The following is a 288,358-nucleotide window of genomic DNA, read 5'->3' on the forward strand; positions in this document are numbered from 1 at the left end:
AAATACCACAGCTGATCATGATGAAAACAATGAGATACCAATGTCACCCCCCAACACTTTCTCACCACCTTTGGGCATCCCTTCCTTATTTAAGGTCAAAGACAACACCTTCACCAATAAGTTGAAGAAGACTATACAACCCTGGACACCAAGGGGGAGTCTGGATGTTTCAGAGAGACAAGAGGAGGAGATACATCAAGTAAAGGAAAAAACAGAGCTCCCTCCAGCTAATGAACCTGCCACCAGAGGTAGCACACCAATCCCAGATGAAATCTTCACACCTAAAGAGATTCCATCAAACAGTTCTCCCCCCCTTCTGCCATCTCCTTTAAATCTGCAAAGTGAAAACCCAAAGAAACCACAGTTTGGAGGGTTCCTCACTGTCCCACAGGAGGAGGACAGGTTTTCTGGGGTGAGTCCGTCATCTGAAGGTTTGGAGAGCTTAACAATGAGTGCAACTGACACAGCGGATGAGTTGGGAATTAATGTCGGAGTGATGGCAGAGCATCTAGTGACAAAGGTTCCCAGTGAACGATCTGGGTCCACCTGCAGTGGTAATGACAGCCAAACAGGGCTGCCCAAACCACCAGCTGTCTTACCCAAATCTGAAAAGGCTGTTCTTAAAGCCATTAAGCTGACAAACAGAAGGATGAAGAAGGAGGAAGCCCAGAAGTCCCCCCACAAGTCATCTCAAAGCAGCAGCAAACACAGAGCGGACAGACACAAGAGTGACAAATCTGAGAACAAAAGCAGCAGCAGCGGTAGAAGCAAAAGCAGAGATAAGAAACACAGAGAAAAGATTGAAGATGGCCATCGCCATAGTGAAAGCCATGTCAAAAACAAAGATGATCAGAGGGAGCATCTACAGGGTGAAGGAAAAGACCACAACACTGAAAACCACCGTCACGACAGAACAGGCATGAGCCACAAGACTCGGAGACAGAGCCATGATTCTGTGGAAAGTAATAAGCAGAACAATGAAGCACTACCCAGTGGTAAAACAGAAAGACCTGGCCGCAGCACCAACAGACACGTCCGAGACAAGCCAGAGCAAAGAAACTACAGTAGTGATAGGATCATCAGTAACGTACCTGTGTACAAAGCTCACATCAACGATAGACCCACGTCGGACAGGCCTTTCAACAGATCACAAAGCATTGACAGGTACCTGGGAGATAAAGTGGAGCGGAGGCTCAGTGCTGATATGTCAGTCAACGAGAAGCTTGATCCGAGGACCCAGCGCATTGAGAAATCCATCATGGACGAGCTTCAGCAGAGAGGACGAGCCAGAGACAAGGCAAGCAGAGACAACCCACTGAGAAGGAGTCACAGTATTGATGCGTACAGCACCGAAGTACCACATCCTTCAGCCCTGTCCCGCCAGTCAAGCCACACCAGCCACACCAGCCAAACCAACCAGCTGTCTCGCCAGTCCAGCATCGAGCACACCATTGTTACACAGTCCTTTCCTATGACCCAACGTAAGCTCCTCCAGGATCCGGACTCTGGGCACTACTTCATGGTGGACATGCCCGTACAAGTCAAAACGAAAACTTTCTTTGATCCAGAAACAGGAAGCTATGTTCAGCTGCCAGTCCAACCACCAGAGGGTGCTGTTCCTCAGGCATCGCCCTTGGAGGTTTTGACCCCACCCATGGTTGTTTACCACAGCTTTGTCCCTGTGCCTCTGTCGCCCATGGCTCAGAAAGCTACCCTCCAAGCCCCTCACATAACACCAGAGGAGTTTGAGCAGAGACACCTTGAGAGGTCAAGGCAAATGCATTGTAAGGAGAGACATCCATATTTAGAGAATGTCTATGGTCAACATGAGCACATGTTAGGGGAGTTCCTAGGCACGGAGGAGCTGGACTGTCCTAGCTGATAGGCCATGAGGTTTGAAAGGAACGATCCGTCTTCCGCTTAGGCTGTTTCGTATCATCAAATTGTGGTTTTCATTGCATTCGTTTTGGCCTGTTAAATACAGAATAAGAAATACACAAGAACAACAAAAAGGACAAAAATGCAAGGTACATCGCCAATATCTGTTTCATTTTTGAAGTGAAGTGTTTCAGGGTGGATTTTGTCACTGTCTGATCCTTGTATTACTTTGCTTTAAAAAGCTATGCTGTCTTTTTGAAGCTACTGAGGCCTCGATTGGTTTTGTAAAGAGGAATGAGTTTGACTTGAGACAGGAGATAGTGAATTTGTGACTGAATGATAGTTATTGTATGCTGGGTTGACTGATTTGTGTAAGATAATGTGCAATTTATGAGAGATAAATGGGACATGGATGATCCATGTACATAATGTATTTAAGTGTAAACAGAGAGGATACGTTTGGATGTAAATCTGGAATATTTATTGTAAATGCTGAGAGTTTGTTATATACATCGACAGTGGTGGTGGGGTCTCCACTGCTTTTCAGGTATTGCGCCCTTTTGTTTTATTTCCTGCAAAGTTTGTTTCCTTGAGATTTCTTTTTTCACCAGGCAGTTTGCAGTCACTTAAGTTTTCATGAGAGAAACATGAAACAAATATAATTGATTCAGAAGTATGACTGATTTGTATGTTATTGATTTCAACTGACCACACAACTAAATTTTTAAAACTTTTTGCATGCTGAAGTTGAAATTGCGGTTACACCTGTTGAACGTGTTTGATATAACACAAGTTGCATTTATACTGTCTAAAAGCTTGAACTGGCATTGTTGCAATGAATGTTTTTTTTTTATATGCAGAGGACATGAAGGAGAATTGGTTTGCAAGTTTGTTGCATTGGAATTTTTTTCTAAACTAGAATAAAGCAGGGCTGTATTGTGTCTGTGATCCATTCCAATAAAAAACAACTGTTGTTACAGACTTTTATTGTACTAGTGTCGTTTATATCACTGCAGTGTCATTCTTCATGTAAATGTCCAAACAAATGATATTCCTGTTTTTAAAAATATAATCATAACTGATAGGACTAGGACAATCACATCTTACAGTGACAATGTTTTTGTGTTTGTTTGTTTTCTGTATAATGCTCTCCACAAGCAATGCAAGCCCACATGTTCACAAACAAGAATTACCACTGGCCAACGAAATCCCTGATTAAAAAAAATAATAACTTATGAGTGAACAATAAGTTAACAACGATGTGTTTTTCATTTGAAACTGGTTTAATGTGGGTCTGTAATTGCCTGCGTTTCAGATTTTGTGTTTTTAAAGTAAGTTTTTCAAAATAGAATCACAATCTGATCCAGATACTGCTGAACTACATTATGGTAGGGTAGGTTTGTAGTCTTCAACTAGAGCTCTTTCCTGCCACCTGTTGGTCAGTTACTGTAGTGAAAGGGGTAAACCAGATGACAAAAATGAATAACAACCTGCATGTTGCTTTTATTTACGAGTATATATACAAATTCAAATTGCACTCAAGATGAAACTTTTACATTTTCTTAATAACTGTTTTGAGTTGAAGAGGTTCTCAGGGGTTCTTATTCACCATCCAGCTGCTCATATGCTCTAGTTTTGATTGTTCATCTAATAAAATATGTTTCTCACAAAAGTAACAAATGTGTAGGCTGTGGATTTTGTTTCTTTTCTTTTTACATTTAAATGTATTTCATGTTTTTTAAATTTGATCCTGTCACCACCTTTTTGACTTCTGGCATCACAACTTGTAGAAACCACATTGAGATTTGATCAAGAGGGACTGGGTTACGCAATACGAATCCCTGTTTGGGAGTTCTTTGCAACGGTATAAATATAACGTTCAGATGTCCATGAATTCAAGTACTCAGATCCTGGCAAGTTAAAAACTTAGCCAGACAGAAGAAATGGCGTTAAGTTTTTAGACATGTTGTGATCTGTAGGCATGAGACGAGATTTGGTATCGGAAGCTTTCTGACTTCCATTTGTAGTCACAGTATTATTGACCAATCACATTTGAGCAGGCGTTGGTCGCATTGAAGGTAAACATACCATGTGGAGAGCAAAAGAGGTGGGACAGGCTGGCTGAAATGCAATCTCGGAACCCTTAATCTCGGACCTGCCTGACGGTGATTTTGCTTTTTTGAAAAATGTATTTACATTTGTATGCAGACAAGTTAAAAGTCGGTTGCGCTCTCAACTAAGACTCAATTCTTGTGTCTCAAGTTGCTACTCAGACTGTAAACATGACAGGGGCAGGAAAGAGAAAGTCTTGAGACCAGATATCTGTTTTCCACTTATCTGTGGCCAAAACCAGAAGCCCTCTCACACTGGCTGTTGCCCCAGAGGCTAAATTGTAGTAAGATAATAGTCGGTTCCAAGATTTGATATTTTAAAACACTTTACCATGGCCCTGTTTTTTTAAATGCTGTATTCAGGTCTAAATCTTTTGGTCATCCTTTCATGAGAAGTTTTGGAATCCCAGGGCTGAACGAGAGAACTAGACAAGGATCACTGATTAATAGTTGAGGAATAGTTGTTTTATTTCTCAAAATATTACAATAATTTAACATATGGACGAAAATACAATGTTTAAATCAATTCAAGCAAACCGCCATCTTCCCATCCCTCATTGTCTCATTGTGAAAAAGTGCAGGAGGTGCACAGCCGGTCAATGACAGCCGCAGCTCAATGCCACCATGTCGTCATACTGCTTTAAAACCACGTTCTCCTCATCATCAAAATACAACAAACTGATGGACTGGAGTCTGTCGGGAACACAGCAGGGAGCTCCCACTTCATCACTGGAGAGCTTGAGCGCATGCATGATGGAGCGCACCGTGGCGTGGTTGGTGGCTCTGAGGTTTCCCCCCAGGGGGAACGGGCAGGAGCCTTTGCAGTGGTAGGCGTTGTATCCCCGGGGAGAGATGATCCAGCCAGACCAGCCGATCTCCTCGAAGTCAACGAAGAGGGGAACGCGCTGGCAGGACTGGGCGCGGCTGTGGGGCAAGAAACCTGGAGATGCACGTCGTCTCCGGCTGCGGTGCTCGTGGAGCTCAGTTGCTGCTGCTGGAGGTTGGGCTTGTCCTGTGGAAAGATGATGATAATATTGGGTTAGCATAACATAATGAATGTAAAGTATGTCATTTGGGGGCTTTTTTTTTTTGCTTCTGTATTATTCATAACACAGACAGATGAACTCCTCTAAATCACATAAATTCAGTAGAACCTACAGGTTGTAATCTAATCCCAACACTACAGCTTGATTGCACAGATTGTTTCCCCCTCTTTTCCTAAACTGTGAGATAACACTGGTAACACTCTACCTTAAGTCCCCCTCTTTAGCATTAATAAGTAATATTTAAAGTGAATAAATGGGTTTTATCACACTGTAATGTAGTTGTAAGCAGATAAAAGTGTTTATTATTGTGCTTGGCAACAACTATAAGTCCTGTGAGCTGGTATATGTAAGTTATAATGCCCGGTGAAGTCCATTATCACGAATGAATGGACGACACTATCCCACCTACACCATGAGAGTAGAGTAGAGTTTTTGACAAGCTATAACTCTGGTTCCCTGGCAACAGCGGAAAGTGTTTAACCAGACCATGGTAAAAAATGACAATGTTGTTAAAACACAGTTGTAGTAATAAAGTAATATAATAAGTATGTCTATTGAAGATATTACAATTCCTGACTACGATTACACTGTACATTAATAAAAAGTGTCCTTAATTCTACAGTCCTAAAGATTTATTCAGAATTTCAATTCTTAATCTTGAAATTTTTTTTATTTAATATTGAACATTTTGGGCTTCCGTACCTAATGACTGTGCTACTGAAATTCAAAGTAAATACAGATAAGTGACCCTTTCATGCCCTTCCTCACTACCTTCCACACTCATACCACAACCATCCCCTTACCCAGGTACGACTGGTTTGAGGCTCCTGTCCTCCCGTCGTCTGAGAATATGACCAGGTAGGCACTCGTGTCTGTCAGTGACTCCATCCAGTTACCAGAGGGAAGTGTGGTCACCACCAGGATGCCGTTATTCTCCTGGCTGTTGCGGATCCACTTTGACACCTGACATCCAGAATATGATTCAACACGTTAAACACATCATTGACCTCTTGTATTGAATATTTAGTGTAAACAGGTGATTTCTTACTCCAATGACAAACAGCTCAAATATATTAAGATATACAGAAGTTGTTTTTGGTAATAACAGTAAAAAATACAAAACATTGAAACAGCAGGGAGGGTGTTACCGTTTGAGTGACATTGAAGACTTCCCATCCCTGTGTGTACAGGGGCACCAGTCTGGAGGTGATGAGGTTTCCTCTCCATGGCTTCACTCTGCTGTCCAGCACCTCATACAGATCCACCTGGACAATCACAACATAGAGATGCTGGTTCACTAAACTGTTTCCATCTTCCTAACCTCAGTTAAATGCTTGTATTTACTAAATTCCTGCAGACACTGAAGGAAAGTGTCTACTACTCACCAAAAATACTGCTGATACAATTATCTGTCACGTTACTCTCTGATCTCTGGTGATGTTTACACTTTGCACACGTCCTGATTTATGATACATAAGAAAAGAAGACGTAATGTCACATATGTTACCTTATAGAAATGAGGCCCGTATGACTTCCCGAGGTAAAACTTCTGTTTCTTTCTGAACCAACGGAACTCGGCTTTGATCATTCTCTCGTCTCTGCCGAAAGACGACAGATTGAAGAAGTGAAACCTCTCTCCAGCGTGACCTGCGGGCGCACAAAAGGTCAAACACATCGTTAGTGGAACGTTTACATAATATTTTATAAAGAAATATAACAACTTCTTTAAAATTGTGTGTCTACCAGGAACGCTAGCCGCGCGTAATCGTGCGTAATTGCGCGTTTGGCTAACAATAACGCACACTGATCCATTAAATTTAGTGCTGCTGAATAGCCAAATGTTTTCTTAAACCAAGTAAATGTGTTTTCCTACATACGTTCTTACAAAACAATCGTACTCCGCGCTTGTACTCACCTTTATCCTCGAAGCTCCTCACTATGTTTCCTTCCAGAATCTCCTTCTGGCTTTTCGGGGTCCCATCGGACACCGACACCGCGTTAAAAAGATCCAACATAAACTGCGGCGCCTTCTTGTGAGGAGCCACCGCTGGACCTCGAGGTAAATCCTTCAGGTGAACCCTCGCGTCCAGCTTCTCGTTCACCGTCTCGGTCGCCCCCAGAGCCGCCTGCTGCCGCCCGGCCCTCCCTCTGTCCTGCGGGATAGCGAGCGGGCTGACGCACCGCAGCTGGAGAGCGAGGACGAGCCAGAGGCGCAGAGCTCCTGCTGTCATTTTTAGTGAGAGTGGACTGAGCTCTACACCTGTGGGGCGGCGGGTGATAAGGAGGACCCGCTGCCTTTGATGGCAGGCTGTGCCTGTATTCAGCTAACACTGGGAGATGATTGGGCCGTGATTGATGATGGTGGGGAGGAAAAAACAAAGGGAAGGCGAAAATGATCCCGAGAGTCAGCTACAAGAAAGTAAATAAATGACTAATTTCCTTTAATTTGTGTGTGCAGCTTACAGTAGGTCAGGGAGGTCAGGTTTTATCGGGGCGCAGAGACACGTTTGTAGAGAAATGGAGGGGTTTCTTTGATGCAGGCTGTTTAAAGATCATTTAAAATGGTGATAAATGATAGGAGTCACCATAGAAACTACCAGCCTGTAAAACAGTGTGTGAAAATACCCGTTTGACCTCATAAAAACACTATAAATACAGAATATGGACGCTGTCTGCATCATTGAATTGATGGATACGCAATAAAATGCAGATACGTGGCGTTAATGAATGTTTGGATTCAATAATCAGACGCTAAATATGACGGATTTAACCTTAATATGGATATGACGCATGACGCCTTTTATCACGCTGCATGATTAGAGTCGTTTCATAATAGTCAAGCTGACCTCCAAATACAGTTATGATGTTTCTGGGCCCGGTTGTATGTTATCAGCATGAGGCCAGTGGCGAGAGAGCAAACGAAGAGCCGAGCCGTGACGCAAATGAAGCGCGTTTTCAAAAGCTGCTTGTTAATGCGCACATTTACCACCATCGTGCCCTCCCCCTTCCTCCTCCTCCTCCTCCTCTGTTAGTTTGCACAGTGACTCAGAGTTAACACCAAAGTCAGCACGACATGTTTATTCCTTTCTTGGCGATGAATCCAGAGATGATCTCCAATCAATCAGCTCCAACAAAAGGGATCAAATTCTCAAGATCGTCGCGCTGATCAATGGCCCGCTCTTCCCCCTATTGTGAGTCAAATTCAAGGCGATCACACAGGAATGATGATCCCCTCATTTAGGGGCCCATTACTCACGTTTTAGGGCCCCCGCAGCTGAATGGGCCCGTTTCTGATCTCTCTTGTATCAGCCTGTAGCCACGCTGTCAGATAAACAGCAGGACACATTATGGCCGTAAACACTGTCAACAACAAGATACCGGCAGATCACATGAGGACTGCGTTTGTTTAAAACAGAAGTGCATTTCATTCTGTATGTTGTCCTGTTTTTATTGTTGGAAGTCACACTTCAGCTTTGTTATCAGGGAAGACAAGTTAGAGGAAGGGTTACATGTGATTACTCAGATGCTGATGACAAACTTCAGAGTTTGCATCAGGAGGGGAATAACCCAGTGTGTGTGGTATGTATCTTTGCTGGTGCTGGAGGTAAGGCACTACAAGGGGAGAACACTGTTTTATCCTGCACTGGTCAGTTTATGAGATTTTGGGCTATTTTGCTTCCATAACACATCTTCTATCTTCGATAGAGGTTAAATGTGGGCTGTGGGATTTCTCCCTACATATCTTTAAAGGCTGTTTTCTCAAAATGAGTTTTTTCTCATACTCTGATATATCATGTCATATGTCATATATATCATATCATTCTCACCCTGATTTATATCACATTTTATTCCTGGATTTGTATATGTGTGTTGTCAGTGTTAGTACAGTAGACTATACTGTAGATATCTGAAATTCCCTCAATAAAATATTTGACTTTAATATTTCAACAGAATGAAACAGGACTGTGGAACCTGGCTCATCCAGTGCCCAGATTTCTGTTCTGGATATTCATGCAAATTAAAAAAATGTAAAAAAAATTCTGAAAATCTTCAATACAAAAAAATAAATAAAAAAGGCTCAGTGTAAGTTATCAACTGAGGACGTCCCATGATATCTATTAGTTAGGATGTTTCCCTATCTGCCTGAAGTGTCTCCCTTTGAGTTTCCCTGCTCCACTCAGGAAATGATGCTGAGGAGAGAGCAGCAGAGCTGAATGACTCACACATCGGCAGAGAGGCATCTGAATGTATACAAGACAGCTGGTGTGTGTGGGATGTCCTCAAATGTTTACACTGACCGTGTGCTGATCACAGATAGACTTAAAGGGAAGCCCTCTGACGTGGATCAGTGCAGAGCCTCACTAACAGCTGAGGACAGACGACTGTCGACCGTGCATACGGCTGAATTTACAGACAGTGAGCTATTCAGTGGGGCTGCGAGCCATAGATTGGATAGATTGAGATTTTTACAGAAAGATACAGTATCATGTTATTTTCAAATTAAAGGAATGGTTTGACATTTTTGGACTTTTCTTATTTGCTTTCCTAGTAAAGAAGATTGATACCACTCAAATTCAACCGTTAAGTACCAAGCACCTCTGAATCTCTATACAACAAGAGTGTTTTTTATTTATTTATTTTAACACTAGGTCATGTCTTCATCTATATCCATAGCTGGGAGCTGCTCGCCTGGCAACCTTATGGAGAGGACAAGACTTCAGGATGTCACTGCTCCCGGCCAAGAAAGAGTCCGGCATGTAACAACCCACAAAATCTCAACCTGAGAATGTTTTTGTAAATGTAACAGTGATTTGTGATCTTTAATTGTGCTGGTAGGTAACTAGCCAAGCTTGATTTTTACCTCTGCGTCCAGTCTTTATGCTAAGCTAGGCTAAAAGAGCAAAGCTGAAAGATGAAATCATTTCTACCATCGTCACTTTTCCAGGTTGAAAAATGTAATATTGTTCCATGTTTTGGCGTCTCGCAGTCTTCAAACACACTCATTTTATACTGTAACTAGGATTTAAGCAGAAGAAGTTACAACTTACCATTGTTCCAAAATAGGCAAAATTTGTTTTACTGTATATTTGTTTATCTATCTTAGCTTATTTATCATATTAACTAAGTCACTTAATAAAAGTCAATTCTCATATTTTAAATCCAGCACTTTAAATTTGTGTGTTACCGTTATCTAGAGAGTGTGTAGTTCAGGATTCTCCCTCATCCTGACATTAATTGTCAGCAGATAGATGTAATGGTCCCAAAAGCACAGGTGTTAGTAATAACATAACGATGGCTCAGTTCATTCAAGTGTCCCAGTAGGCCACGACAGTGTGACACCCTGAAACTGGAGCAGCTAAATGGAACACCACATCTGTGTTTTGTTCCCACATCTCAGCATTACTTTGGCAGTGCTTGAGCTGACTCAAGTTTAATGTATGAATGTCCTCTGCTTCTTATTAACTCACTAATTCTGTTTTCACCTGTTGCTGGAAGGATGCAGTATTCTCAGTTGAACAGCAGGTGGAGCTGTTGGCTTAGGCATGGTGAAAACAAGAAGGGCTGGATCCTCATTTTCAGTGATGATGATAAGGAAGGTCACACTTCAGTATAGAGTTTAATGTACACTGCATGTCGTACTTAGTTTTAAAACCTCATGAGTGTAGTCTCTGTGGGTTGAAGATGAATGGCAATGTTTGTCTTGAATGAAACAAAAGTTTTTTTTTACCTGAGAAAGACCCCAAAGTGATATTACACACATCTGTACATGTATCCATATATCCATATTTATTATATAGTTTTATATTTGTCATACAAATCCATTAAATATTCCAACTCGTCAAATACTGATACAATCCCAAAGTATTTGACGAGTTGCGAATGAGATCAGAAGATCAACTTTCCTCACAAATAGGACCTTTAATCAAGCGTTAACCTCCAGGTGTTGAGCTGTGAAGACTTTTACAGACTAGCTTCTCTGGAATGACATTACATATTAGCAAATGTTGAACTTGAGGTATTTTTGCCCGAGAATCGATGCGCAGCATGTTGGCGAGGAGCCCCTCAGATCGGATGGTGCGTTAGCTCTAGTGTGCCGTTGTCTACGCTTTTACCCAGGGCCGCCTGGCTCCACATCTGACAGTGTGTCTATGTGTTAATGACTTCACCTTGTGTTAAATACCTCTGCTGAGGCAATTAGACACACATGGAAGGCATTTGCTACAAGTGCTGGCCACTGCTGCAGCTCGGTTTGAATGAATAATGAAGAGGAATACAATCACAGCAAAAGTGGAAACATATGACATGGGTGTCGGAGTCAGCCACAATGTAACATGATTTAAAAATTTTTTTTAAAAATGCATCTCTGGTACCTCTGATGATAAATAAGCAGGGTGTAGAAGTCATTCAAAACGGTCCCTTCTCTGTTGTTGCTAACATTCTACTATGACTATTGATAGGTGGTTGACATCTGCCTTGTGTCATCTCATCATATTCTAGCTTTCTTGCCAAGGTTTAGATTGGAAGATCAATAGGCTGCCACACTTGTAGTTGTATGCTAAATGTAAAACAAGAGCCTGCAAATAAACCCTGCGAAAAGTGCCCTCTTGGATGCCCCATGGTGGATAAAACATGATAAATTGGCCTTGCTTCACTATAAATATATCATGACTTCCTGGGCGCTGGTGCCCCCTTTTTATTTTTTAGCCCCTGCCCCTCAAACATCCTCAGTCGCCACTGTGTATCTCTTTGTCAATAACTGACTGAATTTGCAAATAAACTTTGGCTTCAAATGAACATCTTACAGGAAAAAACTCCATCTGAAGTGAAAGTAAAAGGACAGTTTGTACAGGCTGAACGACTAAGCAGTGAAATACTATGGCAAGAATCCTACAATGACACCGCCCTGTCTTTGTCAGGTTCATTATGGAATACAACAGAATCAGAATATTTATAATCGTAGTCATAATGTATTTTTAATGCACATTTGATGCAAAGATGCTTTACAAATCAGGTTTAAAAGCAAAGTTCAACAGAAAACAATAACAATAAAGGAAAAAATAATAACATTGGTAGGTGTAAGGCAGACAAAAAGAAGAGGGCCCAGGATGCCTCCTTGAGGAACACTATAATCACAACCCAATGGTCAGAATAAATGTTGGCAACTCTCAGGTTGCTACCACTATTAATGAAGCTGTTCAGTGCTGTAATTGGTCCGATAGCTGAACTGGAATTATTCCAACATAATGTTGGACAAACTGGAGTGTTTTCTTGTAGTCTGTAGGAAATGTGACAGCCTGAAAGAAGCCATTATGGTGTGACAAGACATAAGAAGTTGTACACTACAACACTACAATGTTGTAAGCACTGTTACATTGGGTGCCGTGGGTGTGATGTCCCTGTGTGTAATGATGTGTATGAATGATCAGCTGACAGAACAGGTTTTTAACTTATGCATGAACACCCATGACAGCTTTTACAGTCAGCAAACTAAACATTATGAAACATGAAATCATACTGTATGTTATGAAAAGGTTGTGTTTAGTAATAACTGCCACTTTAAAATCCTTAAAACAGCACCCACTCCATCTCCCTTATTCAGATTTACAGAATAAATGAATATACAAATATTTTTCATTTCACAAGTTTAACTGCTGGACACCAGGAGTCTTCTCCTTCCCTGTTAAAATATTTGTCAAAATATTTGTCTGTTTCTTAAAAACAGATTTTCAATCAGCACAGGGGGAATGTACACACAATGAGAAGCCTTCTTACAATACAGAAGTCCTCTTCTACATCTTCCTATTCTGGTTGCATTCCTTCAAAGTCCCTCAGTATTTTCCTCATGTTTGCAAACGCAGTAAGAGTTTTCTCACACCTCTGGGCTGAACCTGCGATGCACTCTCTTAACTCTGCGTCCTCCTCTGGGTTTGGAATGATTCGGGTGACGACGCTTAGCATTTCCCCCACTCCCCTCTCCATGTATCGAGCCACATCTACAACTTGCCTGCTCCTTTCTGCCAGTGCAGCTGTTTGGTTAAGCAGCTTCTCAAGTTGTTTTGTTTCTGACAGAATTGTGTTTGTCTGTTTTTCAGTTCTTGTCATGAGCGAGGACGATTTTTCCTTAAACTCCTCGGACACCTCCGTAATTCCTTCCAGGTCATCCTTTAGCTGACTGACGATAGCCATAAATTCTTTTCCCAACTGTTCTACAGTTTCCATACTTGTTTTCTCTTCCTCTGCCTTTTGTAGATTTGCTCTTACAATGCTTCCACCTCCGGCAATTGCTGCAGCACATCCAGCCAGTGCCACAAATGCAGCTTTTTCACTAGTTAAGAAGGATGCAACTGCTACCCCGGCTATCCCCAGTGCTGCTGAAGTTGTTCCAATCATTCGGGTTGCATTTGCCCTTCCCTGCACTTCTTTGACTTTTTCAGACCTCTTCCTTAGCTCCCTTGCGATTGCTTGCATTCTCTCCTCCTGACGTTCATGCCGTCTAATAAACAATCTTGCAGTTTGACGCAGTCGCTGTAGTAGATCAGATAAATGAGGGGGTAGTGTTGAAGCCATTTTAGGAAAGACTGCGATCAATTGCGTCTGTCTAAAAATGTTATAGAGCAAAGTCTATAAATGGCTGAACTCTTTGACCTACAGGTGACAGGGACCAGTGTTTCAGTCCACTGGGTTTTGTATTGATTGACGTTCAGAGCCTCTGCAGCACCTGCCTGTAATTTGAAAGGATGTTTGTTAGTTAGCCTTTCATATAGGTACAGCTACCATGTATAGTTTTTAATCTTTGAAACTTACACAGAAAAGTTATGTTGCCTTATTGGCACTGCTGCTTCAGACGTTCTTTTCTCTGCAACCATAAAACACTGAAAGATACAAAAATACAGAACAGACCATAGACATGGTGTAAGTACTTTATTTAAACATGCTAACCAACAAACCAACCAAACAAACAAATAAACGACCAACCAACCAAACAAACAAACAAACAAACAACCAAATAAACAAATAAACAACCAACCAACCAAACAACCAACCAAATAATCAACCAACCAACCAACAAACCAGCCAAACAAAAAAAACAATCCACCAAACAACCAACCAACAATATTCACTGGCAAACACAATTTAAACAGCAAGTATTCATTAACTAAATGTAGTTATTGGAAAGTTTTAAATCAACTGAGGTCAGGTCACAAAAATAATCCTGTAAACTGAATTAAAATACTCACAAGATGCTTGTTCCTTTCTGTTGTCCGTGCCTTTTCACAAAACACTTTCATTTAATTTCACAAAGCTCTCTGCTCATCAAACATCCACACCTCATTCCTGACATAGAACACCTCAGTCACATAGCTCTATTGTGACACATGCCAGTGTTAGTCCATAAAACCCACTTTCGATATAGAACAGAAAGTAAGAAGTAAGTCAGTATAGTTTCATCTGGCAGCAGGTTTGTTCACTGGGAAACAATACCCAAAAAAAGAAATCAATGTGCCCAAAGAATTTTAAAATGGCAATGTACAAAGGATGGCTACAACAGATAGCATGAAAGGAGGACAGTGTTTAGCTAACATACTCTGTACACTGTAAAACTGCTGTGGTCAGATCAGTCTGCCAAGTATAAGATGAGAGAGGCCACTCTACTGATTTGTTAAATCAAGGATGCGTTATTAAGTACACTCAAATGCATTTTTGACCCAATATTCAAAATGCTCCATCATCATTATATTTTCCTTCTCTACTTTTCCCACATTGAGTTCAATCAGACATGGAACACATTTTTAAATTTATAAAAGAATTGAAATACGCCAAGAAATGAATGATCACAAAACTCAACTGAAAACAAAATGAGTGAAACAGAAATGAAAAAGTGAAACTAAAATGTGTGATGACAAACCATATATGTATAATGAGATTCTGTGTTTGCTTACATTTCCTTGTTAATAAAACACTGATAACTGTTGCTCAATTGATTAATTTGACTAAAGCTATTAAAAATCAATCTGTGTTTTCATCTAGACTGGAACTTCTCAGCTTTTACTGTAATTAACCACTGAGTACTGATTCTGCTTCTGATTATGGATAAAGCTTCACTTGTTATTTAGCAATCAATGAGTCTTCTGTACATAATCTAGGCCACATGGGCACTTGGTTCAATTAATATTGCTCAAACAAGAAATTGTTCCGCTCATTTTGATTATTTTTCTAGTTACGGAGAAGGTACAGGGAGGGTACCGTTGTGAGTACAGTTACAAAAGAGCCAAACCGATACATTTGTGGAAGGAGATCATCAAGAAAAGTTTGTCTTTTCTAAGGATGTCCAGGACCAACAGGTCATTATGATGATCATCATATGTTTAAAGCTTGTGATGTAACTGTCCAAACCAGAAAAGCCAGTTCTGTGTAAGAGATCATTGTTCTGACCTTTTTGCACCATCTGTATTGAAGCCAGTGACAGCTGCTTCAGAGGAACAGCCTTAGGCACATTATTACGAGTGTATTTAGCGGAATGTTTCTCTGCTTTTATTATAAACCCGATTGATCAATCTCTATTTATAGACACAAACACATACCAAAGAAAACTGGGGCACACTGCTGTCGTATCTGAGCCCTGCTCAGCTTAGGACATTTCTCATAGACACCACTGTGTCACCGGTTTTAACATCCTGTGTCAGGTAAAAATATGTCAGCATATGATTGATTCCAAAATCTCAATTCAGTAAGTTATTAAAACTTATGTTTAATACAACGTGTCCTCATGACGAACGACTGAATAGCAAGTGATGACATACAGTATATGACTCTGCCACACTGACACAAAAACTAGCGACTCTCTGTTGTCACATGGTAACGTTGCAATTTCTAACAGCTTGGTTAGGTTTAGGCACAAACCTACTCGGTTAGGTTCAGCAAAAGATCATGGTTTGGGTAAAAAATAAGTATGGTAGTTTAATAAAAAAAAGATTTGTTATGCATCTGCCGTACTTTAGGTAATTTAAAAGAACTCACTGATGACTTTTGGTTTGGACGTGAACAAGTCCTGCGTTTGTTTGGCCGTACGCCAACCTACTCCTTGTGTGGGCTTTGGCACTCTTATACTGCGTCACCTGATTTCCTCCTTTGCTCCCCTTATAATGTCTACGGCCACTAGAGGTCACTCACAATGACAATAAGCGCAAATATGGCCTGTTTGCACGGACGACTCATAGAGACTTTTTTCTGGTGAAGACAGGCTCGTTTAGTATTTAACTCAACCAGAATTTGGGATTGTATGCTCTAGTAATACAAGACCAACAATGTAAAGAGGGCGGTCACAGGATGTGTACCGGAAGTACGATTCCTGCCCCTGGTGCCCTCATGTTTGGAAAAACGCTGCGAAAATGCTCCCTTGGATGCCCCTCTGGAAGATAAATCATGATGAAGTGCCATCTATGGTGACCATTTTTTTGCACCTGCCCCTCAACCATCCTGAGTCTGCCACTGCGTGTAGGCCCTGAGGATGGTTCTTCATGTAGACTCTACCAGGAACTCACACTGGATCATTTAGTGACCCACATGGGCAGACACAGATTATCTGGATGTGGACAAATTTTTGTATTTTTCCAAACAAGTCTTGAGGTTGGAGCCCTGTGGATGCACTGATTATATAAAAACCAAATGTGCTGTGAGAGCTGTCATTTCTGTCTCCGCCCTTTTATCCTTCACATTTTCCAATCTATCCATAAAACCTTCCCCGAAATCTCTGCTTCATAAAAATGTCAAAATATAGTTTAAGTACATTTAGCAGTAAGGTGAGCTGAAAATAAGACTGTTTAAAGAAAGACACACCGTTAAAGGACTAATGAGAGAAATGACAGACATGGATAGGGAATGACAGAAAAGAGAGACTGAGACAGAGAGAAAAGACAGAGCGAGACAGAAAACTGAGATTTAAAATAAAGCAGCCAGGTTTCTGTAAGCCTCCATCACCATACTTGAGACAGCAGTATTAGATTAATACTCACTGGAGCCATTAGGATGACTAGAGGATATCCTCCTCAGCTCCAATAGAGCTGATGAGAGTAGGAGTGTATGTGCTGGTCAGGTAGAGACTAGAAGACTTCCTGCTTCATCTTTCCATAAATGAAAGCGTTGGCTTACCTTTAAATGTATCATTTTCATAATGGAAGAATGCCCAAAGATGACTGTGTGCACAGTTTGTGTGCAAGCACTCTTGAGAATATATGACCACATATATCCAGGTTTTGATTAATATTACAAAGTAAGAAAAAAACAAAACTAAAAGAATAATGCCAATACCACTAACGACAAGTAATAAAATATGTCTTTCACAATTTGTCTGAACTGATCGTTTAAAGCAGGGCTGCCCAAATTGGGGCCTGTGGGGGCCAAAGTTGGCCATAAGATTCAAATCGGCCCACCAGATGTTTCGATAAAAAAAAGGGGTGCAATATGTAAGAATTGCAGTTGAAAACATCAAAAAAATTACTAAAATTATCAACAGAATGTGAAGTATCATATTAAAGAGATATCTATTGAAGTTGGCATGCTAACCAGCTAGCCCTGGTCTGTCCTGTCCTGGTCCAAAGCTTCCGTGCTAGCAGTGTGAACACATACACTTCCCGGTGCTCCAAGCTCAGTCTGGACCACTAGCTCCATTGCAACCTGAGCTAATTGGCTAATGGTAGCTACTGTTAGCTACATTTAGCGCTAACTCTGGTGAAATGCTGCCTCTTATTTGTTCTTATTATGCATACAACAGGTGGCAAATTCTTACTGCTCTTTAAAAACTGCAGGATGCCTAATTTATTTTTCATTTTCACAATTTGAGAATGGCAGGCAGAAGTCAGTTGGGATCCTATTAACATTTTGCATATTAAAAATGCAATAAAGTAGGAGTTTGCTTTTAGCCTGGACCCTGCTGTTAAGGTTCAGTTGTGGCCTTCCAAGGGAAAAAGTTTGGCTGCTCCTGCTTTGAAGCAGCAGTATTCACTTTTCTTGCCAAGATGGATACCACTTTCATATCTATGCCCTGAATTGAGCTAATCCCACAGGGTGATTAGCCTAGCTTAACAGCATGACCAAAACTAGCAGTAAACAGCTAGCTATGGCTACCTAAAAATGTCTCTAAGACTCACTATTAACACCTTGTATGTTTATTTAATTTGAAACAGAAATGTAAGATAAAGAACATTCAATGAAACAGGGCTAGCTGTTTTCACTGTTTTCAGTCATTATGCTAAGCTAAGCTAATCACCCCTTGGGTCTAGCTCCATATTCAGGGTACAACCAAAAGAGTGATATTGATCATCTTGTGAAAGAAATGCTGTGAAAGCGTCTTCCAGAAAATAGTACATTAACTACAAGGTGAAGTGATGATATTATCATGAAGATGAATGAATAACATCTCACTGTCATTCGTGTTTTGACAGTTTTTGGCCTTCTGCTCTTAATTCTTGCACTCTTGCTTTTTCAATATCTGACTTCAATCTTTCATCTCATTCAGGTCGCAGCTTTAATTTGAATAAACAGAGAGAACATTTAGTCTTGGCTCCGGCTCCAGAGGCAGTGGTATTATATGAGGACCAGTTCTTTTTTTTTTTTTATCTGCCCCTACATCCCATTTCCCCCGTGCTTGGCGTGGCGACCTCACCTTTCTGTCATTAAGTCAGCCAGACGCTACTTCATCTCGCAAATTGTTGCGGTCTAGATGATATTCCTGATCGCTGAAGCATACTTGTTTCCTTACGGTGCTGTGTTCATTTGCTCAATATTTGCATTAGAAAATACCTCATAACATCCACCTGTTCCTAATTACGCTGTTTGTTATCATGTGCGGCCACCTGCATGCTCTGCGTTTGTGTGTGTGAGAGCGTTTCCTTGGAGGAATACATTCATATTTGATTGCATAAGTGTTTCTGCCTCTGCGACTGCGTTATGAACGTGTGAGTACATGCTTGTTAAGGTGGTAGTCCTGGAGTTCTTTATGGTTTTTATTTAGTCTCCAGTTTTGTTGATAAGCTCTCATTGCTGTTGTTTTTTGTCACTGCAAGAATCCACTTTGGTGAAGATGGGACCATAGTTTTGTAGTTCCAGCAGGCGTAAGTCATGTTAACTCTTCTCTTCACAAACTGGAAATGCAATGCTTCCTGTTTGTCAGAAGATTTTTTTCCCCAAAAGACAAAGCCAGGGTGTTGACAACGACAAACAGCACAAATCCAGTGCCAGCCAGCCTGGTGCCAGTGATGGAGGAATGGAGGCCAACAGTGAGTAAATTGGTGGCAGAAGGATAAAAGGAGGGAGCGAGGGAGTCGCTTGAAGGCAGCATGGAGTGGTTAAAGCCTGGCTGGATCATCAGAGTCCAACATCAATTATACCATTTATTTCAACCAATCACCACAGCAACAGCTTCTACGCATGAGGCCGGAGAGAAATGAATGACTAATGTGCCAGTGAAGTTTGTTAGTGATTTCTCGATGTTATGGAAAAAAAGTGAAGCAAACAAACTGACAGTGAAACCACAGTGATGAGCTTTGAAGGTTAAAATTGATAGAGTTTGCAAAATGTATTGTAAAGTGGGAAAATTTACAAGCAAATGTACTTGAAATGGAGGGAGAGATCTAAGATGCAGCGCACTGGTTGGACATTCTTATGCAGAAAAGTAACCTTGCGAGGCAGCTGGGTTTTGTAGATCACTTGATTGTGATCTTTAAAATCCATCAAGCTATGCGCTAGAGAGCTAACACACAGTGGTTGAGCCAATCAGCATCCTATGAGGAAACGCTGGCAGCAGGAGACAGCAGCTGCGGGCGTGGTTTGTGAAGACTGGCGAGAGAAGCAACTGTTATATCAGAACCCAGAGAGTTTATTTCATTGAAAGAAGAGCTATGAATGACCCTTAAGGGTTTGCTCCAGGGAACACGTGCTTTCGACTCTGATTGGTTAAAGTAATAGACTGTTATAGATGAATTGTACATCCAGTCACCTGTCACGTGTGTTTAGACAGCAGCTGACCTTTCGAAACTGTTTCTTGCAGCTCCTTTCCTGATGATTTTGTAGATCAACCATCAGCGCGTCAGGTTAGCAAAAAAGACAAAAGTTAAACGTTTTTCTGACATTTGACTATATCAAAATGAATGGATAAATACCCAAGTAATAAGCAGATATAGTCTTACAACCATATAATACTAAAAAGGAAGGAAATATGTGACAGTTAACTAGTTTCATTTCACTAGTATCTTAAAAAAAATGTTATTGCATGCATTTATTGTAGGCTACGATGACTGCGTAATAAAGCCATTTATTGTTTCATTAAGACTTTAAAGCTGCAGTAATTGTTTTGTATCAACAATGGATCAAATGATTATGTGTAATGTCAATGGGGTTGCTCACAGAAAATGATGACTGAACTTTCCAGTTTTTCAGCCTCTTTTGGTCATTGTTTTGGTCTTGGGCTTGCAAACTCTGCTCTCATCAATGCAGTTTTCAAGCAACATGCATTTGGCTTCAGCAGAGAGCTCTGATAAACCCACTGTTCGCTATCTGCCCAGCACCAAATGGTAGACAGACAAAGTTAGCAACTAGCTAGTGAGAATAGTGGAGCATCTAGCTAGCTAGCTTGAGAGCCAAAACAGAACTTTAGTCATAATATTAGTTTTAAATTGTCAGACATGCCCATAAATGAAGGCTATTGTTTGCTGAAGGTGTAAATAGGCCACAGATTGCAATCAACAGAACAGCTTTTTAAAATATGACAATATCTAATGTGTTTTCGGTTATTCCCGGTTCCCCCATGTCCCCAAAAAATGAATCAGTGCAGCTTTGAATGTGAATATAGTCATCATTTTTCACAGTGGGGCAGATGAAGACGGTACATGTTAAACAGAGGAATAGTAGAATGGGGTGTGTTGACAGGACGGTTAGCAGGAGGGAAATTTCTTCACTTCTCTCTCTGTCTTTTTCATAGTGTGCCAACATCTCTTGGCTCCTACAGCTCCACTGATGTAGATTAAGCTGGACTGGCCAAATAGACTTAAGTAGCCCAGTTGTTGTAGCTTCGGCTCCAGCGGCTCGAGGGAACCAGGCGCGTGGAATGCAGATGTGTGGCGTGCACATACATACATGGATATTATGTGTACGCATGTGTGTACATGCATGTGTCTGTGCGTGTCAAGTTTCCAGATGAAGTGAGGGTTTATGTTATTTAAATTGGCTCATACATCATGCTACCAGCCCATTATTACGGAGGTCTGCTATCTGAACCACACATCTCCTGCTACTTTTTTTGTGTTCTCTATTTGCATAAACTGGTCAGCGGTTTGAAAAATGGTCATCACAAATGGTGCGAGGAAAAAACCTGGAGCGTTGCCTATCTGCTTCAATTTGTTCTTTCCATTTTCTGTACCGCAATCCTGCAGTATCTGAGAGTCTAGTCGGAGGGAAAACACAGGAAAAAAAGTTTCAATTTCTGTCTTTCAGCAGTCTCATTGCTACAGCCAAAAAGCCGACCAAACCCACACTGGACCAATCCCTCAGGCTGGGATATACTGTAGATTACAGGACCTATAGCTGACTACAGTCAGAGTACGGACGGTTTTCAGTCATACTACAAATGTAAAGACAATATGGCTTTGACTTTTGTGCAGGTCCAGCTGTTTGAAACATTAACAAGACAGAAAAAACAAAACATACTTGTGTCTTCTTTATATGAGGTTACTCTTCAGGTGCAGGTCGCTCAGCCAATATGGAGTGCTGGGATAAGCTTCCATTTGACTTTTTCTGTGACTGTGCCAAAGCAGGAAAAGCAGTGGTGTAATTAATTGCATTAATTAACAACGGCTGCATTCCATTTAAGTGTTCAAGGTCCCAGGACGCTGCTACTGTGCGTGCTAGCTATCATTAATGTGATTAGTCATGTCAAAGTATCTGCTGCTGAAAAGGCTTGATGAAAAACTTTGACAAAGATTAGAATTGTAAAGTAGGATGGATCGCTTGGTTCACTCAGCGGATTGTTTGTTCCAAATATTCAAATGTGCTTGAACTCACAGTTTGTTGAGTTCGGGCAAGAGTGATAACCAGCAATAGAGAACAGACTTCCCACTCCTCAATGTGTTTTCTTGTTTGTTTTGCGAGCCTTCTGTGACATAACACTGTGGTTTTCAGTCCATATTCAATGGGTATTAACTGCTGCACTTAAGCAAGGATATATCCAAAAAGACTTAACAGCTTTATTGTTATTATTAAACAACTATCCCTTATGGCCAGTGGCGGACTCAGGATTTCTGAGGATCAGAGGTGGAAAAAATAAAAAGGGCACCAGCTGCATGGGGTGGGGCATAGGTGTACAATAAAATAGTTAGGATGAGCTACTATATTAAATACTTCTGGTTTTCATCTGTGTTTAAAATAAAGGGCGGTGTTGAGAAATATTGTGGTTAGGTGACTAAACACAAGTTTAGTAATCAAATCTCTTTGTATTTGAAGAACACTGTATTTTGTTGTTTCAGTATCTCTTCAATGACGTAAAAGTTGAATCTAAAAAAGCTGTACCTGTTCATCATCACCTCGAGGTGACAGGTCACGGTGGTTAACAGTGTCAGCTTCACCTTAGAGCAAAATCTTAGTGCAGTAAGACTCTTTGTAACATTCATCTTGAATAAAAAATATAAAGTCGATGCAAAAATGTCATAAATAAAAGCTTGATGGAGGAGGATAAAGAAACCTTAGATGCTGATTTGTGGTCAGTTTTCCTGCTTTCTCGCTGATGGTCTAGGATTGGGATTTGGGATGGGGAACCTGATCCAGGCCTGCTGCTCCCGTCTGAGAGGAGAGCGGCATATGGAACGCATCCACCGCATACATCCATTTTTCATCATCACCCTCCTCTCCTTTCTCCATTGTTGTGCTGAGTTCCTAATGGGACTCTGGTTGACCAGTGGGCCATTTATATGCCAAAGACTCTGCACTCTTTCATCCCCATGACTGCAGGAATGGATCTTGTCTTCTAAAGTGTCTTTAAACTACATGAGGCTGCCGCATTAAGTGCCGCGGTAACTTCTTGAAAAGTCAAGTTTCAATACTCAGAAATCTTGTAAGGTGATGGCAGTTAACTGGCACATCAAGCCCTTTACTTAACCCTTAGAAGCATTTGTATGTATTTCATATTCTATATTGTTTTTCATACCCCTTATTGGACTTTCTTTTAATTGGCCTCTTTTACTCTAAGAAAACTGGCACAACACTAATGCACTTCCATTTGTGGATCAAAAATTACTTGTATGAATTTCACATGGAAATTTATGGTATTTCTGTAGGCTAAAGTGGCAGTTAGCATCGCCCAGGTTCCCTCAACAAAAAGCCCATGGAATTTTCGATTATTACTGAAAATAAAAATCAATCTACAAGTTGTAAAGTCAGAGTTAAAATAGCTTTTAACTATAGTCCGCCTGTAAATAAGGACTAGCAGTTGGCTAACATTACCGTAGGCTAGTTGTGGATGTATTGTCATTATAAATATGCAGCTTAGTAGGCTATTTTAGCTACTTAGCTTGTTAGCCAAGTGTCATAATTTAAATACACTGACTCTGATAATTTAATGACAGTGACAATGAACCGCTAACATTAGCAAACGTTGGGGCTTATTCCATTTGACCTCTGCCAAACCAGCATAACGTAAGTTAACTTTAATTCAGGTTCTATGTGACAAAAAAAACAAGAGCAAAGAGAAGCAGACTCAACATACTTGTGGTTTGGGAGTTTCAGGTGAAATGGTGGAAGCCTTTATGGTACGCTAGGTGTGCTCATGTCAGTAGCCCCATACATGGAGAAGTCTGAAGAGGTGAAAACTGCAACAACACACAACCAGAAATTGATCCTGAGTTTACCTTTATATGTACGTATATACCCTTTATGGACCTTTAAGTTGGTTGGAAGAAGAAACACTATTCATAGTTTTACAATTGTATGCCTGTTTGTGCATGGTGATTGACTCATTTAATACATTTTCTTGATGTTGTATTTCTTGATATGCAGTGTTGACATGGCTGCTACAGTAGATATACATCTGAATACTGTTAGAGACAGTAATGAAGACTCAGTGATGGCATTAGACTTATGATCAGACATCTCATATGAGGACAACCCAGACTATCACTAAATTATCACTGCATTTGTGCCTTCAAAACTTCTTCAAGGCTTCAACTTCAAGAAAAATATATGTGAGAGACCTAAACATAGGTGTACATACATACCTACAATAAAAATGGTTATTAAAACTATTGTTTCTTTTTCAGAATGTTAAAATGATGACCTTATTTACCTGCAAGACGTTTTTTAATCTGTTAAATGAACTCTAAAAGAGTCAGCAGTTTGAAACACTAAAATGAAAGAACATGTGAAGTTTTTCCCTCTTTCGACAAAGGCTCAAATAAATAAAGAAAAAAATAAAAATCGCGGCTCAGCCTCTTTACCTCTTGGGCTTTTTCGCTCTAGGCAGATTGTGGTTGAGTTGCAAAGCCTCCATCAACAATCTGAGACAGACCTCATTTATAAATGAGCGCCTCGATTGCTTGGAACTACGAGATACTGTATGTGTGTGTATGTAGACACTCCTAGTTGGACGGGTTTATAAAGTGTTTATATAAAGTGCGAGTGGGACGACCGAGGCCAAGTGTAGCAAAGGATCTTGAGTTTCAACCAAAATGCTTGTTTGAGGAGAAGCTGATAACAGTTCGGTTTGACTGTAATTACATTTAATTAATGACCAAAAAGTCTTTTGCCACTGCCAACCCCAATTTTTATAGAAACACAGAGTGCACATGTGTAGACATCCATGACTCGGGGCGAGGTGTGAGGCCTGGCTTTAAAACAGCTACTGCTATTTGAATTCTTCTTTAATGGATAATTACGTCGTAGGAATGTTTATCACCACTCAGATTGCTGAGCACCGAAGATCGAGTTCCCAATGACTGATCACTGAGCTTATTTAAACAAGAGAAAATGTGTTCAAACTCTGCATGATGGTTTGATCTACACAATGGCTTTACAGACAAACACTGGATAAAAAATGACAGTGGCTGCTCGGATTGATGTTATTACGCCTTTTTTCAAATAACATCACAGTGAAGTTTGAGTAGAGAGAGGCAAGAGAGGAGTGAGCTCCAAGACAAAGATTAACAGAGAACACACCCTCTTATTCACCCTCGTTTTGATGTTTTATTAAGATAAATAATGTGAATTATTAAACAGGCAACGATTAGAAAGCTTTGAGTATCAATATCAAGAAATTCTAAATGTATCAGTGCTTTATATCAAGTGGTAACCGGCACCATTGAGTGCTGTAGCCAATGTTGAAAGCACTTCCAGACTGCTTGTTCCCAACTAAGGAACAAAAAATTGCTTTAACTTTATTAAAAGGAGAAAACCAAATTGTCTAAAGGCATATTACGTCAAAAGTTAGTATCTCACCATGTAATTCATTTGACCTCTTCTAATGTGTGTCCAGCAAAGGTCTGAGGCATTAAGTCGGGTTATATCTGTGGCTCTACAAACACTTTCACTGTGTGAAACTTCTGTGACTGCTGTCAATACAGGATGAAAGATCAGTTCATACAGATGTGGCATAAAAAACTTAACAATATGTCTATTTTTATATTATTAAACTTTATGTTCTTATTTAATAATGCAGAGCTGAACTTGTGTCTCCCCCTTCTGACAGTAAGAATAATTACACAAACACTGTTATGATGCCATAGGCTCCACCATACTCCTATTTGCTGTAACCTCCACCTCCATAGTGATATTCCATCACTATGGTTGCTCCCTTCCTATGCTTCTGGTGCACCAGCGCAGGAAAGCTGCCACAGACTCCAGATTGATAAACTCCAGTTTACTGCAAAATACAGGTAACCACTGTGGCAGCGACATCTAGTGGCCGTTGTCATTGTTACGGCAGCAAAGGAGGAGATAGTTTAAAGAAACGACTTTCACCTAGGAGACTGCTGTTCATGTCCAATGTGAAACCGACACTGAACATTGAGTTATTTTAAATTTCAAACGTAGTGGAGTCACATTAAGTTTAAAAGTCACTGCAGTAGTGTACGTAACATAGTGACTTAAGTTATAAAAGTAAAGTAGTTATTTTAACCCAAACCTGGATGTTTTCCTAAACCTAACTAAGCAGTTTTCTCACCTCAACCTAACCAAACTTCAAGTGTACGATGGAGGTTCGGTACGCCTGTCGCTAGCACGCAGCAGCATGCTGTTTTGGGAAAAGTCATGTATGTCATTATTGGGAAAGACTGGAAATTGTTTAGGGATGAGGATGTGTTGAAAAAAGAGCTTGGCAAGTCAGTTATTGCTTAGCAGAATGATCAGTAAAACAACTATATTATTTGTAGACCCAGGTTGTGACAAAGCAGTAATGGACAGTATATCTCATATGGAGCAGTTTGCTATATACAGTACATCTCAAGAATGTCCAACAAAGGTTTTAAAGAAGCAGCTAAAGAGGTTCTTGAAGACAGGCTAGAATTTTTAGATGAACTATTGTCTTTTATATAAATGGTGATGATGTCATTTCATCTTTGGGTGCATTGTTAGTGTTGGAACTTTATCGTTCACTGTCTGAAGTGTAAGTACAGAGATTGTTGACCATATGTATTTAATATGAATTGGACCCCATGGCAACAAATAATGGCCATCCCATTAAACAGCTCTGTTGTAGCTTGTTTCTGCCAAACCAGAGGCGTCTCATGCAAGTCTGGAGTCTGTAGTCGACACTGTCATGAACACTAAGTTCAAATCTGTTATGCTTACCACTTATCACATGAGATAACTTAGATCAAGCTGGGTTTGCTCAACTTGGCAGCACACCAGCAACAACAACAAAATACCTGAATAATGTTCTGCTGCCTCACAGTTTGCTGTTTATTTTAGAGGTAATGAACTTAAAAATAATAGCACACATTATATTTATCTCGAGGTGAAGATACTGAAATAAGAAAACTGTAATTGTTTAAATTCATTCATCATCTGTGCTTCATTTTACAAAATAGCATGAAAGTATTTGAACTTTTAGGCAACCGATTCGGTAGTCCCAGATGTTTGACTCCCACCAGCGCACAGCGAGTTCAGCCAAAGCATGTTGATCATTTTCTGAAAAGTCTTGCTGACAAACACGCAAACAGAGGTCAGAAAACTTAACCTGCTTCGACAGTTACAAACACAAAACCAGAAAATGACAAGTGCTTCTGCTAAATCAAAGCTTAAAGACAGTTTGATTTAATTACTGAGCGGTTACCGCTGTCATTTCACTCTTACCGAGAGCAACCCACACTTTGCCCAGGGCGGGGGAAAGAAGCTAATTTCACGCTCAGACCAAAAAATGGATTTAAGCTGGAATTACTTTATGTTTTTGATTTTTCTTCGGGAATCAAAGTTCAAAAAAGGACAAACAACAAATGCAACTCCTGTGATGAGTGAGAGACAAAAAATGAATGCAGAGGGAGACTAAAGCAGAGACAGGGTGGAAGAGACAGATGGATAGAAGGTGAGAGTCTCCGCTGAATTTCCTTCACTGACAGCTCGGGCTATAATTAATGCCAAAATGAACTAGACAGAGACATCTGAGTTACATCATTGTTTTATCGATTTAACAGACCTCACTGATGTCTGATGACTTCTGGATTGACGGAAATAGTTGGACAGTTGTCTGTTTTCTATTGAAGAGAGTGGTACAGCAAAATGAAGTTTGTGTTTACTGCATTTTAAGTATACAGACAAGACAAGAGTGGTGTCCATTCAAAATGAAATACTTCACTAAAATGTGCGCCTCAAGTCTGAATAAGTTCCTGAGTGACTTCTATGTAACAGTTATCTTATAAAGTCTGATCTAGTAAGAAATCTCCAACATGGAAGAAGTCTGAATCGAATGTCATCAGGTTAATGGAAATAACACTGCTGCAATGGGACCCAAAAATCTGCACCTGGAAATAAAATGATCATTATTATCATTAATATTATCACAATTTCACTCAATAAAAAGTATTATATTGCCTTATGAACCAACCAGCCCCTCCTTATCAGGAAAATCGCCATAGATGTCGACTGTGAAAGCAGCTTATTAAAACCCAGATTGACCTTTGTTGTTAGGCGGTGAGCTCTAGCAGCTGTGGTAATTATTGTAGTAGCAAAGAAGGAAGTCGGGTGAAGTAGTATGAGGAAAGTATGATAAAGGCTGCATTGGGAGGAGGTTGGGATGGACAGTCAGGTTAAGCAAGCACAGGACCAATGTGAAACCAGAAGACAAGGGTGAGTTATTTTTACTTATTAACCTACTTATGTTACTTCACATATGTGACTTAGCTCAAGTTATGTACTCGACGTCGGTGCGTTTGTATCTAAATTTGGTAACATAGTTAATTAGATCTAAACACCAATGTTTTCCTAAACCTGACCAAGAAGTTTTCTTGCCTTAATCTAACCAGATTACGACCGTACGATTAAGGTCCAGTACACCTGTCGCTGGTACGCTGCAAAGGTCGTGTTGTTTAGAGAATAGTATTATATAGTATGTTGTTTAAGGACTTACAGGCAGACGAGACTTTGACTTTATTCCCAAAGCTAGCCCTTCTGCACTTCAGTGTTTGGTACCTCCGCCCTGAAGGCAGTGGGGTAAAGAGGATATTGAGTGGGTGTGTCATGTCCGGTTCGATTCAAGTTGCAATGTGTTTAATGGCAATCAACCTATTCAGTTGTTTAGATATGCAGAAAATAGCTAAATAAATGTATTAAATCACATATTACATTACTTTGTTACTCAGGACACTTCTGACAGAGAAACCTTCAATCAACTCCACAAGTCTCTACACACACAGTACACATGTTTAACACCAATTATAATAGAGGAAACATGACATTGTGGTTTAACTAGCAGTCAGCCTATAATTTAGACCACCAGCAGCTAGCTTAGCCTCAGTGACTGCATGCAGCATCTTCACAGTGAAACTGCAGGGTTCACACACGCTTCAAGTATGAACAAAGCCTAAATGTAGGCTTACCAATGGCTAACATTAGCAAGCCGGCTAATAACAAAGCATTTAAATCACACAAACTTTTGTGTTACCAGAAGTCGCATTTCTTCTCTTTTGGCAGATGCCATCAGTCGCCCCATGTCTCCAAGCTAACATGCTCCAAACCAGTCTGTCCGCAGCGAGCCCGGTTTAATATTGGACTACAGATGAAGAATTACCTTTTTGGCTAATCCTGGCATTCTTACTCATGTATTACCATGTGGTTTATTAATTTGCACTGTCACATCTTAAATAAACTAAACTAAAAAAACAAATAGTCAAGTCCTATGTTCACTGGGTTTAGTAACAGTCATGTAATTACTGAAATCCCTCACAATGTGCATTATTGAAAAAAGTCGTCTTTTCTCTGTAACTAATTAATGCATGATTACAACAACCATCAACATGTATCTGTGTCTATTTATCATTTAATTATGATCTTTCCTAGCAGAATTCTCCAACAGTCACTCAGCAGTGAGCCTGTAATGCTCACAATTTGTCTAGATGACAAAGTCCATCAATTTAAAAGACACTGTAGATGAAAATGTAATTCCTGAGAAGGACGTAAGCAAGCCAATACTTGCTGGTAAAGCCTAAAGTTTAAAGTAACACCTGAGGTGATGAGATCAGTTGGATTGTAGCCTGGCAACAGAGCAAAAGAGACGGACAGCAGCCTGCAAAAACAATGAGACAAATGGTTGTAAGGATACATCCGAGTTGAAGCAAAGGAGAAGGATGAGAATAAAATATCTCAGACCCGTGTGAGCCAAGACAAACTAAACAAAAACCTTCTAAAATAATGTTCGCTATCCATAATCGACACAGCGCAGTGCAGAGGTGATAATGAAATCAAAAATATATTCAGCTCTATTCTTTCATTGTGCTTTAAACACTTAAACTTCCTAAACTGTACATAGCTTACTCCCTTAAATTACGATTGGTACGCTCACATTCGTGAGGCATTATACTGTATTTAAGGATAATTTGTGTGTGGTTAGCACTCACACAAACACATGCACACACACCACATCATTAACAGTTCATTGGGGTCATCTGTGTGTTGCTGTAGCTTGTCCAAGACAAACAGAGGAGTCCGGGGCCGTCACGTATCAGGACAGCAGTCTTGTTATTCTAACGTCTCCCTCCCTTGTCTTTATGGCTGCACCTCTGTATTTATGGTATGGAGCTCTGCTTGCGTTGGTTCTCCCGGGTGCAGGTCGATAGAGTGACACACAACGATCGCAGCTTCTGTTATTTGTTCCTTAAATGCAGCCTGAATCCAGTTTTCATCACCAGCCCTGTGTGTAGTCGCCAATATTCTACTCTAGCACAGTCCTGCCAAATCAGTGGGTTTTGGGGACCTGAGCCAAAAATATTCTGCATCCAGCTCCACCAGCCAGCCAATAATTCAATTATGGTGCGCTGCCTTACTTTGAGACTCATTATTTAAGACACATAAACTTTTTACACAGGATCACATCTACATATTGGAGCTATGCTAAACCTAGCTGCACCGATCATTATTCTTACATTGACAATGGATTGAATAAAAAAATAAATAAATGTATCCACAAAGAATGATCTCATGATTGAGCTTTTTTTGTCTATCTGATGTGGTTTTATTACCTGCAAACTCTGCTGTTATCAGCCTTGTCTCCAGCAGCAGCAGCAGGCAGCTCTGATCGACCCACGATCTGCCAACCACTGAGTGGACAGGCACAGTTAGCAAGTAGCTGGTTAACATACTGTAGCATCTTGCCGTTAAAGAGTTATGACTCAAAGTGCATGCAGTACATAAGCGAAAGGCCAACTTTGTGCTTTGGTGATACACCAATCCCATCAACCTCTGTGGAGAGCAGGTCCATAGTTACAGTAGGTGACCTTAAAGGTAAAGTTTATGGTTAATTTATTCTTCATTTTACAACACCAGCGTTGTCAAATTAAAAGTCCTTTATGTCCCTTTCTCTTACATAGGTCATATTATGCAAATTTTCAGGTTCATACTTTTATTTTGGGGTCCTAGTAGAAAAGGTTTGCATACTTAAAAAAACACATTAGTTTTCTCATATGGTGCATTACTGCAGCATCCCTTTTCACACTGTGTCTTGAACGCTCCGTTTTAGCTACAGAGTGAGACATCTCGCCTCTGTTCAATCTTTGAGGAGAGTTAAAGCAAAGTTTGAAAGAAGTGTTTCATGATGAGTTAACAAGGCAATTAAGCTCGTCCTGGCTCAGTCACAAACACAAACTTGACATCAACAAAAAGAAAGAAGGAAAAAGTAAGATTTAAGAGAAAACGGGCAAAACAACAAAAATTCTATCAAACAGAATAAACTTTTTATATGAAATTTCTTTTTCCTTTGCTTTAACATTTACATCCCCCCAGTTCAATAGAAACAGTTTGGGCGTTCCACCAGTTTAGGAAAACACAGTAGATTCTATAGAAAGTAGAGATAATGTGACACTAATGCGTTTATCAATAATTACTCCTTTCCTTACAGTATGAAGTAAAAATGTATTGCGAGAGAATGCAAAAGTACTCCCGAAAAAACATTTCCCGCTTTGACCCTTCGGGAGCTCTGTAAAAATTAGCTTTCACCATAAATGAGAGGAACAGCTTGTGTGTGTTTGTGTTTAAACAACCGACATTTGATTTTTCTTTTCCAAATGTTCAAAATGCTTCAATTTATCCAAATGATATCCTATTACTCTGCTGGCTTTAACATAAGAGCTTGGCTCAAAGTACAGAGCGCCTGCCCACCGCTTTTTCTTGGTTTTGTTTAAAGGCATAAAGAGCCAGGAACAATATAAACAAAGTTTCTTGAATCCATTTTCAAAATCACATATCTCAGGAACAGTTGATCAAATATTGCTGCACTGATGCAATCACAAGTTTTTTATGATCTGCCCATAAATTATCAGGAAAAATACATTTAGAACGGTCAATCCAAATCACTTAGCAAAAATCTGCGACTGAGATGCACAAATATGGTGCGCACCATCACTGCTTGTGTCGCGCTGAATTCATTTCATGCTGGATTTACTGTATATACAAGCTTCTAGTGGGATATGTTCATGTTCTTAGAAGGGCATGAAGGTTTGGTATGCTCCATATTTGTCCAAAAACTGAGAGGTGAATCCAAACAGATGTAAAATACAGCGAAGGATCATTTCATTTTAATCTTAAAAAATTAAACACGGCTCAAAATAAATGCGAATAATACTGCATAACTGTTAGCCGCGTAGCTGAGCAACTGCTTGCTTACAAGTTACTTTAAAAGGTGATAATATGTTAATATTGTACTCACAACTTATTTCTGCTGCCCCAAAGTGGCCCAAAATATGTCAGGTATCTATTACTGAGTCTCTATGAAGAAGCAATTTGTAAGATATGACCAGAATTTTTGTTTAAAACTTTAAACGTTTAAAAAATTAAGGTGAATCTACTCAAAATAAACTTACAAAATGTCAAGCAACAAAATACTCTTACTTCTGTAGCCCTTTAGTTTGCGGTGGCTCAACATCTAACTGAGCCGTGAGCTAATCAGCTAATAGCAGCTAGCTACGGCCAAGGCTAGCTAGCAAAGAGCAGCAGTTGTCATTGTTTTCTGGTGAGATGCTGCCCCCCTTCTGACCATATTCTACAGATTCCACCTTTAACGAGTTTGTGACTTCTTAGCTTCTGGTAATCTATGAACTAGCATGTCAGAGATGGACAATTGGATGGTTTCCTTACCAAAGTAAAACATGTAAGTAAAACACACTGCACCTCACCAGCAGACATACAGTAGGCTACATACTTAGCCCATTGTTTCATGCTTGCGGTGCCATCCTGCTCACTAGTCATGTCACCTAATGATGGTGTTTTTCAAGCAACAAGGAAGGTTCAATAATCCATACCCTTTAATCACTTCATTCATTTACTGAAATGAATAAGCTTTGCTAATTTGTTTCAAACACTTTATCCCTGATACCTGCCAGGCTGGTAAAATAACTTTGACATCATTATCTCAGCTATAGCTTCATTACATGTCTCCACAGTGGCTATAGGCGCAGCGATAACAGCGCCTCTAACACATGACAGTGTCAGACTCAACTCCACTCTTGCTGGTGAGTACTTGTCACATCGTTCTCTCTCTATCCCCGTCTCTGCTTCTCATTCCTGGCACCTCTTGTCTTCTGTCACTGTGATATTCCCTGAAGGTTTGGCAGAATCGGTGAAATTTCTCCCATCAGACATCTGCTCCGGCTTTCCTCTGCAGTTCATCTGGCAGCAGATTTGAGCGCTGCCGCCGCTCCGTTCCAGCAACTTGGGGAGAAAAAAACTCGGGCCGTTCTGGCAGTTTTCTGATTGCTCTTATCCAGAACGATTTACAATGAGCTTAATGGCACCACGGTTTTTGAACACCGCTGAAGCAGGCTGGTGTGCGGAGTGAACGGCACAAGTTCCTTTCTCATCATCACCGATCCAATTGTTAATGTTTTCGCTTAGACAGAAAATGAGATATTACAGTAATCAGAGAATAAATTGTACATATTTTTAGCCGAATGACAGCAAAGAGAAAAATCGCTTCAATCTAGAGCGCGAGAGATTCAATTACAGCCATCTAATAATGCCAGCGAATGATTGGGAGGACATGGCAGAGGTGGATTTGACTCAGAGAAGAGGTGTTGCTGCTTGGTATATGCTGAGGGGTGTCAGGTATTACATATTTTCCTATATAGCAGGGGAAAACTCATGAATTATTAATGATGTAACACGGCTTCGTGTGGGCAGCCGTGAGTCACAAATAAGCAAACTGTGCGACGTTTGCGTTTTGATTTTAATGGCAGACGAAGTTGCTGACTGAAGTCATTCCCACTGTAGTTGTTATTTGTTCACAAGTGTTCCTTAACCGTCTCGGAGAGGTAAAAATAATGTGCAGCAGGTAGACGTTTTCCAGTAAACTGTGTCTGTTGCTCAGGACGTCATACATGTTTTTGGCTTGTTTGCATCATGAACTGTTGCAGCGTCTCGAGGGAGCGACAGGAGTCCGTTTTATAACTCTAAGGATACTTGGGATGTTAGTCAGCAAACAGTGAATCACTGCTAAATGAAGAAGATTGGCGAACTGACAGTATAAGCACTTTTATTCTGATGGTTTAGTCACACAATGCTGAAGCTGGCCAACATTTTTTCCGAGTCATTTTATCAAAACGAGAGAATTGGGAACAATCTGTGCATAAGCCCTTTGGAGCTATAACAATTCTTTCATTTTTAAATTGGTTTGTGACGGTTTGGTCTGCGATGACTGCAACTGAATACACAAACTCATTTTGATGGTGCATTTTCGATATAGCTGAACCAATGAGAAACCCTCAGAGCCTGAGAGGGTGTATTAAAAACCCTCCTAATGAAGCAGCCCAAAATCTGTCATGGTTTCTGGTAGATTCATTCTTGTGCGTCATGTTTTAGTTTCTGGTCTTTTTTATTGCCCTGTTAAGTTCACCTGTGTCTTATTAGTTTCCCTTCCTTTCCATTTTCTTTCCCCCTCGCTTTGTCAGTTCAGCTGTTTTGTTACTTGTGTCTCCGTGTTGCTCCTCATGTTTTCTGCCCTTGTGTTTTTAGATTCCTGCCTGCGACCCCAGAGCTTCTGGTTTCTACTTCTTTTGGCTTTTGTATTTCTCTTTGCTTCCTTTCGGATGTTCTTTTTGTTTTGTTGCTCACGTTTTGGACTTGGATTTTGGACAACAGCTTCATTATTAAAGCTCGCTGCGTCTTGTGTTCCTCATCATTTGCAAACTGTAACACCACGCTCCAGCTCATGAAGGTTTCTCAATTTTTTTTATAGTGTCATTGACTGTGGCTGTGGCTCAGGGGTAGAGCCAGCATCTTGTTATCGGAAGGTCGCTGGTTTGATTCCCCTGGTCTGCATGTCAAAGTGTCCTTGGGCAAGATACAGAATGTGCTGGTCGGCACCTTGCATGGCAGCCACCGCCATCAGTGTATGAATGAATTACTGCAAGTAGCTTTGGACAAAAGCATCTGCTAAATGCCCTTAAATGTAAAATAAAGATGGAGTCTCCATGTCTGAAAATGCAGCTAAACAAGTGTCTTAAACCTGCATTCTTTCGAATGACCAGCAGGGGCCACTGGTTTCAAAAATAAGTACAATTATATGTAAGCTTATGAGAAAATACCCCTACTTTTCACTTGATTTGTTAGCTCAGGAAGCACTTTTCTAATGAGTTTGTGTTCTCAATCTCTAGTTTCAAATTGTCTTCAACACATCATGATGTTAATCTTATAAATTCTAGCCCTAATTTGAGTAAAATAGGTGATGAAGCACGTTATGCTTTAGGGCGTGGCTATCTTGCGATTGACAAGTCCTTCGTTCTCAGTCAGATCCAATCAGGATATCCTCCATAGCTCCAGCCTCTCGTCCAAACACATCCGGTTCAACAAACTCATGATGGCGACGGCTGTGATGCCAAAACTCAAGCCTTCAAAATGGTAGATTACTTGTCTGGTGTAGACCCTTCAGAGGATGGCCTACCACAGAATAAATGTAGAATGGATAAGAGAAAGGAAAAGGGAAAAGACAAAAAGTTGGCATAGCTACAACAATGAGGCCAATATTCCTCCTGCTTTTTAATGTATAATATGTAACTGCACAATCATATAGGGTGAACCAATGTTAGTATTTCTTTTATTTCATTTTTAAAATAAGCAATATGGTTGCAAACACCAAAAACCGTGCTTTAACAACATCACTGTAAATTGATTTTATTGTGATTTTATTTGACCAAATATGAACGATCAACAAAGATTTGCCTGACCAGCTGAGCTGAGTCTCTCTGAGGCTCAGTCTCTGCACCATGACTGAGCTAAAATCCCTAAAAGTATGCACTGATGTGAAAAACACACCCGTGTACTGTGCGGTGGTGTGATCAAGTGTTGATGAAAAGCACAGAACACCAAGTCATGCTGGGAGAGAGCCGCCACAGCTTTACGCAATGCAAAAAGCGATCAAATTCATATTATCTTTGTCCTGAAGTCTGTGTTTATGTAGTGGTCGTTGTCTAGGTTTCTTTGTCTGACAGCATACCCTGGCATTTGACTTCAGTGTTGAACAGAAGAGATGTCTAAAAATCTGAAAATATGTTTTTGGAAATAGTCTGCCTCCGTCCTGTCAGGTGGATGAGTCTAGTTTCTGAGGCTGTAATCTGTCAGAGCGTCCAGCTGGCTCTAACAACGGACGGGGGACATAATGCATTTTCCATCACCAAATTCCTCATGATTGTGGTCAAATGCTTTCCCTCCATTCATCATCATTAGCATCTTTTTGTTAGCAGGCAAGCAGGTAGAAATCCATAGCAGAAAAGACACGGAGGCCAATTAGCACACTGAAAGTAACAATCAAATGACCTGAATGCTGTGGAATGACAGCTTGTAGTTTTGTGGATACATTGGCAGTGGTGCATGAAATAAAGTACAGCAACCATTAAAGCTTCTTGTGCTGTGAGTTTGAGTGTTGTTGAGCTCAGTGGGGAAGTGAAGTCAGAGGTATCGCAGTTTAGCCTGACTGATAAGGGATTTTTGAGGCCAGTTGTGATTGATATTTAGCTTAAAAATACAAAAATGATGTCAACATATTTAATGTGTTAACTCATCAACTTCTTGATTACTGTAAATATATGCTTATTCGGAATTTGATGCAAGCAACATGTTTTAAATAAGTTGGGACAGGGGCGACAAAAGAGTGGAACGCTCCACAGGTATCCAGGTTCATTGGTAACAGGTGATAGTATCATGATTTGGTATGACAGGGGCGTCCTCGAAAGGCTCAGTCGGTCACAAGCAAGAATGGGGCGAGGTTCACTACTTTGCGGAGCACATGATTGTGTAAAACTCTTGTCATTTCCCAGACTTTCTTCTGAGGAGCCACATTTTTGAAATGGCAAGTTGCGATCCAATTCCCAATCGAATCCGTGCATGAATGAACATTCCTGATCATTGAATAGGTTAACCTGCCTCCTTAAACATAAATGACAGCTTTGTTTTATGCAGGTAATGTTATTACATGTTAAATACTTTATAAATGAGATCAATGAAATGCATTAAGTTGGAGGCAACAGGCTCACTGTTTTTATTTCCTCTCAGTAAGACAACACACATTTTAGATACCTCTTTTTCAACTTTCTTTTATTTGCTCCCATTGAAGTGACTCATTAATCGACTGTCTGTTCTGGATGCGTTTTAAATCTGATTTAAAAGAGAAAAATGGGAGCTTGAAATCAACAGAGGACATGTGCCTGTTCCTAATGGAAACTAGGCCCTTGATCAAGCTCCAGTTTTACCCTCAATGTAAGAACTCAAAGCAATCTTATTTTTTTCATTTCATTCTCATTTTTGTTTTGTCTCTTGACTTCACAGCCCCGTCTGTTTGTTCCCAGCCATCCTGATTTCTCATAGCTGGTCTGTGGTTCTCCTGGAAATCTGGAAGGATGATCTTGTTGATGATCTGTTTTTGTTTTGTATTTTTTTTTTTTTTTTGTACTTCACCATAACGGATTTGCAGTCAGGTGATTACTGTAGACTGGTATTGGCTTTGGTTGGTTGGAGGCTTGTCTGTATAAAGGTGAGGATGATGATTCCCCTAAAGCAGATAACTGAAAGTATTTTCAGACCGTCCAAAATCAATGAAATGATTCCTTCAAGAAACCCCACACTATCTGGTGTTGACTTTCTGCAATTATAAAGCACTTTGGAAATAAATGATCTTAGTTATCAGTCTCTATGGTTGGACAGTTACTTGATCAAACTGTCATATCTTCATATAATCAGCTGCAGTTCATAGTTTGACCTAATGGGGGTAGTAAAGGACCATGTAAAACGTGTTCAGTCCTCAGCACAGGAGATGTGTGAATCAGCACGTCTGCTTCAGGAAGGAGATAATTAGAGGCAATAAATAGAAAGTATTGACAGCACATTCTCTCTATTTCTCCACTGCTCCTATGATGGGTTTACACCTTCAGCAGGAGCTCACGTCCTCGGAAATTAGCACAAAGGTCAGGTGTTCACTGTCTTGCAGGAATACACGTACAGCCTGTGAGGGAACTGCACCTCACAGCTGGCAAACAAGGCCACCCTCCTCCCTTCTGTAAAGCTTCACATTCACAGCTGGATGGGTCGCTTTAGTTTTTACCAGCTCATGATGTGGCTGTGTGGAGCACTGGAAGGTAAGATAATGTGCGAGTGTGTGTGTCGGCCAGTAACTCCTCGATAAGACTTTCCCGCTGATCACACACACATGAACAGGCATGTACCATCTGAGTGGGAAGCGTGGTTGGAAATGAACGCCATAGTGTTCTGAGGAGAAACTCGGGCTGAGCTGCCATATGTTCACACACCATATAGATGGCTTTCTAAAAACTTTTACAAGTCAGAACTTTATAATGAAGTTGTGAACTGAACTCTATGTCGAAAACAGATGTGAGTAACTTCATAAAAGATCTTAGTGTCATGATGTCCAACTGGTGGAGAAGAAGTTTAAAGACTGAACTCCAGAAAATTATAACTTGATTTTCTGGAGTAAATTTGATCTCTTGGCATGCCGGTATAGATCACAGATCGTTTTCCTGACATTGCAGAAATCAGTAAAGACAAACAGCTGTATATTATCATATAATTTTCCACCAGCTTTGTGCATTTACGTAGATTATGATGCTGTGTAGACACGGTGCGTCATTCTTTCAGTCTGTCCTGGAGCTCGCTGTTCATTCTTGCCACTGAAGTCATAGTCCGGTGCGTCTTTGACTGGGGAGACAAACTCAAACCACATATTGAGAAAGGGGTGCTGGTTGCTATCAGCACGGTTCCTCTGCTTGTTAGTGACATGTTTAGCAGTGCGCTGATAGGTTGGATTGCAGGCTTTGGAGCAACACTAGCAGCACGGCTTTAGAGAGTTGGTTATTTGGTCAGTCGGTCGGTCCACCACCACCACCGCCTTTGGTCCAGCAACAACAGTTATTGGATAGACTGCAATGAAATGTACATATATTCATGGTGCAGAGAGGTCAAATTATAGTGACTTTGGTAAACCCCTGACTATCTAGTTTTGAATGAAATGTCTCCACAACCAATGGATGAATTGGACTTTTTGTTCAGTCATTCTTGTCCCACAGGTTGATTGTTATAACTTAAGTGATCTTTTAGCATCACCATCATCAGGTACAAAAAAAAGTAGTTTGGTGTTTGACTTAATACCTGCAAAGCCCAGTGACACTTTTTGTTAAGTGGCAATTATCGAGTGTTAGCATTTTTAGCTAACTGGCTAAACAAAGAGGGTGGACATAGTAAATATTACACCATGCTTAAACATCTGCGTGTTGACATTATCATTTTGAGTGTGTTAACAGGCTAATATTAGCAATTTGTGTCAATACAATACCTCACAGAGGTACTATCATGGCTGTAGACTCCTTGCGTTGCTAGATAGATAACTTTATTAATCCCTGAGGGGAAATGAGGCATTATTCAGGAAACCCATATCGTATGTCTTCAATGTCTGTTATTGGCCAGATGCACTGTCGCCACAGTGGGTCCTGGAGAAAAGGCACTGCTGGGATTCGAACCCAGGATCTCCTGTTTACTAGACAGGCGCTTTAACCAACTAAGCCACAGCACCCTTGGTAGACAACAGTCAGTGTGTGGATGAATGGATCATTCATACATTTTGCTGTCTTAAAGACACATGATCTAAAGAATGAACGATTAATGAATGCCTATGCTGGTAAAAGTATAAAAGAAATTGTTCATGTATCATGAGTTAAAAAGATAGGCACAAATCCTCCGACCATCACTACAGATACAGTTGCTGTTAAAAGTTTTCAATGGGACTAGGATCACACCAGTCGTGTTGCCTGTCATGTTTTCCTTTTGACCCATGAGTACTTGCTAGTACCACACCCATCTTCAACTAATTTTGATCTCAACTACACACCTGTAATGTGTCGTACCTGCATCTGTCATGGCGTTGACAACATGCTAAAAAACAGAACCTTGCTTCAGCAGTAGTTCCCACTACTGTAGGTGTCTTAAGGGCTAGAGTTTGCCTTGATGACACACACATACAGACAGACAGCTGGAGCGTGTCCAGAAAGGGGAAATCTTGCCACCCAATGTGCCAACCCATTGGCTATCTGCCCAGTGAGAGGCGGTATGTTAGTTTGCACCAACTGTGTGACTAGACTTTTGAGGTATACTTTGTTTCTGAGGACTTACTGTGTATAAGAAAATGTGGAAGCTTTGAATTATACTTGGTCCCACTCTGTTGTGCTGCGACTCTTTAACTGTTAAATGCACCTTTTGTGAGTCGCTTTGGATAAATTAAAACGTGAACTCAAGAATGCAAGGAACCATCTGGACACATCCCTGACAGACAGACTTACAAGGTTAAAACAACACCAGCCAACACTGTCACGGCTGGTATGTAAATGTGTCCACAGTGAGGTCTGTGAATTATCAGAAGGATCAGGAACACTTTGTCTGGAAAGCGATGTTGCTGTGAAGCTTTTCAGCTGTAATTTTCCAATCGTGTGTGAACCTAAAAGGAAAGTCCATCCAACTCTCTTATACTGAGGTGGCAGACAGATATACCATAACTATCTGCAAGGCTGAATGCCAGCAGAGATTTGCTTGTGTTTATTTCTTTTGTAGTTTTGGTGAACTGACCCTTTAAGCTTCTCTCTCGACAGTGCCGTCGCCTCCCTCTGTTCTCCCTCTTGTTCTCTCCATCTCTTTCCTTCTCTCTCACGCCCACCGTCAGGATCTGCCCTCGTCAGTTACAGCACATGATCTCAGGGATTATCAACCAGCAATACTTGGCGCTTGTTAATGATGTCATCATTAGGTCCCGCGGGGACGTTGAGGTCAGCCGAGGAATGATAAAAGACCTTTAGTTAAACACCAGAATCGTGTCGTTAACCCCTAAATTGGCAGCGCAAACAAGATTACTGTGTTTTTGGAGGAAGTCAGTCTTTGGAGACTTGGCTGTGGTAGCGTGTGCTGTTCCAAGGGTCTGGGTTTCTGTGGGTGGGAAGAGGAAGATGGGCACAATGTGGGAGGCTCAAACCAAATCCTGTCTGGGAAGAAATTAGACTGTGGCTGTGACATCTTTCCTACATTTTCTATTGCAGTCGACGTAGGTTCTTTTCTTTGTCTTGTTAGCCATGTTGGCTATCTCTGCCAATGCTAAGTTATCATGTTATAAATGTTACACCCAATTACAGTTCTAAGCACTAGTGCAAATATATTTAGTTGAAAGCTAGAATATTATACAGTATAGTTGAAAAGTGATTCAACTTCAGCTGCTATCTCTTTTGATAATGTCCATGCGGCCCTCTATTGCTGTCTGGTTTTTATGCGTACTGTTAATGGAATAGTTGAACATTTTGGAGAATGAATGTTTCATTCTCTTGTCAAGATTTAGATGAAAAGCATTCTCAGGTTGTGTATGGAGCTGGGGCCATGGCGTCATTAGCTTAGCGTAGCACCTTCCAACACCTCTAAAGCTCAGTAACATGTTGTAAAATCTGTACACACCTAGAAAGGTAAAAACTCAAATCAATTCAAATCAGTTTTTATTTATAAAGGCCAAAATCACAATCACATTGCCTCAGTGGGCTTTACAATCTGCACAACTAGCGACTTCCTCTGTCCTTAAACCCTCGATGCGAGTGAGGAAAAACTTGCATTATTGAGAAAAAGAATCCTTTTAATGGGAAACAAAGAGGGAAGAAACCTCAGGAAGAGGTTCAAAAAAGATTTGAGGTGTATTTTTGAACATTGGAGGGAGCCAGGTTAGCTGTTTCTCCCTATTTCCAGTTCTACTGAACACACAGACATGAGAGTGGTATCGATCTCATCTGACTCTCAACAAGAAAAGAATCACCTCATCAGTGTATTTTCCAAACTATTATCTTCAGTGCAAAATGATTAAAAGTTTGAGAAGTAGGCTACATGCTAAAATGCTACCAAAAAATATAATATCACGGCAGTTTGACTTCCAGGACAACTGTCATTCGTGCCTGCACTACATTTCTTTGACTGAATGAAACACTACATTGTGATACAGGGTCGCACAAAAGCATGTTAGAAGGGGCTTTGTGTAACTTCTGTTTGTTGTCTATGCCAGCGGACTCCATTTATGAGTGGAGAGAGGTCCTTCACTAAGAAATCCACAGTCCAGCAGCATTAAACAACTCAAACAAACCCTCCACAGGCTTGTATAGGCAACCGAGAGAGAGTGATCAATACATGTCAATTGCTACAGATTGTCAAAATGCACTTCCAGAAATCTTAATAAGCCTATACTTACACTTAAACTTATGCTATAGTTGAGTAAGAGCAATGTAAAGCTGATCTCCTTTCTCCAGCTTACTCATAAAGCAGGAAGGCTGTCATCTAAACATAGTGTGCAGGTGTATCGCCGTCCTCGTCTCCAAGCAGCTAGCGAGCGGGGAAGCCCCGGGTCTGAGCTAATGACTGAGCTGTCGATCAGCTGTTCGCCTGAGTCAGCACGTAATCTCCCTCTACTACAGCGGATGAGTGACACCTCAGCACCCTCCCTCTAAGCCCCCGCACCTCACACCCTCTACCAGGTGTGTAACGTACGCGGGTTTGATGCACGGACGACCCTCGCAGCTGCAGTGTCACTGACATCAGCGCTGCAGCGTTTGGAAGACCTCTCTAATTAGACCTGGCTGCCCTGTCATCACATGCTGCTGTTATCCCCCAAGCAGCTGTCTCACACACACACACACACACACACACACACACACACACACACACACACACACACACACACACACACACACAGAAAAGCTTGCACCCTATGCAGGTGTTTTGAAGCAGAAGCAAATATCATAGCAACCTCTTGGGAAGATGGACGAGACAAAACACAAGACAACAAACGTAACGAAGAAGAAAGAGGCAGGCAGCATTTTCCAAGCACACAGAACATGCATCAGTTTTGACTTCTTTGTTGTCACTGTATCCCTGTTTTTATTGTTTTCATTCCATCTTTGGTTTCCATATAATATGAAAATTGCTATAACACAGGGAATCTGGCAAGTATAGAATTAATACTCAAAGGCACAAGGTACAAAAGCAGCTAAAAGTTTGAATGAAATAAAGTCGACACACAGTTTACTCATATAATAGTGACCATGTCAAAAATAAATAATGGCGTGTTAAAATGCTAAAACTAAAATGCAACTGCAACCCCAGTAATAAACTGTTGTCCCCAACCCAATCCCCCGGGGTATGCTTAATACATTTGAGGTTAAAGCTCCAGTACCCTGACTATGCTCTGTGTGATTTTATAATCAGGGTTGGGTACCGAACTGGGTACTTTTAAGTTTAATGAGAACTGATTACCATTAAATGAATCTGTGCCAAATTTTGGTACTCAAAAAGAAAGGAGTCGTGCAAATGTGGTGACGTAGAGAAGACGGAGGGGAAGGCTAACTGCAAAAACGGACAGGAAGTTAGCTAAAATGACGATACAAGAGTGAGACTTCACCCCTGCAGCAATATTTGCAATGCAAAATACGACCTTCTAACCCTAACCCTAACCCTAACCCTTCTTGAACATGTAACTCTTGCAGTTTTTATGTTTTTTTACACGGATTCCCAATCATGAAACAAGTTTTTCCGTCTTCTGTTTGAGAGCGACCCGTGATGCTGTTTTTAATTTCCCTATCATTTCTGCATCTAAACCAACCTTATCCCTGTGCAGCCGCCGCCTGTGTAACATCCAGCTGCTATCACATCAGTGGGTGACTAACCTGGCAGGGTGCTGACTGTGGCAGCTGGTAGTGATTCAGCTACACGAAGCGTTTAAAAAAAACGGTTTGAGCTTTTGAAACCACACGGGCCGAATGTGTTTTAACTGTGTTCTAGGCAGTGGACTCTCCTCGGGGCCAAATGGCTTCAAGATTACAAGCGTCACAGCGCAGCGCTGGTTGGGGAGAGAGAGGACGATTTGTGGTTTTTGGTTCGAGAACTCAACAAAGGCTTTACGATGTTTTAAACTCACATGACGCAATTTGATAGGAAATGAGATAACGAAGGGATGCAGGACGGCATTACAAATGAATTCTGTCTTTGCAATCATTATCTACTAACCCAGATTAGAGCTCAGATTGATACCATCATATAAACTGTCATACAACATACTCTGCTCTGCTGTAATGAAAGGGGATTTAAACGCAGCAGTCATCATCCTTGCCAATCTTCTCTTGCTACTTACTCTTTTTTTGAAAAAGGGTTACAAATGAACCTGCCCTCCCTGTCAAAAGCCCGGCTGCATATAGACACAAATAACTACCTATTGCTAATTTCCCTTGTAATTACAGGTTCGGCTCCGCTCTAGAATTCACTGATTGTCCTGAACAACACAAACCAGAGCTCTGAGAGTGTCAGGAGAGGGAATTTCCCAGGTTGAATTCCATTGAAAAAAGTTTGAAACTTCGGAGCAAGAGAAACAGGAAGAGACAGAAAAAATGGCCAAATGTTTTTTTTCTCAGTTGGATGCCTGTTCATATGAATTCTAGGCTGTAACAGGAGTCTTTGACCACTGTTAGCTGACAGTGATGTAAAAAAGGTGTCATGTCTGTGTTTTGCGTCTGTACTTTCTCAGAGGTCTATAATGGGATGGGAACACGAAGGGGACAAACTTACGATGTTTCATTGTCAGTGCAAAAGGTGCAGCCGAACTAAGTCAGAGGTAAACAATAAGAAAACAGGGAGTTTCCTCTTACCCTCATGACACTTTTGCCCTTCCTCCTCTCGCTGCTGTGTTGACTTATCTCAGAGGTGAGTTGTGAAATTGAGAGGTGTCCTTTGACATCCATCTGGAGCTGCTTGCCCCGACAGGCAGCCACCTGTGACCTGTGTGAACCTGCAGTAGCCTGAGCTGGAGGCAGAGGGCTGGCTCACACAGGGGCAGCCACTGAGGAAGTGCTCTTCAGAAAACACTCGAGCGCCATATGTATGTTACCGATCGCTGAAATCCTTCCTGCTGTCAGTACCTGCCATGATCTGATGCACGTCTGACGTGCAAGAAAGTCACATCACAAAGTCTTGTGTTTCTACTTGCAGGCTTTGCATCAGTACAGCGTACGACAACCTCTATTCCTCGAGTCAGAAAAAGGAAAAACTCCAATTTAGTACTACAAAGCCTGTAGCTTTGGATCAGGACCACCTGATTTGGCCTTGGCCTCATATAAGCTTTGGCAAGACTTCAAAATGCATTTTACGGCCAACATATAGAGCCAAAGTAAAACTGGAACTTCCAGGTTGTGTTCCAGAAGTTAGAGAACCTCATTCAAAATATCACATTGGCAATTGTAAGAACGTAAATCACGTAAAAGCCAGCCTCAGAACACAACTGTACGCTGCCGGCATGTGGCTCACACTGTATGTCGAGATAAAGATGGTACATTTATTCATGTCTTTTTTCAGTAGACCTTAACCAACACGATTTTCCATGAGCTGTGGACCTTTGTGGGTCGGGGGGGAGCGAGTGCATCGGAGTCAACGGGCTGCAGTTCTTTAAGACATGGCTGTAATTATACAGCACAGCCACCAGAGTAAAGTTGGCAGTAAACCACTGAAAACGTGGCTGACATATTGACATTTCAATGTTACGTGTCATGTCATGATCACATTACATGTTTATGACCTTACAGGGGTGCATTTCAACATCTGTAAGGGTGACACCACTGGATTTTTTTAAGGACACCTCGACACATCTCCTGTCACGTTAGTGGTCACCAAAGCAGACATTTACTCGAGCGATTGGGTTGAACTATGGCAGGACACCAAATAATGTTTTTTTCATGATAATGTGGGTCTAAATCTTCTTATTCATTGTTGTTATAGTCCTCAAAGTAACAGCTGCACTCTGCATCGATGCAGCTTCCCTCGCTCGGGTCGTCGGCCATTGTTGCTCTCTGAAACTTTTTGGGGTCCACACGGAGGCTAAGAGGCAAACAAGGACTGAGAGTACTAAAACCTATAAATCCCACAATGCATTTCACTGTTGCCGTGTGTATTTCAGCAATTCACAGTGCATTTCTTCAGTTGCTACATCATCCAAAACATGCTTATGTCATATCCGGCTCCACATGGAGAAATGTGCACCTGGTCTTTATGGGTTTAAGACAGACTTATAAAATCCAATTGTCTGTTAATGCTTGAATTTCATTGTAATGATAACACTGCAGGAAGTTGGTTTTCATTGTTACATAGTAAAAATAAACATATGTTTTAATGTCAGACTGTCTGAGTGTGTGCTGACTTTTGATTCTTTTAGTGGATTGAGCCATTAGCCGTAATAGTTAGTAATAGAAATAGTTAATCTTGCATTACGCTGTTTTCCTTGACCTACTTTGAAAAAAAATGCATCATGCTGTTTTAATTTATGTGGGACTTTTCCCTGAAACTACGACAACACTTCACATTTCACCGCGCATCTGCGCACGGAGGGATGACAGCAAACTGTGCTGCTCCTCCAGCGACTTCATTTCTCATGTGGCACTGTGACATATCAACCAGCTGTAAATGTGCAATTACATCCAAACCCACAAAAAGATCTGAAAATGTAATCTGCCCCTTTCTCTCTCGTTTAACCATTTATGAAGAAATTAGTCTAATTATGCATAAATAGAAAATGGCTTTGGTGAATTTACCTCATTTTGTTTGTCTAAATGGGCCTCGTTACGGCTTTACGTAAGCAGCACAGACCAGGGCCTGATCCGTAACTTTAAATGATGTTATCAAACACATGTGCTGCCCAGGTTTCAGTGTGCCTCCACCAGGAAGAGAGGGCAAGGGAAGCAATAAAAGCCACGGAGAGAAGAAAGTAAGGGTACAGCAGACATGCTAAAGAAGATAGTTGGATCCATAACTGTGCAGATGTTACTGAACCTTGTGTTTCTTCGTGGTAACCAGTAAGACTACTTCTTTGGAATTATCGCCAGGACTTGAGCGCACCTTTGTCCAATCAGATTGCCTGGCTGAAACAACCCACTGTATAATTGCATTTACATTACGACCAGTCGTGGGTCAGTCCTCGCCCAGCCAGGCCTGCATATTCCACCTCCACGCCTTCTCTCTTCATGCTCTGTGGGCAGACATGTAGATAGCCCAGATAGAAGGGATATGACATTTATACAGCCCTCGGTCTCAAGCCATAATAAATAGAATTATGTCACGGTCAACTGTGCGCTATCTGATTCTGAGTAATGGTGAAAAATCCCCTCCCACGTATGCTAATACTGTTTTTGCAGCCCCTGTTGGGAAGGACACACAGACATGCCAAGAGGTTCAGAGCTTGAGAAAAATGAGTAGGCGAGGCAAGTGGTTGATGTTGTTCCAGGAAGATATTAGAGAATCAGCTGAGAGGGCACTTAAAATTGTATTTATTTGTTGTATTTATCTATTTGTTTGTGTGACAGAGACGGTGCACAGCCTCTTAACTGTACCGGAGTTAGCTAGAAGCCAATTTACATCTGCAGTCCCTGGGTAGCAGACAGGGACAATGTCTCTGTAAAGAAAATAAAACATTAAAGTATAAAAACAATTTTTCGGTTTTCAGCTGTATATCCACCTTAAAACATTTTAGCATTGTGCATGAAGCACTGGAGCCACAGTATAGAGACACACATGTGTGGACAAACTAATAGAAAGTCAGTGTAATGCAACACAATTCAGCAGCACCACAATCTACAGCCTCGCCACCACCACACAGTTGAATGAACACCTCACTGAAACCGTTTCAACAAAAACTTAAAGGTCATGTTGACAACAAACCTATGTTGACAAATCATTGAAAGTCATGAATGTACTCGCTTTTCTGGAGCCGCTTGTTCCAGACCAAGCTCAAATTTCAGGAAGCAGAGAGAACAGGCTCCATGTCGTCATCATTTAATATGACAGAAATGAACACAGGGAGCACCATAAAGCTGTGGAGCATGCAGATTGGTTTCACAATCTTCTCTGCAACCTCTTCACGCTAAGCACCCTCCGATACAGCCTCCACTGAGCAGCCATGATGACGAAGAAAGACTCAAGCATTCTCAGCCACAAAGACACAGGGCCCAGTTCCTCTGCGCCAGGTAGAGAGGTGTCTTCAGGCAGGACTTGTCTGCCAAAAGCTGGTATGCAGCGCTCCTCCATCACTGTTTCCCTCATACGCTCCCACGTAGAGGGGGGACAACAATTGTGAAAGTTCCCTTACAGTTAAAGAAAAGGGAACCGCAGCACGGTGGGGCTTGGATGATAACATGCCTCCTATCAATGCAGGTAAGCACTCTGGAAAGGCCAAGAGGTGCTGAAATCCTGAGCAATCCTCCGCCAGCTGAATGCTATTGTTTTGAAGTGCAGTAAAAGAGAAAAGAAATTCAACCCTGGTATCCCTGCCCACCGTGTCCAATCAGGACAGAGAACTCCATAAGGAGGTGGTCCTGTCTGCAAATCCAATAGCCATGCTAGTAGCTTGGCTCTATTGTCTGGTCTGTCGGTTGGTTGGCCCATGACTGAAGTCCAGACTTAAATGTCTCTGCAGGAGTCTTTAGCGTGCTAACATGCTAAAAGAAGATGGACACGTCAAACACTACCTTTTAGCCATCACCGTGTTATTGTGCTGATGTTAGCAGTTAGCTCAAAAGAGCCTCACAAAGCTGCTAACTGTGTGATGACTTAACTCTTATCTTACTTACTGTTTGTGGAGGAAACTCAGTCTGATGACCATCTAACTTTTAATATTATGTTTACAGTACGAGCAACAGAGCTACAAAATGGCGGGAACCGCAATTGTTGAAAGTGAGGCCAGCGTCTGTTTGTAGCCTCACCAGCTTCATTGAAAACGACTTGTGCCCGTTGCGTTGTCATCGATAGTTTGAACGCACCGTAGCCAAAACACAATTAACGCCAGGCTTGCTGCTCCAGATCTGAGGCCAGCTGTGTACTCAAGAGCCATTGCAAGAGTATTTTGGAGTAATTACATCAAATTTGAAAAGAAATCACATATTTCTACAGCTGAACAGCATCACTGTGGCCTTATTTTCAGCTGCATGTTTAAGTTCTTACTTCATATCTGGGGGTTGTAAAGAGACATTCCGGGAATTGTATGGAACTAGATTAAATAGGGGAGCCAGAAGCGAGTAAATTACATCTCTTTATGAAAAATAACCCTGTCGGACAGTGTAAGAGTATCTGAAGGGGATTTTTCCTCTGAGAGCTGGACTTAAGCAAACGATCAAATGAGGACAAGGGCTAGACACAGAGCTGAGGTTAATGATGCAACCACATTTTTTTAGAGCCTTGAAGTCTCTCTTAGTTAACATTTGAAATTTACCGCAAGCGATCCAGACATTCTCTTACCAAGTCTGAGCAAATAGGTCTGCAAGACAACAATATTTGTCTTCCAGCTGCAGATATCAATAAAATAACAGAGTCAACATCCGTCTGGCCGCAGCGCTAGCCAAAGGATGGCTCATTCTGGGGTACACACACATGCACACAGGCGTACGCACACGTGTGATGGACCAACCTGCCAACATGCACACACACTCAAGAGAAACGGGAAAACAGGGGATGTGACTTGTCTTTTCTAAACAAAGACCGAGACACATGTTCCAGGGGAGTTGCTGTCAGAGGGTGGTGAAGTTGAAGTGAGTTAACAGGGACTATAAATCCAAAATATTTCCCATCTTCTACTTTAGACCAGCGAACTGAACAGTCTAACCGCTAAAGATGAAAATATTTCTTTTAGTTTGGCACGGATCCTGAGACGGAGGGCGGGGAGCTTTCCCGGGATGTGCCAAATTCTAGATTTGACTAAAATCTTCCCTTAGCTGCGAAGCTAAAAGCATCAGAAGTGGTTGCATGGGCTCGACCGCACGTCATTGTTTTATTATATCTTAAAACAAGTCCCCATTTACTCCAGTTATGTAGGAGAATGTTCCAACGCTGTTTTGTTGTGAAGCTCCAGAAATGTTTTGTGGACTATGAAAGTTCAACTTTCTTTCCATCAGCATTGGGGTGAGTAGATAATGACTCAGTTTTTATTTTTGGGTGAACTTATCATTTAACATTTAATATTCATGGAAAAAAACAGTCAGTCACTCAGTCATTTGCTCACAGTGATGAACCCCCAGAGATTTATCACATAGCTCTCAGCTTTATGGGGCATTTTAGCATCTTTCAGCGCATTCTTTTGGTTTTACCACCCAAAACATTACTGTTTTGTAGCCATAGCAGGCAGCTTAGCGCTCTACATAGCCACTCTACATTAACTGTCAAGCAACCAACCAGCATACAGACAGAGTTAGCAACCAGCCAGCTAATGTCACAGAGCTAAAAGTAGAGTGAATCAGGACTTACGTTTGTGAGGTGGACACAAGCACGACTCCAAATGAATGCTAATGTTAGTGCCGCTGTTTGCTAACACATATGCCATATATGCTAACGTTGTGTTTACCAGCAACTACGCCGGACTGGTTGTTCACGGAGGTCAGTGATAGTCAATAATATAATGTACATTTTATTTATCTATCCCCCATAGGAGAATGCTAAAGCACCGCTGTGCTACCGTTTGTTGCTATTCTTGTGGAAACGGATCCAAGTTGAGCCTCCCATTCTGCTGTGTCACATTTTGACATACGTCTTTAACGGACATCTGTTTATTTTCAGCTTTCAGGTCGTATAAGGTTGATTACTCCTTGTCTAAATGTCACTTCTTTTATATGTTTACACTTTTGCTTGCTTGTTGTAATTATAGCGGGGAATACATTCATGTTTTCCCACAGAATACAAGCCAGGAAGAGTCAGAAGCCAGCAACACGAAAACAGGTCGTCTGTTTTATGTTTTACACTTTGGCACATTCGTAATTACATGTGAGTCTGACTGAAAAACTGAATCATTAGTGGCCAAACGCCACGAGCACAAGCTCACTTGAGACCCTTTTTGCATCACGAAAGGACAACATTACCAAGACAATTCCACAACAATTAAGAAAATATCAGTGAAATGATGAGCTGTGATTAATCAATGACAAGTAGCATACTTAAAATCACCCTCCCAGTGTGGTTTGTCTTTTCAACATCAACAACACAGTATACACAGTCTATCGTGTGTGTTTTTTATTACTATTACCCTCTTATTAACCCTCTTATTTTGAAAGGTCAAACGTCTCTAGAGCCTAAGCCTCATCAGGCTCTGATGCTCTTATTTTTACTACACACTGTAGTGGGTGATGTACTGACTCGACGACCAGGAATGTTCCAGTTCAAGCGCCCATAAAATCTCAACTCCGTCAATTCGTAATTTTTGACATTTGTCTCTAATAAATTGATGTGATCCACTCTCAGGACTTTATGTTTTACTGTCATAATTCCATACTGTCACAAAGTGATTCAGGCGGTAGAACATGTCTCACTGGCGCGCCGCCATCTTGGAGATCCGGGACATGACTCCTGTCACTGGGTCACTCCTGATTGGTGGAGCTGACCGCGGGCTTGGCACCGACATGTCATTATTTCTGAACGGTGAAGCCAACTGTGTACTCTAACCACAGCAGAGGAACAATTAAAGGTCCGCAAGAGCACAAAAGTAGAGGCGAAAATTTGCTTTGGGCAGAAGTTTACTGCCGCACTGAGCAAAGAACTTGACCAAGAAAAATAATCTGTCCGTTCATAATTGTAAGCGCTGTGGTATTTCCTTTCATGATTTTGCATGGTTTTGATAACAAGACAGTGTTAATTAAAGCACACACAAGCTCAATAAAATGACATCATAGCATCAGCGCCACTGATCAATGCAACTGCAGGTGAAATGTGTAATAAAAGTGATGTTTTAACAGTTGGAAATCTGCTTTTCTTTCATTTTAAAACACCCAGGTGGACCTGTTCTCAGCAACCAGATACAACCACGATATATATAAGAAGTTATAGATACACTGAGTTAAAACCAGGCCTTGTTGGTTTTCACATTGATTCCATCTGTATTTTATCTGCTACCCAGGGTTGCCAGGTCTGTGTGACTCGACCAGCCTAGTGGCAAATCAAAACCAGTCCAATACCAGAATTAAAAACGACGCCCTTGCCAAACGATACGCTGCTTTTAAAGTCTAAATACATGTGTAAAAGTGATACACCTGATCCTGTTAACTCACAACTTATTAATAATATACACAATTCAGTACATTTACTGAATTGAAATCATGTGATCCGCCTGATAACTCTCTGCGTTATGTTTCTCCCAGGGGTTCGAAGCTAGCTGGCTGTTGACTCGTTTGCTTCGCTAACAGAGTTAGGATCGAGAGGCGTGTGCAGGCAGGCGGAGTGCATAGGCCCGTTGTTGGTACGTGTGTGTGTATTTGTGGAGTGTGACGTGGCCCATTCTGCATGCAGAATAATAGGTCTAGGTCATGAGTAAAAGAGACTGTAAGTATGAGAGTTTTAAATCTATTCAAACAACAACATGGTACTCTGAGTCTCTTCCCTGATGGCAGTAGCTAAGTATGTAGCACATGGGGTAGGTTGTTTATTAGCTCGTTAGCGTGCCTTATAAATGGTTAAAGGACTTCCTGCACTCACCCATACACTCACACATTCAGACCCTGATTGCACAGGCTGACATGCAAGGTGCCAACTCGCTCATCAGGAGCAAAACAATGATTTATATCCAAAGCACCCCACACAACTCTATGCTGAGCCACTCACACACACTCACACACTGATAGAAAAGCCACTGGGAGCAATTAGGGCTTTAATGTCTTGCCCAAGGACAGTTCAACATGCAGCCGGAGCCAGGGATCAAACCACCAACCTTCTGCTAAGCTGACAGTCCGCTCCACCTGCTGAGCTACAGCCGCAGAGCAGCCCGTTTGTAGGTAGACTGCAGGGACGGATGCTGTCTTACACCTATTATCTTCCATGGAGCCAGTGCAATTGAAAATGCTCCAGCTGCCAGTCACCTACACCGTCTCTGCAGAAAATGAACAGGCTCAGCGCTCCTTTCCCGAGCTCTATTTTCCCTCAGCGCTTTCATGTTTTACTACTCTGACATGACAAAAGAAACTCCTTCCTTCTTGCACTGAATGAGACACTTTTTCAAAAGTAGGTTGAGAGGTTGACAGTCAGGTTGGAGGGTGTCAGTTTGACTTTTATTCCCTCTGAAAGCACTTCAGCACCACGAGACAGGCTCTGAACTACAATTCAGCTCATCATGAGAACTGGGTAAGAAATAAAGTGGAGAAGAGATGAAGTGAGAAAGGAAACTTTTCAAAAAGGGATTGGCTCTCTGTGTTTACGTGCCCTCTGACTCTGAAATTCAAGATCTCCCGAGATCCGAGCACACACTGAATCTGTAAATCCCCCACGAGTCTTCACGGTGGTGTAAATTAGAGTTCAAAGTGAAAAAAAGAAACAAGCCACTCCAGCCCTGAAGCACCACGGCTGTGTGGCTCTCATTAAATCCTCCACCACACACGCGCACACTCAAAATCCAACACGCGCGCAGAGAATTTACATTTCCCCAAAGCTGAATCTGAGTTTGGCTTTTTACATGTTTGTAACTAAGGAGAAGGTAAACAGTAATGCCAGAATCTGTACTTGTCCTTAAGGGACGTGTGTGTATGTGTGCATGCCCTGGTTAATGAAGAGCCAGCGTTGGAGAGGAGCCGTGACGGGACCCTCAGAGTAGTAGCGCCGGTCCCTGAAGATCAGTCTTGGCTGGGATTCAACACTCTTATAAAGCACCACAGAGGCCTTATGGCTGAGCGAGCAGGAACACTGAGGCTATGTTATGGCGCGTAGCGGTGCTGCTCAACCTGATGGAAAGTGAGAAAAGTCAATTCTGAAAAGAAAGATATTGTTTTGGTAATTTGGTGGAAATCATCAATTCAACATAGGACAAACTTTTGACCCTGAAAAAAGAAATGTCCCTTTAATTAAATGGATGGACTGCAACAGAGCGAAATATAAAATACTGCCTTTACAGAGGACGGTTGAATGTTTGGTTTCCTGCAGTAAATTATAGAAGACTGGCCTATAAGTCAACACAAGCACAATGTAAAGGATTAAATTGATAAAACTGTTGCTTGGAAACCCATTCATTCAGAATTGTCACCTGACTGCAGTTCTTAGTATTGCGTTTCCCTTCCTCTAATACAAAATTTAAAGTAAGAGTAAGTGGGTAATGTTCAGAGTAATTTCTTATGCAGAGAACACAAATTACTTCCTTTTGAAATTGGCATACTCATGACCAGTGCACGTGAGTGGTCAGGGGATATGTGTTAATGTTAATATGAAGGGGATAACGTCTGAAATTTGCTAAAACTTTCATCTGGATGGAGATAGCTTTCACCTGGTTGTTACTTGGGAAATTACGTGATATTATTGAATTATTACCTCTTTATTATCAACCTATTATCCTGCTATTACATCCTATTACCAAGCTAAAATGCTACCAAATACCTTTAAGGGGCCTGATGATATACATTTTCCAATAATTCACACGTTAAAATCAAAGATGAGAAATCTCATCTCATCTCATCTCATTTTCTTTCCGCTATTTCCCTATTGGGGTCACGGGGTGTTGCGGGGCTACTGGGGCCAAATCCAGCTCTCACCGGGCGAAGGCCAGGGTACACCCCTGGATGAGATGCCAGTTCATCCAGGGCCCTCTGATGGCAGAGGCTGCCTTGCAGCTTGCAAGGTGCCAACTGCACATCAGGAGCAGTTTAGGGGTTCAGCATCTTGCTCAAGGATGCTTCGGCACGTAGCTCAGTTCCGCCCAGGGGAGCCGGGGTTCGAACCAGCAACCTTCTGGCTGCTGGTCACCTGCTCTACCCACTGAGCTACAGCCGCCCAAGATGAGAAATAATAAATTGAAAAATAATTAACAAATTAACTAAATAAACAAACTTTTTCCCTAATAGAAAAAAAAATCCATTCTCATGAGCTTATTTACAGCAGCCATTTTCAGTGAAACAAACTACCATGCCCTAACTGTTTGATACCTACGTGCCCAACACCTAATGACTGTTAAAGAAAGCAAGATATATATCTCAGGGGTTAGTAAACAAGAACAAAGCTCAAAACAGAGTATACATGATATATTTTTAATTAATTGACATTACTTTGTAGAAATCTGTTTTCACTTTGACATTAAATAGTTTTTTTTTTTTTTTTTTACAATTTCTTTGTCAAAAAAGCCAGAAGATGTCAAAAAACAATTGAGGAGGTGAATACTTTCTACAGGCACTGTATATTGGACACAATATTTATGAGGTGGCCTGAAAGTCAAAATGGATGCTTGTCTGGCTCCATGTCTTCTGGATGCTTAAGCAGGTGAAACTGTTCGCTAACACTGTCTGTTAGCATGACAGCTTTGTGAGGTGGACAACCTGTTCTGCTAAAGTGGCTAATAAATCTGTTGCTGCAGCTTTCCACCTAAAAGGACAACAAGGACTATAGGCTGAAGTGACTGTACAGTAGATTCATGCAACAACCTGTGCATCACATTTGATATTTCACACAGATTTTTGTTTCTGCGTAACAGATGCATTCAACATCCTTTCTGCATGTCAGTGTGAGAGAGGATGGAGGAGATGCAGAAAAGTGAAAGTTATTTTTTAAGGAAGCAAGTTGCGGTTAGTCGTGATGATGTCGAAGCAATTTCCACGTTGCTGATGCATGCTCCGTGACAAAATCTTGGATTTATCAGGAAAGAAAAATATGAGCTGCGTCTGACATATCGATTATCCTCTCCTGAAGCCTTGCATGTGGACGGACTGTGGTCCCTGTAATCAGTGCATATACTCATGAGTCTGGCTTTGAGGTCTCCAGAGAATAGTTATCTTTTTATAAGAACATGTTGAAGTGCTTTGGTCTGGCCGAGTATGAGCTCATCCTGCAGATCTGAGTGCCTGGGAGGAGACGAGCAGTGAATGTGCTGGGACTGAGTAACTGAGGAGCCATGACAGCACTGATGTACGTGTGTGGCCCTGCATTCATACTGTTAGAGACACATCATCACCGGACGGTTCATTTCCTACAGAAGCTGAGCATCCAGGGAAGCGTGCCAACAAGTTTATTGGATTAAAAATGGTCTAAAACAGTCGTATGAAATGGCGAACCAACACCACAGGAAAAACAAAAGTCTTAGAACATGCGTGGGAACTTCTCAAGCCAGTCCTGCGTCACAACACTGCCCGCTAATCTCGCTGGAGCTTCAGAGCTTCATCTCAACAAGTGCTGCCATGAAATCTGGTACAGACATTGACGGTGTCCAGTGTGTAAGCGTGGTTTTAATGTGGCTTACTTCCCTGTTGTTGACACAGTGGTGACGTTCACTGCTGGAGAGAGTGAGAGTGAGTGTGTCGATGCTGCTGAGTGCGTTAACGTTATGCGGGAGAATTCGCTATCAGCTCCTGCGTATCAGATACAAAATGTGTCTTGTTTTCTCTACTGCACAATTTCTACAACTTGTATCAATGAAGTCATAAGAATATGCCTGAGTCTGCCAAGCTCCAGATCTGGGTGTATTTACAGGTGAGTTGCTTCTCTAGATATATCCAGGCTTCTCTCGGCCTCTGTCTGTGTTCAAGTTTGACACACACATGGACCAGTAGGGACTTCATGTTGCATTTAAGTGCACCTCTTAAACTCATAAATAATAATGTGGCGTTCACTTCTACATAAGCATAACATGAAACATCATTTTAATCTAAATTCTATCTAGAAAATCTTATCAAATTGTTATCAGCAAATTCAGCCAATGAAATGAAACAACACATATTCTGAAATTGATTTTTGAACTGTGGAAAAAAAAGATACAGCAACATGTGTCGGGAGCCCGACTCTCACGCTGGCACTGAATCTGGAGTTTTGCATCTGTCCAATCGACGTTCTTGTCCGGTGAGAGCCATGTTTTGGAGAGTTCCATCAAATAAAAGTCATTGTTAGTGTAATTTTCAGTCATCAGGTTTCAGGAAAGTACAAGTAACAAACTGCTCGAGAGCACGACGACTATTTATGCTATATTATACTCATGTTTCTTCTCCTGTATGTAGCAATAATCCTGGATGGACACATGATTAATGCATGAACTGTGGCTGTTACAATGGCTACCACTGTACAGTGTGTGTGTGCGGTGTAGATGTGGTTTAAGAGAGACAGATATATATCCCTGGCAAGCCCAGCGCTTCCTCTTAATGCCAAGACCTTACAAGCACATAAAACAAAAGCTTCCATGCTTGGCCGCGGCGCAGTGGGTCAGCAGGGGAATATCAGAGCGAGCAGCGGGGCTCTTTAATTATTTCCTTGGGAAAAGAGAGGAGGAGGTGAGATGGAAAGAGGATCAGGGAGGAAGCGTAGTTATTTAGTGAGGGATGTATGTGAAAGTGAGTGCAATGAAATACATCAGTGTGGACACAGCGGGAGCGCTCAGCGGTCGGCATATCAAGACAGTGTTTTTGTACCAGTGTGTGTGTATGTGTGTGTGTGGGTGTGTGCGTGTGTGAAAGTTACAGCTACATAAAAAGACATTTGCTTGAGGAAGTTTTCGCTTACTGGTTTGAGTTTAAAATGTTTTTCTCTGAATCTGTTTTTATTAGTTCCGTCTTGGATCTACAGTGTTCTCTCACAGGTCGTGGAGGTCAGGGCGCGTCTCTCCTGTTGAAAAAATGACCACATCACCCGACATGTTCGCAAATAGTTGCTTATTTACACATTGAACCGATCAATAGCCACATAAGCTTTCAGTTGGAGTCATGTTTCTGTTCACTTAAAGATTGAAAGCCATGTATTCACTCTTCTTTTACCTCTGTTTTGGTCTCCACCTGCTCCTGAGGGGAGAAAATGTCCCTTTATCTGCTAAATGCTCCACTAAGTTGACCATCTAACTTTGTGCTAGCTTTATCATCTTTTTTGGGGAATAAAATGCTACAACTGCAAATTAATAAGAGCTGTGAGATTGAAGTTGCGGGCTGGAAAACCAAAACAAAGAGCTGAAAGATGCTAAACCATGTTGACGGGGAACTGTAGAGTCAGATGATGATTCTGTGCTGTTTGCAAAATACAGCCTAAATATCATGCCCTAGATGATCTGCAGTCATTTTGGGCTTTTAACATTAATCGTGTAGTGTCATCAAAGAGGTCCTGCTAGCGTATCACTTGGCCTGATTTGCTGCCGCTGCTCCCGCTAGCTTTGATCTAGTCTTAATACAAAACTCCATTAGGTAAAATGCAAATTTAACAGCAATTTGCCCAACTTAAAGTTGAATGTTAAACTGTGTATTTCCTGGACCTAAATCTTAAGGAATTTTGTTTTAGCTTTTCAGGAAGCCCTATTTGTATTTAAGTTTAATCCTGTAGCATGTGAACCACTGGTTACATAACTTCTTGCTGTACAGCCGTTGCTAAAATGTGAATTTAATTTGATTGAAAATTGTGACTTTTACAAATGAAATTCATTTATGAGAATTTAATTTAAATGCTGTACAGCAAAGAAGTTAAAACAGTTTAAAATGTTAATAATTTTTTCTTAACTCTTAATTCATATTAATGTATAAGCAATAAGCTAATACCTGAACCTGTAGATGCTTCATGTTGCATTTTTAACTTTCTTTACTCACCACACAACATGTGGTTACATTTGTAAATGTATGTATGTGTACGTGTGTGTTTGTGTGAATGCGCCACATGTGATTTGTTCCCACACAGAAAGTGTTTCCTGAGCTGAGACCCCTGTGGCAACATCTGTGGGAGATAGTGGCGGTTAAATCACACAGAGGCAATGCATCAACCTCTGGAGGGATCGACGATGGAAAGACGCCTGCTGCAGTTATTTGCATGAAACAGAAGTGAAAGTGACTCACTTGTAAGCACCCACCACACAATTCCATATGTATGCACATTTATTTACTTTAAAACAGATGCAGTGTTTGTAGAAGTGCCAGGTTTTACAATATGTATGCAGAATAAGTTATTGCTTATGTTCCATCTGATAATGTATGGAAGTGGAAGTTATCGCTTTTGTTTTTTTACCAGAAACTTTTTATGCAACAGAAATATGCCTCTACTTTACATTCAACTCGAGGATGTATGCATCTCTGTACCTCTTATAATGGCTGCCACTGTGTGCCCCTGAACACACAAACTCACACACCAAACCCATTTCATTTTATCAGCAATTTAAACTAAGTTCCACTAAAGGTCAAGCAAAAGGAAAAAAAAGCTGCATCTGAGTTCACCTCTGGGGTTTAGATCCAATTGCAGATTCACAAGCGTGATTGGTCGATAAGTCCGAAACCACACGCGAACACTGAAACACATTAAACCTTTGAGAGATTAGCTACTTTAACTCCAGTGACAGTCACAGACCAACAAGCCCATTTGGGCTCATTTGTCACTGTAGTTGCTCCCCAAAGGCCCCCATATTGTTCTCAGACGTGTTGGGGCCACGTAAAGTTTGAATTAGACCAGGCGCCCGACTTTAACCACTGGGGTAAAATTAGGCATGAGGGCCGGCTTTCTCTCACAGCCTCTTTTAGGGGATTAGATGACGTTTAAAGTTATTGGAGGACTGATATGCATGATTAAATCGGCTGATTATCCTGCAAAATGGAGGTGTGTTTTATTGGGCTCACCTAACGGTGCGGGGCTGGGGGTTGGGGGGAGGGGCAGTCAGAAGGGTTTCGGGTAGTTTAAGAGGCTCACTCAAGGTCCAGGGTTAGATTATTATGCCTTATTTAACACTCGATCTGTGGATAGCAGGCAGTGAACTGTTAGTGAACCTTCATGGCTGACATTAGAACAATGTGTGTGAGTGGTGGCTGGCCATTTAGCTGCTTTTTGTAGTTGCAGGGCAGTGTTTTCTTAGAGTAACCTCCGAGGCAGTAAAAGGAGAGGTCTTTTAGAGTTAAGTTAGCCGAGGTATCGAGTGACACCACCCAAATTAAATAAGGACACTTCCAGACTGTGAACCAGACTGTATCAAGGTCAGGGGGGGATTCCTCTGCCAACATGATAGTACAGTTTTCTTCAGTTTTCATGTCGGTGTGTCAGAAAGTGAAACCAGCCAGAGAGAGGTTGCAGTTGCTCCATGTTCTGCAAAAGCAAAATACAGGAGCAGCAGAACCACTCAGTCATGGTCATTGGTGGCCCTCAATAAAATAAAAAAAACTGGCTAAGGAAACACTGTTTACTAATTGGACCAGTAGCCGTGGTAACAGAGTGACATCATGTCATCATTAACAGGTGCCTCATCCGGTTGGCTGTTCATGGGAAAGTTTTAATTAAAGCTCCCAGTTCTCCCGTCCGCACCAGCGCAGGCCAGCGATTAGTTGCTAGTTATGGGCTGTTGTCAATGTTTATGAGGTGGCGGAGGGACGGGAGGCAGGCCGGTCGTTACCGTGCAGGGTCAGAGTCAGAGGTCAGAGAGAGGGAGAGCGGGGGGCTGACCAGAGTGGAGAGCAGTAAAAATAAACCAGAGGAAATGATGCTGACCATTGTAGCTGCTGTGACTGGTAGCCTGTTTGTTGCCTCCGCCAACCAGCGCTGTTTGTTTGTCTGTTCGTTATCGAGGTATCTCAAACACTACCTGACAGATTTAATGAAGTGTGGAGGAAAGTATGGTCAGGAGCTCAGGAAGAACGCATTAGTTCTCGGTATCGATAGTGCTCCCATGTGGCCATTTATAGTTGTGCATTTAATTCCATGGATTTCATGATCCGTGTTCCCTTCACATGCCAGGATTTTTCACCATTTCTTAGGATCTTTTTTTTAGCCATGCTAGAGGCAGTGGAAATTCATGTGTCATAGGAAAGATATTCATATCCCACATAGAAAGAAACCTACTGACTTTATTGATCAACTGGCTTGTCCTCTTGCGCCACCATGAGGTTGACATTTGTGGTTTTGAGTGAAAAGTCTCAACGGCTTTCGATGGATTGCAATGAAGTTCATGTCCCTGTGAGGATAAACTGTTAGAATTTTGGTGACTCCTTTTCAAAATTACCACAACTAATGACATTCCCATTAGCTTCAGCTGTACTTTATGCTAGATGCTAATTAGCAAATGTTAGCATGCTAACACACTTAACTAAGATGGACATGGTAAACATGTAGAAAAAAAATCTGGATGTTAGCATGCTGACATTAGCATTTAGGTAATTCCTGTTAACTCCTCTAACTCCCCTAATTTTAGCTAACTCCTAAACAACATACACCATTTTCAAAACAACATGACTGTCGCAGGGTACCAGCGACAGGCGTACCGGACCGGACCGTCACTGTACACTTGCAGTTTGGTTAACTACTTGGTTAGATTAAAGCAAACATTGGGGTTTGGGGTGAAATAACTACATTACCTGCCTACAAGTTACGTAACATATGTGTAAAGTAACTTCACTGCTGGCTTTAGCTTTCACAAGGCCAGCCACAAGGCCTCCACAAGCTCATCCTCATTATGATAATATTTACACTTGTGGCTACATTTTGTAGGTCTGGCCTATTTGACATAAACTGTCATAAATCTTGAATACAATTTAATTGCAAACAAATGATGTCAGATAGCTCCAAGCGATTTTGTAATAAGGTATTACTGCATAGATGGAGCTTAAAAAAACATTATAAATGACTAACTCAGTGATTATGACTGTGACTCACTTGAAATTTCATCCATCTGAAATCTTTTAATCCCTCTAAATACTGGCTGTCTGTTACTAACTTTATTTTGAGGCAGATCTGAACTTCCATGCACTTAAAGTCAGTAACACCTCAAACTGTGTTTTGACTGAAACACATTATTAATTAACCCGTTCAGACTTAATTCTTCAATACAAACGCTGCCACTCAAACAAAAGCTTTTGTTTTTTCCTATCCTCCAATAGTGCAAAATCTAAATAGAGTATCCTGCCATTGTACTGTATATCATACATACCGAGAGCAGAAGCTAACTCAACAGCTGCAACAGACAACACCTTCCTACAGTAGATACAGATACAGAGGAAATGCACTGAAGGTGATTTCTGCCACATGTCCCTGTACGTGATATAAAACACCATGAATGTTGCTCTCTCTTATATTTACCTAACCCTCTTTAATTTAGTGTTTTCTGCAGACATATTTGTTTCCCCTTGCAGGATGGCTGTGGCACAGCACCAAAACAAATACAAAAAGTGTCTCACATTCACCCCTGGGACAGAGGTTTGTCTCTCCTGTGTGTAGGTATGGAGGTGAGAGCCGACAGCAGGATCGGCCCACATTCCACAACAACAACACAAACGAAGATGAAGCAGCAGCAGACAGAGAGGACGGCTCTGGTCGGGACTTCTCCTTCTTTCTACGAGGAGGTCCGATTTATCAGGAGCAGTGGTAGGGAGGCGTAATTTATCATGGTTAAACCCTGGCTCAGTGGTCTTTTTGCAGGACTGCTGGAGACTCTGTCAGATCCCCTGCCTGGCCGGCTTGGAACAAACCACTCAGCATATGAAAAAGGGGGTGATCCTGCTGTGACTAATGAAGAATACACAGATGAACAATCTGTCACCACTTACAGCATGTGTCTGACTAATCCCTGTTGGATCAGCATCATTTATTTTGTGTTTGTTTGCGGTTTGAAGTGAGCCACAGAAACATTTTGTGCCGATGAGATTGCTTCATAGGGAGGACTAAACTCTTACTTTTTCACTTTTCCCACCAGAATCTAACTCGTAAGATGAAGTATTTCTTTAATGTGACACACTTGCACTTTTTCTCACTGTCTCTTTTCCATTTCCTTTGTTCCCGCTTCCATTGTATACAGTTCCTACACCAGATTATGCTGCCAGTTTTGCATGACATATACTGAGTTGATTCACTATAACAGTGGCAGATAGAAGCAGATAGCATGCAATGAACTGTCACTTACAGATCTTGTTAGCTGTATCTAGCTTCCTGATTAGCATTCATTTGGTGAGCTGGAGCTGAAAAAGTTCCACCTGTGGACTGTTTGGACTTTATTTTCAAGCTGAAACCTGCAGAAGTGTCTTAAATATGCATTTTCAATTGCTACATACAGTGGGGTCCAAAAGTCTGTGACCACATTGAAAATATTTAATATGTTTACACAAACCTGGAAAAAAAATTATAGTTTGACGATTCAGAAACATTTAAAACACAATTGTCATTCACTTCAGTCAGTGTTCACAGGTTAAATATAGCTGTGCCTCAAGTTTCCAGCAGATGATTGCCTATGAACTCTAGCACGCTTTGCAGAAGGTTGATGAGTTGCATCCAAAGCACGATCAGGCAGACCCAAAGTCACCACACCATCAGGAGATCTATACATCAGGCTCAGTACCCTATCTATCTACCTTTACTTTGGCTTAATGTTTTGGATCCCTCACTGCAACCGACACAATCACTATTATGCAAATGAGTGTGCAATGGTGTCATAAATATGTAAATTAGCATATGACATCATCTGGCAACCCTTACCGACTATTGAAGCTAGTGTAAGCTACTTTTGCAAAAGTGTAGGCAACACCTGGACAGAGCAGGCTAATGTTGCGCAAAACTATGGACGGAGGACAGAGGAATAGCTAGCTCATCATGACAGTGGTGATGAGTAACTGCTGTGTCTTGTTGCTAACGCTAGGAGCCTTATGATTGGCAGGATGCTCCACCATGATGTAACTGTTTTGGTAGATACCAAAAGGAGTATCCTGATTTACAATAAGCTAGGGGGGGGCACTCAAACTGGCAGCCTATAACAGATAAAAGCAGCTGAGGGTTTGGTGTCTTGCTCAAAAACACTTCAGCATCCTTTCATGCTTTTGCCGGATATAGCAGGCTACTTTATTGTGGGGGTGCAGGTCGTCGTGACAGGCCCCGCGCCATGCACAATCAGCAAATCGTAACATGCTGAAAGGCTTTAAAGAGCTTCAGCGAGCAGCACACCAGGTTAAACCATCTATAGAGAATGAAGCATCCACTGGGATCCATTTGGCAACATGTCCGGCCACATCGAGGCTGAGCAGAGAGCACATTTTCTCCTCTCTCTGTCTTTCTTTCACTCTGCATCTCGGTTTACCTCTTGTTCTCTCCGCTGCAGTCTAGACAGAGAGAGGAACAGAGGAGGAAGAGGTGCGGGTGCCAAGTCATGTGTTGTCGAGAGTCTAGGTGACACACACACGCACACACACTCAGCTGGTGCGGTCTGGTCGAGCAGTAGAAACAAACAAAAGTGGATTATGACAATTAGTGGCCTGGTCCAAATCCTGGTATTTCAGAGCTTATAGTGGATAGGAGCAATTCATCAGCCTACTCTGACACACACACACACACACACACACACACACACGCACAGCTAATGAATAGAGTAATATTCAAACATGTGGGAACCATTTCTCCACCTACCTCCTGCTCTCTATGACAACAGAGAGCAACACAGCAGCATTTGGAAAGAGAAAACAGGCCACTGTGACCGAGTGTGATTAGCCAGCACCTCGTGGTCAGAACGGACCATGTACTGCACTGATAGGGAGAATGATGTCAATTCATTGCTGCAGAGCAGATATTTAACCATCCACAGACACAGAGCTGCATTTGACAGCTTTGAGCCGAATGCTAGCTTGAATTTTATAAATCAAATAATTGATTAGTTGTCAATTATTGTGTAATAAACTATTTTTCTGACTTTTTGGCCATATGTTCAGACAGTAAGTTATATGTAACTTTTTTTTTCCGTAGTTGCAGAAAACAAGACATTTTGGACACGCATCACGCAGGTGAAGCAATTCACATTCCTGCCAATGGTTTCTTTCCCACTGATCTACAGGTTGCAGGAACGTGCCAAGAAATGCAAGAAAGGTATTGCATCAGTAAAGAAGAGGGCTGTTAGCTAGTTAATGCAGATGTAAACAATGCACATGTCGAGCCTGAAAGAGCAATTAGCTTTGCAAATGTTTTATGAGGGAGGTAATGCACTCAGCATGCATCAGCATGCAACACTGGATGTAAACAGAAAAGTACTTTGGTTACAGAGGTCAACTTCTGGCAGTGTTAGCTGTCATGTCTTTGTATTTGTTGCTGCTGTAAGGCTGAAAAATCACAAAAAATGAAGGTTACTAAGCAACTGCTGCCCAGACTGAACTTTTCTTTTCATTGCTTTTAACAGTGCATGCTTATATAATATAATCAATATTGTTTCTGCCTTTTTAGACAATTCTTTCTCTATGACGAACATAAAATGTTCAAAGATGAAGATTTTGTTGTCGGGTGCTGTTTCACATTGTGTGAAGAATGACCCAATCCATCACTCTGAAGGCTGGAATTTATTGAATCCATCAAAAGCTTTTTTGTCAATCCAATATGAGCAATGGGGTCCAAACATAAACACACAATTTTCAGCCAAAGTTGTAACGGTTTTGATTATTTCTCATGTGAAATTTCACTTTTGGCAAACTGGTGGCAGGATGTAGCAATATCTGAATCAGGATTGGTAGAGAGATTGCATGTTACCACGTCACTGTCAGTCGAATCTGATTAAACCACACCCACACAGACCTGATGAAGCAGATTAGCTTTGTTCTAAGTGTTAAATGAAAAAAAAACCAATTCTGGATCTTTTCTCTTCAAACTTTAACTTTGATTGCTGCTTATTTTATTCATAAATATTTAATGTTATGGTGAATATCTTAAGATTTAAAACAGTTACATAAAGTCATAATGATAAGTGAAGCTGTCAATAATAATTTTAGCTCATTTCATGCAGCCCAAAGTATTATTTATTTATGAAGTCCATGTGATGACTTTTATTGGCTCTCAGTAGCAACAGCAACAACACTGAAATTCCTGTTTTCCTGTTTCAAATTGTGGAGGATTTGCAGATTACAGATTACAAGCAACAAAATGCCCCTCCCTCACCCTTCCCTATGGTGGGAAAATGTAGAAGGCCCTCTGTAGAGCCGGTGTTTTAGGTTTGTCCATTCTGGGCTACTGTAGAAACATGGTGGTGCAACATGGCGGACTACGTGGAAGAGGAACCACTCCCTCTGTAGGTGTGAACGGCTCATTCTGTGGTCAGAAAACACAAAGCTTCTTAGTCTCAGGTGATTATACAGTAATGAAAACATAACTATGAATTTTATTTCCCCTTTTTGCAAATCGATCGCCCTAAATCCTGCACGCTGGACCTTATAAAATCACATTATCACCAATCGTGGAAGCAGCCAAAGAACTGAGGAGTTAGTAAGACAATAATTTGTGCATTCATCTACCTGAATCATGAAGGTGGAAGATTATTATGGTGCAACTTGCATTAAAATGACTAACTGTTTTCATTTGTTTCGAATGTTTTACCCAACGTAGCTGCGCTGCCTTCTCAGGGTCAAGCCAATTTATTCCACACAGCGTGCTCTGCCTGACTTCATGATAGTTCAGCTTACTAATACAATAATCCATAATTCAAAAGCTTGAGGGAAATGACTGCTACACTTGCATATTCAAACACTCATGAAGCCGCACACACACACGCGCATGCATACGCAAGATTGATTTGTCCTACCGCAGATAAAGCCTGCTGGGGAGGTTTGTGGTCCCTGTGATTGCACATACATGAACACACGAGTATGCTGCTTATGTAAACACTTATTGGTAGCCAAGGAAACAGAGGGTCAGCTGGTTTTGCTAACCTTTCCCTCCGCAGGCTAGAAAGTGCCCAGCCCTCGTTTTGATGCAAGAATAAGAGAATAGGCTATTCATATGCACACCCATGTTTTCGCAGAGTTTGGGATGTGGCCTTGAAACTCACCAGATGATGGAACAACTCACCCAAAACAACCTCTGTCCTCGTGCGACCTGTGCATGGCAGAGGGCAGTGGCAGCCATTTTAGAAGACTTGATGCTATTAAAATGTATCAGTGAGCAGAAAAAGTAGAGCCTGAATTTAAATGGGGATTCAATATATTTACCTTATTTGTCCATATCAAACTCACCTTGTATATTTCATCATATTTTTACACTTCTATGGTTTCTTCTCTCCCTTCTTCTGAGCTATATAAGTACCAAAAGTTCATGTAGTATTTATATACATCTGACTGATATATATCTACTCAAAGAACTTAAAAATCATGATGTACCCTCCTCTCCTGGAGCCCTGCCTTCATGAATATAATATGTGTCTGACAAATATGTGCATAAAAGCCTAATCCCAATACATCCTCCCCTTGCCCGCACAATTTAGCCCTACCCCTCTGTTTAGTGCGTTCACGCCTAGTGTAGGGTGTCCCAATCCTTGTTGGGATGGAGGGGTAGGGCGAAGTGTTTGGGGTACTCTAAAGGAATATTTCAGAGTGACACGTCAAACTGAGGGTTATAAGAACTCTCTGTGGTTTCAATTTATAATGGTTCTTTTCTTCACATAAAAACATAAAACAATCACTACTAGTTAGCTGATGTCTCGGTAGCTAACTAGCTAGCTAGCCAACTAACGTTACATCGTTTTTGCTGTTTTGCGCATGACGATCCGCCATTTTAACGTATTTCAATGTGGTGTAATAAAAACAGCAATGGCGAGATAATACTTGATGCAGTATGTACAATTAGCTTACAGTTATAGTATTTTGAGAGGGATATTGCTTGTCGCTGTCATAACTACCGTCACAATTTCAGCCAAATTGCACCAGATTGACAGCTAAAAATACTGTGCTCGCCTGATGTTAACATTAAAGCTGCACGTACATTAAGAATGGGTCAAAACACTATGTGATGCTAATGATGCTAAACGACTGCTGGATGTTTAAAGAGGCAGTTACAGTCGTGTCAAGTCTACAGCTTGGTCTGCTGCCTCAAATAGTCAAAAAGCATTAGTGTGATTATAAAAGAAATAAATCACGCTGGGAAAAACTCAAACAACAATTCTGTTATTAATGTGGTTTCTGTTATTGCAAAAGGACTGCAGATTCATAGCAGATGAACTGGGGTGACAACCTGTCAATATAAATATATGAATAAAAACACCCACACATACAAGATCATTTTTGGATACTATTAGTCTGACCAACAGAAGCCTGAGGCCAAATCTCCAGTTTGGCCAGTGGTCAGTGTGTATCTGCAGATGTGGTCCCTGCAGGATTGTGAGGTCTGGCCAGTCCACTCTGATGTTTGAGGCCAAGCAGCGGCCCACTGATATAGAAACCATGTGTGATAAAATGTCCCAAACCATCAACATGACATCACCGTGCTCTAATAATCTCTGGACGGCCCGCCTTCCACCGCCCCCTCCATCCACCCGCTGTTGTTGTTTTGTTTTTTACCTTAACTTCCCAAAAGAACACAGACTAAGCGCACATGTTCAATCTCAGCATCGGCCTGATTTACAGTTACACAACTTCACACCTGGCTGCAGCCAGCACAACAACATGCAAAACACCAATGTCTTCATTGAACGTGCGCTTCCAAGTTGATTGAGAAAGGAGCATTGCTCATCAGCTCTCTTTAGAACTTAGTCAGCGCTTCCAGGAACCAGAAACATTACAGTAACAGGTTGGCTTCGCTACAATCTGACACTGTCTCAGAGCCAAACATACAGTAACTGCTACCTCCGTGAGGTCCGCCATCATTACCACACACACCGCTTCACACGTCTCTTGCAAGCAGACCTAATGCCCTCGTCAATATGTACCGGAGCACTGCAGCAGACTGAAATGCACAACGCTGCCCCTTCCATTAAATCACTTTTAAGATGCTACACACTTGATATATTTGCACACGTAAGTGCAATCACATAATAATAAGTGTATTAAAGGAACATTTGGGATGAAACATCGCGTGCCTGCTGCAGACAGCTGCTGTATTGATTAATAGAAAAAGGAATCTGCAGCGTCAGGCAAACGTGTGGAGGAAAACTATTTAACGCAAAAATGAAATTATCCGCTCACAGCCTCTGTTTCCAATGACCTCCAGGGGGTCGTGCACAGGCAACGTTACATCATGCGAAAGGCCTTATTAGTTGTCTCAGTTACAACGGCTTCGTACTGCAGAGTCTAACAGTCACTAGGCTGTAACCACTTACTGTCCTCCAGTCAACAGTGCTGCTGCTCCACATGGAGGCTGACTTAAGGCTTTATTGGAGGCTTTTCAAGGCCAGGGGTTGAGCCAGTAAGCTAAACAGATGTTCTCATAAAGCAAATATAATGGTGATATGTCCAACCTCTGTGTCAGGGAGGAGGTGGAGATAGATTGATGGATTGTGGACGGGAAGGAAAAGATCGGAGGGGGCTGGACGCGGAGTGCCAGAGACGTGGATCGATGGACAGACAGATGATGGGAACGGAGGAACCTGAAGAAGCTCTGCGTATCATCACGAGGAGAACAACAGGAACGAGAGCAGAACCAGCAGATAACGGTCAACGCAGACATAGTCCAACACACCTACACTGTTCTTTTTTTCTCTGCCCCTCTCTTCTAGCTTTTTCTTTGGGATCTTTATTTCCCCGGGCTCTCTTCTCCTACCCACACACACACACACACACACACACACACACACACACACATATATAATCACACACACACTCGCAGAACTACAGGCCCTGTTGAACTTTCTCCCCCAGGTCATGCGGTGAAGGAGGACAAAGTGGTATCTATGTTCTGCAGTTCATATTTGTGTTGGAGGCGCCACGCGGCCTGAGCTCCATGTTAGCTTGAGGTAATTACACCTATACACCACCAATATCCCCTCCCATTACTGCACACTAATGGGCCTTACTGCTCGCACACACACACACCAATACAAATACAATCACAGTCACACACACCACTTTGTCCGGGCGCTAGGGGCCAGTGACAACATCAGTTAGCTTCGATCCGTCACGTCAACGTTGCTAGTGTTTTTTCTGCGGTCAGCCTCAAATCCCAGGCAAGATTTCTACAAGTGTGTGTGTCAGAGTGTGTGTGTGTGACAGTTTAATGAGGGATTTCTGCTTGTCACAGTGTTCATAAAAGTTACATTTTATGTTTGGACCTTTTTTTAATATTCTTCACCTTGAAAGCTGCACAGAGGAAGAGGAACGGGACAAAGATTCCACTAAACTAGTGGTGGAAGAAGTACTCAGTAACTAGTAAAAGCTACAATACCTTAATGTATAAATACTTTACAAATATTATTACTATACTATGTTGAATAAAAGCCCTGCATTCAAATTCTTACTTAGTAAAAATACAAAAGTACATTCTTTTTTTTCTATATATACTGTTGGGTAGCTTGTGACTTTTACCGCGGGGATCATCTTCTCTAATACATGAATATCAGTGTCATATTTTTACTAAAAGTAAAGATACAGTGGTAAAATATTACTTTGGTAAAAATAAAAGTCACCCATGTGAATAGTACTTGAGTAAAAGTATCTGATATGAAATGTTTTCAAGTATCACAAGTCATTTTCTGGACCAGATTTCGGGGCTAAAACTGAAACTTAATGATGGACCACAGGCCAAGAGCACGCACCTATTGTATTGTACTGTGTTGTGAGGATGCGAAATGGTACTGTACAGAAGCCCTGAGAGGCCAAAATTGTGAAAGACAAAAAGATTCTGGTGATCCAAGTCTGACCTAAATTGTTTTGGCTCTGGTGTTTATGATTTAAAAGACATTTTCCTTTTTTCACTTGCTATTCAGGGCTCCTGAACTAGGATCCCAAGTTATCTGAACTGCCTGACAAAGTGTCACTCACACAGTGCTTAGATTATGTAAAATAATTCTTAATAATTAGGTATCCTTGAAGTGCAAATTATCTCACAAAAAAATAAAATAAAAACAAAAGCAAAAACTGTGTTTCATATTTTAGTTTTAATTGTTGTCACGACAAACATCTGGGAGGCCATCTGGTGGGCCCTGCAACCAATTATCTGCTTGGCTGATTATCAGGTCTGATATTCAGCGTTTTTCTGATTATTGGAATCAGTTGTTGTTTTTTTTTATATCCAACTGTATCAGGAAAAAGACTCCCGCACAATGTCCACTTCACTTGCGATTAAGTTTATTGACGACCATGTTTTGGTACTTAGACCTTCATCAGGTCATCTCAATCTAGATAACTTGTTCCTGATTTTGTCGGCCTTCAGTCTTCTCCTAGACACCTGTCGACTTTAAGGTGTGCAAAAGCTGCACTCTGTAATATCCAATTGTATAAAATAAATTATTTTTAAAATGCACCATTTTGGCTCTGATGCAGCATGCAATCTGAATAGTAACTAGTAACTGAAGTTAGAATAAATGTACTGGAATAAAAGGTGCAATATTTGCCTCCAATTCAGTGGAGTGGAAGTATAAAGTAGCAAACAATGGAAATACTCTAAAATAAAATTACCTAAAAACTGTGCCTTAGTACAGTACTTGAGTAAATGTACTTAGTTACATTCCATCGCTTATTATTATCACATCATAATTTATTTGTTGATGATATATTGTGACATTAATCTAAAACACATGTAATAAAGTCAAAACTATAATATTTTCCTCAGACATGTAATGCAATAGAAGTAGAAAGGAGAAGAAAATGAAGGCGTGCCTCTAAAAGCAGCAAGTAGATGTTGCTTTCCGCAAACGCACTAAACCCAATTGTCAAATAAGAATACAGTGATACATCTCTTAGCAAAAATGAATCTTGATTTTATTTTTACTTGAAAAAGTCAGACTTATAAAATAAGAACAACAGTAGCAGCAGCAGTGGTGGAGAATGCTTGTGTCATCCCTCTTACAGCACGAGACAGGTCGTGAATCTTTATGAATTCATTTGTCATCTGGGGAAACAAACTGGAACAAAGAGCACGAGTGATTCTCGATGCGCTCGCAGTTGCCAGCATCTCATTCTTGGACTCCTCCAGAAATAAACCCATTTGATGACTTTATGAACTCTGTGCTTTATGGCCGGGGAAGCTCTGATCAGGTAGTAAATAACTGATGATTTATGCAGTCGGATCCCATCGCTGCACCTCTGCGTCCCCTCCACAAGTGGGGGATCAAAGCCAGGTATGTGCCGAGGCTCAGCCGCCCGCCGTCTGATATCTGTCAGATTCATTCTGGTTGAGCCACAGCAGTAGATCATATCTAGATGATGCTCCCTCAGCAAATACTGTGTGTGCAAACGCTCTGATAAAAACCTCATCTCATATCTGAGCAGCCAGCGGTGGCCGACTCGGTTCTTTAAGAAACTTCTGGCTTTGTTTAAGCTCAGTCGAGCGGTGCGTTTCTTGTTGCCGTCGACATTCTGAATATGCATATTTTCACACAGGCACACAGCACTGACACACTCCCACTCTCACAGATGGAAGCGGGGCTCTGAGGCGCTCGGATGTGAAAACAGGTTGGAGACGGTGGGGTCAGACTTTTACATGCTGTCTAATGGCGAATCCAGCTGACTGTGTAACTGATCCACTCCACATAAACAGTAAAACACACGCCACACACGCACATTATCAGGCATGCATGCGGACCGCAGACTATTGATACGCGCAGCTACTGAACAGAACGAGAACTCTTCACAGATGACATGCTGAAGGATATAAGATGCATTTATTATCTCCAGGACAACTTTGAAGTGGAAATGTTCTGAAACTTACAGCTATTGCCCGTCACCTCTGTATTGTAGCGTCTGTAGCCTAATGTCTGGGTGTGAATGTGAATGGCCAGCTCTGCACATTAACTCTAACAAAGTGTTGATCCAGCACTGAAAGATCTGAGCCAGGACGCGACTCAGCGCCTCTTTGAGCTGCATGAGAAAAGGCCGACAAACACAGTCGGATCCTTAATTGCGCTCTCGTGTAAATAAATCTCACGCACTAACAACAAACCGGTGGAGGTTTTCTCTCTCCTCTGTTTAGTCGTGCCCCTCCGCTGTGAGCTCTGGTTAAAGTCAAGCGGGAGACGGTGAGGGACGTTCAGATCGCAGTAATAACAATAATATAGTGTGATCATGGAAACTGCAGAATACATACGCTGCTGCACACGCACAAATGAAAAGGCGTCGGTAAAAGATAAGAAACGTTTAAGCTGAATGAATGAATGAGCCGGAATGCCCTTACAAAGATGTAGTCGTTCTCATGAAAAGGGAAAAATTGATTCCATCAGTGAAATGACTTCTTTTAAAAACCTTTTGACTGGACTGAACTCTGTTGCTGCTTCTGAGGTTGCATTCCCACACAAATAGATCACAGATAGGCAAGCTTAAGAGTCTTGAACGTGCTACCTACTAACATGATTCCTAACATGTTTTTGTGTATGCGTGCATCCAAAATGCCCGAGAAGGTTCAGCTACTGTTCTACAGAGAGAATCCTGGCTTTATTATTTGGAGATCCTGTGGTGATTACTGTGTATTGAGGTCATATCTTCTTGTTGGTCTCCTACTCAAGCTCTCCAGCACTACGGTGCTACACCTCGGCTGTTCAAAGCCAGTTTAAGACGCTGGTACATGTCTACTGTTGTAAATGGTTCAGACCCATCCTACGTCCAGAACATGTTTAAACCATACAGCCCAGTCCATCCACTACATGTATGTTCCCAGAGCTCAAAGTGATGTCTACAAATTGGTTTGCCTGTCCAACAGTCCAAAACCCAAAGACTCTTCATTTACTATCATATGTGACGAAGAAAAGCAGCAAACAAGACACTTTTGCGAGAAAAATTACTTTAAAAGGACTAACTGATTATCAAAATTTCAATCGGCTCATTGATTTACCGAGTAATTGTTGCAGCTCTGCTACAATGGGGGGCCCAGCTACCGTTCAACGATATCCACACTGTTTGCTGACATTACCATCATTGTACCTGCACCTCAGCCCGTAAAAAAATATGTATAAACCTTTTTCTCTAACTCTTATTCTCTCATTGTTCTAAATGTAGCACTTGAAGCAATTCAGCATATTTGATTAAGTTTGATGGAAATCAATGTAATGTGACATAATCAATCAATAATTTCAGTCATTGATCAAAATAGCTTCAAATGGGTCTTCTGTTACTGCTTTGTGCTCTGTCCTGAGAGTAATTCTTTGGAAATGACAGTGAGGGTGTTTCAAGCCTAAGATCCAATCATATCTATCCAGGTTGGAGCTCCTATCAGTTCATCGGAAAGCCTGTATATCCAGACTCTATCAGGTTCTCTTCATCGTACAACCAAAATGAGAAGCAGATGTTACATGTGTGTGAATGTTTGCATGTGTTTGTGCATGTTTGTGAGTTTGGAGACAGGTCTTACGGAGGCCAATCACACTCTGGCTCCGTCGTCTGGTATCATCAGTCTTGTCACTATCTGGTTTATAATCCTGCATTTTATTGACATATTGTATTACTAATCTGCAGTAAATGCAGTTAGCACTGCCACCTCACAGCAAGAACGTCCTGGGTTTGATTCTTCTGGCGTTTCTGTAGAGCTCGAGAATGACCGGCAGACGCTGCCAACTGCGTTCGCTGGAACACACGACCGAACCGGAGGTAGCGCTGGGATAAGGTCACACCACAGCCAAAGCTAATAATAGTTAATGAGCTAAGACCTCAGTCAGACAACAAAACCGAGCGGCGCTTTATTTTTTTCCCCCCTTCTCAGTCTGCTACATATCCTCTATCAACTTCCTCCTCCTTTTATTCCATCCTCTTTGTCTTATTAATGCCTTCCTACCAGCGTTTTAGGAGAATGCTGTCTGACTATTATACAGCACATCTTTTGATTTATTCTTTTAATCTCAACCAAGGTGGCTTATGTTTCAAGAGGAAATTAATAAATGGAATTCCCATGAGGTGATGAAGCTCATTTAATTTTATTGATCTCAATCTTAAAAATGGTACAGAAGCACAGTCACCTCTGGCAGCGAGGTGATGTTTTCAGTCCTCTGTGTTTATGTGTAGTCATGAGCTTAATAACTACTGATCAGATTTTAATGACCACTGCAACCCTTGATTCAAGATGGGCCAGTAAACAACATGGAAAAATCGTAAGGACATCGCAGCTGTCCAAGTACATTCTGGTTTGCTCTGTGTCGAGCTGAGGTTCTGGAAGAGGCCCGTTGCTCCTTGTAGAGTTATTGCTGCGCTCACCTGATTAGCAAATGTTTTTCATCTTATAAAACTTTATAAGCCTATTTATATAAAGAAGGCCACAGCTTGTGCGAACACGAATGCTACACGAGCAAACGCATGAAGGGCTTTTTCTACAATGACGACCACTGTAAGTGTCTGATTTATTCTTTTCATTTCTTCTTGCAGTGACACAGGCATTAGTTGCTTTTTGCTAAGAGGCTTACGGTGGCTTATGGCGGTATTCATTTCAGGTGGAGATTAATAAGTGCAATGCCTGAACATTTGATAAAAAAGCAGTTTGTTTCACTTTGCCCACAGGAGGTAAATGTAATTCCAATAAGAAAACATCACTATTCTTCATATGATTGTCATGCCATACACTGTATTGTGCAATTAAGTGTACATGCTAAAGATTGCAGGTATAAATAGGTTCAAATGTGTTGTGCTGAAACAGTTGAAGTGAAAGTGCGTATTCAGACCTGCATTAAAACTATGCAGCTGTTTACTGACTAGAGGAAAGTTATAAGATTACTTGTAACTTTTGGGATAAATACATGGATTCATTTTTCACTTCTGTTTATCAACCTGACTGCAGCAGCAATCCATGGAGTTGAACTCCATTGTCGGGTGTTTATGTGACTGCTGACTGGTGCTGGAGGGGAAATTCACTCAGGTGAGTGCTGAATGTAGTGAGATTTGACCTGAACGCAATGTGTGTAGTTGCTCGCTAGCTTGGGGCTAATGTACAGTAATCTGGCTGTTTGGGGCGAATTAACAGAAATGGTCCGGCAGTCAAACTTGTACAAGTAACGCCTCGCTGGTTGTGAAACGACAGTGAACAGCAAACCACCATTCCTGATAAAAATTCATCTGTCATGACTCGACTTCCCTCTGCCTGAAGCAGCGACAGACGACAACATAAAACACACCATTACCTTGAGTAAACTTGTGGATTTCTCTGGGTTTGAACATTGTTGGAAAAATATGGGATAATGTAATTTTAATAACCTTTGAATGCAGAATTCTCACATATTGTATCTTTAAGTTATCGCCAACCAGAGATAAGAGCAACTTCTGTGCTAACGTACTGCTAAATTAGCATCGATATAGCACACTATATACTGTTCTCATCTAAAGTATGCTGAAAATTGAAAAAAGCTTTTGTGGGTTCAAAGTCAGCAGTAATGGACCATTTTTACCTTCAGCTCACATACTAACCAATCTCCCACAGGAGTTTACCCTTTAACTTCAGCTTTATTTGTTGTACCTGGGAATTCACTGCTAATTCTGAGATGTACTGAACCTCTTAGACTGATTCCTGTCCTTGTTTTTGTAGCCCTGGCCTCATTTTGCCTCATTATTTTCAATGGAAATAGTGCTCTGTTACAGTGGGCTCCTGCCAAGTGCTAGAAGTTAAAAACACTTTAATGTTTAACACAAAAAAGCACTTTAAGTTGGTTTTCAATAGTTGCTTGGCAACAGCAGCACTGACCGGCACCTCCACAGCCTCGAACATGCTCCTTTTAAGCCAAAAGAAAGAAGTGGCCAGTGGAGACCGAGGCTAAAACTTCCTGTCAGTGAAGGACGTTATATGAGGTGGAAATCCAGGTCGTGAGGGGTTGGAATTGAAATGGAAGTAAAACTGAGGGCACACACATGCACTTCTAAATGAGGGCAAATGTGAAATAGGAATTTTATTGCGGACGAACGAAAATCGCTGTTTTCTTTTTCCTAATATATTTTTGTAAAAGAAAACTACGTGTAATTGCACAACGTAGCAGCAATATTCTGTGTTGTTGTGTTCCTCTGGGCTTTTCAGATTCTCCCAAATTGCTGGTAATTCATAGATTCCTGAGTCTGTGCACAGTTTTTGCATTATGCATTAAAGTATGTTCTCTCTAAACCCATGGGTCAAACCCATTAAGCATAAACTCTTGGCGTCCACATGGCACAGTGATGTAGCCCGACCACCATCTCTCATTATAATCCCAGCCTTCCTTTCCCTCATATCCTTACAGCATGCTGGGAGTAGTGTTTCATGCCGCTGGAGGCCGGTGCTCATTTCGAGGCAGACATCAAGATTTCCCCCCTTGATTTTTTTGCTGTGATAACTTACTCACAAGGTGACTAAAGCGGGGGGATAAAGTGCGCATGTGTGCTTTATACTAAGTGTAAGTTTGTTCATTTCACTGCACACGCACATGTGGAACATAATCTGGCAGGATAACGCGCCGTATTAAAGAGGATCCAGACGAACGACCACCCGCTGTGCAGGTAGAAACCTGAGCAGGTCATATAAGATCTGTGTAGCACTGTTTCCAATAATGGCTGTGTTCACACTGCAGCTGAAAATGGCTCAATTCTAGGATGGTTTGCCCCCTAACACACAATATTCAATAACTCTGCGAAGAACATTGCATTAGCCTCCTCTACACAGTCAAAATATTGCATTTCTAACGTACTTGATATGTGATACGAAACTGGATATTCAACATGTGTGGCTTAAGTGGAATTCATTTAACATTGTTGTCATGAGTACATTTTAAACATTCACCTTAAAAAATCAATTTAGAATAACACACAAAATGGACACACAAACAGATGGGATTGATATTTGTGTTCGATTATGACCTAAAGGTTTATAGCATACAAAAACATATACAAATGTTTGTTGAGATATTTCAGTCTAGTGTGCTGGACACTGACTGAGCTACTTGCTAGCATGACTACAAACATGGGCGTAGGTCTGATGTCCCCTGTAGAATTTTGGAAGTTGATTAGAAAGGATGAACACATTCATCCTTTCACAGAGTAAAGGTTACATTTATAAATAAAAGGCACCTTGGCTTAGTTCAGTTTTCTGCCTTGTATCACTATTTTCTGATGGTGGCTAACTTTAGCTAATGTTAGCTAACTTACACAAAGGTTACATGCTGGCATTCCGACATCCCAAAAGTCCGACATACCGCTATGTTTCATTAAAGGTTTAAGTGTTGCCATTCCAACAATTAGGGCCTAATGTCAGAATGGCGTTATGTCAGAATGGCGGTTGCCTACCCTTACACAAATATGTACATGTAACATCGAGTTATTCGCTGGCATTATTAGGCCTACTATTATCTATTTACACCACTTCTAAGTCATTTTTTTTTTAGCATTTATCGTTAGCCTATCCGAATGGCCAGCAAAAACTACACATTTTAGCTTTAAAGTAGCATTAATTGTTTTTGTTTGTTAGCAAACAGAAATGCTAGCATTTCTTACGTTAGCAAGTCCAACACATCTTGCATTACAAGTTAAGATTGACATTTACAGATAATAAAAATCACTGTGGCTCAATTTAATTTTCAGTCTTGATTGAAGACTGACAATTTTGTCAGACTGAGGTTAACTTCAGAGATGGATAACATTTCTCTATGGGGATGTTATACAAGTGTGCCCTTTCACCTTACATGTACTTATTTAACCCATAGCACTGATTAGTGCAGCTTTAGGTCTGTAGTGTAACTGTTTGTTTTGATGGGAGATGATTAAGGGTTGCTACCTCCATGTTAACTTAAGTTCACTGTAAATATAAAGAGCTTTCATAGACGGGGTCTCTGTGGTTGGTTGACACTGTAACTCTTTTAAACACCAACTCAAACCTCTCCATTTCTGACCAGTCACTCCAAAATTATAGCCATATCATGTTCACTATCTGCTTCTGCTGGTTTAGGTTAAACTGACTTTGTGCTCTGAGTAAAAGGAATATGTTTATTTTCATCCCAGACCTGGTGCACGGAAAGGAGAAGTCAGTGCCGACACGTTGTAAACACCCAGATTGGACGTTAGATTGAATGGTGTCACTGAAACCGGACCTCTGCGTAATGATAGGCAATCACTTCATTAACTTAGTAGAGTACATGATTCAGAGACGCCAGTGGAAGCCGGTGATAAAACCCAGACCTAGAGCCGACGCACCAAATATATACAAATGCATACAAGCCTAAACGCATGTGCAACCATCCCATACGTCCACCGTAACGGTCGGAACAAATGTGTAAGGTTTGTTTGACCTTCAACCTGTTCACTGATCCAGCTCCGTGTTTTCAGTAGTGGGCCTCCTCTTCCAGTAAACTCTCTCCTTTTCCTTCCCGTAACGGCTACTTTGTGTATACATGGTCTTCAAACCACAGAACGGCACGTGACGGAAACTGATGCAAGAAAAAAAAATTGAAGATGGAGTGACTAGTCATGTATTAACTGGAAAAAAAATGACATGTGAAACATTTTGTCTGGGTCTTAAAATACAATGGTTAGAAATGGTGAACATGCTGAATCGATTATCACCAACTGTAGCCCTGCCATAAAAGGAAACCTTGCCATATTCCTGCCTCTATTGTTTTTATACTGGGAGAGCAACTGAAGCTAGTCAGGATTTGTTTCATCGACATACCTGCAAACTGTCAAAAAAACAAGCCCAAATCCCATCAATTCCAATCTGGTTTTGGATAAATGCTCCTGATCAATGTGTGGTGTGACCTCGGTGGCTGGGTCATTAGTAAGCAGCGTGGCTATTGGCTGCCTGTCGCAGCAGCGGAGGGTTATGGCTCCTGCTAAATCTCCTGGGAGGGCTGTAACAGTGCAGAACAACAATAGGGCCGATGCTGTGTTTAGTCTGCGTCTGCGGGGGCTTACAGCAGATTTTGCACTTTGAAACGAGACCCCGGCTTTCGACCAAAGACTTTAAGACTCTCTTGCAGCTAGCTTATTACATCTTAGTTTACTTTTCATCTGTGTCCAAGGCACACACAAACACCATCACACCCAGACCAAAACCAGAAGCATAGGTTGAAATTCAGTGCTTCCTAATCTCTGCTGGCCATCTCTTGATGCTGCTTCACTCTTTTTAGGAACTGTATGAAAATGATTGGGGTGGGGAAGAGGGACTGAAGCTAATGCTTCATTTAAAAAAAAAAGTATTACCCTCCCCACGATTATTAATATTTTCTTTGGATCCTCCCCTGACTTTAAAAAATATCACGTTACCTTCTTCATCTGAATGTCCTGAAAGTAATATGATTAGTGACTGCTGAACTCAGTTTGCTGTTAATAACTGAAGGTGCACAAAGACTTTATGATGGTATTAATTTAAACTAATTCTTTAGTGATAGATTAATGTAATAATAATTGTCACATATCACCCAGATCATGCAACATAAGTGGAACTAGCAGTCGCAAAAACCTTTCATTTCACAATCAATAAGCTGTTATTAGTCATTTCAGACCCGAGAGCTGTCACTGTCACTTTAAATGACACATTTTACATCAAAGTCTGTTTACAGTTCTTAGCTAGTACAACTGCATATATAAAAATGTTGTGTAAAGTATTCTTAATGCTCTAGGCTGCATTGTTTGGGGCTAAAGATGACAAGTTTAAACATTTTTTAAATATTTGTCGCTTTGAAGTTAGAAAGAAGCTAGCTTAGCAGACTTCTAGCCTGCTGCTAATCTCTGCTAGAGGCTAGCATTAGCTGCTACTAGCTAAACGCACCTGAATTTCTAAACCAAATGACTTCTTGCCAGGTTGAACTGTGGGTAACGTAGGCAACACGTTTTGACAAGAAATACGAATGTGTGGAGTAAAAACGACGACATGTCGATTTTGTTACCAACATCTTGTCTGTTTCTGGAGATATAACTGAAAACTGATATGCTGCTCCTATTTGCTTCTGGTTGATTTGATTAGGAAAATAAAGTCTTGATGCACCTTTATGAGTTGTTCTGCATGTAAAGTCCATCTTTGTGATACAATACTTGATCTTTTTAGTTTTCAGAATAAAATAGATTCATCTCTCATCTCAAAAAAGTTAAAGGGCTCTCCCAAAAAATGTTATTTACCGTCCTGTTAGCCAAAATAATAATAATAAAAACGGCAAAACCCTGCCCCATTGCTCACCCCCCTCCCTCCCCCCCTAGAAGGTGCTACGTAGCTACGCAGGTATGTATGTCAGACTGAACACACACACATGCACACACACACAACATTAAATACTTGTCTCTGTCAGACATCTTTTGGTTTCTGTGGCTTCTCGGCAGCCCAGAAGAGCCTTGTCTAAATAAATGTCAACTTGCGACCAGGGTTTTAAAACATCCACCGCAGTAAACTGAGGGAGAATCGGTCTTGTCAATCACGTCACACATCCGCCTGCCCCGGGGTTACGAGCGGCGACTCCGGTGGGCCCACCCCCACTCCCTCCGTCCTTCTTCCATAACAATTGGGAGGGATGTGGAAGTCCAAAACACACAAATGATCAGGTGCTGAACATTTACAGCACTTGTTTCTTTCAGCTCAGCTCAGGGTCTCACAGGGTAGAAGCCAAACCGCTCCTTTTTTAGTATTTTTATTTTTGTAGGACAGTTTTCAGTCCTCGGCTGATTATTTTTAAGGCTGGGGGAGTTAAGGCTTCTGTCTGACTTCTGGTGAAGAGCCATAATAAAGCTCACCTTTACCCCACAGCTGAACCAGAGCAAGAAGGCATGGTGGATGATTACTGTTAGTTTGTTCATAAAGAGGTCTCACTGAATCACTGTTAGGGTGTGGTTAATAATAGCATTAGAATAATCTAATGACACCGTTAAAATCCAATAATCTGAATTTAACAGAAGTTCTTACAAGCTGTAATAAATAAAGTCACACAATTGACGATTTAATGTATCTGCCACTTTTTACATTTTTAAAATCTGAGTGAAATTTTCCTAAGCACAATCCATACACCATCCAAAATCACATTAATCCTGTTAATGAGCCCACTGTCATGGATATAAATGTGGAGGACAAATAATACAAATACAGTTGAGCTAACTGTACCCAGTGAACTGGCGACTGAGTATATATTCTAATCGTGATCCGCCAATCGACCGCAGATAAAACTGATCTCTATCTATCGGAGTACAAGCAGATGAGACACTGACCCACAGTCGCTATGATATTGAGGGTTTTTTTCACCAACATGGAACCATCCCGTTCCAGTTCTCACAGCTAATTTAATCATTCCGACTCAAAATAAATTGTTTCATAACTCAAACATTGGATCCCAGTTAGAACCAAAAAATAACATGTTTTCCTTGTGTGTGAACCTTACGCCAGTTCCGCTCAAAACAGGTGGAAACGTTGGATGGTTTGGTAGATAACTCCAAGCACACATTGAAATACACAACATCAGGAATGTTACTTACAAAAGATCCAGATAGATTTTCTAGTGACATGATGTAAATGTATTAAATGGGTGTATTTATTGTGCTACCTATGCTTCTTTACAAACACGGAAAACAAAATATGTACATGCTGTAACCTGGTATCCACACCCTCTCTGATATTTGCCTGCAGCTTTTCTGTTAATACGCATGCAGAATCACAGCTTCCATTCCTCTTTGCAGTCCATCCATCTTCTCCATCTCATCAACAGAACTCCACCTACTGTCACATGGATGTGGTTAAATTTGGGTGCAAAACCTGACGTACCTCATTTTGCAAAGCCCTTGTGGAGGAAATGGTCACATTCTTCCTTCCTTCATGGATCTAACTGTCAGATCGAATCATGTTATTAGTTGAGTTCAGTGCTGTTTTATTCTCCTACGGTGAGATTAATACCCACTATATGGTTTATGTTCAGATGCATCAATGGTCGGCTCAAAATATCGGCTATCCGCAGCTTCAAACGTGTATAAACAAATATGTGGAGCACACACACAAAGTGCACGCTAACAGCCGCACACACTCATGCATGAAGACAACAAACAGGGAAATTACTACCAGACGCACAAACATTTGGCCTGGCAGCAAACCAACCGCCACTGGAGGTATTTTATACTGAATATCAAGCTGGCTGATCGAACAGTGACAGTGACACCAGCCATGTCGGCCAGGAGACAAACACACACATAGAAACCTACACCACGCTCACATACAGCATCATGCACACTCTGAATCTGTGCCATGTCCACGTTCAACTGAACCCTGATTAACAGTGTCACTCTAAATCACAGGGTTGATTTCAGCACTAAACCAGACCTGAGGCTGATTGGAGACGCATGAAGAAAATGACTTGAAGAGGGGGAGAAGGGGGGAGGACAAGGACAAGAGGGAAGTGGTGCAGAGACAAAGTTTTAAAAAGGAGGGTAAGAGGAAGAGCAGGGGTAACGAGGAGAGATGGATGAGATTAAATAAAATAAAGAGTAACAGCACACACAGATTTCCTTCAGCACGTCATTTTGTTGTCACTGAGAAACAGTTAAACCGAAGCACGTTTCTCTGTGATATTTCCAAAGAGTCCGAAACGTTTACTGAGCAGTAAAACGTTTTTGACGTGAATCGAAGTCGACGTTCTGAATTTAATTAGACGCCGTGAGTTTGCAGCGACGGTAGCGGCGAGCGCGGGGAGTGTTTGTCTGTACACATGTTCCTACTTTATTGTGAACTCCGCTGACCGCACTTTAAAATACGCACAGCAGTTGGGCCAGAACCAGGACGCCAATAAAACTGGTCCAGGTAGAGGGAGGAGAGGGAGGAGGAGAGGGAGAGAGGGAGGGTCTTGTGGATTTGCTGTTCGTGAGGTCACAAGTTGGATTCCAACAGAACCCGGACCAGTGTGAGTCCAAGGTCAGGAAACTCTGTCTGACGACAAGTGCTAATTGCTGCAATGGTTCGGAACTTCATTTCCCAGAGGTCACCTGGGTTGTTCTATGATAGATGTGACATTTCTCTTCCTTTAGTTTAGTTGATCATCATGCACATACAGTCTAGTCTTTCTTTGTTAATACCAAAACTTATAAAGTTAAAAATATCTTTTTTTCCGACTTCTCAGAACATATGAATCACCTTCTGTCACTCAGCAGTACAGGCTGAAGTGTTCAAGTGAAGCCCCACAGCCAAACATTGAACAGGGACAACGCTGACGACAGTTGGTTGGTGCTCCTGACAATCAATATCCAAAGACAATGAAAAGAGTAAAGTGTGAAAGAGATGTGAGCCGAGAGGATAACATATTAAAAAAAGAGGAGGGGAAAGACCGGCAACAAGTAGGAAACCTCCGGTAAATGCGTCATCCTGGAAGGTGACACCTCTGGACCGACGAAAGGTTCCACTACACAGACACACATACGTACTCGCACACTTGTGTTTGTGTTGCTATGTGTTTGTTGGGCAGGTTGAGAGGTGTGTGTTGTGTGAAAGGACTGGCAGACTTCTAGAAAAGACCTGGTGACTATGTTTTGCGGTGTATATAGGTGGGGGCATGGGTGTGTATGGAGAGGAGGGAGTGTGTGTGTGTGTGTGTGTGTGTGTGCGAGGGCGTATGAGGGCGTGTGTGAGGGTGTGGTACGTTAAAGTGTGTGTTTATGTGCTGGTGGCACGCAGCAGCCGTGTGCATAAATAGGAACATGTCAATGGTAGGTAGAGTGACGGTGATGTCATGGGTGTTTTTCCAATATGTGTGCTGCTGTTTGTCTGTGTGGGTATTCGTGGGTGTGTGTGTGTGTGTGTGTGTGTCCTGTAAGGATTTGCAGCGTCACTTCAACACTCTTGTTTTCCCCTGTTTGTGTATGAGCCATAACCCATCCTGCCTCATCCTTTTCTTTCTCCTCACAAAGCTTTATTGATGATCAACTGAAGACTGCAGCTCACTATGACTGATTTATTCACTTATGTCGACAGAATTTGGTGAAATAATATTGTTGTACGATATTATTGTGAACACTGCCATACAATATAGAAACCTAACAAAGTCTCAAACAAAAAACTTAAAGTTGAGACCGTTCATTTTAGATAAAGATGGACAATATAACAAAAAGTCCCCAAAAGTCATTTGTCGAAAAAAAGTGTTAGAAGGTAGTTATAGTAGTCGTTGTAAGAGTTAAGTCTTGCTTAGTGATACATTTGTTTTTCCATGATTACAGCAACCCGTTGGGATGTTTGCCAGATGCCGTCCCCGTCCCTCAACCCTCACTGCTTTAAGTCCCTATTGATGACGCGGCTCCACCACCCGATCACCAGCGTTGGGATCATTACTCAAAAAAATCCTACATATCCTAAGGAGGACATGCACAAGATCTTTTTAATGCTCTTTAAATGGCATGTAAATGACATTTACACTGCAAAAACTCAAAATCGAGTACATTTGTCTGAATTCTGGTCAAAATTCTCCTTATCAATCACAAGAAAGTAGCATTTCACTGAGGTGAACTGAACTGAAATGATTTTCCTTTGGCAGTTTTTCTTTTTTTAATTCTTTTTTACTAAACAACTGGTATTCATTGATTTTTTTTTTAAAGTGGCATTTGTTTCCACTGTAATGGGCCAACTCACTCGCTCGCTCGTTCAGGAAACCATGAATTTATATAAGACTACTCCAGCTGTTTTTGCTTGTTTATCACTAAAGTAGTGGTTATATGTCACGAGGAGGGGTCAAATACAAATGTGATTACAGTGATGTGTTACTTCATAGCGTGTTACCTCCAACACGGATCACTGCTGCAGCGCAAGACTGGCTCCGAATGACCTCACCGACCCGAGATGGCTGCGCCTGTATACAGGATATTCTGGCTTCATCTTTGTACGGCGGGAGGAAGTGGGGACGTGTTGTCCATCTTGATATACGTCAGTGGTTGAGAAAAACAGCGAGTGGGCAAATGTCTTAAAGGTCACGGTGAATTCCAGAGGTGAAACAACTGCATGCAAAGTCAGTGGACTGATGCGAGTGGACTGTGCAGTGTAAGCAAAGCAAATTGAAGTGGAAATGTTCAAATGAGTCAAAAATATTTCAGCTAAAGGAAAACATTTGCCAATCTTTAACTTTTATTATAATACATAGACAAAGGAGGAAAAGGGTTTGAGTTAAAGAACAGCAGCGTCACATTCTTATATAATGACCAAAAGTCAGACACTGATTATGTTTTGTTTATATATTTCATATATAAAGCCCCTTCCATGTTGTGCAACAGCATGTGCCAATCTGAATTCAGGTCAACCTCAGCCCTACAGGAACACTTATGCTACTAAGTGAATATAATCATTTTGAATTATTTGACTTATGTTTGATGTCACACCATCAAAAGGCCAACTTTGGGTAGCTGGGAACATTCACGCGTGCATACAAACCTCTGCAAACGTCCACAAACTCGTAAGACACAAAATTAGCATTTCAAACCACAGCTTTATAATCATTTGGCGCAGCTTTGTACTGTCCCAGGAATAAAACCTTGTTACGATCCTAATGTAGATGTGTGACCCTTAAAGGCAGCCAGTGTGGGAGCAGGCCTCCCTTGTTGTGCTGGCATGGCACCTCCAATCAGCTGCCTGTAAAGCTGTCAGTAGGACCCTGGAGGTACGCAGCACTGAGCCCCTGTTAAGTATCCACAGATCACCCTGCTGGTTTTGTTCCTGAAAAACACAGTGTTTACATGCTCTGAGGCATGTGGTGTGGGGTAAAAGAGGTGGAATTAAAGCAGAGGGTGGGGCAAGAGGACTTAGAGAAATACATGTTGCATATAATGTTGCTAATCTCCTTTTGAAAGCCGTATATCAGAGCTGATTTTGTTTCCCAAAGCAAAATATAGGCCCCATTAGTTGTTTACCACAGGGCGCTCGAGAGAAATTCCACAATATGGAGGTCATTACCTTTGGTTTCTATCATGCCCTCTGACAGATCATATTTCTCCCAGCGTATAATCGTGTCTGCCTGCAGCTAATTATTTGTGTAAACCTGAGCAGGCTACTGCTGCTGGCTTTTATGGGATATATTAGTTATTTTAAATGACGTTGAGCACAGCAGGAAAACAGTAACGGGCAGTTAAAAAAAGGCTGACACTTGGTGTATGTGTGTGTTTCTGATGGTTTTGGGGTTAGCTTGAAAGCGATGCCACACAAGTATCGGGACTCACAAAGTGAACTAAAAAATATTGGATGAAACAGACGTGTTTACCTGAGTAATAACTGGGATTATGAATAGAAATAATAACGTACTTTATTGCTCCTTTAAATGAAAGTAATGGAGGGTTCAAACTTTACATTTTCCATCCCACTTTGGCCCTTTTCAACTTCTTCATACAAAAGCCTGATCATCTTTGTCATAGTGAGTTAAGCCGGTCCGTCTCCATTACTTGCTTTAAATAAAAGGTGCTTTAATCACTTCCATTTCATTGACACTTCAACTGCTTTCACATGTTACACAGCAACTGACACAAACTATTTTTGTACCTCAACTTGTTGGTTCAGCTACTTTAAGATCTCAAAGAATCTGAGCTTATTTAACCACTAACCTGCCCCCCGACACTTGCTGCTTTTATTCTGAAAGTGCTTTCACCAGTTGCAACACTACTACTCCACTACTCACATTTTTGCCGCATTCATCTTCATTTACATTTCTTCTTTCAGTAGCTGCGTTTACACGGACAATATTCCGATAATATTCAATCTGATCGAAATCAGATTCCAGCGTAACTCTTCACATGGACACTAAAAAAAGTAACCTGATAAAGATGTTTGTTTACATACACCAAGCATTTAATCCGAATTTTTGACATGCAAAGTGGTTTCACCCGCCGTGAAGCATCTAATCTGCCGGAAACATAACAGAAGAAGTTGTTTTTTTTAACTTGTTAACTAGTAATGAGTACACCAGGAGCCTCAGACAACGTGCCAAATCATGTTCGCCAATCGTCACTTTCCCATTAGATCATCCATAAGTACGTCTTGGCCGGAAAACACTTTTACCATTTTGACTTTTAGCCTTTAAACATCAGCACGCTGCCTTCAAACTTCTCCAGCGGTTCTTGATGTGGTCAGTGGTTTGGTGGACCGCGGCTTTGTTCATCTTTTCAAAGACTTGTTTGAACAACTTACGAGCCTTTCCAACCATCGAGGAGTTCAACAATCTTTAGCTGCTTTAAGTCCTCCAACAGATGCGTTTATCACAGACCACTTTCTTTTTGCTCCTGCCATGTTTTTGTGCCTCCGTCACAATGATCTTACGCCCGCGTGGGACAAGCATGTGCAGAAAGAATATACTGTATTTGGGCATTTATTCTGATCATTGGTGCAATATTAGGATCCGTGATAACACGGCTAGTGTCGACACTTCAAACCCTTTCATGTCTGCTCATCCTGTTGTCTACTCATACACCTTTAACTACAACTACTTTCACTACTTACACTTCAGCTGGCATTGTCTTTCAGTTTACAGCCTACACCTGTACTGGCACTACTAGATTTTGAGACTTCCACTTCAACCGACACTGTATTCATGACTTCTGCTTTAGTTGACACTTCAACTCCTTTCAGTGCTTGAGATTGAAAAGACTCTTTCAGCAATCAATCAACTGGTATTTCCCTTCACTCAGCACTAACACCCTCAGCTCCTTTCAACAATGCTCTTCCAACTTTTTTCACTATTTGTATTTCTATGGCCACTTCACTAACTTCAGGATTTCAATGATGTCAAATGTTTCAATGGGAAAACTGCAGCAGCGACCGCATGTAGATTGTGTTTAGAAAATGCAACCGCTCATTTGACCATAGTGGGAAAAAAAGAATAAAAACATTACATTCATCATTCAGTATATCCTAAATATGGAGGTTCCACTCTGTAAAGTGTTATGATTGTACCCACTGAGAACTTGTAATGTTGTATCTCTTCCAAAGCAGATAATTTATTTTATTTTTATACCATCAATCAATTTGTCAGAGTAGGTGTTCCTTTTTCCATATGGTGAATATCTCATTTTAAATGCAACGTCTTGTATATACTGAAAATATAAAACATTTACACATGTAAAATCACATCAGAAGAAGCCTGTGAGAAGCTGGAGAGTTGTTGCTTTTTGAAATGTGGTTTGGTACAGAGCAGAGGTGGAGTCAGATAGACAATCTGCAGACCTGTGCAGGGCACCACCACAGCGTTGGTAACGCTGCCAGCCAGACTCAGCCTGTGGCTCCAACCTGGCATCAGGGCTGCAGAAAGACCCAGAGCAGTCGCCTTTCATGTTGCTTTCACAGGCTTAGCTCCTACTTGACAGAAAGACATTAGCAGTCATTACCACCGCGCCAGAACCTGCTATGAAGTGATGTCTGTGTGTGTTTGTTCATTTTACGATCAGTTCTTCTCTCCTGTTACTGCGGCGTGTCACTTCGCGAGTAGCTGAAAGGTTTGTCACTTGGTGAGGTTTCCATTAAGTGCAAGCTCCGTGCCAATTCAAATGTGCCAGGCGTTGACACACTGTAAACACACACACACACACACACACACACACACACACGCAGAAGAAACCAGCAGGCATGAATGTTCAGCCAAAAGGGGATTCTGAAGGTCAACACTGATATGAGTACTTCTGTGTTGTGTTGTGTTGTGTTGTTTGTGTTTTGAACACGTTGGCAACATGATGGGTTATGTTGCCGACGTGTTCACTCACATTAACCGTAACCACCATCATTTAGCTATTTATCTATTAGTTTTAGCTACAGTAACAGCTAACACCCTAACCACTTATCCATTTTCTTTAGCTAACTATTTCAACCACTTATTCATTTTTAGCTACTTTTAGCTAAAGTAGGCTAATGGCTAAAAGTCGCACCACGTATCCATTATTTTAAGCTAACTTTTTCAAGGGGGTTTAACATTTCAATCATGTAGGCTATTCATTAGCTAGCTTTTTCGCTAAAGTCATACCAGTTATCTATTATTTTTTGTCAACTATCTCAACCACTTATCTGCTAAATTCAAACAGACTATTTCAGCCATTGATCCATTTTAGCAAAAGTAAGCTAATGGCTAGAAGTCATTACCACTTAACCAAAAGTTTTTGCTAACTCTTTCGACCATTTCATTAGATTTAGTATTTCACTCGTCAGTTACTTTTAGCTGACTATTCAACCATTTAACCATTACGTTTAGCTAATTTGAACAGCAATTACTTCTAGCTAGGCCTATCTTTTTCAACCATGTACGTGCATTATTCAAGCTAAATGTTTAGACCCCTGCTCACTTGCTAACTATTGGACACGCACTCTCAATCTCATTATATCATCACAGTGTTCAGATGTTACAGTTAACTCAATAAATGTGCTAATCTAAATATAATGTATAGTTTTTTAGTTAAATCAGCTAATCCACAGTCTTTCCATTTTGCTACCGGCTGCTGCCTAAGTGCTCCCTGATAGGGATTTACTGCTGTACATGGTCTTAGTTGAGGGACTAATCACATTATTGTAGTTTTCCAGATTAAACAAGCTCAAATTACTGGAGATGATGGATCAAACCTTGGCTTGGCTGTGTGTTTCCTGTGGCCTGGAGTCTTCTGGACAAAGAAATGATGCAATTTTGTATCATTTCTGAGAAGTGATGCTTAGATTTGAGGATATCCTAGAAATTCAAGCCTTCATGACATTGGCACAAATGCAATCCTTAAAGACTGCCAGGTTTAGAGGAGGAAAGGTCTTATACACAGATCAGTGTTCTGATGAACAGCTAGTGCATCAGATCCATGTTTCTGTCTAATTCAGTGAGCTACATGTGACTTCCCAAGCCCCCAACTATATAATGTCAATCCCAGCATTTGATAGTGTTTTATTAGGGGATTACCCCTGATTGGCAGGTGTTACTAAGTGTTTACTAGTGGATGCAAGTGTTACTAGGTTGTGTTTGGAGCGTGCACAGACAGAAATTAACAGCTTGCATCCATTCTCCCACTATACTGTGCATGAAGAAAATCATTCCCAGGCAGCGAGCCACCCCAGTTGAAAATAAAGAGGGATGAAGTGAAGATGGATGGAGAGAAGCTTGCAGCCAAGCCTGTATCGCCTGCAGGAGAGATAATCAGAGCTCCTGCTCCCAAACTACTGAGTACTTTCTCTGTTTTTCCTGTGTGGCCGGGCCAACAGTAACACTCATCAGGACGGGTGGGGCGAGCACAAGTACGAGTCAGATAAGGCAACAGACAGAGTGGTGCAAAATGTCTACGTGATAGTCTACACAGTGGGACACAAATAGCGAAAATGGTCTGACGTTTTTATGTAATCCAGTTGGTTCTGCGTGAATGTGGACAAGATCTGTGCACACACACACTCACACGTGCACAGTCAGAGCAATAACACTGTCAGCATCAGCAGTGAGACAGGCAGGATAGCAGCCCTGCCGCTGTCTGTCTGCCACCTTGTCATATAAATCTTTACAACACAACGTACTGGCACACGCCGGGGTGTGGATGGATGTTCCCTCACTGTGTGCACAGATGGTGTGTGTGTGCATGAACTGATTCATAATCGAGACCATATAAACCTGTGTCTGTCAAGAACATGTAATTGGTTATGTGTGTGTGTGTGTGTGTGTGTGTGTACTGACACTGACAGTATTATTGGGCTGGTCAGGACAGCTCGGGACGCTGAGTGATGTTCAGGCCGGAGGTGCTGAAGGAGGGTGGGTATGCTTAAGTGAAAGCTCTTTTCTGCTCTCATGTGGCAGCAAGTCCATACTAGAGTGCTACTAGTGTGTATCTCAGATCATTTAAGTACTGACCTGTTCATCTCTTATAATTCCCTGCACTGCAACAGGGAAACTACTTTTGGCGATGGTTCCGGCAATTTTTCTGATCCACAGGTCGCAGCAGTTACGCGCCAAAACAGGTAGCAAGACAGCAGCAGAACACAGGGAACAAGAGGACTGCTGGCTCATATACACATGGTAGTCTTGAAAAATATTTTTAAAATACATTTGCAAATGTTTTATAAGGAAGGAAATGCTTAGGCAGATGGGATGGGGTTTTTAACAGTTAATTAGTACAATGAGAGGAATTTTAAAGAAAATTGTTAGGTGAAACAGTTTAACACTTTTTCAGTATAATTGTACTCTGTCTCACATTTTAAATAGTTCATAATATCTTAGAATGCAGTTGAAGAAGAAGTTTGAGGAGGATTAATGAGCTCCAGTAATCCATTGTTTCTCACTAAATAGGCAGAATAAGGACTTCTAGCGGACCCGTCTGATGGGTGTCATTAAATTACAGCAGCTAGCAATTTAATGAAGGTATACACAGTTAATGGTTGTTCGTCTACCAGCTGGGGAGCGCCTAAAGCTGGGGTTGGTAAGATGGAAAAAGCTACTCCCCCCAAACCATGAACGTGCACTGTCCGACTGAGTCCTGATTCCTCACGAGTGTCGGGAAGAAGAGTGTATTAGTGCATCGTTTTCATCACGAGTGATGGGCGGAGTCAGGTTGACAGGTTGATAGACAGGTAGGCTGCCCATACAATATCTTCAGGCTGCTAAAATTGATTGGATGAAGTTATTACAGCCCTGTTGCTGCCACAGACCATGGATTCTTTTTCTTTGTCCCCAAAGCATTTCATATTTTGATTACTGTCTGGATGTTAAGAGATTGAATACAAATATAATAAAAAATGCTTCTGAACAGAATTAACAACCCCAGCTTTAATTAAATCGGTTTATTTATCTAATCAGAGTCAAGATTAAATCTTTCAATGTTATCCAAATCAACTTTGTGTTTAACTGGACAGAAAAGCAATAAATGATGTCATCATCATTTATAGTGATGACAATCTGAATGAGTGCCATAAAACAAGATGGAAATGATTATTTTAGGGAGATTAATTACAGTGACCTTGACGTTAAAAGTAGTCAAACGAGTTCGTGTTTGCTGGATAAGGAGACCTCGGGACATCTCCAGCCGTGTTTGTGGCAACAAACGTGTGCTGTTGATACGCCGTCTGATGTTAATTCAAACTCTCAAACTTTCCTCATCTATTTTAGTTAATTTAGCCAAATTATCAAAAAAAACAGCCAAACAACCACCAGATGTTGTGTTGTGACTGGCTCAAGAGGCCACAGATAGATACAGGGAGAGACACTGAAAATGCACTTGAATGAACTCATTTATCTGGGTCCAGGTAGGTACCGGGCCCCACCTACCGATTACCTTCAAGAGAGGAGCACAACCAAACAGGACAGAGGGCCGTCACAGCCTACGCATGCACGTCTCTGTCCTGTTAGAATGTAACCTGAATCACGTCCAGGAAATAACCCAGAAATACAGACTCTGCAGGTAGAGACAGACGATCGGCAGCAGTTCCTCATGCTTGGAGAGCCGAGAGTTACAAAATGAACCTTCTCATATTCAGCTATTTATCTTCAACTTGTACGTCACTGAGACGTGTTGACCTTTTTTTGTCTCTAGAAGCTGTGAAACTAAATACGTGAAGGGGTTATCCAGAATTTACATGAGTAGCTTGATTCCGTAGTAGTTGCTGCTGTCTGTTCAGTCTAGTGTGTAATAAGCTGGTAGTGCAAGGAGAGCTAATGTAAACACAAGGTGATAGAGGGGATGATCTGAGCTTGTCTGTACAAATCACAACCCTATCCAAACTACCACATTACACACACACAAACACATTCACATTCAGTTACAGTGTGTACATATAATGGTAAGAGCTTCGACCTGCAGGTTTGTTCCAAATGTGTGTTTGTTTGAGACAGACAAAGAAACAGACAGGATTGTAAAATGAGACGATAAGGTTTCTCTCCAGGAGCAGTAGACAGTAAACAGTAGATGCTGCCATAGTAAATTGTAAATGTATTATAGGATGGACAGAATGAGGCTGCAACATCACATGCAAATGTGTACGACCAACCCACAGCTGTGAACAGTGCTCACTGTAAAAACACCACATTATCTTATATTCTCTGACAGAATTAATAATGAGGTGTTTGGACCGGGAAATGATATATTTTTATCATTTAGAATAAAAATACGAAATTATTTTGCCGTCAGATGCAAGGAACACCAACTTTTGGAGTGCAGTCCAACATTTCTTTCTACCAGACATCTCTACACTAAAATATAATCAGTGATATTAAATCAACACTTCCTTTTGTTATTAACAAAATTGTAACTAGAAAAGTTTGTCAGTTTAGAGCCAGGTGAGCTCATGTTGAAAACCATGTTACTAAAATTGCTAAATGTCCAACTGATGATTGACTTAAATTATCAAGTCATTAATTACAGAGCTTCAATCAGTTTTTCTTCTTTTGTGACCCGTTTGAAAGCCATGAGATGTTGTTCTTAATGATAAGGTATGACAATAAGAAACCCCAGAATCCAGCATAATGGACTTCATATATTTATTGGTCTCAGACAATGGAAATTTACTGTTTTAAAATCTGACTTTGCCAAGTACAATTGTACTAACCAATAACTGTTACGTTTTTACACGACAGGTAAAACAGGAAGTGAAGTAAGAAACTTTTTTTTATTGTTTAAATAGTTTGAAGTAAGAATAAATATGTATGCAGACCTAAAATTTATCTTAAAGTAAATTTAAAGATTTCATCGACACAGAGAAAAGTTTCATTCAAGATCTGAAGTCTGAGAAGCAGACCCAACTTGTCGTAATCAGCAAAAAATATAAGTACAAATAGAGGAACAAGACTGTTGAAAGTATTTGTCCGATAATTGACTTAATTTAAAAATGAGTGTTGTTAATTTAATTTGTCGTTGTTGATGGGTTTTTTTAAATGCATTTTCAATACATTTTTTTTAGATGCATTTATTTAGTGGCGAACCGGAGCACCCGGAGAAAACCACAAATGGACATTATCAATTCATCCTATATGCCCTGCCCGAGTCAGTGTTTGAACTCAGGATCTTGCTGTGAGGCGACAATGCTAACCACTGAGCATCTGTGCCGCCCGTGATGTTGATGGCTGCTCACCTTCCGCTTAAGAACCAGCTGAAGGTGTCTGTTATCTTTCCAACAAGACGCCCTAACCAGCTGTTGCTCTTAGCATTGGTCTCACTGCTAACCTCTGATTCATCCGAGTCTGTCAGGGAGAGAGATGGCATCTGCAGCCTGCAGTGAAGGTTCTCTGGCCCTGCCTGACTGACACTAGACTCTTCGGGATCTGGCATGTGAATGCAGACACAGCTCTGTGGGCGGCTGTGAGTAAAGAATGGATGCTGCAGAACCTCCAGTGGTTTGATGCGCTGAACAGGGTCCAGCTCCAGCATCCTTTTAATCAGGTCCACCAACAGGCGCTTATCACTCTGGTGTTCTGTCTCTGCCATCATCAGCTGCTCAAGGTCGTCAAGACACGTGAGTACAAAGCTCCTTGATTCACAGAATCGGTACCCTGTATCACTTTCGAACTCCATTGGTGTCTTCAATCTCCAGCACTGCTTGCCGTTGGTCTGTCTCCTAAAATAAAAGTCAGTGCCACTCGCACACCCAGCAAATGATCAGGTGGCTGGCCTTGGGTTTCTACGATGAATTTCAGCACATCGTATTCACTGTCCCCAGGGTACATGGCGTAACCTGTAGCCATTTCTACAATCGACAGGCCCAGAGACCACATATCTATGGCCTCATCAAAAGGAAGTTGTAGCATGACTTCTGGTGCCCTGTACCAGGTGGTCTGCACAATGGCATCGTCCTTAACATCAAACCTTGGATGTGCCAGGCCAAAGTCAATCAACTTGACTCATTTTAAATGCATTTTCAATTAATTTTTTTTAGATGCATTTATTTAGTGGCGAACCGGAGCACCCGGAGAAAACCACAAATGGACATTATCAATTCATCCTATATGCCCTGCCCGAGTCAGTGTTTGAACTCAGGATCTTGCTGTGAGGCGACAATGCTAACCACTGAGCATCTGTGCCGCCCGTAATGTTGATGGCTGCTCACCTTCCGCCTAAGAACCAGCTGAAGGTGTCTGTTATCTTTCCAACAAGACGCCCTAACCAGCTGTTGCTCTTAGCATTGGTCTCACTGCTAACCTCTGATTCATCCAAGTCTGTCAGGGAGAGAGATGGCATCTGCAGCCTGCAGTGAAGGTTCTCTGGCCCTGCCTCACTGACACTAGACTCTTCGGGATCTGGCATTTGAATGCAGACACAGCTCTGTGGGCGGCTGTGAGTAAAGAATGGATGCTGCAGAACCTCCAGTGGTTTGATGCGCTGAACAGGGTCCAGCTCCAGCATCCTTTTAATCAGGTCCACCAACAGGCGCTTATCACTCTGGTGTTCTGTCTCTGCCATCATCAGCTGCTCAAGGTCGTCAAGACACGTGAGTACAAAGCTCCTTGAATCACGGAATCGGTACCCTGTATCACTTTCGAACTCCATTGGTGTCTTCAATCTCCAGCGCTGCTTGCCGTTGGTCTGTCTCCTAAAATAAAAGTCAGTGCCACTCGTGCTGTCCAGCAAATGATCAGGTGGCTGGCCTTGGGTTTCTACGATGAATCTCAGCACATCGTATTCACTGTGCCCGGGGTACATGGTGTACCCTGTAGCCATTTCTACAATCGACAGGCCCAGAGACCACATATCTATGGCCTCATCAAAAGGAAGTTGTAGCATGACTTCTGGTGCCCTGTACCAGGTGGTCTGCACAATGGCATCGTCCTTAACATCAAACCTTGGATGTGCCAAGCCAAAGTCAATCAACTTGACTCGTAGTGGGAGCTGATTGCTGTCCACGACCATAACATTTTCAGGTTTGAGGTCCGCATGAACAATTCCCTTGGAACTCAGGTGGGACAGGGCTGTGGCTATCTGAAGAATGACTGGTTTCAGCTCTCTCATGGAAAGATTCTTAGTCCATTTGTGCATCATGTAATCATGCAGGCTTTTATCCAGGAGCTCAAAGTTAAGACAGATGTGCTCATTATGGAAGAAAAAACCATTCCACTTCACAATGTTGCAAGTGTCTGGATCCAGACACCGCAGCCACTTCAGCATGGCAACTTCCTGTCTTGCCTGTTGAGAAATTCTGGGTTGGTTTTTGTTAACCTTGATGGCTTCCTCTGTACCTGTTACAGTATTGAAGCATTTGGCTACTAAACCAAAGCCACCCTCCCCAAGAAAGTCCATCACTTGGTGGGACTTTCCAAGAAGGCCCCCTCTTCTTATCTCGTGTTGCTCAGATGTTCTCTGCATTGTCAAGCTGAAGGATGATTTGTTGTGTCTTTCAAGCTGTAATACAGAAGTGTAAGAAGATACCACGTTCACAGTAGTTCTTCTGGCAATCAAGTTGAAGGTCTGTGTGCACTGATAGACTTTATATGCACCTCTCAGATACTATGATGTGAACATTCTATGACATCATGGCACATCAAAGCAGGTTCTGTCACTGTCACTGAACATTCTAATGTGTGTGTGTGTGTGTGTGTGTGTGTGCTGCAGCCTTGTGTTCTGAGGAGGAGGAGCACCTTGTCTGAATCATATACATTATCCCTTCTACTGCAGTGCTAATGTGGCTTGAATTGATTGATTTAATTGATATGTCATATATTTTACAAGGCTGCAGTGGACATGTTGACCTCCATCATGCACACACTCACTCAAGACAGGAGAACATAATCACACACACACACACACCCTGTTTGTCTGAAAGATACTGACCATCTAAGGATTATATTCAACTCTTGTAAAAATACACAGAAAAAAGTGGCGGCGGGCCGCCACCAATGAACACTAATTGTGTGTGTCGTACCTCTTATAAAGAAGCAGTTCACCCATTCATGTGTAGCTGTTATTGAGCGGCTCGCGACCCTTGTGAAAATGTTATGGTAGCGAGGCTCTGGATTAGGTGTCAGCATGGGGGTCTACAGCTACTGGAGGGTGGGAGGGGTGTCCAACGCTGCTGCTGATTGCACTGAAAGAAGTGAGTTAGTGAGTGTGTTGTAAAGCCCGACTCTAGACTCTGACGATTTCATGACCATTTAATAAAATCAATGCAAACGTATTAAAATTATGTAATACACATATTGAACGGTGTGATTTCTGGGTTACAGGGAATGCTATTAGGCACAAATGGCACAAAGACAGTACATGTACAAGCACTTTTACATCGCCCTCACCATTCTGGAGTACTTGTTGGTGGTTCTTAGTGTTGACACTGTTGCCGCTGCTATTGTTACATACTGTGTCACTATTTGAGCCGCTATGGCTAGAACCTTTTGTTGAGGAACACTGATGTCTCCAGGAAATGTAGCTCAGCTGTATACCTGAGACGTGCTTTGTGGGTAAAGTTTTTAATCATGATATAATTCTGTTACAGTATCAATATACAGTTCAGGTGCTCTTGGAGACGTGCAATTTTCTTGAAATACACAGATTGTAATTAATTAAGCCTTAGTCTCAACCATCTCCACGTGATTGCCTGTCAGCAGTCAGTCTGTGGCCAGTTTCAGTGGCGGCCCCGTCAGCAGTCCACATGGTGGAGATGTGCCGTCAGAAATCTCCCCTCTCGCTCCTCGCCTCTCTGACTGCTTAAAACCCCCCGGAGGAAAAGCCTGTACGAAACAGCCAGACTATCAGACTCCAAGAGCACCGGGACCCCCCAACCCTCATCATTTCCCCCCTCCGCATGAGTCAAAGAGCCGTTCTTCTCCATGCCAGCTGACTGCAGGAGGAAAGAGAGGAGAGCAGGGGGCAGAGGCCTGGGTGGGTGGAAGTGAGGGGGGGTGGATGAGGGAAGTGATGGAGGGGAGAGTGGCTGTGAACATTCAGTTTTTAGCATCTAGCCTCGGATCTCTCCAGATGGGTTTTGTTCTTTGCTAACTGACCTTTTGCTAATCCACTCCTCTGAACAGCGATTGTCCGATCCTAGCTTGGCAACCACAACTAGATATATTCCAAAGCAGTGTGTGTGCGGCTGTTTTAAAAGGGATTTTCTGGATTTTCATTCATTCATTCAACCTTGATTTAAATCTTGAAAAGTCATTGAGGGCAAGGCCTCATTTTCAATGGTGTCGAGAGCATGAATAAAAAACAGAATAGGTGCAAAAATGTGATAAACAGAAACAACGAATATAATCACAGAACGAATACACAGAATTGGTAAATAAAAATGATAACAGATAAGAAGCAATATGACAGAATACCAATAAAAAAAAAATACCTTGAAAATGATAAGAAACGGCAAACGAACATGACAAAACACAAATAAAACAGAGGTACATAAAAGATAAATGGCAGACAACCATACAGGTCAGCACGTAGTTAAAAAGTTACATTCAGATGCGTAGTTTGAAATCAAAGTCTTAAACTGACTTATAGGTAGTTAAAGAGTCACACATTACTTCATTAACTACACTAGTTTGTTGGGTTACAGGTTAAATAAAAAAAAGAGATACTACTAGCACATCCATTGTGTACAATAGGCCGTACTCACATGGTGACCGTTTGCCTCTGACGTCAAGCTAAATGCTTAAATGCTGAAATGATGTTTCCGTGTTCCGGGTTGTGTAGGCAGTAAACGGTGTAGCGGTGATATTAAGTGGTTGAATGCTAATGTTGGCTGTTGTCTAACGGAAGCTAACGTGTTATCATATAAGTGAAGTTTCATAGTCCACAAAACATTTCTGGAGCTTCACAGCAATAGAGCTTTGCTGCATCTCCTAAACAACTAAAGTAGCTTGGAACTTGTTGTAAAAACTTAAATAAATAAATAAATGAAAAAAACACACACAAAATGGCTCCATCTGCTGTAATCAAAGACCTCGAGATCCCCAAATTATTTTTTAAAGAAGTTATTTACAGCATTAAAGAGCAGTAGAGTTTGTGCATCCACTTCAGTTGTCTAACACTTTTAGCTTAGCAGCTACAGTGAATATTTTGGCTTTAAAAAGGGTGTAAATCACCATGGAAACCATGAATTGGGCATGGAGCCATTTAATGTTTTCAATGGGTTGTTTTTTTACTTTTTCAAATAAGTCCCCATCTACTTCAGTTGTTTGGGAAAATGCTGCAACGCTGTTTTGTTGTGAAGCTCCAGAAATGTTGTGTGGACTACAAAACTTCACCTGACTTTCCATCAGCATGGGGGTGAGGAGATAATGACAGAATTTTCAATTTTTGGTGAACTTATCCTTCGAAAAGTCGGCCAAAGATGACGCTTTTCAACCAGCTAATGGAGTTAGCGTTAGCTTAGTAAGCGAGGAAGCTATAGCTGCATCAAAATGCCAACAACAGTGGTCATTTCAGCCAGCAAAATCTGTAATCGCAAACTGAAAATGAAAAACAAACAGCTTCACAGGAATTGGGAGTATTTCTACAAAAATGACAAACCAACATCCATTCTGTCAAATATTGCAGCTAAAGATGCTGTAGTGAACTCATACCACAAGCTTCTGCCTCAGTCTTCAGTAACACACCCACACACACACTGAGCCTATCCTCCATTTCCCTGTCTCACATCACATAACACCTGAACCTCACACACAAACAAACACACACGTCCAGAGTGTTAAAGACGAGACCCACCTGCTAATTGCTCAGACAGCCTGGCTACTGTAACAGACACATACACATGCGGAGCACGCGCGCACACATAATTAATGAACACACGTATTACCAGTGCGCACACTATCCACGCGCGCCTTCCACACACAAAGTGAGGCGAGGTTTCCCCCCACGTTTCCTCCCCCGTGGGCTGGAACATGTTCCCGCAGCACAGTGCACCCTCACAGCCCTCTGCTGAACAAGCAGCACTATTTCTAATAAGCCAGAAAAATAAATACGGAAAGTCAAATTATACTCTGACTCATATTGCATCGCGTGTTAAATTGTCACACAATGACAAGTCATTCACATGGGCTACCGTAGTTATGATTAATGAAACGGGATGAACATACTCATTTCATTTTGCCGTTTCAGGACAAATTTCAAGGTGACACACAATAAAAAAAGAAGTAAAATGAGAAAAGCAGCAAAGAGAAACATTTATTTTTGACTACTAGGTATGTGGAGTCAGATGAGAGGGCTGTGTGTTTGGAGGAAGGGGATGTTGGACGAGTGAAACTCCAGAACAGGATGCATCAGGGATGTGTCAAAGCTGAGCCTGATGGAGTAACTGGCACCCTTTAGGCATGTAGTAGCACCGGGACGCACACACAAAAAAAACACAGGAACACATTTAGCAGAGAGACGGGCAGGCGTCCATCACTCGGGACACTCCTCTCCTCTCCTCTCCTCGCCATGCCTCGCCTCGCCTCTCCGGCCCTGGCAAATTAGCAGGAATTTGTTGGGGAGGGCCGATTGTTTTCTCTTTAAACGGGGCTTGTTTTCGCTGGGGAAGTCTCTCTCTTGCATGAATATTGTGTGAATGGAGGTGAATGGAGGCCTTCATAAGCTGCGAGGTGGCTGTGGTCTCCGCTGCCACGCTGCCAGCCACGCGTCCTCTCCCCACAACTCTCGTGCTGATTGGCCCCGCCTGGAGGTACGACTCTCCGAGGCCTCTGTTTCAGCATGAGTCAAGCTGCAGAATGACTTCGGTCAAGTCGGTGTAAACAGCTGGTTTACACTCGATTGTGTGGGCAAATCTCAGCTGTTAAAATGGGAATGTGCGATGCTTCACACACTAAATCTGAGATAACACTTAGGAGATGTAACTACGGCAGTAAGATGGTCAGTTACTGTAGATTCTGTCAGTAATCTGTTTTCATTTTGACTAAACCTTTACTGAAACCCTTGACTATGTTTAACTATAACACTAACACTGACCAAGGCGTTTCACTTGGCCAACATTAAGTATGATTTGGCTCGGTCCAGTCACTATGTTGACACACAGTTACATCCACTTTGCTGTGATTCACAGGGCTGAACCTCGGATGCATTAATAGAGCCAGATATGGTACAATGAGTCAGACCTGCTCCCTGTTTGTCCGAAACAGTTTGTCCCGTCGACTGCAGCACCGAGAAGAAAAAAGAAATCAGGTCAAACTCACTGAAGTTTAACATTTCTAAAACTTTAACCATCCATGTCTTCCCTTCCTTGTTTGCTGGAATATATCTCGGTGTGTTAATAGACCTCAGCTGCTTCTCTGACGCTAAACTCAGACAGTGAATTGGTAATTTAATGAATGAGCAAATAAATACAGCGTCTGTGTGGAGACCACAGGTAGCTGTAAGTATCCTCAATGAAACAGTAGTGAGCTTGTGAGTCAGTCTGTTGTATTACTGCAGAGTAGAGAGACATGAAGAGTGTTTTTTGTGAAACGTGATAGTCTTTTTTATTAAAAAGGGAACTTTTCTGCTGACGATGGCACCTGTAACCATGGTAACTGAACACATGAGAAATGCAGACAGCTGCGAAATCATTAAAAGACAAAAATTTAAACAGAAAAAACTTGACACTGACAATAACTAGACTAAAACTAGAGAAAATCAAATGACTAAAATGATAATGAAGCTGTTATATACACATTTTGTCAAAGCTATCAGAGTAAAATCAACTAAAAGTCATGTGACTCACTAACACTGCATTGCACCACATGACAACACATTTCTTTTTTGAGATTAAGTTGAAAATAGAACGCTTTATAAAAACCCATCATTAATAAATAGTGAATAAAGAGTTAACACTTAAACACTTCAACTTCTTGCAACAATTGTGTCACATAGATCACAACAACAGTTATTTCATTTAAATATGTAAAGGTTTGTGAAATCAAAAATGTATATTTCTGACAGGAAGTCGGGACATCTCCAGCTGTGTTTGTGGTGACCAAGGCAGGTCTTCTAAGTCAAAACATGCTCTTGGTATTCGTGGTAACCCCCAGAACAAGTGGACCTCCCATTCTCCCTTCAAAGGCAATATGCTTCATTTCTCTTTGCTTCACACTCGCATACTCACCTGGGAGCTGCCCAGTAACCACAGCCCTCTGCTGCTGGACACTGAGCACTAATAGAAGGTTGAGTGCCTTGCTTAAGGGCAACACACTTCCTTCAAACCCACACATACACACAAACACACACACATTTCCCCGGCCTGGTTTTCGCAGCTTTTCTTGGCGTCTCAGCTTCGGCAATTCAAGTCTGACATTTCTATTAATCACATTCACATCCTCGCTGAATCTCCCTTTCTTCTGCTCGCTCCAGTTTTCCAGGAAGAGTTGTGTATCCACTGTCATGTTCTCCATGGTGATCATCCCGTGTGTGTGACAGGTGTGTTTACATGGAGGCTCTGAGGCAGCTAATGAGAAAAGACTCAGTGGAACATGACGTTCTGAGAGATTTATGGATATTTTTCTCATAATGTGACACACACAGAGCGGTGCACAGAGTCAGCGCTGTCAGTGCAGGTGATGTGTGTGTGTGTGTGTGTGCAGAATAGAGGCCGCTCACAAGTCGATAGGGAACGGAAGGCGAAATGAATCTAAAGAGGTGTCACTGGTGTGCATTTGCCCGTGTTCACTGTTTATTCTGCGTCTTCTCAACTGTGTTTGAGGGCACTTGTGAAGACCAATAAATGTGTGTATGCCGACCACACGTGGAACGTGTCCACGGCAGTGTCATCTATCTCCACAACACCATGTCTGAATCACAGCGGTGTCTGGCCTCATGTCTGTTAAAACACACACCCGGCGCTCACTTCCAGTAAAAATTCCCAAAACAAATACACAGCTTCTTTCTCAATCTTCACGCTTGAAGCTGTCGAGACCGCCAGCACACGTGTGCGTCGTTTCGAGCCCAGGTTCTGCTCTGTCATTGGTCAACACCGTCCGATCCGAGCTTACTCATCGGCGAGCCGGACAAAACTGGCCTGTCACGGGTCTGACTGCTGTTGTAGTTTACTGATACCAAACGTTACTAAAACGACCAGGTTCTGTTTAAGTTTGCTTCTTCTTCGGTGGTATCGCTGAGCAGCAATGTAGAGCCACAATGATGGCCAAGTAAAGATATAAAACTAGGTCAGTTTCCTAGCCGTGACAATGACATGTGATGACATATGTTCTGTTTCAGGTAATGTCAGAGATCAAAAATTAAACAGAGTTTTAAAAAATGTAATGATTTACTGATCCTCCAGCAGCTAGCTTCGCTTTGGTGAGTGCACACTGCTGTTCAGAAGTCCCAAACTCAGCTGCAGCAGGTCACACACCCTCCAACTTCAAATGCTGTAAACCTAGGTGACTCCTGAATGTACAGTAGACGTCCCCACAGCTCATGTATCAAAGCGAACACATCAGGAGTCGTTCAGAACTGTAGACCCTCAGCCATCTCTGCCTGATTTTAACCCACGAGTATGATCTCTGCCTTTAATCACAGGATTGGTTGCATGCATGTACGTTGGTGTGCAGCGATTGAGAAGGAAATGGTGCTAATATAAAGAAGCAATTTTCAGTGTAAGCGAGTGTTTGTGTGGAGTAATAAAACTAAGATGTGTTGTTTGCTGACACAAACAGTAAAACGAACAGTTACAGTAAATTACAGTGAATGTGTGGCGACTGGTCTGCACTGACGTCAGATTCCCGGCCTGACTTATTATCCCAATCTGACCCCAGGGGGCACGCGGAGTTGGGTTTCTACACTAGGCAAGTTCAGTTTACTGAAGACAGGTGTTGCAAATTAGCATCTGCTATAAACACTATGATACAGCTGCTTCAGTTTGTTTATGTATATTGTATCTATCCCTATCAAATAAACAGTAAATCAAATAAATAAGAGGGCCATTGATTGTGTTTAAAAGCTTTAGATTTAGAATATTTACCACAGATTTGTGTCCCCAAAGGTCAAAGTGAGCCTCCATGCACATGGTCCTTACAGTATACACTGCACTATAAAGATGCATTATGAATTTAAGATATGCTATATAACTACTGCAACGAGCCCATGTTATTGTCAGTTAAAAATAATGATGCTGTCAAAGCTGAAGAGAATAAAGTATTATGGAGAGTATAAGACATAGTAAAATATTAGGGTATGAAAGTTTTTGATAGTAACTGTGTGTAGTATTTATAATTTTGGACTGCATTTTTTTAAAAGTAAAACTCAACCATATACTTGAATAAATTATATTAAATACTGAAGTATTAAAACTAATTTTCCAACGATAACTGTACTCAAGTAGCTTACAAATATTTACATGTATGTACTGTATAGCCTACTATGATTTAAAAAAGAGCTACTAATTAGTAACTATAGTAACTATATTTAAAAAAAGTACATGTGGTGGAGTAAAAGTACAATATTTTCCTCCAGAATAGTGGACTGTAAGTATAAAGAAACAGAAAATGGAAATACTCGACTAAACTACAAATAGACCATATTAACATGGCGGCCATTTTAGGAGCTCAAATGTTGTACTGCTGTGCTCCAGGTTGCAAGTTCAATACATTCTGAAAAATTATTATCATTTCACTGCTCCCTGATTGATCAGCAACTAAAAAGTCAATGGATGGTGAATACGGGAGGGTAATATTTCATTGGTAAAACAAAATTTTTGATAGCCCATTAGCTTTAGCTTCCATTTGACGTCAGCTAACACTAGCATTCAACTACTTCCATGCTGACATTACTTTATGATAATGTAACACTTTGCAATAGAAAAAGTGTTTATTAATTCTCAAATATCACCAAACATTTATTTAGGCCTGGAAGTGAAACACGCTGGATGTAATCAAACAGCAACGTTAGCTAGGAGGTGGCTGAATGCTAACGGTAGCTAATGGGTTGTCAAATATGTTGTTTTATCTTGAAATATGACCCGACGTCCATCCATATTGTCACTATCCATCATCTTTCTGTTGCTGATCAGTTGGGAAGTGGAGAAATGATAACAATTTGTCAGATTACCTACAATTACAGGACTTGCAACCTGAAACACAGCAGCATAACACTGTGCCAGCATTCAAGCTTCCCACCCTGAGCATGATGTCAGAGGAAAGTGGCCACAGAGAGATTATGGTCAATACCCCATAAGTATTTGAATAAATGTACTTAGTTACATGACATCGTTGCTAAATTATTAGCAGTGATCTATTGCCATACAGTGTAATCATATTACGATATTATTGCTATTGTAAGATTTTTACCACAGGGCTCTAAAAGTAAACATTTGGTAATCTAATGACCTTCATGTAAATAAAATGAACTTTTCTTTTCAGAATGACAAAAACACTCAAAGTGCACATTTAACAGCTCGCACATTTGAAATCTGACCCACATCTTTGACTTCATTCCCAGTCTGAGTCGGTCTGATCCTCACCACTCCTGGACTGTGTGTCTGCCTCCAGGTGTTTCACTGTGACCCAGTCCATCCAGCGCTCAGTGTGGCAGCTGCTGCAGCTGGGCCACTGCAGGAACCAGCTGTGTGTGTGTGTGTGTGTGTGTGTGTGTGTCCGTCCAGCCAGCTGTGAGAAGAGTGAGAGGTCTTTTCCACCGTAGTCAGCAGCACCTGGGCCAGCTCAGGGCAGCAGCAGCAGCAGCAGCAGCCAGACCAGGCCACCCAGCTTATCCTGTGGCCTGTGAGTCCCAGACTGTCTATTGTTGTTTTAAGAACAAATCCCCCTCAGGTACGGTTACACTGCTCATCAGTCTGCTATGTTCCTCCGCATTCCACAAGTTCGTGTGAGATGAAGTCTTGAAACTCACTCCCTCACCTTCCCTCGACCTGCTCCTCTGATGGCCTACATTTCCCAGAATGCTGTTCAACACGTGGTTGATAAAAGCAGGTCAACGGTTTTTGATAAGAAAAATAAGAAGCTGGTTTTGCTAATAAGAGAAATTTGCCCTGATTTGGTTTGGTACACCAAAAAAACAACAAAAGTCCAATCATCAACACTTCATTTTCTGAAATAGTTTTTTTTTCAAACCCTTCTGATTTAAAAAATGACAATAAATGTACCTTCTAACTTGAAAATGCATAAAGCTAGGTCTCTTTTCATTATTTTTTAACGCTGACAGCAGTGCAAGTTACAGTTTGTTCCACCCAGTGTCCACCTGAGATAGTAGGCACATCCTGTAGTACATAAAGCAGTTAACAGTGAACATACATTTTAATGTTGTTATATATTATGCAGGGCAGTTAAAAAAAAAATGTAAACATGATGTTAATGTCAATTTCTTCGGTTGGCCATTTAGCATCTAGAGGCTTTTTAAAAACAGACACAGACACATCTGGGTGATGCTGTCTAATACACTATGTGTGATCATGTTTGAAGTGTTTCCACTCACATGCAACTGTGAAACATCAGCGACACACCGTCCTCATCTGATCCACCACTCGCTCTCGCTTTGAAAGAATCAGTTCCTCTAGCTTCCGTCTCATTTGAACTTGCCATAGATTATAATCAGTCACAGTGTCTTTCTCTTAGTCTTCTTTTATTGTATTATCTTCTTTTTCTCCTTCTTCTTTTTGTGTTTAATAGTGGTTGGAAAACAGCTTAGGGCCTGTGTCCACATAGCATTTTTGCCAGCGTCTTTTTTCAATTGTTTTCAATGAGGCACGAGTATCTGCGGCATCAGGCGGCCCCCTGGAGAAAAGGCACAGCTTCGAGTAAAAAATGTCTCAACTCTTCAGAAAGGCACTGGTGAAGTCACCGTGGCTCTTTTTCTTTTTCCTGGCCTAGGCAATAATCTTCACCTTATTTTTTGTTTTTGTCTCAGTGTCATGTCACACACCCACATCCTCCTTGCTCTGATGTCCCGATGTCAAATAAAAAACAAGCGGGGCAGTGTCGATCATACAGCGGCGGTTCAAGATACTGTCGCACTGTGTTTTTCTGCCCAAAAAAAAAAAAAAAAAGCTATGCGGACACCCCTTATGGGTGCATTACCGTCACGTGCTGGATTGGAGTGTGGATCAGAACAGTTCTAATCACGCCCACTGACATAAACTCTCATATGACAGTAAGACGTATTCTGACAACGACATCCGTACCGTGACCGTTCAGGATGAATCCATGTCCAGTACACCACCAATATGTACATACAATAAAGCAAGGCCTCAAAAGAATCATTTTGGTATCTGCTCCAAAACTCTGTTTCAGATGATACCCAGTCCTGCGTCTCTTATGGGTAACTTGCATTGTGCTTTAATGAGGCTGCTGTCCCCTGCAGAGAATTTGAGATGGATTTTGCTTTAACTTGTACAGGATGGCAGCTGTTATATATTGTATCCTAAGGAGATGATGACTAACTCTGAGTTTTTGTAGCTCTTTAAACACACTCTCCCGGGCATGACTGCTGCTAGATTACTTTAAATCCAATAACTACGCATAACGTCCCTCTCTGTGTTACTAAGAAACACTTCAGGTGATGAAATGACGGCCTAAACCCAAATTCCAGGAGTGTCTCTGCCTTTAAATGCATCCCTATAACAAAACGCTGCACTTGAATCACACCTTCAGTTCAGGGGAGCTACAGGCCTGCTGCAGTTGAAACAATTTAATCTAATTTCTGCCCTCCTGGTGGAGAATTGTAGCTTGAAGCACGCAGAGGTTAAGGCAACTTTTAGCACCAGCGAGAAGCCGTGAAAACCCTTGCTCAGGGAAAGAGCAGCCTTACCTCAGGATCCGAGCCCCCTCTCTCTCTCTTCTTTTACCTTGGATAAGCAGAACACAGCCCGCTATTCACGTCACATCTTGCCAGTAGCCATCACCTCGATGGGAGCCAGTGCTCCGCGAACGCTCTGGTGTTGAGTTCCACCAATAGGGACAGGTTACCGGCTCCCACTGCCAACAATGTCCGTGGAGTGCAAATGTTTATTTAAAAAGTTATGTTCGAGTATTGATTTTATTTCATTTTCCCCTCCTCCTCGGCTGCCTGCTCTTGGCTCAGGTAAAGTGCCTGTCCATCATGAGGTTTTCCCGCCGGAGCCAGGCGTGTTGTCTGTCTCATAAAAGCCGCTACTATAGTATAATGTAGCCCCCGTGCCCCGAAATGTCCGCCTTCCCTCTCCAAGCACGCCGAGCTTCCACGGAGGATGTGTGTCTGCGTGCGTATGCGGTGTGTATGTAGTGCGTGGGCCCCGTCCAAGAATAATATGTTAGGGGGCCTCACTTCTTATAATAGTCTGGACATAGAATATCTCACCTACTGGTAGGAAAAATATTACAGTTAACATTAATACCTGATATGTCCCCCTGCCCACTTTTCTTATTTTATACCCTGACCCTGTATTTGTATTCAATTAGCTCTAAATGGGTTTAGATTTAATATATGGAGTCAAACTAACATTCTCTCTTCCCAAAACATATAAAATAAAATATATTATCTTTCGCTCTTCCTGTAAGAAGGGCTGCACACTGCCGGCTGCAGCAGGTTGCAGGGTTCTGAAATTGCGCCGTCGCCCCACACACGTGACAAGAGCCAGACGTCCTGTCACCCTTCTGCAGACAAAAGAGAACTTTTTAATAACTTGATGGATGAGCTTCTGTAAATTTGAGTTTTGAGATGAAATCGGATGCCAGGTATAGTGATTCTTGTGGGAAAATTCAATCCAAAGATCCTGTAATGTGACCAAAGGAAACCCGAGAGGTGAAGAAGAGAAAATAAAGAGGGATGGCAGGTGATATTTCAAGTTTGAGAAAACGACTTGATAATAGATATTTAAAAGGTCTAGTGTGCAGTGTTTCAGCATGTTCTCACTCCCAACATGTCAAATACAGCCGCTTGATCAGTGGCTCCAAACTATGTTGCAATATGTTGCAGTCAAGTTAGCAATAATATGTAATATGTAACGTTTGGTTAGACTTTCAAAAAACAGCTTGAGGTTAAATGCCTTCAAAAACCTGAAACAAGTCCATTTGCTTGCAATTATCATGACCTGGATGACTGAGAACCTTCATCAACATCTTACTTACAAACACTTATTATGACTCATTTGACTTTTGGACTGTTATTAAGGTTGTCGTCACAGTTTGGTAAGGTTTAGGCACAAAAAGTACTTAGTTTAGGATCTAGGAAGAGATCATAGTTTGGGTTAAACTGACAATTTCATTCTTGTAACTTACGTAAAGGAAGTTACACAAGTGAAGTAACTCATGTCATTCACGTACGATAACCTACTTATGTAACGTAACTTAAAAACAATCGCTCACTCATGGTAACCATCACAACGCAAATTCCGGTTCTCGGAAGGAAAGTCCGGTGTGTGACCCATCCTACCACCCCAACACCCCCCGACTCTGGCTTTTCTTGCTCTCTGTACTACTGCACCAAAGGAGCGCTTCAAAAAAATGATGCCAAAGAGTTAGCGTCAGACCTGAAAGTGTAGGGCCACTGACCAGGCTGCTGTATTTGAGGTGTTGGAGCTAGAACTACCTATGTCGTGGCATCAAGCTCTTCGGTTGCAGATTACAACAAACTGATACCCCTTGTCTCCCTCCTCTCTGGAGCCAGTGTTTGGTTTGTCTGTTCTGGGCTACCGTAGAAACATGGCGGCCTCCATGGAAGAGGACCCACCTCAACTCATCAGTTCTTTTTCAAAGCAGAAAACCACAATGCTGCTGAAGGCTGAGTATTGATTCAGACGTCACACGATTAACAGAAAATACAGAATATAAAATATCGACCTCTTCTGTTAATTCGAACCAGTGAGGGTGGGACACCTACGGCTTGCCAGGTATATTTCATGTGAAAATGTTGCCTTGTGTACTGCCTTAATTAACCCTTCCTTCTGCATGGTGACCTCACTAAAGCAATCCCATGACTGGCTGCTTTCACATACATGTAAATTCAAGTTAAATCCCTTCACACAGACTTTCTCTGTATGGCTTCGAGGGCATCGCTCATTGCGTGACCTTCATGGATCTCCTCCTCATTATACATCCTCCCTGTTTGCCCACAACAGCAGAAAACAGCCAAGATCAACTCCACGCTCAGAGACAGTCATTTACAGCCATGCCAGCGCCCTGTTTTATTGTGCCAGTGACTTTAATAAGTTTGGAGGACTCTTCCAAAAGTAATCCTAGAGGTCCTGAACCCCAAACTTCTTCCATGATACCATTGTTTCACGGCCTCATTGCGGCACAAGGGGAAGTACTGTTAGCCTGGCAGCGGGGCAGCGTTCAGGTCCCGCTGTGTATTTTTAAATGCATAATGTACAGTATGTAGAGGTGCAAGCATGCATTCAGGCGTGACTACAGTACGTGCATGTAGACATACACTCTTCCATGTACACTGCACATAAATACTGAATATTTCTACCCTGAAAATAAAGACGAACGAGTAAGTAAGCTGTTCTTTTCTTTGGACGGGGATTTCAGTTTTTCAACCATCACACACTATCACACCGATCGCTTTTTTAAATAAATCATTTCGAATCAAAACTATTGCATTTGCAATCGTACTTCCCCTTCAATCTGATTAGTTTACTTGTTTTGGCATAAATACGGAGCACAATACTTCTCATATCTGAGCACTGGCTCATGAATTGAGCAATTACGGCAGCAAAAAATTGCTGTTTGGTCTGCCGCTGAAGCTTATAAACCTATCAGACGGGGTATTAAACAATCTGAGCGTCGCCGCGATATGCCCTCTTTGCTTCTCATTTTCCACAACATTTACAGTGAAAACTGTGTGAGAATCCCGAAACAGCTCGAGAAAAACTGTTGCAAAAGTCAACCGTCTGTCATTTGTAGACAGTACTAAAAGATCATTTTGTAATCTGTGATCACCAATAATTTGTCCAAGAGACAAGAAAGACTGGCACTGTTACTGACCTATTTTCCTCTATTAACTACAGTAGCCTGTACTTTTCCACAAAAAGCTTGAAGGGCTGATACAAACAGGTGATAAATGAGATGAATGCCAATGCTTCCACATAAACATACTTGATGAATGGTTCTGAAACATTTTTGTGTCAAAGACACCTAAATTTGCACAAATCAGCCCCACCAAATAATATTTTAAATCTTTTATTACAGAAAGTTATAAATATTATAATATAATACAAATATTGAAGCTCTGCAGGCTCATGTATTAATAGAAACAGTGACTACGTGATATGAAGACGTCAGTAGGTTAAATAACTATTGTCAAACGTGCACAATCAGTCAGTGATGTTGATATGTCAGTGCAGTAAATACTTCGAGCAGTATCTTACTGAAAATATCAAAAAGGCTGTTTCCCAGGAGTCCTTGGTGAATACATATATCGGAAACAAACAAGAAGAAAATGACAACGTCTCAGACACTCTCAGTCTGTTGATCAGAGTACATAGGTGCCTTTTTTCTGGCATGGGTTGCTCCACTTGTCTCCCTAGAGGTCAGTCAGGTCAGGGAGTATTTGTAAGTTATTTGTTTTTGCGTTATTACATTTATTTCACTGAATGACAGGTTGGATGAATCAGCCAATACTATCATTATTAGACAGGTACTAAAACTTTTGTTTTCTCTTTATAAAGACTGGATGCTGTAGGCATGGAGGGGGGCAGCTGACATGGGACTTGAAATGCCTTAACTTAAGACTTCACTCGGCACAACCTGTTACTTGACTTGCCTAAGAAAAAATGACTTGGGACTTGCTTGAGACTTGGACCAAATGACTTGAGTCAGATGTGGGGTAATATCCCCACATTAAACATGAACAACAAAAGACTGCAATCATATCAAAGCACTCTGCAGTTTGTTGATTGGTGTCCATATTTCAGTTTAGAGTAGGCCTACATGTGAGGCATGCGCTCCTTGCCTGGCATGGTGCGGTCCACTTGTCCCTTCAGAAGTCACTATAAATCAATACAGTTATTCTCAGTGATCATGTCCTGATTGAAGTGACCCCTTCTTGACGGAGCCCACTAACAAAGCACATGGGGGGTTATTGAACGATTACATAAGTATCAAAATGATGTAAATCTTGTGCTGTGGCATTCACAGTTACCAGGTCTAAACACAGGTTTGGGAGAGACGTTACCATTTTGTATATATAATTGCAGAGTTGACATCTTTTCGCAGTCTTTCTCCGTGTTGACAAGAAACAGAAACAAAGTGATTAAAGTTAAAAAAGAAAGAAAGAAAACAAAGAAAAGACAGGGAATAATCCAGTGAGTGTGTTATAGGTGGGACTTTGTTGAATGGGATGTGGCTCATTGCCTGTTAATCAGATATTACTCAGCCACTGACGGGAGAATTAGGGAGCAATTATGTGTGTTAACCAGTGGACAGGCCTCGCCGGCACAAAGAAACACTGGCTGCTCTGAGCTGGCACACTGGAGCTCCTTATAAACACATTATATCTGATCACACAGAAAGAAATACACTGCGCGCACACACACACACAAACAAACAGCCATGCAGACATAAGGACAGCGAGGAAGTCACTTGACCGTGTCTTTATGTGATGATGGTGGTGATGAGCTGTGAACATACCGCATCTGTCTCAGCCGAGGATGGATGGAAGCAGCTGAGGAGGAAGAGGAGAAGGTGCTGCTGTCAGCCCGTCCTGCTGAATTATGGGATTCGGACTTTGACGGGGCAGCGTTTCACAGCCTGGTGGGTTTCAGAGGTATGCAGCCAGAGTAATCTGTGGCACATGTGCCTTCAGGTTCCTCCTGACACTGGGACGGGAGGTTGCAGGTTCATTGCAGCTAGAATTGCCAATACAGCATTTTCTGGTTTTGTTTAGACACTGGAAAACATGCTTTGAGAGGCACTGTGCACATTTAAATGATATAATATGTAACATGTCCTGTGTGGGTTTAAAATGATATACTGTAAAGTATGGTGTCTTGCGCTCCTGTCTTCTTCTCCATGTTCAGTATTAGTAAAGTATTTTCCTTGTCTAAAAGTAAAATGCATAATTTCCTGTCTAGCAGACGTTTGAACAGCAAATGTGAAAAGCTCGTAAGACCCAGAATAAAAAAGAACAATAAAAAAAAACCACATGCCCCATCTTTTTATCCTCTGACCTGAATTAATTGGCCTGTCAAAAATATGTCCAACAATAATTTATGAGTATTTATATATGAAAATCCCAGCAGCCAACCACTTCCGTCTTATAAAACCACACTTGACACAGCGGAGTTATATCATCCGCCCAAAGTGTGTGCCTGCAAGCATTGTTTTCATTTCCAAGACTGTGGTTTTGGTGTAATTTATTCATTTCTCCCTGTCGTGCATGTCCTGATCTAACAATGAATGTGAATGGACAGGTGAACAGACCTCTACAGTCCTCCACATCCATCTAAATGTCCAGACACCAATGCTAGGTAAGCCACGCCTAGTTTTTCTGTCAAATCCCTGAACGGGTCGATCAAATTTCTATCATACTTTTCTTGCTAATTCCACTTTGAAATACAGTTCATTACTTTAAAGAACTTCAGTGATTTGATAAAATTGTATCAAGCCCTTATAAAGCCCCTTAACCCAAAATGACATATAGCAGTGTACCAGTTTCAGGCGTACCGGACCTTCATTGCATGTTCGCTGTTTGGTTAGGTTTAGGAAAACATTGTGGTTTGGCTTAAAAGAACTAGGTTACTTGTGTTGCTTATGTTACTACGGACCTACTTTACGTTTGTTACTTCGGTTACGTAAGGTAACTTAGCTATGCTAGTAGTCCAAATAAGTAATAACAAAATAGTCCAAAGTCCAAATAACTCACTGCTGACATTTTCGCTTTCACACTGGACAGGAACAGCGGTCTCCTGGACAAAACTGCTGTGCTCGATTGACCCAACCATCCGCCCCTGAGCTTCTCCCCGTCGCTCTTTATATAACTTCGCCTGACTTCCTCCTTTGCTGCTGTAATAATTACGATGGCCACTAAATGTCAAGAAATGTAAATATGAGTTGTGATTAGCTGCATTTCACTCGACACCAGGTTCCACAGTATTTGCAGATTCTATTAAAGGTTTGTTTGCATCCAATTAGTGGTAAAACTGTCACTTTTTTTTGATTGTGATCAGGTACAAAAATAAAATGTATATTTTTCATTTATAGGAGAAACAGTGATTGCGTCCGTGAATTTAGCTCAGTGAAAAAAGAGGTTCCTGAAATGGCAACAGGTTGTGCTAATATGTTTTTTATTTGATCAAACATTTATAGTTTATAATTTGTTCACTATATGTAGGTTCAATTCTTTAATAGTTATTAATAATGAAAACGTTTTCTGAACTGAAAAAAGTAGTCATCCAAACTGAGTCCTTGTATGTCTGGTAGATCACTTTGTTACTTAGGTGATAGCATAATATTTGCAGTGGTAGCAATACAACAACAGTGCAACTAGTCTGTTGTGTTGCAGTGACCTAACTGAAAAAACAATATGATAAATGTTCCTGTAGTTAAATTATTAAACAGACTAACAGCAAGTGATGATGAAAAGAGTTCGCCACCGTCTGATGACAAGTGCTGACAGCTTACTGGTCTGGTCCTGGAAAACACATAATCCTCAGGCTGAGGATGTAAACATGTCTGTTTATATGCCTCTATCTCTGTCTCTTTCTATAAATAACACATATCTATCCCAGAAATAAGTAGCAGTAGCCGTCTTGAAAAGCAGCACTTCCTTTAAATAAACTCAAAGCAAGCTGAGAAAACTTCAGTCTTGTCCACAGCTGGGCAGCTGTGCGTATTAGAGTTGACAAACGTCATTAAAATTCACCACTCCAAATAACAAATCTTTCAGCAGCCACACACACACACACACACACACACACACACACACACACACACACACACACAAGCCCTAACACACAGACACACAGACACACACATACAACTTTCAGCAACTCAGCCGAAACGGGGATACGCTAACCTCGGCAGAGGATGTCCGTCGGGACGCCGTGGCCAGACTTGGGTTTCCCTCCTGGGACTGACTCTGGCTAGCACACATGCTAATGCTTGGATGCCTCTCCCGCTTCTCCTTCAGTCTCCATAAAATAATCTGCTTCATCTGGGCCTCCAACCAGGCTTTTCACCACCTATTAGCTCTCAAACCTCTGGTGGTGACAAAAGAAGGCTTTTGACAAAGTGCCCAAACAGATTGTCACAACGCGCTGCTTTTCAAAAACTCTTCGTCCTGCCTGATTACTTCCTCCGACTGAAGCGGTGCTGATTAGCAGCCGCTTGAGAAAACTGACTGTCAGGAATGGTTTGTGAATGATTTACTCATTCAAATCAGTCAGACAGTTGGTAACAGAGAATGGAGACAGCTTAGGTTGGGTAAGACAAGCTGTTCGTGCAGCTGAGTAAAGCTCGCTCACAATCTCTCATAGGCCAACAACAGGAGTGCCAGGCTGCTCCAACCAGGGCGGAAATTTGGCACTTTGGGAAGGTGCAAGGTTTCGATGTAGAAATAAAGGCTCCTCGCAGCCGCTTACCTCTGCTTTCCCTGCAGGAACTTTGTCATCACTGTACACTCAGCAAAATGATTTTGGATTACTTGGTCTAAAGCTAACAAATTATGTCAATTTTATTCAAATATACCAACCCTGCCTGGTACCTGTAACCAGCGTACCCTGGTGCAAGTAGGGCCAACGTTTTAAATGGGTCACACTTCAGTTACAGAAAACATTTCATTTCCATGTGTGCCCGGCAACATTTTGCATGAATAGCAATTATTGTCTGAATAAATAGACATTTATGTTGTTGTAGCTGCTCAAAATGGAACTGAAAGAACAGCCATTTATGTTTAACAGAGCTTGTGTGGACAGCAGCTTTATTAGAATAACAGAATGTCTGACGATTGGACAGTGAGCCGCTTCTGCTGCGCTCAGGTATCAGAAAATAGAGCGAAGGTCACAATTTCCTACCAGTTTATTAAGTCCCAATCACGCCAGACATAAAATGGAATAAGTTTGATGCAAAAATCTGTTAAAGGAAAAGTTCACCCAACAATGAAATTTCAACCACTTTCTCCCAGCTGTCCAAATGTGTAAACACCAACACTCCGAGTAGCTCCAAGGCTAACTGAGCTAACAAGCTAACAGTAGCAGTAGTCACAAACAGAATACAGTTAGCAGCAGTTAGCTGCTGTGGTGATATGCTGCCCCAGTGTTGTTTGGAGTTCAACAGGTGGCCAAATCTTACATACTGCACCTTTAATATCATTGAAAACACCAGAGCAAAACCACAACAGCAGAGCTGGTTTTCACACTCCTCTTGCACACATTACAAAGCCTGCTGGCTGTGTAGCCCTGCAGAGGACTGCTCGGCATTCAAAACAGACAGCACGGAGACTGACTGACTGCTGACATACATGGCGCAGGGAACATGCCGGCTTTTGTCAGACTTCCACATGTGTTTCCAATGGGGGGATATTAGATTCCAGGCTGGTACTGAGTGTCGGCTGCAGCTGAGGCGCATGTGTGTACATAGACACACACAAAATATAGTAGGAGATGTAGACAGGTTGTGATAGTGGTGGCAGTGGGTCACCCTGACTGAACATAAGTGTGTGTGTGTGTGTGTGTATGCACGGGGTTCAGGTTACTGTGTGGCTGCTGAATGTCTAACGAGGGAGGATGTCAGTCTTGTTTGAGAAGCGGGTGTGACAGCAATGAGATTCAGAGGAAAATGAAACCTCAGCAGAAAAGATTATGTACACAGTAGTAGTCATTTTAGAAGTAAGTGTGTGCTGCTTTTAGCCTGCAGTGCCACTGCTGCGCTGTCTTTTTTTGTGCGGTTACAGGCTACATTAGGTAATCAGTATATTGTAGGCTAAGTGTTTACCAGGCCAGTCCTTGAAATATTGGAGACTGGAAATGTAATAAAACTGCATCAGTGGGTCAGCAACTAGGCAGAATTCAAAGCTTGATTTCTGCAAATGTAAGAGAAAATAATAAGTTAATTATTGGAAACTTTAAAAAGAAATTATATAGGCTAACTATTAGACATGACTGAAATGACTTCTTCTCACAGCTACCATCTTCATCCAAATATTGAACGTTTTCTCAAAGATCAATAGGTCTACAGTGCTGTGTGTGTGTTATGAAGGCTTGCTAGGCCTACAGCAACAAGACCTGTTTAGCCTAAACTAGCATAGCTGGAAGCAGGAGAAAAGAGCAAGTGGAAGTTCACTAATTAAGTTTTCGTTTTCATCATTTATACAGAACTGGTCATTTAAAAAATTCTAAAAAATTTCCTATACATGCTTCACAATAGAAGGCCTCTGTTTAGATATTTAAAAAAAACAGAAAAAATAGGAAAGGTTTTCACCAAAAGTGACTTTTAAAAATGTCTTTCTCTCAGGTTTCCTGCACAGACGTGAGTTGAGCATCGCAACACAGGCTTGTTTGAAGGGGGTTTTGTCACCGTTTGGCCGTTGGCCGGGACACGTCACTGGACGAGCACGCTTTGACCCCACTCCGGAGATGGTCCATTTCGGCGCCACCTAGCACAACTAAGACACTGGTAATGGAAACGCAAATTAGCACCGCATGGTTTAACTCGGCGTGGTCAAATGTGCCAGTGGAAAAGCACCATATGGCATTTGATTAAAAGGCAAGACGGGGAAGTCCTGGATAAAAGGGAACACGCATTTCAGTGATGTAAGCTAACGCTGACACAATACCATCGTCTGACTGCTTTGCGCCACAATTATCCATCAGATTTCCCATCAGACTAATCCAGAGTCACAAAATGGAAATGCGCCGTAGAGTTAGAGGTTGCCAATTATGCTGAGCAACATTTGTGTTTATTTGCAGTCATGATACATTATGTATCCAGACTAATGTGCTAGTGATTTACTGACATTTAAATGCTTCATGTAATGCCTTTAAAAACAAGTGTCTGGATACAGGGTCTTAATCAGTGACAGGACAGAGAAGGAAAACTCAGTTTAAGAAATACAGTCTTGCCCACACACACACACACACACACACGACCGCCATCCCAAACCTCCGCCATGGAAAAAAGCTTACATTCTAATAACACACAGCTAAGTAAAAGTTTATGTTTTCAGCGGCCAACAAAATAAATGAAACAGTGCAAATGTGAACATGGGACGCTAGCATTTCGAGTTGTTTTTATCAAAGCTATGTGAACTTGAGGAAGTGGAGAGAGCAGAAGGGTGGTGGAGCACCTGTATATTTGTACAGACCTTAAGTCTTGTGATGTCATCTCTTGACGTTAAACATTTATCTGTGTTTTATAATGGCAATGCAGATCCAGGGTCATTAGCGAACATAGAGTCAATGAAGGAGACCACCATCCGAGGCCTGAAATTGGCCCTGGGTTATAGCGTCTGGAGGTTCTGCTGCTGCGTTAACATTTATTGAAACGAGGATGGTTTATTCAAGGAACATGTAATGAGTTGTTCTTGGTATCCTGTATGTGTTCTGTGTCAGGAGGTCAGGATGAGGTCTCCTCTTTGAAACTGGATATTAAAAAACCTCAGTGATGTAATCATAAATGTTGCAGAAGTCTGCTCACTTATTGTCAAACTGAGCAAGCAGGAAAATTCAGCAGAAGTGTTACATCTTAGTAACTCTGAGAATATTAATTGTTGAGTTGGAGGAAAAAAAAGTTCGGTTTATTTTAAATTGTTTTAATTTTGGTAATGTATGTATTCAACAATAATTACTAGTTTGCTGCATGATATCAGGGTATTAGTTAAATCTCATGAGTTGAAAACAATGATGATTGCTTTGTAGAAATGTTAACTACACAAAATACTTATGTGACTAATAAAAAAAAGTTTACATGCTTTAATATTCCAAATCACATTATTTTTCTCATACTGTCCAATGCTGCAGCACCTCTACTCCCCCTCTGTCTGAACACTCGGTTTTAGTGCCTGTCTCTTTAAGGCCCCCTTCCAGAAAATCCCAGTCTGCTCTGATTGGTCAGCTACCACAGGCCTAAGCAGGCACCACCCACTGTGTTTCTGCATCAGCTCTGGCGATGTTTTTGCAACCACGGCGTGCTGGGGCGTGACTGAAGATCTATCCATGTATGTGTACATGTGACATCCCAATCTTAAAGGTGCTATGTGTAAGAAAATAAACTGAAATTATCAACAGAATTAGAAAAAAAAATACCAGTTTGGTATTATGTCGAAGTCATCTGCATGTACTGTGTTGCAGAGATATCTATCAACTAAAGTTAGCATGCTAACCAGCTAGCTCCGACCTGTCCTGTCTCATAATACCACTCCGAGTTTCCTGTCTTGATCGCTAGCTGCACACCTAACTGACCTGAGAAGCTAACGGCAGCAGTTAGCAGCAGTTAGCTTTGCTACAATTTGCCCAAAGAAGCTCAAACCTGAACCTTTTTTTTCCACCTGGAACATACATATCAAAACAACCACATTTTGTAGGTAAAGCACAGATAATAATGAACTCTGCACGTTCAGGATTGATGTTCAGCCCATTCACTATATCTGCAGCAAGAAAATTTGCATTCGATCAATATCAATCTTGACCAGTGATGAAGTCAGTAAAAAGTTACTCAAATCAAAGTCAAGTCACAAATCCAATGACTATGGTGATTACATAAATTCTGGTCCATTCTGCCCATATCAGTTAATAAGATGACTAGTATGTCACAAACATGAACTTTATGTATCCTGTTGGTATCTCTGATGCTTCAAATAGATAAAAGCCAACTCTTCAGATTTTCTCCCAGTGTTATTTTCACATTGTCAGCAGGATTGAACGAACCCAGAGCCTACTCTTAATGACTGGTCAGTGTTTGTGTTCGTTGTGAGTGATCATGGAAGTTGCTTAGTCTGGAAAACCTCTTGACTCTTGTAAATGACACACCGTGTTTGAACAGGAAAAATGTTAAATCCACTTCAGCTGAGATGGAAAACAATCAGTGAATTCAAAAATGCTAAGCAACAACCGAGAGCTCAACATCAAAGCTGAGCACTGCAAATCAAGAAACGCGTGCATCCCAGCAGAGATCTAAATGAGAATTTCTACACTTTGATGCAGTCTGTGCAGCAGTATCTCAGCAAACACTCAGCACAAAGTGTGACAACGGGATCAGTTACATCTGTATACACTCATGGTGCTGAAGATAAAAGTATCTACCGATCGACAAGCGTTGCAACCCTTTTTACGGCTCATGAATGAGGAATTCTGGTTAGCAAGTCAGCCAGATAATGGTGCGGAACCTGTCCGTACAGTGGGAGGTGATATTGGTGTTGTTCACACTGCTGACAGTAGTTCCACGACCAGTCTCAGCGGGGGTCTGGCCCACACACAGCTTTAGTATAGTCCAAGCATGGAGAAGGTAAACAGTGATGAAGCTCTTGCCTCCCCCACGCGGCATGTCGTCTCACCACAGACAGAAAGAAAAACAATGAAGCCAAAGTGATGATCCGTGTGAAGGTTTGGACCAGACAACTGTAGCTGTAGAACATGACAGTTAGCCAGGACGATGCTGGACAAGTCCGAGTTTACAAGGCATCTGGTTCTTTTCTCAAGAACATCGTGAAATTTCTCTCACAACCCGACTGTCCAGTTCTTGAATTTGCCATTGAAAGCTTGTTTTAAAGTCAAATATTTCCTATAATTGTTCTAATTTTAAACACTTGCAGATCTGTGCAGATCTTGTACAGATGCTCATGCTTAGCCAACATTTAATATTTCAAATTAAAGTTGTTGTTTTATCAGGATTTTATGCCATTTTATTAAAAGCCAATAACAGAGTGATGACAGGAAATGAGGGGAAAGAAATATGGGAAACTAACCTGACTCGCCAGATGGTTGGTTACACGGAACCATCTGGAGAGTTGTCCTTGGACACTGTTTGGAAAAGGGCCAGCACTTTCAAAAAATACATGGACAAACCATCTGTTTAACACCATGTTTCACAGGCTAACTCTAACCAATGAGATCAACAGCAGGAGAGCGCTACTAGTGAAGACAGTTGGTGAATAAAACTTGCCAAAGCCAGTCAAGAGAAGAATGAAAAACTGTTTTCCATCGATAAAAGCCTTTAGTGCCGTTCTTCGTTCAATACAGAAATACTCCTCAGTTCTGATTTAACTGATGCGAGAGCAGCAGCTGTGCTAACTCGTTTAGGAGCTGCCATTGTTGTTGACAGGGGTTGTAGACCCCTTGGATAATAATGGGTCTCAACAGCAGTCTTATTGACCAACCTGACTGGTCTGCCACTGTTTGATGTTCCACTCCAGTGCCATCCTTCTGCCAGACCTGGTTTGCAATTGGCTGTATCTGTGGCAAGTCCTCTGACGGGAGACCTCCAGTCTGTGATCCCGATCTTCATGACGACATCGAGGATCCCCTTGGAGGATTCTGCGCTCTGGCTCACTGGGCTGTGGTCACCGAGGGACTGAGAAAGCAAGTTCAGAGACAGAAGAGAGAGAAAGTGGTTTCGGAGTCAGGTTAGTAATGTCAGCATCAATTTTCAATATCAGAGATACAAACATCATATTAGTCAGATTCAAACCACGTACATGGAAAGAAAAGAATCTGAACGATTAAAGTTTTATTCTGACAACAGTGTAAATTAACCGAGGACTTTCATAATAAAGCACATCATTTATTTTATTTTTTGCGTCATCGAGCACCAATTGGTGGACCTCATTTTTGACGTTTGTTGGTGTGCTGTCAGGCTGTTAACCCTTTAATTAAGAGAAATGGGTCAACCAACAAGGTCAAGGAGGCAAAAAACAGGAAGTCAACCGAAGCAGCACGTCACCTATTTATACGGGAGGACTGTTTCTGTTTCTTTGACACCTCCATAATTACAGCTCATAAATTACACTGCTGTGCCTGGCAGGCAGGAGTTAACCTGGAAGGAAAGTTGTGGGGTTCTGCAGTGCACATGTCGAGGAGGACATCAGCTGATTAGTATGATGTATTAGTAAAAGATATTGTAGATAAGGACAGATGCGGTGGAGGGGGAGTTCGCTTCAGATGGCAGGATGATTGAATGGAGGACTTTTTAAACATGGCTCTCACATGACTGAGTAAGTCTTGTCCTCTAAAAACAAACACTGATAGAGATGAAGCTCTGGGCTTTGTTTTTATATGTTTTCATATGTCAACTTCGAATTTGAAGCTCTTCAGTTGGACTGAAGAGAAAATGTGTGTGTTCTACTCGAGCTCATATGTATCTCTGCATGTCTGTTTGCGCATGTGTGTGTCGGAGGTTTCGGTTCAAATGAGAGGCAATCAAGCAGAGTTTGTGTACCTAGGCAAGGCATGAAAAATTTTGCTTTGCTTCCCACAATACTTCCATATCGGTGTCTCTCCCTTTCTTTCTGTCATGCACACACAAACATAGAGAGGGCCCCCCCACACTGAAAGCCGTTCCTATGATCTACGTTCAAGGGTAAGGACCTTAAATCTCAGCCTTGACCCTCAGATTCCACACTTGTCCCTTTAATCCCGTCCCATCCCACCAACAACCCCTTTTCCTCCCTTCTCGCTGTCCCGGCATTTATCCGCGGATCAGACAGAAAAACATACATTGCTTCCACAAGCTGAACACACACACGCTAGCCGACACACACACTGCCTCTGCCTCCTGCTTTGGACTCTCTCTTCCCTGTCTCACTCTCCCTCGCCTGACCCTTCTCACCTTTTGTCTCTTGTTTGCTTGTGCGATCCGTCGACTTCTCACTCCTCCCTGCCGTTAAACCCACTACTCAACTTGTTGTTTGACCTTTGACCCCTCGTGTCATGTTTCAATTATTTTGTTTGACTTACTCAAGAATAATGCACACCTACTTTGATAAGATAATAGCTCGAAGGTAGACATCAAGTAGGAAGCCACTATTCATTCAAACTCTGATGACAATTTGATTTTAAAGTCTATGGATCAACAATTTGGCACATTTTACTTTAATCTCTAGAATTAAAAGATGGTGAGTTGTGGTTGTGCAGAGTTTCCTTTCTTTCTTCAGTTATTTACTTTACCATCCATTTGTATTTCCCAGTTCATTGACTGAACATTAGTGAGTTAGTTAGTGTTTAGCCAGCTAGCTGCATGGCTCTAAGGATACAGGCGACTACCCTAACCCTGATCCAGCGGAGTAACCGACGGTTAAAAGTTTTGACTTTTACCTGTGAAATATTGCAAAATCGACTAAAAGGATAATTCCATATTAATTCACCTAGGACCCCTCACTTCATGTCATGGACTTTTTGATGTTTGGCCCTCAGAGCAAAATGTTTTTTGAAAGGTTAGTAGTAAGAAGTTTGCAAAGCTTAACAATAGTAGCTCCCTCCTTTATGGCCTCCTCCCTTTTTCACTGGATGAGTCAGAGTCAGGGAGGACAACACACGTCACTGATCTAAGTCAATATCTGCTGGCATGGCAAAAACATAATGCTAATTTTCTCAACCCTGATTCCACCGGCACAGGTTTCAATCTACCAAATTTACGTTAACATGCACACTTCTCTCAGCTGTAGTGCTACCACTGCCACTCATCTGTTTTGCATGGGTTTGTTTGAGAAAGAGCAGCTGACCCCCTTTGAGAAATCGAGTGGTCTGTAAACACTTAGGACGGATTAGGTCAGAAAATGCAGGAGGTGAAGGCGGGGGGAGGAGGGAGGGAGTAGACAGGGGAGGAGAAGGAGGAGATGGTGGTGATACATGCGGGATGGAGGGGTTTGGGAAAATGATAGCGAAGACAGCGAGACAAAGGGAGGACCTGACTTTGACATTTACAGGAGCTTTGTAATGGACCAAGTGAGGTATTGTGGAAGGAGGAAAGAGAATAATAATTCCAAGAAAGAAAGAACCCTATTATAGGTCAAAGATTTTTTTTTTTGAAGGCTGCAAGTACAACAACAAATCTAACGAATACAGACTAATAAGCTCCGAATCTGTGGTCCAGACCTAAGTCGTCAGGAAAACCATTATGGATGTGGCAGCACAGCCCCGGATACATTTATTTTAGATTCCAAAAATGGCCATATAGTCTGTTTTACCTTCCTCAGTGGTGACCGGCTTGTACCGGACCTCAACAGGGCCCATTTTGTCTACTCACAGATGTATTTGTGATGTGTGGTTTTCATGTCGTGTTCTGGACTGTTTCAAGCATAAACCAGAGATGCAAGTTACAACCTCGCTGGGATCAAAACAGAACAAATGAGTGGCCTAATTAGAATAAGCACGCAACTAAACTTCCCATTTTTGATTCCTAAATCCTTTAATTGGTGCAACAAGTCGCAAATGAAGGGTAATGCGCGCCCTTTACGAGCCCGGTGTTCCTTTTACCAGCTGGTAGCTTTTCTGCTCTCGTCTATCATCTGCTCCGTTTCCAAAAGCTGATGTTAAAGCTATGCATATAAAAGGCTTGGTTTCCAGCACGGTGCCAGAGTAAACCGGGTGGTATATGGTTTAGAGACATTTCCTTCTTCAAGAGTGAGGGTCCCAGGTCCCTGTTTGTGATGGAACAGTCGACCGCTTGCCAAGTGCTTCTTAGGCCTCTTTGTGGCTCAGAGGAACACTTCGAAAACCGCAAGTTATCATTGGAGCAGGGGAGGCCCGTGGCGCGCAAGACGACCATCACCATCAACCTACACCCCATTATACTCTCCTTCGCTGAGCATACACACCTTGCGCAAACCCCACCTCGTACTCTCCATCTGCTGCCAGTTTACACACCTTTCTCCTTCTCCTCTCCTCCACCCATCTGGCAGTGCCAGCCTCTGCACCTTCCGTCTTTCTTTCCTTCCTTCCCTCCGCGCCCATCCATCTACACTGTCAGCACTCCATCAGTCTTGTCCGGCTGAGTTGTCAGGATGAATGGCAGCGCTGGCCGCCAGGTACGCGCTGTTTTATAAACATGGCTGATAGCTCGGGTCTGCTGTGTGGCCCCTGAAACAGTTACAATATGTAGCGGGAAGGTTTTCATTGCCCCGCAACACAAAATGACTGGAGTACAGCTGTAGGGTCGACACCCCTGGCTCAACAACTACTCGATGCGGTGCTGGTAATTTCTCCTCAAAGATACATGATTACTAAAATCTGCAAATGTCTCTGCATTTTATTGAACATTATAAAAACAATGTCAGGTTAAAAAAACAATAGTATGTCCTTTTTTTATCCTCAGTTTATGTCATTTGGATCTCTGTTCTCTTCAGGTGACTCTATAACCTTTGTAAAAAGTATTTAAAAAAACTTAACGTTCCTCAAATCCACTTCCAACTCTGTTATAGTGTTTTTTAAACATTTTTTAGTGTTTTAATTATAGATTTTACAGCAGTTATAACTTCCCCTACTAAGCATCTGTAACTGGTATACATATACTTAATGAGGCACCTTCTTGTATACATGTGCAACTCTTTCACAAGCTAGTTTTAAACAGTTAATTAATATGCAGCAACTTGTTAATAGAAGTATTATGCATAGAAGTATTGATAAAATATAATGGATCTAAAGTAAATAATCTATATTTCATATCATTACAACTACATTATGTTATATTGACATTGTATAATTCAATTCTACATACCAAATCAGGGGTGTCAATTAAAATGAAGTTAATACTTTTATGGTATTAAACCTCATTTTTCTTACTATTTATGCTCAGTTTTTTTCCTGCAACAGCCATTAATTAGTCAGTATTTACACTCTTATCACTTGTTTATTTAGTGGTTTTCATTGCTAGAGGAGGGGTTCGTCATTTTTTACCTCATCCAAGGTTTGTTTGTTGTTTTTCTTTGTTTCTTTTTGTATTCTTTTTTTATTTGACTTGACAGCTTAAGAGTGACCAAGAATGGAATGAGACAGAGGGGATGACATGCAGCCAAGGGCCACAGGACGGATTTAAACCCTGGGCTGCTGCAGCGAGGACACAGCTGGACACAAGACTGAACATGGGGCTCACACTCTACCAACTGAGACACCAGGGTGCCCCTGTTTGCAACAGGATTACATAAAAACTATTGAACAGATTCCCATGAAGCTCTGATTAAGGATGTGTCCGGGCCCAGAAAAGACCCAATTAACTTCTGGTGCAGATCCGGAGAAAGGGACGGATCCAGGAATTCTTTCTGACTTTCTTTAACTTTGCATGATCAATGTTTTTCAGCATTTTCATTAATTTCTCAGGACATTATGCAAGGTTCTTGATAAAATAATTAATAAATCAGGCGCCTTTAGGTGGCTGGTATCTATGTGAGTGCAGTTTAGTGCGGATACTAGATCTAGATCCGGCGCGATATTGGCTGCACTGTAAACACATACACCACCTGCTCCTCTGTTGTATTTCTGGACTCAAATCTTACTTAAAGTATTAATGAATATAAGTATTAATTGAATACAACACATACATAACATATACAGGAATTGCTATGATACTTCATATTCATATAGTATGAAGATAAGTATGAAGACATGAAAATAACAGCATTTTCTACTTCCCCAAGCTACCTTACACCCCCACTCTGGCGTCCTGCTCCTCACTCCTACTTCATGTACTTACCTCCGTGTACTCGATACAATATTTTCACGGGAAATAGAGTGAGGTCTTAAGAAAATACCTCTAAAAATCATCTTTGTCTATTTTCCTTGTGTCAGCCAGTCACGCGTGTGTGCAAGTACAGTGCCCTGAGAAAATATTATGATTTGGTTTTGCAGTTATTTTTAGTTGCCTTTTCCTGGTTTGTTTTTTTTCCAACATGTATGGTGCACCTTGTTCCACAGAATAACTCTGATTTCTTTTCTGTAAATAATGAAAAAGTGACTTGAATTATATATGTTATTTTCTGCTGATGAATGTGGCCCTTTTTTCTCATTTTTTAATGGAACATGCGAGTTATTCATGGATAATATACATGACATGGAGAGTACACACTCATATTTGGAGAGCATTTAAAAAAGCCACAATCAGTAATAAGCTGTAAAATCTGCTCAGGAAAGCATGAAATATACAGTCATTTTGGAATAATATACAAAGCTGACACTATATAAAGTTTAGCTCAGAGGAATGATGATCCTCAGGTGTTCTACACCCACTTACATCCCACTGTGTTTCATATGGTTATTTACAGGCTTAACTATGGAGTCTGGTACATTGTGATTATGATTAAAGGAACATTGACTTGAACCTGAATCTGAACTTTTATGCTTTCGTCACAAGCAAATGGCAGCAATTATAGAAATTTAAATTTCCTCATTAATGAGTGAAGATGTAGGAGCATCGTGAGTCATGATGGGATTCCTCTGACGACCAAAACATCCCTTTCACCGGACTGCTGGCAGATGAAATATTCGAGCTAAGTGATCCAGAATATTCTCTCCTGATTAGACAGAGGTTGCTTTCACAGCAGGTCCCTTGGTGCCACTGCAGAGAGAGTAAATATAACTGAGATCTGCGGAGTCCCGGCTCAGCTCCCAGAGTTTTACTGACAACTTCGTTCCACTGGCAAAGAAATACTGGTGATTAATACCATTGCAACACTCGCTTACTAATTCAGGAAACATATAAACATTCGGAAATGGTCCAAGAGCAAATAGTCCATATTTATCTAAATAAAATGATTTACAGTTGCAGTTAGGCTCGGAGCTAGAATTAGACACAGTGGTCTGAAGGTGTTGTTTAACGTACTGATAATACCCAAGAGGCTGTGATTATGTGAACAGCTCTGATGTGGTTGTGTCCTGAAACATTGACAGCACTGAAGTAACCATAATCATAGTTAAGAATGTCCACAAGGCTATTATGGCATTATGAAATTGTTATGCATATCCACTGCCAAGCTGAGAAAAGAGCTTTTTGACTGATTCTTTTCCTAATACGTCAACTTTAAGTCTTTCTTACCCATCAGCCATTATTTTCTCCCATAAACCTAGAAACTGAGGCCTCTAAAAATAATCTTAAAACTCCAAAGTTTCAGGACATACTTGTGCAAATCTAGCACACAGCCGCTGCTTGTAAACACACCATTAAAAGTTGATTGTTTATCTCTGGCAAGCTCTCTGTAGATGCAGAACAGCCACACGCTTTTAGTGGTTCATAAATGGACACAGTTTCTGGGTTTGACAACTTAAGCCAACATGTAAGTGCCTTAAACATGCATTATTTCAAATGGCCAGCAGGGGGCAACTCCACTGGTTGCAAGAAGAAGTCTGATTGTATAACAGCTTATGAGAAAATTACCCTACTACCATTTCCTAATGGTCTCAGTCGCTAGTTTCAAGTCTTCTTCAATACGGCACAATGTTCATTTTGTAAATCACGATCCCATTTAAAGTGAAGTAGAAGGTAAATCAGGGTATGCTTTAGGGCTAAATTGTGATTGTCATGAAGCTACTAAGGCGTGTTAAAAGTCTAGAAGAGCTACAGGATTAAATAATTTTATCCCCATTGAAGTTAGCTGGGGCTGTACCTGAAGTAAGCTGGTTTGGTCAGCAGAAATCTCTAGTGCACACGCTCAATGGGCCACATAATCTGTGAACTCATGCTCTTTTGGCTTTATGCGCCACTGAGTAGCTTTCATAGGAATGAATGGGGCTCCACCTCCAGATTCACCTTATAAGATCCATGGTAATGCCTCAGAACAATAGTCCAAAAGCCAATGGGTGACGTAGGGTAGGGTAGGTTTACACTTGATCAAGTGCCGAGCGTTCATTTTGGATCCAGATGCTGCACATCTGTCTGCTCAGGCCATTATCAGGCTGATATTGTAGTCTGATCATGGAATTAATTTATTCCCCAGAGACCGGGACTGTTGCTCGACAGGTGGTCACTTCTGACCCTCTTCTGTATGCTCCCTTACCACATGACTTTTCAACATAGACTTGCAAGCTCTTTTGGCAGCTTGACTCCATCATCTGAGTACACAAGTGTGTCTCTAGTTGGAGCCTGCAGGGAGGAAACCAGCAGCCGGAGTGGTGGTCTGCTATATGGACTCATTGAGCGAGCCCACAGAGAGCTCTGTACCTGTTAAACAGAGTAGCTGAGGCCACTGTGGACGAACCCCAGTCACACATGAAACCCGAGGTGCGCTGCGGATTATGCACAAGCGTGACTGCTTTTGCCATGAAAATGTAGGTTTTGGCCCGGACGTTCGAATGATTTTATTATTACTATTTTTTTAATCCCTCTGCTCCCCTCCGCTGTTTCAGTCCCCAACGTACACGGCGCTCGGACGCTATAAAAAGGCTTTGTGTATTCAATAATTGCTTAATAGTTATATAAAATGTCATTAACTGCTCTTGCTGGTTAGGTTACATCCACTCTAGCCACCTGAGGGACCAGAGGCTACTCACTCCACATCGCTGACTCCTCTGCCCTCCTGCCTCTGTTTTTTTTTTGTCATTTTCAAGCAAGAATCACCTCATATTTTCCACCTTTTATTTACTTCTCTTTCACAGTGCCTTTCCCTATTCTTTCCAGTCATCCATCTCCTCTTCCATCCTTCACCGTCCACCGTGTTAGCGATCCGCCTCTTGACAGGTAAGACATCTGCAGCTCCCTCCTCTGTCAATCTGCGGTGCAAGGGTCAGTCAGAGTGCTCGCACAGATCCAGAACCCTGGCAGCACTGCCTCATATCCCATCACCCATCACTCTCAGACACTGAAGGGGGAGAAGAAGGCCACGTCTTCCGGTATGAGGTCATCACTGCGCTGCTGCGTCCCACCCGCGGGCAATTTATGCCTTCCGTTGCTCGCAAGATCCTCAGCCATTCTTATTTCAGCTCCATTAAAAATAATTGGCGTACTGCTCCAGAGTAAATGTTGAGAAGGAAACCGCGGCTGGTCATTCCGGCTTAGTTCAACATATAAAGAGGATGGAGAGTATCGCCACATGGTGTAAAAGTTCACAATGTATTTATTTTTTCCCCCCTATCACTTATCCAAATTGGCGGTCAATATTTGCTCTGGTGATGATCGCTTCCAGTGGCTAATTTTCTGAAAAGGATATCTCTTTACTTTGGTGTCGAATGCTGCCAACTCATAGCAGAGAGCAGGTTGGAAGCATTATTCTCACCGCTGTAGAGTTTCCCCTCTTAATCCACCCAACTAATGACGTTAATGAAAAATAACTCTAATCTAATTAGTTCTTCTCTCCAATCAGTCTCATTTCCTTCTTAGCTTTGACTAATCTGTGGTATTGGCGTACGAGGTATCTGATCCTCTCCAAAAACACTGCTGCCCATTTTGCAGGAGCATTGCCAGGGTAAGAATTAAAGCCTGAAAACAGACAGTTAAGTTTGTTGGAAATTGATTTTTTTTATTTTGTTTGTATTTTCCTCTATTTTCGTATCACTAATGTCAGGTTTGTCCGTTTTACTACAAATATCAGTGAAAAGTGCTCCGTGTTTGTCCTACTTGTCCATGTGTTTAAGCTTCTGAAACAACGCTTTGATCATCATGGGTACCATTAAGAACGTGAAATTGTTTTAGTGATGCTATTCCTGTAAGGCAGCATCCACACCTATTCCATGGAAGAGAAAGTCTGAGCTACCACTCTCTCTTTTGATGAAGAATGATTCAACACAGGATGATGTAACTGGCTGATATGAGTTTGTAATAAAAGGCCAATATTGACCTCATGTTTAGTCAGTAACTTCATGCACTCCCTCTTACTTTTTATCTGCAGATAATCCTGAGACCTGAGAGCTGTAATCCTGTCATTAAGCTTTATTCATAGGCTCAAACTGCCTTTTACTTTGTTTTTTAACCATACACACAAGATCTACACTCCTGACTCTTTAAGACAGAGTTTTGTGTTGCATGGGTAAAAACAAATATGCGAAATTATGTTTTTTCTTTTTGCTCCATTTGATGATCCCAGTATAAATCCAGCTCTTGCATGATTAGCACTCATAAAGCCTTACTTGGTCACCGTCCAAAGCTAGCTTTTGTCAAAGCATGGCATGTGTTGCCATAGGTACAAAGGACATAAACATATAACTGTGTAGGAGTTAGCACACAGCTGAAAACTCTTATAACAGAGACGAAAAAAGGAAAGGGTGTGGGGTGGATAGTCAGCTGCTCAGCACTGTAGGATTTATGTATTTTTGCGCTGTGAAATCTAATCAGGGTTGTTGTCATATATTGACTTATGCGCTCATCTGAAAAACTCAACCACCCTTGGCAGATAATAAAATTTTGGCTATCAGCAGGTCTCCATCCTTATAGCTAAAATCCCTATTATGAAAAGTAAGGTAGGCTTTGTAATCATCCAACTTAGTATCACGCCAAATTGCGTAATAGACATGCTAGTCAACCCTGTCACTGTCCTCGCCTATCCATGAAAACATCAACAGTCTAATTCTGTGGTCAAGTTGGCAATAACAATCATGCAACATCCAGTTACACTTTCAAAAATAAAGGCACCAAAACAGCTTGGTTAGGTTTAGACACCAAACTTAACCAAGTATATTTGGTACCCAAATCTAAACAAGGAGCTTTGACACCCAGACTTAACTAAGTATTTTTGGTGCCTAAACCCAACCAAGTATTTTTAGAAAACCATCATGGTTTTGCTTAAAATAACTGCTCTCAGTACTATTCAGATCATTGGCTTCACACAGGACTGAAACCCTGTTCACTTGAGTGGAAATCATGAATGAACCAACCGACCAACTGAAACCTCCTTCTGTCGCAGACTTTCTAGTTCTTTCTACAATGCTAATCCTTGTCATTATCGCTGGTGGTGCACCTTCATGCATAGCCTCCATAGCTGATGGACTAAACTTTAGGCAACATTGCTGTGTAACTGACATTATTAAGTCAGACTGCTTTTTTTGTTTAGTTTAACCATTTACCATTTATGCAGTTTGATAACAGACATGATGTTTCAATTATCCAGAATCTGTATTAATCAGTGCAGCAAAACTTTCACTTACAGTCCAACTTATATAATACTATATTATTTATATATTATTATCATCTGATTAAACATTTGATTGTTTATGTATTGTAATATGTTATATATGGTTATGGCTATACTTTCCTCTGTTACATTAACATCACTTGTAAGTAATACTAAGATTGGTTCGATAAGAGGAAGATCAACATAAGAGTTTATTGTGGAGGTCAACATAATTTTTCAGGATTGAGGAACTGAATATTGTAAGCGCAGGTCCTCACAAGTTTAGTAATAAAAATGTGTGTGTGAGACTTGTATGCCACATGCTGTTTTACAGTGTGTGCCTCATCTTCACAGCAGGATGATCTGCTGGCTCTAATTCCCTTCCATTAATCATTGGACTAATTTGTTTTCACAGCGCTGTGCTGACAGCCAGAGGTTCTTGTTACAGCACAGGGGCTCAAGGAGACTGTACATGCATGTACTGTACGTGTGTGCGCACGTGTGTGCGTGCTGAGTCGGTCTAACTGGCTCCTGCCTTCAAGTTGCCATGTACATCAGATAGTTTGCATCAGCAAAAACAGTTGTGAGCACCAATATATGGCATCATAGGAGTGCCATATAGAATTTTTTTTTCTATGCTTAAATACATATACATATAGTTTGAAAAATGTTTGAATACATATAAACAAAAATAAATGAACAAAAGAAGTGAAAATACATGAAAATGCTTCTAATCATTATTTTATATTTTGTCATTTATCTTTGTATTTCCCTTTTTGAAATATTCTTTTACGTATTTGTCTTTTTCCACATATTTCCACATTTGAAATTAATTCATTAATTTTTTAACTTATTACTCTTTATATTTCCTTACTTATTTTCTCATTATTTTACAGATTTATTTTTTCATAACTCCTATGACCTCATTCTCTAATGTTCATTTCATCAATACTTACATCATAGATGAGAACTCGAGTCTCATGATCTGAACTCGGGTTTGACTGAAGTCACTCTTTTATATGCTTACTGTAAGACTATAGAACATCATCACTCAATTTCTGAACTTTGCAAAAGTATTTTTGGATGTTTTTTTTTTGTTTTGTTGTTTTCTGTTTTTTTTACACAGCACACATGTATTGAAATTGTGGTGGGCATTATGCTAAACTTCTTGCATGTAATGTACGTATGAGCTCCGCAGCAATGGGATCAACATTACAGGTATCAGAAGAAAAATAATCTAATAAACTATAAAATTCCAGCAGCTGACTCACTGAAGATAGAAACTTAGGGACTATGTTGAGTTTTTAAACCTATTCAGCTTCACAAGAGTCACATCAAGTCTGTGCCACTTTGTCACAGTAAGCTGTTGTTGCATGAACTTCAATATCCGTTGAATGCGTGACTTTGAGTCAGTGCACCTAGATGATGTGTGGGTTTTCAGTTTCCAAACCAACTTCCCTTGAGTCATTGTGGCGTGCTGTGTTGAAGCTGTACCAGCAAGTCTGTCTGTATAAACTGGGACCTCAGGGAACATGGGCAGCATCCCATTCTGAACATTAAGTATCAAGAGAGAAAAACAACATCTCATCCACTTCAGCGTTGGCCACTGAAGAGAAAAGCAAGGCCAGGCAGGAGCATGTCTCTGAATCAATCAGTACTCATCTGAAATCATAAAACAGACAGCTACAGACTTCTGTTAACGACTTTGTGTCTGTCTTAACGCTCCAATACTATCTCATAATATGCTTGCTGCAGTTCCTTTAATCTAAGCCATGCGCCAGTGACAGAGGAGACAACAAGGTTTCCCAGAAAACCTCATTCACGGGACCACCCAGACGGCTTTAGCACTGGGCAAGCAGCATCACTACTCTCCTTGAGGAGCTACAAACCACTAAGCCAATGCATTTCTGTGTCCAGTGGTTTCAATATGTACTTGTGATAAAAACGGTCATTTTGTCATGGTCTATAAAACCAGTGCAAAACAAATGAGTGAGGTTATTATTTCTGAGCTAACTTTACTGTATTTAATTGGCACTGCAGTGGTTTTGGAGGAGAAAATATACAGAACAACTCATGTGACAGCTCCTCTGGTCAGACAGTTGGCCTGGACATGCTGGCTGATTCAGCCTCTGGCATATCTTTTCTACCACATTCCTTGTTCAGTCAGCATTTTGTGAACTTGAATTTGCTAAAATACAATTGTGGCCTCTATGCTCCAGAGCCTCTTCGCCCACATTATATACAACAGCATTAGCGCTCCCATAATGTTGCCAAAGAAGAAAATGGATCATCAAGGAGGACTAGATGGATACTTAGAGGACATCGTCTATGAAGCACATGATAAGGTTCATTCGATGTGACTGGTTTAGCTGTCCCATAATCTGTACATCAATCGGATCTTGACGAAATCCAATTATTGGAGGTCCCACCTCACAACTCGCAGGACTCAAAGTCTCTGCCGTCATTGCCTTGGTATCAGAAACCACAGGACACCTTGACAGGTTAGAACCAAGTCTTATCCACATTGAGGCGTCCATGGATTGGAATTGTTTTGGCAGGTGCCACAGATGCTCAATCAGACTGGGATGTCTGGGTTTTAGTGGCCAGGTTGCAGTTTTTGCGAAATGGCAGGGCGTGACATTGTCCTGCCGGAGGGGCCACTGCCATCGATAAGTGTTGCTGCCATTAGGTGGTCTACTTGGTCTACAACAGTGTTTGGGTTGCTTGTGCATGTCAAGTGGCATCTGCACTAATGCCAGGCCAGAAGGTTTCCAGGCACAACACTGCATTGTAGCAAGATGATCAATGTTATTCACTTCACCTCTGCTTTTAAAGTTACTGCTGATTGGTGTAAATGAGAGAACCAATAGTCATCTGGGATTGTATTCCACTGCCTTTTCACCAGCCCATCAGAAACTAAGACAATGTTGGTTCCCCCAATAAGAGTAACACATTCTCTAATCTTTGCTTTTTTGTTTTTATGATCATTTATCTCCTGAGGCAATGAAAGAATTTGTGAAAACATTTTTAAGTTTATCTGCTCACATCTCAGACACTGTTAAAAAGGACAATGTCTCTCTTTAAAATGGCTACAACCCAAAAAGGTTGGGATCATTGTACTAAGAAGAAGTAACTCTGATGCACTGGTTCTTATTTCTAGTTTTCAAAGTGTTCTAAAGCCTTTAAAAAGTTTCACCTTACTGCCACTTGGGGCTGCCAAAGTGCAAATTTGCTTAATGTAGCTTCAACTTAAACACATACATTTATACGGTGTGTGTTTGCACTGTGCAGATCATGTGAAGAGCGAGGCCAGCGTGTTTTTCTCCAAGTTCGTTTGATTATGTCTTTGTCCGTCATCAGGGGGCTTTTAAGTGCAGGAGCAGAACCCCGATCCCATGCTGACATAATGTTAAGACCCAAACTCCACAGGTAATGTATGAGGCTGTGCAGCTTTTAAATAAGCAAGACTTAGATGGGAACAGAACCAAAGAAAGCACTATATATCTAAAGGCCAGGGCTATAAATTTGTTAATGTGGTGGTGGAGAAAGAGAGAATGGGACTGCATACGAGGCTTAATTTGTAGATCACTGACAAAAAGAGAGATGGACAGTGAGACTTCCAAAGTTACTGAGATGAGAATTTGCAAATGGCAAATGTATTATGGAGGTCAGAGGTACTAACAACAAAGAGCGAAGCACAGGAAAAGGGGAAAAAAGTTTGGTTTTCATATTTTTTTCACTCAGAAATACGTCAAAAATGCACATACTGCGCTGCACACATCATAACTCATAAACACAGTTACCCTCCTCCTGCCTAATAATTACAACTCGTACGCCGTGCTGATTAGTGTAAAACCAGCTGAATCATATAATAAAGTCTTTACTAACCTTGTTTGTTATTTCTGCCTGTGACGCCATTAGCAATTAATTCCAATCAATAAGAACTCTTAAACCTTTCCTCATTTGTTTTGTTGATTTTATTTCCTCTCTCTGAAGGACTGCAAGGCTTATCCAAAGTACACAAACAGGCCGCGGCACACAGATCCATGGAACCTGAACCTGCGTCCGACTGGCGCTTTCAATATCCTGCAATGAAAGCTGGCTTCCTCGGAACACTTGCAAACTTCAGACTCTGTGTATGTGTGTGTGTGTGATGAAACGGTATCACCTGGTCACTTCCTCTGATGCCAATGTAATCACAAACAAAATGTTCTCATTTACGACAGTGGTTTCTGTGTGTTTGCAATTTAAGCATCCAAACTTGAAAATAATGAAGCTGACACGCTCTTAGTTGCTTTTTTTTTTTCGTTACCACTCATTCATAAGTTTTAAAAAATACTCTCTATTCTCTTCTATTCCCGTCTCACTAATCCACAAACAGCCAATCACTTGTGCCCATCCTCTTTATCCAATCGGCTGTAGGATGCTGCTAATGATAAAATCTAACAGCCGCCTTCCCATCATTGGCGTTGCTAATCAACACTTTATCATCCAGTGGTCAAACTAACCAACAACCAAAGTATTTTACTCAAAAACTGTACTTACAGCACCACTAAAATTTCTCTATGAGCAATGAGTCAAATGACTGTGTGTAATGTGAAAGGTGTCTCTAGTAGTGATGAATCCACCAAGAATAACACCAGTATCATCACCTGATTCTGAAGTTCTCTTCAGGTCTACTGTGCACTTCAGTGTACTTCAGATCATCGTTTTGGTTCAGATCACAAGATGCCCTTCTTTGGTTGAGTTTTGTAAAAGATTGTTTGGTTAGGTTTCGGAAAAAGGTTCTTTGGTTAGATCTAGTAAAAGATTGTGTGGTTAGGTTCAATTAAAGACAGTTTGCTTAGATCTATTAACAGATTGTTTGGTTAGGTGTAGAAAAAGATTGTTTGGTTGGATTGGTCAGGTTTCACATGTGAACGGGACGTGAACTCTGACCTCCTGGGTGAAGGTTCTGTGTGTGACTGACCACTCAAATCAACCTTCACCTCTCTTGGGACTGTGTTGCCCTTGATAATAAAATCTAAAATCTTACCCGGTCATCTCATAGTGCCATGGATGGGTTTACATTGGTGTTTAAAGCCCAGTGCCTCTCATACAGACGCTCCTTACATACCTTCTGTCTGTATGTGATGCTGAGAGATGTGACAACATGTCAGTATTTGACACCCTGGGAATGAGACCAGACTAAACACCCCAGAGAGCTATACAGAAACTGCACAATAAGGTGATGGTTATTTGTGGATTGATCATTTCAAGCAACTCATCCACTGTTGACGTAAAAATATGTCTTGGTTATGCTCTGTTGACTCTGTTATGCTCTGTTGAACAAAAATATTGTTATGGTATTGATATTGATATCTTCTCTCTCTGCTCTTCTTCCACACAGACAAACTTCGGATATCTAAAGGGAGCCCACTCGGAAAGTCCCACAAGTTGACGGACTTCCTTGGGGAGGGTTGCTTTGGTTTTGTAACCAAATGCAGCAACAATGAAACAGGCAAGGAGGTGGCAATCACAATCAACAAGAACCACCTCGCCATTGTTCGCCAGGCAAAATCCAGCCGCTTGCAACATTGTGAAGTTGAATGGCTTTCGCTTCCAGAAGGATAACATCGATTCTAACTTTAAACTCCTAGATCAAAGCCTGCATGCCTTCATGGCATACAGAAAGGATCAGGGTCTTTCCAGAACATTACACTGATTATTTGTCAGATGGCTACAGCTCTGTCCTACCTTAGTTACATGGGAATTGTTCATGTGGACCTCAAACCTAATACTGTTATGTTTTTAGACCATGGGAAGCAGCCACATCATTAAAAATCTGCTTGATGCATCAGCGATATAAGACATTCTGCATAAGTGCTTTTTTTTATACTTCATTACTTAATTCTATTGCAAAACCTTTGTGTACTTAATTATTTACAGTATAGTACTCTTTTTACTTAGGTGAAGGATGTGTATACTCCTTAACTGTAACCTCTACTGATTTAAATGGCTCTAACTGACTGAAAAGTGCTCTGACCTCTGCTTCGACTTGGCAACGTTTTCTGCTATTCATACTATACAATTTCCATTAGTTTAATAATGTTTGTGTTAATACAAAAATATTTGTGTGTGCTCAAAATGTGGGCACACTATTTCTGCTCATAAAAAGACAGGTAAACTAAGTTTTATGTGTAACCCACCACTGCCTCTGAGGCCTCCATGATTTCTCAATCCAACTGTGCTTAATGTGACATGTTTTGCCCACCTAAACATCACATGACAGAAACCACATAGGAAAGCAAAAGTCCAGATAAACACACGCCAGGAGTGTGTGTGTTTGTAATGCAGCCTTTACAGTTGCTGTATGTATTTACATTATTCTAAAGTTCTGCATTTTATACGTCCGTGTATTTATTGCTTCTGCTCTTGAAGTGAGGGGCGAGTGGAAAGCCAAACAGAGGTGAATGAGCTGCTTGTTTACTTTCCAGTGTGAGTTTGAGAGACAGATAAGAAGTAAGCAGTCTCTGTGGCAATAGAAAACCTCTCTTGGTGCCGGTGTGCAGTTTCACAAAAACCACAAATTCAACAGAAATACAACAGAAGGTGAAGGAGAAAACAGGGGAAAAAGTGAAGTGGTGCAAAAGAGAAAAACATGATATATTTTGCCATGCTAAGATCAGGACTATATAAAGGAAATGTGATTATGTGCTTTATGATATCTATGAAATATAGACCCAATTAATCCTTAAATTCTAACCAACTTCCTGGATACTTGTTTAAGTGCAAATTCTTTTTCAATAATGAGGGGTTTAACCTTTTTTCCATTGGGGTGTCTGTTTACATGGAGATACTAAGAAAAGAAGAGTATTTCTAGAGTGAAGTGTCCTTTGAGTAAGCTTTGCAGTACTGACACACTGGTGTGGTACACAATTTAAAAACACATTAAAATTAAAAGGAGAGCATTGCAAAACTTACAAAAACTTCACAATACACACACACATTATCACCAAAATGTACAAATTAAAGAATATAGTATGTTGCATGAAGTCTCCTTTCAGAGTTATACTATATGTTATATATAATTATCATTAACGCATTAATTTGCAGGCTACATTTTAATGCTGTAGCTGGTGGAGGTGGGGCTAGATTTAATAGCTTTTTGAAACTATAGCTATTTCCATCGATAACAATGCGTCATATATAAGAAGCTGTTTTGTTTATAAAACTTTAATCTACAAAGTTACATGCAGTGATGACCTGCAGATAAATGAAGTGAAGTCAAATGTGTGATATACAATAGAAAATGTACTAAAGTTTGAGTATGAAATAGAAGCACGAGGACAGTAAATTCTGTCACCAAAAACTCAATTCAAATTACCATCCACAAGTAATCGAGCCTGGATGGAGCTGAACATACCATGTGATGAATCACCTGATCTCAGCCTTTAAATTTAATCCATCTCAAATACAACAAAATATAAATTATAAAATTGTTTAATCAAATGTAAGAGTGATAGAATACATTTGTTCAAAATAAGTTTTACCAAAAATATGATAAGGTTTCAAAACCTCAGCTACAGACAGGGGAGAAAAGGGAAAAGCTTCCTGGGGCCCAGGTAAGAGGGGCCCAGGTGGGCCAGCAATAATCATCTTAGTCCTTAATAAACACAATGGGAAAAAAACATTTTATTTATTGTTATTTTAATTAGATGTGGCCTGCTTTATAACGAAAAACGCAGCTCTAGAAAATGATATGAGTCACGTGGCCCAAGAAATCTACTGATATAAACTAATGACTAGTAAATTCTGGGGTCGATTTCCTTTGTATGCCTGGACCTGCATATAAATGGGTGCTGAAAAGGGCTTTAGTAAAAATCAAACTTCTTTCAGTCACCTCAGAAAGCTGCTTCCAGCCCAGCTGAAGAGGCGAATGATAGCAAGGAGGCTAACATCTACGTTTATAGACAAGTACTGGCTAGTGTCAGTGAAGAAGGGAACACAACTTGAGAAAGGGGGTGAGAATGTTAAGAAAACCAAACAGAGAGAGAGTGATGTTAGCTATGTTAAGTTTAAGTATAGCATGTACAGCAGATAAAGCATCTTTCACCGTATTGTAATAAATATTATATTAATTGCCATTTCTTCAGGGTAAAATAGACTAATTCTATTGCCATTCGGTTTCAAGAAAAGCAAATCTGATTGATGTTTCAACAAGTGAACCAAAGATAAATGGCAATGTGCTGTTGGTACCTGGGAGACACAGCTTTCACCTATTTACCCAGAGGGAGCAAAAAATATACATGAAACAGTCTTAATCCTATATTGGCTGGAGCAATCACCTCCATAAAAAGGGTGGAGAGGGGAGAAGAAAACTCTTGGCCGTGAGATTTATAGACAGAAAACAGGCCCTGTGTGACAAGAACCTGAAGCTAAGAGCAAGCAAATTCGCAATCCTTAATCACCAAATTGGGAGTTATAAATTCACTGGCTTTTTAATAGGCTGTCGACACAGCAGAGTTTACCAGTGCAGTACATGTATATAATGCCATCTCATGTGGAGGCCCACGTTTTGTGTATGACAGTGACTGTTTGTCTTTATGTCTATGTCTGGATGTGTCTTTTTTATGCCTGTGTGCTCACCATTACATCTCCGCCTGCAGTCTCTTTATATCTCTGCCTGTTTGTGTCTCTTTTCTTGTGTCTGTGTGAGCGGCTGTATTCGTTCATGCGTGTGTGGCCCTGCAGTCAATGGCCCGTTGCATTTTCCCTCGATAGCCGTGAAGGAGGGAAATGACCTTTAATATGCCCAGCCTTCTCCCCCAGTCCATATTAATGTTAATCTATCAGACTTGGAGACTCCCTCGCCATACAACGCTGCCAATGTTCCCAGGGCCTTGGGGTGCAATCAGTGGTGTCGAACCAAGCAGTGCTCACTGTAAGGGTGGGAATAAAAAAAAACACACACACACACACACACACGCCGCACAATCTCTTGCTGATTTTTTCAGCTAAACAAGCCTACTTAAACACCAAAGCTAATGCAAAGGACATCGGTGGGCTTGGAGACGGGTGAGAAGGAGGAGGAGGACGAGACAGGGTCAAAGGTCAGAGACTGCACTGTGCTGGTACCAGCTTGGAAAAGTCAAGGATGTTAAGTGTTCCTTCACATCAGTTGTCAAGTTTTTCTTTGAGACAGGCACCTTGTTCTCGATTAACCATGTACCGTGATTAACCCCCTCAATTACTTTTGTTACACCTGTACAGCTGTCTGTTCTTGTTTGGGCACATAATGCAGTTTAAAATAAAACAAACAATGGTTTAGTGAACAGGTGACCATTGAAATGACAGCTAAATTCTAAAGCTAAAGCTAGCTATTTAGCTGGTTAACTCCATTTTAACGAAAGACACATTTGTTCGGGGGTTGGTCTGGAGTTGAACTTCCCCAAATCCAATATAGAGCCGGTCAGAGCTGTTAACCAGGCTTGACCCCCCAGAAGCTCTAAGACATTGGCATTTTGGGTACCACTGTTTTCATTTTCTGTGTTGTTTAGATCTTTCTGTATATTTTAGGTTAAAAACTGCGTGGTTAGATGGGCCTACGTTTGCTTAGCTATCATTGTACTCTTTACCGCAGGGGGGGTTTGTGAACGGTCAATTGTCCTCATGAAGCAGCACTCGGGCATTGAGGTTGCACTGGTTAGCTTCCATGGAAAAATGTTTCTGTGTTTACCTGTGTGAATATTTACCCCAGAATTGGATGCTTAAGAAATGTTTAATCAGAAGCAATCTCCAAGAGCTTCCGGCCAAAGTAAATATGTAAATAAACATGAATTCTTTATTGATACAGAACTAACTAGTACAGCCCGTCCCATTTTACAGGCCTGATGGTTCGTGGTCTCAAGTGACCCTCTAATTTGATTTGAGTAATCAGTTTAGAAATGTGCATAATCTCACTTCTCCATCTTTGACTGGCGTGATTCACCATGGATTCCTGTCCCACCGTTTACTGCTGAGGTAAAACCGGGTTATAAGATAGAGTGGATGCAGCCTTAGAGTTTGAGGTTTGCGGTAAGGTTTAGGGTGGTGTTTGCAATTGTTACTGAGGCCAAATGCAAAGAGCCAGTGCAGAGAAAGTACAGAGCAAAGACAGCTAGAGAGAAAAAAACTATTGACAGGCCGAAGCAAGAAAGAAAGAAAGAAAGAAAGAAAGAAAGAAAGAAAGAAAGAAAAACAAATGGCAAAACATCACTTGGGAGGTCATTAGCTGCCGTTCAGTCAGCGCTGTGAGTCCAGCGGTGGATTAACGTTGAATGGGGGTAGAGGTGGTCGAAGAGGTGGAGAGAAAGGCTTCGGTCATTTGGGTAATCTGTGTGCAGATCTGGCCACTTACTTGGAAAGTCTATGCTAAGTGCAGGCTGGGAGCAGCAGTTTTGAGGGAGGTTTGTGGAAACAAACTGCTAATGTGTTTTTTATTTGTAGCAGGGAGATCTTATCAAGATGCATGGCATAAACTGTTTGGACTGTTTAGAAATCTTGCTACATTTCACCCTCTGCCTGTAGTCTCTCCCATTCTCTCTCTGTCTGTAGGTCATGTTTCTTGTTTCTATACTTCCATTTCCAACTGTATTCCTCTGTCTTACTTCTGTTTTTAGCCCCATCTAGCCAAGGAACAACTCAAGGAACAACAAGATGGCCTCTGGCTAACGTGAGGCATCCATCTTTGAAGAGCTTTTAAAAGCTTTCATATTTTTTTTTTTATACATTGGGGGTTCACAGTTACAAGCACAGTACTTGGACATTGGTGCAACCACTAGTAGGGAACTTGAAATTGCAGTAGCTGTGTACTTATGTTGACATAAATGGAGCTTAAGTACAGAGCAAGACAGAATGTAATTAGTCTAGCAATTAGCCAAAAAATTGTTCCCGCAGTAACTCCCCTAAAACCACAAATTGTGCTTCTAACATCTCAATTTGTAAAAAGGTTAAATAAATGAGATACAGATCTCCATACTGAGCTTTAGAGGTGTTTATGCTAGACTGTTTCCCCTCTGGCTCCAGAGTGGAATCAAACTTTTTAACCAACCTTTCAAAAAGTGAACGTGAGTCTCCATCAGCAATAAGATTGGCTGTTTTTGTATGGTTAGTTATTCTTAATGCCTGTCATCGGGTCAGATTTTGAATTGGAGGGTGGATTGAGCGGTGTAACAGCCTGAGTAAAGAAGCTGCTCTGTAGTCTGCTGGTACAGCACTAAAATATTACACATATCTATTTGTTCCACCATCGTCACCTTTTGTCGAAAGGGTTTACTAGAAGCAATTAAAAATGAATGTTCCTTGTACAAGCTTTAACAATTTCTTCTTCCACCCCAATACTAAAACAACAATTCATTGCACATTATGAAATGAATTCAGATTTGTACAAGTCGCTCATATGGCCTGACATTCAGCAAACAATTAATCACATTGCCTGCACTTCCTTGTCTGGAATCTAACTCTATGAAAGAATCCCATAACAGTGTCTCTTCATAAGTTCCGGTCCCCTAAAAACAGCTCAGCAACAGCTCTGACATTATAATCGATGGCATGTTCTTGGCCCCCTGAATAATAATCACTCTGAATCACACATCAGCGGACCCTAACTATGTGTTTGTTATTTCTGATGAAACACTTTGTAACAGTCCTGTATGTTCCTCCAGCTGATGTATTTGACTTGACTCAGCCTTGACACATCCTGACTCATGCCATTACTAGAGGCTCGTTCAGACCGCACACACCTCTCCCTGCAGCCTATCATAACACTATTTCTTCATCTTTTGTCTCATTTATTATTTTGTTCCTCATTCGTTCAGTATTTGCCTTCCGTGTTGTTTTTCGGACCAAAATAGACACGGCCCTTCCCGTTCTTGCCCCTGTGATTCCATCTCGTACACGTCAAACCGTCCAACCAGGTGGTTCAATACATCAGCTCCCATCTGCCGTCACTCCGCACCTCACTGCGGCTTATGTTGATGTCTGGTTGTCATGGAAACCGGAGCGGCAGGTCCCTGTTTGGCCCCCGCTCGCCGCCGTAGCGGGGCCCTGTGCACCATGTGCCTGCGACGGCCAGGAGCCGGTGGTTTGTTATGGCGTGTCGCCACCCTCGGCGAACCACACGGCCTCCTGTTTGTTTGAACAAGGCCCCCGATGCCCGGCTGTTCTCTCGCTGTGGCGGAGAAAAATGAAATGTAAAAAGCTGTCAAAGCTCAGCTGTCACTGGGAGAAAATAGTAAGAGAAAGAAAGGAGAGCATGAGGAGAAAGTACAGGAGGGAACGGCGACTGAACGAGAAAGAAAGGGAAGAAGATTAAGGACATAAAAACAGGCTAAAGAGAGAGATTTACATAGATGGATAGAGGATAAGAAAGGACAGATGGAGCGCTTGTAACTGTGCTAAAGAGGAGGAGGAGGGTTGCGAATGTATGTCAGGAGGACAAGTGAGGTCTGTCACTACTGCGGCAGGGTGGGCCACTCCCGTTTCCATGACTAATTGAAATCTTCCACTGGACTGTTGAAGCCTTACTTCTTTCCGACGCCGCCCGTCTCTCTCTTTCTCTGCCTCTCTGTTATTCCCCCCCTCCCCTCTCTCAGTCACATCTTGTCTCCTCCAACATCACCGCACGGCACCCGTGTGTACTATATGTGTACGATGAGACGGAAATGTGGATTCATGACTGGCCGTAAATTATAGACAGTATGGCAGACAGTTTCCTGATGAGTGCATCAGCTTTTTATTCTGGAATGACTTGTCATGTGTCACGTGGCTGCACTTAGGTATGGAATCAATGTGAAAGTCTACGCCGTCTACGAATGCTCTAAAACATTCACCAGATTGGGTGATTCCATTTACTGTAAGATAAAAAAAAAAATGCATGTATGTATGTAAATATTATGTAACTCTCACTGGAAGGAGGGGGGCAGTATCTTTGAACATGGTATCCAGTTATCCCAATACTTCTGTGGGTTTCTCAGTTTTCCATTATCCATAAAAAGGCAGATTTTCCATGAGAGCCATTGTGTTCTATCCAAAAGACATAAGTGATATCACATACAGGCACATATATAAATCACATATATAAATACATACTGTACCACAGTCACAAAGAAAAGGGGGGGGTGCTGATGAATGACTTTCTTCCCAAACCAGGTCCCAGCTCTCCAAACAGCATCAATCATATTGTCAGAATACATTACCCACTGATCATCCCTAACTTATACTGTTAGATTGGGCAATTTGACGACACCATGGGACAATATAGAGATTTGTCAAATGACAGACATTTTCACACTAGCTATTCAATTAATATTAAAGATTGAACTATTGGATTTGTGTGTTTTCAATGTGATAAAGCCCCTTACTTTTTATTTTTTAATTAAAGTTCTGGAAAACGTACTATATCACAATGTCTATCAATATATTACACAGTGGTATTCTTGTTTGTCCGTCCTTAATTGTAAGGTATCAAATGTTAGTTAGCCTCTCTTTCTGTTATCCAAGTCAATCTGGAAACGGGGAGGCACTTTCGAAAAAAAAATGATAGGCAGGCGCTTCAACAAACCATCTGTCTATCACCATCTATCATGGGCTAACTTCTATGCTAACTTGTTGTTGAGTTTTTAAACAAACAGTTGCTTCTCGAATGGTAAGTGATTTGCTGTCTTGCTGAGAGTTTATATAAAAATGATTAAATATTAAAATATTACCATTCTCACGTCTGTATGCTAAATTAATTTAGATCCAGCTGCAGATTAGCTTAGCTTAACTTGCCTTGCTCTGTTCAAAGTTAAATAAAATTGCTTGCCAGCCCATTTAAAGCTACAACTGATGAGCATGTTTTATTTGTGTTTAGACATTTAGAGCGAGCCTGGCATGTTGGTGCCCATTTATCCATCTTAATTTTTCTTTTTAATGTTTCGATTTTGTTGTGAAGCTAAGCTAACCTGCCGCTATCTGTAACTTCATGTTTAGAATACACATTGTTCTTTCACCTGAAGAAAAAGCCAAGAGGCACGTTCCCCAAAGTGTCTTTTTCTTTAAGATGGATAAATGTATACATCTACAGTGCCACTGGATGATACTGCAGGCTTGGTCGAGGCAGGGGGCACCCAATCACCAGCAGACCAAATAAAACCCATGCCGATATCTCTTTCCATTTAAAATTGACCATAAACTTTAACAAGATGTTCTGTATGAGCGAGGGGCCACACGTACGTGTTAGTGAGCTGGAGAGTGTGTATGTCAACCCAACAGCACCCTGGTGCTATGTGCTAGCAGGCAGTAGAAGAGGGGTCCAGTAACGGGTCAGTAGCCTATACAGACACCGAGGGGTCTATGTAACACACACCCTGCAGAACACAAGTCCACTGGGGCACAGCTTGATCCTGACTCTGCCTGCTTGACTGACTAAGTCACATATTTATCGCTTACCCCGGTGTGACCGTGGCTGTTGCACCAAACATGTCAACCCCAAGGTGATTCATATCAACTGTATATATATTTTCTCCAGAAATCAGTGATTAATTACCCTTTAATCAGGCTATTAAAAGCCCTGTCAAAGCTATAAGAGCAGCCCCGCTTACTAAATTGAACATGTGTGTGTTGGAGACCACTAGTGGACCGGGTCGAGTTTCTTCAAGCGAGAACCCGCTCTGAGTTTTTCTCGAGTTCAGCAGAGTGCTCGGAGGTTGAAACCCAAACACAGATGATTTGAGAGAAGGCACAAGAGCATGAAACACGATTAGGTTTCAACGTGCTACGAGCAAAAGTTACTATTTTATTACATTGCCTGATCAAATTTATAAATTGAGTTAGGTGTCTTTTATCAATCCAGACAGCTATTGATTTCATCTCAGAGGGGATACTCAGGGATGCGGTGTGGGTTATGTGTGTGGGTGTGACATGATGGAAAAATAGGACAGTTTATGGGGTGTTTTGCTGCAGTGTAGTGATTCCATATGTATTTTACAGTAGTTTTGTTGTACAGGGGTGATATATGAGAGACAGATATGCTTTATAGTCTGTGTCCGATTCAGGCAACTTCAACTTTTATCATACTGAAACATCTGACACTTTTTCTGAGATCGTGGCAGAGGATATTGAAAGTTCATATCATGTCCCATCATCAAAACACACATTTTTTCCCCTGCAACTCTTTTAACAGCATGCAACAGCATTTAATGAGAAAGTATGTCTCAGGAAATATATTTGACAGGACAGAGATATGTGCAATGTGTGATGAATTTAGAAATTAAAAAAAAAAGTTAAATATAGAAAAGATCTCCAATTTCTGTACCTTCATCCCACCTCTGCCATATATTCACAAGACTACTTGAGACCACACACAGTATTTACATCATGTGTGTCGATCCAGGCTATGACATCACAATACCAACAGGTTTTCATGGTATCATGGATCGGCTGAAAGCGCTTTGTTTGCTGTGTTTACTCTGCATCTGTGTTGAATTGTAAATGCAGGATGTCTCGTCAAAATGTTTTTTGTGTTTGCTGTAACTTTTACTTTGCTGTAAGTTTTTATAACTTCATATCTGACTCCAGCTGGTCTTTATGCATTCAAAATCTAACATATATACATACGTACCTTGTAACATTCTTCGTAAGGCTATAAAGGGAATGTATTTTCATTTATAATGGATTAATCAGTTTATTATTTTCTTGATTCATAGTTTGGTGAAAGCCTAAGGTGGCGTTTTGCTTGTCTGATATTCATCTTTTTATCCCTAGCAACACACAAAAAAACACTAAATGAACACAACTGAGAAGCTTCAACCAGAAAATGTGAGGCAATTTTCTTAAAAGAAAACGCAAACCACTCCTTATGAGTTTCTTTTTGTATTTCTGTAAATGTTTTTCACGGCTGCTCACAACAAGGTCTTTGGATAATCCTGGAAAGAGCCACTGTTGAGTTATTCAGATGGCCTTTTTGGCTACGACAAGCCGAGTATCATCTTGTTGCAGTATATTTTCGAGCGAGGACGGATATCTCTCTGGCTGGAATCTCCAAAATTCTACAACTCACATCAAAACAATCTAGATGGATAAATAGCAAATACAAATACAAGTGACAAAATACAATATATTCTGCCTGTACTGATCTTTTTTTCCCCCAGAATGGCATGAAACTGAACTGAAGAGAACTGAAAAGGAGAGGAGCAGAAGAGATGAATAAGGAAAGTGAAGACAAACACAAATAGAAACACACATGGCGGACACACGGTACCATACACACAGCACACACACACATACATGTGCACTTCCCCCAGCCCTGTGTGGCATCGAGGGCCCCTCCACATTGCTCGGGGAGCCACCTCGCCACCCCCTCTGAACTCTGATTGGTCAGCAACACGAGTGTGTGTGTGCGTGTGTGAGTGCTGCTTTAGCGTGTGGCAGTGCGTGAGTTGTCATGACGTGGTTTGCACAGCTCACTGCTCACATACTAAACTGTACCTGCCACGTTATAAATCTTTGGGGAGAGAGGCCGAGAAGGTAAATAAGAAAGGTAAAATATGGCGGACTGGGGATGGAGTGCGGCTGTATGTGCGTTATTATGTGTTGCATTGGTTTTATGCGGAGGTGTATCATATTCTTGAATTATCCCGCAACAAACAGGTGGAAGCTTTTTAGGCGAAGCGGTTCTGCTGGTACCTGGATTCCAGAGGGAGCGGCTGTTGAGTCTACACGCTATTTTTTTTTTTTTATGTTTTATTTTCCTGACTTGCTCATTGGAAAGAATTCCTGCGTCTACCTGCCTCGCCTGCCGTGTAATGAGGTGAAATTATTCTGCGACTGACGACGGGATCATTTAGTCCGTCAGCGTTGGGGATCTGGCTCCGTGCCTGTGAGACGCTCAGCTTTTGCTAGCCCCGCACTCACGACTGCGCCTGTGTTTTCACTCAAAATACCTTTTTTTTTTTTTTTGAAAAAAGCAGAAATGGGGCTCGCCAATTAATTGCCATTTACATATTCCTGGCGAGAGTTTCCAGATGGGGTATAAGGGTGGAGTTAAGGTGGGGGGTAGGTGTTGGCGAGGAAATGAGACGCCCTTTCAGTCACCGTGTCAATTATTTGTTTAGGTCATTAATAACTCCCAACGTGCCGCGATTAATTTTGAAATTAGCCAAATGAGTGGAACTGCAGGGAGGGAGGGAGGGAGGGAGGACGGGAGGGTGGAGGTGTTCTCACCATGGCTATGACACACACTCGAGCATTTACGTTTCCGCTGTGGTGACATTTACTGGTAAACAGTCCCCAGATTAGTTGCAGTTTGTTTTGCCTTCAGATGACTAATGCAGTCACTTTGGACCTGAGCTCCTTGGATAACCTGCCTTACACTGTGTCACCTGCTCCACTGAGGGAGAGAGGGGGAAAAGTGAGACATACAGAGTAAAGAGAGGGGGGTTGGAGGGATGACAAGGTCAGAGACAAGGAGAGGGGGGTGAAATGGACAAAGTGAGAGGAGACAGAAGAAGATTTTCTCCCAACCTGGTTTTGGGGAAGAAATTTTAATCAGAAGAGAAAGATCTTCACTGACTGATTTCATTATGTCCAAACAAACTAAACAAACAAAGTCTCTTTGTTTTTGTGACTGAATAAGCTAGTCAAACAAACAAGGACAAAGCAATTTCATACTGTTTTACTTTTTTTCTTAAATTTGGTGAACCCTGCCACCTTTCTAGCTTCAAACAGTGTTCTGGGACCTTATTTTTCCTCTGAGAACAGCTTGTTTATTCACTTATGGAAAAAAAAGAACATTTGAGTTTGTATTATTACCTCATTAATATTGTAAATATCACAAATTCTGAGTCTGAATTTCTTCTCCAAAACCACCTAGTACCCCTTTAAAGCTGGTTAAGGTGATTACTGCTATATTCCACATTTAACTGTGTTAATCTAGGCTCAGACCACAGGAGGAGAAATCTAGCAATGTAAGGAGTTTACTGATCCAGTCTTAAACCTCCCAAACTGCCTGCAGACTCATCAGGGCCACCACGATAATTTCAAGCAGGATTGATATTGAGGAGTTAAGATCTGAATGATCACGTCAGAATTTACCTCGACAGACCAAAAAAGCCAATAAAAGAAACAGCTCAGTAGCAGCTGACTGTTCTGCCAGTCAATGGTTAACTTTTTGTTTCAGGCACAGCAGCTTCAAACACGGCGGCAAATTACTACAGCAAGTTGATGCACCATGTCTGTTTCCATTTTGTTTACATCTGCGTGCCAGTGAGATCAAGTGAGGTGGTACATGCTCCCTCTGGCACGATAATCTTAATATTATCTTGTGTGATGCGCCTTTACTGTAAAATCTTGTAGCGTGCGCATGTTTGAGATTAGAGAGAAGGACCTCTGTGAAGTTTCTCCTCAAGTGCGTGATGCAACCCAATTTTTAAAACTCCTGTAGTCTGAGCCTGGCTCAATCTTACTTTTTGCTGTAGTAGTGGACAAAAGAGCATCCGTTTTCTGTTAACAAACAACATGTCAGACAAGCACTACATACTTCCACAATCACTGTGACCTTCCCCTGTGGTAACCTCCTGCTCAGCGAAAAATGGGAGGTAACAGCTGCTGCTTTTTCAAACTTTCTTACTGGTGAGGTTGCTCTATCTGTCATTTATTTATTTATGGCAGAAGGGTTAGATCCAATCCCCAGGATATCAACAACGCATGTAAATAAATCCAAGTAAGACCTTAACTGGAGTGTGGCCAAAAGCTGGCTTTCTCTGTGCACGTAAGCTAGAGAGGGAGAAAGAGCAATGTTGTCATAGAACATGGAGTCAATGAGAACCAGAATAAGGAGGAGGAGGAGAGCAAAACATGAAGTCATGGCCCTCACAGTGAGATCCCAGTTCTCCACTCCAGGTTTAGTTCCTGTGGGAGCAGAAGACAGCGACTCTCCGGCTCCACGGCTGACTACCGTACGGTGACTGTGATGTTCCACATGTGGCGGCAGGCCCTGTCTTCTAGCCGCCGCCGTCGGTCAGTGAGAGCCGCACTTACAAGGTAGACATACAGGGACACAGTCACGGCCAAGAGAAGCAACTGCCGAGGTGTTGACAAGCAAAATGATAGTTTCCATTTGGGCTTCACTATTGTAGGTGAGATTGCACTTTATGGGCAGGGAGGTTAGAGTAAGTCTTTCCAAACTCTTTCATGTCCTCGACCCACAGACCGGCTTTGACTACCATCCCTTACTTGACAGCGGTTTGTCCAAAGTAAGCCCATCCGAGAAGATGATGTAATACTGTTGCATAACTGTGTTTCTGCTGGTAGGGTGGCAGGGCTCTGTAGAAACTGTCATCAATACACTCATCCGCCAATTTGAGAAGACAGAATTGAGAATTAAACTTCAGCTAACAATCAGTTAGAGTCAGGTGTTAGGTTATAATGGCTGTGCTGTCCACCTCCATGAATACGATTGGCTGTTACATGTCCACATTATAAACACGCAGCTGTGAATGAGCCAGTTATCGTGATGCATGAATGAAACAGGTGAGATCAGCCAGTTAATGCAACCACAGCTTCACACAAGCCCCAAGATCCCAAACTGATATAAGAGACGTTATTTAAACCCTTTTTAAAGCCAAAATCTTCACTTGAGCTGCTAAGCTAAAAGGGTGGGTGCATGAGCTCGACTGCAGGTCGAGGGCGTAAAGGAAGTGTTTTCAAAGCAACTTGGGGTCTCTGAAACTTGGATTACACCTGACGAGCTGTAAGAGCCATTTTATGTTCTTTTTCAGTTGTTTTTTTAACATTTTAAAGTCCCCATCTACTTCAATTGTTTAGGAGAATGCTGCAATGCTGTATTGCTGTGAAGCTCCAGAAATGTTTTGTGGACTACTAAACTTCACCAGACTTTCCATCTGCTTGAGGGTTGATGAGCAAATTTTCATTTTTGAGGGAACTTTAGCAGTATCCCGCTGCATGATCGGCACTGTTGCATCACTCCACTGACATTACGACTGTTTGCTGAGTAAACATGCAGTATCTCACTAGTCTGACTCACCAGATGTAGACCTGCCAATGACTAAATCAGTCTGCATTTCCCTCCCTTCCGCACTACACTCTTTTATATTTTACATTTTAAAATTGGCTTGCTTTAAAAAAGTGACAAAATGTGTGAATAGTGAGGGAAAAATTGCCATGGTGTACAACTGTCTCGACTGTATTCATAATAACGCAAAGTAGGTTCACGTGTACACACAAGAGTAATAGGAGTTCCAGTTTGTTATGGCCCAGATTAGCTTTCCTTAAGATTACAATATATCATATGTGGGGAAGTTATATTTCTGTGAGCTTTGTGGCTCAGTTTATTTATCAGTTGAATACTCACACTTGTAAGAAAGACTTATAAAACTACTATCAGTCAGCCTGTGTTGGGAGTGGCAGCAGCAGTAGTGGTGGTCATTACTTTCCACTTCCACAAAGGCACTCAGAAATGAAGTGCCCACTCAAGTGCAGCTCGAGCTGAATTGAGTTTCAAGTGTGTTTAGAGCAAAATGAATGTAGTCAGTGCACAGAAACACACTCTGGTACTGAGTCATCTGCTTCCCCGTGAGGCCGTGCCATTGCTCTTGGCCGACCACCAGGGAAGCTGGCTTGGTTAGAGCTGCGAGACCCTAACAGCACTCCTGTGAACCTTAAAAACACACGGCCCCCGTTCGACGTGAGAGCGTGAGACCAGGCCCCTCCATCGCTCCATTTGGGTGACTGATAGCTGGGCAGATTTTCTTAAAACAGCCACCAATTATCAGATGCAATTAAGGACCTGTGCACAATTACGACAGCCCTCCGAGTGCGTGTGTGTGATGGAGTGTGTTCCACCGTTCCCCCGGCCAAATGACTTGTAGAATTGGGAGATGATGAAGGATGATTGTGATCCTCGACTTTGACTGTATTCATAATACAGCAAAGTAGGTTGGGCTCTAATTTAGGATTAGGGTTTGAAACAGTTCAGTAATTTTGAGTTTAATATTAAAAACAAAAATTGTGTGTTTTGGCTGAAATCAGGCAAACCGAAAAACAGATGTTACATTGCAGGGGAAACTGCACTTCACCCTCACCTTACATTCATTTAGCAGAAACCTGGGTGATGGCATGCTCTGTTCTTAGCAAATTTAGCATCACACCATTTCATCTAGTTGATGGCTACTTTAATGTGGACCACATTAAGAATTTCTGCTGCTGTGTTTTTTTTTTTCTGTCACATTAAAGTAGTTTTAATAGCTTTACATAATTTGCTGGCAAGCACTCATTTATCTGCATTCATTAAAAATCAAAGGCGCCCTGTGGAGAAAAATGCTTTGTGTGTGTCCTTGTGATCGTACAAACATATTGACCTCAATTAATCTATATTTTGATGTTAAGGAACACACTGTTTACATCAATGATTGCTAGCAGTCGTCTTGTTAGCACACGGCTACGCTTCCTGTCAAGGTTTCCATGGTCAACTTATTTCTTGTCTGCCCTGCATTGACTGGTCACTCAGCTTCATAGAGGGCTCCAGGGTGTTACTATTTTGGTCGCACAAGCACCCCAAAACCTGTCTAGTGCCACTAAACATTTTCACTGGTTGCACCAGTGCACCTAATATTCAGCAGGTCAGATTTAAAAAACATATGTTAACATATGTATTTACACAATTTGTGAAGAAATTAAATTAAAATGTATTATTGTGTGCAACCTAAATTACTAATGAAAAAAACACATTTCCACATTTTGCCCTACTGCTTGGCCTTTACTCACTAGTGTGGTGTGTCCTTGGTACAGAGACCGGCAGCCTCTGGCGCTGCGCTCGCATTGCAAGCCCAGTTTGAATAAAGACCACAGGTAAACACAGAGATGAAGCAAACAAATGCGTCATGCTCCCTCAGTTTGAACTTCGATTAAAGATATTCTCGTTCACCTGGCAGAGGATGGAAAAACAAATACAGGAGTGGTGATCTTTAGTGAGCAAGAGTAGAGATGTTTAGGAGTCACTCTAATGATTCACTGACTCTGGAGGAACTTTCTGCTGTGAAAAACCAACTGTGATGCATCAGAAGTGTGATACCACATAGGAGAAAACACTGAATCTATTAGTCTTTGAAAGTTCACATGACGTGAAATTCAAACTCTGCTCAAGACTTAGAGTTTTTGAGAGTGGAAGCACTCTTGGACAAACTCCAACTTGTTGAATGAGACACTTTTTCTGAGCTCCACAAGAGGGGGCAAAACCCCCATGGGGAGTGTCGTTACCGGGCCAGTAGCTCTAATGAGACCGGCTTATTAAATCAGTCCAGCTGCTTCTATTGTTCGAATCACAATAATGATCCACTTCAGGTCACACAGGATCACATTCCATTGATGCTTTACAGTTTGATGTTTTCATCATTCAATCTCTTTATTTCTCCTTCTGCCTTTTATCCTCCACCATCTCCCTCCCTCCCTCACACACCCAGCTACACCCCCCTCTCCTCGCCTGCACTGGCTGGTGTGTGTTTCATCTAATTCTCTTTAATGAGCCTCATTTCACTGTCAGGAGTCTAATGAGGCTAATTAATTAATCCGCCCACCCGTGGTAAAGAAAAGTCTGTCATCCAGATCCTGCTTTAAAGATAACATATACAGTATCTGTTATGGTAGAGAAAATAAATCATATAGTTTATAAAGAGTGTTTTTATATACTTTCAGTCTCTGTGTTGCATGTGGCCGCAGGCTCTGTGTTGTACATTCACATTAAAGCATTTCACTGAACCTAGCTTTGATTATGAGCTATTTACTGCGAGTGTAACCGTAGAGTAAATTTAAACAAATGTTTGCAGGGTCTGAGGTTAACCCGGTGACCAATTGTAGATTATGTGCATGTCTCCAGTCTGTCAGGGAATAGTTCAGAGTCAGTGGGTGAGCTGTTTGTGTTTTGAGACCACGCACAGGCTAATAAAAAGTCACTGCAAGCTGCAATCTGTCAACATTTAAAAGCTACAAACCTGATTCCTATTCCTGATTTGATTGTTGCCCCTGTCCCAACTTGTTTGAAACGTGCTGCTGGCATCAAATTCAGAATGAGCATATATTTATAGAAATCGATTAAATTGATGAGATAAAACATTAAAGGTGCAATATGTAAGAAGATTAGTTGGAAACATTAGAAACATTAGAACATCAGTTTGATGTGTCAAAGACATCTATGTATTGTGTTGCAGGGATATCTAGTGAAGTTAGCATGCTACCCAACTACCCCCTGCCAAAACTTCTTAGCCAGTGGTGTAAACAAATGCAACCGGTGCTCAGAGCTCCTAGTATGAACGCCTAGCTGCACGGCTAACTGAGCTAATAAGCTAACAGCAGCTATGGTTAGTGATTTACATGCTGTACCCTATCTGTTTAGAGGTACCAGGTGGCCAGGTCTTATATATTGCATCTTTATCATCTTTTCAACTGAGAGTATGTCGGAAAGGATTAGCAAATTATCACATCCGGCAGCGTCCCAACTTTGTCGGTTGTATAAATACTGGGAATGCAAAACTGTTCTGAATATTAAATGTTTAAAAGAAAAAACTAAATTTTCATCAATGGTTTGACTTCTTTATTTCAGACCATGAAAATTTAACATTACCAGCTTCATCAGCCTGTTAACATGATGGTCTTTTGCCATTCAGATGTAGGTTTCATCATGTTAATGTTCTTTACGGCTTTAGGCCTTATTCAGACCAAAGTAGGCATTGCGGCAAATGCCGGTCCTCCCATTCATTTGAATGACCGTAATGTGTTTAGGCTTGACGTTTTAAGCAACTGAAAAAGTTGAAACTATGGAGACGCAACCCAACGTCATGCTGCAGTAGCCGATCATGTAAGCTGGCAATCAGAACAGCAGCGTGAATGACCAAAAACACAATGACTGGAGTGTAAAGCAGTGTTTGACATGATACACAGACTGTAATGAGTCTCACTGCTATGGAATCACAACACCAAACACCTGATTCCCTCTGAGGCCGTATTCACACATTCCACGGTTTTTAGGAGAAAGATCCACACGCCATATTTGGCATCTGGAGGGGATGTGGTTTCCTGCTAGAAAACAACACAGGATGGAAAATTTAATGATATAAAGGAAGAAGAGTATTTTTATCTCTTTTCTCACATGGATTTTAAAACTTTGTTTCTGTTGAATCCTCATTAATGACCACTGTGAGCGCCAGGGACGCTTGCCTCTGGGGAATTTCCAAATGCATGCATTTCTAATCAATTTAATAAGCAGTGTAAGCTTTAACCACCCCCTAAAATCCCACCTCAGAATAACAAGCACCAACGACTGCAGTGTAACTCGGATGTCAGTGAAACAAATTACTCCAATGCTGGACAAAATGAGAATGTGAGATACAGAACTGCATGGAAAAGATGAAGAAAATGATCTCTCTGAAGATATAGAACTTTGACAGGCTTACCCACTAATCAATAACCCTAATCATAAGTCATGCATTCCTCCATTGCATCATGTGAGTTTGATACCACCCAAACAAACATCACAAGCATGGATCTACAGTAGAAATGCTGAGTAATGCAGAAGAAAATCCCTGACATTCTCACTTACATCCACAAACCTCGGAACATCAAACGCCACTCAATATGATGCAATGATGAATGAGTCAGACTTTTTCTCCTCCGCTGTTTATTTTTGGTAATCAGGGTAGACCAGCGCTTCTCTGCAGGTTTCAATGTGACACATCTAAATAAAGCTTGATGAAACGCTTTGCTCCGTGACTGCTCGTAAGATTAATACATGATCGGGAAACGTCCAAAATATGATATTATGCACACTATTCCATGTTTAGCATTGATACAAAACTAGTACTTGATGTTGGCTGGCTTACTTTTCAGGAATAAATAAAGGTAACTGAAGAAGAAGTTGTGTGTGTGTGTGTGTGTGTGTGTGTGTGTGTGTGTGTGTGTGTGTGTGTGTGTGTGTGCGTGTTTGAACAAATCCTACCACACATTGTTCTTGTTTGCACAGACCTTAGCAATTTGTTTGACTCTACTGCTATTGAGGCGAGACATGTTCGCAATCTCTGCATCTGTGTGTGTGTGTGTGTGTGTGTGTGTGCGCACATATGAGTGAGAGTGCATGTGTTCATGAGTGTGTGTTTGGGTGGGGAGCACTCATGTCAAACATGTCCTACTGTAAGCCCTGGGACAATTTTATGTGGTATGATTTGTGAGGGCCGGAGAGCGCCGACTGGCCTGTGTTATTCCTCCGCTCTGATTTCCTCTGCCTTCAGACCTTATTTAGAGCCAGTTTGTTTCTTTTCATTTGTTTTCAGGCAGGAGAGGGAGGGACGACATGCTTGACAAAAAAAGAAAAGTCCTCCAAAACCTCCAAAATGACAGCTGAAAAATCTGTCCTTTTGTGGGGTTTTTATTTGATTGGAATTCGTTAAGTTGCCTACTCTGGTTTCTTTGCCAAATGTCTGAGACATGTCACTTCCCGAGAGAGCAAGACATTTCTTTCTTTTCTTTATTTATTTTTTCTTTCGTTTGTTTTTTACTTGCCAAGCAGTGACAGCTGCAGAGAAAGGCCAGGGTGGCACAGGCCCGGCGGTTTCAGTGGCACACAAGTTGCATTTGATTGGCGCCTGGCTCATGGACCGCAGCCGCTTGCATGAGTCAGCGCTAGCATGCATGCGCATGCACCATACTGCAACATCGTCATGACAACGCAGGCTAAATTAATAGTTATATGGTAACGGTAATATGTGCTTTGTTTCCTGAACATTAATCTAAATGTCTTGCCCTAATCAGGGTTGAATGTTTTGGAAACGTGCAGAGTAACTCTTTCTGATGAGATGGAAGTCAAACAGAACAAACGGGCACTATTGTGGCTTCAATTATCACAAACATATCATTCTGCTCACCTGAACATTATGTTCTGAGAGCAGTTTAATGGAAAAGCAGGGGTTTGTGCACCATTAGAGCATAAAGTATTAGGAATGAGCTTTGTAAATAAATGACACCACCTTGGCAGATAATCCTCACCGCTGTCCAAGCAAATGTAAGAGGTGCTGCTTACATCATGGATCTGTCAATCACTCCGAAAATTACTCTATTTGCAGAGGCGGACGGTGAAAAAGGTAAGAACAGTGATGGTGACATCACTCCAGCCAGATTCGTCTCCACCGGTCCTGAAAATGGAAAAACGACTCAGATTCCTTGGCTTTGCTCTCAAGTCCACTGAACATGTTCGGTGCCTAAAGAAGACACTGAGGAAAATAAGTGGAGCAGAGGCACGTAGACCTGTTTTTCCTGTGCGTCAGTCGTCGTGCCTAGTCAGCAAAAACACAAACATGACGGAATGCAGGTCGTTGCGTAAATAGCAAATATGGCGCCACGAGGAGTTTCATCCCAACACAAACACAGACGAGTCTCAGACTAATAGGGCACTCTAACACACACATACACACACAAGCAAATAAGTAAATAAACCTCTGCCATTTCTGCTGATGAGACTGTGTTTCCAGTATTCTGCTGAATCATCTTTTCATAAATTAATGACTTAACACTGTTGAGAAAGAAGCAATCGTCAGTAAAGAGCAATACATCATATTCTGCTATCAGACAGGAAGTGGATCCACAATACAGCCCTCCTTCCCCTCAGCTGGTCATATTCCTGCAATAACACGTGTTGCATATCTCACTTATCATAATGTCAGCAATTTGGCCGGTAAGTAATCACTTTTTGAAGTGGACCTTCATTTGTTTAATGCTTTCATTGATTGTTGCTTCTGTGTTTTAGTCAACTGCATGAAGTCACTTGTGTTAGGAGGAAGAAAATAGACTTGAGGCCCAAAAATACGCAACAAGTCGCATGTGTGCAAACGTGAGATGTTGCTTGGCCGGTGAAGATGTTTGCAATAATTAAGATTAAAGTGTAAGGTATGTGACAGATGGGCCACACCACTGCAAGGGACCACTGATTGAGACGGCATTTCAACATTTGTAAGCGTGACACCACTGGATATTTTCAACCATGGCGTTTATAAGCAGCATCCAGCTGTGTGGAAATCTGATGTTTTTACATCATAAATGAGGAACGATTAATTAAATTGGTAAACCATGTGAATGAAGAGGGCTGATATAGGAGTTAGGTGTGGGGGCAGCTGAACTGACACCAAATGAGCAGGGGGAGTGAATATTCCATTTCTCATTTTGTAGGTAAGGTACATCGCATAAGGTACATCACAGTGTTAGTAGCTCCTTCAGGCTACACAAACAGAGAAAATATCTGTAGTTATTTCTATACAAATATGCATAAACGTAGCACTGTTTTTGAATTTGCCTCTGGGTGAATGTACACTGCAGCAACCCACTGTGGTCCTGCCAGCTATTGGCTCAGAACCTGGTCCACCCGTTGAGTGTAACACCTTGATTTGGGATGTTGTGGTGAAAACAGGTCTCTGTAAAGATGTGGGCACAAAAGTCTGATTTCTTATTGTATGGTCGGCCTGAGTCCCATTTGCCTATTTCATTTCCCTGCAACATTAGCCCGGAATAGCCTAATATCCTTGAACTCCTCCCTCTCCTCCCAGGGACGGAGCGGCAATCATCAGGTTGGATGGTAGAATGATGTCGTGGGCAGTGATCATCTCAAAGTCTGCTGCTCTTAATCTTAAAACTGCACTTTCTTAGCCAATGATGTCTTTCTGTCATAGATAACACGTTTCAGCAATAAGCTGAAAGAAAACTGAAAACAAAAATGTAGCATACTCTGAAGGAGCTACCACCTGCTGCATCTGCATGCGGAATGAACACATTAAGACATGACTAATGCATCGATGCATCCGTTTTAAGTGCCATCTCTGTCAAATCATGTTTCGAGGATAGCTCTGGTAGACGAGCAGTCCACAACACATAGTGTTGGATCATTTGTTGCAAGTGAATTGATGCCTTTAGCACGTGAATGCAATAATAACGCTGACTTCTCAACGCTCATTGTCACTTGTAAATAGAGCAGTGGGACAGTGGTAGCGGCAGGGGCAGGATGAGGCATAGCGTAATGACAGCAGCAGTAAGACACAACACTCAAAGTGACTAAGGGAGTTCAAGAGCATTCATTTACTTATTAAAAACCTAGTGGGAAGCCTAGCTCTGCCCACTGAGCTTCACTCTGATTCAAACTCCTAACCCTGGCAGCGTTGGTGTCGTGGCAGAGCCCTTACTCACTGCTGATGCCTGACATCAATCTCAGTTGATCCTGCAATCCAGGTCTGGACGAGAGTCAGCAGCTTCCTGTAAGTGCTGTTGTTTCACCACTCCAGTAATCACCGCTGTCAAACTCAAGTCACTGAATACCCACCATTAACATCTTTATTATAGTTTCTTCCACTCTGTCCATCTCACTTTTTCCTTCATTCACGGGACTCACAGTTTCATAGCAGCACTAAATCAAACTTGTATTGGGGGATCTGTATTGTTTGGAAAGGGTCATAAATCTGGAACTGATCATGGAAAGTGTGTATAGAGATTTAATTTGGCTGCAGTCAGTACTTCAGCACAGGAGAAGTTCACATATTTAAAACCTCTTCTACTTTCAGAATTTAACAGAGAAGTAATATGTACGTCCTGAAGTGCTGTTTCATGAATATTCATATTTTCTGCAAGTTCAAACTATTTTGATGTGAGAGAATTTCACCTGGGATCACAATGTAGAGGAAAAGTAAGAACTATTTCTAAGAATCTGAAAGTTCTCGGCTGTTTATCCACATGTGTGAGGGTGCACACCTCTCTGCTCTCTGATCTGCAAATGGAAGCGTTTACATTTTATCGCCTGCTTACTTTGACGGCATGGTAATTTCAGTGGTCTAAGAAAATAACTGACCAATTGCCGATAATTGTTGGAGGTGGCAGCAGTGTTGGATGAGGGGTTAGAGGTCACTAGCGACGGGCTGCTAACCAGCTGTGGATGGGTCAGGAGAGATTATGTTTGAGGAATGGTCAGCAACAGAAATATGAGTTGGGAGGGAGTTGTTTAAAACAGGAACGATACCTATTGAGTTAAATTATGTCCTGGGTCCAACTATGCCGGCATGGGATGTTTTTTTTTTAATTCAGGAAATAATGTTAATCTCTTTAACTCATTTATCTAATTCAAAGTGAATAACAAATAGAGATCGACCATGCCTGGACCAGAGAACTAGAATTTGTCTTTGTTTCTGTCTTTTTGGGTGAGCCAAATGATTGGACTGAAAGTATTTCAATTGAAGATTTTGAATTGTCAGAAGGGAAGGGTATTTGAAAGTTAAGCAGATAAGCTTGAAAACAACTGAAAATATTTTTAGCTGTCATATTCATAATAGGTGGAAAGTAACACGTTGCCAGAAAGAAGGCCTGATTCTGCCAAAGTCCAATAGTCCCCATTAATTCAATCAAGCCTAATCAAATACCAAATAAAGCACATTTAAATCCGCAAGATCCAGATTTTTGTAAAGTCCAGGCCCAAATTAGGTCAGACTCAGTATGGTGTGTATGTCACCGTTCCCCAAACCACATGACCATTGCAACGTACCAGTGACAGGCATACCAGAAGTTTGTCGTAGGGTTGCAGTAGGTTAGGTTTGGGCAAGAAAATGACTTGGTTAGGTTTAGGAAAACATTGTGGTGTGGGTTAAAATAACTATGTTTCTTATGTACATTCACTGATGAACATCCCTAAGTTATGTTGGTAAGTTAAAGTAACTCACTGTTTACTTGTTGTTTCACACTGGACATGAACAGCGGCCTCTTGGAAGAAAGTCTTGTGCTTCTTTATGCCAACCATCCACCCCTGTCTGTGATAGACACCTCCAGAAAAGCGCCAGTTCTGGAGATCAATCTGGGCTGAGACCCATCCTCCATTTAAATTTCGTGGAAATCTGCCCAGTAGTTTTGAAAACCAACCAACCAACCAACCAACCAACCAACAAACAACCGGACATGGGTGAAAACAGATGGAGGCAATTATGTCTATTTGGCAGAGAAGCAGGGTTGCATGACCAGCTAGACAAAGTAAGAAAAACTGCACCCAGGCCCTATACTGTAACTGCAAGTTAATCAGTATTTGTTAATGTAAAGCTGCTACAAGTACATTTTGTCGATTCAGGTGGCCCCTGTGGACAAAAGCGGTAAGAGATGCCTGCCTGCCTCATGTCTTGACCTGGCTAGCACATGCATTTGTTTTGAAAGCGAGTGAAAGAAAGAGGCAACATTTTCTATGCCACTTTTCTTTTTTAAACATGGCTGTTTTTAGGATGCAAATCTATTAGTGGCTATGTAAGTTAAACAACTGCAATATGATGATGGTGAAGCAAAGTAAACTTTGCTTTAGTGCTGTACCACCAGATTACAGAGCAGCTTCTTTCTTTTTTTTTTTTGGTTTGGCGCTCATTTATTTCTAAGTGAAATGTTCTAATCAAATTCCAGCATAGCAAAAACATACAAATAGCCAGAGAGGCGAGGAATGGGGGCTAATGGAAAGCCAGCTGCTTATTTATGCCTTGGGGCCCCCTTGAAGGCGTGCATTTATTGAGTGCTAAACAGTAGAACCAAATTAATATGTTGTAAAACAAAATCCTTCAATGTCTAAACCATTTCTACCACAGACCATTCCTTTTGATGATAAGTGGTTGAAGAAACTTGATTTTTCAGTCATTTTCCTCATTTTAAAACTGACACATTATTATTTCAACATATGATGTATGCAGTAAACATTAAAAGCTTTATTGGCAAAATGTGCCTCAAACTGTGGTTTTACACTGAAATGAATCAGGGAACATTATACCGTGCCATACACACATTCAGGGCAAAGCAGTTTTTCATTATTTGGATGATTGCAGCTTTTAAAATGTTTCTTTTTTCAAGAGATCATAAATCAGTTTAAGAGAATAGATGCCACATTTGCTGGATAGCAGTTTCTACAGTGAAACAGAACAGCAACATGGACAGTAACATCAGCCACTTTGTGCCTCAGCTGGTTAGATTTGGTGGGCACAGAACAACTGCAGAGGATGAAGCTCAAAAAACTCAAAGTAAATGTGACAACAAAACCACCCTGGAAAAGAAAACGGCTCCCTCTCTCTCTATTACTGTTTGAACGTCTGCCACCTCTGACCAGCGTGTGGTTGGAGGAGTAATCCCACACTGTGCAACACTGTAATCAGTGTTTCCATCAATGCAGAGGCAGAGATGAGTGTGAAGAGGATTTTTAATATCTCTTAAAGTCTTCCAGTAGATTTGGAAAAAGTGTATAAACAACACAATGGGAGCAAACCGCACTGTAATATCAACATCTCAGTGAAATGGAATCCCTGATTATCAGTTTGGGAAAGCTGCTTTACATGAAAAGGCAGAGAACTGTAAATTCTCTCCATTGACATTTGAGTGTCAGTCAACTCTGACCACTGAGTCTGTGAGGCCGGGCCGGTGTAATCAGCACTTTGATTTTCCTCTGGCGGCATAGTGTAATCACAGACTGCGGCACCACAGCGTGGTCGCCTCTCCATCTGCTGCTGACGGCCCTGTGACAGCTAAATTCCCTGGTCCATGAGCTCCCATTAGTCTCTTTCTGATTGGCTGGCTCAGTGTGGTTAAGCTGCTTAATTCCACATCATGTCTGGGCGGTTGGCCGGGCCTTTGCCGCTCCCTGTTATGTGGTGGGCAGTGTAGGCATTAGAAACAACAAACAAACACACCAGCACAGGCTTTAAGTACAAACTGCTGTGCTTTGAACGAAAAGTACCCAATTTCCTGTTCAGGGAATGAGTTTCTACTTAAAAATTATGTAGAAATTGGTGTCTTGGCATCTTCAAGTGACTCCTTTTCTGTTGGTTGAAGGTCAGTGCAAAGCGTGAGATCAGAGAGAGACCTGTTTTGGGATTTTGAGGACAAAACCTGATGCCATGGTCACTATGTTTGTCAAGTTATCAACAGGAATACAGAAAATATGTCATCAAACATACCTGACTCAGGAAAGATAGGTTCATTGCTTAATAGCCATTTCTAACACTGTTAATTCCCAGAAAGTCTGTAGACTATATGCCTCATCAGACTCAGTTTTTTTATGAAGCATAGAAAGGACGTTGCTGAGGAGTGAGACATCTCGCTTCTTTCTCCTCTCTGTTGAAAGTTGCATATGTGCAGTACCAATCAGCTAGCAAGGATCTGGTAAAGATATGGAAGCCACTGACATTAGCGTGTCCACCCAGATGTTGTGTTTCCATCACAGCTGATCAAGCACTGAAGCCGAAAACACCACACTCAGTACTGCAGAATCATGTGACACGGAATAAGTGCCAGACAAAGACCAGATCTCAGTGGGTGTCAGTGAGTTTTTTGTCCCGTGAGTAAGGGGTATTGAAGAGCTGATTTGCCGTGTTATGCAATCAGTTGCCTATTTACACCATTAACAGATTTGAGTAAAGCTAGCATTCTTTTGGAGTCCTGTTCTGGCCACCTGACGAATGCAAGTCCAATCATTTTTGCTCTGTTTTGGTCTCCACCTCCTCCACTGTGCCCACCGGCTAGTCCCCAAATTTGTCTGTCAGCAGGTTGGTGTTGATGAGGTAGTGTACAATGGGTTTACCTGAGCGTTTTTACTGAAAAGGAGGTTCACACTGCCTCCTAACTGGAAGCAATGCAAACAAGCAAACATCAGAATATTTCAGTTTTTCCCTCTGAAGACGTCCTAAATTGCTTCATGCACCAGTGAATAGGTTTAACAACGTATCGCTTCTTTGAAAAAAGCGCTCACCTATGTTTCATCTTAGAGAAGTTTGGTGCACTTGTTCTACCTCTTACTATTTTAATTGAACAAAATCAACGCTAATGCCAATGACATTGCGATTTCCCACAAGTCAGCAGTCAATGAGAGATTAATTTACGAGGTTGAGAATTGGTCAATCTCACATGATCCATAGCACCCTTTGTTAAAATGGACGAAAGAAATCTGGGAGCTGTTAATATAAAACTATTGATTAATGTACCTTAAAGACAGTGTGGATATACTTCCTTCACCCAGTAGTTTTGCTTAAGGTGACTCACAAGGGCATGAAACAGCCTTTCTCTGATGTATTTGTGGTCAGAACTGAGAGTCTGTTAGTCAACCCTTGCAAAAGTGGCAGCGCCAAAGTTCCAATGTCCTCTCGGACATCGGACGCCATGCGCAACACAGTAACATAACTACGAGTACAACTCTTCACCTTGGTGAAATTGTGGCATCGAAGTGGAACTCCTCATGAAAAAAAGAACAAAAAGTCAAGACTCCTGAGTCTGACTGCTGACAGGCTGCTGTTAACACCACAAGAAGCTTTTTCCACATTTCTACATGAGGTTTTGTCAAACTTTATGCCAGTGGATCAGTATCCACAATGTTATGATGATTTTGGTGGAACTCTTGAGTACATTATATCTGTCTGCACATGGCAAATGTTGAGCCACAGTTTACCTGAAATTACAGGCTCCTGCTAAATGTCGGTGTTCAGCCTCCTTATACCATCTCTCTCTGCACTTGGGAGTCCAAGCACCAGGGAGACACAGACGAGGCAGCCTCTTGGCACTTGCTCCCCAGTCTGGGTGCCTTGAGGACTGGGTAGCTCCCAGACATTTGGCCCCTGTGGCTCCAGAGCTTCCAGGTTCGTGTCAGGATCCAGCATAGGAACAAAACTACCCCACCCTTCGTTTCTGAGAACGAGAAAGAGTGGCTTATGTTTCTGGGAGAGCAGAGAATCGAAGGGAATAGATAGAATTACTCCTGTGCTACACATCATGCCTGCTGGCCCTCGTGCCATAGATGTAGACGCTCGATAGTGGTTTAGTCTCGCTGGTTAGTCACGGCCTGACTCACCTTGCTGACAGGGAAATCATGAAGAAGCTTGACCGCTGCTGTTGTCAGGTTGGCTGGCAGCACAGCTGCCCATAAAGGTTGCAAAGTCATGGCTTCTGACATGTAATTCAAACTCTAAATTAGTCTCAATGCACAACTATGAGACTACAAGTCTGGGAAAACATTAATTCAATGCATCTCTTGCATTATGCCATGACAAGTCATCAGCTATTAGTCCTCTGGATGAGTTATGAGTCATATCTCCTGCAGTAGACCAGCCAAAGGTATGACAGTATCCATGGTTTTGTTATGAAAATGCTTGTTCCTTAGCCTAACATTTACCGGAGTTAGCTTTTTAGGCTATAATATTTGGAGATCTTGGAAAGAACAATAATCCCTGAGGTAGCAGTTTGATGACATGTTGTTGCAAACAGTGCCAAGAAGGCCTAATTGAAGTGCATGGCAAAAGCTTTGGAGGAAAGATTCTCATTTTTTAACTGATCCACTTTCCCCATAGTGGTGCACCTCTATTACTCACTGCTCTTCAAAACCCATTTCCCCCTTGAAGGAAAATTGGATGTGTCCAATTACTAACTCCCCAATTATTGTGTTCTGTGTTTGGCATGTCAACACTTTCATTCACATTCACTCTCTGTGCTGCATTACCTTCCTGCCCTCCAACCAAGGTTACAATGCCATCACTTTGTTCAAACACATCCTCATAGGCGAGTTTGTTCATTTTTACCAGGGGGGATAGACACAGTTTGTTTCATTTGCCCATGACTCGTGAACTGTCTCTTTTGCTTTCAAAGCCATGGCCGGGCCCCTAGAATCTAATTTGCACAGACCTTAGTCAGATAAAGGATCAATGAGTCCGGCAGACTAGATTAACATATTCAACTAAATAACCGTTCGGCCCCTGCACTCCCTGCCAGGGAGTGGAGAGGGAAGATGGCAGGTTTATAAGGAATGCATTTTGGTCATTTTGCTTACAAGGCAGGTGGCATCCCCCCTCACCCCCCCTTAAATTGCCTACTGCTCTTATCAAAACAACTGAACAGGTTGATTGCCAGTGACTCCCAAAACAAGGTTGAGGCTCTAAAACTACTTGGTTAGGTTCATGAAAACATTGTGCTTTGGGTTAAAATAAATACATTACTTGTGTAACTTAAGTTAGGTATATTGCGTACATAGGTAAAGTGATGTTATATACATGACATAACTAAACTGCATTGGTAAGTTACTAACAAAACCCACTGTTGACTTTTGATGTCACACAGGATACAAACTGCTGTCTCCTGGTTGAAAGTTTGTTTTACCCAGCCATCCACCCCAACGTCCTCATTATGATGATTATTTCACCAACTTCCTACTTTGTTCCTGTAATAATTACTACAGCCACTAGAGGTCGCCTTGAAAAAGAAACGTAAATATGATTTGTAATACGTTACTTGCACAGTTGACATATATGGTAATTTTTCTGATGAGGACTGGCTGCTTCGTTTTAGTTTTTTTTTAATCTATTTGCATTTTCAATGCTTTGTCATATGAGGGTTGCATTGTCATCTTTTCTGTTCTCTCCTATCAAAGATCACAAAGACACTGATTTTGGGTAAGAATTCTATCTACCGCCCCATTTACACTTTGGGCAAGTGTCTTGTATCCAGCTAAAGAACAGACATGATTCAACACACTTTTGTTAACCCTTAACCACAAAAAATATATTTGTTAGCAAAATTACAAATGTATTTTCTCTTCATTTTCCCAGGTTTAATTCCAACAAGGGTGGGTCCATCGGCCCAGAGTAGGGTAGTAATGTACTTCTGTTTACTAACTGGTAAAAACATCAGACCACACTTGCATTTACACTTGACTTTTCAAGCTGTCGGACACCAATCCAATCCTCCAACATGCATGAAGGTCCATTTTCATGGTTAGAACCATGAGGGAAATGAAAAGTGAAGTCCTACCTTTAAGTTGTGTGTGACTACTTTTGTCCTTGGGACTTAATCTAACCAAAAGGTTAACTACATTTTGTCAAGTTTTTTATGGCTATAATCTGATTTGTTCATTAGCACAGCGGTGTTCTGGTCCACTTGAGCATTATTTCTTTTCCTAGCTCTTTCCCAGCTTTGTTGAGTCACAGGAACACTGTGTGTTATTTCATGTGTAGTCAGAGTACCATGGCTCAGACTCTCTTCTCAGTTTTGTTGCTAATAATATTAGTGTTAAAGGGATTTTGGCTTTTTATCCTGAACTTAGTCACTCTGAGAAGGGCAGCTTGATGTCAGAAAGACTAAACACTGATTATGCATTATGTATGTTGAGAGTTTCATATGTACTGCTTCATCTCAAAGGCCCAGTCCTTCACCAGTTTACAACACCTCTCTGCCCAAGCTGTCACATTGTAGTGTAGTCCACACAGGCTGAGTTCTAATATAAACCTCACCTCATAAAATGTGCCAAATTATTACAGATAATGTAGTCAACAGTTGAGCTGGAAAGTCTCCTGTTCACCAATTGATGATTGTGCCTTTAAGAATAACCTTTTAATGTTTTTCCTTTTTTTCTCCTGAGGTAGGACTTACTGGTAGTGATGTTTTTGCAGCTTTGTTTGGTTAAGTTTAGTATTTCCTCTATTTTCCCAGGCACGTTCACATTCATTGTTCTTTTTAAACAGGACCTTCTTGACCCTTCACACATTCTTGGCTTTTTGTATTCTGGGAATATTTCTTTGCTTTTTTATTTTCATTTAACTGTATGTCTACGTCTTTATCAATGGCTGCTACAGTCTATAGCATCATCATTCACATGATATTTGCAAATGTAACAATATGGGCTGAAATAAAGGTCAATAAGATCCTGAGCTTGTGAAATGATAGAAGTAACACATTTTGGCTCTGAGTGGGATTGGACAAAATTCAAACGAACTAAATGTGTGTGCATGAGTAACTTCAGTGCCACACACAGCATGGGACCATTTGAGTGCTGTGTTTCACACAAAATGTTCTGCATTGAATCTGTACTCAAATGATCATAAAGGCAGTTCAGTCAGACAACTCACATTTGAAATGTTTATCAGAGCAGCAAAACATATTTAGAGTTTGGCATCCAGGCTCCGACCTCATCACTACCCGCAGATATGTTTACATAGAGATATTGGGGAGTGATGGGCAAAACATCTTGAATCCCTACATGTGGATGCTGCGGTGGTGGTGGTGTTCAAAGAACATGCCGCAATACTGACGCAGGGCAGTGGTGGCATTGGCAGGCAGAGGGAGAGATGGGAGATTTTTGCAGTTTAAATAGACCAAAATTTCTTGGGAAATACTGGTTAAAACATTTAGATAAGAAAATCCAAGAATAAATCACTCTTTACTTGAAATATTTATAACTCATGTCCAAGGTCATCAGCTGTGATGAGGGGTCACAAGAATACACATTGCTTCATTTTAAGGGTTCAGAGGCCAAAAAGGTTAGGAATTATGGAATGCTTGAAATGAACTAAAATGTACAGTAAACACTGATTGTATTTTGGGGGGAATATAAGAAAGGTCATATTCAAAGATCAGGTGATTTCAGCCAGAAAAATATCTGTATTTGCCGTTAACAACCCCTATCAGTCAAGCTGTATTAGACATAAAGTAGCACCTCCTCTCAAATAGACAGATCTCAGCTGACCGGCTTGGGGGATTGATTGGTGCCTCAGGTTTGCTGATGGAAACCAGAAAAATTGCAGAAGAAAAATGCAACTCCCATCTGAATGACTCAAGAAGAATACTGATAATTCCTCACACAATGAGAACACCATTCTCTGGTCTCGAAATGTGACAGCTGCTCCTCCGTTAACACTTCCCTTTAATAAGCCCCCCGGTCGACATTAACAGCAGCTTTGGATGACAGAGTGAGTGCTCGTGACAGATGGAGGAAAATTAGGATAGGGGTGAAAAAAAAAAGTAAAAATCACTTCTCAAAGTGACCCCAGTGGACCAATGTGTTCCTGATCTACCGGCACACTGCTTTGATATGGGAGAGAGACAGAGAGACCCCACAATTGGAGGGAAAATGTTTTTCCCAGAAGCGAGACATGTGGAGCTCACCGCTGGAACAGCTGCTGGAAGCATCAGGAGTTGTGGATGCTTGTAGGGCTGCTTAGTTGTCCCTCAGGTACCCTCAAATACACCCCCCGGTGGGCTACCCCGCTTTAGTTTATATCCAATCCAACATGTCTGCTTTACTCCCCTCCGCTTTCAGCCTTCTTCCTCACTCAATAACTATCCATCTTCCTCATCTTTCACCAGTTTTAGCTCCTTTCCAGCATCCGTCCTCCTTATGGAGAACTTTGCCCTGCATCTCCATTCTCTCTACCTTTACCCCCATCCATCCACCTCTCTCGTCTCCCTCCACTCCTGTTTATGCCTTCCCCCTATCTCCCTCCTACTCCCTCTCCACAGGGGTGAGGAGGGGGAGGAGGCAGCAAGGGAAGCTTAATGCATCTACCATGACAGGAGCTGGATCAGGATGTCTGGCTGTTTTGCAGCAATTACTTTTTCATGACTGGTGTTTAGTGCAGTCTGGGGACAACAGGACACATTTAGCTAAAACTCGTATTTGTCACACTGACAAATGGCGCTGGGGAGACGAATATAGGGGAAGTGTGAGGAAGAAATGGAGAGCGCCGAGTAATACTTAACCTTGAATGTTTATGACTGAAACAGACAACTTGGTTAAATTATATAATGTTAAAATAAACGTTTTATCCTGCACTGTTCACTGTATATTATTTCAGTTTATTTAAAGGTGAAATGTATGAAATTCATTACAATTAACCAACTATATCAAATATTGATATCGATTGATGTTCAAAACATATTTTTAACCTTTAACTATAATAAAGGAGATGCTCATTTTCAGGTTCAGAATTTTATTTTGGGTAACTACAACAAGTTCCCATGCTTTAATGCTCAAAAAACATCACTTTTCTCATGCTGTCCAGTGCAGCAGCAGTGTATTCCCCGTCGGCCTGAAAAGCTCTGTTTTAGCTCCCGTCTTCCTCTGCCCTCCCCGACGAATATCCAGTATGCTCTGATTGGTCAGTGTTTTCTGTGGGAGAGAGGAGCTTCTATTGGTGCAGACTTTGACTTTTATGACTTTCAGGATATTTTACTTGCACAAGCACCTATATAAATCACTGGATGAAATGAAAAAATTAAACAGCATAATAGGTCATAGGTTCTGATTTGCTTAAATGACCTACAATTATTTTCATAATGAATTCATAAGTCAAATTGACTGAGCTACAAAGAACACAACCAGTAAATCAGATTGTTATTTATTTGGATTGCCAACAATCAGTCTGTTAGACCTAAAAAACACATCCATAAAATCATATTGCAGTCATACTTCTGAACAAACTCATAATGAATAGAAATGCCTCTCTGTGCTCTGTAAACGTGTCATTTAGCAATTACAAAGTGATGGAAATAGTCAAGTAAATAACCCTCTTGTTGAACCACAGTTTGTGTGGAAAGTGCTTGTTTTTTTCTGCCTGTGTAAAGAGCCAGGCTACAGTAGCCGTTTACCTCTGCTTCCACTCATTATGCTAAGCTAAACTGATTGTCTACTTGCTCCAGATTCATATTTATTGGACGGATATTAAGTGGTATCCATCTTTTCCTCTAACTCTCAGCAAGACAGTGAGCATGCACATTTTTCACAAAAAGTCAAACTAAGTAAGAGCAGAATCGGCCAAACTTTCAGTCTTTCAGCTATAAAACAAAAGTTTGTAACGACTAAATTATCAGGAGCACCAGGTAAGCCAAAACACGATCATTTCCTAACCCTAACCAACTGGCTTTTGTGTCTAAACATAACCACACCTTGAGCACAGTGTTGTCACAACATAAAATTGCAAATCAAACCTGAGGAAACGTTAAGTTGCAACATAAAGAATTATAAAGCTTTAACGCTTCCATGGTTTGCTGAAATGTACATTGCCAGTTGTTCAAGTGATTTAAAGTTCATGTCCTATAACATATTGTGTCTCCTTATTGTACAATGCTAAACTATTTAGCTATTAAATAAGTATTAAAAAATCAGATTATAATTAAACTTTATGACCCAAACTACTCTTTCCTGCCCCCAAGGTCCTTGTAAAGCTATAAAAGTTAGAGTTACTAATACTTTCCAACAAAAATGGCAAGTGCATTCATAGTGTATTGTTTGATGGTTAGGAACTGAAAGATATTTCAGCTGAAAAATACAACAAGAATGTTCTCTTGGGACTCTGACAAATCATTCTGCAGAACTCACAGACCTATGAGTTCATTTCCGTAACATCAGAGAGCTTAAAAATGTGCCTGGATTCAAACAGTCAAGTGTCCAGGCTTCCTCAAGAACAATATTTATATTTTCCCCTCGCTGTAAAAGAGATACTTTAAATTCAGCCGTCACGGCCCATTGATGAGACCATTCTGTCCGTGTCTGTCTGACTGTTGGCAAAGATTTGTGGGATTCTCTTTCCTGGAGATGAAATTTACCTCAGCGAGGCAGATTTGGGTCAAAGAAAGAGAAACTCTACGCTACCCCACGCTATGCCTTTTATTTTTTTGCCTAGAATCTCATCCACCACAGAAAGCAAAATTTTACAACTTAATTCCTTATTGTAACAGTAAACAACATTTGTTTTATGATTTTTGTTCAAATCCTTGTTATTTCTGCCTTTATGGACCGATTGCAAGAAGGCTGCTTACTGTCACTGCCCCTTACACTGTTGCTGTTGAACTAACAGCTCGTGTAGTCGCAGAATTAGGCAAGGTGTCTTTGTTAACTTCTGGTATCATGTTACATTCCAAAGATGGTTGGGAGACAGAAAATCTGACTAAGGAATAATACAGTGGAACAAGAAAGTCGATTTTCCAAGAAGTGAAATGAAAATAACCGATCTGTTAACCTCAAAGTTTCTGATGAAGTGGTGGGACTTTGCTTGAACATTCAAACTAAAGCTTTAGAACAATCCTTAATAAACTGTACTGTAGTTTTCGGGTGTAAAGTAAGCGGGTCAGACCAAATGACTTAAGCCACCATTGTAATACAATAAAGTAAATATCAAATTCGTGATTGTACTCAAATGTTAGTCTTCAAGATGACTGCATTACATTAGATTTTGCAAGTACATCTAATTAATGTCCTCTTTTATTTGACATTTGATATAAGGGCCAACGTTGACGTAATCTCTCAACATATCTACGTTTTTGGCTTGAGACTTTGCGCTGACAGCAAGCTTAAGGCTTCAGGTTAGGAGGAGGTTTTCTTTGCTTTTACGGGATCTCAATGAATCAAACACAACCCTGACACAGGCTACATCGGCTCCCGGGACACTTTGGATATCCGATTACATCGCACCTAGTAAACCTGCCAGTCGGTTGCCACCAAAAAACTCTTATCCTCTACCTTCATCCAATAATATGCAGCCTGTTTGCCAAAAGCCTCTCTGAAATTGTGCATTTCAGATATCAAATGATCAGATTGCACTATTGTCTGGAAGGCCTGGGGATATTGTGTTGCGCCGTTTGTCAAAATAAACTTCTTTTATAGATTTCTTTGAATTATTTTGGCTTCCTTTGACAGTATAGCTCAAAGCTCAGAGAGGGAATTTGATATGAACTGTGTACACCCTGTGTTAAAGCAGTAAGTCTTTTGGCCAAACCTATGAAGATGTCATGTCAGGTAGAGCTGACATATAAAGCTGTCATGCGGCCTTGGGTATACCACGCGTCTGGTTTTAAGAGGGTGACATCACTTTCTTGGTCATGTGGAGTCTTGAGGCAGCGTGATAAAGACACACAGTAAAGGGAAAAGCATGCACACACAAAACAAAAACAAATATGATTTGGGAGTGCGGCTTTGAGTGAATTTCTGTGGTGTCTGCTGAATTTCTCTGAGTGTGTTCATGTGTTTAATGTGCTATAAAAAATGCTAACTTGTACTATTTTCAGTTCATCACTATGATAATAATTCTGACTCTGCATGTACTATTCCCTGCATATCAATGCAGTCGTGTTACAAGTCATTTTAATACAAGGAGGACTGAAGAATGAAAGAAATTAAAGCAATAAAAAGACTGAAAGGAGAAGTTGTACACATGAATGTTAAGTTTACTGAAAGAATTTCAACTTTGAGTTCAAGTGTGAGCACTGAAGGACATTGGCTGTCACTTGAAATGTAAACACTGACAACAACTGAAGGAGTTGAAATGTCATTGGAATTTGGCATCATATATGCCAAATTCTTTAAAAGAAAAACTGCATGGGGCTTCATTTTTGGGGGCTTTTCTTTTGGGTACCAGCGAGACAATAAAAATGCGATCCAGAGAGTCAAATTTTAATGTCAGATCCACAAGGCTCATCTGATGCCGCAACACTGTACAGGGGTTTATAATATTATCAGGTTGAAATTTACTCCTTCCGAGAGTTATGACAGGGGCTATCATGTTATCTTTTGTCACGTAGATCGCAAGGTAAACACATGAAATACGACCCTCATGTTAAAAAGTATCGTAGGCTTTTGGCTAGAATAATCACTCCATATGATCCATTACTTTTTATTGGTTTTATTTCCTTGTTTGTATATGTGTCTCTGCCCTCACTTGTTTTGTTATTCGCTGTGATTCGAACTTGTCAGCTATCTGCTGTTTGTCACTGCTATTTTTCACTTTTATATATTGCTTTTAATTGTATATTTACCATTAATGTAAAGCACTTTGTGATTTTGTATCTGTGAAAGGTGCTATACAAATAACTACACTTTCTTTCTTACTTTGACTGGTTAATGCAGCGCCATGCCAGATGACATCATATTGCGTTTAGGCCAAAGTTGAGCCGGCTTCAGCTGTTTTTCTGGATGACGCTGTGTTTTTTGTCCGAAGCCCTTTGTGTTGACACCGTGGGTGTATCAACAGAGTGCTCTCACTCAAATAAAGGGCTGCATCTTTTCATGCAGGGCTAACATCAGTCTAAACGCCACCTCAGCACTGAAATGAGCTTAAAAGTGCAATATGTAAGAATTGGCCACCAGTCGAAATCATACTTCAAACAATAGGGGGACTTCTGACTGCTGTGCTATAGACGGAATCTGGGAAAAAACTCCTGCATCAAGCATCGGTTTACATACAATTTAACTGATTTCATTTCATGATGTTATTTTAAAGTGTATACACCTTAATGATCAAAATTGCATGTTTGATGCTATCATATGTCTTTAATAACAACACTTTCAACATTTTTCTGTTGGGCCACAGACTTAGGAAAGTGACAGCTTGAGTTTAACCAAACTAGCAGTTAGCACAAGATGTCGCTGTTGTGTAGATATCAAAGACACTAGCAAAGCAACATGGCGAGTACATGAAATTAGCACAGATTTTAAATAGGTCGGACCAACATGTTTTATTACATATCTTTACACGTTAACGTTACAGAAGAAAATCACGACGGAAATAAACAAGTCTGCCGACTTCTCATATCTCCACAATGCAAATAAACTGTCAGTTTTCCACCCAGAAGTGGGTGCTGTTGCTAGCGCGATGTCACTCTGATTCGGTCCATTATGGTTCCCAACGTTTTTTCAGTGAGATTGGTTAGGGTTAGGGTAAGAATGTCTGGATAGGATTAGGGTTAGTAAGTCAATCAGTGCAGAGTAGTCATCAGAGGCAGTACAGCAAGTCAGAGGTAGACTAGATGGGTCTTTATAAGAGACGTAGTGCGATCCAAAATAATTGGTTAGCTTGTTAGCTAGGTTAGCCATGTGGCTAGCGGTCCCATTTGCTGACTGGAGTCTACCCGAGCTGTGAGCTTGGAGCACTGGGGGATTGTTGGTGTTGAGCAGCAGTCAGTGCCCACCTTCGAAGGCCGGAGTTATACTAACAGACTCTTGAGGTGCAATCATACAGAGAATAATACTGAATCATATAGTTTAAAACATTAAAACATAGTTTGTTTCTCTTTGTTCCAAAGTCACATACAGTTAGACTACAGACAAGCAACACATCCTCTGCTCCTCTCAGCATTTACAATTATAATATTACGCCTCCGCTATTAACTTCCTCCTGCCTGTCATTCAACACTAAATCAACAATCTTATCCCCATTTCACTGGTGATTGATCAGTGGAAAAAGCTATGTATAACTTGATGCAGGACATGTTGGACAAAGGGTGAAGACAGACATGAAGGGTTGAATGTCTAACAATTAATGAATTCTATGCTTGTCTACCACCCTCTTGTTTAATGGCTCAGGGGAACAATCCCTCTCTTTCCATCTAGTCGAGCATGTTTTGGTAGAACATCTTGACAAGTCCTTGGGCACGTGCACCGAAAACAATCTGAGCTGCACAAGTGTGTAACTGTTAAGTGCCAGATCAGCATACACAAGAAGACATGAATACAACATTTTTATTGGCATACAAACGACCAAAATGTAATAGTGTGACTGACTCCATAAGTCTGTCGGTGTGGACGAAGAACTGTGCAAATATACTGACGTGCCAAGACCCCAGTATAGCAGTGAAGGCATGTGTAGTCTTTGGACAATCCTTGATAACAATCTGAAATGTATCCGTCCTTCCATGTGCAAAATAACGTACCCACAGCAGACTCAGCTTACTGGTGCATTTTACGAGCGGGGGCGAGCTTTTATTTCAAGTTGCGTGAAATCAAATCTATGGGAATACGAGCACATCTGTCTCTGAATTATTGAGCAAATATTTTGAAATAACACAGCTTTTGCGCTGTCAAACATGGCACGTCAAAAGAGGCACTGGCCTGAGATGGGTGTTAGAGTGTGAAAACTGAATGGGAGACTCAGCAGTGAGCATACCAGTGCTGACTATGCACCAGTCATTCAATCAGTTTGAATTTAGCTGAATATACAGAGGCTGTTTAAATTGGCTTCAGTGTCGATTTATGATCGCAGGAAGCTGTGTCATGCCCAATTGTGACTTTGCTTTAATGATGCTGAAGCATCTCATATAGTAAATTCTGAACCATGTACGCTCACAGCTCCTTCCTGCATTTACATGTGGGGTAAATGTATATTGGTCCTCTCCATAGGGATTAAAAGTAGATCATCGTAAATAGATAGTGACTCCCATAAAGCTGTTCCTGTGCCATGTTTCAGTCTGCTTCCTCCTTCTCTCCACAGAAAGACTAATGTAAATCTATAGGCCCAGTGAGAGGAAGGGGGTGCAGAGGGGGTCAGATGTAAATCAATAGGCTCAGTAGACTTCCACTCAGCTTGCGTAAGCATGTACTCCGTGAATCACAGTCCACATAGCTACAGAACAACAGCTGAAGGGGTACTACTGTTTTCAGGTAAAGAGTGATAATGTTCTTGCAAGTTCAGTATCAGTCTGACAAGGTTAGCTGAGCATGAAGACTGAAGCAGGGGACAGCCTGCCTGGCTCTGTCATGTACAGAGTTTGGCGTTGGTTTCAGTGAAAGGTTAACAAACAGACAGACAGAAACTAGAATAGCACTGAGTAGAGCGCATACCTTCCTTAGGATCAAACAGTTACCTTCAATTCATTGACATCTACTCCTATATTAAACTTGATAGCTCTGTAACACTCTACATTTTAAAGCACCCATTACTGCTTGATATTTAAAATTATTTTAATGATAAGCAATGTTCTATTAACTGATGAAAGTGCATGACTGTTTTTGATGCGGGAATTTGATTTGACCTACTGTAAATTCTAAATATGGAAAATGCAGAGAAAATGATTTAAAATGTTTAAATAGAAAAAAATATTTGTGATACTAAAATTTGTGTGGCTGCGTCCATCATTTCTAATATAAGATGGAGTTTTCTGGAGTTATCCAAAACATTACAGATCAAATAACTTTTTTGTAATCAACAAGGAGAGGCTTCAAGGATGTAAACTCCCTCACCTCCAATAATAAAAAGCATACAGTCACTTCCATAAACTGCAATTGGTTACATCCGACTGTCTTCCACGTAATTTATGATAGCGACTCAGTTAGGGCGAGCTTTGGGTCAAGGTTGAGGTCAGATAAAGGTTAGGGCTAAGTAATGATTGCCATTAAGGAAGTTCTTCACAAGTAATGTAATATGTACGACTGTAAGCACGTTCTTCTATATGTCTCTCTGCATACATGAATGTGTATTAGTACAAGTGAGGACAGTCTCAAGAGAACCTTGGCACCAACATTCCTCTGAATCTTAATGTCCATATCCATCTTCAGATATGGTAGCATTATTAGGCTGACACAGCTCCCCTATGAGAGACTGCTTCCCTCCTGCAGACGTCCTGCTAGGAAAGACAATACTTGGGTTTCACATTCACATTTAAGGCGTTTATCTGCTGTTTTGACTTATGAAGGAAACTGTTAAACATATAGATTTCAAGATAACTATTCTAAAAGAAAGTTAAGTCTTTTTTTTTTAATTACACATGGATATTAAACCCTATAAAATGTATTTGTGTATGCCATGGTCCCCCATATGAATCTTGATAAATGTTCTCATCATTCCAAAATATCTGTCCATTTTCTCAAGATAACTACATATGTTAACCAGTTAACCATTTTCTGAAAAACCCTCTTTGAATATTTTGATCAGTGGGCCCTTACAGACTAAAGGAATACAACTTATTGACGAAAGCATATAAATTAGGACTTCATGACCACTTCTAAGGTATTGAGTCATCACTTGTTTTTGTATCTTTCACTTACCATGCTATGGAAGCCCTAAAGGGCCATGCATTCATACATTTTATTTCCTCTGTTTTCCCGTGATAACGAGTTAATTTCATTTGTTTTCTCGAGATCTCGAGTTATTATCTCGAAATAACAACTGCCCTTTTCCTGAGATAACGGGATAATTTTCTCGAGATCTCGAGATAATAAAACTTTGTTTTTCCGAGATAACGATATAATTAATTTGAGATCTCGAGATAATGACTGTGATATGATAGGCCTGAGATTATGGAGACGCCCGGGACCTCGTAGCTGGTCAGCTATGTGGTTAATGACGACATCAGGCTCACTTAGATTGCGCTGCCGATATAGCTGAAGCCTTGCTAAGCCTAAAGTTTCGTTATCTCGAGATCTCGAGAAAATTATCCCGTTTTCTCGGGAAAACGGCAGTTGTAATTTCGAGATAATAACTCGAGATCTCGAGAAAACAAATGAAATTAACTTGTTATCACGGGAAAACGGAAGAAATAAAATGTATGAATGCATGGCCCTTTAGGGCTTCCGTACAAATGCAAACCTGAATGAATTATTCTTTCTTTCTTGTGGTTTCAGTAAAATGAACTGAACAGCAGAATTGTGGAGAATATAACCAATCCAACCATATATAGCATGTCCATATTCACAAAAGTTGAAACAATGCGTTACTGGATTGGACCCCAAACACTGTCGTTGACAAAAGAAATAGCTTTGCTATGTTGAGATAATGAAATAATCAGCTTGTTATTTCGATAAAATGGCATAAAAAAATGATTACAAGTATGATCATTGTCTTCCCTAAGTAAGTTCTCCGTTGAGATGCGTTCTTGATTCCAATATGCATGATGATTTAACCTCACAAATGTAACCTTTCACTGGTAGCCTGTTTTGTAAACGACATCCATTCTGGCTCTGTATGTAAAATGATTCATAGATGTATGCACAGATTACACACGACCTTTACCCTTTCATACAACAAACAAAAGGCACTTTGAGACAGGAGGGAGGAGAACCTGGCTCATTCCAAACTCCTCTAATTTCCAGCAGCGTTTTCCCTCAGTGTTTGTAATAGATAGGTCACAAACACACACACTCGCCACAAGTTCTCAAGAAGGTCAAATTGGCCATGCAACCGACACATTTAAGTTGTTCCGTGGACGCCCAAGCATACGTCTGCTGGAGATCCAAGTAAACACCTTCCACCACAAGTGTTTATGTAGCACCGAGATCCACTGAAGGACACCTACACAGGTCTGCTGTTCTCTCTAATGATTCAACGCAGGGGGAAATGTTTGCTTGGACATGCCAAATATTTGTTCATTGGGCTTTACCTACCACTAAGCTCTGAAAATATGCAGTAATTGATACTATAGCACAGGAGGTCCCAAACCTTTTTTCATATAAAGGAGCCTCAAATAGATGCACATTAAATCATGATTGTTAGCTGTTAGGTTTGGTACAAATTTAATCATGAATGTATTCTATTGATCAGGTGAGATATAGATCACATCTGGTACAGCTGCTTCTAAATATGTCTGTTAGTGTGCTTTAAGAACAGCATCTTTAGTTTTAAATGTAGAAGTGGTGTTTAACAGGCTTCTTTGCATTGAAAACCAGACATTTCTAGCTAAAACAGCATCCACGGCTGTCTCTTACAAAAGTAAATGCAAGACTATAACTTTTGCTGAATAGCAGCCACTTTGGCCAAAAGTAACAATTATGGGATATACCTAGATCATAGTGCAGCAGTAACAGAAGTAGTCAGGAAAATGACTGTCCATTACACAGCAATATCTATAAGTTTGTTAACCTCAGGTTAAACTGGCCCCAAAATCTACTAGTCATATCAGAGCAAGTCAGCTTGTATCAGCAAAAGCCCTGAATGTATTTCATTAGAAAGAGGTATGGACTGTCTTTAGATGTACCATGTGAAACACCCTATCTTGGATGTGTTCAGATTTATTCTGGCAAAGCTGCCCCTCCTTTTACAGGGATTCATGTCTATCTTCTTCTTAATCAGCAACAACAGTTAGAGCAATAATACCAGCAGATACTAAATCCTTTATAAAAATCAGTTATCAGCCAGCCGGAGAATGTGACTTTATTTTTATTTTATCTTTCAATCAGCTTCACAGACTGTAATTTAATAGTTTTACTGGATGAATGTACCTCTATTTGTATGTTGCTGTGTGCTTTGTGATTGGTATTTTGTAAGTGTGATAGTCTATGTAATGGTTTTGTTTGTAGTATCTAGTGATTGTTCTGTGTGTACCTGCCCAGTGACTGCTGGAAATGAGCTCATAGCTTAATCTGCCACAAATAATCAATTTTCATTTTGAAATTCACATTTGTTCAACCATGGTCCATGTTTTATACAGCCTGTTCTCACTCCCAAAGTGTCAAATACAGCAGCGTGGTCAGTGGCCCTACGCTTCCAAGTTTGACTCTGTTAACCCTCTAGTGCCCCTCTAGTGCAGTAGCATAAAGAGGAGGAAAAGACAGAGTTAGGGGGGGTGATCGGGGTGGTTGACTGGGTAACACTAAACTTTACCTCCAGAGACCAGGATTCCATCTGTGATCCAAGAGGGAAGTGCTTTGTTTAAAATGTATGTTATGTAAGAAAGTTAATGTCTGTAAATGACAAAAAAGTCACATGATGTGAATTACGTCACTTGTGTGAAAGTCTAACTGGACGTTGCATATTGCGTATTATTGCTAAATTGACAGGTGGAGCCCTTCCTGTGCGAAACTATCAGAGGGGAAGGTAGAGCATCACATTTGAAGCTTAAGGCCACTGACCGAGCTGCTGTATTTGACAAGTTGGGAGAGAGAATGAGTCTGCCATAAAGTATCTCTTCTTATTTGTGCATGGGTCTTGTTTTATAAAGATGAATAAAAATAGACATGGGTCTGTAAACATAAAATGAAAGTCTGAATTGAGGTTAAGCCTCTGACCTATTTTTTATTTTTTTATTAGGAGTTTCAACTCAGAGTTTTAGTCCTCCAAGATGGTTTAATTCCAGCTTCATAGGTTCCATCCTGATCATAGTTTTGTAAATAAACAAAAAGGTCATGCTGGACATTAGTATCTTCAGTACTCAACTGGCATCAAGTGGGCTTCTTGCCTTTGAATCCTTAATCAACCCTATACTAATGACCTCATTCTGAGACCTTTATAAGTATTTTGGCATTTCAAGATCACTGAGGAACCTTTGTACAATATTCACAAGTAAAAACGTCTAATTACTGAAATTTTTCTGCCTAAATAATATCCTTTGAGAATAAAACCTCTGTTCCTGGTTTTACAAGCTTGGCTAATCATGCAGACGGAGCACTTATAGCTCTAATAAAGTGGCTAAAATGTTTCATGTTTGGCTGCTGTGCAAAAAAGCAAGCTTAGCAGAGAAGGTACAATCAGAAAGCTGGATTGTGAATATTAAGATTCCCATGACTGTTGAAGGGAAATATTCCAGCTCTTCTTGTTCGTGACGCGCTGCGGTCTGGGAACCATGACGCAAACATATACAGTCCACGACTTAAACCCCTCGACGACTCTCTGCAACCATCGCAACGCATTTTCCTCCACCCTGTCACTGAAAATTAGACGTAATTATTTGGAACGCGTGAGAGTGCTGATGAGTTTACATGTAAGCAGGCATGTTTACTTCAAAATAATTTCCCTCGTTGTTTCAATCCTCGTGTTGTTGGCAAACTGCTCGGACAAATTGGCTCTGACGGATCTAGGAACACTGCCTTCCTCCATTGCTGTGTTTCTTCTAAACAGACAGTTTGTGTGCGTTTGTGTGTGTGTGTGTGTATTTGTGTGTATGAAAGAGGGAGAAAAGAGAGTGAGAGAAAACCAACACTGAGAGGTAGTGAGGCTGCTGGCAATGAAGCCAGGTTGTCCATCATGGTTGGACTGAATATAGAAGTGGTCACTCCTGACAGCTCTACAATCTTAGATTTTCCAGTCTATTTGAGATGAAGGGAGATCACAGGGGGTGTTATCCTGCTCGGCAGCTAATGGTGGCAAAAAACCAGAGTTATCGGCACTGAAAGACTCATCCATCTTCTCGCCACTCCAGTGGCGAAAAGCAAACACACGGAACAAGACGCCCATACAGCATCAAGCTCTCACACTCTTGGCCAAACACACCTAACAGAGATAACAAGACGCATAAGAGGCTGGGGAGGGCTGGGAGTTACCCACTGAGCTGAAATGTAAATAAATCCTGCGTGTTGAATAAAAATAGGCTATGAGCAGAGATATTAGGTGTCGATTTTGTGCTACAAATCTAAAAATGTATCACAGTCTACTTTATATATATTAAGGATCTAAAGGACATTGATGTAGAGTACAATGTAGGTTGTTTTAGAAAGTGTGCTTCTCTGTCATTATACAATTAATGTTGCTATTTTCAACATGATATCATTCATATAAATGTTTCATATTGTTATGAAACTCTCAGATCAGATGTTTATTGATGTTAATTAATTACGAATTACGAAGTATTTTAGGCAACTTTTAGGCTGTGGAAAGCTGTGAACTCTTGTTATTTCTAGCAACTAATAGCAGTGATTTCCACACTTTTTGACTTGTGACCCTTGGAGAACCCTTGTCAGAGTAATCTGTTTGTTTGTTTAATCTGTTTCTTCCACATTATTTCATGTGAAGGATTTTAATAAGCCTGAGGGGTTTGAAAATTACATGACAAAAGAAAATACATTTAAGTCAAATCAAGCAAAAAAGCTTTTTTTTTTATTAACATAATAAAATTATTTAAATCATTTTGTGGCCAACACCATTACAAGACTTTTAGCAAGTTAATGATGTTTGGTAGTAGTTTTTTTATGGAATATTTTAAATTTAACACTGAAAAGCCACTGATTGGGTTGGGTTTTAAATTCCTGAGGTATCAATCAGTATTAATGGAAACTGATACTATTTTCCTTTTAAGGTTTTGATACTTAACTGCAAGATTAAAAACATGTTAAAGCCTTTTCTCTTTAATTCGCCCCCTGGGTAAATGATGGCCTCAGGAGAAAAAGGTCATTCTATAGCTGCAGTTCACTGCTTGAGCTTGTACAGTCCCTCCACGCTTTCCCAGCCAAGGACAGATCCTCTCATCGAGCAACGTGCCATTACTTAACACCGGCTGCCCCATATCAAGACTCAGGGCAGCGATTCCGATTGACGATGATAATTTAATCACCGTCTTTCAGCCGAGCGGACCACCAGGGAGGTGCACAGACGTCCAGGCCAGTCTGCATGGGAGTATTTGAGCAACAGAGTTTAAGAGCTTTAACTATGATATATTCCACCAGGGATTGTTCTAATGGTTCCACCCCTGTGTGGGAGGATTTGGAGGGTCAACATATTGTATTGTGTTGACCCTCAGTTGGTGCTTTTGGCACTGAGCCTGATAAAGCAGGACGACTCTTACATGCAGACCATGTGAATATAGGTTAAATAAAGAGTCAATCATCAGAAGGAGTTTTGTGAAGTAATGCATGGGAAAATAAAAATAGTCTTTGCAATAAATGTTCTAAATGTCCTTGCGTACCTATGCCTACTGATCTAAATTGATACAAATTACATATGAAGGGATAGAACAAGGTAAACAGTCCTCCTTTAGTATTCAGCCTCTCTACCATCAGTGGAAAATTAAACATCTCTGAGCTTTATTCATAAGCTGTAAGCTGATATCATCTGAGGTCAGGTTTCCTTCTAAACAGGCTTTCCCCGCTACCATTGTTGTCGCTATATTTAGCAGCAGAGGGAGAGGACACACGTGCCAGTCATGAAGGGCCATACAGGGCCTCTGTTTAACGAGCCGCAGTCACAACAGGCCAGTGTGCTGCTGCTGCACAGAGGACTCTGTGTCCCACTGACACGGTTACCACACAGGACAGCAGGTCACCAACAAGTACACCGGACCGCTGGGGAACTCCTGTCTACGACTGGTGCCAACACACAGGATCTGGAAGATTGTTTTTCAGACTTCATATTGTGTAACATTGTAAAGGTGCAACAAGTAAGATATTTATCACAAAATGTCTCAGATCAGCCTGTGTTTTTAGGCCTGGGCGATAACACAATAGCGGTGTGTATCAGCAATAGACACATCATTGATAGCCAAAAGAAAATACTGCAATAAAATGTTAGATACTTTCACATGTATGCATAACATGCAAACCAATGGAAAACCTATAAGGTATAAGCCCTGGCTTATAAACAGCCACATCCCTTGTCAATTTACTTATTTATGTCATTTTATTTGTGAGTTTTTCCGTGTTGTGTGCCTTGATAAAGTGGTCAAATTCAGAATAAAGAGGTTAAATTCAACCTTTTTTTTTTTACCTGATCTTTAAAATGATAAAAATATGACAGGTAATTAAAATTGATCAATAATTATACTGTAGATATCTACCCATATAAAACTTTACTATCGTAATAGACTTTCAGCCATATTGCCCAGACCTAGGAGAGATATGCCAGCTTTGCCCTCGCCATCAGATCACGTTGCAAAGTCAGCGTCATTGTCACCAGCTTGTTGTAAAACATCAGTCTTGTCTCTGGGGTATTGTCTCCAGGGGATATTTCTCCATGAACTCATGGAAAAACATCCCCTGACCCTGTCACATCCCCAGACTGGCCCTCCACTGGCTAGTGTCATGTGCATATTACATCTTGCAGACGCAAGGCATTAATTAACGTGCACATCTGACGCTTTATACGAATGCAGGATATGTGAGGCAGCCATCATGCACACATGACTCGTCTTTCTTTTTGTGGTTGTGAACTGGATTGAAACTGAACTGTTATGAGGTTGTGGGGAAAACAAAACTGACTATCTACCAAGTGGATTGAACTTCTAAATAAGTGTTTCACATACTCACACCAGTATTGAATTGAGTTGATACTGCAGGACTGTTAATCAGGGGCCAGAAGCTGAGGTTTCTGAGATTCAAAGCTTTTGGGATCACACTGTAGACCAAAACCTGCATGGGAAATAGCCTTGATATCAGGGACTCCCCATTTTTTCTATGGCCAATTATTACGACATCCCAATGGTCCAACAAAAGTCCCATTGGACTGAAAGTCCATTATTCTGACAGCCAGTTATCCCACCCATTGCTCTGAAAATACACAGTCTCCCTGCAGTTAGGGTTTTTTCCCTCAATAATCTATCTGGCTGGTCTTAAATCAAAGAATTCAGGTCAATTTACTGTCCCAGACAACTTTACACAACAATATTAGAATAAGATCATGAGAGTTTTTCTTTAGCTGGTGCACGCCCCTGTCATGTAAGTCATTAGATGTAGGCCGATCTAAAAGCAGCAATACAACACACTTTGAGAGGAAAGGGGTCGGGGTTAAGTTTAAGAATTGACAGCCTCATGGAGATGGTATATTTTTGAAGCAATGGGCCTTCAGAGCTTTAAGTCAAGACTTGCCACCTCAGTTGAATAATTTGATTCTGACATACACAAACAATGAAATCTGTGACTAAATAGAGAATTACATTTAATATGAGTCCCCCCTGCCTGGATACAGACAACCATGCTAATAGCTACATGATTAATATGGTATATTTTCTGTATGGGGAGGCGTTTCCATGAAAAGCCATGAGGCCTTAAAATGTTACAACCTAGTTTTTAGTAGCTTACACCGATTTTCCAGCCATGTCTGCAGTCTAAAAATGGTTCCTCGACTCTCGTGCGCACCTTTAAAATAGTGGTTGTGCCGTAAAAATGTCCCCTTATCTTTCCTGTGTGTGTAAATCCCGGCTTGTCTAATCCAAGCTATATAACCCAAATAGAGAATGGCTGCGGTGAGACAGGAAGGATAAGTGGGGGGAAAACGAGAGAAGGAAAACAAGAGGGAGGTGAAATCCCATCATAGGAAAGAAGAAAAAATCAAGTAAAAACAGAAAATTAAGTGTGGACTTTAATATTTTATATAAATAGTAAGAAACGTGCCTGTGCTGCTCTGGCTGTCTTGCTCTAATATGTAAGATGAGTTCAGCATCTTCATCCCTGGAATTCAGACTCGCTGCACTCTGCATTTGGACACCAGACGTGTCATCTGCTGCCACTTTAACAGGATTTAGTAATAAAATTTGAGACAAAGCTTGGATGCCAACTGAGTCTTTGACACAGCAGTTCTACAGAATAAAAATAAACCAAAGAAAAGAAACACTTTGAGTGACATTAGCGTTGCTAAGAAGTGTTTTTATACTAAGTATGGAATATGTGAAGGAATCAGAAAATGAAAACAAGGGTCAGAGAAACAGGTTCAGAGAGGCAGGTACCAAATCACTCATCCTAAGTAGCTAAAAATGGACAGATGAAAGCTATATGGACCTTACCTTCCACAGATGATGATGATGTTAGTGTCGATGATGGTGGCGGCGGCGGACGGCTGCGGTGACGCTGACGTCTCGCTCCCACGGGTGTCCTTCGGATGCCAGGGCAGGAAAGAGTGGGCTGGCTGTTCACCGACGGGTGCACCCCTGCCAATGACATCAGAAGTGAGAACATTAGTGTTTACTCATCGCCTCAGGTGCACTTTCTCCAACCACTGACTCCCCTCCGCTCTCTGCACTTTGTTGTTTCCATTGTACATTTTCCACTTGGTCTGCTGTGTGGTCATTTATACAGTACATTACTGTAGCAGACAATGCTCTTTTCAATCTCATATGGTTGAATGAATTATGTTGTAACAAGGATGTGGAGTGACTAACTGGTCAGTGATGCTTGTACTGTCAATGCACGCGATGAATTTCTTGCTATTGCAGCTTGTCTGCTCTGAACCATAACCATTTCATCTTTACTACTATTCCAAAAGACATCTGAGCTGCAAAAACACAAATGTCACAGGAATGCATGATCTTGAGTTTATACATTTCTGGCAAAACAAATGAGTTTGAATACAAAAAAATCCCACTTGAAAACACCATATAGTTCTTTTTCTATATGGATTCAGACATCAGCTTTAAAAGCCTTCTAGCCATGTGTGATGGTAGCTATTTTTTGGTAAAAAAATATGGAGCTGTTTTTAAAAAAGAAAAAAAATGAAAGAAAAAATTAACTTGTGCAATGCCCAACATCATTAAAAAAATATCATGTGGCAGTATTTTTCTCCCCATTTCTAAGCATTTCAACTCCCTCTGTGTGTCGATAAAGTATCTTGCAGGAAGCCGAACAACTACCAGACCACATGTGCTCGATCTTTACACCATGTGACAGGTCGCTTGTATCTTTTGATTCAATAGACACATTCTTGAACCAGTGTCTCACAGAATTAGGGTTAGCGTTCTGTCATTTTATATAAGATAGTGGAAATGAGCAGAGGCATTATATTACATTACGTATTACATTCGTGATATATATATTTAAGCCTGGCAACTGTTCAGACAGTCATTTAGTGACTAAATTGATCACAAGAAAAGAGACATTATTAATCAGAGCAGCATATTGACGTCAGGTTAGATGAGGTCAGACATGATGAACTGAACTTCTGTTTAAAGGCAGGCGGTCTGTAATGCATCAAACAGAGAGTCACAGCTCTCCCTCACTGTTCTCCTCTGACCCATCCAGTAGCCAATATCCATCATATATCATACTGCACATTAGAACATAGAGACTAGACATATAAAAGTGAACACACCATATGAAAATGTTTTTTTTCTGGAAGCAGAGCTTCCTGTCTCAACCAACCAATTACCTGATAGAAACTTGTCTACAGACTTGTTCTTCCATTTTGCTTCCAACAAACACATATTTTATAAACAAGCAACACTTTAAAAATGCTATTGTCCACCATCATCAGGACTGGAGAAGCAGACAGTTATGGTGCTGCAGGACTCCATTTCCATCACCCAACACCCAGTATGTTTGTCTTGTGTCCCTGAATATGAAGCGACACACACACACACACACACACACACACACACACACACACACACACACACACACACACACTGTCTCAGTCTTAATGCAGTGGCATACTGGGGACATGAAGCAGAGCCTTTTGTGTGAGTGACTGGGGGGACTGCAGTGATGACATGCTACTGCTCGTGACCCTCGGGGTGAAAAGGCAGACATACCAAGTTTGTTGCAGGCTCCATTCTAAAGTTAGTACCAGTTATAAATCCAGACTATACCTCTCAGTGAGGAGGGGCTGAGATAAAGGGAGCAGGTGGAGCAGGACATTGTACATTAACATTAAGCTGCCATTACACATGAACTGTGTTTAGATTTCAGTTTTGTACCTCCTGCTGATTCTGGGTGCTACATGTTTGTGTCAGCCATTTGTAAGCAGTAGAAATGGCAAAACTGTTTGCTCACTGAGATCAATTAACGCTAACCTTCCATGATAATCAACTAAGTAATTGAAACTTGCATATATTCATATTACATTTTAACCATATATTTGACTGACTTGCCAACTAAATATCTGTCTAGCCAGATCAAACTAGGCCATATAACTATAAAATGTATTAAAAATTATTTAATATTCATGGTTGTTTCCCTCAATGCATTTCCTGCAGCTGGTCTGCAGACACATTTCTGTGTGTTTTACACTTGAGCCAATGTTCGCTGAAATGGAGAAACTAATTTTCAGCTGACAAAGTTCTAGAGTAAGTGCTGAATGCTGACAAGGCAGAAAAGGTCGATCCCCCTCCCAGTTTGTCTTGGGGATGTTGAATAACATTAGCAATATTTCAACAAATATGCAGTGTAAAGTGAAATCCTTGTGAGAACACACGCACACACACACACACACACACACACACACACACACACACACACACACACAGTTGTTGTATAAACACAGGTTTGTGCAGTCAAATTTGTTCTTTTCTGAACTGAGGTTGAATATAAAATGCTGAGTGACAGCTGACAGTTTGTTACTTAAGATGTACTGTGCCATTAGCTGCGTTATGTAACCGAGCCAATTACACACTGTCTGTTTCCATTATTTTGGTAGCCTATTTGAATTTGCAGCAAATAAAAAAATTAAACGACACATAAACAAGATAATGATATACAAACAAATCTGTTGTCCAAAATCCACTTTCGCACTCTGCTCCGAGGTTTGAGTGCTAACCAGGCGAGACAGTCTAAGCTTTATTTTCATCAACTCTCTGTTTTCTCTTTGAGTCATCAGGTTTTGACATTATTCTTGGAGCGCTGCTATGATGCAAGTATCTCGTTCGCTCCAGATAAAACAAAGACTCTGGCCCTGTCCCTCTCCCTCCTCCCTGCTCTCGCTGTCTGAAACTGGACTCCATCCATCCCCGATTGTATCATGTTCAGCCCGTCTTCTCCCACTCCTCTCCTTCGTTTCTTGGCATACGGCTCACCGCATGAGGTCCTGGCCTGGGAGGCCTCAGGTTGTAGTAATGACAATGTTTTCACTAAACTGCCCTCTCAAGGCAGACGCAGCCCATATCAGGTTTCATACCATGGTCCATTAGGCTGGTGACTCATCAGCGCTACCCTGACTGTTTAGTTTTTCCCTCTGTTCATGGCTACAACATCTGGGGACCCTGTGGCCAAAGGACAAGAGGATAAGAGCACCACTGCTTGAGTGTGTAAGGTGCTAAACCAAAGTCTGAGAGGAGCATGGACACTTGTGAGCAGAGATCTTAGCTAGTCTATCAGACACTTTAGTTGCTGTAGATGAGAGCTGCCCAAACGTCTTCCCTTGGAGGGCCAAAATTTAAGATACAAGTAATCTCATAACTTGCCTCCAGTGATGTCACTCAGTGAATTAGTGGGTAAGGTAGGCAGCATGTTTGAAAAGTGTGGAATAAAAAAGGTGATTTCTCTCGTTCTGCTGTATCGATTTTGATCAATTGTCTCTAACTTGTCTAGAAGTCAAACAGTGCTATTGCAAAACCTGGCGCCTAAATTACCCACAATACAACTAAGCCACTGTTTCATCCCCAGAGGCAATTTATCAGATTACATGCAGCTTCCTCTGGAACCACAAGAGGCTTTATAATACTTTTTTCATATGCGCAGTAGTAGTGTGTAAAATTGCTAGAATTAATTGCATTTGTACCTCACCAAAAAAATTATTGTGATATTCTTTTTCACTACAAACATCTTGCAGGCTACACTGAACCTCTTGGTGACCAACTTAGGCCTCACTTCCAGCAGCCCTGTTCCAGATATATGTCTAGTCTAGTCTTTTTGCCATTGACTGTTTGCTTCCTGTCCTGCTACAGTTAGTCTATTTACTATTGTTACACACTTTCTCAAGCCACACATATGCAGTTTTGAATGACACACCTGTGGATTTCGTCAGCTCAAGAGATGAACGCCACTCTGATTTTATTAAAGCTATAACCCCATGAGATGGTTGAAAAACATCTCCAACTGAATCTTTGATGATGATGGCATACATGATATAATGCTAAAAGACTGAGGTTTAGGCTGTTCCCAAACTCAAAGCTCGTAAATTGCATCCACACATAATATGTAGTATCATTGACGCCCCATGCCTTTGAAGACTAGCTACAATGGGTAGTACTGGTTAGCGGGCATGCTAACAGCTTACATTAACATGTATAGGTTACATGTATATAGGTCTTTTTCATTAATACCATTGTTATGAATTTGGCTCAAACCAATCTATTCCTTACAGTTTGCAGCATGTAGATATTGAAATCTAAAGCTCGACTCACCTTCTGTGTCTACTTATGTTTGCTAAACTTTGACTGGGGTGAAGCAAAAATTCAATTAAATGTACAAAATCATACAATTGTGTCATGCCAGGAAAAACTCAATCATAATTTGACATGCTCTAAAATAACTTCACCCATCCCAGTTATTAAGCAACAATATACAGCATGTTCACATAATCTCACCCTCACTTTTCTGTTCAGTGTGTCAGAAGGTAAGGTCGACCCAAAACACTTGGCGATAAATTGTGATCAAAAGACAACAAGAAGCAGGGGGAGCATAACTCACGCTAGTGGGCTCGCACATGTGGTGATCTTCTATAACTCACGCAGGGCTGCTGCTCTCTGTTGCCAGTAACTGTCACAGTGGCTTAAAGTTTTGGCTGAGTGGTCCAACAAGCAGCTTCATGCAGGAACATCCTGGAGAGAACAAAGAACATGAGCTGTGGCCTAATGGGCAGAGAGTCAAGCCTGTGGCTGGAGAGATGCTAGTTTGAGTCCACGCTGGAAAAATCTGTTTGGGGAAAGCGAAAGTGACATACTCTGACCTCAAGAATCTCTACACTGGATATATGAAGGTTGACAAAATGGACAGAGCAACATCTGTTATCGATCAGCACTTCAAATACTTTTCTACAGAAAGACAGAACTAAGGATCAAGGAAAATATGTTTTCACAGCTTAGTGATGCAAATGTTCTCATGGCTTCTCTTGTCAGTAAGGAGATGAACTCTCACAGCACCTCATGCATCCTTAACATTGTAGGCCAGTGCACAAGCTAGCAAATAAAACTGTGCCTGAACCTTATTAACACATTTAAGTACAATGTGCTGTAGTGTGTATATGAACAAAAATGTCTTATGTGGAGTCAGTAAAACAGAACAAATGCACAGTTAATGACATACAACTTCTGAATTTGCATGCAACCTAACAGATGAGATAAGGTTTCATACACGTTATGTTGAGTCACATTTGGGGACTTTCTTTCTGACGTATCATCTGATGTTTCCCCAGAAGTTTCTCTGGGTTTGAACATTGTTGGATAATTTTGTAAGTATTCAATGCCGCAAAATATAACCAAAACATTCTCGTCATTTTTAGACATTTAAATGCTGAAATATTATGTATAATATAATGAAGTAATCAAAGAAAGAAGTCTATTGAAAAAATGTGCAAGAGAGAGAAAAAAGGTCTAGCCATACTGTCTAAGTTAGCGTCTTTAGCCTATTAGCGTACCTGATTGTGTTCCAGTAAACTAGGAATAGCAATATATATAAGTTTTTTGTAATTGTTTTAATGTCTATAGCTTTTATTATTAAAACCATTATAATGAATTGAAAGGAATGTGCTACATACAATAGATACTACATATAAGCCAATACAGTTATTTCAACCTCAGTTTTGCCCTTCTAGATGAACTGAAACAACCGTTTGGCTCAAACAAATGAACTTATGAGAAATATTTGTATAAATTCATCTTTCAATCCGCCATTTCTTTCCCCCAAATAATTCGTCTGGAGGACTGAGCCAAAGTACAGCGGTGGCTCAGTAAGCGCGCAATAAAAAAAGAAATGGTTACAGCTACATTGTACATCTCTCAAGGCCTACTGTGCACCTATCCAAACAGTATCAGTGGATCCAGTTCAAGTTCACAGGATGACCTCAGTTATTCCTTTCCAAATCAAGCTTATTGATATCAGAGCCAGAACCAAATCAAAGAGGATTGGAGGAACATTAGGATGGAAGCAGCAGGGATGAAGATTCAGCCTTAATGTTTTCAAGATCCCAGGAAGTGACATGGAAAATATAAATGTGGGGAGCTGCACTGATGTATTAGGATGAGATCAGCCTTTTATTAAACCATAAGTCAGCTGGTCGGTCAGTGTCCACAGTGACATAAAAAATGAGTTAAATCTTGCAATGATATTTTATTTTCTTTGGCCCGTTTTTTTATGAGTAATTTATTAGCCTACAGCTAGCTGGCATGGGTTCCTTTTCCTGCCGTGGCCACCCATGCTAATCTAATCATTTAAAGATGGTTTGGATAAATACTGTGAAAAACAGCATGTCATGTAATTCTCTCACTTTATCCTTTACATAGCAACCCCTAAATCAGATTACACCAAAGCGTTTTTGGAAGGATGAAGGTAGGCAAGTTCTCGTACAGAAAGATAACAATAGCTCGCTGTCAGCTAACACCACCCGCTGCAAATACATCCACCCGGGCTAGCACAATGCCCATCCAGAGTATATTGGCTCTGGCTGTGGAAAGATGATCAACAGGAGGGAAGACGCGGTCACATACTGTGATGCATGCTCGTACACACACACTCACCGGCGCAGGGAAGTGAGTTATTGATGGTTATGGTAGCAAATATGTCAACGCTCGTGGAATGAATGGAGCTCATCATCGTCAACTTACCTCTCTGATTCGGGCCATGCTTCCTGAACAATGAGCCTGGTCGGCAGGCACAAAAGGAGATTAAAGAAGAAGGGAGGAGAGGAGGACTTCTCATTAAAGTGTGTTTAACCTTGGAGGCAATATCAATCACAAGGTAGTCCAGCTTTCCCGTGCAAGACCTCAGTGTGTGTTCCTTGTTTTTCAGCTGCAAACAATAAGAAAAATGCATGATATGCGGCGGGTTATACGTTTGATTTTGGGCTTTGAGATTAATGCCGCGGACCCTATGCATCGTGAGGAGGACAAGTCATAAAAAGTCTCAGTCACCTCATTTCAGATTTCCCCTGTTTCTGTTTATTGCCAGCACGGTATCCCATAATGCACAGGAAGTGCCGATATATCTCGGCTACTTGCGGTTAGCGGGGGCATGAACCAGACGTTCTGCCAAAGTAACCCCGTCTCTCTCTCTCTCGGCTGGTTTGTGTCTGGTTTTTACACACACACACACACATACACACACACACAGACTGAACCAGATACAGTCGAATAATATGTAACTATGCCAATTAGTCCTTGGCAGTATTATGTGCGACTATAGAGAAAAAAAGCCGGTAGAACAACGCGAGGAAGAACATTACGACCCCGTGCAATAAAACTAAGTGGGGGAGCTGCTGCGGTCAGCACACGTGCACGTCCAGACACCCCAGAGAGGTGTTATGGTGAAAAATGTTTCTCAGCATTTCTGCTTCACCCATCAGGATCGGGTTAGCTTAACTCTGCCGAGAATTCAGAATTAAGCCAGAGACTGGCAACACCTAGAAATGATTTTTTTCTTCCGTGTGTTTATGTGCATGTCAGCTCTACGCTTTATACATTTTCAATTAATGTTGTTAATATAAAAGAAATGAATATTCAGGGTTTTCCTTGTATTTTTGGAGGGTTTAGGTGGTGTGCAGCCTGGGGAAAACCTTGCTAATATTTTTCTGTTTTCACCAAAACAGTAAAGAAGTGTTTTTATGGCCGGTATTAAAATGTACATAAAACAATAAATCTTTGCTTTTATTATTTTTTCAAAATATTTTCCTTTCCTTTTTGCCTTGACTGATTACCAAGCACCAGGATGGATAACAGAGTGCTGCAGGAACGAGTCCTAAAACCCATGTTGCATTTTTGCACTTCCAGTTTCCTCGTCTCAAAGTCAAATCGTTTTGGGTTTGTTGCCTGAAATAAGGTCTGTGGTTGACAGAAGCTTTATTTTAAGCAGATATTTTCATGTCTTGTCCCACGACATAAAAATTGCCAGTCAATACCCCGTGCTTAAAGTGTTCAGGTGTCTTAAAAAGCTGCTCACAATTGTTAGTATATATGTATGTTGAAGTGATAATCTCAAAGATTTTCATGTAAACAAATATCTGTGAAGTTACTATCCATCGCCGAATGAGGTAACACAATGATGATTGATTGATTGTTATAATTACCATCTCAGAAGACATCATTCCCTTTCGCTTCCATGTGGTGTTGTTATGGAGGCGTGGCAAAGCTGCCAATTGACAACTGACTGACATCACACAGGCGACACTGGATCCAAAAATACACCTGCAATTGCAGCTTCCGGACATCTCTGAGATTGCCATTTTTGTTTTATTTTTTACTCTTTCAAGAGTAATTCTCATATTATATGCCACTTTTACTATACACTGTCAAGATTTGTTTTAATTAAAGTACAAGTATAAATCTAAGATGTATCAGGCAGTTAAATTCAGTTGCTTTATTGCTTAAGTCTTGCTGGAGGAAAACATATCATTCAAACAGTAGGCCTCAATGAAGAGCAAGTAAATGTTCTTGTTAGCAAATAACAAACTACTTAAAAGTTATTAAAATGGGTCTGGTGTGCTCAGGCTGTGGCCTCACCTGAATGCGTTCCACTCTGCTGGTCACTTCTCCTTCATATCTGGGCTGCATCCATTTAGCTGTCACACACTTCCATGTGCACTCAAGGGGCAGGACAGCTTCTTTGACCGTCTTTGTAAGATAGGACATTGATGGTTACTCTGACATACAGGAAATATAATAAAGAGGCACTGTCCAATATGATAAAACAGTTTGTTTCCATCATAACATAGAAGGGTGGACTGAACATTACAGTCATTTTTGTTGCTGTAGTCTGTGTGAGCCTATGACTTCATGTTTAACTGAGACTCGTAGAATGAAATATAAATTATCTATCTTGACTGCAGATAGTGTATTACTGTAAGACTGTAAAGTACATTATAATTGAATTCCCAGTACTTAACATATAGGTATTATCCAAAACTAAACCAATGCAGGTCTGAGTCCTGTCTCAGGGGATAACTTTAAGGCTTGACAACGGCTGCTTCACCTGCTAGTACCACTAGCTAACACAAATGTCATCTCCTCAGTCACATTGCTCAACCAAATGCACATACGCACTTTCTCTTACTGGGGTAATTTTGGCTTCAGGTGTTGGCTAACAACACCAAATACACTGCCAATACACAGCAATGCATGCTGACGCGCTAATTCCGGTTAGCGCGCCAACGTGCTAACGCGCAGGCAGGCATGCTAACGCGCTAATTGGAATTAGAATCCTAGCTAGCTAATAATAGATTGCCATGAAATGATACGGTATGAAAAACATACGTACGGGTATTTTCATTCTGCAGATTGCATTTTGACCATAGCCAGGCGGTGTTACTCTTCATTAACCAACGTTGTGGATTAGCTACTTCTCTGCTAGCATCATGTGTGAACATAGCACTAGCTGGCTCCTCTGCTTTGTGTCTGAGCAGCCTGCAGCTCACCTGGTGGCGTTATCTTCACAATGTGCCTAAAACTTATGTGAAAAGACAGCAGAACAGTGGATACTTACCCCTATCAGGCAGAGTATAATCCTTGGAGGACTCAAGGGACAACTGAATGACACAACGAAGAAGCTGCATCGCCATAAAAGAAAAAAAGGAGTTGCTCTGCTGCTAGCCAAAACCCATTCCAACTGGTTCTGTCCCTTCAGGTGCAGAGCATGTCATCTTAGTAACCTTCATTTTAAGCACTTCCAAGGACATCCAGGACTTCATTTCATAAACAGACTTGAATGTCATAAAACACAATTTAATTTCAGGTTTTAAAGAGCTGTCTGAATATGAATACTTCTTAATTAGCTGTCAATTTCATACATGCAAATAAACTAGCCTACTATAGACACATGTAGGGGGGATTTATGTCAGCCATGCTGAACTTGACCCACCCAAGGCCCCTGGAAGAGTTTTCCTAGTGGCCAAACCCTGTAATTACAACCTCAGTGGCCCACAATTACTTCTTCCCATAAGCTTAAATTGTGAAATAAGTGTCTCTAAAATGGTGGATACATTTTTTTGAGCATCACGGCCACAACCAAAATGACTCATTTCACATAATATGAGCCATTCGGTTTGCTTTATCTTACTGAGGTAGTTCTAACTTTAGGTGTTGGCTAACAACACCAAATACACCGCCAACACACAGTAATGTGGCCTGCTACCACACTGAGGGCTGTGCTAATGTTGCTAGCATGCTAACACGCTGATTATGATTAGCGACACGGGAATGAAGCGCTCTAAAACAGGAAAAACCAGGTAGAAAAGGAAAATAGTGTGGGTCGGAGGACGGATCATCATGCACAGACTCACAGTTTGCTCAGGCACAGCGCCTAAGCCCTATAATGGCAGTAATATTAATTTACCTGGTATCATTTTTGCTTGCAAAATCATCAATTCCCAATAAAACAGTGCTTCGTGACAGTTTCCTGATGCATAGTCAACAGCGTGACCTTATAATCCATCCGCTGACGCCCTGGCACCACTTTAAGCATGGACATTTTCTGTTTTATGGTGTTTTCAGAGCGGAAAATAGACCTTGGGGATGTCTGATGGAGAGTGAATTGGCGGAGGTGTGGTCCGAGAGAGCTGACGGCGAAGAGCTATTGACAGTTATCATGGTAACACGTAAACAAGCAGAGTGGACGGAGACGGAGACACCGGGATCAGAGACCAAGTGTCTGCACCGCAAAGAGGAGGGGACCGTGTTTCAGTGTATTTAAATGCATAGGGAAAGAGCCACATTGTATTTGGGTGATTGTGTGGATGGTGCGGTTAAATCATCCATGAGGGGACGCATGATCACTTGCACCAGCAGCCCAATGCTAACGTGCTAAAACTGTGAGCACAACACCTTTATAAATAAGCTTCATATAAGTCGCTGCACTTTGTTTACTGCTACAGAAACAGAAAAGGTTCAAAATAGCAACTGGCTCCGAGGTGCACTTCCCCTCACAATGTCTTCACTAAACCTCACAAGGTGGAAAAAAGCAGCGTGTCTGCCAGACATGGTAAGAAAATAAATAAAAGTGAGCAATAAAACTAAATTCGGCGTCTCTAAAACATCTGTGTGGGCCAGCAGAGAGGGACATAAACCGGAAGGCGAACACGTCTGCCTTTTCCAGGTGCATCTGTTGTTTAGACACCGCCACCCACGTAAACAGCCCACTGTTTTCTCCGGGCTTGTCACGGGAAAAATACCCGCAAATATCAGGCCTGTGTGGAAAACAGATCTAATGACTGTGTGGTGTAACCCGGGGGTTAAATCAAATTCTTTAAAACAATAATACTGCAGAAATGGAAACCACCATCTGAAACCAGAGACAGGTAATAATAAAAATAATAATAATCTCTTTCTACTTTCCTCTGACATCTGGCAGAAGTGCAGGTAACATGAGCAGTGGATGAACCCAAATAAGAACATTACGAAAGTGCTCGTACCAACTGTTCACACCTACACAGTTAAAGAGTGGGAAAAACACAGGTTTCCAACAGTCATAGTTACCAAGACTCAAAGAATCAAAACAAGCCTGCAGAGATATAAATTGTATGCAAATGACCTTTAACATGCGGGAGCGGCAACCGATAGCATCTTTACCGTTTTCTTCCATCTGGCTGCAGAGCAGAAACAGGACCGCTATGCCTATCTTGTCCTGTTATGTCATTGTTGTGTGTCACTGATGTATTATACAGTTTTAATAACACATATGTGAGTTATGGAAGTTTAAAGAAATAGCAGGAGGTGAACCTTTTCATCGTGCCTGACATTAATGTTCCAAAGAAAAACAACCCACACAGTGTTCATGGTTCCTGAACCACAGAAACACAAATGAGAAGAAGAATATTAAGCTGCCCATGCGACTCATTTCATCGTAATGACCACACATTGTCTAGATGCTCTTTCATTTACCCCATATAACATAGAAAAAGACAGAATGGCACTCAGTAGAGGTCCTTCTTTAAGTCAGTCGAGCCTAATCCAATATCAAACTGTAAATTTGAAACCACCCACAACTGTTTAACCATAATCTGAGCTCACCAGATGTAGGAAGTACTCACTCATAGACACCAGCCATCTAAATACACCTTAGAGATAAATGAAAATGTTGAAAGTCTCACTATATAAAAGAAAAGGAGAAAAAAGTTCCTGGATCCATCCTTTTATCCAGATCCACACCCGAAGTTAATGGGGTTTGTTCTGGGCCGAGGCTGATCCTCCATACAAGTTCCATGTAAATTTGTTCAGTAGTTTTTGTGTAATCGTGCTGATAAACCAACCAACAAACAGACAGGAGTGATGGTGGCGGTAATAAAGCCGATCCTTTCCTTACGTTATAATCTTCTTTGTAGATATAATCAGAGTTGGCGAATCTACTTTTAAACCAAAGCTTTGCAAGCTTGAAGCTAATCACTTCACACTGGAAGAGGTTAAATGCAGCAAATCTACGCTGGGGAGAAATGTAGTTCTGGTAACTACTTAGCAAAAGTAGTTCAAATGACTTTGTAGAAAATCTTTTAATTTACAATATACGTGTGATATGATGTTATAATAAAAAATATCTACTAAAGAAGATGCTACTAAATTGAATTTATTGCTAAAAGTGAAAGGAGAAAGTGCAAGAAATGTCAGCCGTGAATTACAGTAGAGACGTAATGGCAAAATAAAAGTAGAAAATCATTCCTTTCCTTTTATTTTTGTAGCTTCAGTGGTTAACTACACAATAAATGCCAAAAAAAAAGTGTGTATGTATACGTGTGTCTGGATAAGATACTGCAAAATGTTGTTGAACGACTAGTTTGATTACATGTAGTTAACGACTCCCCAACACTGGTAACTCACCTGAGCTTCCTTCTCGGTGGAATAAATTTGCCATAATTTAACACCAAACTCAGTTTTGATCTGACCATGCGCCCTAACTTTTGTCTCATTCCAAATCTTACGTGGATTATGCGCTCAACTCTCGGATGCAAACACTTCACCGAGGCATGCACTGGAACCCCCTGCGCGGGGACAGCTGGGTATATTTTGGCCATTAAATGGTACATGAAGCAACAAATGTGAGTCTAATATGAACATTGTCTGCTCGGTGTTATTCTACATGAGCTGCGTGTCGGGGATGTGGAGCGGTGCGGGCCCGCCGGAGTCCGACCTTCACTTGGCTTCATCAATCACGCCCGCGACAGTGAATGGCAGAATAATATTGTTGCTGGTGGTTGATTGGGAAGTCCCCCCTGTGACTGTGTGCGTCTGTGTGTGAGACAGAGAGTATGAATGTGTGTATTTGTATGTTAATATGCACCTTCTTGACTGTGCATGTTATTTTGTCAGTGTCATGTGTGCGTGAGAGTGTCCATATCTTCTCGTGTGCAGCTGATGTGTCACACGCTGTACACACACACACTCGTACACAGTAGGTGTGCTTTAACTCCTTGGCGCCTGGGTCTTCCTGTAGTCCTGGAGCTGGGCTGGACAGGCTCTTCCCGTTAAGGGCCCTGTGGTTACGGAGGGACCATGTGCCCATTCACCACTGTTTGTTTTCTATGTCATTATGAGTCCAGCACGCCTTCGCTGACCGGCCCCATTGAAATAGTCTCCTTTGTTAGACGCACTCTCTCCCCCCGTCATGGAACCATATAAAGACGTTTTGGCTAGATACACTTAGGTGTGCTTAGAGGTGTATGTCCAAATCACACACACACACACACACACACACACACACACACACACACACACACTCTAATCCACATGCATGCACATCCACACACGCAAACACACAGCTTTCCATTCAGCCCTCCTCTCATAATGTTTCTTTACTTAACATTTAAAGTGCCTGAAATAGGAATGTTGCTGAAAACTGTTTCTCCAAGGGAGCGCTCGCTGAAACGCCGATACCGTCTCGGCCCCGCGGTGCATTCTGGGTTATTTTGTTTGGGCAGCCACGGGCCGTCTCCGGCGCACATCAAGTCATTAGAAGAAAAAAAAAAAAAAAGATTTGATTTAATTACGATGCGGTGGCACGCAGGACGCAGAGGACAGGAGATATTTTGTCTGTTTGGCGCCCTGGCAGCATCTTCCCCCCGCCGCTACTTTTCCCTGCAGAGAAATTGGAGTGTTGTTTTGGAGCGAGAAACCATTTCAAAGCCAGTTGGTAAATCTGGGCAAATGTTGTGCTCAGGATATGAGATGGGGAACGAGGGATAGACACTGGTAATTACACAGATCCTGACAAATAGCAGGTAGGCGGAGGAACACTCGGGTTTGGGTTTTACAGGTGGAAATAGGCCATAATATCGTCTAAATCTGCGAATGGAAAAGGAATAAACCCTCACTAACCTGTCCGCTGTGGTCTAGACAGACCCACGTATGCATACTCAGGGGTGAAACTAAAGAGGGCAAACAAAGAGCAGTCGAGGAGAATGTGTAAGAGAGCGTTTAATGGAAGGTTTAGAAAATTTAGCCGCGGGTAGAATATTTAAAGAAGATACACAGGGTCAAAATAATGTTTTCTTTTCTTTTTTTGGTTTACTCCTTTCAGAAAGCACTGACTGTGTTTTAAAAAAAGAAAGAAATAACTTTATATTTACATAGTTTTTTGTTTTACCACTGTTATTCATATACAGAATTGTACATTGAATAGAATAGAATTAAATGCATTATACTGGAATCAGATTTCGCATGTGCACTTGTAGCCCCCATAAAAATATAGGTCCCATTGTATTTAGCGAATGACAATCCTAAAGATCTCTGATCAGCTGGTTGTGACTTGCACTTTAAAACTGACATTGTTAGCTATCATGTTGGATTTAGAGGAAAAGGTGGTGGATGGCTTTATGACACCAGACAAGGAAGAGCGCTCTGTTCTTCCAATCAGCAAATGTAACAAAGACCCTTTACTAACTGCAGTGAGCACTGAAGACTAATGGAAAAAATCAGTTCATAACACTTTATTTTACTTTTATTTTTCAAATTTCATGGTCAGTAGGTAGTAATAATGAATCAACGTATTTGAAATTGATGTAAAATAACCCCCAAATTACCACAATAATGACTTCAAAATGTATTGAAAATTTCCCCAACATGATTTACGAGAAAAATGTATTGTGGTAATTTGGGAAAAGACATGAACCTTCCCTGGACAGTGAGAACTGAGGCGAAGGAATGTTTGCTCAAGTTAAAAATGTTTCACCTTAAACAGCATGCCTGCAATTACATTTTTAATGCGGTTATTGCAAGATCACGAGTGAAGTATATCATCATTATCTCAAGATAGCAAGCTTGTTTTCCCACGATAACAGATTGATAAAACAAAACATGTTTTCTCCACATAAAAAAATCTAATTATCTCAAGGAATCTGCCTTTTGTTTTCTCAAGATAACAAGATCATTTAGTTTGAGAAAACATTTGCATTCAGAGATTGTGGGATAATAATGGCGAACTTGAAAATGAGTATCCTGTTCATTATCAGTCTTGAAGATAACTATAATGACGGTCGGGGAGTATTCATGTCTGAACAGTACAGTATCAGCAAGATCAGCACAAGCATGCCAGCACGTCACTGCTGATTTTGGATAACCATTACGAGTAATCAGAGGAAAGCACCGTTTTTTCTCGTGATGACAGGTTGATTATCTTGTTTTCTCGTGATAACAGGTTGATTATCTTGTTTTCTCGTGATGACAGGTTGATTATCTTGTTTTCTCGTGATGACAGGTTGATTATCTTGTTTTGTTCGTGATGACAGGTTGATTATCTTGTTTTCTCGTGATAACAGGTTGATTATCTTGTTTTCTCGTGATGACAGCTTGATTATCTTGTTTTCTCGTGATAACGAAATAATTAAACCAAAAAAGGTGGTTGCGCTTCAGCAAAGGGATTCTCAATGGAGAGCTGGACACAATGAAACCAATGAGCACATTCCAAAAAACATCAACGTGTAACGCATCTCAAATGTCCAAGTTGAGACGGACAGAATACTCTTCACAAATAACACCTTCAAAACAGTGAAACAATTAACTCAAGATTATGGAACACAAAAAGTTATTACAAGCACGGCCCTTTTTGACTTCAGGCTTTATGTTGCGAAGTCATAAAAATACAGAGACAAGAAAAAAGGATAGAAGTCTGGAAAAATACAAGTGTTTCAGTTTCTATATCAGTGATAGTCTGAGCTGCCTCACACAATCACACACACACACGCACACACACAGCACAGGGGCACTGCAAACACACACAGTTGGTGCATACAGCGGTAGTGATCTTCTGCTGATGCGTGAATCAAGGTGAAATATCCTCCTCATTAAAACCGAACACACTATGAGAACACAACCTGAAAATCAATATGGAATAATGCTGTGCGTGTGTGTACTCAAACCGACACAGACACCCGTTTCAGGGAGTCGCCTTTTCCGGCAACAACCACAGGCGCCCTGACCTGTCTGCCTTGTCACCGTTTGATGATGTCACCCGGAAGGTTCCAGCACAGTCTGCCGTCACGCAGCGGCATGACCGGGCGGGCAGCGGCAGGTGCTCCACATCACAGCTCTCTGCTTAAACAAACACACGCATGCACACACTGAAGTAAACATAAACACGCACTACATTGCGAGCAGCAGACAGCGAGGCAGAGGCGGCGGCGCTGTGGTCGGCACGCACACTGTGGACGTACAGGATGCAGGAATATGAATAAACATGCTCGTACTGTATGAGACACACACACACACACACACACATACACATGCATGCACACTGGTTTAACCACAAGGGTGCCCATGTATCAAACCCCACCCGGGAAAGCCTCATTGTCCCTGGCAGCATGCACTGTTTCAGAGTTTTCCCCCCAAAAAAACATCAACTCGATATCCACCAATTACAAAAGCCACATAATTGTAATAATCACAGACTCGGGGGATAAATCAAGAGATCTGCAAATTAAAAACCCAAAGCCTCCATCTCACTGACAAGAATGAACCGCACTTCTATGAGAAATCAATTAAAAGTCAATCAGGAGCAGAGAAACACTAAGGAGCCGCCTACTTTTATACGTCACAAGAAGCCATAAAGTCACCACAGCCTGACGGACTCCAGCTTGCGGTTGCTGCAGAGTATATTGGTCGGCTTGAGTGTGTGTCACTAGTGTCACTTTGATTTGCCTCCCTCCAATAATCTCTTCATGTTTTTCCATAAAGATCAGCACATCAAGTCGACATGTAAATATACAGGACAGCGGATCGAGGCTCGCTGTCAAACTGCTTCAGAGAGATGCACTTGTTTTTTCTCACGGAGACTAAAGATGCAGCTATCGTGGAAGTCCAATGTTTTTGCTTCACGCTCAAGTGGAATTGTTTTGGAAGATCAGGTTTATTCCATGATTTTATTTAACTAAAGCTTTAAAGTGGTTTAAAGACATTTGATGTGTCGTGTTACATCTCAGTTGTTGAAACAAAAGCAGATGCAGAAGCAAAATTAACGACCAATATAATGCAGATAAGTTACATGACATAGCAGCTACAAAATCCCCAAGGGCTTCACAGTATGTCACAATATGCAAATAGTTGTATAAATACATAAAAAAAGAGGAGAGTGACACTTACTGCCAGCAGCTATTTAGCTTAGCTTAGCATAAAGACTGGAAACGGGGGGAAACAGCTAGCCTGGCTCTCTCCAAAAATAACAACATCCACCCACCAGCACCTCACTAATAATAAAAAAAACCTAAATTGTAAAAACAATAGTTTCTGGTTTTAGCGTGCTGGACAATGTCTTGGTCTGATGTCTCAATGTGAAGGAAAAAAATGCTGCCTCTGGCCAAGAAATTGTCTGGCACATAGGCTAACACCCTGTAAAACCAGGAAGTACTGTTTTTACATGTTGGTTTTCATTCAGATTAAATAAAGAAAATATAATGTGTTAATCAGTGAGCTTTAGAGGTGCTGGTAGACAGATTTGTTACCTTTGGACGGAGCTGGGCTAGCTGTTCCCTCCTCTGTCCTGTCTTAATGAAGCTCCCAGGAAGAGCGCCAGGCTTTAAAGCCAACTTTCTTAGTGGCCAAACTGTGTAATTACAACGTCACATGATGCACTGGGGCCCAAAAAGACTATTTCCCATAAGCTTGTATGGAGAAAGACGTGTCTCTAATACGGTGGATACGTTCTTTTGAGCATCACAACCCCCGCGAAATTACTTGTTTCACTGTCATAATTTGAGCCATTCATTCCAATGACATTTGGAAAGTCTAGAAGAGCCGCATGATAAAATTACTTTATCTGCATTCAAGTTAGCCGGGCGCTAAACTGGAAGTTAGCCGTCTTGGTCGGCAGAAGTCTCTAGTGCGCACGCTCTATGGGCCGCACAAGGCTGAAGCTATGCGGAGTCATGACAGTCGAGTCATTTTGGCAGTCGAGTCATTTTGGCAGCTTTCATAGAAATGAATGGGACGCCGCCTCCATGGCTAGGTACAATTATAATGTCCTTGGTCTTAATGCTAAGCCAAGCTACAGTAACTGGCTGCAGGCGTTAGCTTCAAATAAGTAGTTCTCAAAATTTTGCGCCATTCCTCTAAGAATACTGAAGCAATACAAATAGTCCCTGAAACAATATTGATATTAAAGGTGCAATACGTAAGAATTGGTCACCTGCCAACTTAAGCTAACTATAGCTTCTCTTTGCTGGTTAGCTCAGTTAGCCATGCAGCTAGCGGTTCAGACTGGGAGCTCTGGGGCCAGGGAAGTGCTGTCGTTAACACTGCTAGCACAGGAGCTTTGGACCAGGAAGGGTTGGGCCTAGCTGGTTAGCATACTAACTTCAGTAGATATCTCTGCAATACAATACACAGATATCATAGTGTCAAAACTGCTATTTTTTCATATTCTGTTGATAATTTTAGTTAATTTTCTAATCTTTTTAGCTCAAATTCTTACATATTGCCCCTTTAACATAAATAGGAAGACATGCTGGTTAATCCATGTAGAGGACTCGAATGAATCGCTGCTCAGATTGCTATCAGAGGCAAAACAGGAAAAAGAAAAAAAAGTCCTGACATGACAAGTGTGTGATGGATTAAAATACATAATATTAATATAATATGGTTCACACCTCAGCTATCTGTGCTCCAGCATATGTATGCAGTACATATACAATTTAAGGATATACAGTATTTTTCCACATATGTGTGTTGCTCAGTGTGTGTGTGTGTGTGTGTGTGTGTGTGTGTGTGTGTGGCGGTCCTGTTAACTGATGTGGGCATGAGTGAAGAAACACTTGACCCTGCTCTTGCAACAATAGCGGTTTGGCACACTGGCAGCTGCTCCGACACACACACACACACACACACACACACACACACACACACACACAGACAGACACACACACACACACACACACACACACACACCCCTCTGGATGCAATTATAAATGTTTAGGGAGAAAATAGAAAACAAATTACGAACACTTGATGGTGGCTAATTTCTCCACCTGAGAGATATTTTCTCAAACAATCACGGGGCCTCTTCGTTGTTTGGTTTGCCGCCGTAGTATTTACCCGAAAGAGGTTGGTAATAATTTGATTATTCCATGAAGGTATGCAAAATATAATTACTGTCATATTATATTTCCATGTCGTGTGACACAACAGTATGAATGCTGACTGCGGCTGTGTGGTGTAGTTACTCTCTGTTTGGTGCTCAGTTTAATGCACATTTAGTGAGGAAATGGTCCACATGATCCATGCATCCATGCTCTATTACCCTCCTCTGGTACTTATTTCTAATCTTAATGAACTATGCGACACGTTAACAAGCTTTGAGTGTAAATTTATGCCTGCGTTGTGTAATTAGGGTTAAAGATTTTTACAGCTTTGCCAACTGATATGTCAAATCTTTACTGCTCTACATCTCAGCACTGCAGACTCACAATTTATTACCCACTTACCAAGCTGTAATAGGGAACATTTCAAAGTAATACCTCATATGGTCAATGTCTAGTAAGAACAAAAGAAGGGCCCAAAGAGATTTTAATGCTCAAAATTAACAGCATGAGCCCTTATGTCCAATTAGTTTTCCCTTATAGCTTGTTAAAATCTATGCTTGACAACACTGTATTCTAATGTCTGGCTGTTATGGTGCCTCACTGTATGTAACGATTATGCTCATATTGTGCATATCATAGTTGTTTCCCTTCATACTACATATACTTCTATGAAAGTATTTCTATATTGTGTCTGTCATTATCTTTATATGTTGACATGCATACTTTGTTGTATAGTTTATATTGAATTTTTCCTCACAGCAGAATTGCACCAATACCAAATATTAGACAATTTGTGAATCATTTTCACCTGGTTCCCTTCAGTTTAACATATTTTTATTGGTATTATAAAAACTGTGGGCTCTTGAAGAGAATTTAAAATAAATCAGTATAGGTTTGACTAATGTTTTCCCTGCACAGCACACACGTTTTTAAAGGGGCAATTTGTTGAATTTGAAATGGCAAGAATGTTAGAATAAAACATTAAAAAAATCAACTTAACATTATTATGATTATTGTGATGAAACAACAGCACTGCCGTTATGTCAAAGATGTCTATGAACTATTTTGTTGTAATACCACTTTATAGCTCAAAAGGGGGCTAGCTTGATGGCCCCCATAGTTTCAGCTGGGATATGTACATAAGCGTTGGGTTTTCTACTACTACTCTACAGGCAAATAAAATATAATTACCGGTACTAAATGTAAAGAAAGAAAATATTTATGCAACTTTTTTTCTTACTAAACTGAAAATTACAATCGCGCTGTAAATCGCCTCCATACTGTATCCTCTATCTTCAAACTGTCATAGGCCCGATCTCAGAGGCTGTGTTCAGTTCCAGTCTGATGTCCAGCAATGTTGACAAGGAGCCGTGGTTAGGGCCCTTTAGCTCCTCGGCTGACTGAGCTACTTTCAAACGGCAGCTAGTCGCTACAGCCCAAGAAAGCTGCAGTAAAGAGTGTCGTGAGCTGCAGTGGTTATGCTGCTCCCTATATTTTTGGAGCTACCTTCGAATTCTGCCCATTTCTTACAAATTACACCTCTATTGGTAATATTCTTTATTTCCTTATGTCAGTAAATCCATTAAAACCAAAAACTTGTCACCCAGTGGCTCATTGGTGTGTTTTATATAGTTTTTGGACAACATTGGAGCTCCTTGGCTCAGAGGAATAAGATATATATGGCTTTAGATATATACACTGTACCTACAAGTAGGATGTTGGTTTTGGTCGTTTCATGGGATTTGTTGCCCAGAAGGACAAATATAGAATATCAATAGGAATATCATTTAATGATTGACCTGTCCAATGGTTCATAGGTTTGAAGAATGTATGTTTCTCTTGAGAAAATCTGAGTAAAATATTTTCAGGATTAATTGGATAATTTAATCGAGCCAAAAATAAGGCAGGTTTTTCTTGCACAGTTCCAGTAAACTTAAAATTTTAACCTAAAGCATTTTATCTGCCAACAACAATACTGCATATATAGCTGAATATAGTATTTTCCCTTTCAGTCCAGCTCAGCAGTAGGTGTAAGTGAGCGCCTCAGCACTTTGGTAACTAATCCTCCCACGGACCCCAGAGTGCACACCACAGTCTTCACTAATCATTCCAACATTTCCATCTTATTAAGTAAGACAATACATTAATTGCAATGGCATGCTGAGGCCTCCCGCTATGCAACGTTACCCCTCTCGGGTCTGCCACCGAAAACCCCGCGGGCGCACGGTCGAAGCTGACACGGAGAGTTCACGGCTTCCACTCTGTGTGCCGTGCAACTTTTCAGCAGCTACGGGAGCAGATTAGAGACGTCCGCTGTGCATTCCTCGCCTAATGATTAAATATCAGTCCGTTTATTGTGAGTGTCACTGATTGCGGCCCCGAGATGTGGCTTTTGGCAGGCGGCAAAGGCTGCAAACCGAACGCCACTTTGGAGATCCTTTCCCTCCCCTGCTAATCGAGAGATACTTTGACAGAATGATTTAGCGAGTGTAAGGAAACAGATTGTAAGCACATTTTTTGATTCCACTGCTAGGTTCTGGCAGTTTTATTTCTTTGTAGATAGATTTTGAATTTAACTTGTTGTGTCAAAACTAATCTAATGCCACTTTCTGGTGCCCGGGACTGTAATAACCTCTGTTAATCATTAACTTCAAAATTCCCTTGCAAAGAAAGTTTTATATTTAATTTAGCCAAATGAATAGATAGACATGTAGACGGATACATACATATAGTAAAGGGCCGTAGCCAAGGCATCAAAACTGGGGGTCAAATCTGCTCGGGGGATCGTAAAACATAAAATTTGAAAGCTAATTTCTGGCGATTTTACCTGGTGGAAAAGTCTTATTATTGGTATGGTCCTTTGGCATTCGTTGGTTTAGACAGTAGCCAGGCTAATAGCAGTAGCCACATTGTGATGATGTGTTTGTGTCTGATGCTATTTTGGCCTTTACACCAAGCTAGCAAGTGGAATATGCTCAGATTGTATAGGCTGTTTGCTAGCTGATGTGTATGCTAGCCAGCTTACGTTCTGACAGCGATTTAGCAAAACATTGCAAGGCGATAAATGATCATGGCCTTAACACTTAACACTGTCATAAGGGGCAATGATGTAGCCCAATATACAGTCAGCCTATTACATTCTAGTTTCAACTATTTTGATACATTTCAAAGTAATGAAATTAAGAGACAGTATGTTTTACATTGATTGTACCCACAGCTATCGTCTGTTAGCTGCATTCTATTCTGATGGTAGCTGCAGTTAGCTTGTTAGCTCGATTAGCCATGCAGCTAGCTGGACTAATGGGGTAGTCTCGGCGTTTACGCTGCTATCGCACAAGCCTTGGGCCACAGGGAGAAAGAGGTTTTAAGGCCCTGAGCTAGCTGGTTAGCCTTCTAACCTCAGGAGATATCCATGCAACACAGTACATAGACGTCTTCAACATAATGACAAAAATTGTATTTCTTCACATTCATTCACTGTTGATAGTTTTGTTTACTTTTGAATGTTTTAAACTAAAATTCTTACATACTGTAGCTTTAATACTAGACGTGCTAGCACTAATAATGCCAATTTGTAAAATGAATTTATGACTATATTTGCTTATGATTATTTTGGAAAGCGATGTTTGGCGTTGTTTTTTTTAAATTTATATTATATATATTTTGTATATATTGTTAGGGGAAGGGGGCATTTTGGGGGGATGCGGGCCCCCACAGTATATATTATAATTACTGCCCTGATTAAACTGCCATTTCATCTGCTATTTTTACTATTTTATTAGCCAGTGTATATTTATAGATTTTAAATCACAAATTGTTACCTCCCACAGTTTGTTAACTCTTTTCACTTGACTGACAGAAGGTACAGTATCCCTTAAAACAAATTTCAGTAAAATATATATTTACTCTAAAATCTTTTTCGTTTTTGTCTCAGCTTGTTTCTGTATTGGCGGCAGTGCCAGACATATTTTGATTAAATGGTCCCCTCTGGCTCATAGTTTAGCCAGCCGTATTGGGTTTCACCTAAAATTAGCCATCAGACTCAATTTATTACCTCAATTGAGAGGCTCGAAAAGTGCCCGTAACAGCGCCCCAGCTAACACGGACTACCCTTGGCCAAGCCATATAATGTTGCATTTTAATTCAGCTGCAGGAATTGCCAGCGAGGCCAAGCCCATTATAAGTTACACCTTTCTTTTTTTCTCTCACCCAGAGCGGAGGAGCGTGCTCGAATATTAAACGGGTACAAGAGTGTTAGGCAAACACTAAAATCCAAGATAATTTTATTGAGGTAAGAAAACTGCTTTCCCCTGTCAGCCACATGACTTTTTAAACCTATTTTAGGGGGAGGGTGGTGTTATGAAAGTGGGGACATGAGACGCACATGCACAAATGCATTAAAATCTTTACAACCACAAATACACACACACACACTCAGACTTGAATACGCTGGTGAAACTGTGCAGTGTGACAGTTTTCCAAGTCGTCAACACAGCCGTCTGTAATGCAAGGATTAAATTAGTTTGTGAACATCCAGACAGAAGCATGTTAACCAGCAGAGATGCCTGTTTAATGTCAGTGGCTCTCGAATAATATCGACTAGAGCAGCCTGAAAGAGTGCCACGAATGTGTTGCAACTATGTGTCTGAAGGAATGTAAGGAGTTTATCAAAGCTGCTCAGTTGTGACAGAGCTTGCACAGCCTCTCTGTGGGCTCAACAGCTCTGCTTATCTGTTGATAGTTGATAATAGATGGCGTGGACTGTTTTGGACCGTTTCTTGCATCTGTATATCATTTCGAATTTAATTCTCAACACAACCCATTTAGACACTGTTAACACAGGAATGTAAAAAGACCTTCTTAGTATGGCAATAAGAAAGTCACAAGTTTTTTTTTCCATGCTTATAGGTCCAGTGTGCAAGATTCAAGGGGATCTATCAGTAGAAATGTAATATAATAATCATAATTATATGTGTATAATCACCTGAAAATGAAAATTGTTGTGTTTTTGATACTTTAGGTTGAGTCATTTATACCTACAGAGAGAGTGTCCTCTTCAACTGAGTCTGCCATGTTGTACAGCCATGTTTCTACGGTAGCTCAGAAAGGACAAACCAAACACTGGCTCTAAAGAGGACCTTTCACACTTGAGTGGCCACTGTATGGGGAGAGTGACAAGGGGTGTTCAGTTGGTTGCAGTCTGCAACCTCACTGCTAGATGCTTCGAAATCCCATACCTTAAATCTTGTCTACAGCCATACTAGCAGCTTTGTGAGGCTGTGCTTAGGTTTAGTAATGCTTTGAACTGAATGCTAATGGAAACATGCTAAAATGCTCACAGTGACAGTGTTTACATGCTAAACGTCATCATTGTGCATCTTAGTTTAGCCAATTCGTGCTAAAGTGCTAAGCATTGTACACTAAGTACAGCTTGGGTTGTTTAAAAATAAATAAATTAAAAGTATTTCCGAAGTCTGATTTGTCATCTGGAGACAATGAATGTCTGAACATGACTTCATGGCAATCCAGTAATGATATAAAAGAAAATCCAATTTCTGTCTAAACCAAAGCAGGGACTGACTTTGTTTCACTCACTTTTGCACCGTTCTCAAGATGAAGCTTGAGACATTCTGGAGCTCATTTACATTTCAAATGCTATGAGAAATGATCGGTCTAGTCACTGTGGTAATATTATTACAGATAGCAGGCAGTAAGAACAGTAAAGGGAGACTTCTCTGTGCACCTGCATCTCTGCTCAAGCTCAGTGAGTCATGCTCACTAAGCAGATATCTGGAAAACTTTCAGCATTGCTTCAGACTGTGACAAATGTTTTGTTGTTATTTTTCTGTAAAGTCAAAGTAGCAGACTGTATTACCACTGAAAAATAGATGTCCTACATGGTAGCTTTAAATTAAAATTGATAAACACTAATAATTATTTTTACAGTAAATTGTATTTTCATCTGTTTTCACTCCTACAGCATGTGCTATCTGCAACATTAAGTGTCTGCATGGTCTCTCCTGGGTCATAGGTGTCATATGATGCTTGTGGAGCGATGTTTCCACCTCATGCAGCAGCAGCTTCAGTTACAGTTGGAGTTAATCTGCCCCATGTTTGCTGCAGCACCAATGCAGGACTGATGTTTGCTGGTGAACTTTGTCGATAACCTTCACCAGCACTGGGATTTGAAGGAAACTTCACAAAATGAAAAAAATAAAAGCCTGTGTTTTTTCCCCTGGCAGTAATGAGGCAGCTGTAAGTTATGTTTACTGCAGGTGTTGATTTTATAACCCTCTCACATGGCTGTCTCCTCTCCTCCTCCCTCGCTTGCTTTCCTTCCCTCTCTGCCTCCTCCCCTCCTCTCTCTCCTTCTCCTATCTCTGCTGGAATCATCCAAGGACTTTGCTCCCTCCAGCCTATTCTTAGCTTAAGCTGCGGCCGCTCCAGTAATATTTTTAAAGATTATTATAGTATTCACTAAACCTTTTTTCCCCTTAGGCGCCCTTCCAGAGTTTCTTTTTCTCCCTCCTCCCTGCCTCACTTGCTACTCTCTCTTTCTTTTTCCTCCCCTTCTACCTTTCTCTCGACAGCGATCTTTGGTTGTAAAATAATAGAGCATCAGCCAGCAATAATTTGCAGTCCAAACAGAGCCGACGCTGGCTGACGTTTATTGAAACCTCATCCCCCCGCGAGCCGGTTTCCCTTTCCCTCCCAACTCCGTCGCTGTGTGTTTGTACAGACAGGGCCTGAGTCCTGGCCATTGCTTTTAATAATGAGGCCTACGGCCGGCCTTTGCTTTGGCTGGGCAGGGGGGAGAGGGGTGAGAAGGAGGAGGAGGAGGGCTGCTTTCATTGGCTCTCATTAATCCTGAGTAGCAGTCGGCGGTGGAGCAGACGCTGTCAGACGGTCAGATGGACTCTATCTACAGGCGGACAGACAGGTACAGGTAATGAGGCTCCAAACTGGATCAGTGTTGGAGGAGAGTGTCTGTGAGTAGTTGGAGTAATCATTCACTGGTCAGACAGATGATGACTAGACAGGCTGTTTGGATACATTTTGATGTAGAACATGCTAACACAACATATTCATTAGACATAGCCATGATTGATGACAATAAGCAAATTTGAGACACAACGTAAAAGACGGTGGTGTGAACTTGATCATGGCAAATAAATAAATAAATAAATAACTAATAAATAAAAGTTTAAACCAGAGTTAAAAAAGAGAATAACAAGGAGAATTCGCGTTCCTGGTGAGTTCTGTGATTGACTCACAACCACACTCTTCAACTCTGGTCGTATGATGCTAGCTGGCAGCAGCTAACTTCTCTTTAGCTGGCTGTTTTTGGGGTAAATAAACAGGCTAAAAAAACTGTCAAGTGATTAATTTGGATGAATAATGTGAGGCATACTGTATTTTGCTTGTGTTCTGAATGCAATTTTAAGGATTATTTTTTAAACATTGAATCCGACTCAGAGAGCGCTCAAGCTAAAGTTATGGTTACTGTTTCCCTTGCAGCAGGTTAAAATCTATTGTGATGGGTTGGTGAAGTGACAGAAAGAGTTCACATCCAGTATATATTATGTATTAAACAAAATGTTTTATGTTTACACCTGAGATGACTTCAACTGATGATCTAAAAAAAAAAAATTACCTACAATTAAGAAGGCAGTGTTAAAGCTCCTCTATGGACCCTTGAAGGTTACACTCATTTAGACTGGGCTCTACTTTGTTCACACAGGTTACTTCAGATTTGAGCCATTTGATGACGTTTTCCTCTTTGGATCATTTGGTATTTGGATTTAAATGGAGATCCATCTTTATGTATCAGCTGATAATAACACGGGGGGCAGCGCAGTAATCAGCATCTAGGGTGTTGTGAAGGGGATGTTACAACTGAATGCTAACCAGTGATTTAAGCTCAATGATTGATTGTTTTGCCTGTCCACCAACCAAACACTGATATTTAACACTGAGGAGGCTGAACCAGAGGTCAGCACCAGAGTTGCATGTATGAAAAAGCACAATCAGGGAACAGTTCTGGACTTTGCTGTGTTGCTCTGCTGAGGAAAATGTCTGTGCAAAATTCATTTATTAATATATCATTTATCAGTACATCAATTTTGGTCCTTTTCTAGTAGTTTATATAAAGTGGTTTTAAAGAAAAACATTTCGATGTATTGAGGCAAAACACACACACCGTCAAACAGTCCTAACATACAGCCTCTCTCGATCAAGTAGTTCCAGATCGGAACCACAAGAACTAAAATCAGGAACTAAACTTTGAGCCAAAAGCCCCCTTTGCACATCTCTATTGCATTTCCACTGCATTTGAAGAACCACGAAAATGAGGCAAATTAGTCTGATAACAAATATATATATATTATATTATATATATGATTAATATTTAATATTAATCAGCAACGTTTGGCCCCCAAACTTTGCACTGATGGTACCACATACATTGGGAAGTACTACCACCAAAGCAGAGATGTGTTTGGCACCTAGAATGTATCACACAGGACGTAAATCTAGTCCCTTGTTCCTCCTGTGGAAACATGGGTAAAGTCCCTGAGCTCCTCAAAAAGGTTCTTGGTCGCCCGGTAGGTTCTTGCTTTGAATGCCTTAACATCCAGATGCAGATCCTCTATTGATACCAGGTGTTGGCAGGTGTAAAACTTGACAAAAAGCAAGAAAATTCAGCAAAAAAGCGCGCTAACATCCTACAAATCCCAGTGCAGAGTCGCTTCTTGGATCTTAACGCCTGAGAGATCGCCGACAGACAGGTAGAGAGGGAGAGAAGGAAACCGTGACTTTTGGCAGACAGACAGGTGGTTCACACTGAAAAGAAACACTAATCTTCTCCTCAGTGTCTAAAGCCCCACTTACTGGAATCCCACGGATTCCTCTGGTCAGCGGTCAACTAAGACAAACTAATCATCACTTTCTATGGACTGAGGTCCGACCGCAACGCTGCCCAGGACAAGGCCTCGCAGACTGAAAAACACTGAGCCCAGGTTCATTTTCCACCGTCGTCACCATCGCGAACGCTGGCGAAAACCCTCTTAAAACACGAAATCGTGTATCAATAATACCAGTTCAGCAATTAGTTACATTTCCTTGTCACGATGTGGGCTCACAGATCGCCTGCGACTGCGTCCTACGGAGTGGAGTTTTTAATTGAATAATATTTGGCGAGCTGCACAACTTCAGCCGCAGACGGGAAGAAAAAAAATGCATACATTTCAGCAGACACAAAGTGGTATAGAGGTGGGCTTGTGTTTCCTCCTACAGGGCTTCTGTGGCCAAAAACAATCTTGAGGAGCACAGCTGAATGTTTTCATTGTGTTTCTTCTGCTGAATTGGGCACAAGAGTTGGTTTCTGCTGCTTGGCGCAGGCAGAGGCTGGTTCTCTGACTCACACCCACACTCCTGATATAGAAAAAAAGATGATACACTCGAGCAGACCCCCACCTGCCAGCAGCTGCATGCCAGTAAAAATTGTTTTCAGTGGATAAATCAATAAAGGTCACCTGCTGCGAAAGCTACTCACTTGAATGTATTTATTTTAATTACAGCTATTTGACTATTTTCATCTTTACCACCCCTACCCCTCAAACATCCTCAGTCCGCCACTGACGTTGACCGAATCAATGGATCAATCAATGTATATATTAACTATTACCCTAGTGTTAGCCTTTTACTAATTCCTATTATGTGTATTGGTACAACTCATTAAATGTGCTTTTATAACTACGTTGTTAAAGTCAATGGTTACTTATGTTTTCTTATGTTGTTTGTTACGTTGCGGTGTGTTGAGCTCCCTCCATGCCCGTCTGAAGTAATCAGTCAGTGAAAGCCACTTCAGTTTGGTTTTCACATTAACATCGGTAATGAATACCGCGGCAAATTCAAAAAATGCATGAAAATTGGACGTTAAGGGAGCGCCCTTTTCAGCACTTTAACCAAAACCCAACACAAGCCAGAAGTCCAGCAAACGCAACAACGTGACGAGGGAAACTCCCAGAAGCCCGTGTCCTGTCTATCAATGAACATGGAGCTGCTGCCTGTGAATACCCCTCTGACCCTTCTCTGTCCTTCCGCCACCTCCTGCTCATCGGGGAGAACAGGGAAATTTGACAGGACACTTCATTAATGTGCAGAGATTAAAAGCGTCAGGCTGGGGTGATTGCAAAAGCCTCAAGAAATCATCTGTGGGAGCCTTTTGACATGTACCCTGTATGTGTGTGAGTTTGTTCCATCATGGGGAGTGTGAGGGATCTCCAGGGGAATCATGGGGCCACACGTCTGCCGTCATATTAGACAGATCTCGTAATCCTCCCTGTGTCAGATCAGAGAGGATGGATCAACGGAGGAATGGAAAGAAAAGGAAGGAGAGGCGTTCAGTAAAACTAAAGGAATCGAGCCATAAGAAGAGGTTCCCTCAGTCCCTCCAGGTGTCTTTGAGAGATATGAGGCCCCAACAGACAAGTTTTACAGCAGGTTTTAAACAATTATTTTGCAATGAACATGCTTAAAATACATGCTACTGTTTAAAGCAGTAATTATTAGTCTGTAAATAACCCCTGTGAAGCATGAATTTTAAAACTATTTGCAGCTAGTGTAGTGTTGGCAACTTTGAAAATGGTATGTTAGGTGGTAAGTTGTGAATTTGATTATTTCTTGGCAGATTATAAGGGGCTTTTTTTTATGACACAACCATTGCAAACTCTTTTGAATGTTGAATGAATGGCAGGTGACTGTCATTGTTGGCCTAGCTGAGGTGCAAAAAGTATGTACAACACCAGCGGGGGGCGATAATGATGGGAGCAAAGGACGAACATAGTATAAAGAGCCCATGAGAGTCCATGTAGGAAAGAGGTTGGGGATGGTTGAGTGGGTAAGTCACAGGACCGTCCTCCAGGCCAGGGGCTTGATTCCCATGCAAAGCCAATAGTCAGTGGCTACTGTTTGAAGGACTTCTTTTGATCACAAAGTCGGAAATTTCTGAAGGAAGCAAACACTGACCTGTCCATGGTCCTGATATGAATTCTGTTTCATAAACAAAATATATCCCCTAAATTTTATTTAAAAATGATCGTCCTAATATTATAAGGACAAAGAACATCCCTATTAGGGACAGACGTGAAAACTGAAGTTTTGTCACTTTAAATTAACATTATTCTTTATTGTCTGATGGCCATCTCATCACTGCTGCTGACACACAGTCGTTCAACCTGAGCTCCATCGGATTGAATCAGGACTTAAAGTGAGAAAAATGGCAGTCAGACCAATAATTCTTCCATGTTATGAAAAGTCCAACTAATGCTGATTTAAAAACCACTGCTCAAATACAGCAACACCCCTCGATTCATCCAAATCATGGGAATACAGAATTGGCAAGACTGTTGAGGAGCGGGTAGAAAGATACAAGGTACAGAGTAAGGGGTCTAAAGGAGGGAGGAGACTGAGCTAGAGTTAAGGAATACCCCCCATACCTCTCGTTCAGATACAGAGGGAGTTAAAACAAGTTGTGGGAGGGGGAGAAGGAGTGGTGGGTGAGGGCTTAGAGAAAGAGAGAGAGAGAGAGGGAGAGATGGATGAACCCAATTATCCCCCTATTTTCCTTCACGGCGCTCAACCTCAGTCAAAGCAGAGAGCAGAAAGAGAAGGAAAATAATAGAAATGTGTCGAATGATGGAGGGAGATAATTAAAAAGGCCTGCATTTCTACACCCGCCGATTGTGGTGTAATTAACCCATTACAGTTCCCCACTCTAATTTTTTCTCCCTGTAATGATTACAATAAGTGTGAGGGTGAAGGCTTTGGCAGGGGAGCGTTTACATGCACACTCCATTTGGTTCACTCAGACATGTCACAGCGATCATTAATCATGGGCTGTTTTTTAACTTCCAAACGGTTGTGTGTGCAGGCAGGGCCGGGGTCTGCGCTTGTTAGCAGAAGGTAATAAAAAATGACCTGCCGTTTCATGGTCATTTCTGTGGAGGAGGAGTTTATGGTGTATTAGTGTAACTTTTTTGGTGTGTACAGTGAGGGTTGCAGCAACCAATCAGCTGTTGTACACAAATACTGTGTGCAAGATCATGTAGCGTTGATATAAAATGGTTGGTTTACCAAATTTAAAAATGAATACAGTTGGTTTTATTTGTCCATGTTTTGAGTTATTCATTTTCTGACATTTAAATGTTTCCAGCCCAAAACAAAGTGGTGAATGGTATTTGTTTAGTTAGGAAAGCAAGAGGGCTGCCAAGCCAGTGACCGCAGTTCAAGACTGTGTTACAACATTTGTCAGCGTGAAACCACTGGATACTTTTAAGGAGACCTCTTGAACATTTTCAGCGTGTTTGTGGGGACAATACCAGGTATTTCAAGAAAAAACATGATCTTTTCCGAACCCTAACCGAGCAGTTTCTGTGCCTAAACCTAACCAGACCTTAGGCGTTGTCGCAACATAAAATGGAAAATGGTCCCCTAAAGAAAGTTACAACATAAAGAAATGAAAAGTTCCAAATATCTGTGGTTTGAAGAAATGTGTTAATATGGGACTCCACAATGAATAGAGCTCAGAGTAACTGTGAGTGTCTCCCCTTGAGTTTCCCTTCACTGTTCCCACTCTGCTGCCTCTGTGTAGTTGGCCCTCACCGCTTTGTGTTAATTATACACACAGCAAACGTTTCAGATGGGTTTCCTGACTAAAATGTTCTCAGATGGGTGTTCTCTAAACAAATGTGTATCTACACGAGGTTGTTTTTAACCTCTCCTCCGGGTGCCTCAAGTCTCAACGTTCACTATTAAACAGAACACCTCTCTTATTTGTTGAACTTTTAGTTTTTGATGGACATACTACAGAAGGTTGAACCAGAGAAACGGCCTGGGATTTCAAGTGTGTCACAACCTTTCGTCATTTCATTAGTTTTGACTGTTCTGTTATCAGACCTCAGGAGGATGTCAACCATCACCTCCACCCTTCGCGTCTTTGTATTAGGTCACCTGAAACTTTTTATGCAGGATTTTAGGACACATCTGCTTTCTACAGAAATTAATGAGAAGGACTGCTGTATCACCTGCAAAATGAAAGTGTAAAGTTGATATTTGTGCGCATATTGAAGAAGCATGGCTGGTTGGCTGGAATTAGTTTTCATTCCTTTAAGCAGACATCCCTAACCCATTTGTTTGTCAAACATATTCACATCTTCATACATCTTTGATAGTAAAATATCAAGACTCCATTGTTTGTTTTAGCCATGTTAGCTGTTTGGATGAAAATGGCCATCTGTTGGTCCACTGTGGTCCAGACTGAAACATCTCAACAACTGTGGAATGGAATTGCCCTGAAATTTCAATATGGTTCCCAGATGATGTATCTTAATGACTTTGGCCATCAACTGACATTTCCTCTATCGCCCCATTTATGATATGCTCAAAAATATCTTTACTTGGCTGGATTGAAATTTTGTACAAACCACTGACTTTTCATTGCCTTTACCACCATGAACATTTAAATGTCCAAGTCCGTTGATTCATGTCCAAATACCTGCAAAACCGATGATGTTCCAGAGCCATGATGAGCCAAAAAGCTAATGTTAGCATGCTGACGCATTAAATATGATGGTGAGCACGGTAAAAATGTACATCTGTTCAAAGTTTAGCACGTTAACAATGTCACCGAGGGCATGTTAGCATACTGAAGTTAGCATTTAGTGCTTTAACTCAAGCCTCAAAGAGCCAGTAGCATGGCTGTTAACTCTCAGTTGTTAAAAACAGCCTTTAGACTTCACCAACAAACTTGCTTTTGACTGTTTTTTTTACCGAATCCAATGTTGTTAAGGTTATTTTGTAAAGTTTTCCGAGCTTAAATGGACAAATGCTAGCTCTTTGTTACTTTTCTCAGCATTTCTTTTTATGTAACCATGAAACGAAAGAATGCCTCACATTTCCAAGCGATGTCTCTGCACCTTACAAGGCTTTGGTGGAGTTTGTTCAGTCAAAGAATAGTTTCAAGTGTCTGTAAGTGAGTGAAAGATGGAAACCATTCTCCAATGGTCTAAGTCCGCCTGTCATTGCCAACTTCTTTGTTTTGTGAACATTTGTCACTGCCATTTGTCAGAGCCTCCAGCACAGCGTGAGCTTCTTATTTTTGTATGATAACATTATTTTTCTTCATTAAATGAGCTGCAGCGTTCTACCTGCAACCCAACACCACCATTTCACTCTCAATCACCCCTCAGTCACTAACAGAGTCGGGACAAATGCAGACTTTTCTTCAAGCTTTATATAAAGAGACGAGAATTTAAACAACCCGCTGACATGAACAAGCACAGCATGATTTATTTCTGCCATTATAAACCTTCGCTGATCTTCTCCCCACCTCCACGTCTGAGAAGTATGTTATCGTTCCACCATCAATTTGTTTTCTTTCATTCTCCCTCCTTCGGCTTTTGTCACGGCCGCCAATTGTTCTTGGATTGTAGGATTCAAACTGGTCATGGGGAAGGGAGGAGAGGAGGGAGACTTAAAATATTATCCATTTTTCTGAAAATGGTATGGATGAAATGACCGACAAGATCAAGAAGAGAGGCAGAGTTTCATCAGGCTGTAAAGGGCTGGGAAACTGGCGTAACGCTTGAGCATAGATGAAGGGCAGAAAAAGAGTTAGAAAGTTTTGGTCATGAGAAAAGGAGATGAAGGGAAGAGGAGAATCAAGCGAAGGAAAGAAGTACAGGAGAGAGACTCTGGGGAGATGCTAGAGGGAGGCAGACACGGTGTTGAAGCCAACAGAAGTAGAGAATATCACTGAGGGCAGAGGACTGAAACAGGTTAGATGCCTTTGCTCGTTTGCTTTCTTTAGCCTAACCTGTCTGACAGACCGTACAGAATACATGACAAAGGTAAGCAAGTGAATCATGAAGCCAAATGTAGCACACATTTTAGCTGCATTTCCACATTTGCATCCAATGCTGTTAAATGTAATTAGGAGTTGGTTCATTGGATTTAGTATCGCTTGACACAAATCTGACATTTTTGTCTGATGCTGTATTTCTATGTCACTCGCTTCGTGTGTGACGTGATTTATTTTCTAGGTTGACTGTCTGCGTCACAGTTTGTCACATTTTCTTATTATTGATACACCAACCATTACACCTCAGCCAAGTGTTAAAAACTTTCATTTCAACTTTTATTTCAGTAAATTTGTTGCCCTTACCCGCAAGTTGTGGATAGTTCCTTTTTTAATTTCCTTTATTTCTTAGGACTAGATAGTCGTTCATAAAGAATAAATCCAGTTCAGTACAACTTGGGTTCTATAGCTGTTGTTTCCACTGGGGAAAGTGTCTCATTCATATTTTAAAACCCATCTTCAACCCTGTCTCGTAGAAAAGACATTCATATTCTACTAATTTGCAAAAGCAAATACATTTTGTGGGCAGCATGATGCGACTTGGATTATAGTTTTAATCAACATAATGAGCAAATGCTGTTAATTAACTTATCTTGCAAGTTGCAAAATGTTGATCTCAAATATATTTGCAAATTGCTCACTGGTGATTCATCTGATGTTTTCCTTCCAAAAAAATCTGCCTGTGGCAACTAAAACTTGATGAAACTTTATTATTATGATTATGTTTAGGCACTTAGAGCTATTAAAGGGGTATTAAAAAGTCAACAGTGACCTGAAGCATGAGACACAACACGTTTACTTAAGGTGGCTATTATCGATATTGTTTTAATTAATGTATGAAACATAGTGGCATTTAGCAGCTTAAGAGCCGGACATTTCCCTCAGGAGTTGGTGGAGACCAAAATGAGAGCTGTTGCAGGCAAATTTCCTTAGTCAACTTCGACATACTTGCTGTAGTTGTGCACAAACATACAGAAATGATGGCCAAGACTTTGTAAATAGGACCCAAGTTGTAATAAATTGTGATTACCCCCCTTCAAAGATGAAGCACAAACACAGCAGTTTACACAGTTAAGGCTTTCCTCAATGAAAGCGTCAGTGTGTGTGCGAGACAGCTCGTCCTACAGAGCCCATTTAGAGCTTGTTATTGAGGGAGACAACTTCCCCGGGACAACAGTCACATGCGATTCTGCTGATCAAACCTGGCCTCGAGTGCTGCTGTCGCCATTAGCCGGACAGCTGTGATTAATGCCCGTGAACCAGCGACCTCAACCCCTGAGGTGTTTGCTTTATGACCTGTTCCCAGCCTTTATCATTCACCTCTCGGGTTTGAATCCAACAATACTAACTGAACTTAATTCATACTTTGGAAAAAAATAAGTCAGTTAATTAAAGCTTCCTGCGCTAACTAGACAGGGAAACTGCCGCCAGGGTCTTAGTATACTCCGCTGGTAGCTTCAGCAGGAATCCTTTACAGAGGTTGTTTTTCATCATTTGACCATGTGATAGAGCAAACGGTCTGATTAATAACCACTTCTGTGATCACATGAAGGGAATTAATCAGATGTTCTGTACCAGCTGTTCTGTCATTTGATTGGAATGAAAACCTCGGCTACATCTAAATCTTTCTGAGAGGAAAAGTACAGTAAAACATTTTGTGAAAATACACTTTCTTTGCAAGAGTTGGATGAGATGAGAAGAACAGTGTCTCTGCGTTAAGCATGGCAATAGAGCCAGAACGTATTGAGTCTAGCTTAGTATTAAAAATGGAGGCAAGGCAAAAACATCTTGCCAGTTTGTTAAGGTATACTTAGACTGAATTTTTGTGTTTACATTACTATTTCAATGCCTAATCCATAGACAAGAGAGTGGTACTGACATTCAGATCCAAGTATCAGAAAGCATTTTCTTTTGAACTAACACAACTTGGTAATAATTTACAATAAAGGTAAATTAATTAACAATGAAGTAATTAACATTAACTTAAAGATAATAAATAATTAGTTAAGGTGCCTACTAATAATTTACAAATGGTGGTCATGTTCAACTATACCTTAGTTGAACATGACCACTATTTGTAAATGATTATCCTAAATGTATATATAATTTAATGGTATATCAAGATTCTATTATCAATGGCAAACACAATAATCAGCAATAAGTAGTTACTAACTGTAATTATTAACTGTTAACAAATGTCTTTTTTAAACATTTATGAAGGGTTTACGGGTTAATTAGGGTACCAATATCTAATATTAGTATATGGTTGATGAACTAGCCCTCAACGGTGCACTATGTAAGAATTGGCCACCTGTCAAATTCATACCTCAAACAAATAGGTGGCAGCATATCGCTCGAGTAACCGCTAACTGCTGCTAACTGTAGCTGCCCTTTGCTAGTTAGCTCATTTAGCCTGGCAGCTAGCAGTTTGGACTGGGTGCTGGGGGAACAGGGGAGTGTTAGTGTTTACACGGCTAGTACAGGAGCTTCGGGCCGGGACGAACACTAGTTGGTTAGCATGCTAACTTCAGTAAAAGCATCACTGCAACACAACACATAGAGGTCATAATGTCAAAACTGCAATTCACACACATTATGTTGATAATTTTATAATAAATGTTTTAACGTTTTCAACTAAAATCCTTACATATCGCCCCTTTAAATACATGTATGATAGTAGTTAGTAGATAGTTTGGCTTATTAGCCTGTCAGCTAATAAGCTGGGTTTTCTTTTTCAGATGTGTATGTTACATAATAATATTGTTTAAATAGTATTTAAAAGACATTTTAATGTGTAGTGAGGATCTGTTTGGCATCAAAGTCATTTAAAAGTTATATCTAAAGAAAGTTTTTAGCAAAAATTTTGCCCAGTTTAAAATGCTGTTTTTACCAATATATCGCTATGCTTACTCGGATCTCCACCTCTCTCTCTTTACCACTCACACAGATATTTTCCTTGACTGAGGTGGGATTCTTTCGATGGCGTGTGCACCCCTCAACCGAGGTGTTTATTTTGCCTCGAGTCAGCCTGCTTGGGAAAATATTTTTCCCCCAATCTCCACAAAATGTTATCTGCGTTGCCATGGACTGGAGGCAGGGTCCCGGCAGAGTAAACATCAACAACCAGAGCCCTAGGCCTCGGCTGTTTGGCTTAGCGAGTCTTTCTGGGAGTTGTGAGTGAGGGGGAACCTGCAGGAGCCGTGCAGAGTGACGGGCAAACAACGGTAAACACTGACCCCCTTCCTCAGAGTCGGCCCCAGGGACTCAGTCAAGTGTCCGTTAGGCTAAGTGAAGGTGAAGCACGTCACCGTCAGTTCCGCTCAATCACTGCCTTGTTTGGGGAGTTGCTTAAGCGCCCATGGTTCACAAGTTCATTAGCCTGTTAGCAGCTCAGGCTGAAGTGCTTAAGTCTGGTCTCAAATGCTGGAATTTTGTTATTGACCGGGCCTCATTATGTTTTTGACAAGGACTTGTCTTATGTGGAAAGTATTTCAGTTTTACTTGATTTTCTTCTGCTTTTCAAAACATTTTCATGGATATATTTTTTTATGTTCTTTCTGGTCTACTTTGTCAATTTCTCCCAACCATAAAATGCACTTTTATGAGTTATACATTTTATACTATAAAGATCTACACACATAATGAGGTACTTGACCTTTTGCTGTCTGTTTTAAAATGCATTAGTTAATTAATGTTTATTGATTTAATCCTCAACAATAAAACATCCAGCTCAAAGCGGGCCCACATGGTTTGTGTTGGAGCTGGAAAAGGAATAATTTCATGTCATAGAAACTAATGTTCGGAAAATTTGATACACCCACCGTTAATCTTAAAGCTGCACTAATTAATATTTTGATAATAACAATGGCTCAAATGATCATGTGAAGTATGAAAGGTGTGACCAATAGTAATGAATCTACAGAGAATTATCTACAGGCTGTGCAATTCCCCTTTTTTGGCATCTTTCAGCTCTTTGTTTTGGTTTTACCGACAACTTTACTGTTTTGACAAGACATTGGTTTTTGATGACCTGAGAATGAGATCAGGTTGGATAAACCCCCTGTGTAATAACTGCCCAGCACGTCACAGCAGGAAAAGTATCTGTTGAAGAAAGTCATATACCAGACTAGCTTATTTCAGATACGTTCACATTTGTACATGTTATACAGTAGTACCATACTGACAATTGTAGAAAACGTTTCATAACATGTTCACATTACATGTATATGAGCTGACTTTCCTATTGAGGGGAGGAAGAGGGCTGGTAAGCCTGTGACCACTGTTCGAGACTGTGTTTCAACATTTGTGAGTGCTAAGTTCAGGACAATTTAGAACATTGTTTTTGGCGATAAACCAGGTAAGCTAAAACATCTTTTCCTAACCCTAACCAAGTAGTGTTGTCACAACATCAGACTGAAAAATAGACCTAAAGGAACATAAAGTTGCAATATAAAGAAATGCAAAGTTAAATTTTTTTCGGAAACAAGGGGTGTTGCAATATACCGGCATTGATGATTACCGTGATATTTTAAATGAAATGATGTTGATAATACACATGATTATATCGTGATATAGTATTGATGGGAGGCCTTGTCAGTATTTGTTCATCAGTTCGCCAACACCTACATGTGTATTTTGAGTGTAATTCATTTACTAAAAGAAGAGACAAAATACCCAATAAACAGAGTAAAAAAAGATTTTTGACTGATTACTTATTTTCTGAAATTTCTATAGATGTCACGATAATATCGTTATTGTGAATTCTTTTGGCCACGATAACCGTGTAGTGAAAAGTGAGTATCGTGACAGCCCTAGCATAAATTTTTATTGCCATTATTTATTTATTTATGGACTGTGAGTTGAATAGACCAATTAACAAATAAGATATTTCTCAAAAAAATGTATTCTTTGTAATTCCACATTGTTGGTAAAAGATATTCATACTTCTGTCTGAGGCAGACAAGCTCAGCAGGGGGAAAAAAGAAAAAAAGCACGAGACAAAATAAAAGCATCACTGTATCATTAATTTAGAGCGGTCTCGACCTCTCCTGTTGCACCCCATGCTACGCCATACCAAGGGCACACACACACCACACACTCAGGCACACACACACAATATGGCATCCCAAGGGCACAGACAGACTGGCGCAGTGCCCAGCAAGACCCTCAAAAGTCCCTTTATAGAACTGTTTGGCATCTTACACCAAGATCAACAGTCCTGCTTTTCACCATGTCGGCGCACAGCACACGCATACACACACACCCATACACACACACACACACACACACACACACACACATGCAGGGTGTAATTCAGGAGTCAGCCGGGAGCCAGAGTTGAATAGGCTGCTTTTCTGAAGGAGAGGTAATATCAAAACGTTTGCGTGCAATAAAAGTTTTGCTAGTTTGTTTAATTTCCAGGCGTATTATTGTTTTTCTGTGGATGTTGATGCTATCCAACCTGAAGCAGTGAGGGATTGGAATAACACACAGGGTTTTAATGGATGTGTTTCAGGGCTACCTGGAGCCTTGGCATCTGTGTTCTGGATGAATATGTATGTATATACTGTATATTAAATGGCTGCAAATTCTTCTTTTTTTGGGGGGCATTGCTACCCTAAAGTCAAGTCCTTACGCAGAATGAATACCCGCACTGTACTGTACTTACATATACTGTCTATGGGTACATGATGATGACCTTTGTTTGTCCTAAATGGATATAAATTATTTTGTAACCTAAATATCCACAAATGTTCTTTAATCAGTTTCAGTGACCTCATGTTTTCCCTTTCATCGTCTTCCGCTCGCTCCTACTTCAATGAGACCTGCTTTTTATCAATGAGCTCTGCCGGACTGGACTCATGAATAGGAGTTGCTGTGTGGCTTTTTTGGAGCTCACCCTCACCAAGCATTTTGAGGGTTTCCTTCCAAAACAGTCTACATCCATTTTGGAGAAGCACTGCTACCTGAAACACAAAGGCAGGTAATTCAAACAGGTCGGCGATTTCCCTCTGAAATATAAAACTGCTCTGCGAGGAACGCTCTCGAGATGATAATTCATTTTGAGTCATAACGGGCTCCTCGTCCCACTGACAGGGTGGACGGGGTTAGCAAAACACACATGAAAGAGTGCATTATAAGGCCTGTGTCTGTGGGTCTGACACAAAGAGGGATGTGGATGTGAGGCGCAGTGACGCAACCTCAGAGGGAAAGGTGAACGTTACGGGCACAAACTGCACATTCAGCACATTTATTGGAAATGGTTCAGAAAATAGAAGGGTGTGCTTGAGTGTTTGTTGTTTGACTTGGTCGTACATGCATGCACACCTTTAAATGCACTTTTTACACCTTATTTGTAATATGTTGTGTAGACTTAAAGGTGTTAAGTTGGTGTTCGAATCATCTAATTGTCACTTTTTCATGCAATAATGATGTTTTAGTTCACTAGCAAAACAGAAGAGCAGATGATTTGTGCCCACACGTTACTTCAACTTCAGTTAAACAGATAGCAGGTGATCCAGGGTGAAAAGGCTACCTTTTCCTTGATTGCCAAAAAATGGCAACCCAAGGTTGATAGAGTGGTGACCAAGCCCAACCCAACCTCAACTGGCTTTCTGGTTTTGACGTCAGAATCAGACTCAAGCCCGACACAGTTAATGTAACAGTTGTTACTATGGTTACAGCTTGCTTGTTTGCACTAATTATGGCATGTGCTGTTTAGATGACAGTGAAAAGGCATTGTTTTATGCAAATAGATATAAATTCTAAACACATATATATATATAACCCATAGAAAAGAATCCAGACATCATATCTGAATGTGTCTCTCATAAGGTTCACTCCGTACTGTCCTTTTTGTGAAACACTTTACGAGTGTCTGTGCTGTATGAATACACAGTAACTATAGAAGAAATCTCGTATTTTAAGACTGTTAAAATGTCCACTGCATGCATGTGCATTGCATATGCGTTTGAGCAGAGCTAGGACTTGATAAATATGTCTTTAGCCACAGCAGTGCTGTGAATTGCAGACGGAGGATCCATGATTGCCGACAGAGAGCTCTCTGAGTTCCTGTGTGATGCTCTGCCAACATCAACCCTATTACAGCTCCCTGAAAAACGGATCAGGGTTCACAAGGAGGGCTCGAGCACGCAGGGAGAGACGGCGCGCTAGTTAACATCAATGTGTGTGTGTTGCTGGAGGAAAAGAGCTTTTTTTCCCCAGAAGTGAAATATTTGACAGCAGCACCAAGTGATGATTACTGTAACAAAGTGATTGCAGATAGAGCAATTAGAGACTTGGTGTTGATCCATGTACAATCAGTTATCAGTTTATTTGAATGAGATGCAGCCAAGTCCCTCGAACATACAGTACTGTACTAATTCTGTTCTTAAAGCGCTGTGCATGTTTTTACTGGAAACATGACAAAATGACCGCACTAATATAAAGAACTACTTCTTCCCTCATGTACTCGCCAACTTTTGTGTATCATTTTAAACCGATATTTCAGGTTCATTCAACAAATGATGTGTTCAAATGTCGAGGGAGAAATATTCCCATAAATAAAACCGCACTTTGGACACATTCTGTCTCTCATCACGTGACGGAGGCGATGCTTAATCCTCTGGACGTCCTGGAAACGGCCTCCTTCAGCAGTAGAAATCCGGTATGATATCATCGCAGCGCTGGAGCTTGTTTGGCCTCGCTGTGGTATAGCCCTGTTTGGTCTGTCGTCATGGCGACGGGGAGACAGGAAGGAGGGATGCAGGAGCCAGAGTGAGGTGAGCTACGGCAGGTGATCCTGCTTGTCTCTCTTCATATCCCGCCATGCCTGCTGCTGTGATGGATGAAAGCTACCGTGAACAGACATTGGCAAGCACTGTGTGTGCGTACGTATGTAAAGTTTGAATCAAAAAAAAAAAGTCGCTCTTAATGTACTTAGATAGAAATAGACATACAGTTAAAGGAAGGAGAACGACGCTGGACAAAGAAAGGTAAAAATAAACATAGAATAAGTGTGTATTTAATTAAATTGTATATGAAAAGCCATAATGACCAATGATATACAATGACTATATACATGCCAAGTGTTCTGTTATGTACACAAATACACATAAAAATGTAATGGGTGAACATAAAGTTGGTGGTTATGTATAAGCATCCATACAGGCACATACAGTGTGCAGAATTTAACTGACAATGATTAATGACACGTATATGTTTATTTTGAACTGTAAATTTATCATTCAGGATTTAAAGGTACAGTGTAAGTGAATGCTGTAACAGCTGCAGATAAGTGTAGGTGGGGGAGCATGCTTTGTAACAGCAGGTGTGCATAAATATGATACCAGTATTTTACAAGAATACCGCTGATACATTTGTTCAAACCAGCTTCAGAGAGCTGAGGACATGCCTCACTGTTAGACTGTACAGACAGCACTATAACACAAGTGCTGATACAACAGATGATGATGACAGATGCCTGCCATGCACAGTTACAGACAGAAAAACAATGCAGTCAGAAGCCACACAAAACATTTCCAAATGCTTTAGACGATGACGAAACAATACTCCAGGCTAACAACACTAATACCATCATCAGTTCTATGTGCTGTACAAAGTTGTAGCCAGGACATAACAAACACTTTGACTTGACAGCTCTCGCTATCAACAGACCAGAGCTGCTCTGCACTATACGCGCAATACCGGGTCAGTCTGCACTAAGTGCCAGCATGGATAATCATCATTACCAATGTTCAAGAAGACAACATACATGGACTTGAACTGGCGTTGGCATTAACGATGACACAAAGTGCATTGACAGCCATAAAATTCTCGTACACACATTGAATCTCATGAAGAGACAGCAACCAGTAAACAAAGAAAATCTCTCACACATCCGAGCATCACCCTCTGTTGTTTTTCCACCCACCAGCCAATCAGTAATGAAGGGACTTGACAATGAGGTCCGATCAGACAGTGAGGGGTGTCTTTTTCTATTTGTTTTCTGTATAAGCAGTAAGCACTTTGCACACTGCTAATGAACCTGGGCATGTTGACTTCTTAAAATGCCCAGAGCGTTGAAAAACCTTCAACCTAATGCAGAAAAGCGCTTGATGTTACTGCTGAACTCTCCATCATTTATCATCATAAATATAATAGCTCGATCTCTTTCATGCAGATGTTGTTTACTCATAGCAAAGTGACAGTTATGCCAAAGACAGGAGATTTTGTGGCTGCCTAACAACAATAGTGCACTTAAACTGTGTGCTTCAACATAAAGAGGCAGTGCGGTGCAACGTCCTGCGTGATGGTAAGAGGTAAATTTGTAACAAACGGATGCCGATTTCAACACATTGTAGAAAATGCGGAAAATATCCTCCGGCCTGTGAGCAGTGTAACTCAGGATGTTACACTTTTTCTCAAGTTTCAGTTTGTTGAGCTCTTAGGACTTATATAAATATTTAATTAAAACTTGGGAGCAATCTCTGGGTGTGTGTGTGCGTTTAAGGGCACTGACAGTGACATCGTTCAGCTGCAGGTAAGGCAAGCTGCAGCGCTGGAGTATAACAAGAAAAACTCCAACAAATCATTCTCACCTGCTGCCATGCTCTCTTCAGCTCCTCACAATATCTTGTCATCCCCCCAAATTGCTCTGGCTTGTCTCAAATTCCCCTTTCCACTGATCCTTCCAATTACAGCGTGTGTGTGTGTGTGTGTGTCTGCGCACAGTGCAGCGACCGCACCGTACATCTCCCCGCTCTAACTATGTTTTTACAGGGAGCAGAAGCAGACGTTGAGGTATTTGGGTTATTCTTTTGGTTAGAGCTGCAGCGCAACTGAAAATCCCACAAAATCGAACGCTAATCGAGCGTCGGATTGAGACCGAGGGGTGGGTGGCGGTGGTGGTGGTGGTGGTGGGGGTCCAGACTGAAGTCCATGACCCTTCCCTCTCAGCGTCAATGTACCGTAAAGTCATACTTCACACACTTAACAGGAGGGAGAGGAGGAGAAACATCAGTCTTTCGACCCATCTAGCGGTTCGTATGAAAATAAGACTCCGAAATTATTAGGAAACATGAAGCAGAGAAAAGAAAAATCATATAGTAAATCCAATAATGAGGTTTCTTTAAAAAAGCTGAATTGTGGTCTAGTGGGTCTTGATCGCCCCCAACGCGCTCTCATTATACAAACTGCGTCTTCTATACCCGCAACCTCATTTTCCTGCATTTCTCTAAGGTGTTTATGGAAAAGTTTCGACCGTTGCGACATGAAAAAAACACGAGAAAAAAAACCAACTCCAAACGCAGAGCTTGTCCTAATCAGATGCGAGCAGCCAGAACGCTTAAACTGAACTGTTATTCTTTGTGGTTTTGAGGGCAGCGGGCTTGTCGTCTTTGCTGTGTTTATATTTCAGATTTTAAGCAATACATATATAACAAATTATGCACATCACCTTCTCATATTAGACAGAGTCTGGACGCTGGCATGTAGCTGGAGTGGGTAAAGGTCTGCCAAGGCCAAAAACCACTGGAAAAAGTGTGTGGGCTGAGCTGTGGATTCAGTCAGGTCTTTGTAACATGTGCGGGAGATTTTTCGAGAACATGCCTGAAAGAATGCAGCTGCATTAAGCAGATTTACCAAAGGAGTAGTCTCTACCTGTCCAAGGAGTATTAATAAGGCTTGGAATGAAATTAAATCAACAATAACAACTCATCGCATTAAATTCCGCAGCCTGGCAGGGCTTTCCCTCTTAAAATATTAAAGTGTGACTTAAAAAAGTAAGCAGAGTGCACAGTCGAGTGAGGACGCACGCAGGGACGCCCCGGCCGCAGAGATTATTGGGAAATGACTCGAGTTTAGCTCTTCATGTGTTTCACATTTCCCTTTCTGATTGAAGTGCAGTGGACCGTTTCTCCACATTTCCCCCAAAGTTTATCAAACTGTGGTCTGAGTCTCTGCTTTTATCTAAACAAGTGCAAACACGGCTGCTGTGATTAGAAAGCAAAGACAGATTCAACCGAGGGATTAGTGAAAGCTATTTGTGAGTCTCAATATCCACTAATGCTCACACAGTCACAGCTCTGAGTTCAGAAACAGATTCATAATAGACTTGATTCTACTAAAGAAAATTCTGGGTCTTATTTTGGTAATTTGGCCATCTTCATGTTGGTTGCAATAATATACTCAGTGAGTGAAATTGCTTAATTATGTGAACACATTGTTGGAATGTTGTCCCATGCAGAAAGAAACAAGCACTTTTGTGGGGGTCTCTTAAATAACTAACCCTAACCATAACTAACTAACAACAGAGATAGTCTATGTGAACAGGTGTGTTTGGAGATTGAGAGAGAGTAGGAGAGCCCCCTGAATTCACACAGTATCTCACCTCCTGGCTGTATATGTAAATACTTTTACACAAAGAAAGAAATATCCTCATGTTTAACATTTGCCGAATGAAAGGCCTCAATAGTTAAGACTGTATTGTATACAGCGTTTCACAAAGTTCATACAGTTTCTCCTTACGCAACAAGTCTCAAAATTAAGCGTTTTTGTAGGGGAGTCTGGTGATTTTTCTTCACTTTGTTCTCCAAAGAAAAAACAATTTTAGTCACTGATTACTGGATTTGTAAAATTTGACATGTTTAGCGTTAATAGGTTATATTATTTAATAAATTTGGTGTAAATGGCGAAATCAGTTGAAACTGTGTGTTCGCAGGACGTGCTTAAAACACAGAAAACCAGACAGGCTTTTACAGCGATGCTGATACCTTTTTTTACAAGGAAAGAAGCATGTTAATGTATTGTATTTAATGCCATTTTACAAGAAGGAATAAGTTATCCAAAATTTGCCATAGCCATTCTACAAAGTTTGTTTGTTCATTTTCTTTTTAAATAAGTTTAGTTAAAGTGGAAGCTTGTTTAAATTATAAAGGGTAGTTTTGGGAAATGCCGTTCTTCACTTTTTTTTTAAACCAGTGTCAGATACAGAGATTATTACCTCACTCATGGACTCTGTACAGCCAGGAGGTGGTTAGCTTCGTGTGAATATGGTTTTTCATACAGATTAAAAACTCTTTATGCTAAGCTAAGATAACCAGCTACTGTCTAATCATATTTAGAGAGTGATATCATTCTTACCACCTAACTCTTGACAATAAGCCATACTTCAAACTAATCATTCTTCTTATAGACTTTCCATATTGCAGCAATTAACTTAGTGAATATGCTGTGATGTTTTTATTAATGCAAATAATGCCAAAACTACGAAACTCGAGTTGCCCGTCGACATGGATACATGGAGCTTCCAAGAACATCGCTGCGGCCATAAAGAAGTGGCCTATAAACCAAAGTTTATCTTAAACGTGTAAACAGCCATTAGCAGGAGATCAATTGCACCACAGCGGTTAAAATGTGCGGATAGAGCATCAATCGTCAGCTCGTACCCAGATGACCTGAGTCACTGTGTTCTATGCATCCCCACTGGAATTTATGAGGTACAGACATGAGTTTAAAAGGAAAAACACAGGAACCCTGCTTATTTTTAACTGCAAATTTAGCATGATAATTGCGAGCTTACAAGGTGTGCAGTTTGAGTGAGTGGACAGAAACTCACTTGTTTATTTCTCTGTGGAAGTTTGACCATGAGCTGGTGCCATGCTCTGAAATGAGCTTATTACCTTTGCGGTGTAAAACAAATCCTCTTTCTTTTAAAAATCTCTTAAATCAGAGCTAATTAAGGACCTAATCTCCTCACTCAGAGTAAACTAACTCTAAATCCCTGGCGTTTCAAATGTGCTTTCAGCCAAGTCCACCTGACGTCCATTCATCTCGAACCAAATCGAGGCATTTCATATGTGTATGCAGTTAAAGATGGAACATTTTTGCAGAGCTGCAACGGCTTAATGGCATTCTCTGACATTTTGACACATCTGTGTTCACATGTCGAAGACGTGTGGGGGGGGGGAGACAAAACTTTTGAGGGGTAATTTAAAGAGTTGGGAATCCCAGTAATTGTGTGTAATTAAGTCTGTCACACCGAGGATGTCATTCTCAGGTTGTCTGCTGCCCCTGTGTTGACTGCGGTTTCCAGAAATTGTTCGGAAAAAGTCTCGTTCTAAGTAAGGAATAATGGTCTGAAAACAAAATGACTAAGATGTGGAAAATATACCTAAAGCCACATCGCCTCAGAACTGACGTTACCTGGAACATCCACCCAACAACATCTCTCTTCTAAATGCATCATTTCTATCATCTTCTTGCCTCAAAGGAGACATATTATGCTCATTTTTGGGTTCATAATTTTATTTTGGGCTACTACTGGAAAAGGTTTACATGCCTTAATGCCATGCCATGAATTCTTACGTGCCAAACGAGCTGCTAGGCATAAATTACGCAAATGCGGGACGTACATGTAGTGACGTAGTGTGATGTCACAAAGTCGCCGAATTAAAGGCAGGACTACTGACGAGGCATTTCAGGATCAGTGTTTTCTGCGGGAGAGAGGAGCTTCTGTTGGTGTGGACACAAACCATTTTAACTTTCAAGATATGTTACTTTCATAATACATACAGTAAATAAAACACTGAATAAGAGGAAAAAACAAAAAGCATAATAGGTCTCCTTTGACAAATAATTTAAATGTTTAGTAAAAAGGTTGATTTTCAGTGCAAACACAAAGTTTTACGAAATAAGACAGTGGTGAAATTGATGACTTTGAACAATTTTCTTGATTTCAGTGTCTTAACTATGCTTGCAAAATGCAGCATAGGATGCATAATTCTACTTGTGTGTGTAGTTACAATAATCCAAATAGGTTTGCACAGACAGACGCAGAGTAGATGCATGAGGAGGGACTGTGTGTAACCCTAATGATGGAAAGATTTAAAAAACCAAACACACTGGTCTGGATCTCACTGCGGTGTGTCGTCCTCCTCGTCCCTGGCAGCACCGTCCAATTAGTGACCTACTTAATATGTCCTGCAATGTCCTTGAAACGTCACTTTGACCAGAACGGATGAGTGAAGTAATACTGACATAGTTACTTAGCACAGTGGTAGCTTTTGTGTCAATCGTTAGCCAGTTTTCCTAATGGGATTATAAAGTATCTTCTCCATTGAATTAAGGCCTCTTCCCAGAAGGACTTCTAATGAGTGGAACTGAAGCGTAAATATGTTTTATTTTTTCCAATGACACCAGTACAAGCAACATATATTAAGGAGGAGACTAGTCTTGAACTGTTTTGAGTTACGATCCTTTAAAATGAAGACGTGTCCCCCTGTGAGCCCCGTTACAGGCTGCATATGTCTGTGAAAGTGAAAGAGTCAATTATTTCATGATAGAAAAGCAAAGATTGTATAACAGTCAGACACAAATATGTTCCTCTTGTGTTTCCTATCTTGTTAAAGGAACAGTTCATCCAAAAATGAAAATTCAGTCATTATCAACTCAACCCCAGGAAAAAAGTCAGGTGAAGTTTCGTAGTCCGCAAAACATTTTTGTAGCTTCACAGCATTGCAGCATTCTTCTACACAACTGAAGTAGCTAGGGACTTGTTTTTAAACTTTAAAGAACAAGTGAAAAACAACTCTTCCATCATAATCCAAGTCTCAGGAAGCTCCGAGATACCAAATTGATCTGAAAATATGTTATTTACACCCTTTTAAGGCAAAATCCCTTTTAAGGCAAAATCTTTGAATCTTTGACTGAAAAAGTCCTCATCTACTTCAGTTGTTTAGGAAAATGCTAAACTCCAGAAATGTTTTGTGGACTACAAAACTTCCATCAGCATGAGGCTGAGTAGACAACAAGCAAATTTTCATTTTGGGGTCAACTGTTCCTTTAATCACTTCGCAATCCCTTTTGCTCCACTTAATAGATGTAGAATGTCTTCTTCTGCACTTTGATATGTAACAGCAAGTACTTAAGTGTTATTCAGTGATATGGAAATACATGCAGGCTAATAAAAGAGATAGGAAGTTGTTTTATTTATTTCTTTTAGACACTTTAGCTCAATAAATAAAATAAAGTGCTTTTAGCTCCGGTTAAATGTGCTGATACCTATATTTGAATGAGGGAAAAATCAGCATGAGCATCACTGATGTTGAATTTCTCTGGTGGTTAACACTGTGGCAAAGTGTGACTCTTAATATAAATGGATCTGACAGCCTGAAATTGCAACACTGAATAACACCAATAAACATTTTCCTTCCCTCAGTACTTGCATGCATTGCAATTTCCTGCAATAATTGTCTCATTCTGCTCATTAGCATGCTGGGAAATGCCGTGTGGTATTGTGAAGGTTATTACATATTTTCCTCTATTGATTTTGTTGACAATTCAAGCCTCAATAGATGTGATCAGCAGGACTGCCAGCTTTCCCTTGAAGTTTCCCACGAAAGGTGTCAGAGTCAGTTTGGGTGCGCAACACAAACATAGAGATTGATGGCCAAAGTGCTTTCATTTATGTGTTTTAGTCCTATTATGGCAGGCTATTCTGCAGGGGTGGGAAAGCTGGAAAAATCTGCTCAATCACACATGGACATTCAGTAGAGAAAAAAAAGCCAAACTGACATTTGTGACCAACCAAATGCAGAGAAAACCACAACTAGTCCCAGGTTTGTATGGGCCATTTAGTGGGTAATTTCATAAAACAAGTTGTTTATGAAGCCCCGCCTGTCTGTAGAATGTCTGCTGATGGAAATGTTAAACGAGCAGCGTCAACGTCAATGGAGAATAAGGAGGAAATAAATATTATGCTAACTGTTTGATAGGAATGCGTGCAAAACCAGTGTGAGGTCTCAAATTGTGATGTACTTTTTTTTCTCTTTGACCCGCAATTGTATAGCAGAGAGTGTGCGAACGCACATCCAGGCCTTAGTGTCTCAAAGACCGGTTGTACGTCAGTGGCACGGCTCCCAACCATAATTCCCATGGGAATTCATTTATTCCACTGTTTGGTATTGATCCGCATTTTAGAAACATTTACGCCTGGCAACTGTGTTTAGTGTGTAAACTGGAGGCAAAACAACCCGACCACATAACATGATGCCCTTTAATGAGGCCTGGGTTGCGCTGCAGAGCAACAGCCGATCCTATAATCTGCGTTAACTGTCTGTCAAGCAACATCTCCGTCAAAACTAACTGCACAGGTCAGCATGTTTATCTCTCTCTTTTTTTTTTACCCTTTATTCACCAGTTTTAAGTTTTTTTTTTAAATTTTATTCATAGGTCTCTAAAAAAAATCATGTCCCAGATATCTCATTTTGTTTTCAAACATTATATTTCTATGGTACTTTGGTTTTTATACCTCGTTAATGTGGAGGACTTTGTGACATTGGTTTTGAGATGAGGTATACCAATAAACCATACTATGTACTGTTCTTATTGCTCAGTAATACAATATTTAAAGCAACATTATGTAACTCCTTCACCTTAAAATGACAGCTCTACCATCATGTGTACGACAGTGGTGTTGCACTCGGAAACTGCGGGGGGCGCCAAATCACACAAAATGCCAATTTTTAACATAATGTTGCTTTAATTAAAAAAAATCCTTGCAAACATGAAACCAGAGGTACACATCTAACCTTAAACATACTAATGTGAAAGCATGTAAAAGCATTTTTCATGCTCGCTTTTAGTTGTAGGCAGGCTTATTAAATCTGAGAAAATAACCTGATGTCATCAGGGTTTTTGTTATATTGGGATGGGAGACTGCATTTTTTCAATCTCCAAACCCTATGACTATCGTCTGATGATGACATAGCCTCTAGGCCAACAGCCAGTGTTTCAGGGGCTGCTGGTGTAGCCGGGGTACAGCTGGATAACGGACATCCGGGCCAAGAATTCCTCTTCTGTCAGCCGGTCATTGTTTACTAATCTCTATAAACAAATATCTCCATATTACTGCAGAAAAATGTTTTAAAAAGCTAATAAAAAGCTAAATCATCATCAGGCAAAAGCTGGTGGGTTCCAAGATTGCATTTAGGCCAATGCGTTCCGCCTCTTTTGCTCTCCACATGGACTGTTTACTCGCCTGCAACTGAAGCCCACTCAAACATGACTGGTCACAGACTGCTCTACAAATAGAAACCAAGATGCTTCTGATACTGAACTCCTGTCCCTTGTCTACAGATTCTGCATTCCTATGCAGTTTGGAAGATTTAGCAGAGGATATAATGATAAGATGCTATTGAGTTGCATTATGGGGTATGTAGGTTTCTGCATTTGTGTCAGCTGATCAATACTAATTAGTAGAAAGGAGGATATCTTGTGCACTGCTGCTTGATTTAACATTAACATTCGAGCCAATGCAACCAATTACCAACCCCATCCATCCATCTCTCCTCCTCCTCTGCCCACTTTCCCTCCTCCCATCTCATCCCTTCCCAAAGGTAACTCAGCCCGTTGCCCCATACTCACACCAGCTCACCCCACCTGCCCCACCTCATTTGGCTCCTCGCCTTGGATCTCAGTCTGCTCCGCCCTTCCTCTCCCCCCCTCTTTCCTACACTCTACCCAACCCTTACCTTACCCCGCCCATGGCTACAGCTTGGCTGGGCCCGTTGCCATGTGGTGCCCGGTGATAAATGAGAGCTTTCACACTCAGGGTTTGTCCTGGCTGCTCGGTCGGTGGGGAGCGGTTGGCACTGCAGAATTCCTGATGAGCGTTTGCAGAGTTTAACACCACCTGAGATGAAGACGGGGAAGAAGGGGGAAAGAGGTAGAATGAAATGGTGAAAAGGGAAACAGAGGAACAGAGGAAAGTACCAGACTGGCCTGAATATATGACTTTTTTCATTTAAATTTGGTTAGATTAGGCGATGGGGGGTCATTGAGGATGAGACAACATCAGATCTTCTTCAGAATGAAGAGAGTGCCAATGTAGGCTAACGTCAGCTAATACAGAAATGCATCATGGGTTTGTTTGTAGCTTACTGTTGCTTCAAGTCTGTTTATATTGAGTTTTACATCTTTAGACCTACTGCAGAAACTGATCTGTGAACAAACTGATCTATTAAGCATCAAAATACTCTGCTTAATCTTTCTCTTCTGATTAACATTTCTTTCCCAAAAATACATACTGCTCCTTTAATTGAGCTTGCTTTTAGTTTCTTTAACCAGCCTATATGTGTGTCTTGCGTTTGGGTCCTTATTGACAAACAGCAGCATCTAGGTAAGCTGGTCAGAACTACCTTGGCATTGTTGTGGGCTTAGCTAAACTAAAGAGAACAAAGAAGAAGGAAGACTTGATGAGGACAAACCGGCAAAGAGGACGCAAAGAGAGTGAAGTTAATGCAGAAAGTATGAAGAGGAATCTGGAGTGGTGGAGGAATAAACTGTAAGGGCTAGGGAGAAGCAAACAAGCAGAAACAGACTAATTACATTAAAAAGTGGACCTCAAAAAGTAGATTGAGAGAGATTTGAAGAGAGCGAGTATTGACACTGGAAAGGAAACAAGACAAAGAGAAAAAAAACTGAAAGGAGGATGAAGAGAAGTAGAGAAACAGAGAGAACAGGAACCAGCCAATTGACTTTTATGTCGTCTGGCTGTGTGTCTGGTCCATTTGTGGTTCTGTTCGGCATTCCTCGACAGACCACTGCAGGCCACATAAAGCACAGCGGCACCAAGTTGCAGTAGAGAGCAGGTGTGTGTGTGTGTGTGTGTGTGTGTGTGTGTTCGTCCGATGGTCTTTATTTCAGCCGGGCATGTTTACGCACCCGTGTCTGCCTCATCCCGCTGCACTTCCACTGTGCACAGCGTGAAGTGGATTTATGGATGCTCTCTGAGCGTCTGCATGACTTGTCGGGTTCGGCAGCCATTCTTTTCCAACCACCCATTTCAATTTCGCAGCAGATTCAAGGCACATCCCGTACCGAAGGTGGTCAGAGCGGTCACACAGGGCTACATGGGATACACGCAGAGGAAAACCAAAAGAAAACTGTCCTGTAGAAAAGCTCACAGCCAGGAAACACAGGATAATAAACCTTCCATCGTGTTACAACGCTGTGTTTCTTTTCTCTCTACATGTGTGCGAATGTTTTGTGTGGCCTCATTGCTGCGCCTCCTCGCTTGTTATTCTTGCCTTCAGGTCTAATTGATGTGATCTTCCACCAAACCAGCCACCCCTGGTGCCAGTGTGCGTGCATGTGAGTGGGTGTGTGTATGTGTTGGATGTGTGTGTCCCGAGTGTTGCAGCAGAAGTTGCGGTGCCGCTCTTTAAGCTGTCGCCGCAGTGCGACCGCCCCGACCGTCCCACCGCCGGTGACCGCTGGCAAAAACACACGGCATAACACAAACACTGAGGTTGTAATCAGGCCAGCAGACTGTATAGGAACTTACTGGAGATACAACATATATTATAATGTGTGTGTATGCGTGTGCCATCCAACTGCTGTGGAAATAGATGGGTATACATCTGGTAGTGATGGGAAACTGTGGCTTTTCACCACTATAGCAGCTTGGCGACTAAAGCTGGAAGGAAAATTGGAGCGTATGGGAACTGTAGCATTGGACTGGAAACACGCCATGATTCCATAATTCATGGCAACGCAAAGCTGCTGGCATTGACGCTTCATCATTTTAATATTAATGATAATCATTAGTATCAACCACAGCTATCATCTCAGTGTGGCTCTCTCAACACCTCACATCCCTGTGTTATTGCACGCAACCCAACCGCCAGAGTAAATGTTAGCTAAGCACGTTTCCGCAAAATCACAGATAGGTTAAAGCTGAATGCTTCTTTGTGTCGCAACTTTACGTTTGTTTGGGCTGAATTTTCTACTCCTCTCTGGTCGCGACACCGTGCTCGTGCTTTGCTTAGGTTGAGGCACAAAAACCACTTGGTTAGGGTCAGAAAAACACCACGGTTTGGCTCAAAGTATGTGGTTTGGTCACTACCATGTCGCAGCTGGAGATGGCTCGACTTCCTGTGAAAAATAGCCAGTTTTGGTCGCCACACATAAAAGCTGGACGTGTCCCGAGGTCTCCTAACAAAACATCCACTTTTGACGCCACAAATTCTGATCAAAATATCCGCTGGGTGACTCAAACTGTGGTGGGCCTGTTGGCGCCGCCTCCGTTCCCGCCACCTCCTGATGTGAAAGTCAGCTAATAAGCATATAATGTGAATGTGATATGATGATACATGAGTGAACATAAATACCTATGTATATACAGTCAATTCTTTGTATAAAAATGTGCTATAGTATTCTTGGCAACTCTATATGCTTCTCTAAATGCTAATACTAGGCATTATCATTTGTTACCAGGCAATAATACTGGATATGTTTAGATTTGCATTACATTCCATCAATCACCACCTTGAACTTTGGGAAATGAGAGAATAAAAGCACGGACATAGTTTATAAGTGTCTGTTGAGGCATGGCTAGTTGCACCCTTAGGTCCTGAGTCCACGTAGCGTCCTTTTTCCACTGTTTCTAATGAGAAGCGAGCGTCTGTGGCAGCATGCGGGCTGCCTAGAGAAAAAACGGTGACTTTTTCCGACTTTTTGTGCGTCCGCTCTGAGCACTTGGAGTTGAAGAGCTCCCAACCTTTCAGAAAGGTGCTGGTGTATCTTTTTCAAGCATCCAAACATATATGAGATCTGTTGCTCTGGTAATCCAGAAAATGGAAACTCTCATAGCAGAGACAGAAAAAGTCTATGTGTGGGGGCAGATTGTCTGTACACTGAATGTTGCTGGTTCTTTTATCACCCTACGCGTTGTAAGCTTGTGTGGTCAGCCCTCTGTCACCATAGCGTTAGCAGCTGTCAGTCAAAACCGACATGCAATGTTTTTTCTCTCACCGCAGAAGCGCTCTATCCAAGTGCTTTCCTGCCTGAAAAAACCCCTCTGGACTTGGGCACTTGTTGATGACATGATTGGAAAATGACAATAACCTTATCATTAAAGTATTCTGGTTTGGTTTCTCTCTGTCTTTAAATGATAACCTAAATGAACTGAAACCTATGCTGAACATTTAAAGATAGTTTATACAGACAAAGATGACTAATATATGCACTTACTGTAATAATAGGAAATACATAGATAATGAAAATACATAAAAAAATACCAAAGCTTGATAAACGTTCTCAGTCAGTAATGAGTCCCTCTTCGTTAGCACCCCTGTGATTTATGAAGGAAGGTGCAGGTGTTTGCAGCTTGACTTATTTTCCCTCTTTTATTGCCGAGTTCAAGTTCACACTGTTCACGCTGGAATATGTCCCTCTCCTCTCTCCTCCATTCATCCACCAGTCCCTCCTGCTTTCTTGTCCTGACCCCGACACTTCCTGTTCCTCTCCTTCTTCTTCACGCCGTCCTACACATCCGACATTTGACCTCCCCTAGTTCCATTTTGAATTGTGGGGCCATCGTCGCCCACCCGTTTTCGGGAGAGTCCAATAAAAGACTGGCAGGGAAGGTGGATGAAAGAAGCCTTGTCCTGGGTGAAGATTAATCGAAGTGGACAATGGGACAGGACCTCCCCTTCCTTTGCCTCCATTCATGAGCAGAGTCACAGGTCGCCTTCAGATGTGTCGCTCCGGAGAGTTAAATGGCTGCTGTATAGCCGGTAGCAGGAGCACATGTGTGGGTAGGAATTACATTTGTCATAAATCAGTAGGTTGGAGGAGTCGGGGCGAGTGATTCATTCATTCACATGAAAATGGCCTTTCTTAGTTAGATGGCATTAGATGGCAGTTTGTCATGCTTTTGTTTTTAATGTTTTTTTTTTTTTTTTACCTCTACTCTGTATTTAATGCTCTTTCCATGACATCTTTACTCATTAGTGGGGTTTTTTCTTCATTTATTTTGAGACCTTTAAATTTGCTTCTCAACAGTGTAAATAAGACAGTAGCTCCTTATCTTTATTTAAACATTGAACAATGCATTTGATTTTAAAGGTACCCTTTCTTTAGCACTACTACTGATAGGGCGATGTTTTGATGAGTTGGTGCCAGTTTTGTCTGTATTTTTGCTGTGAAGTTGAGATACACATTCATGCCAAGGATTTCACGTAACTCCGCACTGGAAATGCAGCAGTGAGCCAGCAAAGTGCAGAAGAGAAAGACTGCTGGCTAAAACAAATGGGTTTTTACAATTTTCAAAAAATATGCAATGAAACTGGTTAATGAGGAAGGAAATACTGTTTCTGATGGGAGACTTTGAATGTAAATATGATGCTTGTTTACAATAACTCCATTGGGTAACTTCTACCAGGGGTTGAATCACCATCAGTGTGTGACTGTGTGTGTGCTTTGTGAATCAAGGTAGAAAGCCACTATAAGTGCATTCCATGTTACCATTTACTCAAGTTCTGGTACACAACTTGGACTTGAACAGTTTTGATAAAATTTCGGGCCTTGCGGGCCATTAAATAATGTTTTCGAGCTCCACTTTGAGTTTGTTCCATATTTAATAAATTAGGTTACTTTCCTTGTTTCTCTGACCCAATTATTGAATCATGATGAATTGGTGTATCATGTATCAAATTATTACATAATGTGCAAGGAAGAAAAGAGAGCGGTGCAGCTCATGTGTTGCATTAGTCTGGTGTGCTGAGGTCAGTAATAGAGAATGGGCTAACACAAAAACAGAATGGGTTTGGAAAAAAACCTGTTCCAGTTGGTTAGGACAAAGAAAATCAACACAAGAGTCGAGCACATCTTTTAAGGTTAATAAGAAATGAAAAAAATTGCTTTGGGTGTAGTGTTAGTCTTGGCAGTACCAGTCACATTCAATCGTGCCCCCTCATAGGTTTAGGGTCCTGGCTTAATTGTACCTGTACTGATTCTCTCATATGTTTCCACTGCATGGTGCAAAAAAAATGTGAACTCTCTAAGATCTTGATTGTCAATGCTGGGCTGAGTCAACAAATTCGACAACTAGCTGTGTGTCTACAAGCACACATAATGTAACTACATGTAGCCAGGTGAACAGAGGTGATAGTGTTCTCAGTACTTGTGGTGCATTTTAGAGGTCATATCACTTTAAGAAGCAAGAGTTAGGAAAACACGCGAGAGTAAGGAAACACGCGAGAGTTAGGAAATCAGAGAAGACGGAAAACGCCCGAAAATTGCAGTAATGGTGATGGTGGGTGCATGTCACCGGTGCGAGTGAGTTTAGATAAGTTAATCCCACGGAGAGATACTTCTTATTAAGTTGCACAGTCCAGAGAAGAAAGGCTGGTCGAGCTGACAGGCTGACATTCGTGAGCAGAGAGTGTACCTGTTGTGTGTTCGTCGCCGAGGGTCGGTGAGGAAGGGATCATCCCTATGTTCCCCGGGTCCTATGTTCCCTGGGTCCTATGTTCCCCGCTTTGTATGTGACCGGGGAACATAGGACCCTTTTTCTAAAGGGTTAGGGTTAGGGTTAGGGGTTAGTAGGGAAAGTCCTATGTTCCCCGGTGTTGCCGGTTGATGAACAAACCAGGGAACATAGGACCTTTTTTGGGAAAAACGGGGAACATAGGACCCGGGGAACATAGGTACGCTCCCGTGAGGAAAGTGTGACGTTTCCTCCATGTTGAGAGCAGGCCTGATACGGCAGCGGGTCAGCGTAAGTCGCCATAAAAATGTATTTAAAATCCTGCGTAGGACCGTTCTGTTGTCAGGCATTGTTAATTTTGCGAAACCGTATTATTTTGTGTTAATGTACCTCGCAGAGGGGAGAGAAAGCCGAGTCTGAGCTGCGTCAGGTGTGAGGCAGGGTTTTCAGACTGCGTAGTAGAAGTGAGTAAATTCATTGTTTGATTGAAGCATACTCTGAGTTGATAAAAATGCATTTTGTTTACAGATATTTGCATATGTCGTTGAGTTATTGTGATTCATGATGTATATTGTGAAAATATTGTAGTGAGAGTGGCTGCAAATGTGTCTTTTGTTTATTTTCTGTTTACAGAAATTGATAGCCACTACTGTTGTCTGTATTACTAGCAAAAGTTCATGAAACCGAAACTACATAAGAGGGAAAAATAGGACTTTATTCTTGTTGTTTGTTTTTTTTTAACTATACCTTTCACCCTCAAAATTATCAGATTAATACTGTGCCTTTTTGTTATAAATACAGTCGGGGGAATAAACAAACCCACAAAATCTTTTATTGTGTCCGGTTGTCTCCTTTTGATCTGGCCACATACATTAGCAGCAGTTACCAGTTACTCTAGCAACAAAGCTACTAGCATCTGTCCATCAGGAAACTCCATAAGTCTCAGTGCTGTAAAAGGCCTCCATCATTCTCGGAAGCTGCGTACAGCCTCGGTCTGGAGGTGTTCATTGGGAGGCTTCTGGTAAGCTGTAGTTAGCCACTTTAGCAACAAGTCAGAGGACATCAGAAAACGCTTTCTCCATTAAATATCATCCAGTGTCACTCAAACCAATGAATAAAGAATAAAGAAAAATCATTTTCCAAGAAAAAAGCACTCTAAATACCATTAAGAGTACTACAAAACAACTTTTTTTTGCCATTTTGGGGCCTGATACTGTCATATAAGTGAGTTATGGAGGAAGAAATATTTGATAAAAACTTAAACATCAATTTTGACATCATGGGAACTTTAAAAGCTTCATGTAGAGTCAGAATGGGGTTTTGTTTCACCACTTGTGAGTGCCGCCTCTGCCCCTCTCCCATTTGCAGCTAATTAGACAGCATGTGACTGATTCGGGCCTGTTGTAAACACCATCGCATCTGACTCCCATTACAAAGCAGAAATGAAATAAGCAAGGACCTGAGTGGGAACCAGCAGTAGCAGGAGCAGTGGCCGCACAGGCCCGGCGATGCTTTGTTACGATCCAACGATGATGTGCCGCGCTACATCATGAAGTACTTTACAGCCACTAATTAACACACACAGGCACTTTGGTTTCTGCCTCTGAAAATATACAAATTAGAAAAACATTTCCACTTGTGCTGAGGCAAGACTCGCCTGATGGGAACAGCCTCACAAATCACTCGGAGTCGTGGGGCTGCGAGCGGCGACTTTTCCTCCAGATCGGACTTTCCCTGCCGAGAAGCCTAGAGGTCCCAGCATCACACACATGCGCACCCTCATCATATTGAGGTAAACAAGCGATTGGCGAAACAAACACTGTCATAAACCGTTGTCAGACAATGAGCACAGCCATTCCCTTAAAACAAATACACGAGAAACAAAGCAGACGCACGCCCCCGCACTCTTTTCTCACAGCTCCAGAGCTCCGCTGCCCGACACATCATTTATTCTCTCTTTCAAGCTGACCACCGAGCAGCTGTTATGAGTAACGCTACATAACACTGAGCTCCTGGCTGCATAAAAAAACAAAAAAAAAACCCCACTGCCGATTCGCTAAATGAACAGATGACTAATTAAAAACACAGTAAAGAGTGTATAATTAATGAGTCCATTAGGTCTAGGTAATCTCACAGATCCAGTATTAACAAACTGTGAGCAGGCTGGGGTAGAGGTGATTAACAGTGTGGCCACATTGGCTCTAATTATCTACACAACCACCGTCACAACCAGATTCGGGGAGCATATGTCAGCATTTCGAAGTTGTAAGAACCTAAAAAGGCGCAGACTACATGTGATACTCCGACATGATGCATCCCTCAAGTCCATGGATTCGCGTGACACAAACAGAAAGTTAGGTCAGCGTGATGTAATGCAAATCTCTGGTGTCTCTCAACTACCAGGCCATTCTTTGTAACACAACAGCCGAAAAAAAAGAGCAAACCTCAGTTTTTCCACGTGATTCATGTGAGGAAAACATGTTCTACACCTTCATAATAGGCGTTTATTATAGATATTTCAGCCAATATGTCATATAACGTGTGATGAATGACTGATTTAAACAAAAGAAAAATGAACCAATGCGCCCCAAAACTCAAAACGATTCAACTGTGCTGCTGTTTGTCCTGGTAAACAGCCCCGGAGATCCGAAAGCGTGTGCTCTCGCATTCATTCTCCGTGGAGGTGGTTTTATCTTATCACAACCATCTGCCAGGTCTGCTCCTGTTTTGTCCGCAGAGATTGGAAAGAAGATAACGTGGGCCAAAAACACTTCACTGTGTAAAGAAGTCTGCCTCCTGCTGCCTGGAGAGCTGCTTTCATCTCTGCAGCTCATTATACAGCACTTCCCTGGCTCCGGACCCAGCGATGATGCAAAGACAGTGGGTAGGAGACTTAATAAATTCCTTTTGTTTATCTTACGTCAGTGTGTGTGCGTGCATGCACTTGCTTGCTGTCCATTGTCTATGTATGCATTCAGAAACTGTAGAAATTCCACTTTTCAGTTCATGTTAGCCGAACACTTTTTCTCAGTCCAGAAGAGGAAAGTTTTACTTTCTTCTGAGTAACTAAGACACAGGGGAAAACATGTTAAATAACAAATGAAAGATCTTTGCATTTGTTTATGTTTATTTTGATCACTAAAAAAGTCTGAACATTAAGACTGGTAAAACATCTTGATTCCTAATTACTGAATACAGTGACTCCTAACAAAAACAAGGACTACAATAAATCGACATAAAATTCCCCTCTACAAGCACTAAATCAGCCTGTTTGCACCAGAAAATGGACTGTATGGGTTGCATGGCTGCAACCACTCATGGCCACAGTAAATATGAGGAGAGCAAAGGAGGAAGTCAGTTGATGTTGTATAGGTGCAACAAAAGTCCACACCAGGAGACAAAGTGGACACACGGGGTTGATCAGTGGGATGAACAAGCACAGGAGTCCTTTTAATGCACACAACGTACTTCAGCTATATCACATACGTAACATATCTTCTACATCACTAACGTCGCTTACTTATTTTAACCCAAACCACAAGCTTTTGCTAAACCAGGTAGTTTTGTCACCTAAACCTAACATTAACTTTTGTTGCCTAAACCTAGCCAAACTTTGATGATGATTTTCATGATGTCAACCTCTACATCTGTTTGCCTGTTGCTATTTCTCACCAACAGTCACATGTTGTAGTCGTGTTGTTGTGGGACAGTCATCTATGACATTTTAGGAGTCATTGGCTTCGACTTATTCAGTTGAGGAGGACGCGCTGACTAAATCAGATGATAGCAGGCCACCAAATGTGTCAGGGCTGCATCCATCCATTGGCATCCATTATCATACAAGCAATTTGGTATATTATTCATAAAACAAGTAGTTCAAAGATTATAAAGCAAACATTTTAGGTGATACCCATCTTGGAGGTCATATAACATGTTTGATGACATGTTTACATATATATCCAGTATTTACCATAAAATCATTGAAATGTGTCATTTCTATGTTCAATGATGATTATTGTACATTTTATAATTGATAGATAGGAATATTTGATTGTGTCATGCTCATTCCCACATGTTATGAACTTATTTAAGTTGTATAGGTGCTGTGTGGGTACTGGGACAGACCATGTAGAAACTTACCGGGACACATTTCCAGACTTCGCAAGGCGTGTAGCTTCTCTTGTCACTCTGAGCTACTGTAGGAGCCTCTTGGAGATGTTTTCAATAATTGGGGAGGTGAGACAAAGTTTTAACACTTGGGAACATCTGAGCCACTTTACACATTCTAGCCAGCAGAAGTAATAAGAGCACATATGTCTTAGAGACTCTGGTGCATAACAAGCAGCTCATCCACATTATTTATTCTCCAGTTTTCATGTTAAAAATTCATTTTTCTATCACTAGCAGTATATTCTGGGGCGTGTTTGTCCCAAGAGGAGGTTATTTATTAGAAACCGTGGAATATATGTCTTCTTGCAGCAGAAAACATTTTTAGATGCTCTGACACATTAAACTTGAAAATCTGCTTATTTAAAAAAAAAGCTAATTTACACATTTTTGCTCCTGCAGAGCATCCAGAAAACAACAACAGTACCTGTCAAAATAATACAGGATCAGTTCATGTAAGGGACCCTTTATAAACTTCCATGAGCTTGACTGAATATCTGTGTGTTCGTATACACATGTATGTATGCACATGCATGTCATCTACCCATTTCCCCCATGGGAGAGACATGGAGTGTCAGTCTACGAGGCTGTCAGTGCCTGCTCACTGACAGCCTATAAGTTCCCCTGGTTCCCTTTTGGAATAACAACCACCCCCTTATTGAATAACCCCTGTTTCACCTAACCCCTCAGTGCGCCCCTCGTCTCCCTCCAAAAACCAAATCTAAGCTTAATATGAGCCCGGTTAGCCCCGTTATTGATAAATCCACGTTCCTTACCCCAGCCGCTACAAATTACCATATTATAGGGCTTACAGGTATTAGTTTTGGAAGGCCCTGACCCAAATCAAACGAGGCATACCTGAATTGCTATGTCTGTCTGAGCATGCGGTGATGGAGACATGGGCCGGAGTCAAGAAAATAGATACGGGGAGGACCAAACTGAGAAGTGGAGGTGGCGTCATCTTTTGTCACAACTGATCAAACTCAGGAGACTGTAAAAGGACTTCAGGCCAGAGTTACCACAGTTAACAAGTGACCAGACATATGCTAAATGCCATTACTTGATAGTTACCGTAGCTTGACCTAAACTGATGCAGGTTGCCATACAAGATGTATACCCACAGACATTATTTCAAAGGCAGACGTGACAATAAATTTCAACCTTTTTAGCTTGTAACTCGTTACAATAAAGCGATATGTACTTGTGACCCCTCAATTGCCTTTGAGTGGTCATGAAGTGTGGGTAGTTCGGCCAAATAGGGATTTTTTTCTTTCTCTCATAGAGATGATCAGGAGATGAAAAGGTAAAAGCAGGCAAAAAGAGAAAAAAAGCAACAGAAATATTTTTCTCTTTGTCCTCAATCATCTTGTGACCCCTCAGATTTATTTTGAAATCCACTGAGGAGATGACAAAAAATGATGATGCCAAGTACTATAGAAAGCATGAAACTCTACCAAGTTATCAACAGTAGTCCACCAGTTAGCATAACTCATCATCCAAGTTCAAACTAAAAACACTAGACTCTAATGTCTGTATCCATGTAAGGTAGTTAGAGCTTTTAAATAAGTGAAAAGAAATGACCAGCAGGAGGCTACATACTGACTTCTTTAAAGTTGTAAGTTGTTAAGTATTGCCAGACTTTGAAGGTAACTCCAAAAACACAGGGGCAGTGTATTGCCAGAGCAACCAGCAACGGCTGCTTTTTGCTAGCTACCTTTGCAGCTATAACATTCATGGCTGCAGAGCATCTCTACCCTGAATATACACTCGTATAACTCAATCCAACGGCCTGGCTGTAGTTACATCACCCGAGGCTAAAGGCTGAGGTTAGAGTGATGAGTTTGCCAACATAATAGAACCATCATTTCTCGACTATCAACACCTCCGTCTCCCACAGAGCGATGGCAGGCAGAGGGGAAGTGAACGGTAAATACTTTGAGAAGATGAGAGACAGATGGTTGGACTACTGTAGGGAAGAACACACTGATAAACTCACAGTCATCTGCTCCCTGAAACAACTATTAGTTCAAAATGACAACTTCTTCTCAAATTAATCAGGTGAGGGTTGCACTTCTGCACTGCATCCATTAGCATAACTATAATCTATCTAAAATGGAAGGAGTCTCGGTCCGTTTGTATGTCTGTCCTTTGATTTTCTCAACAACTGTTCATGCGATTGATTTCATACTTGGAGGGTGTATTGCTGAGGACCCAAGGAAGAGCCGTGTTGAGTGCGAACTCTTGAGATCAGAAGTGCGCTACTACCGCCAGAAGTGCACACCGTGTAGAAAGCTGAGAGGGCTCTATTGAGTGTTACACTGTCAAAGTGGACACTTTGGATGATCCCGCTCAGCGCTCGCTCTCCATCGCCTGCTACAGTACACTCAAGAAAAGACAAAGAAAGAGACTGGAGATATTAGATTGTTTCAAAGTCTTGTAAGTTTGCAAGATTCTTAGCTAAACTCAAACAATTAATAAATAACAACATTTCAGCATTTGCGTTGTAACTTTTGGAATCAATTCTTTTGTTCCGGGAAATAGCCTAGTCCCAAACAGCTGAGTAGGTTTGATGAATGGTTCTCAAAAAAGCTGCAAGCAACAATCCAGGAGACCAAACAATGGACCAGTTCTAAACAAGGGCAGTCCTTTCCTTTGGTGAAAGTTGGACATTCTTGGAAACATTCTTATTTGTTGTTTTGCCAAGAGCTAGATGAGAGAAACCATACCATTAATGTGTGTACGAAGCTGGGTTAGGATGTGCTTAGCTTAGCTTAGCTTAGCATAGCATAGCATAAAGACTAGACGCAGGGTAGCAACTAGCCTGGATCTATGTAAAGATAAATAATACACCTAACAAAACTCTACGGCTTAGCATGTTGCAGTTTAAAAAGAAGCTATATTACAACTTTTCGTTTTTCAATTCTGTTTGTGAAAAGACAACACTGAGGACATTTTCTGAACATAGGAGAGAGCCAGGCCAGCTGTTTCCCCCTGCTTCCAATCTTTATCCAATCCATCTTTATTCTAGGCCAAGCTTATCCAGCCCTGTACTTACCACACAAACATGAGTGCAGTATTGATCTTCACATGTAACTCACAGTAACAAAGCAAATATGTGCATTTTTCCAAAGATTCTGAGCAAATTTTTTGCTGTACTACATGATAAAGCCCATCTAATAGAAGATAATTTGCTGTAATGGAGGATTTCTCAAAATAAGCTGTCACCTCATACCTCATGTGCAGGCATCAGTGGCCTGGGATACCTAAAAGTTAGATATAGTGTCCATTTGTGTCAACCTTTAGTATTAAAGAAGCTATACAAGAGAGACAGGAGCAGTGACAGCTGGAGCAAGGGGGAACTGGAGATAAAAATGAAAAATTAGGGGAGAGACCTAAAGTGAACGATGAGATTTCAGAAGACAACTAACGATAGATAGAGCTGATGAGAAAAGAGAGGCTGGGTTTCTGGGTTTGCCTACATTGCAACTGTCAAAGTTACAACCGGCCCTTGCAACTCAAAGACCAACCCTCCGCTCACTCTGTTATCCAATAATGATCTTGACAGTGTTGATATTTTACAGCTTGTTTTAACCCAGAATACGTGAGTCTCCTCTGCTCCAGAGACACATGCCTACTGTCCACACAGCATGTCGGGGGTCAGAGGGCAACAGGTAGGAATGCAGCACCATGGGAGCAAACATAATGAAGTCATCACACTCAGTGGCTGTAAAATAATGGGGTCATCAGTGCAGTCATCTTGCCTGTTTTGGATGGCATTCACTGTCAAGTTCAATAACATCCTGCTGCGTGTCTTTGGAGATTTGTTATCTGTGTCTGGTTTGTTAGTTATTAGAAAAACAGACAAAACACTCCTCTTTGCGATATATGCCACGCCAGCATCAGGCTGTATTTTGCATCAGAATACAATAATTACAATAAATCGCTATTGCCAATTATGAGTTTGGCAAAGCTTGATAGTCCAAAATGGCTAAAGCTGTCATGGCTTAATAGCTTTGTGTTGCTGTGAGTTTGGACTGCTCCACATAAAGATGTTGTTTACAGTTATGCAACAGGATTTACTGCAGCACCAAGGAGATCTGGTGTGAAATTAGCAAGCTTACTGTCAAGAAGGCAAACAAAAACCTCACAAACCCCACCAAAAGCTCAGCTGGAACTGATTAAAGCTTACTAACATGATAACTGGTGTCTTTAATTGATACAGTTGGCAATGAAATGCTGTGAAAGCTTTCCTAATGTTTTCCTGGAGTGTTTTTGTCCAGAACGGCTGGTGGGAAGACGTGTGTTTATCTGTCCTTCACATGACCACACACCATCAAAGTGAATTTGAAGATGATATGAAAACTATTTGCCTGTAAAAACATACCTTATAAGAGTGGCGTCCAGTTGCATACAATTGCGCTAGTGGTACAAATAATCTATTGAAGGAACTGTTTGACTTACTGTAGCCGTTAGCTCTGGCAGCTAGCGATGAATGGTGCTAGGATGTCATAGCTAGCTAGTGGTTAGCTCAACAGCTTTCAAATCAACTGTGTTTTATGAAAGCGGTCATTTGAATAAATAGTGAACTTACTGTTCCAGTCAGCAACTCAAGCTGCCTTACTGATAGTTACCAAGCAGTTAGCAAGGTAGTTAGCTCATAAAGCTTTCCCTCCTTCAATAAACTCATTTATTTAATAAAATGGTGCACAGTACAGAGAAAATAGAAAGAAGCTTGTGGAGATATTGATACTCACTATACCAAGTGTAAACCGAAAGTACCCCATTGGTTCCAGGAATAGTTTTGAAGCCTTGAGTTTGCCATTGTGTCCGACGCCATCTTGTTTTTTTGGAGCCAGAAGTGACCATATTTGGTGCTTGGGCGGCTCTCCTGATTGGATCTGAGGCCAAGCTATCGAAGCAACTTGTCAATCACAAACTAGCCACGCCCTAAAGCATACCATACATTATACTATCGTCTATTTTACTCTAGATGGGACCATAATATGCAAAATGAACATCATGCTTTATTAAATAAGACTTTAAACTAGCTGTCAAGGCCATAAACTCATTAGGAAACTGTTTACTGAGGTAATAAATCAAGTGAGAAGTTGGGTCATTTTCTCATTGGCTTCCATACAATCTAACTTCTTTTTGAAACCAGTGGACACGTCATTAGAAAGAAGGCAGGTTTAAAACACTTCTGCATTGGCTTAACTTTTCCGACCTGGAAGTTCCTCCGTCATTGACTAGTTTTCGTATGTCTTAGCTGGCTAGCTCACCAGCTACCGTCAGAAACTTTCCAGAACCAAGTAATCTGCAAGATTAGTTTTGCTGTACCACTTTACGGTGACCAGGCCATTGTGGCCAAAACTCATACAATACAACATGTTTACAACAATCACGCACACCACATAGTGTGACATGTATAATGGTGGTCAGAAGGTCAGCGTCAGCCTCTCCGCTGCAGCCCAAATGCCCATTGACAGTTTATGGAGCAGCCGTTTCCTTTGTGGTGACGTCGCCCTGACTCAGGCCTCTGATGACTCAGCGTCCAATGTGAAGGTCTCATTAATTTAGGCCACTTAAGATGATTTTCCAGTTAGGCTTGTTTTCTAATGAGGCAGGGCAGGGCAATTAGGTGATTAGGGTTATGGCAGCACCATGCTTTTTTAGGCATACAGGAGTGGACAGAATCTAGCCCACTGTCTAAACTGTGAAGGAGTCATTAGATAAATAGATGACAACAAACCAAGAGCTCTGCACTAAAAGGAACGGTTAGCGTTTTATTTCTACATACTCTTTCTTATGAAACTCATGGCAACGATCATCAGTTTAGTGATACTTAAAGCTAATAAGGTGGCATTGAAACCTGTCAAATGTGATCCGTTGGCTCGGTGAAACTGTCCAAAGGAAGTGAAGACTGAGTGAGGAATTCTAGCGTGCTCCAAACGGGGATGAAAAACAAAAAGAAAGAATAGAAAAACAGCAGCTGGTTTCCTTTCAGTGTCTTAGCAACCGATATTTGTTACTGCCCCTGTGTAAACCTCATTTCTGTGGTCAGTACGACCAGTCACCTTGCCGCCCGCTCTCGCTTTTCAGCACCTTGCTCACATGTCTAGACCCAAAAGGTGTTAGCAATGGATTCAGTTAGTGTGTGCGTGTGTGCCTCGAGCCAATGATTCATCTTGCCATTATTGTACCATATGGAAACATGGTGCTGAAAGGCACTGGCTGGATCCCGGCTGACAAGTCGACCCCGGAGCGGTGCACTGAGGCTGACCCTGCAGCCACTTGTATGAATCCCGGGGGATTAGCAGTTTGATTCAAGTCCACCTCACATCAGCACATCGCTTATTCTGTGTTTTGGAATGTTGGTGCGACTGATGGACAGCAACATAAACAAAGACACACAAGAACATAAAGATTTACCAAATTTTTGAGTCCTACAGGCGTCTCGCACTCTCAAGCATGGGTTGCAGGTATGGTCAGTAGTTGATTTGCTCATTTTTAACAGGGGGATGACCCTCACCCTATGTTATAAACTATACATGTACTCATGTCTTCCCTAAAATATGTTGTTACAGATGTGACTGAATGAATCATAGAAGTATTATATGAATAATGTGGGAATACTAAAAGTAGCAGTGTGTCTGTATGATCCTCTTGCTTTCCCTCAACTACACATTGATACGTGTCACTTTGATCATGACGGTGACACTACTCTATAGAGTGTGTTGGCTACAGTATTGTAAAGAACTGAGTATTTCTAGCACGTTTAGAGAATATTACAGATCCAAGATTAAATCCATCCATCACAGAAGGGCGGGACATTTTGCTCACAAAGGGGGCTAGCATCCCCCTTTATATCGCGGACCTGGTATGGTGTTTGTATTGATAAGTGACATGTCTCAAACTTTTAGAAAAATTAAATGATCACATGTGAAATTGTCAAATTTGCTAAAAATGCCCCCAGAAGACCAGGAAAATAATTTTGGAGCTCTACTTACATGCAGACTGTAATAGAGGCAATGTATTGATGCACAAATAATAACTCCCACTTGCAAAGTATAGATAAATATCAAATCCTAATGGACTCTTGCATATAGAATTTGATTCGATTAGCAAAGTGTGGCAAAATAAGTGTAAAGTCATCTCATTCTCTTTAAAGCTTGCATTTGCAAAATCGGAGGAATAATCCCCCTTGAAAGATTTATTTGTTAGTTCCATGAAACAATGCAGGCAGGAGGAGCAGACAATGACTCAATTTTCTTTAGTCATGCTTTACTCAGTGTATTTGTGACACCCTTAAAGCTACAGTTCAATGTCAAAATTTGCAGTGGGTGGATGTTGCAAAGCGAATAACAAAGATCCTCGTTAGTTTATGTTCACACGAAGCTCTCCTGCCAGCTAAATGCATAATGTTTTGACTTTTTCATACAGTCACTGCAGGCTGATGAAGGCAACACCGGTGCAGAAAAATGTGCAGGAGAAAGTGGCATTTTAACATCAGTCACATGAAAACTGACTGGCCTACAACCCAACTCACAAATCCTGTTAAATTACAGTGGAGCAAGACTGAATCTCTACAACCATATCCATTCATTGAAAGAAACCCTCGACAATGAAGAATAATCTCCATAAATCTATTCATCATATGTAATTAATGTACTACAATGTCGTTTCAGTAGCTGCAGTAATGTTTTCTAGGGCAAGTGAGTGTAGTTTGAGTTGGCATGGTGGAGAGCGGTGCAGTCAAACAACATAACACAGCCCTGCCCTCGATAGCCCTGACGGAGTCGTTTTGTCTCACCGTTACCGTCACAGAAAATTCAGGTAAGGGATTTACTAAACAAAATAGTGTCTGAAAATGAGACTGAGGGAAAGAAAAAGAGAGTGAAAAAAACATTACGAGACCTCTCCCTATGTTTACCTTTGCAATTTTGTCCAATTTGTCTAAATTGCTTAGCTGACCTCTTAGAAAAAAAGCATATGCTTAACGTCAAAAAGCAGCAAAATATGACTGATCACCTTCATTTTGTCCGTTTGGCTCCTTGGCGCAGGACTCTAAATTGTGTATTCTTTCCATGGCGCCAAACCACCCGCCCTGCATTTAATTAATTTCCTCTTATTTATATGGCTAAAACTTTACAGCAGTTTTTCTTTAGGTAACGTAGACTTTCCTGTCTTTGGAAGACCCAGACTGTTGGAGCTTTGGCCAATCATCATTTACGATCGCTTGAATTATCTCATTTTGTCCGTCTGAGTTTTTGTCACTGCTGAATTGAAGGCTTTCTTGGCATGAAAAAAATGAAGCAGAAATTAATTTGTCAGAATCAGATTGTCAGAAGATGAAATTGCTGCCATCAGGACCAATCGGAGAGTAATGTTGGTGAACGTTCCTCGTGGCAGGGTAATGAGCAAAATAGCTTTTATACCGCAGTCGGGAGGGCAAAGATCTAGCCCAATTTCCTTGTTGATTTGGCTTCCCATGGATCATTGCTTAGTAGGCCTACTGGAGGAAAGTTAAGGCAGAATAGAGAAAAAAAAAGTCACTACTATCAAGGAATCAAAGTCATTTCTAAAAGGTAGCATTCATGTTTGAAGCGCTGCGTCAAGTGTCCAAGTCGCAGATACAATCTTAATGTAATCCGCTAATTTGGAAAAGCAATTAGAACACAAATAACTGAGTCACATTGACTTTATTTAGAGATGAGAGTTGGCCTGAGTGAGACCCCAGAACATGCACTCTTTCTAACGCAGCATGTCAGCTTCAGGTTTTAATGCATACAGCACAAACCGCATTCCTGTCTCCGTTCCCTTCGTTCTAGCCAAAAAGGTAGAACATGTTTTCTTTCTCTCCTCCATATTTAATACAGCTCTGCGCTTGTTTACCTGAAGGCCCCGGCCTTTCCCGTAAGTGAGCCGTCAATCCATCATCTCCATGGTGGGTAACCAGACCAGGCCTGTTTCCACTGGGGTGAAGCCCCTCTATGGAGGGACCTGGGTGGGCATGGAGTGCAGGGGCAGAGGCTGGGGGGCTGAGGGGAGATCTGTAATGCTGGGGACTGAGAGGAGCCGTGTGAGAGGTGAGCCAATTCACTGATTCTGATCAGCAGATAAGTTTTTTGATTGTGGTATGAGTATGACAAGCTCTTTAAGTGTTGACATTGAGGCTTTATCCCCTTTTTTTTTACCCCAAGTTTTACCCGTACCTTGTTTTCGAGTGCCCCCTTGCCTCTCAGAACAGAGTTAGAAGGGGTAATAGTTGAACTCTCCCCCATGAAATATGACGACCCTTCCAGACTATCATACGCCATCTGTTGTTCTCAATGTTGTTTATGTAAACACCCATGATGGGTCATTTCCAATATGCTGTCCAGCTGTGGGGATTTCTCTGGTGTTCCTGTGGTGATCTTGGTATTATCACAGTGCTATTTGCCATTCATGCAATTTGTTCACAACGATCAATCGAGTCATCAGATAAAAAAGAACACTGCTTCATTACCTGGCTGCTAGCGGTGCTTTATAGGCTAACATTATCAACCTGTGCTCCTACCCTGCCAGTCTGGACTGATATTAGAGGAATGGTATCAAGGGCCTGGGAGGTATGCAACATCTAGATACTGTATGTCAAAATGTGGCACTGTAATCAACAAATCAGCAATAACAATGTAATGTTAGCTAGCTAGTTAGCTAGCGACCAAGACATCAGCAAAGTAGTATCAATTGTTTTATGCCTGTTATGAAGAAAAGGACCCTCATACATTGAAACTCTGAGATTTCTCATAACCCTTGGTTTGAAGTGTGCTCTGAAAAACCTTGGTTTGGAGGTAACCCTAACACTTCACCCTACCCCTCAAGAATTGGGACAACCTACACCTAGGCATGAACACGCAAAACAGAGGGGTAGGGTGAAGAGGTAGGGCCAAAGGGTGCATTGGGATTAGGCCTAAATTTGCATTTGTGTGAGTGAAGATGGCATGGTGAACGATGCAACATCAAGCCCTCCATCAAAAAGGATGTCTGGCAGTGGGCTGTTTGGGGTTTACTTCGGGTCAGCGTCAGGAGAATTTAGCTTGAGCCTGTTCTCTTCAGATTGGAAAGATTATTCTGAAGGGAACAGGCTCTCAAACTCAACTTAGACATGGCTGAACAAATTCATCCAAAATGTCCGACTCAAGATGCTGCACATGAACATTGAACACACTGTGTCCCAAATCATATGACACTCTTATTCCAAGCAGGTTTGAGTGTGTGCTCACAAGATAAGAGTGGCAAAGGTGTTGTACTTGTACCCTACAATGCTCTGCACACGGTCAGTTGTGGAGCTACTTGCAGCTTCAAAACATTAGAATTAATTGCCAGTGGTGGTGAAATATTTTGAAGAACATACAAACAAAAAAGTCAATTAGTAGAAAATACTAAATACATTGTCAGAGAATGGATAAGCCATAGGCTACATACTGCCAGCCTGTCAAAAAAAGAAGGAATTCCATGGAAATTTGGACAATAACAGAAGAATAAAATATAGAGTACTGAAAAACAATGGTACATCTCGGTTCTTATCACATTAGCTGTACTTAATAAATGCCCTGTGGACTTTTCTTGTAAAAAATAAAAATAGAAAATGGCTGGGCAAAGATTTCATGTTCACCGAAAACACATTGTGTGTTTTCTCCTGAGAAGAAACTGAGTACTGAGGTGAGCAAATAGTCAGAGAGCAACACATACAGAGGGAGCGACGTTAGATCCAATTAGACAAACATTTAATGTGGAGTCTGCTCTACCTGTCCGTGTGTCTGTCTGTGTGTGACAAGAGGCAGAAACAAGCTCGGCACCACACGCAAGGGAACATCTGATCGCTGCCCCAGCTGTGCCTCCAGCCCTGTATTATTCCAGTGACCCAACCTGAAATAGCACCGCTGTGGCAGTTCATTTATTATAGTCAGGCCTCCTGTTTCTGTCTGTGTGTGAGTGTGACACACACGTAGGAGGAGGTGTTTCCCTCCCCTTTAAATACAAGCGTCAGGATTCCCTGTTCTATTTTGGGCTGCGCTCTGACCTGCTCACTCTGACTGGACTCTGCTTTTGATTTTGTTTTTTCCCGACAAGCAGATCCCCTCCACAGATTCCCCCTGGATATGAGTGTTGCCTCATTCATTATTTATTAGTAGTACCCATCATCATGGTTGCTCTCTGTTGTACCTGAAGCACAGGCTGCCTCTGCTAACATCATAAACCTCAGTATATTTTGATGAGATTTTAGGGAAAAGGAGCAAGTGTGATAATTTTTTTTCTAATACTGTAAAATCTGACATGGTGATCTTTCTTAAAACTTAATTGACAAAACCGATTACCTCAAAATTACCAAGTAAAGTAGACTAAAAAAGGCCTTTTAAAAGCTTTTCAGTTAGTACAACTGAAATGTAATTGTCTAATTCACTTGGTAATTCAGAGGTAATGAGGTTCCTGATTTTTTCTAAGTCAACTTTTACAATTTACAGTGGAGTCTATTTTTAAGGCTGTCATCAATTAATTCAATGAATCGTGAGAAAAAATTGGTCAAACTGTGTAAACGTTGTACTTTTACCAACCTGTTCGCCAGAATAAATGTTGGCAATGTACATTTCTACAGTGGTTTGGTTTAGGCATGATTTCAGGTTTTGGTCACCACAAACACGGCTGGAGACGTGCCGATCGCTCGTTAATCACACAGTTTTGTCGCCAGTGACACAACTGGAAACTGTCAGAGGTCTATTACAGAGGTCTACCAAGACTTGAACAGTGATAACTATCTGCGTAGCCTTCTCGCCTGTAATCCACCACCATCATCTCCTCCTCCCGATATAAAGTCAGATCATAAACATCTAATGTGAATGTTGAAATGTCAATATGGTACAAACACAGGTATGGCTGTTATACCCTTGACATTGGGTACTTTTTTGTACCCATGTGGCTTCTACATTAAAGAGCCCAGTCTTGTACCTCTGGTAGCAAGAAAATGACCTTTTAAAAAAGGGCACACTTAGAATGGTACATGCATATGTACCTTTTACTGCTTGACAACATACAGTAAATGTACCTTGAGGTCCAATATTTAGCCCTGGGGGGTACATTAGAGTAGATTGTACCTTTGGGAACAGAAATGGACTCCAACCTGTACCCTTATTTCTGACAGCGTATGGCACGTACAAATGTGGACGTTTCAATGGTTCACTGAAATGTTGGCTGGCAATATTTTATCCTGGAGACTGGGCTGAGTTCCACATGGGGTTTTGTGCCCGACTATTGGGGAGCAGTGACTTCCTCGAGACTCCAGGAGGTCACTGCTCCCAGCCAAGAGACTATCTGGCACATGGCCACCAGTAAAACAGCACCATTGTTTATATTCTCTGGGTTTTATACAGATTTAACACATGTGATATATTGGTGAGAAAAGAAAATTGCCCATTACACTTCCTGGGAGCCCGAGGTGGCAACGCCTGTGTTGTCTGACCAACATTCTAAACCACAAAAGAGTTTAATTTACAATAATATGAAACAGAGAGGAACAGCAGTCGTCATATCTGAGACACTGGAAACACTGGATGATGGATAAATTTACATTTATCCCAAATTTTCAGAATAATTGTCTCTGCACTTCTATTTTAAAGGTCACATTATGCTTTTTTTTTCAATATGTCCTTATGTGTGTGTATCATGAGGAGACAAAGACTATTACACAACCTCACCACCCTCCCTCCCTCTCGCTCTCTCTGGGAGTCCCTGCAGGCTCGTGCCTCGAGCATTCCACTGATTTGTTTAATGAAGTGCCAACGTGCAGTCGGTCATGCTTCCTGTCAGCACAGATACACAGTGACACACGGGATATGCTTGGGTTCATCTCAGGAAGGCCTGGACTGTGTGTAACCGGGGCGGGAATAACAAGCTGATTCACAGCAAAAATATTTACCACGCAGCGGCACCGAGTTCGCAGAAAAGCGCAATTATCCATATTGATGAAGGCTCGGCGACACGATGCATCATCCCGGTGGCAACAGGTTTGTGTAACATCCGAGGCGAAAAAGAAAATATCCAAATGTACATTTGTTTGCTTTTCTGGCGAGGAAACGTGGATGGCCACGCACGCAGGCTGCACTGCACAGGACAGCCTTTGAAAGTTTGTCCCTGTTGTTGATTTGATTTTTTTTTTTCTGAACTGGTGTTCTTTTATGACTCCCACATTGTGTGATAAATCACAGCATCTGAGTGGGGACACTTTCATGACATCATTCACGCTACATTTCCAACCGTGGGCCAGTTTTTGATTAGGGTTGTAAATCTCCTTCACCTTTCTCTGTCTACCACTCTCACACACAAACACATTGTGACGCACACACACACACTGAAATGTTTGGTAAGGCTTTAATATTGTTTTATCTGTCTACTCAGATCCATGTGTAACCGTGGTTTCCTCAAGGTGGAAATAAACAACTTTTCAACTTCCCCCTGCCTAGTGTTTCAATGTAGTATTAAGGTTGCCTTCGATGTCGCAAAGATAGCGTTACAATAGCAACTTGACTACAGCTAGCAGCCTGGCTAATGTCCAAAGCTAAAAACAGCCACAAGAATGTATGGTGTTTTAGCTATTTGTTTTACTTTTGTGATAAAATGTAGCCAGCATGCAACATTTAAACCGAATCTGTGCACTGATTTGCTGAAAGAATGATAAAGGAAAAGTAATGGCTAAATGATTGTGAAGGAGAAGATTTTTTTGTGCGTGCCTTATTTCCAAGCCCAACTTATACAAACAAAAATGAAATGGAATGAAAAAGGCAGAACCTCTGGTTCTGCTGTATCAATTTTAATCAATTGTTTTTAAACTGTCTCTGAGTTCAACAGTGTTATAGGAGAGTAATGCAGAGCAGTGGGCTGCTTTTCAAAACCTGGTGCCTACATTACCCACAGTGCCACTCAGGTACTGAGTGACATCACTGGAGGCAATTTACCAGATTACATGCAGCATCCTCTGGAGCCACAAAAGGCTTTATACTACTTGTTTCACATACCCTTTAAGCTTTTTTTGTTTTATTGCTAATGAACCCAACTCTACAAGTCTACAAGGAAGATTGCTCTATTTCTTCTTTCAGAGAAGTTTTAAACTCGAGACCATCTTGCGATAGGATCACACCAGCTGTGATGCCGGTAAACATGGTGACAAATTTCCATTTTGATTCAACTACACACGTGCGAGGTTTCATGACTGTTCCTTGCAGGGTTGTGATGTCTTTGCGCTGACAAAAACCTGTCCACAGACAGACCGAGAGACAGACACATAAACAGCGGGCAAATTACTTAAAATTCTGTGGTAGTTCCTGGTACCATCCCTACTGTCACCAGGGCCACATTTTGCCATGACACACACACAGACGCTCAAAGTGAAAACATTACCAGCCGACGCCGTCGCGGCTGGTAATTAAAAATAAATGTTGTGCTGTGACTCCTGAAATGTTAACATGCTGTACGTCAGCTTGGTCTTGATGGTCTTGATCTTGAGTCTGGTTTTAACAACACATCTTCTCAGCTTTGCACCTGTTTTGATTTACACCTGTATTGGTTTTGGAAGAATCTAACAATTTAAGGTGCAGACGCAATGGTTCTTCATGACTTTCCCTGAAGGGATTAATAATTGCATTTCATTCCTACCGTATTAAAATCCCATTGCCGTCGTGTTGCCCAAGTAAATTTAGATTACACTGATTATAATAAAGGATAACAGACTATCTGCGGGGAAAATAATTGGAAACAGAAAAACTCAAAAATGTAATTGGTTCATTATGAAAGGGTATTCAAGAAGTCTAAATCAAACCAAATACATCGCATCCCACAGCCAAATCCAATCGCTTAGCTCACCTCTTGGATGTGGAGTTTTGTATTGAAGTGTACCAGACGGAGAAATTGAATTAAATTCATAACAAAACTTCCTGGTTTCCTTCCAAACTGGAGTCACGAAGTCCGTAAACACTGTTGTTTTATAACTGGGTTATTGTTTCCACACTGTTGACTTCCAAGCAGAGTTTGAGATCTGCAGCTTTTTTCGTCGAAAAGAGAGAGCGAGCTGCGGTTGACTTATTTAGGGGTTGACACTGTGGTGTTAGAGGATACGGCGCTATGAAATCATTTCATCATTACACTGTCAAGGAGTGTGGAATTTTCCTGCGTCTTTCATGTCGGAGGAGTGAGGGACGGAGGGGAATGAGACACTGGCATTTGGTGTATTTAATGTACAAAATTGCTCAAAAAATGTACACTCACCGCATCATGGCCGCAACCATATAGAATACATTTACTCTCCTCTCGCTATAACATTCATTAAAAGTTTCCCCCCATGTTACGAAAATGACTGTGAAACTTATAATTCACCTAATTATGGTTATGCCTCCATATTACCCCTGCCCTGTTTTCCCCCTCTCTCATTACTCTTACAATAACACATAAATCAGGAAAGTACACACCGTACCCCTGCAACACAATGCACTGGGGGATACCCCTTAACTATCCTGACACGTCTCAAATTCAAATTTCTACTGACATTCCAGTTCCCCAATCCTCAGCTCGGGTGTCAGAAAATAACAGCGAGGAACTCTCGCCCCGCTCTCCCCTGCATTATTCCCGGTTGAAAAGGTAAACAGAGCGAGGAGCAGGTGGTTGTGGGGGATTTTTGCAGAGACTTCGATGTAATGTCTGGTGGCAATTAGGTGTAATACAGGATGTCAAAGCCCGCAGCCGCTAGCCTTAGATATCTGCTGCCTAATGTTAGCTTTACAGATTCACTCTGGCATATGGCTTTGACTGCGCAGCCCAGGGCCAAATTAGTGAACGCTATTACCTCCTTTCCCTCTGTGGCAAAGGGCACAGAGGAGAAGAAGAAGAAAAAAAAAGGGTAAAGCACACTGAGGGAAAGTCTTACACAAGCTGATGAAATTTAGACACTGCCTGAATTAGATTAAGTGCTGGAAATAACTTGTTTTTAGTACAATACGCGAGTTGTCTTTGTCATACCTCGGATGCATACTCAGGAATTAGCCATTGTTGTGAACAAAAACATGCCTCCGTGCATCAGGGATTGAAGTATCTCTCCGAGGTGTTATCTTTAGGTCAGCCAGCCGAGCGCCAAGAGGCCTCGCAGGCCAGCGAGTAGATCTCCAACCAAGGGAGCGGCGTTGCTTGTGCAGTAACCAGATCTGTGATATCTTTCGGAAAGGGTACAATAGTCCGCGCTGGTTGAATGCAACACAGATGGAGAAGGGTGGAATACACAATTTGAGCGTCCTTGAGAAGTGCAGAGGTGGGCAACAAAGTGCTGAGTGGGGAAAGGAGAATAACATGCTGGGGTTTTGTACAGAAGTAAATTCAGGTGATACAGATCAGCTTGTTTTGGACTTGTTAGATCGGTTTTATCTTTATCTTGCGAGGCGGCTGGATTCATGAGATCACGCGATCGTGAGATTTCAAAAATCCATCCGGCTAGGCTTCAATAATGCGCTTGTGGTTTAGCCAACCAGCGTCCAATGAGGGACTACTCGTGAATATTTGTTTAAAACAACAATGAAAGCTCCTCAAGAGGTTAGCATAGCGGCTATAGTGTCAGATATTACAGAACTGGAGAGTATGTAATATGAAAAAAATAGGCCTTTGTTTATTTCTGTTTTCTTGTTATATATATTTATTTATTTTATTAAAATAAGAAAAATAGAATTTGAAAATTGATTGCTCATCTCTTTTGGCCACAAAAAAAGATACATACTATGAAAAGAACACAGAATGACCCAAAGATACACACACCGTCATACAATCACAGGACAATATGTTATTATGTGAAAGTTACAGACCATAAATCTTTATTTTTCAGTGATTTTTATAGGTTTGTGATATCAGCCATCATTCCCACATGAAGATTGTATTCTCTAAATGTATTGCTGTCGCCAAAGTGGGTGTCCTCGACCATTTAGCCACCAAATTGAAGTTGCAGTGAAAAAGTGCTGCTCCTGCATGTAAAACTTGCGTGAGTCATGCTGAAACAGAGCGTGCACACTAACCGAACCTCCCCTGTATAAATAAAGGCCTTTAAGAAAAATCAACTATGCAGGCAATGAATCACTCCTGAATTCTCCTGAACTGCCTCCACCTACACTCTATCATTTTGTGATATAAATAGTTAGACCACAATTTTCTTCAATTTCCATAGATTTTAAACCACAGGTCAAATGAAAACAGTGGAGCACAGAGGCTTCTGCAACACAGGAAGTCTTGTAACATTAAATCTGACAGGCAAGTAGCGGTCAACCTGTAATCCACAGCTTCACTCCCATCAATATCTTAACAAACCTCTTTCCTTGGCGGAATTAAGGATAAAGTCGTAAGTTGATGGCGTCCACACACACACACACACACACACACACACACACACACTAACTTTGTGAAGTACATTACGCTGCGTCACTGGCGACAGTCTAATGTATTGGTCTAATCAGGATGGCAGGAAACACGGTGCCTTCATCGTCTCCGATGAAAAAGACTATTCACTAATATTACTCTCCACATGTGTGTTTCACGGAAGGTTTTCAGTTTTTACCGGAATCATATTACGTCCGCGCAGTGAAGAACATTAGTTTATATCAAGAAGTTGTCAGTTAGCCAAGAGCACATTTTATATTTGCCATATTTAGCACATATTTTCATATAGCAATACTTGCTGTAATAAAACAGCAAGATTACATTTAGCATCACAAGTGTAATAACAAACATTGCCAAGGGTCAAACTCATAAGGCCTTGAAAGATACCTGCTGGGCTTTTTTTTATTAAAGCTTCTGTTTCTAAAATAACCTTTTTTACTCAGTATTCAGAATTTAAGCTGTGCAACTACAGGGCAAGTTATCATTGATAAGGAAATTATATTTTCTTTCCCCTTCCCCTCACTGAAGGCAGCAATAAATTAATATTATCATATTGTCAATGTATCAAATGACAATGTGACAACAGTGAGTTTCAGCTCTGTCCAGACCTTAACTTGACGGTTGCTGTGAGTTCTAAAAACCCGCTGTACACTCCCTGCTCAGCACCAAAAGGCAGAGAGACAAAGTTAGCGACTAGTTGGTGAACATAGTGCAGCATTTAGCGGCTAAAGAGGAGTTGGTAGAGACTCAAACAAGCCTGATGGACTGAACACCTTGGACAATTGCCTGTAAGACAGATCCGTGGCTCCGAACCACTCCAAAAGGGTTGCAACACACATTTTGAGGTGTCACAAGAAGTTTATCAGAGAACACGTCTGCTGCACAAAATCTGGCTCTTTTTCTTCTAATTATTGGATATCTTTAACTTTCCAGGCCTCAAACGGAGAGAATGAAGACACAGCTTTGTTTTGAGGGTTCACAAGTCAGCCAAGCTTGGAAACAAACGAGGAAGACAATCACACAATTTAAACCCATGAATAAAAAACGTTCTCATTCCAACCCCACTGAGTTTTGAACACACTCTCCACACCGGGCCAATAATCAAACCCAGGTCCTTTTTCCTGTATGATTAACAGGAACAAATACTAAAGTGGCAGGAATATTGTGTTGAGGCTGTTTTATTTAATCGATAATTCAAGTGTTAAGCTTAAGTCCTTGTGCTCCTCAATGTTATATACATTTTCTTCATCAACATGTGGATAGTCCCGTTCTATTTTCCTCAGGTTTATGAATCACCTATATGTCATATACCAAGAGACATTTGCAAAACATGTGGATTAACTGTTCACATATAGCCATGACTGTCTGCATCAAGTGGTTGGGCTTACAAAGGCTCCATAGCTCCAGACAGATGGCAATCTGATCTCAAATAAACACTCCTGTAAATCCAGTCAGAGTCCAGCCACCAGCAGCACAACAAGGCCACTGAGCTGAACCTTCACCGGTTATACGGCACAAAATCAACCAAAACATCTGTGTGGCGCTGGAAGGTAACGGAAAGACGTTTGGGGAGCGACCCAAACCGCAGGAGGAAGTTGCATGTCGATGTTCTCCCATACGTGAAAACGCCGGAGCGTTTGCCAGGTGTCAGCACCAATCGATGTGGATGCCGTCGGAGCGTGGCTCGATGGGGTTTCGCATGATCTGCCGTGTTCTTGGAACGGCCGCGTGAAAGTGATTCGACACACCAGGAGGTATGGTAGGAGGGCATCGACGGAGACTCACGCGAGCTGCTGACTGATGTTTGGTTGTTCCTTCTGCATGTGCGTCTCAGTGTGATAAACTCAGATTAAAGGTCGCCTGTTCTCCATTGAATACCACCACGTATTTACTCCTCACAGGCACAGGTCACTATTGCAAACACATGCACCACGGAGGAGGAAGGTGTGTGTGTGTGTGTGTGTTTCAGAGTCTACAAAATTAAGACAGATGGAGATGAAAGGATGGAGATGTCTCAGTCCACGGGAACTATTTTCTGTCTCCACACAGCTAAAAGCAACATGAGACAGAGAGGCCGTAACCTTCACATATTTTAGAATATAATAAAGCTAGGCCAGAGATGACATGTCTACTGGGGCAGAAGAAGAAAAGACAATGACAGGTTCAACTCTGCAAAGCAGCGGGAGCTTTTAATTAGGCATATGTTATATAAGTTACATTTTATAACCTGTGATGCATCTTATGTAAAGCCTCGACTGTCCGTAATCTCAATGCATTTTCTCCGTGCGTTGAGAAAATGAACCAAGGCCACTGTTGGCCTGGACAGTAGTCACATTCAGACAAGCGTTAAGCTGAAAACAAACAAGAACCAAATGAGTGAAGTCTGGAACGGGACGTTGTGGATGTTGGCACGCGTAGGAACACATGTAGGCAGGTGCTCACACATTTGGTTTTTGCATACACAGAAGAAAGTGACGACACAGGACGGAGGATCTAATTTTACATCAGCTGGAGCCCACAGAGGCGAGAGGAGACGCTGTGTATTTGTTTATCCTCTCATCACCCTGTCTATAATGCCCACCTTCCTCCAAAACAGGACTTGGATGTCTTTACATAGACTCTCTAACCCTGTCTTTAGTGCTGTACTATTTTATGAGTTTATGTACGCTTGTATATTTTTTGGGCTGCATGGCTGTGCCCACGTAGAAAGTTTCAAACCCCATCAGCCCATTAAGTATCAGAGGAGTGAGACAAGCTAAGCATATTTATATGTTTTACACAAAGAAGCAGTAAAATGTTACAGATTGCTACTTTAAAGGAATAGTTGAACATTTTGGTGAACACGCTTACTCACTTCCTTGCAGATGAGAAGATTGATACCATTCACATAAGTGTGTCAAGTGAGCAAGAGGGACAAAACAGCTAGTCTGGCTCTAGCCATAGTTCAAAGATACGCCTTGAAAGGTGACCAGTGGAGAGTCCAGGAAGCTACTGCGCCTGGTCAACAAGCAGTCAAACAAACAAATAACAAATAACTCCTGTCAAAAAGATCAACAAGTGAGATATGTAATGAGCTTTTATGATGCTGAAAGACATTTTGTTTCTTGGAAAGAGCTAGACTAGCCGCTTCCTGCTTGCTTTGAGTTTATACGATAAGCTAACCAGCTGCTGGCTGTAGTCTTTGTTTATGGTGAACACAAAATGGAACACAGATATGAGGAGGCAGGCAGGTAAACAAACAAAAAGCAAGCTTTATTTAAATAAAGCTGTAAACCGAAGTCCATAAAATACAAAATACAAAGCCCGAGCAGAAAAGCTGGAAACAAAAGGCAACAAAAACAGAAGGAGGCAAGGAAGAACGTTAAAAATACAAGAACTAAATAAAAGTAGAAACCAAAGAAGCGCTGGGACAGAAGGCAGCAACATGAAGGACGCAGACGACATTGGACTGAGACCTGGGACAAAACAGGCAACCTGACGAAGAGTAAAAGAGAAACACAGGCTTAAATAGACAGGATTAATTAACAAATGAAACACAGATGAGGAGCAAGAATGGCGGGAAAACAGACAAAGGAAGTAGAGAGTGAAACATGACACATGAGTAGAGAACTTGAGTAGAAAATAAAACTGGAAATAACTGAACCACAAACTCAAACCATGACAGTCTTATAGTTAGCCCACCAAAAAGATATTAATTTTTTCTAAAATGAGCAACTTTTTCTTTAATGGAATACCTTCAAGTGCAGAGATACAGCTGGGAAGAGATTAGTTTAGCTTAGCATAAAGAAGCTAGTTCTAGTTAGTCCAGAGTTTAGCTAGTTAAGCTAGTCCACATTTAAAAAATACAGCTCACAACATCTCTAAAGCTCATTGACATGTCGTGTGTTTCAGCTTTAGCTGAGTTTCACACATTCTTTTCGACCTTTAGCCGGGCTAACTGTTTCCCTAAATTGTCCCCATTCCCTGTCTTTATGCTAAGCTAAGCTAATGCCTCCTGCTTCTTACGCGTCAACATCAACATGCTATCAATCTTCTTAGCTAACTCTCGTCGAGAAACCTGGGTAAGTAGTGTTCCCGAATTGTTTAACTTTTAAAATCACGCTAATAAGGTGTTCGCACAGTTTTTCAGCCAGCGAATAAGTGTACATTAAAGAGCTGCTAACACTAAGAAAATCTCCTCTGTGGTTTCAGCAGCATGTTTTAGTGCCCTATGATGGTGTAAATGCTGTTTCAGGGGGCTTTAACACCCTGACAAGAACACAATCCAAAACCCTCACACTCTTATCCTCACACCCAAACTGTGCGTCTGTTCAAACGTGTGTGTACACAGGGTACAGTTTGAAAACGAAACTGGCCAAGACTCAAGACCCATGCCATTTAAATATACCTCTGTAGTAAAATGGAGACAAATTGTATACGTTAACCTAAAAATGGAAACAAATTGTATGTTTTTTTTTTTCCCCTAAAACATGAGACGGATTGAGTGAAGGCAGAGCAGAGCAACTTTTACGGCTTTATTTCTTTAAAACATATGGAGAGTGCCATTAATGCGAGACCACATCATGAAAATGGATGGAATAGAAAAGGGTTTCTATGCCCACTTGCCTGTGTCTGTATTACGAGACCAGACAGAGGGTATTTCAAATAAATACAGGATGCCACAGAAATGTACACTTCCCTCTAGAGGACCAGGGGCCAGGACTGGATCTGCACACCTAAACACTATATTCATTATGCCCTGGCCTCATAAAGTGATTACATTAGAGCCTGATGATTGGGACGAATTTGCTGCCAGGGAGAACTTTCCAAACAGAAATGGTTGGCCTTAATGGATGGCTCGCGCTCTCTTTCTATTTTATCACTCTCAAACACCCAATTTCATTGTCAGTGTCGCTCTTTTACTTAAACACTCACTTTCCATCACTCTCTCTGTCTCCATTAACAAAGTGCCAAGGTGCAGCCGCGAGTGAGCTAGCGAGCGCTATGACGTTTGCCCAGGTGCTGCATGGAAGGTCAAATAATGCAGTTTAGAGGAAAAATGGCCCCTCGGATATGCTTATAATGTTAGTTCTTGTTAATCTGTGATGCTTGGAGTGTTCCAACAATTATTTTGTGATGAAGTGTTGTAATTTACCTTTTTAGTGTAGCAGCTTTCCATCAGCTTGGCTCGTCTATTTGTGTTTAACTTTCATACATCTGGGTGAGAGAGCAGCTTTCAGCAGTAAATGAGTAGGCGGAGGGGGGAGTAGAAGTTGCACTCAGTCGCACTGTATCATTTTTGATTGGATTCTAGTTCCAACCAAAAGAAGAATTGCTCGGAAAATGTGAAGTTTTGCTTTTCGCTCCTGGCAATTTCGAGGTACAGATGGTAAAGACATTTTGTTTTCACGCTACAATAATTTTGCTCCTTTGTGTCACTATGTTACATTGAGGAAAAAGGAGTCTGGAGTTGTTAAAACATGACAGGTGCACTAACGCCACGGCTACTGCCGCACGTTTTTATTTTTACCGACTGCGTCCCAAAAAAGCACTCGATAATAAAATGCAATTGATTGCAAACCACAAATCAACTAAATCAATTCTTGCGCAAAATTGAGCGCTGATTAGTTTGTTGTTTTTTCGTCAGCCTTGGCATGAACTTTTACATCCCCAACCGCTCTCCTTCAAAGTTTGATGATAATAACCAGGCCTCGTGGCTGTGAAGGTAAGGACCCTCGCATGAAAATCTATCCTAATTACACAACACAGATCTGTAGACCATCATAGCGCTGACGAGAAAGGTCTTAATCGACTTGGAAGCGACTGATCGAAAAGTTTGGGTAGCTTGTTAATCAATTAATTCTGAATTGAAAGACGTGTGAGGAAGGTAGAAGGATGGAGTCAACATGCTTTGCGTTCTCCTGTGGTCACTGCTGCTATTACAGGCATTACTATGTGGTAACAATGATTTGTGTGATCAAAAGTAATGCCACATGACAGTCCCTGAATGCAGCACAAGACCAACATTCAAATCCTCCAAACATGCTGAACTAGAAGACATACAGTGTGTAAAAACATGACCCCCCGTCTTTGTTGCCTGCAGAAAGGCGGTTTTATTCTTCATCATGATTTCATGGTTTGTATTAACTCTAGTTCAGATCTAGTTCGATTTCTAAAGGTTTTTCAAAATGTGACCATCCAGACTGACTCAGCGTTTTCTGTACTGTAATTATATGAGCACCTGACAAATAAAAGCTCCAAACATGCAGACATGACAAATATAATTGTTTTAACAAGGTTTTAGACCAAAAAAAGGAGTTAAATTGAGTTAAATAAAATTAGAATCACATCCAATTTGGCTAAAATTAAACCACAATCAGCCCTCCCCTGTGTTCCCACTGTGTCTTTTCCCAGTTCAGATGAAACTTTTCATTCTTCACACACAATCTGAAAACTCAATCTGGACTCAAACCCCCTCCCCTGCACACACACACACACACACACTACACACAAACATGCAGCTGTGTGATTCTCATCCGTGCCTACTATAAAGAGCTTGTTGTGTGGAGTTAGTGATGGAGACGGGTGGGGGTTCTGGCCTGATGCTTGCAGCGACAACTCCTTTGTTTCTGCTTGACCCACGTCCATGTCAAGATGGGGCGGATAAAGAAAAGGGGGATGAATAAGACAGATTAGGCTCATTTTAGCCGTGGGTGCAGGATGTCTGGTTTTATGTCATGTCTCAAAAATGTATCGCACTTGTCATTATTTGTAGATTTGTGGACGACTCTGCAACAAATTCTGACCCAAAGGGGCTTGTGACGCTCATTCAGGACACATAAAACACAAGAAACACATTCTGTGACTTCTGATAAGGGATGCACTTTGTGTTGTCATGGCAACCATTCATCTTGTCTCTTAGGCACGAAGCTTGAATACGAGGGCAGACTGAGCGCTGTGCAGCTGGGGCTCTGCTGAATGACAGTGCCATCCCGCAGCGGGGGCTATAAGGCCGTCTTTGTCCGCCACAGGTGTCCGCCTGCTCAAAATGCACGGGCGGCCATACATACACATGCATGCACGCATGGCGATATGCATGCGCACACACGTCCACACAAAAGCCTCCCACATATATCCCGCCCGGAGGGACGGTCAAAGTTATGACTTCGCTGTCAGGCGAAGGAGGAATGCATTAAGATGTTATGGAAGTTGCTGCGTGTCACATTTGTGCCAACTTTGATTTTAAAATCTTGGAGGAAGATAAGTAAAAGATTAAACTGGGAGGGCAAGAAAAGTTGCTGACTCGATCATTCCACCACCAACCCTCTAAAACGAGTAGGTGGGTGTTGAAAAAAAAACTAAAGATGTTTGCAGAAAAACCGTCTTGGCTTCCCTGTTTTTGCTCTCCGGTCCTCATATCGAGCGTCGTTTTTGTTTTTCTCGAGGCGCGTGCCAGAGCTGTCGCCACCCGCAGCCTTGAATGGCTTCTTTCATAGCCCGGGCGAGCTGACCAGGGAGGCTTTTCTGTTGAGTTTGACTCCTCTGCGATGCACCCTGACTTTTTTAAATGCACCACATAATGTATATCAGCCCTCCTGCCTACACACACCTTTACCGCCCCATCCCAACTATCTCAAATGTCGTACTATATGTGCACAAATTTGCAGACGCACACACGTATCTTGCATCCCTCGCTCCCTCAGACGTCCCTCCTTCCCCTCCGTTTGTCCACCTGAGGTTAGGAGCCACATTTACGGTTCCTGGTCCGCAGCCAGGACTGAAAAGGGCGTAGCATCCCTCGCCTCGGACAGGTTTGGATTTCAAACGGATGCCAGCATGGCCCTGGTGCGAGGTGGGACCACAGTCGGACCACCGGGGCCCCAGCTAAAAGCCTTGCCTGTTTACCGAAGGAGGTCGGTGTGTGTGCGGACCGTGGGTGGTGCCGCCACTACTTGAGTTTATATTTAATTTGGTTTTGATGCAGAATTCTATTTCGATCAGGAATGACGACGGCTTACGAGGGACGCTCTCCTCCGCTGTGAGCTTTTTTTCACGACACCCGGGGTGACACGCGTCGGTGGGAAATGAAATGCGTCGAAAAGGGGCGGAAAACAAGAGGGGTTTTTGTTCGGGAGCGATTCGTCACGGCAGGGGGAGGAGGAGGCCGCGGGGGGTTGCTGCTCCTAGGTGGCCTGCGGATGGAAGCGGAGTGGTCAGATGATTTGTTGTCCCAAAAGTTTGTTGAAGTTTGCTGAAGGTGGAAGCGAAATTATTGCAATTTTTCATCGGGAAACACCAGTAATTGCCTCGGCCGCGCTGCCAAATACGACCATGGTTTCTTCAGATGCAAAGCTGGTGTAAATATGTCGTCTTTGGAGTCCATAATTATGCTAAGTGTAAATCTCCGAAACCACAGTGTCTCTGAGGGCAGCAGTTAAACCCGGGCTCGAACCAGTGATGCACCAAGTCAAGCAGGCAGCACACTAAAAAGACCGCATTCACTCAGGTAGATGTCCTGTCCCCCTTTTTCAAACATACATGTCACCTCCCGTCTTTTCCTCCCCACCCATGCCTCGGCCCTTTTACGCACCGTGAACAGGGCTGTAGCTGTTCAACGTCCGAGGCTACAACCCTGCTGTTGCCGGGGAAGTCTGCGAGGAACAGCACCAGCTCCACCTATACATCTCTGCCTCCTCGCCGGGGCCAGGAAGAGTCACAGACCATTTAACTCTGGTATTAATGACCAACAAGAGCACACTGGCACTAAAACTCCAGTATATGGACCCGCAAGAGTATATACAGACAGAGGCCGGGGCACGGGGGGGGAGAAAAGTGCAGAGGGCGAGGTGCCAAGGCGAAGAGAAATGAGGTGTGGGAAGGCGAGGTCGAGAAAAAAACAAAGAGTTGAAAACAGAAAAGAGCAGATAAAGATTGAATGATGTGAAAATGTGTGTACTGTACAGTATCACGAGCCAATGAAATAAACATATGTCAAAGAGTACACTCACCAGTGGCCTGGAGTGGTAAATGGCCACGTGGAAACACGAGGCACAATACAAGTGAAAAAAAAAAAAAAAAAAGAATCCATGCAAACTCCACAAGGATCATAATTTCACTGGCATTTAGCAAACAGATAATACAGAACGAGACGTCGCCGCCAAGTGCAACAAAAGCTGCTAATTCGTCCAGGAAAGAATTGGAGAATAATGACAACCTGACATCATTTTTCAAATCAAGGAGAAACTCAACAATAGGTCGCTCAGTCACATCCATCTTACGAGCAGGAGGCTCCTGACGTCGCTGTCAGGTTGCCAGGCAATCAGCAGTGATACCCAGCGGTCACTGCCCTGGCCAAGAAATTGTTTGGCACATAACGTGCAAATCCATGTTTTTACACTTTTTTTTGTAAGGATGAAATAAATGAGATATTATGTGTAAATTAGCGAGCTTTAGAGGTGCTGGTAGGCAGTTTTTGTTCCCTTCAACAGAGCCAGGTGAGCCCGTTTCCCTGAAGCTCCCAGGAAGAACCACAGGTAGGTACACTATCAGGTGATGCACAGTGGCCCAAAAATACTTTTTTTCTTCAAGCTACATTGTAAAGAAGCGGCTGCAAAGCAGTGGGTAAGGATGATGTGTCACAACCCCTGTGAAATGACTCGTTTACTATCACGATTTGTATGAGCTCATGAGGTTTCAAGTGCCTGTAAACATAATGATAAAATAAAAGAAGGTGATCTGTAGAATAAGGAACCACTTTACATTTTTTTGTAAAAAGTACCCAAAAGTCACACCTGAGTAAAAATAAAGATATTTGGATGTGAAAAGTGAAAGTCACCTATACAAGTAGTCATAGAGCAGTGTTTTTTCGATCCTGGTCCTGGGAGCCCCCTGTCCTGCATGTTTTAGTTGGCTGACTCTAAATGCCCCCCCCCCCCTCAGGACCTGTGGACTGAGCCCTCGTTGTCATGTCAAGTCCTGGAGGGCGTGAGACTGCAAGGCTAATGTAAGCCGCTGATGGACAGCTCTAAAGACCGCGATAGTAAAATGCATTAGATTACCTCTGTAACCTGTATTGGTACATATTTCTGCATCATAATGTAGTTAAATATTAATTCTGGCCTGATTCAAGTAATTTTTGAATAAAGTCATTGTTTTACACATTCATGATAAACTCTACAATGTCACGTCCATGTTGCAATGAATAGAGTGTAATTGAATCAGTGAAGTCAGGATGACTTTGGATTCAGACAGCCCTCAGTGCTCGCAGACTTCCCAGAAATGTGGATGCAGCTGTGTTTCCCTGCCCCTACACACCTCGTTCAAGTGAATGGGTGGTTATCAGGGTTAGGCAGAGCTTGATAAGGAGCTGGCAAGTGTGTTGGAGCAGGGAATCATCTAAAACATGCAGGCAGGGGGCAGCCAGGAACAGGACTGCAGGAAACTGTCATAACATATCCAGTATTAAATGTACTTAAGTATAAAAGTTTTTTTTTGTTGTTTGTTTGTTTGTTGAATTAATAGGTATATGAATCTTAAGTGGCTATTTTGGCTCTAATGCAGCATGCAAGCTGCAAAGTTACTGATAACTAAGGTTCTCACATAAAGTTAGTGGAGTACAAAAATACAACAACTGCTTCTAAAACGTAGTGGAGTGGAAGTATAAAGAAGCAGAAAGTGGAAATACTCAAGTAAAGTACAAGTTCCTGCAGGATTGCACTTCAGTACAGTAGTTGAGTAGATGTACTTAGTTACATTCCATCACTGCAAGAGACTCTTGTTATGAAAAGCTAAGGCAGAGAGGGAAACCTTTTGAGTAGTTACAAAGCAACAGGTTGTACTATATTGATTGCGTTACATTGGGGAGGACTTCACAGAAATGTGTTCTCCCCTGCAAATATAGACAGGATATATAATATACTTTTTAAAAAATTGTTGGAAAATAAGCAGGAAACATGACAGTGCAGATGCTTCCTTACAGAGCATTCACTATCACCATATCTCAATGCAAGTGAATACACTCTCCTTCTGTTGGAGGAAGTTTACTTCAGTAAATGCAGAAATAAGTGACACCGGTGAATCAGTGAGTGAGCATGTGTGAGTAACGTGCTCCCGTCTCATCTTTCAGACATCTTCTCTTGATGTCCAGCTGAGAGGTCAGGATCAGAGAGAGAGATGAAGGCGCAGTTTAATCAGCGTCTCACTGCTGGACTGCTGACTTCTGACCTCTGACCTCCAACCACATGACCTCGCCCTGCGGCGGTTGCACTGCTCACAGCAGATTCAAAGGGCCGCTGGTCTGTCACGGCAGAGACCTGAGGGGTCGACAGGAGCACCGGGACACGTCAGGGGTGTGACGGCTCCCTGCTGGGCTGAGCTCGTCCCCTCAGGTGCATCACAGACGGCCCCGCACCAGCATCACGAGGTTACATTCTTCTTTCTTCTTCTGCCGTCTTCCTTCCTTATCCCCCTTCTTTCTTCTCCTCCTTCCATTAATGTTCAATTCAATGTTATTACAGAAGCTCAATGAAAAGAGTGACATTTAAGGAAAAGTTTTTGTATTATGTCAATGTCAAAGTATATAAATTAAACAGCTTTTTGTCATTTATAACAGGAGACAGAATAACCAATTTGAAATCCTTTACTTTCATGTTTAATACTTGAATAGTACATTATGTTTACGTAGACGTTCCCCTTCATTTATGTCAATTTAACTGAATAAATGCATAACGTTTATGTATAAGTTTGCATTCATTTCATTCAGCTCAGGTTCACAGGCCGATGCAAAGTGACAACTTTATATCACTGTATAAAACTGGTGAGTGATCAAAACCTGAAGCGGACTGACGTGACGCAGAGAAAGGTGGATACAGGTCAGGACACAGGTCTTGGCCACACTTCTAACTCTGCCATCACAACATGATCACCTCAAATCTCACGTGGGTGCTCACAACTGGGTGCCTGAGCTCCCGAGCACCCACGGGACTGATGCCTATGCTGCTCAGAGGTATTACAAATAAATCAGAGCTTGGAGACTTTGGGCTACACATACACAGTATTTCATAGGCTCCATTTTTGCATCGGTGACACAACTGGTCCGAGCACATGACCGAACCGACAGTTTAAATATGCGTACACACACACACATCCGCACATATAGACACCGGCCCACACACAGGAGCCGTGCACCCACACAGATGTGCTCCCGCATGTACTCAATCACAGCTTCCTGTTTAGCCTCCGAGCTGAAGCGGAGCCCCATCGGCCGTGATGTCACTGATGAGGTCACTGCTTAGGTCACCAGCAGCACTCTTGATGGTCCCCTGAGAGCGGCCGGTAATTATGAAGTCATGGATCAACACACACTAGCACCCACACACACACACACATGCACACCTCATCTATTTGCAGCTCCAGCTGGTTCCTAGGCCGTCTTGCAGAGCTCTCCATCAGCCGGAGCAGCAGCCTGAGAAAACTTCACACCACGTTCCTGCCTCTGATTCTGATAGGAGAGCAGCTCCACAGGCCCAGACATGGATCCTCCTGTGTCTCATCAGGAGAGAAGTCTGTGATCTCTATGGTACAGAAAAAAGTTTCCAGAAGCCTGTGAACTTCACCAACTTGTCCAAATGAAGAGTGATTAACAACAGCAGGTGGAAAACACCATGTAAACAGCTCTTATTTAAAGCACACCCATGGCTACACAGGAACACCTACCTTTGTGAACGTTGTAATGCCTCAATGACGATGGAGCTCCATCAACAGGATGTAAATATCTGAGACAGGCTGTTGTGTTGTTACTTATATTGAATATCATACTAGACTGTGAGAAACACTTTAATTGAAGGGGGAAGCAGACTGACATGGCACTGTCATAACCATGACATGACATCTGTCACCAACATGAAGGAATCTATATGAATGTTTAAGACTGATTTCATTAAGTACCATTTGGTCAATTAACTCTAACCCTAACACTGGGGGTAGACCGATTATTGGCCCTGTTTGCCGATAAAACAAACTAATTTAAAAATGTGCTACTTGGCTCTGATGCAACATCCTCTCACACAATGTCCCGCCCCCAACAATATCTGATTGGTAACACGGCACAATTAATAGCCAACAAACACTGAATAATCTGAATCTGCATAGTAAATAGTAACTAAATGTATCAAATAAATGCAGTGGAGAGGGGAATGAAATGAATATCAGTCCCAAATGTTGTTTTTTCCCTCATTTCTAATAATCAGTATCAGAATTTGTGCTGTAAAAGCCATATAGATCGACCCCTAGCTAACACCATTCAAATATATATAAATGAACAAATGACTCTTCATGGCTGTGATGTCAGTCTTACGCACAACCCTTCAAATGAACAACTTACAAAATGACACAAAATGTCTGGACCCCAGTATATATATATATATATATATATATATATATATATAATATTGTTAACAGGAATTTTGTATTGTATTTAACGGAGTGTTCAGAGCTGAAAGATAAGTACATGTTGTTCAGTTTAGAGCATGGGTTGTTTCCTTTGTTTGCCCCTGGCTACCTCTGCTCAAATGTCTGTTCAGATTTTAGACACAAAACAAATGATAAACTCGTACATTTTGGCAGTATTATTATTATTATTATACAAACAGGGGCTCAATAATCACTGCAAGATGGTATATAAGTAGAAGATCTGATCTGAGAAAAGTTCCCATCAGGTCAATAACTTCTGAACAGTTAGTAGTTAAATTCACCCTCCACTCAGAACTGTGTTTTGCCTGTTGTTGCTTCACTATGAGGCTGATGAGCTTTACTGTACAGAATGTTGCACCTAGCTTGACGCTAGAAGGCTGTTTTCGCATCTATCTGCTCGAAAGGAGAAAGTCTATGTGTACCTTGAAATCTGAGACATGTCGATATGAGCATTATTTTGTGACATCACGGAAATTCAAAACATCCAGTTCACATATTATGACAGCAACAGTGAAATGCTGTTCACTGTGAAAGATGAGAAGACTTTATGACCCAGAGTATACAGAAGGGGAACATCTGGAGAGAGAGGGAAACCTCTGTGGAAAATATACTTCTTTGGTGGTTGTTTGGTAAGTTGTTTCATTTTTCTGTAGCTACTCAGCGCTATCTTAAGATAAGATGTAGATAAGATGTTCCTGTTAATGATCCCTCTTGGGAGAAATTCACAGGTAACACAGCAGTACAGAGGGAAATAAGTAGCAGCACAAGAGTAAGTCTCAAAAAACAGAGACAATTATATTAGAAGAATAAAATAAAAATATAATAAAAACTATTAGAATAAAGATAAACATGCTATATACAGTAACTGTCCTTGTGTTTACATGATGTCTGCAATATATAATGTATGTGCCTGTGCAAATGTGCGATGTGCAGGGTTCCTGAGATAATAAATACAACAGCACAAAAGCAATCAGTCTTTAAGTGACAGTGAAGTGTATGGTTGAGTCCTTAATCAGTGGAGAAAGGAGGTGTTGGCAGCTGTGGTGGTGGTGTTGTGTAGTCTGATCTCCTGATTAGGAGTCAACAGCAGAGACGTGTGTGGATGACCCCTCCAATGGACTACAAATTAGCACAATCCATGCGCTGGCGTTCGCGTTTGTGTGACGGTAGCCCAACAGTCTTCCAGCACCATATGCCTTTTTCACCTGGAGCAGCTACCCTGGCTCATTTGCCTTCAAATCTGCCTTTAGGTGGAGCAAAGCAGTCTCTGGGCACCACCCCGGGCGACAGACGACCACCAGTGAACTTGTGCCTGGCCTGCACACAACCACCTCGTCACCCTCTCTGTGGCAGCACCTCTGTGTGGCCGAGCGCGACCCCGAGGAAGCCATGTATGAAAATGACCTCTGCGTGTAATCAGGCTTCGATCTCAAGTAATGGACTTTACATTAAGCTACCACACACTGCATCCTAATTGCACACAGGGGGCTGTCGACTGCGTGTGTGTCTGTGTTATATACAGTACATGCGTGTGTGTGCGTATGACATCATGGTTAATCACAGATTAAACTTCTCAATGAGCGTAAAGCAGAACGTGAGCGTGTGCACACAAAGGCAGGATTGTGATGGGGAAACGCACATTTGTTTGGCACACACACACACACACACACGCACACACACACTCACAGACTTTCCACGATCTTTATGCACCACAGTTATCTGATCATCTTTCAGAGCTTACAATGAAGTACGCTGGATGGTTTTTTTAGGGTGTGTCTGCACACATGTTGATGTTTTTTAACCATTTCATGAACCATATACACACGCAACAACAACAACACACACACACTTTTTTGTTTACACAAATGCATATTTCAAACTCTGATTTTAAATAAGTGTGTGTGTGTGTGTGTGTGTGTGTGTGTAACTGTGTGTGTTCTGCATATAACTGTGTGTGAGCAAAGTGGTTATGGAGCAGATCTGGCAGCCATCCCACTCAGGACATTTGACCTTGGAGAGACTTTTTTTTTTCTCCACAAGTTTTTTTTTTTTTTTTTTTTCTCCAGCCCCTCTCTCCTTTTCCCCTAGCAGAGGCTAAAAGGCTCAAAAGGGTGGAAAGCAAAATATTTTCTTTAGTCTCCTGGACGCCAGGTTGCATAAAAGGTTCCAAAGCCGTTTGCATCAAACCTCGACCGTCAAAACCACAAATTCTGTTTTTCTAGCCATAAAACTCCCCCCGCCAAAAAGAGGAGGGGAAAAAAAAGGAAAAAAGATTTCCATTCAGTTGATTCTTATAAATTTAAATGAAGTGAAAAAATGGTTTACTCCCCAAAGGAAAACATGGAGTTAAATATATGAAATGTGTCTGTGCTCGTGAAACAGGAGCAGATAAAGACACAGTATGCTTGATCAATACAATTGATACGCAGCTGAGTGGAATTAATGGCAGACTGGTCGAGCATCAAAACTGTCATTTAATCATCTTTATAATGAACAATATGCAACACAGCTCTTCTTTTTAAAGAAAACTGGTTTCCATTTCACAGCAGCAGATAATCTCTGACCTCTGGATAAGTTTGGCTATTAAAATCTAAACTGTGCTGCAGCTTGAGTGCACTGGATTCATTCAATTTCGCAGCGTTGGAAGTTGAAGTTATGTTAAGTTTTTCAGAATATTAGTCTACTGCAGGGTGAAATAGTGTTTCTGACATGGCAACACAACACAAACTGATTAAATGTTATTTGACAAAATAGTCATTATAGTCTTTATTATCTTCGTCATACAAAGAAAAACAAAACTACAATGATAGAAACAAAAACATAAATACATTTGAGGTTTACTGTGTGTAAAATGTTATAATATGATGTCTCTGGTGGTTTGGTAGGTTGTAAAGTAGAAAGACATTGGAGGGTCAGCACCGGTGAAGTGACTGCTGAGGGTCAGATCAGCTAAAGGTGAGCAACAGTGGAGGTGTTTGGTTAATTGTTTAGTTTTTTAAAGTAATTTTGGCATATGTTACATTTCATCAGACAGCATATAGCAGAGATATGGCAAAAAGTTAGCGTTTTAAACCCCTGGGCCACCAAGAGTCGCCTTTACAAGGGTTGATAAACCCCTGTCCAATCAAGCCAAGAGCAAGTTGGCCAAAGGCAGATGCCTGTAGGAGCAGAGTAGGGGTTTCTGAGAAGAACTGACCCATTTCTAAGGTGCATGGAGAAGGAGAAAGTCTAAAGAGGTCAACACTCCAGCAACACTTAGAATGTAGAACAACTTCATTATTAGACCACTGCATTTCAGCTTGAGGCATCAGGTTCATTATGAAAAACCTTACAAACATTTAAATAGGGTCTATAAAAAATATATACGTAAAAGACAACCAGTTATATACTTCCACATACATATCAACCAATGCAAACAGAGCACTGATTAGTGAGCATTCTATATACAAGTTCTGACCTGCAGAGACAGAGGCCTAAAAAACAGACGGCAACCATCACCGGCAGATTCAGAGGACGATATTGTGTCACGTGGGTGTTAGAGTCCAGTCCTGCTGCTACAAGTGACTGAAGTCTGTTCCTTCTGAGACAAGGCAACCACCCTTGCTGCAAGGATCTCATGTTGTCGGGATGCATGGTGGAAACCAGGCCCTGCTGTCATGTTTGCATTTGTGTAAAATGTCTCCATGCAACACTGGTTATCTTTCTAGACTAGTGATTTAATCCCCAGCAGCCCAGGTTTTCCCACTGCGGTTAAGTCTTAATCAGCCATTGTTCTGTATGTTACTCTCCAGCAGGGCTGTAGAGTGACATCATACTGTGTGTGTTTTTGTTTCTTTTTTCTCTCAATAGCAGAGTGAAATGATTAGAATCAGTATTTTGGAGTATTTGTTTTCCAAGTAACGTTAAAGTGTTCGAAACTGTTTTAGATGTTGATGTCGGAAAAAATGTAAAATAAGAGATCTCTTTCTGATTTTTTATAGTCTTGCATGAGAGGAAGGCAGTTGCATTGGGAGTATTTCGACTCCTGACCTCCAGCCAACAACCCTGCTCTTTGATGCAAATTCGTGACAGCTTGCGGTATCAGTGCGTACCCTTGATTTTATATCTGTGTGTGTGTCTTTAGGGGGCAAGAGTGAGAAAGGTGAAGAGGGTATATTTGTTGTGTTAGCGTGCAACAAACAACCGTTTTCTTATTTACACTAATAAACTGCATTCACATGCTATATGCAGGGACGCTGTTAACATGTGTATGTTGTGTATCGCGCATGCATGTTGAGTAGTTTCCAGCACTGACATGTTTACAGAGGGACCACACATAAGTAAAGGACGTTGTGCCAAGCCTGTGAAATATCCAGCTATAAGAGTGTCAACACGCATGCACACATACACACATGTGCATACATTCACTTGCGTACAGCGAGTTCGGAAAGCCACAGAAATGTACCTGGCAACGTGCTATATTTTGCATTAAGTGCCTCTCCCACCCGTGTGTTTGTCAATATAAACTATTTCAGCAAATATTCCCTGACGTCGGTCTCGCTGTGATCGCCCTCAGATTTATGGCCTCCAGGTATGTTGTGTGTTTCTTTACTGGGGCTGCTGGAAATCTTCCACCGTCTTCAAATAAAATATATCATACAACATAAACACTTTTTAATAGTTTAACAAGGAGCTTTCTTCAGTAAAGTTCGAGTTATATCACTGATTATAAAAGCTAGAAAAGTTTCTGCCCATTTAGAGGGGTAAAGACATATAGCTCTGCTCTGGTGGATTAGTTTATAGGGTAAGTAATTTAAGTGTGTAATAACATGGTGTAAGTGGCAACCTGACATCTCTGTAATGAATAAACTATGAAATAATACGGTGTACTGTGAATGGTAGGGGAACAGTGTGAACAAAATGTCATTAAGGGGTGTTTTTGTGTATTAACGATACAGATCTCTGGCATAAACAGGCAAGTATGTTGGAATCCACTGCAATGACAATAAAGGGCAATGAGTTATGGTAACTCTTTATCATCTTTATCCAGAGTCATGCCTCAACTTTATGCATAACATCTTTTCTTCATTATAGTCAGGGCTGCCTCTAGCCTGGCTGGCACCGTAAGGCAAGGTCTGACTGTTGATTTACACTTTAGGAGAGACTGAAACTCCTGTTAGCATGACATGCTGCTGGCTGTGTTGTTTTCATTAGTTGATTAAACAAAGGTTTTAAATGTGCTGCATTTTGTGAGGACTGTATATCCTGTACTGTAGCAAAACATACAAAACTGAGAGATCCCCGTAATAATGCCACCTGGACAAGACAGTGGACTTCAAAGAAGAGTTGACACCTTATCAGCTGTATGAATAGGCAGAAGCTAAAAAAGAAGTTGGCGTTACTGGCTTTAGATTGCAGTGCCATGTTGAAGGTACAGCCACTGAAAACACCACACACAACCAGCAAATTCTCACTTACCAGCATATCAAGCATATATATATATATATATATATATATATACAGCAGCCTGGTCAGGGGCCCTATGCTGCAAAGTGTGAAGCTAGGTACCGCTCTAGCATCACTTCTTGAAGCACCCCTCTAGTAGTATTGAGTAAGAAAAATCTGTTTTATGGGTTTTTTGGGTGGTTGGGTGGGTTATACAGTAACCCTAACCCTAACCCTGGGGTAGGACTTTTCCCTAGGAGAGTGGGCAAAGAGTCCTGTGTGACCATTGATTTAATACAACGTTTGTGACTAAACTTGTTAGTAAAAATGTTATTTTAACTCAAACCATGACCCGTTCTTATACTTAACTAAGACGTTTTTGTGCTTAAACCAAATCTAGTAAATTTTACACCTAAACCTAACCAAGTCATTTTTGAGCCTAAACCAAACCAAGTTGTTTCATTTCCTAAACACAAAGACATTTTTGAGCCAGAACTTATAAGATCGTTTTTGTACCTAAACCTAACCAAGTGTTTTTTTTTTGTTTGTTTTTTGCCTTAACCTAACCAAACTGCAACAGTTTCACAACGATTATTCCAGTACAATCTAACTGGATATCGCATATTTATTATTGCTAACTTGACCACAGAGCAAAACTGACACTAGAGGGGGTCTGTAGAACATCATAGTTCTGGTTGGGAGTGCACAGAAGTGGTAAGAATCCAGAAATATTATGATGGGATATCTCTGAGATTCTCTAGAGAATAAGGACCATTTCTGATACATATTCTCAGTTCTGTGGATATGCACCATACCAGGGTCAAATATGGACTCAATATACTTCATGAGGACATACTGTACACTGATATATCAGATTCATTACATCCATCATGTATGTGGTCCAAATATGACCTCATATCTACAAGGAGAGTATCACTTTGGATGTCAGCATATTTGGATCATATCTTGGAATATTCAGGCAAAGATATCTGTGGATTATTTTGCATCAGAAAAATGAGAGACTGCAAATGGAACACATAATGTATTTATATTGTTATTATTATTTATTAGGGATTATATTTTGTCCGTCATTTTCTTTCATCTGTACCTTAAACGTTTATATAGTAAATACAAAATTCCGCAAAAATGAATATTGTAATCAGACTGAACACACTAACATCCATCCGTCCAGTCTTCTTCCCTGGCGCAGCGATGAAAGCAGGTTTACATCACAGAACACGTCCTACACTCTGACCTCTGGCGGTTTAATGGCGGTCAGGCTCTGACCTCTCGCTGTCATCGCCCAGCGTCTCCCTGACCTCGGAAATCAAAAGACACGATGAAGGATGGAGGGAGGCGGGTGGAGCTGGGTGGCTGTTATGCTGATGTGTTGACACTGAGGGATTGTCAGGACGACATCTGCTGTTGTGATACGCCCACCTGTGTGATGTGCAGTGGTGAGGAACTACACGACTTTCCATTTGCTACTTGAAACATATCCTTTTTATGTAATCACTTAGCTGAGATGAACGCTCATCTTTGCGGAGTGAAGACTTACAGCAGTCACAGTGCTTCTGTGACCCAGACATCAGCCGACCTCCCTTCTTTAGCGTCAGCATACAGTCGCTGTAATGTTTGGAGTTAATTTAAAGCAGGTTTACGTCTCCAGACATTTCTCTGAATCAGAGCTCCTCTGGAGAGAAATAATCTCATTGTTTATGTTAAAACTCACTAAGAGCGGTGAAAGGACAGATTTTTGGAGTGCAAATTGGCTAAACTGGAGAACCTGTGCTCAAAATATTGTTTAAATGAACAATATAAACAGAAATGACACTTTTTTATAATCTTGGCATCAGTGACCCTGAAAGAACAGCTGAGCCAAATAACAAAGATGCATGTTTTCTATTACACGTAAATACGTGAGACTACAAATATGAGCTTCCTTTTTGCCTACCCCTCTGTGTTTTTGACTGAGATCCAAGTAATTGGCCAGAAAAGCAGTCAAGGCCCCACCCATTGTGGCTTAATTCAACCAATGAGATTATTTCTGCCTTAAAGAAATTACCGTCTCTGGGAGTCACTAATCAGCGACCGTCATGTTTGATATAACGTGCTGTAAAACCATTTCCAAGCAGCAGATCGGATTAATAAAGTGCATACTGACCTGAAGTCAGCTGTCTGGGCCACATTGGAAAAAAAACACAAAAGCATGCTGTTTATTTCCAGCATTATGACACCGACCACAGAAACCTCAAAAGAGACAGTTATCAATCCAGCCGTGGACTTTTAACAGAAATCCATCAAATCTGCACTGGTAGAAGGAGATAATGAGCGGAAAAGGATTCTGTTCAGACTGGCGGTCCTCCAGCACGAAGCTCGTCCTCCCTGCAGAGG

At 41.3% G+C, this 288,358-nt stretch overlaps 2 protein-coding genes and 2 long non-coding RNA genes across 8 annotated transcripts in view; 2 read left to right on the forward strand and 2 right to left on the reverse strand.

Moving 5' to 3' along the window:
• Positions 1 to 2,860, forward strand: part of LOC311250316 (uncharacterized protein) — a 9,092-nt gene extending 6,232 nt beyond the window's left edge. For both annotated transcript variants that reach the window (XM_084341956.1, XM_084341957.1), the window contains exon 3: positions 1 to 2,860. This exon is cut by the window's left edge and continues 4,554 nt beyond it. In XM_084341956.1, the coding sequence (XP_084198082.1) occupies positions 1 to 1,882 (1,882 nt within the window). In that variant the 3' untranslated portion in view covers positions 1,883 to 2,860.
• A 1,572-nt stretch (positions 2,861 to 4,432) lies between these two features.
• On the reverse strand, positions 4,433 to 7,376 carry LOC311250353 (bone morphogenetic protein 2-B). The gene is made up of 5 exons (XM_084341994.1): positions 6,951 to 7,376; positions 6,543 to 6,682; positions 6,184 to 6,300; positions 5,839 to 5,998; positions 4,433 to 5,001 (listed from the first exon to the last, which is right to left on the reverse strand). The coding sequence occupies exons 1-5, from the start codon at positions 7,264 to 7,266 to the stop codon at positions 4,586 to 4,588; spliced, it is 1,149 nt and encodes a 382-aa protein (XP_084198120.1). The 5' UTR covers positions 7,267 to 7,376; the 3' UTR covers positions 4,433 to 4,585.
• A 4,747-nt stretch (positions 7,377 to 12,123) lies between these two features.
• On the reverse strand, positions 12,124 to 197,565 carry LOC311250427. 4 transcript variants are annotated; one of them, XR_014621280.1, is made up of 7 exons: positions 197,291 to 197,565; positions 196,312 to 196,422; positions 192,290 to 192,420; positions 187,675 to 187,818; positions 122,044 to 122,237; positions 13,841 to 13,908; positions 12,124 to 13,758 (listed from the first exon to the last, which is right to left on the reverse strand). It is a non-coding gene; the product is annotated as an uncharacterized lncRNA (long non-coding RNA). The 4 variants fall into 4 exon arrangements; XR_014621281.1 differs by lacking the exons at positions 12,124 to 13,758; positions 13,841 to 13,908 and adding an exon at positions 35,599 to 35,647 and having other exon boundaries at positions 197,291 to 197,563; XR_014621282.1 differs by lacking the exons at positions 12,124 to 13,758; positions 13,841 to 13,908 and adding an exon at positions 88,855 to 89,480 and having other exon boundaries at positions 197,291 to 197,563.
• Positions 197,566 to 245,718: 48,153 nt separating this feature from the next.
• LOC311250262 lies at positions 245,719 to 248,366 on the forward strand. Its single transcript, XR_014621251.1, has 3 exons — positions 245,719 to 245,779; positions 245,886 to 245,952; positions 248,226 to 248,366. It is a non-coding gene; the product is annotated as an uncharacterized lncRNA (long non-coding RNA).
• The last annotated feature ends 39,992 nt before the right edge of the window (positions 248,367 to 288,358 follow it).

This window comes from Pagrus pagrus (genome assembly GCF_965226575.1).
Source record: "Pagrus pagrus genome assembly, chromosome: 21".
NCBI classification, from domain to species: domain Eukaryota; kingdom Metazoa; phylum Chordata; class Actinopteri; order Spariformes; family Sparidae; genus Pagrus; species Pagrus pagrus.

Bases quoted from the DNA above. Each gene is read 5' to 3' on its own strand.
- LOC311250353 (XM_084341994.1), bottom strand. From the start codon at position 7,266: ATGACAGCAGGAGCTCTGCGCCTCTGGCTCGTCCTCGCTCTCCAGCTG. The intron at 6,683-6,950 runs GTGAGTACAAGC...GTGCGCCCGCAG, and splicing joins GAGGAGCTTCGAGGATAAAG to GTCACGCTGGAGAGAGGTTT. The intron at 5,002-5,838 runs GTAAGGGGATGG...ATCTTTCCACAG, and splicing joins CTCAAACCAGTCGTACCTGG to GACAAGCCCAACCTCCAGCA.